The sequence below is a fragment of the Rhinopithecus roxellana genome, chromosome 11 (assembly GCF_007565055.1).
Source record: "Rhinopithecus roxellana isolate Shanxi Qingling chromosome 11, ASM756505v1, whole genome shotgun sequence".
Classification (NCBI taxonomy): domain Eukaryota; kingdom Metazoa; phylum Chordata; class Mammalia; order Primates; family Cercopithecidae; genus Rhinopithecus; species Rhinopithecus roxellana.
Window position 1 is genome coordinate 96548870 of NC_044559.1, and position 245369 is coordinate 96794238.

At 39.7% G+C, this 245369-nt stretch overlaps 2 protein-coding genes and 1 pseudogene across 8 annotated transcripts; 2 read left to right on the forward strand and 1 right to left on the reverse strand.

Moving 5' to 3' along the window:
- The first annotated feature begins 37361 nt into the window (after positions 1 to 37361).
- On the forward strand, positions 37362 to 37841 carry LOC115900317 (annotated as a pseudogene). Its single transcript, XR_004059963.1, has one exon. The product of XR_004059963.1 is annotated as a 60S ribosomal protein L21 pseudogene (transcript).
- A 10672-nt stretch (positions 37842 to 48513) lies between these two features.
- ARHGAP12 (Rho GTPase activating protein 12) lies at positions 48514 to 174928 on the reverse strand. 6 transcript variants are annotated; one of them, XM_030940732.1, is made up of 20 exons: positions 174723 to 174928; positions 150844 to 150881; positions 148531 to 149285; positions 105360 to 105623; positions 97393 to 97533; positions 95850 to 95930; positions 85834 to 85959; positions 82018 to 82092; positions 81688 to 81702; positions 74168 to 74229; positions 69080 to 69161; positions 63132 to 63233; positions 60562 to 60660; positions 57054 to 57159; positions 55507 to 55623; positions 53202 to 53300; positions 51455 to 51532; positions 51219 to 51353; positions 50879 to 50981; positions 48514 to 50053 (listed from the first exon to the last, which is right to left on the reverse strand). In XM_030940732.1, the coding sequence occupies exons 3-20, from the start codon at positions 149212 to 149214 to the stop codon at positions 49879 to 49881; spliced, it is 2544 nt and encodes an 847-aa protein (XP_030796592.1). In that variant the 5' UTR covers positions 149215 to 149285; positions 150844 to 150881; positions 174723 to 174928; the 3' UTR covers positions 48514 to 49878. The 6 variants fall into 6 exon arrangements, with proteins under 6 accessions (XP_030796592.1, XP_030796595.1, XP_030796593.1 ...); XM_030940735.1 differs by lacking the exon at positions 97393 to 97533; XM_030940733.1 differs by lacking the exon at positions 81688 to 81702.
- LOC115900318 (neural Wiskott-Aldrich syndrome protein-like) lies at positions 174123 to 192918 on the forward strand. Its single transcript, XM_030940166.1, has 4 exons — positions 174123 to 174201; positions 174515 to 174862; positions 192670 to 192750; positions 192883 to 192918. Coding segments are annotated over exons 1-4 (510 nt in total). The 3' UTR covers positions 192885 to 192918.
- The last annotated feature ends 52451 nt before the right edge of the window (positions 192919 to 245369 follow it).

The following is a 245369-nucleotide window of genomic DNA, read 5'->3' on the forward strand; positions in this document are numbered from 1 at the left end:
CTGACTTTAAGTGATCTGCCTGCCTTGGTCTCCCAAAGTGCTGGGATTATAGGCTTGAGCCGGCCCTGGTTCCTGCATTTAACAGAGCCCAGTAAAAAAATGATGTTTGCTCAGAGTCACGAATCACAGAATATTGAAGCCAGAAGGCACTTTAGGGGTCATGGAATGCAAGCGCCTCTGTTTACCTGTACAGACACCGCAGGGGTGAGACATGGGATAAACTTGCCCAGACCTTTAATCAGCCAGCGCTGGAGCCTGGGCCCAGGTTTCCAGATTTCCTATTTCATTCTTGCTTTCTCAAGAGCCCTATTAAACCCCATTCCTGTTCCCGAATGTGACCCTGACAGCAAAGAAAATAAGAGTGTATCAGGGCTGACTGTGCACCTGCATGCCAAGCCTCACTGTGCATTGCCTCACTGAATCCTCACAGTCACCTGGTCACATTTGACTGCATGTTTCACATTTTGTAGGAGAGAGACCTGCTCGAAATCACAGACAATAAAGGTGAAGTCTGGACTTCCCCCAGGTCTGTCTCACTCCAGGTCCCAGCAGCTCCTAATCTGGAAATGAGAAGCCTGGGCTTTTCAAACTGCTGTGGAGAGCTGGAAGAGCACCAGGGACTCTCCTGCTGGGCTGGCATCCCGGGAATTTGTGCCGTTTGCTTTGTGGCCTGGTCAGGAGTCCTTCCTTTTTTTTTTTTTTTTTTTTTTTGAGACAAAGTCTCGCTCTGTCGCCCAGGCTGGAGTGCAGTGGCCGGATCTCAGCTCACTGCAAGCTCCGCCTCCCGGGTTCACGCCATTCTCCTGCCTCAGACTCCTGAGTAGCTGGGACTACAGGCGCCCGCCACCGCGCCCGGCTAATTTTTTGTATTTTTAGTAGAGACGGGGTTTCACTGTGGTCTCGATCTGCTGACCTTGTGATCCGCCCACCTCGGCCTCCTGCCCCACCCCATGGCTTTCTGGCTTTGCTGTCTCTCTGAGCTGGGCCAGCAGGAGAGGGTCTGGCTCTGCCAATGGCCCCTTGGGTCTCTCCTGGCAGCTCTCAGATGACACTCCTACTGGGTGCCAGGGACTGGGGCAGACCTAGCAGAGGAGGGGACAGCTCCTGCCCTGGTGCTGTGGCTTTCTCTCAGCCTCTTGTTACTTAAGACTGGGCCATTTCATCCCAGCTGTCCGTTTTAAACACTGCCATCTCTGGCATCTCATTTTGTTCAAGGACCTACAGGAAGGCATTCTGTGAGCGTCCCCAACGTGTGACAGAGAAGTGAAGATGAGAGATGCGGGGGTTGGTCTCCCATACACACCAGCTTCCAGGACGTCCACTTTTAACTCCTGGGTCGCTGCCCTCATCACCATCACAGCCTCCTTAATCCCACCTTCCACAACCCTCCTGCTCCCCGCCTCCTGTCGTATCAGAAGATTCTAGCTCCTTGCTGTGACATGAACTAAATTGTGGGGCTTCCTGCATTCATTCATTTGTTCAACAAATATTTATTAAGTTCATGATGTGTCCCAGGCACTGTTCTAAGCACTGGGATGGAAGAAACCAACCAAACCACACAGACAAAAACCCCTGCCCTCATGGAGCTCGCATTCTAGCTGGGGAGATAGAAGGCGAATGAGATAAGTAATTAAGTGTAAGTTAGGGGCCACACCGGGGGGAAAGAAAACAGAAGGGAGCTAGGAGGTGTCAGGGGTGGTTGAAATTTTCAATAAAGAGGCCAGGAAATGCCTTACTGAAGTTATTTTTGTTTTTAAATTTTAAAGCCAGTCTCATTAGCAGTGGGGGAGTGTATACCAATTTTAGTGACAGTCATGTTAGTAAGTTCTGATAACCCACTGCCATGGGCCCAGCCTGTGCCTGAGTGAAGAAAAGAAGCGTTGCGGGCAGAAAGATCAGCAAGTGCAAGGGCCCTGGGGCAAGAGCAGAGGGAAGCAGAGTCAAGGAGTGAGGTCAGGTAGGTGTGGGAGGGAGCAGGAGGCAGTTCATGCAGTGGGGCGGGGTCCGGGTAGTGGGGGAATCCTGCAGGATTTGGCAGAGGAATGCAAAGGTCTGACAACCCAGAAGGAAGGAGGGCAAGGGTGGAAGTGGGCAGAGCTATCAGGAGACAGCCGTCACCTAAGGTAGGTTTGGTGGTCGCTGGCTACATCCATGAAGTTGATAAAAGGTGGCTGAAGACATATCTCGAGGGTAGTGTCAACATCAACTGTGGACTGACCGGAAGAATGGAACTTGTTTGTTCCATCGCCAGCCCACCCCGTCTCTCCCACTGACTCATAAGCGCACATCGGCCCCCAGCTGCCCACACTTCCTACCCTCCTGGCAGACCCTAATTATCCAAAATTTTTCAACTCCTTCTGAATTCCCAAACCTTCCCTGTCCTGTCCCAGGAAGTCAAATCCGACTCAGACACTTAATAGCAGATGACCTTGAGGGAATTATTTTACCCCTTCTGACCCTCTTGGGGGCTTGGGTTTCATCCTGCCTGCGTTCAGGCTTCTCTGGCCTCACAAGGGGTCATGCAAAGAACTGCTGGGTTGCAGCTTAGAATCACCTGGTTTGAATCCCATGCTACCACTCATGAGCCTTGGGAAAGTCACTTAACCTCTCTGAGCCTCCAGTTCATCTTCTGTGAACGGGAGTAATATTAATACCCACAGTGTGGAGCTGCTGTGAGATAAAAGAAAACTGCACATGCAATGCACTTAGCCTCTAGTCCACTCCCTGGTAATGCTCTGATGCTGAATTATCAAATGCTGCCTTAGCTTTAAAATAAACAGAATGCAGGTTAGCATGCCTTTCCACCCCTACTCTGTAAACAAAATTAGGATGAGAATGAAAAACACCCCATCCTCTTTTTTGGAGAAAAAAAAAAAATGCACGTTTGTGTCCTCTGACTTTGCTCAAGGTTCTCAGCCTTCTTGCTGAGAGCACTGACTTTGTATGTAATTAATCTGTTCTCATAAAAAGGGCGGTGTCCCAGGGACACCATTGTGTAATCCCCTACGATTTGGCTTAAGGATTTGCCTCTAGGGGTCTGCAACAAACTGTGTGAATGTATGTAGCCTCTGAGGGGAGCAGATCTTCCTCCTCCCTGCTAAGGAGCTCTAGGGGGCCTGGCTTTCCCTCCACCACAGGCAGCCTGCACCTTCCAGAAGCAGGTGAGGATGGGAACTGCTCCCTCTTGGCCTGCCTGGGTATTCACAAGTCTGTGAGCCAAGAGGCTGTCTCAGGGCTGTCTGGGCGGGTGCCAGGGGATGAGAGAGACAATAAAACACAAGTGCCAGGGCCATTTTCTTTTCTGAAAAGATCTTTATTTCCACGCTAATTGCAATTTCTGGTCGGCCTCAATTCAGACTCAGCCTTGCGCGCCTGGAAGTCATTCCTGGCAAGCTTCCTCCACCTTCTTTTTCTTGGCCAGACGTGGCCAGTCATAAACTGACAGGGAAAAACAGCTCTCCAAATGATATTGGTGTCTTGTCTAGGGTTATTATTGAGCTTGGGACAAATCCCAAACCAGCCTCTGCTGCTGCAGATGCCGACCTGAACTAGTTCCTCTTCACTTTACCTTCACCTTCATTCTGGTTTCCTGATTACAGATGAATTCATTTTTCCTTGGACCCTCCAGGCTGCCCCACAAACCAACACCTACACGAAGGCCAGAGATAGGCTGGGTTTGCTGGGCAGTCAGGCCCTGAACCGGAGGCCTCTCCTCCAGGACTGGACTCACCCTCACATCTGAAAGGCCCTTTATTCTAGGACTTAATGAGGCAAAAGCAGTTAAGGGCATGAGTATGGAACCCACCAGATGTGAATGGAGAATGGGGAATTTGCAGGGTGGAGAAGAGTTCAAGGGATGAAAGGAAGGAATTCCGGACAGGCTAAGCATGGATGTGGGAACAACACGCCACCTCACGTCTATAGACAGACGGGTTTCCCTCGCGCTGCGCTCCATGCTTCTGATGGCAGAGGCAGGGAGTTTGTGTTTGTAGGACGTTAGCGTGAAACCAAGAATCATCTTGTGCTTTGAGCATAGAGATAATGACGAAAGAACACAAAGAAATGATAAATGATTGAGGTGATGCATACCCCGTTTACCCTGATGTGATTATTACACATTGTGTGCCTGTATCAAAATATCTCATGTACCCCATAAATAGATACACCTACTACGGTCCCATAAAAATTAATATTTAAAAAGAAATACTGATGAAAGCCCAGATTTTTTCAAGGATGGGAATGGAAGGAGTTTCAGTGTATGTCAAGGCTCACAAACCTTATCTGAAAAAGACCACTGAGGCGTGTGTGTTCCTGTCCTTCCCTACCCCTTCCTATCCCTGAACCACACCTCTGGCCTTCCATGAAATTCAAGATTGCAAAATCATTGAATTCCAAATGGTCCATTTTCTGCTGGGTGCGATTGGTACTTGGTCTGTGTGATGACAGCTAAAGGAAAAAACACAATTATTTAAAATTATGAGGAAAGCCAGGCACTGTGACTCACGCCTGTAATCCCAACTACTCTGGAGGCTGAGGCAGGAGAATTGCTTGAGACCAGAAGTTCGAGACCAGCCTGGCCAACATAGGAGACCCTGTCTCTAAATAAAAATAAATTTAAAAATAAAAAATAAAATAATGAAGGAAAAAATGGTTTGAAAACAAAGGATGCAGACCAACTCAATTCATGCCATGTTCCTTCTTCAGGTGACAGGTCCTAAGTGAGAAGAATTTTATTCACATAAGACTGACCAGTACACTATAATAAAAGGGTTAATTTTTATGTTCAGTTTTTTGTTCTCTCAGTTGCCAGAGATGGGGGGAAATCACATTAAATGCTGGCAGCCAGGTTTTGTCACGAGAACAAGGCATCAAAGGGCGAAGTCCGTGAATGATCTTGGGAACTGTGCGTCACCCTGACCTTTAGAGGCGACTGCATCCTGATTGGCTGCCTATGCCGCCCTTTCCCCGGGAGTCGGGAGGGTTGTAAATACAGAAGAAATGGAAAGGCAGGTAATCAAACAAGGCCTCCGCAGTACGCGGCGCTGGGAAGCGGAAGGGGGGCGCTTTGGCCTTGAATCGGGTCCTCCGGGTGGGCTGGACGGTAATCCCCAGTGGAGTGCGCAGGCTTGCGGAAGCACGGGAGGGAGTGCAGAGAGCACAGGAGGGCCCACGTGTGTCCCGTGGGCGTCGCCCGAGCCTCCCCCCTCCCCACCGCAGGACAGGTAGGGGCGGGGATGGGTGTGCTGGGGGGTGTGGTGTGCGTGCTGGGGGGTGTGGTGTGCGTGCTGGGGGGAGATTGCGGGGGGGGGAAAGGGGTGTGCTTGGGGGGTGGGCATGCTAGGGGGTGGGTGTGCTGCCGGGGCTGAGTGTGCTGGGAGGGAGGGGGTAGGTGTGCCGGAGGGGTGGGCGTGCTAGGGGGCTGGGCATGCTGGGGGGAAAGGGGTCTGGGCATCCCGGGGGCGGGGGCTCTAGGCGAGGCCCCCAAGGAAGGAAGCCCCTCCCCCGCACCCCTGCTGAGTGCGCGTCCGGGTGAATTTGGGGAGCAGGTGGCGCGGGTGTCTCCGCCGCCGTCCAGGTGGGCGACGAAGAGTCCTCACCCAGGAAACGGCGTTTCTGCTCCACCGGGGACAAGCCCGAGCGCCGCCTTGGGTCCGGACAGGCCCCGCAGGGCTAGTCCCCCTAGGCCTCTGTAGTGTGACCAGGAGAGCGGCTTCTCCTCAGGCGATCTCCATCCAGGTCCTGGGGCCGGCAGCCGCGGCCAGGGCACCTTCTGCGCTCGGGAGGAAGCACAGGTTCCAGAAGAGCCGTAAAATGGCAAATCATGCCAAACTCTGGGGTGGAGCTGAAGGGGCCCTGTCTCCTCCTCGCAGCCCGGGCTTCGGGGTGGGGCGCCTAATTAGTGTTTGCCGATTGGCGACCGGCCGGCTCTGTAACCACGGCGACCGTGCGGCCCCGCCCAGCCCCGGCCCAGTATCCCCGCCCCCCACTCTCCCCATTGGCCGCCAGCGCTTCCCAGCCTACCAGTCACCGGCCGCGTCTCCTTACAAAGGGTGGAAAGACACCGCCTGGCAGAAGCCACGCCTCGCACCGGGAAGCCCGGCTGACGGCTTAATTGAGATTAACATAAACTCCAATCAGAGAAGAAAATGCGGACAGGATTACCTAATCCTATATGCTTAAAAGAGTACCACGAGAGCGCGAGCAGCCTCTAATAACAGGCCCTCGGCAGGTTCTTCCTCCTGGGTATCTAGACTCTAGTTCAGGCTCCATTATTACCTAATTCAATGCCACTTCCCTTCTAGGGGTATCAGTTTTCTCAATTTAAAGAGAAGGCTCGTCTGTCAGGACCCCACCAACTCCAGATTTCTATGAGCTACAGGGTCTGAGCGACGCCTGCAAACCAACACTGTTCATTCAGACCTGAACCGCTAAGCACTGAATCGGAGTTGATTTGACTTTGCTTTTTTCTTTGCCTCTGTCTGCAGAGGGAGAAATAGCTGCCTCATTCCCTCTTGCTGGAGGGAAAAAAAAAAGAAAAAAAAATCAATAGGTGTTTAATCTGCAAGGAAGATGAATTTCCCATCTAACCCAAGGAGATATGGGACAGCTCCGGGGTAAAGATTGACAGAACTGTCAGATGTCAGAGTAGGCACAGGCCATAAATAATCCAGTCCAACCCCCTGACTTTCCAGATGAATCAGGCCCAGAGACGCCAGGCGACTTGAGCAAGGCCACTCAGCTGTCAAGAGCCCGGATAGAAATCAGTGCCCTTTCTGCTACACCATTCTGAATGGCTCCGGCCACCTGCTTGCCTCAAGGATCCCAGTTTTCTCTGTCTTCCCTTTCTCTTCTTCCTCCTCCTCTTACAATGTTCAATAATAATTGGCAATGTGCAAATTAGACTCTCAGGACCTCAGAGGCAAGGACCAGGCTGAATTTTTCTGATCCTAGCAAAGGTGGATTCCTTGAAGAAAGCTGCCTTTCAGTCTAAAGTTATGAAGGATTCCAGTGATTTTGCAACCTGCAGACTTTGGTTCGGAAGGACTTACAATCGGTTTCACAAACTTTCAACGCCTTAAGGAGCAGTGATGAAGCATTGGTCAGCAGTTTCGGGACTGAGGCTACATTCTCTGATTTTCCAAATGACCTAACCCCACAGCACAGAATCTACTGGATTTGATATCTGCAAAGACTTACCAGCCAGGCACAGTGCCTCATTCCTATAATCCCAGCACTTTGGGAGGCCAAGGAGGGAGGATCTCTGGAGGCCAGGAGTTCAAATGCAGCCTGGGCAACATAGTGAGACCCTATCTCTACAAAAAAATTAATAATTATCCAAGTGTGGTATCCATGCCTGTAGCCCCAGCTACTTGAGAGGCTGAGGCAAGAAGATTACTTGAACCCAGGATTTTGAGGCTGCAGTGAGCTGTAATCACACCACTGCACTGCAGCCTGGGCCACAGAGTTGAGACCCTGTCTATCTTAAAAAAAAAAAAAAGGAAAAGAAAGAAAGAAAAAAAAGAAAGACTTGCTTCCATTCAAGGATAGATTTCCTCATTTTACCAAGCCCACCTCATTCCCTTTACCTCTTTCTTGGGCAACCACCTCTACCCTAGCATCAAGCATTTATCAGAGTCCTATAATTTCATCAAATGCAGGCACTTACCAGGTTTACAAAAAATAGTCTGTCTTGGAGAGCTTCCATTGTGATGTTGAGGCAGAGCAACTGCATTTAAGGGCAACTCAAGACTAGCCCACCTGAAAGGTTCCCACACCCAAACTAACTTGCAGGTACAAACGAAGTCACATCACTATGAATACCCAGGTTTTGATGACTCACAGCCCCCACCAACAAAACTTCAGGACCTTGGGTGCCTCCCACCCTGCAGTGGGCTCAGGGGCTCCCTCCCTTGTGCTAATAGAGTCTTTCTTACCTGTGGTCCAGGGCCTGAAGAGCCACTTAAAGTCATCACTTCCCCATTGCCTGTAATCCCAGCACTTTGAGAGGCCAAGGAAAGAGGATCCTGAGTAACTGGGGCAACAGGAATGCACTACCACACTTGGATAATTCTTAATGATTTTGTAAAGAGGTAGTCTCCCTATGTTGCCCAGCCTGTGAATGCTGTCCTATTGCTTCATCACGCTGCTACTTCAGGAAAGTTTGTGAAATCAGATGTAAGTCCTTCTGAGTCAAAGCCTGCAGGTTGCAAAGTCCCTGGAATCCTTCAGAACTTTAGATTGTGGCCACATGAAAGGAAGGTTTCTTCAAGGAGAGGTGGGGTAGAGGAGTAGTCACTTATGTCTTGGTCTGGCTTGGTGAATCTGCATTTTTACACAAACAATAGGGCAGAGGGAGCAATCAGATATGCATTTGTCTCAGATGAGCAGAGGGATGACTTTGAGTTCTGTCCTTTGTCCTGCGCCTGCGAAGATAAGCTATCAATTTACATTGCCAAGGTGAAATTCAACAGAACTGTTTTAGGGTAAAGATCTTGAGGCCCACAAGGAACTTCCTAGTGGGTAAATTGTGAGGGAGATATGAAGGTTTTTAAAAATCTTTGTAGCTGTCTTATTTAGGAATAGAATGAGAGGCAGGTGTGCCTGATGCAGTACCCAGCTTGATTTTTCTCTTTGGCTTAGTGATTTGGGGGTCCTGAGATTTATTTTCTTTTCACATTGGCATGAGGAGAAAAAATCCACTGAACTCTCTTGAGTAGGCATCCCTTTTCTGGACTTGTGCAGGAGGGGACACTGGTATTTGTTATCCCACCCAGCAGTGGCTCAGGCCTGTAATCCTAGCACTTTAGGATGCCGAGGTGGATGGATCATTTGAGGTCAGGAGTTTGAGACCAGCCTGGCCAACATGGCAAAACCCTGTCTCTACCGAAAAATATAAAAATTAGCCAGGCATCATGGCACACGCATGTAATCCCAGCTACTCAGAAGGCTGAGGCAGGAGAATTGCTTGAACCCGAGAGGTAGAGGCTACAGTGAGCCGAGATCACGCCACTGCACTCCAATCTGGGTGACAGAGCAAGACCTTGCCTCAAAAAGAAAAAACAAAAAACATCCCAGCACTTTGGGAGGCCGAGTTGGGCGGATCACGAGGTCAGGAGATCGAGACCATCCTGGCTAACACAGTGAAACCCCATCTCTACTAAAAATACAAAAAAATTAGCTGGGCGTAGCGGCGGGCGCCTGTAGTCCCAGCTACTGGGGAGGCTGAGGCAGGAGAATGGCGTGAACCCGGGAGGCGGAGCTTGCAGTGAGCTGAGATCGCGCCACTGCACTCCAGCCTGGGGGCAGAGCGAGACTCCGTCTCAAAAAAAAAAAAAGAAAAAACAAAAAACAAAACAAACAAACAAACAAACTGAATGAGTCCCCCAGAACATCTGGGCAGGTGAAAAAAAATAGTTTTTAGACCTACAAACTTATGAATCAGATTCTGACCAAATTCCTGCCTGTGAGGTCCTACAAGCAGTAGGTCAGAGTCTTCCCAAGCCCCTCTGAGCCACAGCCAGCCATTTGCAGCAAATAGTTTTCATGTTTGTTGAATGAACAAATGGATGACTGAATGAGCAAATGAAAAAACAGATGACTGGCTGGTTGGCTAGTTGGATAGATGAACAGATGGATGAAAAGAACCGTTTGATAAAATACTTGTCCCCTGAAAATCTCAAGCTGAAATGTGATCCCCAGTGTTGGTGATGGGGCCTGGTGGGAGCTGTTTGGGTCGTGGGGACAGACTCCTCATGAATGGATTGGTGCCCTCCCTGCGGTAATGAGTGAGTTCTTCCTCTATTTGTTCATGCAAGAGCTGGTTGCTTAAAAATGCCTGGCTGAACACTGCTGGTGGGAGTGTAAATTACTTCAACCATTGTGGAAGACAGTGTGGTGATTCCTCAAGGATCTAGAACTAGAAATACCATTTGATCCAGCAATCTAATTATTGGGTATATACCCAAAGGATTATAAATCATTCTGCTTTAAAGACACATGCACATATATGTTTATTGCAGCACTATTTACAATAGCAAAGACTTGGAACCAACCCAAATGCCCATCAGTAATAGACTGGATAAATTAAATGTAGCACATATACACCATGGAATACTATGCAGCCATAAAAAGGGTGAGTTCATGTCCTTTGTAAGGACATGGATGAAGCTGGAAGCCATCATTTTTAGCAAACTAACACAGGAACAGAAAACCAGACACCACATGTTCTCACTCATAAGTGGGAGTTGAACAATGAGAACACATGGACACAGGGAGGGGAACCTGTGCTCTGCCTCCCCTTGCCCCACACCGAGGCCTGTTGTGGGGTGTGGGGTGTGGGGCAAGGGGAGGGAGAGCATTAGCACAAATATCTAATGCATGCGGGGCTTAAAACCTAGATGATGGGTTGATAGGTGCAGCAAACCACCATGGCACATGTATACCTACATAACAAGCCTGCATGTTCTGTACATGTATCCCAGAACTTAAAGTAAAATTAAAAAAAAAAAAAATGCCTGGCCGTGTCTCTTGCTCCCTCTCACACCATGTGACACGCCTGCTCCCCTTCCCCTTCTGCCATGAGTAAAAGCTTCCTGAGGCCTCACTAGAGGCCAAGCAGATGCTGGAGCCATGCTTGTACAGTCGGCACAACTGTAAGCCAAATAAAACCTTCTTCGTTATGAATCACCCAGTCTCAGGTATTCCTTTATAGCAACACAAAAAGGACTGAAACAACATTATATATATTGAGAGAGAGAGAGGAGACAGATATCCCAGGGGAGAGGGAGAGGGAGAAGGTGGCTCAAGGGCACCAGTGAAGGAGTTGATCTTGCTTCCTGATCTCCCCCTATGTCTCCTGGGAGACTTTCTCCATCAGCTGTCCAGGCTCTTTCATTGCCCAAACACCTACGTAAATGGCCTGAGGCCGGGGGTCACTGTCTCCCCAAGTCCTTTGCTCCTGCAGGGCAGATCCAATCACGCTGTCTTCAGTCCCCATGGTCACATTCATCCCTCTCTGGGCCTGCAGGCTTTATACCAAGTTCTCCTCCAGCCTTGGGTAGGGTTAGGAGGACCCAGGCAGGAGGAAGCGGGGTATGCAGCTGCTGAGACTCCCAGTGAGGGTTTCCTATGGGGCCAGAGACAAAGGTGGAAATGAAACACTTGCTGCTTTCACCTCTGGCCCCGAGACCCCAACCTGCACAAAGGTGGGGCTGTCGGGTGCCAGGGTGTTGGGGCAGCAGCCCCAGAAGGCCCATGTGAGCAAGTCATTGTCCCCTCCCCATCTACTCCTAGAGAGAGAAATCCCAGGGCAACCTGTGAATGCCAGCTGTGAGGTTGGCACCGTCAACCACGAGCCCCTCTCAGTGTCTCCGCCTGAACTCCCGGGTCACATCAGCCGAGCACCTGGCAGGGCTCTGAGGGACCGGGCCTCCACACAGGAAAAAGGCCTGGGTAGGCAGCAACGTGCTGCTAAGAGGGACTCAGAAAATGAAAACAAAGGGCCACCATTTTGCTGCAAGTCCCCGCTGCTTGGAAACTTTGGCTTTTCTGCTGATTTTGGTGGGAAACCCCACTCTGCTATCTTAGCAAAAGGCCGGGAGAGCCAGAAACAGAGCTGGCCGCAGGGTCTGCAAGCATTCCACAAGGGCTGGCTTTCGTTCTCACGTAAGGTTTCCAACCGAAGACAAATGCTTTCCACATGGACTGAGAGAAGGAGACCTCCTTCCACTCGCTTTTGATCCTCAGACACTGCTGTGTGGCAACAGTCAGCATCCCACAGACAGCCTTCTCAAAACAGAGGACCCTCAGGGACCTGCCCACCCCACCTCCGAGCGGGATGACCACCTTTCCACACTGCGCTGTACCTGACCCCTCAACAATTCAGGGTCATGCCCTGAGACCCCAGGGAGCTCATCCTTACCACCAGGAAGGGTCTGATGTACAGCACCAACTGCCCTGATGCATAGACTGCTGTTGGTGGACATCCACAGTCTGTGGTCATCCCAGATCCCTGCCCAAAACTACCTTCCCCAGAGCCCTGGGGTCCCTCACTGCTCCCAGATAGACCAGAGTCCTCCCCCTGTAACTAGCAGCTGAAATTATGTGAAAACAAACCCAAAGGCTAGGGGAAAACATTGTCATCGCTGCTGGTGGCCATGTCCATTATTATAGTCTCTCTGTAGGAAATTTGTAAACTAACTAAACAAATAAAAATAAAATATTCCCTTACAATGAGTGTACTCTTGGATTAAGTATTCTCACTTCTAGGAAGTTATCCCCAGAAAATCAGCAGGAACGTAGCAAGTAACTTCTACATAAGATGCTCCCTACATCATTTGAAAAAGTTAAAAAATTGGAAACAACCTCAGTGCCTACTAATTGGGGATCAAGTGGTCTCTTGTATTTTGAGTCTATAGTCACATACCCCTATCAAAAGTAATGTTTGCATACACCCTAATAAGTAGTCATTTACTTTTAATAAATTATATATAGGTACTATCAAACTTAAAGTGTTACATGCATTACAAAACACGTGATATGGACATTTTAAGCAATATTTTAAATTTGCTCTATTTTATTCATTAATACTTCAGAAATATTTTGGCTTAAAAAGAGCCATGTGTTTTTGGATTAAATCAATCATTTCTTAAAGTCTTAGTTTAACACTATAATACAACTGAAAGTTCAATATATTTCCATTCTTGGTTATAATAGTTGTAATAATTCAAAACAATCTTTTATAAAGACACAGATACTAATAAAGGAAAAGCATAATTGGACACACTTAATAAATCAAGAAATTAATTTCTCATTCTCATACACTAAGTATACAGAAATTTTTATTGAAATTAAGCTAAGTAAATTTTCTACTTCTATGATGTCAACCAAGAGGTCTTATATTTTTTATATTTAATGCATACAAAATACTAAAATTTTCATTAGAAGATCTTTAAACTAGTCAGAAAATTCTGTTTCCACATTTTATTTTATTTTTTCCTTTTAAAACATTTAGCTTTTATTTTCAGTTCAGGGGTCCATGTACACATTTGTTACATAGGTAAACTTGTGTCATGAGGGTTTGTTATGTGGATTATTTCATTACCCAGGTATTAAGCCTAGTGTCCATTAGTTATTTTTACTGATCCTCTTCCTCTTCCCACCCTCCACCCTCCAATAGGCCTCAGTGTGTGCTGTTCCCCTCTGTGTGTGCACATGTTCTCATCATTTAGCTCCCACTTATAAGTGAGAACATGCAGTATTTGGTTTTCTGTTCCTGAGTTAATTTGCTAAAGATAATAGCCTCCAGCTCCATCCATATCCCTGCAAAGGACATAATCTTGTTTGTTTTGTTGGGGTTTTTGTTTTGTTTTGTTTTTGAGACGGAGTGTCACTCTGTCACCCAGGCTGGAGTGTGACGGCGTGATCTCGGCTCACTGCAACCTCTGCCTCCTGGGTTCAAGTGATTCTCCTGTCTCCCGAGTAACTGGGATTACAGGCATCTGCCACCATGCTCGGCTAATTTTTTGTATTTTTAGTAGAGAAGGAGTTTCACCATGTTGGCCAGGCTGATCTCGAACTCCTGACCTCAGGTGATCCACCCCCTTTGGTCTCCCAAAGTGTTGGGATTACAGGCATGAGCCATCGTGGCTGGCCTCATTTCATTTTTGAAACAGGGTTTCACTCTGTTGCCCAGGCTGGAATGCAGCGGTGCAGTTACAGGTCACTGCAGCCTTGGCTTCCCAGGCTCAAGGGATCCTCACACCTCAGCCTTCTGAGTAGCTGGGACCACAAGCATGCGCCCCCACACAAAGCTAATTTTTTATTTTTTGTAGAGACAATGTCATACTATGTTGCCCCGGCTGGTGTCAAGCTCCTGGGCTCAAGCGATCCTCCTGCCTCAGACTTCTAAAGTGCTGGGATTACAGGTATACTCCACTTTGCCTGGCCTTCAATAGTATTTTCCAATGAAAGACTATATTTAAATTCTTCCCCATATTTGTTTCATGTGTTATTTTGGCCAGTTTTACCATGTTATATGACCTTTAAGCTTCTAAATATTTATTATCGGTAGTTTTGTAAAAACGTTTAAGGACTGAAAGATTGCATGACTTTCAACATCAGTGAAAGGAAGTTGAGATTTGTCTTTGTATTTTCAATGTTAATTGTTTAACTGTCTTACCTATGGTGATACTCTCATGAGCTTATACCTCAAGGTACCATATGCACTTAGCGTAAGGCCATCATGAATGAAATGACTGTATACCTATGATTCACATAATCTTCTTAAGTGTTAATGTATTTCTGGCTGACTCTTTTCAGATCTGAATATGCTATTGTTTTCTCATCTAACAAGAATGATCATGAGTTCACAGTGGAATCTGAAAAAGAATCCACTCAGCCATTTTCTTGTTCTCTTTTTGTGCTCTGAGCTTTTTACTTTTATATATTTAGGCAATACAAGTGCAGATTTCTTTTTCTTTTTTTCAAGACGGAGTCTCACTCTGTCACCCAGGTTGGAGTGCGGTGGCACAATCTCAGCTCACTGAAACCTCTGCCTCCCTGGTTAAAGTGATTCTCCTGCCTCAGGCTCCTGAGTAGCTGGGATTACAGGTGTGTGCCACCACACCTGGCTGATTTTTGTATTTTTAGTGTAGACAGGGTTTCACTATGTTGACCAGGCTGTTCTGGAACTCCTGACCTCAAGTGATCCACCTGCCTCAGCCTCCCAAAATGAAAGTGTAGATTTCTTACATGCATATATTGCATAGTGGTGGAGTCTGGGCTTTTAGTGAACCCATCACCTGAATAGTGAACATCGTACCCAATAGGTAATTTTTCAAATCTCACCCCACTCCCAACATCTCACCTTTTGCAGCCTACAGTCTGGATTATCTTAGCTAGAAATTAAGCCACCTGTCTATTTTGTGAAGGTTATTAGTTAAACTAATCTGGATATCTCTTTAACCAAACACTTAGAAGCTGCAGTAAATTGCAATTTGCAGAAAGCAAACAAAAATGTGCAGGTGCCACTGTCAACCTTCTGCCCCCTGCCGGACCCCACTGGCACCACATGTGCAGGCCAACCAGGATGGGGGCCAGGTATTAGAAAGTAATAAAGCTTCATTTCTGTCTTGTTTTTAGATAAAAATAAAGGTGAAAGGAAGTTGTAATATTTTCTTCCCTCACCCAGTGGATGGTCACTTTGAGGATCACAAGGGAATACTTGAGAGTCATTTAAAATTGTGTTATGGAAGACTATAAGCACATGGGAAAACATTTACAATATATTAAATGGAAAAAGGTTCGAAACTAGGATATACAGGAAACACTATTTTATCTAAAAAGTGTAGGGCGCACACACATGCACACGCACGTGACATTTATTCATATAAATGACAGGAGGCAAATCAAAATGTTTGTCTAACAATACTTCATGCCTGTCATCACCGCTGCTAATTTAGCACCCCTTTGGGTTAAGTGGGTGTGTGTGGGGTTGCTAAGGTTGTAATGTTTGTCCCCTCCAAACCTCAGGTTGAAATGCAATCCCCAGTGTTGGAGGTGGGGACTGGTGGAAGGTGTTGGGGTCATGGGGTTGGATCCTCAAATAGACGAGTGCACTCCCTTGGGGGTGAGTGAGTTCTCACCCTAGTTCCCGGGGAGTGGATTGTTAGAAGAGCCTGGCTTCCTTGGTTTCTCCTGCTATGCAATCTCTGCATGCAACAGCTCCCCTTCACTTTCTGCCACGAGTGGAGCAGCCCGAGGCCCTCACCAGATGCCCAGTCTTGAACTTTTCCAGATATCTACACTGTGAGCCAAACATGCCTTTTTCCTTCATAACTTACCCAGTCTCAGGGATTCCTTTATAACAACATGAAATGGACTAAGTCAGGGTACACACATCATCCCGGAAGAGCAAGAGGACACATCTGGCCCTTGGCGTGAATGCGCCGGCAGAGATGACTGTGTCCAGATAGGGGAGCAATGGGCAAGAGGCTGAGTCAGGCCTCAGCTCCCTGAGAGCAGCCCAGGTGGGCTGTAGGCTGTCTGCAAACGGGCTGGGCACCAGCAGCCAGGGAAGGGAAAAGAAAGTCCAAGCCAGAAGGCACATTTCCCAGCCTCCAACTTTGTCCCAGAGCAGACTTTCTGACAGCCTGGGCGTAAGCAATGACCTCCAAGAGAACCTCACGAGACTTTGTGTCATGTCCTCCTCACATGTCAGAGGGTGGGGTTTGGGTTCTCACGTCAGGAGGGGAGTGTCACATGCTAAATAGAAATAGACTCATCTAGCATCTGGGCAATGTGAAGCCATTGACCGGAGGCCATTAGCCAGACATGATGGCAGGCACCTGTAGTCCCAGCTACTCGGGAGACTGAGGCAAGAGGATTGCTTGAGGCCAGGAGTTTGAGGCTGCAGTGAGCTAGGATTCCACCACTGCATTCCAGCCTGGGCAACAGAGCAAGACCCCAGACTTCGTGTTCTCTCTGGCGCTGCTCAGCCTGCAGGTCCTGAGCCCCTCCACTCCACTCCACACCTCCATTGAATGAAGAGCTTTCTTTGGTTTCTTGCCAATGCTGTTTAGTGCACGTGTCCTCTCTCTTGACTTCTATGTCAGCAAGTCTTATGAGGCCTGACAGGAGCCTAGGGTCTATCACTGAGGTGGCCAGGACTGACTGCCTGACCTTGACTATGGCCATTCAGAATCCCATGTTCCTCTCCTCCTCCTGCCTCCCTGATTGGGACACACCAGTGCCAAGGGAGAGCAGGAGGAGACCCTAGAAGACTTAGGGAACCAGCCAGGATCCCTGAGCTGTCCGTCATCTGCCACACCCTGGGGTTCCCTTCCCATTAAACACATATCTCATAGGTGAGGTGTTTTTTTGTTTTATTTTTTTGAGACGGAGTCTCGCTCTGTCGCCCAGGCTGGAGTGCAGTGGCCGGATCTCAGCTCACTGCAAGCTCCGCCTCCCGGGTTTTACACCATTCTCCTGCCTCAGCCTCCGGAGTAGCTGGGACTACAGGCGTCCGCCACCACGCCCGGCTAATTTTTTGTATTTTTTAGTAGAGACGGGGTTTCACCGGGTTAGCCAAGATGGTCTCGATCTCCTGACCTCGTGATCCGCCCGTCTCGGCCTCCCAAAGTGCTGGGATTACAGGTGTAAGCCACAACACCTGGCTAATTTTTGTATTTTTACTAGAGAGTGGTTTTGTCTTGTTGGCCAGGCTGGTCTCAAACTCCTGACCTCAGGTGATCCACTTGCCTCAGCCTCCCAAAGTACTGGGATTACAGGCGTGAGCCAATGCGCCTGGCCATGGGTTCTCTCAAGATACGTGGCCCCTGAGTGTCTTCTTTTTCTCAGATCAAAGTCTTGGGCCAGGCGAGGTGCAGTGGCCCCCACCTGTAATCCCAACACTTTGGGAAACAGGCAAGAGGATCACTTGAGGCCAGGAGTTCAAGACCAGTCTGGGCAACAGAGTTAGGCCTCAACACTACAAAAAGTAATTTTTTAAAAAACTAGCCAGACATGGTGGCACACGCCTATAGTCCCAGCTACTCAAAAGGCTGAGGTGGGAGGATCACTTGAGCCCAGGAGTTCAAGACCTCAGTGAGCTATAATTGCACCACTGCACTCCAGCCTGGTGACAGAGAGAGACATTTTCTCTAATTTTAAACAACCAAAAAAAAAAAAAAAATACGGAGCCAAGGAGATAAGAAAATTATAACATCCTTTATTTCAGCTGCCATGTCTTGATTCTCAAATAAGACAATTGCACACATTCTGTCTTTTAGTCCTATCAACAGCCTCTATGGGGTACATTCTTTCGTCTTCATTTTCATAGGTGAGGAAACTGAGGCTCAGTGAGGTTAAACAAGCAATTTGCTTGAGGTCTCATAGCCAGGAAGTGGAAAAGCAGAAGCCCAGTGAACGCGGGTGTGTCTAGCTGCCAATCCTGGGCACCTTCCCATAGACTGCACTGCTAAAGCTTTGGCCGGTCAGCAGGCCATTGCAGGGCCATGTTGTGGACTCTTGTCCCAAGGCCTACCCCTTGCCCCCACCAAGACAGGTCTGGCGGTCCTCAGCAGTTCGTGTTGACTTGGAGCTGGTGATAGCAGGGGCTCAGGGAAGCACCTGGGGGCCCCCACCCACCTACTTTTGGTATTTCATCCCACAGCCCAAGGAGGGCCTCAAACCCAAATGTCCCCAGACCAGGTCTGAGCAAATGAGATCCAATCTTCTCCAACATTTGGTAGCACATCAGGCCGATAGCATTGAGATTTGGAAGTAGAGGGAGAGCCATGATGGAGGGAAATGGGCAGTCAGGGGCCTGGGGAGAAACATTTCTGAATGCCCAGTTGTGCCCACTGCACCTGCTTCCTCAGTCCCCAGAGCTCAGCCCATGGTGGGCGTGGGGCCTCAGATGCCTGTGAGTATGCATGTTTGCGTGTGCACGTGTGAGAGTGTGTGTACTCCACATGAGTGCATATGTGAGTGTGTGAGTGTGCATGCATGTGTGAATGAGTGTGTGTGGAGGTGTGCACATGCATGTATGTTTTAAGGGAGCACAGATTCTCATCGGTCTGAGTTGGGGAACGAGCATTCGTTTGAGGCCACAAAGGCCAAACATGTGCTCTGTCCTCCTGCCAGCTCTGGGGCCTCAGGCTAAAGTAGCCTATTTTATGGATGAGAGGAAAAGCCCCAAGCACATTTAAGAGGCCACCTGGAGAGCTGATTATGATTTTTAAGAGCTAATGCCGCCACCCACGACTCACTGTTTATGAACAGCCTTCGGTCACCATCACTATCATAAACTGTGTGTGAGACCCTGTATATTCGTGGGCCACCCAAAGCACTTGGTGGGCAGGGGACAGTCAGCACTAATCAAGGTGCCGGGAGGAGAGAGGGCCCCTTGGCTGTGCTGGATAAGATGAGAACTGAGACCAAACAAAGGCTGCGAAGGCAGCTGCTCCCGCATGCAGCTGTGCAGCGGCCTATTGAAGGTGACAGATCCCGTTAAGTTATGCAGTCAGGCGCACAGAGGAGCCAGGCCCCTGTAAATCAACAACAGGCCCACATCTTTGGGAAGGCTTCTGCAAGCCTGAGGGCCTGAACAGGCCCACAGCCTGGGTATAAAGGAAGAAAAGGGAGGAAGAAAGGGGTGTGTGGTTATCCTGCAAGACAACACTGACAGCAAAGCTCGGAGCATCGGTGGTGGGGCAGGAATCTCAGGAACCCCTCATCTCTTCCTCCTGAGCCCCTGGAAAAATCCAGAAGCTCTGAACCCTTAGGGCTGCCTGAATTGAGCCCAGTGCTGCCCAGCCTGTAGCAGGCAGCCTCAGCCACAGAGTAGATCAGCCCCCACCGTCCCTGCAGCCTGGAGGGAGATGGGTGTGGTGGCTCCCTGGAGGGTGTTAGACTGGACTATAAAACAGGGGTGCAGGGCAAGCCCCCTCCAGTCCTTCCCGCTCTGATTCCACAACTGTTCAGTGTCAGGGTGAGATTCCTCCCTGAATCCCTCCCTGAATGATAGAAGGAAGACACCCCCCAGCCCCCACTCTGGAGCAAGGAGAGAGCTCTGCAGGCATTGAGTGAGACATTGCCAGTGAGGAGATCGAGTTTCAGAGAAGCCACTGATGTGTCATGCCTAATGACGAAGCTGAAATCAGAATCTAAGTCACTTGGTGGCCAGCCCAGCGCCCAGTGCCACAAGGTGACCAGGTCAGGTGTCTGCTTGGTGGCTGCCAAGTTTCTGAAATGTTGCTCTCTGAAATGATGACACAAAAATAGAACCTAACAGGTTCATAGCTGAAAACAGGGATTGGTGAAAAAAAAATCAAGCCTTCAGCTGCAGCTCTTAGTTTTTTCTTTGGCCTCCCTGCTGCCACCCCCATCACCTAGTGCAGACAAAAGCAGGAATTAGTCACTATTATTCACAGAGCTGCCTCAGTGAGGAGGTGAACAGCTTCCTGTAGCACTGACTTCCAACACTATGGAAACAAGGGGAGGAGAACAGGGGAGAGGAAGGAGCGCCTAACTCCACGGCGGGAGAAGGGTTCCGAATTTGTGGCTCACACCCTCTCTTCAACACACAGAGAGCGCCTTGCCCTGTTTATCTGCTGTATTTGTAACAGGTGAAAACTCACGAAACTCATCCAAGTGGGAGCAAGTCGGCTTCCTTTAGGTAAAAATCGTTTCGGTATTTAGAAAGGTAATTTCTCTTTTGGCCATAAAGACCTTCTCAAAACTCATGGAAAAGTTGCACAGCAATGTGAATGTACTAATGCCAGTGAACTGTACGCTTTAAAAATGGTCAATTTGAGATCATGTATATTTTACTATAATTTTATTTATTTTATTATTTATTAATTATTTTTGAGACAGTCTCACTCTGTTTCCCAGACTGGAGTGCAGTGGTGCAACCAGAGCTCACTGTAGCCTCAAACTCCTGGGCTAAAGCGGTATGCTCACCTCAACCTCCTGAGTAGCTGGAACTACAGGCATGTGCCACCACACCCAGATAATTTCTTTAATATTTTTTGTAGAGATGGTGTCTCACTATGTTACCCAGGCTGCTCTTAAACTCCTAGCCTCAGGTGATTCTCCCACCTCAGCCTCCCAAAATCCCGTGATTGCAGGCATGACATACCATGCCTGGTGATACGGTTTGGCTGTGTCCTCACCCAGATCTCATCTTGAATTCCCATATGTTGTGGGAGGGACCCAGTGGGAGATAACTGAGTCATGGAGGTGGGCCTTTCACGTGCTGTTCTCATGATAGTGAATAAGTCTCATGAGATTTGATGGCTTTATAAGGAGGAGTTTCCCTGCACAAGCTCTCTTTTTGCCTGCTGCCATCCATGTAAGATGTGACTTGCTTCCACCATGATTGTGAGGCTTCCCCAGCCACATAGAATTGTAAGTCCATTAAACCTCTTTCTTTTGTAAATAGCCCAGTCTTGGTTATGTCTTTATCAGCAGTGTAAAAAGGGACTAATACACCTGGCCACAATTTTTTTAAGTGAAAAAAAAAAAAAAAAAAAAACTAAAGGGAATAAAGAGGAAAGTATTCAGTTGTTTCCAAGGTTGCCTCTGGAAAGACTGCACAAACTTCTGAAGTCCACAGGAGTGTGGGAAAGCACTCAGCCCAGAGAGTCCAACCCTGCCAGTGAATAGAGCCTACCATGGGCTCACCTCGGTCCTGGTGTGCCATGCTCCATCCTCTGCCCTCACCCTTGGACCCCAGGGCAGCTCCTCAGCAGAGGCCTCCACAGGGCCAGAATCAGGACTTAGCCGAGCTCCAAGCATTCAGTCCACACCATTCAGTACCAAATCCATTGAAGGAGACACTGATTCTCAGAAGCCACCTTTCATGGCCACAACCTCCATAAGAGCAGAGTATAAAACAGCCATCAGGCTGGGCGCAGTGGCTCACGCCTGTGATCTCAACATTTTGGGAGGCTGAGGTGGGCGAATAGCCTGAGGTCAGGAGTTCAAGACCAGCCTAACCAACATGGTGAAACCCGACTCTACTTAAAAAAAAAATACAAAAATTAGCCAGGCATGGTGGCGGGCACCTGTAATCCCAGCTACTCGGGAGGCTGAGGCAGGAGAATCACTTGAACACAGGAGGCTCTCTTTGCTCACTGCAACCTCTGCCTCCCCGGTTCAAGCAATCCTCCCACCTCAGCCTCCCGAGTAGCTGGGACTACCGGTGTGCACCACCATGCCCAGATAATCTTGAATTTTTCGTGGAGAAGGAGTCTCATTATGTTGCCCAAGCTGGTCTTGAACTTCTGGACTCAAGTGATCTGCCCTCCTCGGCCTCCCAAAGTGCTGGGATTACAGGCATGAACCACCAGGCCTGGACTGGGCGGAGTTTCTGTTTAGGGTGATGGAAAAGGTTCTGTAGATGTTCTGATGGCTGCACAGCATTGCAAATGCACCTAATACCACTGTACACTTAACGTTCACTTAAAAATGGCTAAAATAGTAAATTCTATTTTATGTATATTTTAATCACAATAACACAATTCTTCAGTTACTTAACTCCTTGGGGGGAAGACACATATATGTCTATTTCCTCACTGCTACGTTAATAAGGATTCCACAGGCTCAGAGAAAAGCAAGCAATGCAGTCTGGTGGACTTCTGATTTCTTTTCTTTTCTTTTTTTTTGGGGGGGGGGTGACAGAGTCATTCTGTCTCACCAGGCTGAGTGCAGTGACACAATCTCGGCTCACTGCAACCTCCACCTCCCAGGTTCAAGCAATTCTCCTGCCTCAGCAAGGCATGGTGGTACACACCTGTAATTCCAACTGAGGCAGGAGTTACAGGAATTACAGGAGTTGCTGGAATTACAGGCGTGCACCACTGCACTCTGGTTTTTTTTTTTAATTTTTAGTAGAGACGGAGTTTTGCCATGTTGTTCAGGCTGGTCTTGAACTCTTGACCTCAGGTAATCCATCCATCTCGGCCTCCCAAAGTGCTGGGATTACAGGGGTGAGCCACCATGCCCAGCCTGGACTTCTGATTTCTGTGGTAGCATGACAGATTTCCAGACTGAGCTGCCCTCTGAAAAGAAATAATACATGGGATAAAATAGAAATAAACTCTTTAAAAGCTTCAATAAGCTGACTGGAAAGTAACTACTAGGCTAGAACCTAAGGGGACGTAGGAACCCAGAGAAGTAGTAGAACCTCAAAGCATCAGGGCTGCTTTTTCCCTGCACACTGTGGCCATGGTGGGCAAGCTTGGGCTTTAGGCTTTATCAGCCTCTTCAACAAGGGAACAGAGGCCAGAACTGGGGCCCAGCCAAGATACAGAGAACCGATCAAAAAACCTTCCCCACCGTGAGGCCTGCACTCTCAGGGTTAGGATGGCTCATAGTAAACCCACACTCCCCATGCATGCACTCACATCCAGGAGGCACAAGTCCTCTCCGCAATTAGAAAGGCAGGGAGAAAAGAAGAGGGAACACCTCATGCCTAGACCCTGGCCCTGGGTGAATTGGCAGCCTAGATTCACGGGAAACTCAAGCTAAGGATGTGGTATAGGGCGGCGCCAGATGGACCCAACCCATTTGACAGGAACAAGGCCAATAAATATTAGCAATCACCACCACCGTCAGTGTCATCACCTCCTCCACCATCACCCCCACCCCACCCTGCAGCCCTCTCTTCTCCCCTCCACCCTCCCCATTTCCTCCCAGTTCCTGCAGGCCACCAGGTGTCCTGCCCTGGGCCTTTCCATGGGCTCCACATTCTCTCTGTGTCGGCTAACTCCCCCTCACCCTCCTGACCTCAGCTCCAGGAGCATTTTCCCAGGGAAGCTTGCTCTGACTCAAGTCTAAACCAGGTCCTTTTGTCAACAGACCTTTATAAGCCTGTGTTCCTTGCTTTCAGAGTGCTTAAATCAGTTCTGAATTATACATTTGTAAGTAGGATTATTTGATTAACATCTCTGTTCCTCACTCAGGAGACCATAAATTCCCTAAAAGCAAGAAACGTACTTGGTAATATTCATCATAAATCTCAGTGCAGAATGCATAAAAAGTACTCAAAATCATTTTTGAATGGATGAATTGCAAAGGCTCAGGAGACATGGGGTTTCTTCTAACTTTGCCACTTACCTTGTGCCCCTTGCCAGGCACTGAGCTTTCTGCATTTTAGTTATCCCTCTTGTATAATGGAATAGTAAGACCTACCCCAAGTACCTAGCAGAGTTCTTATAAGAACCGACTGAAACCTGGCTGGGTGCAGTAGCTCGTGCCTGTAATCTCAGCACTTTGGGAGGCCGAGGCAGGCAGATCTCTTGAGGCCAGGAGTTTGAGACCAGCCTGGCCAATATAGCCAAACTCCCTTTATACTAAAAATGCAAAAATTAGCCAGGCATGGTGGTGCATGCCTGTAATCCCAGCTACTACTTGGGAGGCTGAGGCACAAGAATCCCTTGAATCTGGGAGGCAAAGGTTGTAGTGAGCTGAAATCATGCCCCTACACTCCAGCCTAGGTGACAGAGCAAGACTCTGTCTCAAAAAAAAAAAAAAAGAACCAAATGAAACCCAATATATTAAAAATGTAAGGAATTTTATGATAGGTTGGTAGCTGAATTGATGTCAAATTGTACCATATGGCAAACCCTTATTGAGTACTTACTATAAGCCAGGCACTTTGCAAAGTGCTTCAAATGCGTTCTCTCATTTAATCCTTATTTTAAAAACTAAGAAGATGTTTTTGTCTGCATTCTACACACGAAGAAACCGAAGCCATAAAAGCTCAGGAAACTTGCTTTGACTCCAATGAAGAAATCTGGGGCCAAGCATCATGGCTCTCACCTGGAATCCCAGCACTTTGGGAGACCGAGGCAGGAGGATCACTTGAAGCCAGGAGTTCAAGACCAGCCTGGGCAACATAGTGAGACCTCATCTCTACAAAAAAATTAAAAATTAGCTAGGCATGGGGGCATGCACCTGTAGTCCTAGCTACTCAGGAGACTAAGGTGGGAGGATTTCTTGGGCCCAGGAGGTCAAGGTTGCAATGAGCCATGATGGCACCACTGCATTCCAACCTGGGTGACAGAGAGAGACCTTATCTCAATAAAAAATAATAAATAAATAATGATCTTTTGGCCAGGCACAGGCACAGTGGCTTACGTCTGTGATCCCAGCACTTTGGGAGGTCAAGGCAGAAGGAGCACTTGACCCCAGGAGTTTGAGACAAGCCTGGGCAACATAGCAAGGCTCTGTCTTTATTTTTATAATAAAAGATAAATAAATAAATAACACTTTTTTAACTTTAAGGTTTAAAAATTTTGCCACTGCCTCCAGATCCAAATGTATTGTTTCCGAAGTTTTTAAATAGAGCTGCACTTTGACTGCACTTCTAGTTTGAATAGAACTATTTCAGTCTACTGTGGACTCAGTTTACAATTACCATTTTGCTCTTGGAAAGTCTTCATATGTTCAGTGCAAAGCAGTTTTCAATTTCAATCACCCACGGATCAGGAAAGCCCTCTGTGTTCAGTGCCTAGCCTAGTGATGTGTCGTGCAGGCGTGCCCTCAACATTCCTTTGGATGGTAGAGAAGTGTGACAATTACAAGGGTTTTCACTATGTTTCTGTAACCGTAAGATTCATCATCGTAAGCAAGAAAAATCAAAACAGAAAGAGCATGATGATTATTTTGTGAACATCTGACTAGGTTATGAGTGGGTAGCTATTTTATTTTGAATATGTACATGCTAAGTTTCCTTTCTGCCAAGAAGCATTTTTAACTCCTATGTGAAGTTCAAGGAAATCAAAATTCACACACACATAGACACACACACAACCATCTCAGCGTACTTTCGCCAAAGATAATGAACAGAGCAGACAAATCAATCTGACAGGTAATTTACCATTGTGGTTTGATTTCATCGGTCTAGCCACAATGCATTATGAACCAGGAAAACTAGACAAGTCAGGAGGATGATAGTATCAGTGTTTAATGTTTATTTTCCATTACCTGGCAGCACAATTATTCTCAGTAAAATATATCCATTCTCTCAGAGAAAAGCTTTAAGCAGTGGAGCTAATAAAAATTGTACTATTAAAGTTTAAAGCAGACTCAGCAACTTGGAGAAAGAGATAGTGTGTCTTTTATTGATGATTGGTGTGACAACTAGAACTCCCAGCAGATTTATCATGGCATTCAGGTGAATTGAAGGGAAACAGCACTCTCTGGACAAACAACCTCTATATTCACTCAATGAAAGATGTTTTTCTCCTTCCCTTGAGAATGTCATGCAAAATGTAGTCATTTTAAACTGAGTTGACAGTTCTGTGTTGGTGATTCCAACCCAAAACAATGTAGGACAAAGTCACTAAAAATCTCATGTCAATATGGGATGGGTCAATCAATGTTCCACATAAGCTGATGCCCAAAACCCAGGTATAAGTTCATCCAAAGGTGACTGGGACAGTGGAGTTTTTGAACATAGGCGAGTTGTTTGAGACAGGTCTCAAATACAAATATTTCTTTCATGTGGGGACAATTCCTTCCCAATGATCTGGAAGAATAGGGCAATACAACCTTGAAAAAAAATGTTAGATTTCTTATTCTTCAAATGTGATTTACGTGTTTCTACTTTTACCACTGTCTCCCCTGTAACCAGCTACCAAAGAAATCAGCTTCATGGTTTTGGGGGATGGGGAGTGAAGGTGTTTTAGTCTGTTTGCTTGTTTGTTTGTCTTATTTTTGAGACAGCGTTTTGCTCTGTCGCCCAGGCTGGAGTGTAGTGGCACAATCTCAGCTCACTGCAGCCTCAAACTCCTGGGCTCCCAAGTAGCTGGGACTCCAGGTGCATGACACCACGCCTAGCTGATTTTTTATTTTTATAGGGACAGGGTCATGCTGTGTCGCCCAGGATGGCCTTGAACTCCTGGGCTCAAGCAATTCTCACACATCTGCTTCCCAAGGTACTGGGATTATAGGTGTGAGCCACTGAGTCCAGTTGCTTCAGTTTTAAGATGGTGTTTCCTTAGAAGCAAAAAGATCAATGTCAGAAGTGACTAAAATGCAGTTTCTAAGGCCTTATAAGTTTAATCCTAACTCATTCCACCACAGAGAAAAATCAATAATAATAATAGAAGTATCAATAACAATAAAGCTGTAGTGAGGGATACAGTCTACAGAAAACAAAGCACTTGCTGAATTTTTCTATCTTTTCATTCTACACTATTGTCAATAACACTCACTAAACAACATTTCATTTCTCATCACACTCAGAGTCAGGGAAACAATTTAGCTGAACCTAACGCCTAACTATTCCAAATTCTCAAAAAGTATAACTATGCATTTATATATCATATTCATCCCTAGGGCATCTCAGAGACAAAGTATCTCTCAGATCCTAGAGCAGCTGTCTGATAGTCAGACCACTAGTCAAGTCAGAGAACATGGAACCATGTCAAGAAGTAGCTTCCCTGGAGACTAGAAGAGGAAGGCGGAAAGAAGGAGGAGGGAAAAGGTGGTAAAACTATCAGGTACCATGCTCACTACCTAGGTGATGGGATCATCCATACCCCAAACCTCAGCATTACACAATATATCCAGTTAACAAACCTGCATGTGTACACCCTGAATCTAAAATAAAAGTTGAAAATTGATAAGTAAATCCATTGCTGTGAATTCAGGCTTGTGGAATTTTTACGTTTAGTTGCATTGAGTTCAGATAATAATCAATGCTGTATTCCACTAATTTGACCCTCTGCTGCCTGAATATAAACAAATCAAACACAAGCAGAATGTTCACTATTCTGCTTCTTGTAGCACTTGGGCAGGAGCCAGCAGGGCATGTCCCCGTGTATGCCACAGCTTCCTGTAGCCCTGAGCATAAATAACAAGCCTTATTTATTGGTTGTATCACCAGCAACAAAGCCTGGGCTAAGGCACCAATGACCCTGGATGAGAACAAAACCTGTAGGAGAATCTGATCTGTAGGTGATCCAAAATTCACATGAAAAAATGAACAAATAAATCAAGAAAGTTATTAAAAGGATAAGTAGTGGGGGAGGGAGAAAGACAAGTTCTACAAGCCAGTAAAATATTCCATGAAGTCTCAATAAATGGTATAACATGAGCACACGGATTATAAACCAATGGTATAAACAGCAAGTTCAAAGATGAACCAACATATGGAAATCCAATATGTGATAAAGGTGTCATCACAAGCTAGTGGGGCAAAGATGACTTTTAAGTTGGGATAACTGGGTAGAATGGATATTTTATATATTTAGAAACATAGAAAGTGGAAAATCAAATCATAAGAAAAAAGAAAAAATTCCTTTTTATCCTTGGAGTGAGGGAAGATCTAACCACAAGTCAAGATCCAGGGACATTTTTTAAAGAAAAGAATAATATATTCAACTATATAAAAATAAAAAATGTTTGTATGACAAAAAGAAAAAATAGACAAATGACAAAGTGGAAAAAAAAAGTCAACAACTTACATCATGGACCAACAGTACTCAAACTTTTTGGTCTCAGGAACACTTTGCACTCTTAAAAATTATTGAGGGTTTCAAAAGTTGTGTTTATGCAGATTTTATCTATTGCTATTTACCATATTAGAAATTTAAAATGGAAAAACTTTAAAAATATGTATTAATTGAAAATAAACCTATTTCACATTAATATAAATATTTTATGAAAAATAGCTGTTTTTTAAAACAAAATGTAGCTATTATTTTATACACTTTGTAAATTTCTTTAATATCTGCATTAATAGAAGATAGCAAGATTCTCATAGCTGTTTCCACATTCAAGCTGTTGTTTTGATTAAAGAACACAGGGGAATATCCAGCTTCACACATATATGTAACTGGAAAAGGGAAGAGTATTTTAATCACCTTTTTAGATAATTATAGATATTTTTTCATAACAACACAATATGACAAGTGGAATCTGAAACCATATCAATGAACTTTTCATGCTTTATTAAATTATAACCCGCTATTCTATCTTGCAATTTGAATGGCTCTTTTATCCATCATGTTTTTATAATATCACGCACCCATTGCTCTGCTTTAATACAAATTGGTTCACTGCATTGTGTTGAGCTTCCAAAGGTTGACACATCTCATTATACAACATTTAAAAAATCAGATTTGTTAATATTTCCACTAATCTCATCCCAACCGGCCTTGAATACTGAGAAGCTGTTCAGCTCATGGTGGTGAATACAAGTTTTTAAAATTCTGGTTTTCTCTTGAAAGCCTGAATTTTGCCATCAACAACAAATACTCCTGGTCCTTTCCCTTAAGGTGAGAGGATCACTTCATTTGTTTTTGAGAAAGCATCTGCCAGATATCGGAATCTGAGTAACCAGAGATTGTCAGTAATTCTTTCAAATAAAAAATGATCCTCCATGAAAAAGTAGCTAGTTCAGTTTGTGACTCAAAAAGTGACTTCTGGCCGGGTCCAGTGGCTCATACCTGTAATCCCAGCACTTTGGGAGGCTGAGGTGGGAGGATGGCTTGAGCCCAGGAGTTCGACACCTGCCTGGGCAACATGGCCAACCCCCGACTCTATAAAAAATACAAATATTAACTGAGTATGGTGGCACATGCCTGTAGTCCCAGCTATTCAGGAGGCTGAGGCAGGAGGATCGTGTGAGCCGGGGAGACAGAGGCTGCAGTGAGCTGACATCACGCCACTGCATTCCAGTGAGGGTGACAGAGCAAGAATCCCTCTCAAAAAAAAAAAAAGTGACTTCCTCAAGATAACCATCATACTACGGTAAAAATGTTTTATGTGGCCAGGCATGGTGGCTCACACCTGTAATCCCAGCACTTTGGGAGGCTGAGGTGGGTGGATCACGAGGTCAGGAATTTGAGACCAGCCTGACCAATATCATGAGACCCCGTGTCTACTAAAAATACAAAAATTAGCCAGGCACAGTGGCACACGCCTGAAATCCCAGCTACTCGGGAGGCTGAGGCAGGAAAATCGCTTGAACCCGGGAGGTGAAAGTTGTGGTGAGCCAAGGTTGTGCCACTGCACTGCAGCCTGGGCGACAGAGCAAGACTCTGTCGAAAGAAAAAGAAAGAAAGAAAGAAAGAAAGAAAGAAAGAAAGAAAGAAAGAAAGAAAGAAAGAAAGAAAGAAAGAAAGAAAGAAAGAAAGAAAGAAAGAAAGAAAGAAAGAAAGAAAGAAAGAAAGAAAGAAAGAGAGAGAGAGAGAGAGAAAGAGAGAAGAGAGAGAGAGAAAGAGAGAGAGAGAGAGAGAGAAAGAGAGAGAGAGAGAAGAAAGAGAGAGAGAGAAAGAAAGAGAAAGAAAGAGAGAAAGAAAAGAGAGAGAGAGAAAGAGAGAGGGAGGGAGGGAGGGGAGGAAGGAAAGTTTTATGTGCACTTCATATTTCAACACACAAGAAAAATTGGAGAAAACTAAAAATGTATTGCTTCATTATTGACATTTTTAAATGAAATTGCCTTTTTTTTTCCTTCAAGTGTGTGAAGAATACAGTGGTATTAGTTTGATGCCATTTCCTTGATTCATGAGGTTAACATCACTAATAAGGAAAAATCTCACATCATATGCCTTCTGATGTGCTAGGCTGAGAAGATACAACCTGCATTTCACCTGAATCTTATCAGATAGGACTGACTTGGGTTGTGGGATATTCTGCAAAAGAAATGACCTGAACTCTTCATGAAAGTCAAGTCACGAAAGACCAAAAAGTGGGGAGAAAAAAGACTGAAGAAACTGCACATATTCAAAGAGACTGAAAAGACATGAAAATGCAATGCATGATCCTGAATTGGAGCCTTTAAAAAATTAAATTAGTAAAAGGGAAATTTTGGAAACATTTGGTTTGAATTAAGACTCTACATAGTAGTATTGTAGCATATCAAGTTAAGTTTTCTGATTTTTATCATTGTCTGCAGATATGCAACTAAGTATGTTTTTGAAAGAAATACATTCTGAAACGTGAAACATATAGCACATATAAGAGAAATGAAGGATGACAAAGTGGTCAGCTGGAACAGGGTGAAAGATATATGGGAGTTCTTTGCATTATTCTTGAAATTTTTCTATAAGTTTGAAATCATTTCAAAATAAAATTTTTTAAAGAAAAGAGAGAAAAAAATACCAATTTGCTTATATTTGTATAACTACTGAAGTGATGACAAGGATAGCATGGTGACCTGGAGTGGGACACCATGAGTGAATGAGGACAGGGTGGGAGTGAAATTTCTCATGTATTATATATCTTTTAATATCATTTTGACTTTTAAACTTAGTATAACTAATTCAAATGTCTTTTTTTTTTTTTTTTTTTTGAGACAGGGTCTCACTGTGTCGTCCAGGCTGGAGTGCAGTGGTGCAGCCACTGCAGCTGTGACTTCCTGGGCTCAAACCATCCTTCAACCTCAGCCTCAGCCTCTTGCGTAGCTGGGACCACAGGCACGGGCCACTGCGATAGGGGTCTTAATGTGTTGCCCAGGCTGGTCTTCAACTCCTGGTCTCAAGTGATTCTTCTGCCTTGGCCTCCCAAAGAGCTAGGAATACAGGCATGAGCCACCATGTCCAGTCTAAATTAAATCTTAAATCATAATCCCTATATTAGCCTGGCCTCCTATAGGTAATTGGATTCAATGCTTACTGCCATTTTTGATTGTTTGTTTTTCTCATTAATCTCCTGGTTATCTGAGTTTATCTTCTAGCAGTATTCAGAAGTAATCACTAGGCTAACTTTTGACACTGGTCTTGACTGCTGTTTATGAAATTTTGAAATGGAATGTATGACCTCTGTCTTGAGTCTTTCATTCAACATTGTTTGTGAGATTCATATAGGTAATACATGTCAGTAGTTAATTGACTTCCATTACTGAAAATCAGTAATATGTTTAGATAATTAGTAATATGTGTAGATGTTTTTCTAGTCTTTATTCTGTTCAATTGTTCTGTCTATATCTTTATATTAATATTAAATTACTGTAGCTTTAGAGCAGGGCGTCCAATCTTTTGGCTTCCCTGGGCTACATTGGAAGAACAATTGTCTTGGGCCACACACAAAATACACTAACACTAACAATAGCTGATGAGCTAATAATAATAATAATCACCAAAAAAAAACCCTTGTGATGTTTTAAGAAAGTTTACACATTTCTGTTGGGCTGCATTCAAAGCCGTCCTGGGCCGCATGGAGCCGGTGGACTGTGGATTGGACTAGCATCCTTTAGAGTAAGTTTTGATACCTGGTAATAGAAGTTTTCAAGCTTTGCTCTCCTTCAACATAGTTTTGACTATTTGAAGTTCTTTTGATGTCATATACATTTTAGGATCAGCCTTGACCATTTCCAGAAATGAATCTGCCAGGGTTTTAATTGGGATTGCATTGAATTTATAAATTAATGTTGTGGAGAACGGAGACTTCTAATATATAAGCAAGGTATACCTTTCCATTTCTTTAGGTTTTCTTTAACTTCTCCCTAGAATGTTTTGCAGTTTGCTGTGTAAGGCCTTGCACATCTTTGTTATATTCTACATATGTGATGTTTTTGATGCTATGGTAATAGATCACTTTTAAGTTTTATTTTTCTAACAGTTTATTGCTGACATTAAAAGTACAATTGATTTTTATATTGCTTTTGTACTCACTTGACCTTACTAAATTCATGAATTCTATTAGTTTATTATATGTTTGGTTTTGTAAAAAAAAAAAAAAAAATGAGTTTCATATCTTGGTTTTGGATCATTACACCTTTAATTTTATTCTTGCGTATTGCACTGTCTAGGACTTCCAGTAAAGTGTTGAGTTGTCATGGTGACTGATCCTTGTCTCATTCTCAATCTTAGGAACAGCTTTCAAAATTTAAACATTAAGTATGATGTTTGCTGCAAATTTTTAAAATATTCTATGTCAGATTAGGAAGTTCCATTCTGCTAGGCTGCTAAGAGTTTTTATTATGTATGTTGTTTAATTGTATTAACTGGGCCGGGCGCGGTGACTCAAGCCTGTAATCCCAGCACTTTGGGAGGCCGAGACGGGCTGATCACGAGGTCAGGAGATCGAGACCATCCTGGCTAACACGGTGAAACCCCGTCTCTACTAAAAAAAAAGTACAAAAAAATTAGCCGGGCGAGGTGGCGGTCGCCCGTAGTCCCAGCTACTCGGGAGGCTGAGGCAGGAGAATGGCGTGAACCCGGGAGGCGGAGCTTGCAGTGAGCTGAGATCCGGCCACAGCACTCCAGCCTGGGTAGCAGTGCGAGACTCCGTCTCAAAAAAAAAAAAAAAAAAAAAAAAAAAAAAAAAAAAAATTGTATTAACTGTTATTTTTGTATTTACTAAGATGATCTTATGATTTTTCCCTTTAGTTAGTTATGTTAATGTGTCAAGTTGTATTGATTGGTTTGGTTTTCAACTATTAAACCAAAACTTGTATTTCTGAAATAAATCTAGCTTGATCATGGTGCACTATGCTTCTTATAAATAATAAGATTTGATTTGCTAATGTTTTGTTTAGAATTGCACCAATATTTATGAGACAGATGAGTCTATAATTTTCCTTTCTTGTCATGTTCTTGTTAGGTATGAGGTTTTGCTGGCCTCAAAAAAATGAGCAAGAACTGTCCCCTCCTTTTTAATTCTCTGCAAATATGTGTATATAATTGTTATTTCTTCCCTAAATGTTTGGAAGAATTCACCAGTGAAGCCACCTGGGTCTGGACTTTTCTTTGCAGAAAGTTGTTTAATTATGAAGCTGATTTTTGTGATAAATATCATTCAGATTTTCTATTTCCTTTGTCAATCTTAGTATTTTTTTCTGTAATTTTTTCATTTTATTTAAATTTTCATATTTATTGGCATAACTATTTCCATAAAGTCCTCTTAGTACCTTTTAGATGTCTCTAGAGTTTGTAATGATGTTCACTCCTGTTTTTTTATTCTTAATATTTATTATTTGTTATCTCTGTCTCCATCTCTCTCTGGCCATAGATTTATCAATTTTATTATTTTTTTCAAAGAATTATCTTTTGTCTTTAGTAATCCGTTATGTTGTATATCTACTTTCTATTCAGTTGTTTTTCTTTCACCTACGGGTTATTTAAAAGTTATGTTGCCGAATTTCCAAGCCCATGTGATTTGTATAGTTATCGTTTTGATATCGATTTCTTGCTTAATTTCACCATAGACAACATACTTCATTCACGGAAATGTGTTGAAACTTCAATATCCAACATACAATCAGTTTGGGTAAATGTCTCATATGCACTTTAGGTGAAGGTGCATTCTAATACTGTTGCATTCAGTTTAATTTCATCTAATTTCATTTAAATTTCATGTATATATTTTTATGTTTGAACTTAGCATCTTACTATTTATTTTCCATTTTTCCCACCTATCCTACATTATTCTTTCTCTCCCCACTATTTATTTCGCCTTCTTTCAAACTAGAAGTGGCTTTTCAATGTTTCACTTTCCTTTACTATAGTTTCTTGGCTTTTATAATTACCCTAGAAATTACATGACTCTTGACTTATTAAATCTAATATAAACTAGTACTTTCCTTTTTTTCTTTTTTAAACCTTTAGGTTCAGGGGTACCTGTGCAGGTTTGTTACACATGTCAACTCCTATCATGGGGGTTTGTTGTACAGATTATTTCATTACCCAGGTACTAAGCCTACCCCAGTAGTTACTTATTTTTTCTGATCCTCTACCTCTTCCCACTCTCTACCCTCAGGCCCCAGTGTGTGTTGTTCCCCTCTTTCTGTCCATGAGCTCTCATCATTTGGCTCCCACTTGTAAGTGAGAATGTGTGGTATTTGGTTTTCTGTTCCTGTGTTAGTTTGCTAAGGATAATGGCCTCCAGCTCCATCCATGTTCCTGCAAAAGAAATGATCTTTCATTGGTATATATATACCACATTTTCTTTAGCCAATCTATCATTGATGGGCATTTAGGTTAATTCCATATAAACATGACTTCCTAAACAATGCCAATACCTCAGAACATTTTGACTCTCTTTACTTGTCTCTCATCACTTGTATTATTGTAATGTATGGTAGCCATGTGAGAATACACATGCACGCACACACACACACACATATGACCCACAATTCATCCTCATATATAGACCTTTTCATACTTTTCGTTTTTCCCCTTAATATCCATGCTTCCACCTGGGTTCATGTTTCTTTTGCCTAGGGAACTACATTTACTCTTTCATTTATCAAGAAATTTCTAACTGGCATTTAAATTGTATGCCAGGGAAAAAATTACTAGTGGCAAATTCTCTCCATTTTCATTCTTCTGAAAATTGTCTTTTTTTTTCTTCCTCTGTGAAGGATATTACTGTTGAGTATAGATTCTAGATTGGCAGTTTAATTTCAGCATTCTACAGTTTGTGTTTAAAAGTCAGCTGTCAATCTCATTGCTGCTCATTTAAAAGTAATATGTCCTTTTGTCTTTTGGCTATATTTTTGGGAAGTTTCCCTATGATGTGCCTAAGATGTGGTTTTGTCTTTATCTTGTTTTGGTTTGTAGAACTTCCTCAATCTATGCTTAATAATTTTTAAATCTATTTTGGAAAATTCTCAGCCATTATATTTTCAAATAGTGCTTTTGTCATATTCTCTCTCACCTTTCCTGGAACTACCACTGTATGTATGTTAATTTTTTTTTTTTTTTTTTTTTTTGCCATGTCACATATAATCCTTATGGTCATTTTTCTTTCTTTCTTTCCTTTTCTTTTTTTCTTTTCTCTTTTCTTTTCTTTCTTTCTTTCTTTTTCTTTCTTTCTTCCTTTCTTTCTTCTTTCTCTTTCTTTCTCTCCTTCCTTCCTTCCTTCTTTTCTTTCTTTCTTTCTTTTTTCTTAATCCTTTTTTCTCTTTGAGTTTCAGTGTGGCTATTTCTTTGACATATCTTCTGGTTTGCCTCTTTAGTTTTGTCTTATCTATCTATCTGCAAACTCATCTATTAAATTCTTATTTTCAGTTACTCTATTTTTCAGTCTCAGAATTTCCATTTAAATCTTACTGTAATTTCTAGTTTCCTGCTGAAATTCTCAATATTTTCATGTAATTTCTTGAACATATTAATCATAGCTTTGGATTAAGTCCAATATTTGGATCTCATGTGTAAACTGGGTTTCTATTGTCTGCTTTTCCTGTTGATTTTGGTCAATTATTGCTTTATTATATGCCTGCTCCTATTATTGAATGCCAAACACTGTATATGAAACATTGTCAGTTTAGGTGTTCTGGTTGATGTTACAGCCTTCCAGAGAAGGTAACTTTTAAAAATTTTCAATATATTTTCCCTTGTTTTAATTGTGGCCTAATTTTCATGCAGATAAACATGCAGATCTGAAGTGTATAATTTGATGAGCTTCAACAAATGCATATCCCATATCCCTATCAAAATATGACACATCTTACCATTCTTGTGCCTCATTCCCAGTAAGTTTTCTCCCCTGACAACATAAATACAAACAGATGAATGTATACATAAATTGTAGTGTAGGCACACAATGTAATGCTACTAGCAGTAAAAAGGAAAAGACTGTGATACACATACCTGGATGAATCACAAAATGTTATCCTGAGTCAAAGAAGCTGAACAGAAGCTGTGCAAGCTAGGCTGGGAGCGGTGACTCACGCCTGTAACCCCAACACTTTGGGAGGTGGATCACTTGAGGCAAGGAGTTCGAGACCAGCCTGGGCAACATGGGGAAAATCCATCTCTACTAAAAATACAAATATTAGCTGGGCGTGGTGGTGTGTGCCTGCAATCCCAGCTACTTGGGAGGTTGAGGCAGAAGAATCACTTGAACCCAGGAGGTAGAGGCTGCAGTGAGCAGAGATCGTGCCATTGCACTCCAGCCTGGGTGACAGAGTGAGACTCTGTCTCTAAATAAATAAATAAATTGTTATCAGTTTTTCTAGTTCTCACTCGGAGGATTCACCTGATATCAATCAGTTAATCTGCCACTGCAAGAGCATAAGTCTATTAATATAATTTTGCATATTGATTGTGAGCCATATTGCTTAATCCTCCCACTTCTGTCATCTGCAGATTTGTATGCTTTAAGTCATTAATAAAGTTTTAATACCATGGTATTAAGACAAAGTCTTGGACCACTCAATTATTCTTGTAGTATACCACCAAGCCACTTATCAACACTCTCAATAGTTATTTGACAGCTGTATATTTCTTTAAAAGTACCAGAAGCTGAAGTTTTTATCTCCTTATCCATAGGATATTATGAGCAATTCTGCCACAGGCTTTGCTGAATCTAAGATTGTATATGTAGCATACTTTCCATTGACCAAATCTTTTTCCTATACTGGAAAAAAAGTATTCACCTTGATGCTTCTGAATATTTCCTCTATTATTTACCAAACATCATTGACACATGCTCTGGGATTCCATCTGCAAGTTCTTCAAGAAGCAGAAACATACTGAAATGTAGTTGGCCTAGCCTTGGAGATAGATTCATTGAAAATTTTCATTTCTTTCTATAGCTGTTCTTAGCTTTTTAATGCCATCTTTACATTATTTATTTTATCCTTCCCTGTTTTAAGATAATTCTGGCTGGGGACAGTGGCTCGTGCCTGTAATCCCAATACTTTGGGAGGCCGAGGTGGGCAGATAATTTGAGGCCAGGAATTCGACACCAGACTGGGCAACATGGTGAAACCTCATCTCTATTAAAAATAGAAAAATTAGCTGGGTGTGATGACTGGCTCCTATAATCCCAGCTACCTGGGAGGCTGAGGCGGGGGAATCACTTGAACCCTGGAGGCAGAGGTTGCAGTGAGCAGATATCGTGCCACTGCACTCCAGCCTGGGCAAGAGAGTGAGACTGTCTTAAAAAAACAAAATCCTTTGGCCACGTATATGCGAATCTATAAGAAAGGTGATATTGTAGACATCAAGGGAATGGGTACTGTTCAAAAAGGAATGCCCCACAAGTGTTACCATGGCAAAACTGGGAGAGTCTACAACGTTACCCAGCATGCTGTTGGCATTGTTGTAAACAAACAAGTTAAGGGCAAGATTCTTGCCAAGAGAATTAATGTGCGTATTGAGCACATTAAGCACTCTAAGAGCCGAGATAGCTTCCTGAAACGCGTGAAGGAAAATGATCAGACAAAGAAAGAAGCCAAAGAGAAAGGTACCTGGGTTCAGCTGAAGCGCCAGCCTGCTCCACCCAGAGAAGCACACTTTGTGAGGACCAATGGGAAGGAGCCTGAGCTGCTGGAACCTATTCCCTATGAATTCATGGCATAATAGGTGTTAAAAAAAATAAATAAATAAAAGACCTCTGGGCTGAAAAAAAAATAAAAATAAAAAATAAAAAAATAAAATAAAATTCTGCTCATTGGAGATGCAGCATTTCTCGTACTTCTGGATCTGAATATCATTTAATGGCAGTCTTTGTTGACTAGCATTTTCTGAAAATTCACTAGGAATTTTAACCTTCCTACTATTTTTATAAATTTGTACTCTTTTATGATCAGTTTATGTGCTCCACACAGACAACTTTAGTTCATCCTTTGGAATCTGTGTTCACCAGAGGTCTTCCTATGCAAACATACCAGTTATTTTAGTTTCTGTCTCTTCCCACTTGGCCTTTCATTATTTGTATACAGCTGTCCCTCAATATTTGTTAGAGATTGGTTCCAGGACCCAATCTGCAGATGTCCAAGTCCCTTATATAAAATAATGTATCTGCATATAACCTAGTCACATCCTCTGTACATCTGTGTATGTTAAATCATCTCTAGATCACTTATAATACTTAATACAAGTAAATGTTATGTAAATAGTTGTTATAGCATATTCTTACTTGTGTCATTTTTATGGTTGTATGGTTATTTTTGTTATTTAAAAAATACTTTCCATCCTTGGTTGGTTGAAACTGCCAATGTGTAATCTAAGGAGGGTCGTCTGTACTTGAAATCTCACTTTTTCCAAAGAATTCATTTTAACCTCTTGAGCCATAAGAACTTTCACTGAGTTTACTGAAATCAGACTCCATGCATGGTTGACTAAATCCAGTATTTCATTTCCTTGCCATTATGAATTGCAAGATACGGGAATCACTGTCTCCCAGGCATCCTGTCATTCCCAGACCACCAACTAGTTCTTTATTTATTAACATAATGCACACAGTTTCTCCACCTCTGAAAACTTATTAAACAAGATGGGACTCAATTCCAGGACTCAACTTTTAGCAGATGTCAGGATGGTTGAAGGCCCTTAACCCTACAGGTCATTTCTGTGTATGTTATTGTTATAATCTGTACTAAGCAAATATCACCCAAATTTTTCCAAATAGGCGAGTTGTATCATATAATTATCCTGAAGTGTCACATATTTCCTTTTAGCAACACTTAAATGCTCATCATTCTCCCAATCCGTAGATTGATGTATTTCTTTATAGATGAATGTCTTATTTTGGTATCACACAACTTGTCTTTCCTATTCAATCTACTTCATTTGGACCTAATGGATAGATGGCCATTTTACGGTTATAAATTTTGCATGTTCATTTTGTAACCTCTGCTGTGTCTGTGGGATGTTTAGTTTCTGACAAGAAATGATGTTCATTCTATTTTTTCAATGCTCTGCCTTTCATAGATACCTGGAAGCAAAATATTGGGCCCAAACAGCCTTTATTGTAAAGATGACTTCTGTGTATTGTATAGTGCTTCTGTTACATAAGTTCTTTCAATTCAGTGATGGTCTTTCTTGGCATATATAATTTAACTCATCTTAAAATTTAAGTCATTTTGATCAGTTTACTTTCCTGCCAAACATTTGGTCTTTAGGAACATCATCCCTTCGCAGGGACCAGCATCGTATTATTGCCGTACTAATAATAAAAACAACTAACATTTATTACATACCATGTTTCCAGGGGTGAGCTGGTAAATGTTTAACAACTGGCACAAAATCCACACACAAATATAAGCATATAATAAATTTTACTAATATAAATAAAATAGATAATACTCCTTATTGCTAATTCCACATAACCAATTTATTCACAAATAATCTTTTTATTTTTACCAAACTCTTGTATCTCTAGCCATCCTGTGATTGCAATTGATTCACAAGTGTAATCTGGCATGAATGTTGGTTGATATTTTTATTTACATTAACAAATAAGATGAGAAAACAATCAACACATGTCAGAACTTCACTCATTTGTCCATGATATATCTGGCTTCTTTGCTGAATCAGATCATAGTTTTTGAACACTGGAAGAATATTTCCTCAATTTCTTGTGTTGTTCACCATGTAACAACTACAGACACATTTTAAATTTTAATCTGCATTAATATTTTCCCCATCACTTTTTTAAGTCTGGACAAATTGACCAAACAACAAATCATCCCTGATTTGGTCTAAATACTGCCATCATCAAACTGCCAATTTCAAACTACCTTGAAGTCACTAATGTAGAACTGGGAAAAGGTGTAAGGTACCCCATTGTATAGTATTTCCACCACACAGGTACCTTAATATCTGTGAAATAACCTTAAAAGCAGAGATAATAGTAAAATGTGATAAAATAATAAAGAATTCCTTTGACTATTTCATTTGTTTTCAACGATGCCCAAGTGTCAACTGAAATAAAATAATAGGCAAGTTTATGGAGCTCCTCTCCAGCCCTTTCTTTTTCTTACAGTGTTATTTGTTGAGAAAGTCAGACCCTTTGACAAGTTGTTTCTCAGTCTGAGTCTTCTTGATTTCACAGGTAGGGTGTAGCTCTCCATCCTTTATATTTTCTGGAAGCTAGATTCAAAGCCTGATTCAGATTTAAGGTTCAATTCTTTTGACAAGACCGTAAGAAGTCTTGTTTTCTTCCATCAGGAAGCATACAATATCTAGTTATTTCTCTTTTTATGATGCTAACAGCCACTGATGCTTAATACATAGATTTATTAAATCAATGGGGAGTATAAAGTGGATGATAATCATTTCAATCATTAGTGGGAAACTTTTATATAGAGGTACTTTCCCCCATCTGCCATCTGGATACTTAGTGGTCAACTGCATACAGGATAGGCCAAATAGATGTTTGATTATTTCTATCATCAGTTTTTAAGAAGGTATGAATTTATTCCCTCTCATCCTCCTAAAGTGATTCTCTTTTGGTATTATTAATTCATGGGTTTAAACATATCAGTGAGTTTCAATTCATTGCCAATTATTATTATTGAAGCTCCAACTATTCCATTTTTGGCCAGTGGGATCTTCAAGTTGCCTCCAGAATTCTTTTGACAAGATCCTGCTAACATTTGACCACTTCCTTGTTATGACAAGTTCTTTCAGGATCATCTTGCACATTTCCTGTTCCACACCTGGAATCAGCCGTATCTCCAAAATGCCTTGGTTTCTTTTAAAGAGAAATTCTATTTCAAGGTCAAAATCCAGGTAATAAGGATGCTCCCTCAATTGGTCATTCTTGTTACACTTTTCAGTGATCAGTTACATATACGAACACAAAGACACTTAAATATCTCATGACATCATATTGATACTCCCAATTCAAATTAAAGACTACAAAGTTTTTACTGTAACTTACCACAGCTGTAACTCCCTTGTTCCATTCTTAGAATCCTGATTGCCAAGGACTCAAGAGATGATAGAATTAAAATATCCCATATGTACTCATTTGGTATAATCATATGCTACATACACACCAGGCAGAATACCACCAATATGATTTCTGAAAACATTAATTTTTTGCCTATATTTTCCTCATCATTCCATTGTAAATGGCACTAAATCTTCATTTGTCAGGGTATATAGTCATTAAGGACTCTATTTTCTCCTTGCTGGCCCTCACTTCTTATTTCTGTAAGCAATTAAATATTTAATGTTAAACATCAAGACTCATTTGCTATCTCTAAGACATTTTGGTAGTCTGAAACTCATTCTGCAGTAGATTCTTAAAGAAGGGCTCTCTTCCCAATCTCTTAATTCAGTGGGAAGTATTTCAGTAGTACCCATTATTTAAAACAGCAATCTCACATAGTGTGATACTGGTTTCATGGAACTTAATGCCAACTGAATATGCTACAAGCATTGGCAAGAGTGATAAGACAGACTTATCAGGTCCAGTCACTGTTACTGGCAATGTTCAGGCAATCAATTTGGCTAATATTAACAGGTCAGGAGAAAAGGACATGACCAGAGAGAGCAGTCATTATATGTAGCTAGATGTCAGAAATGTCACATCAGAGCTGATTCCCTAACAAACAGGTTGAATTCAGGGTACCCCTGGAGTCAGAACTATGTCATCCAAGGATATTGGGGTTTCCCTTATGACAGAAAAGGTTGAGTTTCCTTCTCAATACAGTGGTGCTGTCTTCCCTAGAAACCTTTGATTCCTCTTTAAGTCCATCTTCTCCAAGGAAACTGAACACTCTGGACACAGGTGCCTCAGTAAGTCCTAGCACAGCTTCTGTGAGTAGCCACTCAACTGATTGTCTAACACACAGTTGCTGAGATGGTGGCTGAGAGAAAGGAAAGAAGAAGAAAGGATTCATAGAGAAGCATTTTCTGTTTCAACGTGCTTACTGAGAAGACAAGAGGAGCGTCTGGTGAGTCAGGTTTACTAGAGGGCAAAGCTTCTACACCCTACGATTTGCCTAAGTCTGAACTAAGTCATTCTGTCAATGGGTTGGATCAGTATGGGTAACTAACAACTTATTATACTCCCCACCTAGAAATTTTAAGGTGCTTATTAATAGAGGGCCTTTTATAACAGGATTGAAAACATATCAGTAGCAGCTTCAACTAGAGCATCGTATATGCCAACTACGCATGAGTACCTGCTCTGGAAGAATTTGGCCTGGGACCCTTGAAACAAATCTGATAGTTATTTAAATGAAAACAAAAAATGCTGATTATCATGTATTCTATGAGATCTACATATCAAGTCATCTTCCATACTTTAGAATGCATCTGGCGAAATCACGTGCATACCTACTGAGTCGCTTTGAGACTACCATCAATTTCCTTGTATCCATGGTTAGATATCAGCTCCCATTTAAAAAGTTGTGTTATGTATGTTTTTCAAGTTTTTCACAACTTCATACAGGGTATTTTTAAAATTCAGAAGTAAATATAATATGAAGTAGCTTGGATCCCAAGGGAAAGTCCAAATTAGAATCACTTCTTTCATTGTTAATTTCTAAAATAAAATTTTAGAAAATCTTTCCCACTAATGTAAAAATGTCTAAAATCTAAATATAAGACTATTGTGACACAAACTTCGGAAACATTAATTATCTCACAGTACAGCATTCCTAGATTTTCCAAAGAGAACAATGTCAACTGAGGCTTCTGTTAAGCCATGGTCTCAGACCACTTTTGCCCAAATTGCAAGCATTTTGATGGTGTTGTATTGGAAGTTAAATCACATTTACCTCCCTTCCAGCCCCAATATTAAAGCATATAATAGGACAGATATTCAAGTTTAGCACACCTATAATAAAAATGTATTTCTCTCGATTTTAAACTTTCCTAGTGTCATGCACTTAAGAGACAAGCATGAGGGAGATGTATATTACATGCTGTAGATCATGTATTTTTAAAGTAATTTTGCAGAATGTGCAGTTTGCAATTGCTTATTCCCCACATCCCAACCTTCTAGAATAGCACCATCCAGTAGAAATTTCTGTTGAGGATGAAATTGTTCTGTATTTGTACTGTTCAGGATGGTGCCCATTAACTCCAAGTCCCTACTGACCATTTGAAATGTAGTTATTGTGACAGAGTAACTAAATTTTAAAGTACTATATAATTGTAAGTAAATTCAAACTCTTTCAGATGTGTACCCAGAAATGGAATGGCTGCATCGTGTGGTAATTCTATTTTTAATTTTTTGAGGAATTGCCATACTGTTTTCCACAGTGGCGGTACCATTTTACATTCCCACCCATCAACAGTGGAAAAGGATTCCAATTTCTCAACATCCTTGCCAACACTTGTTTTCTGGTTTCTTAATAGCAGCCATCCTGCTGGGTGTAAGATGGTATCTCAGTTTTGATATGCATTTTCTCTAATAATTAGTGATGCTGGGCATCTTTTCATGTCCGTATTGGCCATTTATATATCTTCTTTGGAGAAATGTCTATTCAAGTCCTTTGCCCATTTTTGAATCAGGTTTCTCACTGTTGTTGAGTTTTAAGAGTTCTCTCTGTATCAAGGATACCAATCCTTTATCATATATACAATTCGCAAATATTTTCTCCTATTCTATTGGTTGCCCGTTTATTATCAAAAGGATGATGTTATCAATAGGATAATCTTTTAATGCACAAATTTTTAAAAATTTATTAAAGTCCAGTTTGTCTTTTTCTTCTGTTGCCTTTAGTGTCATATCCAAAAACTTACTGCCAAATCTGGTGAGTCTCTAGGATATCTATACATCCATGTTCATAGCAGAATTGTTCACAATATCTCAAACATGGAAGCAACACTGTCCATTGACAAATGAATGGATAAGCAAAATATGGTGTATACACACAGTGGAATATTACTAAGCCTTAAAAAGGAAACCCTGCAGTATGCTACTACATAAATGAACCTTGAGGACATTATGCTAAGCGCAATAAGACAGTCATTAAAAGGCAAATACTGCATGATTCCACTTATATGAGGTAGTTAAAATCACAGAGTAGAATGGTAGTTTTCTCAGGGGCTGGAGGAATGGGGACTGACTGTTTAGTGGATAGTTTCAGTTCTGCAAGGTGAAAAAAGTTCTAGAGATGGATGGTGATGATGGCTGCATAACAATATAAATGTACTTCATACAACTGAACTGTACACTTAAAATGATTTCTATGGTAAATTTTATGTTATGCATATTTTGCCACAATTTTTTAAAATGCCACATATGGCTGGTGGCTACAGTAATTGGATAGCACCATTCTAGAACATAAGTGAAAGCAGAAATCCGTATTAAAAAGAGATTAATATACACAATGGCCTATCCAGGAATGTCAGTGGGTAGAAATAGAATCGCTGAATTCTGATTATTTGCCAGGGGACAGAGAAGGATGCTAGTTTACTTCCCATGCAACCAGAACCAGAAGAGACCAGTAAAAGCAGTACCTACCCCCTGCTGCTTCTATATTCGTAACAGATGTGCATAATAGAAGGAAAATGTTTCAATATACCACATAAATAACAACTAGCTTAGTGTGAAACAGAAAGTAAGTTGTTTGTTCCTTAAATATTATTGAACGTGCCAGAATACGCTTTAAATTGATCCCAAACCTTAAATAGAAATAATGTAGCTAATCAAAACATTACTTCTCTTCAGCCTTAGGCTTATTCTGTCACTAAGCATATGACTTTACGCATTCACATCAATCTGGGCCTCAGTTATTTCATCTATAAAACAATAAACTGTGAAGGTGAGGGTCCCTACAGGTCCTTTCCTGCTTTATCAATCATTAAGAGTATTACTTTGCCATCTAAGATTCCCATTTTTCTTGCCTAAATACAGTCATGTACTGCATAATGATGTTCTAGTCAATGACAGACTGCATTATACAATGGTCATTCCATAAGATTACAGTACTGTATTTTTACTGTAACTTTTCTATTTAGATATGTTTAGATACACAAATACCACTGTGTTCCAATCGCCTACAGTATTCAGTAGTCACCTGCTGTACAGGTTTGCAGCCCAGGGGGAATAGTCTATACCACAGTCTAAGTGTAGTATCTGGTATACATCTAGGTTTGTGTAAGTATAATCTATGATGCTTGCATATACCAATACATTTCTCAGAACATATCCTCGTCATTAAGAGTCACATGACTGTATAAACAATTTCTCAAAATGCCAGGGAAAAGTGGCCTTGAAGTCTGTGCTGAATTTTCACTGGTTACTCTACCATGACTTGACAGTGGTTTTCATTTCTACCTCTGCACATGCTCTGTTTATAAAGACCTCTACAGCATCATTTGTCATTCTCATGTCACTATGGATTTTATCATTATAACATTTATGACAGCATTACAAGTTTCTAAGCTACTTGCAGTATGAGCCACAACTATCAGAACTACTTGAAAGATCTGACTACCAGCATTAATAATTAAAAATCATTACCAAAGACTGCTTTTCTGAAAACCTCGAAAGACATAAAATAAAGGGAGAAGAGGGTCGATGAGAAAAAACATGTATTCTAAATACGTATTGTAGTAATTTGTTAAACAGTTACCTTGTTCTACAAGTGCTCTGTTTATGAGAGCACTATAAAAGTGCTTTCTTTCTTTCATTTTCCCCCCCTCCCCCTGTGGGAGAAGGGAAGCAATGAAGGAAATGAAAGAGTTCATTTAAGTGCTATATTCACATAAGGCTAATTTGTAAAAGCTCAATCCAGCTGAATATACTTGCAGCCACCACTGGACCACAAAACTTCAGCTGAGCAGACTAATTGAGATTCTTCAGGAGAACTCCCTTGTCTTTGGTAGTTACAGATGTCTCATTAGGCATTCTGTATCTCCCGGTTCTCTAGAATACTAAGTCTGACTCTGTCCGGCCTGAGGACACAGCCTGTGAATTTCCAACAGATTCTAATACACCATCGCTGTGAGACAGTTCATTTTGTTTTGCACCCATTTGATTTTTGTTTTTGTTTGTTTCAAACTAAAGTTGCAATTAATAGTACTACGTTAGCTGCACTGGAATACTGTTTAAAAAAAATAAAAACTACGCTCCGCCTCCAAAACTGTAACATGCAGGCTAAAGGCCCTATTAAACACTTTCTGGAGTCTTACACCAGAGGAGTGCTTTCTATAAAAGAAGTTCATTAGAGCTGATGGCTGGAGTTCAGGGGGAATAAAATCTTATTTTCTATCCATTTTCAATTCTCTATAGAGATGCAATATTTGAACATTTGACTTTTCTTAGACGAGTGACAGTGTGGCGCCCAGTTGACTATTTTTATTTTCTTCTTTACTAAAAAGACGTGTTGTGGATTCCTCTGTGTATTTCTTTAAAAATGCCTAAAGATCTTTGAGGAATTTGAGTCATGGGAAACTACATGTTTTTTAATTAGAAGCCTCTCCCATGAGCTGGAAAAAATCTCTTGGCACAATTATGGAACAACTATTTTCCCTTCACTGCTATCTTTTTTTTTTTTTTTTTTTTGAGACGGAGTCTCACAGTTGCCCAGGCTGGAGTGCAGTGGTGCAATCTAGGCTCACTGCAACCTCTGCCTCCTGGATTCAAGTGATTCTCCTGCCTCAGTCTCCCAGTAGCTGGGATTACAGGCGCCTGCCACCATGCCCAGCTAATTTTTTTGAATTTTTAGTAGAGACGGGATTTCACCATGTTGACCAGGCTGGTCTCGAACCCCCGTCCTCAAATGATTCACCTGCCTCACCCTCCCAAAGTGCTGGGATTACAGGCCTGAGCCACTGTGCCCAGCCCACTGCTATCTTAATGTTCAATATTGTGGGCTTGCAAAGAGGCGTGGAATGAAACAAACAGCAAAAGCGTCTCCACGTATCTGCCACTATTGGTGACTATTCACTTGTATGTAAGCAATGGTGTGCACGCACACACACATAGCGCACACACATAGCGCACACACACAGCGCACACACAGCGCACACACACATAGCGCACACACACATAGCGCACACACACATAGGGCACACACACAGCGCACACACAGCGCACACACACATAGCGCACACACACATAGCGCACACACACATAGCGCACACACACAGCGCACACACAGCGCACACACACATAGCGCACACACAGCGCACACACACATAGCGCACACACACATAGCGCACACACACATAGCGCACACACACGTTTGTGTATGTGTTATAAACACACAAACAACTCATCTACCACTAAGTCCAAAGTTTCACCAAATTATTTCATTTGTGCCTTTCACATAAGGAAAAAACAATTTATAGATTTGTCTCTATCTAAAATACAAACATCATTTTTTGGAGATATTTAATAATTAACTTACTTTCTCCAGAGTAAAGGGTAAAATTTATTGTTTCTATACAATTTAAGTGTTTTTCTTCTAACTGGAATGTGACAGTGTATTTAAATATATTTTCTTTTCTAAATCTCCAACTACCTTTTTCAATGACATTCTAAAGGAAGACTTACAAATAAAATTGATAATTTATTTCAGCTTTTAATATATTTTCTACTATAAAACAAAGCTGTCAAGACAGGAAAATATTACTAGCTTTGTTATTACAAAAACAATTGAGAATTTTTAATTCACAAAGGATGAAAACACAAGACATTAATCTCACTGTACATACAATACTACAATAAACTGATTAGCTGTAGAATAAAACAATTAAGACTTCACACATACACGCACACACACACACATGCACACACATGTACCTTGAAACAAGAAACACAGGACAATTTTAATCTTTGATATATGTTCATGAACACCACGAGCAAGAACATCACTGATTTGAGTCTAATTGTTTTCCTGGTGTACAATCATTATATAAGCAAGATCTAAAGCATATTGTGTTATTAAGAACATCTTTAGGCAAATATAAACATCCTGATTTAGGGCTTTTCCTCCCCACCCAGAACAATCTGCTTTAGCTATCAAGTAGTTTGGTTTGTTATCAATTTAACACGCTCACAACAACAAATACAGAATTTCTACCACAAAATTCAGGTGAGAGGTTTTCAGACAGATCATACAAAAAAATACTTGTTCCCAAGGAAGGCAATCTGTAAATTATAAATGCAACCCTAAGGAAAAAAAAAAAAAAATCCTGGTCACAAATCACTCACTTTCAAATACTGATGGAGAAATAAAAAGTGTATGTTGGGGGTGGAGAAATGTTGGCATGGAAGAGAGGAGAAAAAGTATGAATGAGGAAAGTGTTATTTGCCATAGGAAATATTGGATTCAGTTGATTTTTTAAAATGAGGTATAAGAGTATGTCAGTAAATGCAAAAACAAAAAAATTAAAAAACAAAATGCACATTTCCAATGGAAAAATCTCTAAACCTCTTATAGTTTTATTAGACATTTCATGTACAGAAGTTAATCTAGAAAAATACATTTTAAAAATCTTCAACAGACCATGCTCCCTGTAACAAAACCTTCCAAACCCTGTGTTTTATTATACAAAGCAATCTACATTAGTAGGTAAAAAGAAATTCTCCAATTTAGCAATGTCATTTTCCATCCAACATCATCTAATTTACAGATGGGTTTCCACTATTCATACTGGAATTAGAATTCTGTAATAAATTTTTTCTAATGTTTTCTGTACATATTAAATAACCTAAAAGGTTCCTCTTGTAGTGCATGTGCCATTTAGCAAGTCTATTCAGTATTTTTCCAGTACCATTCTCATTACAGTGATTTGCCTGTAAATGTAATTAATATCTAAAAGTGCACACAGTTAACTTTCCCAAATAATGGCCTATTTCTGGAGGAAACCTAATATTCACAGAAAAGATTACCAATAACATGATTAGAAATGTAGGGTTAGAATGTACTCTGAGACTATACAACACAATTATATACACAAGCTAAAGGACATTAAGTCTTTAGCCTATATTTACATAAAATAACGTGTGTTTCCACAGGGTCATACCAAGAACTCAGTATGGTACTAGATATAATTAGGATTGTTAGCTACAATTCAGTATAGCAAGACAGCCCTAAAATGCCCTGAACTGACTTAAGCTAACTAAAACTCCAGTATATCACAGTGTTTTAAGTAATATTAGTGTGCTGCCCAAACAAGCAACTAAGATATCCAGTAAGGATGCTGTGTAACACAGTAAAAGACAGCAAGCCTTCATCAAGGGGTTATTTTGGGGTTATGATGAATTTTGGCACTTAAGACTGCCACTGCATGCAGAAACCCCGAAAAAGAAATACACAGGTTTCAAAATGGATATACTTCATTTTGTTTAAAATGCCCAAGAGCCTTTTCAACATAACTGATAGTAAGTATTTTGTTCTATCAAGTCATGAATCTTGAGAAGAAAGTCTACATTATCCAATTTCAGGGAAAAAATACAGTTTTCTTACCAAATTATCCAGTGTATATGACTGGTTAGAATTTTAAGTTTGATTTTTACTGAAATTCAGAGTATGAAACGCAAACATTCAGGATAAAATGAATTCATAATTACACGCAGTTATATCAACTTGCAACAAAGCAGCAAATATGAGGGCCTAACACACTCTCTCCTTCCCTTCTGATCCCTCAAAAAAAAAAGTGCAAAATTAGAGTCACTGCTTGGTCCAAAAAATAAAATACATTGTGCATAAACATTTGAAATCTGATGGAATCCAGCTTCTATTCCACAGGTTGTCTTCAGTAAGAATCAGCGTCCGAAGATGGAACTCAGTTCCAGAAGAATTAATTCTACAATCTGATTTTGGTACACAGTATGAACTGCTATATTACCAGTCTCTTTTTCTGGTTTTAATAGAGTGGGACCAAAAACAATTGCTATACTCTGATAGGTCATTCGATTTTTCTCTCCATTTTCTACAACTCTGAAGGGAAAAAAAGAAGTTGTTAAAAGAGAAAATAAAAGAGAGGGAAAAATCTTCAGATGGTATTATAAACCTAACAGTTTGCATTTTAAAAAGAGAAGTAATGCTCATTTTCCTAAGGTGACGCATAAACTATCTAACCAAGCAGAATTATGCCTAAATGCCATGTGAAGCTTTATTTTTTCATAAACACAGTTGAAAGGTACAATTAAGCATACTCTAACAAACTTTAAATGTGTGATATTTTAGCTTAGTTTTTAAAATAGAACATTTAAGTATGAGTTACAATTCAGGTAACAATGACTGATCCATTAAATTGATGGGGAAAAAATCTCATTAGGGTGTGGAGATTAAACTTTCTATTTTACTCATTTTATGTTATTTCTTTTAAAAAAAAAACCTCTCTAGCTGGGATTTTTTGTTTTAGTATTCTACTGTACTTTCTATCAGATGAAAGAACTCAGTTATTAAAGTAGTTATGTAGTAACTTAGAACCATGATGGCTTTATTATAGGGTAACTTAATACACCTCAATTAATATCCAATCTCATCTTCATATTAACTTTAGCAACAATTTCTGAACACCTATGTGCTAAGCATTACATAAATACTTTACATATAATATCTACTTTATTGTATTCTTCATAGCAAATCATTTACCCATGACAGACTGATACTACAAGGAGCTGAGTAACTTTTTCAAGTTACAAAGACAGCAAGTAGCATAGCTGGGATCCAAACCTGGGTCTGAATGACCCTGGCCCCACAGGTCTTCCTGCTTCCCCTTGTGCTATACCACATCCCATGACTGGGCAGTCCTCCTACCTTCTGAGATGTCGGAAAAGAATCTGCATTGTATCTTGGTTTGGCTTTGGCAACTGTCTGATTAGGTCCTTAACAGCAGCGACTCGCTGTCTTGGTTCTTGCTCTGAAAAAAGATAATAACCAGATATTTTACAGCAAATTCTTATGAAACTGAAAGCAATGTCACAGTTTGGAAGCTGATATTTGGTAATACACAGTGACACCTGGTGGTCACATTTAAAATGTTTGGAGTAAAACAATCGAAAATACTTGCTTAAAGTAAGATAAAAAAATAGGGCAGCTTAATCTGTGCAAAGAATTTTCAATATCTAGAAAAAACTGAGTAGAATTACATACTTACTAATTGCATTAACAAAATCATTAAAATGATTAAATGTAAAAAGAGGTTCTGGTAATTCTCGAAAAAACATTTTGAGTGCTCCAGTAATGACATGAATATCTTCCCATTTACTGTCGTTCAAGTCCAACTTCTCATCTGAAAAACAGCAGGAATTGGACATTTTAAAAAATTACTTTAAGCTAGTTCAAAAACTTGTAAGTGATGCATTTGAATAACAACAGGAAATATAATCTTACCGTGATTGACTGCAAACCTTAGTTTCTGGATCACTGCGAGGTTGCCACTTACTCTGTATATCCCATCAACATCCAAACCTAAGAGACAATAATAATTTGTGTGTGTTTAAAGTACGTGTTTGCCTCTTCTGAACATGTTTGCGTGTGTCAGAATTCTCACTCATTAGCATTAGCCTAAAATCAAATGCGCAAATATTCTTCTTCTCTAAATGGCTTCTGGTAGATGCTTGGCAGGGGAGAGAGATGGAGATTCGCTCTGAATTCTGTTTAATAAACAGGAGTAATTCTACTCTGCTCATCATATAGACTGTGAATCAGCTCAAGTGGTTTCATTAATCTTAAAACACTAACAATTTCAAATACATTTCTGAAAACATCTGGGGATAATTCAAAATTAAAGGAAGCCAGCAGGTAAAATCGGCCCATGCATATTTTGCACACCATTTTATAATGTAAACGCACATATTGTAAAAACTTTATTGAAAGCATCTGTCATATTGTGTTTGTAATAAGTAAACTTAATATAATCACTAAACTAATGGTTCTATAAAAACAATACAAAATTTGCTATAATTTATTATTTTCTTTTATATATGAAACAGAATCATCTGAAATGCATACAATTAAGCCCCGAAATTTCAGGTATTCATTAAATGATAATAATGTACAAATTCGAATGTACACTATTCATTTAGCTTCAAATTAAGACAATAGTGTGGCATCCCTATTGCCATGCTGACAAGAAGAGTCAATGGGACAAGAGACTGGCAGAAATTACAAATTGAATTACATATTTTAATTGTACAAAATTTTTTCATGATATAGAGATAAGTTAATGTGATTATAATCAATATACTACTAATTTATATAAAACTAGTATAAATATTATAGCTATGTTTAAATTAACCACAATAGAAATTAGTTTGTCATATTTTACAGAAAATGACATAAAAATTTTTATCTCATGAGACATTTGTGGTTGACCTAACAGTTTAAAATGTCATCTGATTTTTAGAACAGAAGAAACTTAATAAGTAAACATAATCTCCTCAGATCTTACACACTGTCAGATTATTTCTTAAAAATAAACTCAATTTCACAATCACTACCTTCTTCATTTTAAGCAAATGCTTAAATGAAATGGCTTCAAAGAAAAGCATATACTTAATTAACTGCGAGTACCAAGCATTCAATAGATGCCTGGAGAGGTACTAATTTGAAACAGGTGTAAACATGTAAGTGTTTTTGTAAACAAAATTATTTTCTTTTTTTTTTTTTTTTTTTTTTTTTTTTTTTTTTTTTTTTTTTTTTTTGAGGCGGAGTCTCGCTCTGTCGCCCGGACTGCAGTGCAGTGGCCAGATCTCAGCTCACTGCAAGCTCTGCCTCCCGGGTTTACGCCATTCTCCTGCCTCAGCCTCCTGAGTAGCTGGGACTACAGGCGCCCGCCACCTCGCCCGGCTAGTTTTTTTGTATTTTTAGTAGAGACGGGGTTTCACCGTGTTAGCCAGGATGGTCTCGATCTCCTGACCTCGTGATCCGCCCGTCTCGGCCTCCCAAAGTGCTGGGATTACAGGCTTGAGCCACCGCGCCCGGCCCAACAAAATTATTTTCTTAACCTCTTAGGACTATAGGGAATTTTTGGTTGCATCACTCAAAATCATAAAAATTCTGGGAATTTTGATGGCAAAACAAGAAGCTGGTTTGCTTAATGTAAAAAAAAAAAAAAAAATCAAAATCCTTCTCTTACCATGTTCTTCAACATGTTCAATACATAACTTCACAAACTTTGGTACTGTGCCATTCTCTCTTTGACACAGATTAGCAAGATTGGATCCAAATACCTGATCTGAAAAAGATTTATTTTTAAAAAGTCAATCACCTTGCTAAAATTCAGTTCATGAAATGGCTAACCATTCAGAGTGCAACAGAAACATCCAGTGTAACCAAATATTGTTTAACATGGCCCTATGCCTTATGCAATATGCATCTTGCCTACTTCTCCATTTTCACTTCAAACAATTCATTTCCAAACTCATAAACACCCTCACTCACTCTTGCCTGAGAACCTTTGTACTTTCTACTGCTTTTTCAGAAAGCAATTTTCCACCCAATTTGGCTCCTTCTTATCACTCCTGGTCTCAGCTAAAATGTCACCTACTTTTAATAACCCCTCTGACCATCCTTACCTAAGAGAACCCAATTCCAGACACATCCTATTTTATTACTGTGTTAGACTCATAGTATTTGCTACTATTTCACAGTATCTTGTCTACCTCCCACTTGCGTATTAGTTTCATGAGGGCAAGGACCAAGGACCATGTAGGTCCTGAACACCAACAGGTATTCATAGCACCTAGGCTTGTGCCTAGCACTTAGTAAATACTCGACTATTTTTAAAACTATTAAAACAAGCATATGCCCACCCATCACATATCATCAACATTTGATTTCACAAAATATATTTCAAAGACTCTTCTATTAATCTTTCAACCCAACAGTTTTGAAATTCCATATTAGTGGTAAACGTTCAGGAAAACAACCAGTGTGAAGTGATAAGGACATAAAGTGACAACAGTTTATATTTCTCAGGGAAAAGGCCTGGTGAACAAATTAGCAACAGTTTCTATTCATTTATTTGCCAGGCTTTTTTTTTTTTTAAGTTTTTTTGTTTGTTTGTTTGTTTGAGATGGAGTCTTGCTCTGTCGCCCGGGCTGGAGTGCAGTGGCCGGATCTCAGCTCACTGCAAGCTCCGCCTCCCGGGTTTTACGCCATTCTCCTGCCTCAGCCTTCGGAGTAGCTGGGACTACAGGCGCCCGCCACCTCGCCCGGCTAAGTTTTTTTTTTGTATTTTTAGTAGAGACGGGGTTTCACCGTGTTAGCCAGGATGGTCTCGATCTCCTGACCTCGTGATCCGCCCGTCTCGGCCTCCCAAAGTGCTGGGATTACTCATCATACAAATTTATATGCTTTATTGGAGAGTACCTGTTATCCATAACTCTTAAAGTTGCTAATTTTAATTACTTAATTAGCTAGTCTCTTCCTAGAAATCTTAAATACCTTTTTTTTTTTTTTTTTTAAAGACAGAGACTTTATCACCCAGGCTGCACTGCAGCCTCTAATTCCCGTGCTTAAGCGATCCTCCACTCAGCCTCCCAAGTAGCTAGGAATAAGGGTGTGTTGACACCATACCCAACTAATTTTTTGTAGAGAAAGGGCCTCTCTATGTTACTCAATCTGGTCTCAAGTTCCTGTACTCAAGCAGTCCTCCTGCCTCCCAAAATGGGGGTTTTATAGATGTGAGCCACTGCACCTGGCCTTAAATACCTTCTTAATAAAATTTGCTTGTGTGTTTTAATGCAGATGCTTCACAAATAGACAGCCTTTGTTAGAAGCTTCACAACCATCTGAGAAGATATATACATTATAGACTATATTATCTTTATTTTTATTTATGAATAAATGCCATTGTTTTAAGTCATGTATTAGAAAATTTCACCTTTGGAATGAAACATCCTTGTAAGAACTAAAAGCATACACAAGTAATGTGATTTTTAAAGAATATTTTCCTATAAAAAAAGATTTTATTTGTCCATTATAGTGCTTATAAATGAAATAACAAGTAAATAAGTTAGAAAAAAGCACCTTGTGCTAATTTTTCAATTACCTTAAATGACAGCCAAAGGTAAAAATTATTCGTTCATTTTTCTTTCTTTCTACTATTAGTGATATTCAAAATTTCTTATTTCTTGTGATCTTTGCATCTCAAAACTAAACTTCTCATTGTCACAATTTCTAAAAATCTGCCACCCATCACATCCAAGTAGTTCCTCTGAAACAGGCTTTCCTAAAAGTTTAGTTTGTTATTTGTCTGTCCACTGCTTTAGTTAAAATAAACTTTTTTAAAAATCTATTTTAATTACTTAATGTCTTTTAATCACTGTACTTAAATACTTGAATAAAGAATATTCTCACTGTTTGAAAATGTTTGTTAATTTGAAACATCTTATTTATGTAGGCCAACATTCATTATTATCAACAATACTTCTACCAACCTTTAATATAACCTTTTTCACGAACAGCTTGCAAAGTGGGGCGTCGTGTAAGAAACTTCTTTAAGTTTTTCTTGGTTTTTTTCTGTTCTGAAGAATCTATGCTAGATACTTTAAAGGCTTAAGACAAAAGGACAGGTAATAAGCATTTGTAAAAGTTTTTTTGATACAAGTTTTTCCAGCCAGCATGCAAAACATATTAACCTCATATGTCAAGATCATAGTACAATTCATTTATTTTAACTTTAATGTGGTTTAAGGACAAGATGTGAAGAATTACATTAACACAGAACCCATTTCAAAGTTATAAACCAAACCAAACATTTCACTTTTATCACTAAAAACAGATGACAACCGTACCTTCTGTGGTATATCTGCCAAGACATTCCTAATTTACTCTAACATATTCATTATTTCATAAATTATTAACTACTTATCTTTATTGATTGTCCATTAGTTTTAGAAGGTAAAATGACCACCAAAAAGTAAAAATACATAAAATACACAACAAACAAAAGAATCCCTATCTTCACTGAACAAGAAAACTGGAGATACAGATATATAGAGAGATATAAATATAGACATATAACCATCATAACTATTATACTTGTACTTTAAGCTAACTTTCATCATAATTATTTGTACTTTGAGCTACAAATGGGACTACACGAAAAATGTCCTCCATTGCCTTGAGTCTTGATTTCTTTTTCTGTTATAGTAACAAAAATTCAAAAGGTATATTTCTTGAAAATAATTCTATTTGGGGAAAGTTGAGGGCATGAAGAATCTATAATATAGAAAAAAAAATCACATTTTTATGTTAAATTGCTACCTGTTGACAATGTCAGTAATAGGCCTCAAGTTCATTAGAAATACAGAAAAGTAGAACTGATTTTCTAATCATTCAGTTAATACGAAGGCCAAAAAGTTCTCAGTTAAATGTGGATTTGTTAAAATGGACTGAACAAAGTACCAAGTCACACAGCTAATGGCCTATTTAAGCAATGTAATTCACAAGGGGCCAACATTAGAAAATGCTTTTCTTAAAGCTGCTGTCTTTCACTATGCACCTTTCTGTAGTAAGATCCGGAGATAGGAATGCAAGCATCTGTTTACATGCACAGACATACCCTAGTCCAGAGACGGATGCCTGGTGTCCAGTAGGAAATTATGGTACATATTCCATGACTTTTGACTTCTTAAAGTGTAAGATTCTATGTAGAATCTTAAACAGTAAGTATATATTTTTAAATCAATAAAGTTCAGCTTGCTAGAGGCCTCAACAGAAATGCACTATACTTCTTCTCTGAAAGCAGCACAACACCTTAAAATTAATGAGATGCCACAGGATGCATACTATGAGGCTGAAAAATGACAATAATGAGTTAAGAAGAAAGAGGGCTGATACAATGAGACTGCACTTGGGGTAACTGCATAACCTTTTTGTAACATTGGACATTCCATTCAGCTTTTATATATGTATTTAAAACCTTCAAAATGCTAAGAGAACAAGCTCCAATCCTTAGCAAAATAGGAAAAGGACAACTTACAACGAAGTTTTTTGGGATCCTTTTGTTCCTTTTCTTTATCATGCTTTTCTATTCCTGGTGAATCCGGGAGTATCTCCTCTTCAATTCCTTCATCAGTGTCTACTGCCTATTGGTTAGATATTTCCCAAACATATATTACACTTCTAGTATTACTATAATTGGAATGGCATAATTCTCACAACGACTATTATAAATGACTCTTCCAAACAATTTTAGGAAACCAATTAACATACAGTATGGATGACTTAGATATTTGATAAATACTTTTTCTCTCCCTACATGGTATCAATTTTAATTTTTTTAAAAAAGAAATTATTGCTGAAAATTCACAGGATAATGTTCGTTTACACTGATGATGACGCTACCTTGCCAAATTTTAATCAACTCCTTATTAGTGACACTAACAGTTAAAAGGTAAGGCTATAGTTTATGGTGAAAAACACAATGGAGCTACATTCTCTGACAACAGGACAAGACTTCTACACAAGGACCTGACAAGAGTATCACCCTGTAACAACAGGACAAGACTCATCCTCCAGATTGATGGTTGTCAACTGAAAGAAATCATAGAGCGGCCAGGCGCGGTGGCTCACACCTATAATCCCAGCACTTTGGGAGGCCGAGGCAGGCAAATCACCTGAGGTTAGGAGTTTGAGACCAGCCTGGCCAATATCATGAAACCCTGCCTCTACTAAAAATGCAAAAAGTAGCCAGGCGTGGTAGCACACACCTGGGATCCCAGCTACTCGGGAGGCTTAGGCAGGAGAATTGTGTGAATCTGGGAGGCGGAGATTGCAGTGAGCCAAGATTGCGCCATTGCAGTCTAGCCTGGACAAGAGAGTAAGACTCTGTCTCAAAAAAAAACAGAAAAAAAGAAATCCTAGAGCTCATCTGTAACTTAACTAAGGTCACTTGTACAGACTAAAGAATGACTGAGTTCTCAAAATGAAAAACCTTTGCTCTGCCGTCACATGGAGATCTTTACTCCACCAGGAATTTATTTTTGTGGATGGTGTAAGGAAGGGTTCCAGTTTTTTCTTGGATTCCCAGCTGCATCAGCACCATTTGCTTCCTCTACAGTGCTCTATCTGGCATAACGTGTCCACAGGTATGCGGGTCTGTTTCTAGGTTCTTTATTGTTTCAGAGGTACGTATGCCTATCCCTGCATGGATACCACACTTTATTAAGGAATATGGCTTTTCAAAGACAACATATGATAGTGCAAGTCCTTTTTCTTTCTTCTTCAATAGTATCTTAGGTATTCTTAGCTTTTTGCATTTCTATATAAATTTTAGAATAAGCTTTTCAAGTTCTACCAGAAAAACTGCCGGGATTTTAAATGAGATTCAAAAATCTCGAGTCTATAAATCATTTGGAAGAAAATTTTATCTTTATATTATTGAATCTTTAAATGCATGAACAGGATATACTTCTCATTTAATTAGGTTTTCTTCAGTGTCTCTCAATAAAGATTTGTACTTTTCCCTGCAAAGTTCTTACACCTCTTGCTACATTGAGTCCCTGGTATCTTCTGACACTTTGGAAACAGTATGTATTTTAAAATTTCTTAATCAAAAATACAGGCCAGGTGCAGTGGCTCCACGCCTGTAATCCCAGCACTTTGGGAGGCAAAGGCGGGCAGATCACTTGAGGTCAGGAATTCAAGAGCAGCCTGGACAACATGGTGAAACCTCATCTCTACTGAAAATACAAAAACTTAGGCAGGTGTGGTGGTGGGTGCCTGTTATCCCAGCTACTTGGGAGACTGAGACAGGAGAATCACTTGAACCCAGGAGACGGAGGGTTCTGTGAGCTGACATCATGCCTTTGCACTCCAGCCTGGGTGACAGAGCAAGACTCTGTCTCAAAACAAAAAAAATGGAAAGAAACGTGTGTGTGTGTGTGTGTGTGTGTGTGTGTGTGTGTGTGTGTGTGTAAAAATCATCTCTCTTCACTTGGCTTATTCCCTGAGCCTGTAGGTCTCAATTAAAAAACAAAACAAAACAAAAATCTACTTTCTCTGCAAGGCCTTCCCTAACTAATACACTAGGTTTGCCCCAATCGGTATTTTTACAGAATGCTGTACACCTCCTACCATCATAACACTCATCACATTTCATTTTATTAACTGTTATCTGTCTTGAATAATCATCTGTCTGTGGCTATAACCTCAGCCTAGGAAAGTGCAGTATCTGACTGTGTGCTGCTATGTCCCCAGTGCGGACGGCATTCACATATTTGTTAAATGAATGCACGCATACTTGCTTTCAAGAGACAGTGAACAGACTACTGTGACTAGAGCTGAAAGTCCATATTGGGTAAAATCGAAGGTACATTTTGAAAAGATAGATTGGGCCTACACTGCTGAATTTTAATGAATCACAGAAAGTTTCTGAGCATAGGGGATTAGAAAATTGACATTAGGAAGTTTCATATGGCAACGGCATTAAGGATGAATTAGTGACAGGTGAGATTAAATAGGGAAAAAAAACTGTTCAGGAGGTTACTCTTATTTTGGTATTAAGATATAAAGGCCTGCCCTCATGGTTTCAGGAATAAACAGAAAAGAAAGGACAAGATTCAGAAATATCAGGCAATATTATAAACTCCAAAGGAAGAATTTATATATAGCTTCATAACTAATTTGCTAGAAGAGGTAAAGTTCTCTTTTACTTCCCATAAGTAGTATCTTTCATTTCTCTGTCATTAATATAATATGATCCTCAAAGAAGAGTCATGTCCCCATATGGCAGAAGGCGAAAAGGAGAATATAGAGTATAAAAAAGTGCAAGCCAGGCATGGTGGCGCACCCTTATAGTCCCAGCTACTTGGGAGGCTGAATGGGAGGATGGCTGGAGCCAAGGAGTTCAAGGCTGCAGTGAGCTATGATTGAGCCACTGCTCCAGCCCGGGTGATGGCAAGACCCTGTTTCAAATAAAAAAAGTACAGCCCCCAGCTGCTTACTAATGTTCTTACTAATATACCTGCAGAATGTAAACCTGAGATTCTTTTTGGTTGTTGTATATAAAGAAGAAGAAATATACCAGGAACACAAGGGTACTGAACAGCTTGGAGGGGAGGGGCAGAAAAACTAGAGAACTGTCACTAGAAAAGAAAAAGTGCTAATGAAAAGGCTACAGCTTCTTTCATTTCACAAGCTCGCCTCAGACTTCTTCCACCAAATAGTATTATTTCCAACTCATTCAGTTATTGAATAAATACTACGTACTAAGCACTATTTACCCCTTCTTTTTCAACTATTTTTTTTCAGCCAATGCCTGATGGGAACATTATTTCAAATCCATTGGTAGCAAACATCACATAAGTGAGAATGTTAAATCATTCACCAGGCCTGGGGAGCTGCTAAATTGACCATTGTTTTTTCCGCCTCTGTCAAAACATATATAAAATGTCTTCTCACATATAGATTGCAATCCGGATATACAATAAGCAATTAAAAAAAAAAAAAGCTCTGAAGTAAAAATTTTACCTAAGTCAAAGACATACCTGATTATTGATTGTACTACTAAGAACTTTAAACCAATCATTAATAACAGTGTCATTGTCGGACTGAATTAGCAGTTCTGTCCCTTGTCGAGTTTTCAGCTTTAGAGAAAAGCAGGGAGAAAAAGAGTATGGTTGGTTTGTGCTTTCAGCAAAATACACGAATACCTTTAATTCAAAGTTAACAAAACCACCAAGAGTAGCTGCCATATAATATGTAACAATGATGTAAGGCTAAAGTACTACACAGCTATGGAATACCTTTTTGGTTTCAAATAATATCAGTTGAATAAAAAAACAAAGTTGTTTCTCACAATAAATTCTCATAAAAATCTAATAATTTAGGATCCCAAACACCATCACACAAATGCCATAAAACCTGCTGAAACTTGTAAGTTTATCACTTAAAAATCCGTTCAAGTATCAAAGTGGTGCATTCTAAATTAGAATAAAGAAATAAAATCTATGATATTTTTACACAACCTGAGAAATTTTTTTCTGTCTCTCTGGCTAAAAAATACAGAAGAAAGAATACATAAAGACTTTCAATATTTCCTACTTAGTAGGTAAATATAATGGCTTAGTACAAAGAGCAGGCATAAATGTCACACCCCTTTTGGGCGGAAGTATTACTAAATTAAGTGTCAGAGCATGAGCTGAAGACAGAATACTATGTATTATTCTATATGAAGGCAATAACTAATTTATGTACAATCTCTGTTTTGCAAGGTTTCTTACACTTAAGTGAGGAAGAATTTTGACACATTTGTGGAAAGCACTCGTCCCATTTTCTGATTAAAAACTGATTTTTTTTCCTAGAGGAAGATATGGCAATGTTTCCCAAACAACATTCTGAGAGACATATTCCTCAAACAGTTTCACAAATAACGTTTTTAAAAGGTGCCCTCAAAAAATAAATTTTTGAAAAAGTTATATAATATTAACTTGGAAAATACTGGATTGAAGAAAATCTAACTAGATTCTCTCCTTTAAGATGTCACAGGCTTTTGATGTTCTAGGGAATATAGGAATAAAATATACACTGCTTCCCAAATTTATTTGACCATGAAATCATTTTTATTCTTGATTACCTTTTGAAACTACAAGGCTAATTCAGGAAATAGTGACTTCTTTCACGCAATTTTCTAGAGTTAGTCAAGCCAGTTTACCAATATTGAATGTTTACTGCACATAAGATACTCTGCTCTGTTACAGGTTCTTATTTAAAGGAAAAACATAGTCTCTCTACTTCAGGGAAAAAGAAAAAAAATTGTAATTATCTAATGAGAGAAATAATTGACAAATGATAACCCAGGTACACTAAAATATTTATTGTTATAAATAAAGAAGTAGCCTCATTGTTATGGTGATGTTTGTCATGAGTCTTGGAAGAAAGGGAGCATTTGGCATGGCGAGATTGGCATGGGTTGGTGCTCGAGGCAGAACAATAAAGAGTAAAAATCAGACCGGAAAACCTGGACTCCACTTGGAAAATAGCAATTAAACCAATCTGTCTACACAACAAAACAGGAAAGGCCTGAGACATGAGACTACAAAGAGAGGCTGGGATCTCGAAGGCTGTCCACAAAATCAGTTGTTGTCTCTGGTTGGATCTCTGTAACCACACCCTTCTGGAATGGGACAGACATTGTTGCTCTTCTGTCAATAGGCTGCTTCTCTTCCCACAACTCTGAATACTTCGCTAGCCTCCTGAACAGTCTTAACCAATGAATACTCTGAAAGTAATGTGCGACTTCCAAATCTAGGTCTTGAGAAGCCTTGCAGGTTCCACCCTCACCCTCTTGGAATCCTGAAGTTGTCACTTGATGCAGCCTGGGGTAGCTCCCTTGAGAATGAGAGATCTTGTGGACAAGGAGGCCTAGCCAACAGCGGGCGCCAACACTAGCCATGAGGTCATCTTATACCATCCAGTTCTAATCAAGCCACTAGATGACTGAAGCCTCATGAATAGTCCTCAGTGAGATAAGAAGAAAAATCACCCAGCTCAGCCCAGGTCAGGCTGAGCAAACAAAATGTTCTTTTGTTAAACCACTAAGTTTTGAGGTGGTCTCTTATGCAGCAATAAGTAACTAATACAGATCATATACTGCTGGGGAGGGTTTGCAAGATAAAATGGAAAAGCTTAAAAAAAAAAAAACTTTATTTTTTAGATCAGTTTTTGGTTCTAGTAAAATTGAGAAGATATAGAGATATCCCATACACACCCTGCCCACTCCCACATACAGCCTCCCCCATTATCAACATTCCCCTTAATTTACTTTTTAATATTAGATTTGGTAAGTAAAGAGAACCACATCCTTTTTATTATTGCTGGGAAAAGACAGGATTTGTGACACAAAGGCTTGTAATATACAGTCTGAGTTCAAACAACTTATGCAAATAAAACCAGTTTTTACACCAGTTTTTTCTTAAATTACAATACCATCTAACTTAATCACCAACTTTGCCTTAACTAGTCACAATGAAAGACTATTTCTCAAAATAGCTCGAAAAAATAGAACATCCAATTACTACAGTTTAGAATGTGTCATACTTAGAAAAAAATGTATTACCTCAAATACATTCTTTTTGCTGGATTTATCCTTGGAAGCCATCTCAATTGTTGCCCCCTTCAGGTCCACTGTGAACTCTGGTTTGGACTGATTACTGCCGAACTTCATTTTTGAAAAAGAAAAAAACCTTCACATGATACTCACATATATGTGTATTCAAAAATAATTAAGAACAATTTTATATTTTTAACAATAAATCAAACAGATTTTCTCAAATTCTTCTTTTTCTGTTATAAAGTAACAATTTCTACTTTTGAAATTGAAAAATATCTAGAATATATGAATACACAATTCATAGAAAACAAAATAAAATGACTCAACTTCCATCATAATATAAAATAAATATATATATATATATGAAAAGCCAAACTGAAATTTTTTTTTACCCATCAGAATGGGAAAAAATTTTTTTTCAAAACTATGTTGGTGAGGCTATAGACTAAAAAGGCCTCATATGCAAGTGGGATATAAATTGGAATTACTCCTAGAAAAGAAAAATTGGTAATGCTATATTTGCAAATTTACAAATGCATGTATACTTTGGCTTGGCAGTTCTGCATCTTGGAATTCATCCTAGACTACACACGACTATGTAAAATGCTATGTACACAAAGGCAATACTCTTATATATGTAATAAACAGTATCAGGTAGATAACAAGTGCATTTTCCAACTAATAAACATTCTCTAAACCTGATTTTGTGCTTTCAGTATTTCCTTATTCAGTAGTTACGCTGTTAACAACAAGTTGTGGAAACAGAAAACACTAAGTCCCATATTCTTTTATCTTTGTCAGAAACTGTAATTAAAGACAGATGCTATAAAGCTTCAGCAATTTAATGAGGAACTACAAAAAGAACGGGAAGACAGTTGTTATGGGTGGGTTCAGAAGTACTTAGCTAGCTATTACATCTTATTAACTAGATAAGGAAAAGATTAGCAAAAGTAGTATAAAATTTATGTTAAATATACATTTACTCTGTACCTTGACATCTTTAAATTTCTGTTTAGTCTGTTAACTAAGAATAAAAAGTAACATTCCTATGGTATTGAAAAGTTTAAAGGCTTTAAAACCTCTAAAATCTACTGAATTGTAATCTAAAGATCATAAAAATCTGTTATAAATATTTCCTACAGAGAATTTCATTTGCTAAAATATTTCAAATCAAATTAACTTGTCATTAGAAATTATCTTACCCAACTTTGTGATAACTTATTCACTATTTGTAATCTCAGTAACTCTATTCAGGAGCTTCACATTTAAAATAGAGTTTGCCTCAACCTGCTCCCTTTTACATCTTTTTAGCTAGCAGTGTTAACTTAAACAAAATTTAGGATTACATAAAATTTATTAGTGGAGTCAATGAAAATTCTGAGATATTACATGGAATTTATTTGTGGAATCATAATAAAAATCACAATAGAAATTGTAACTGTATCCTACAAAGTCTTTGCCTGAAGTACCACTGTCAATCAAAAGACAAATTGAACATAAAGCTGTATGTTGGGCACAGATAACTTCCTGAACAGAAATGATGTATTGCAAAATGTTATCAAATTTGAACATATATTTAACAAAATGACAAAAATAAATTATTTAATTTGTTGTCATTATACACGCTGTAGATGGTTAGCGCTAAGCTAAGATACAAACAAGAAACCAAATAAGATACAGCAATTAAATATAAATACAATGACATGACATGGAATACTGAAAAAAAAATGCAATCAGTATAGCTGGCAACATTTTGTTAGTTATTATTTTCCAAAATCTAGTCCCACTTTTCTCTACTGTAATCAACCTCCCCACCAACGTATTCATGGCAAAGAAAACATAATTATTGTGGCAAAGGGCATGCAACAGGAACACATACGGTGACAGCTGAAACAGGATCAGACTTTACATATGCAACAGCAGGCCGACGACGGACAGAGTTTTTCCAAGAAGAAAGCAGCGAAAGCAAGAGCTCAGAGACTGAGCCTTGTTGGCAGAAGGACTTGATGGAAAAGGGAAGAAAATGATGATGTCATAACAATGCACAACAGCAAAACAACACACAAGAGAAAAGCATAATGGAACCAGACAAGACAAAGATACAATTCTATATGAAGACATACAACACAAGCAAAGCTCAACTTCCAAATATCTTTGCAAAGGTCCTAGAATTTATCCTGATGATTATTATATAAATTCATGTTTTATTTTTAAGATGAATGCTTTATAGAATTTATCTTAAACAGATTTGTGTTAGCCATTGACAGGAGTCATGTCAGGCCCTTCACGATCTTGATTAGACCCTGTCCAAAACCCCCTAGCTTCCTCCTCATGCCCTGTTGAGTAGTATCTTCTGGTGTCCCTTTCCAAGTCATCTCTTGGGAGTAGCCTTACCATCTCACCTGCCTTTCCCTTCGTCTAGGACACTGATACTTCCTCTAGGAGACAGGGAATTTTGTCCTCTGGAGGACATCTGGTAACGTTTGGAGCTATTTTTAGTTGTCACAACTACAGGCAGGGTGCTAGTCATCTACTAAACACCCTAGCATGCACAGGACAGCCCCCCCACAACAAATAATTATCCGGCCCAAAAGAGTGACTATTTTTAGAAATCTAAAAGCATGTACAAATGAATGTTTGAATAACTACCAATATCTATGGGTTGATTTTTTAAATGCTCAAGGAATATGATGAATGATAACTGAAAAGAAGCAGAACAAATGTCATGTTACACTGAACCTGTTCACTTGTCAGTCTTCCCCACTACTACATAAGCTTTGAAGACAGGGACCATGTTATTTCTTTCTAAACCCAAAGCTTAACAATGCCCAGAACACAGCAGGCTTTTAGGTCTGTTGAACAAACAAACACACACACATATATTTCTGAGGTGAAATGAGGTGAGAAAAAAGCAAATGTAAGTTTATGTTACTGATACAGCAATCCAGTAGATAACTCTTTTCCATTCCAGAAAACCACTGGAAGGTATATGTCCTAGAGGAGAAGAAAAGGCTCACTAGATTTTTCGATGAGGCAGCACCAATGTAAAATATTTCTTATAAAGTGAAATTGCATGCAGCCTCTGTGCATTTCATTTACTCAATTTTAACCATCCACTCTCTGCAAAAAAAAAAAAAAAAAAAAAAAAATCAATACAAACCATGAATAATTTTTAAAAAATAGGACTTTGAATAGCGTGGGTGTCTTTGCTCAGTGTTCCATCAATGAGTACATGCCCTCTAGTGAGTACAAGATTTGAACCTGCTGTTTCCTCAAGTGGATCTCAAGTTTTTGTACTAAGTGTGAATCTAATTTTTAAAGAACTATATAGATTTCTCCTATAATGTGGCCCCTTAACATAAGCCATTCAAACTCAACTGAAGGAAAAGTTATTCCTCCTAAAACCAAAGGAAATATGGGCTCTGCTAGAGATCAGTTTCTGTATAGCATCTTCCTAAGGTATATTCAAGAGCAGTTTTCACTTGAGGTGACTGTTGGTTTTTTGGCTTATATTTTAGCCTTAGAATCTTATCCTCGGGTAAGATGTGATTTTGCTGTATAAAGATAATACATTTTACCTATAACAGATCTAGTTGGTGACTGAGCAGATCAACAAGGCTAGAATTCTTTAACATTCCTTTCAATAATCCCAATTCCAGAGTTAAAGAGCATCTTGTTTCTCTAAATTTTGTTATTTATGAATATTGTGGGGTCCTAATACATTATACACACTTATATGATTTTTAAATAATCTTACTTCCTTTTACTTATTAGGCCATTCAAATTAGTTCTCGTTCCCTTAAATATGTAGTGATGGGTAAAATAAAACAGTCTGAGGTTTTAAAATTAGTCATAAAATACAAATTAAGAATTGACTGTACAACGAAGCATTTTACCACATTTTTAATCTTGTTTAGTCTTTACTGAGACTATAAAATGGTGTGGTTATGTTTTTTTAAATTATACCTATCTGAAATGATTATATTATTAATACTATATCAATAGTAATAAGATGTCATTTGAAAGGTAAAAATTAAAATAGTGACTCCCTATAATTAAAAATTCATTGAGAATTCTAAAATTTCAAAATTGGTTAGTTCAGGAAATTTTAAACTATGTTTTGGTTATTGCCACATGGTAACATAGTAATACAATCTTGGCTGATAAACACAAATACCTCACCTCCTTTGTCAGTACTAGTTTTAATCATGAGTTCTAAATCATGTAAGATCTTCTAGAGTGAAAACTTTAAATTAAAAAAAAAAAAAAGTTACCATCCTGTGCTAACGATTATGTACTAGAAGGTATTCATTTAACATCTTTAATTTTAAAGTTTTCATTTCATTTAAATCACGTACAAACCTGCCCACCTATAGGATGCTCTGTCTACTGGTTTCATCTGTACCTGCCACAACCTTCAGTCTTTAAGTATCAGTAATTATCAAATAAGTGACCACTATCCAGCTGTCTTCAGATACTTTTAAAAATGACTTATTAATCTATTATTGCTTCTCCATTCGTTTTCTTTCATCCGTTTTCTTCACTCAATTTCAAATAAAAGTTGAGCCATAAGTAGGAAGAAAGAAACAATTACACAGTGCTCTAGAAATGCATTAATGCGAAAGAGCCCCACATGTTTCACCTTGGGGAAAAGGAGAAAGACATAATTATCCATTTGCTTTAAGATATATCAAACCAAATTTCAACCCTTTCACGGGTCATTTCCACTGGAATGGCCGAAGAGGGAGCAAATTAAAGGATTAGTAAAGCAAAACAGAAGAAACTATCTAGAATGTTCACATTCATGCTCAATTCATGTGGATTTTTAGGTTTCCTCATCAGAGAAGCTGAGGACTAACATGTTCTGTGTCATTTGGGGTTCAGAACCACGTTGCATGGCTGCAAGATAAATGTGGACGGCTAAAATTTGCTTAAATTTTATAAATGGACTTTTCTTTCATCAAACATAAGATCCATAGGTTTTGTATTAATTTTAAAGAAACTCATTAATTGTAATAAAATATTGGTTACGATAGAATATGAGGTAGACAAAATACATTCAGAATAACTTTATTTTAAATTTTACTTGAGCATTAGCACTTCAAACTCAATTACCAAAAACTTTCAGAAATAGCCAGAACATGGATTCTAGAGCCAAAAAGCCAAAGTTCTAAACCCAGATCTGCCACTTGGTAGCTGTAAGACCTTGAGCAAATTATTATACTTAACTGTTTTATACCTCATTTTCTCATCTATGATAGGGGAAGGGCGAGATCAGAGCAATAGTTATCCCAGTGTTAAGGAGACAATATATACACAATCCTCTGCACCGAGAACATATGTGGGATACATAATGAGCATTCAAAAAATGTAGCTATTATATGTCACAAATTATAATTTTTAATGTTTGTATTGCAAATAACTGAAGAGCAGAGTAATGATAGTAAGCACTCAAATATGTAAAAAGCTTCAAAATCCCAAAAGTAATGGTGACATTTCTTTTTCTTTTGAAAGCTGGGTGACAATCCAGACACTGACACCTGAAACACTGATTCGTAACCAATGGTCAGATCACAATTCAAGATACAGCTTGCCACATTACTGTTTATTTTCTGACTAAATATCTGAAGGAGCAGAGTCACAACAGCAAAGCTTTAATATCCTGAAAATGAATCAAGAAATGTATTTGCTCTATAATGACCAAGTAATGAGCCCACTTTTCAGTTGAATGGATAAAACAGAATCTATTGATTTTAATAATAACACTAATTAGACTGTCCTACTCACTCTTTTTCTCTCATAAGTTAAAATGAATCTTTAAGAAAATTTTATTTATTTTTATTTGCACACTAGCTGTCACTAAAAGGACTCTGGAAATTACCTTTTGAAATTCAGGTACAATACTATTCACATAATTTAAATGTATAAAATCTCCAAAGAGAAGAAATACTTACCCAACTTGTGCTACTTCCTTGAGTTTTGGTAAAAAGTAAAGAAGAACCCTGCAACACCGCCCAAGAAGACAACCAGTTCTTTCTGTAATTGTAAGAATGACCGATTAAAGCTCCAATCTCGAGTTCTTTCTGCCAAATTCAAAAACTTAAGACCTACTTAGCTCTTGTCAATGTTATCTACGATTTACAGCCCTTGTTGACATTTTAGTTGTTTTTGTTGGGGATAGATACTAATGAAATTTACAGTCATTTTATGGTTCAAACCTGATAATGAAGGCCCCAAAACAAATGAAGTTAATCAGAGAAGTTATCACAAATAACTACGAATGAATGATGCATGTAATTATGTTCACGTGAAATTAATACAGCACTTTGTGATCAAAGACACTAATTTATTTTAAAGTCACACAAATGGAATATTGTATTTGTCAAGAATTCTTACTCAGAAGTGAAAATTAGACAAACACACTTCCCTCACTCACCTAATTCTTTACACAGACTGTTTTACATTTCTTGGTGATCTGCCTTCCCCTAATTGGGTTGGAGTACCCAGGTAGTAGGTACTAGGTACATTACAAGCATACTGATAATTGTACACTGATAGACCACATGACATTTAAAAAAAAAAGTTTCCTGTATTACAAAAGCAACACATACATGGTGCGCAAAATCTCTGAATACAAAATGCATAAAGGAAAGGGAATCCCATTTCTTCTCCCTCAATCCATACTTCAGAGATAACCAATGTTAAGACTTTGGTGTAATACGGGGCTTTTAAAGAAACTGTCCACCTACCTACTATCCTATCTCCAGATACAGGGGTACGCCTCACATAGCATATGTTATTATCAGTTGACCCATTTAGAACTTTAAAGCTTTTGAATACTATACCCGAGCCAGATTCCCCTCAACTTCTCCCTTATCATATTAGAGATCTTTATGTAAATGTTTCTGTCATAGGAATTGTAAATTATTTGAAAAAAGAAAACAGTTTTTATTTTTTTATCTACCTCAGGCCTAGCACGGTACTTTTCAAACAGAAGGTATGAATCAGTGTTTACAAGTAGGAAAATAAATTAAAATTACCCTATATGAGGACACAGTTGCTAGGAAGCTAAAATGAATGTCAAATCTGTCTACCGCATGGATTTATTAAAGCTTTCCTTATAGCCAAACATATGGCCAACTTTATAAAAACCTCTAAAGGAGGTTTATTTTCTGTTTTCAGAATGTAGAATTTAGTATCTATCAATAAGACCTATTTTTTAAAAAATTACTTTTTATGTCTACTTGAACTTTATGGATTAAGAGAAGTGAAATAAAGTTAATTACTATTAAGTTTCTATGTTTCCATTTATTTCCTGTGTTTTTTTGCTTATGTTTGTTAATGCTACTTTATTTGGTAAATGGTGATTCCTAATAATTACATCTTCACTGTGGACTTCTCCACATGCTTTACCATTTTAAATACCACCTTCGTAATGCTTTGTGCTCTCCCCCTGGGATGAACTTTGCTACTGAGATCCCTAGTCTTGCTTTACTTTCTATACCTTCAAAACACCTTATTGCTTTTTTTTTTTTTTTTTTTTCAATTTTTCTAATCATCTTTTGGTGTTTCTTTTACATATAAAATTTGGTTAAGTTTTGCTTTTTTATGCTTCAGTCTGAGCAACTTTTTCTTTCAATAGATGAGTATAGTCCATTTACATTTACTGATATTGGTATTATAGATGGTGCTTTTTCTGTCATCATTATTTCATTTTCTGGATCTCAAGATATTTTAGAAGTATTTTAATTTTTTGTAAATTCATTTTATACTCTCAGTCTTCTATTTCTTTAGATATCATCTACTGACTCCCTACTATGACAAATACTTAAATTAGCCTATTTCCACTTTAAGTAAGCTTTTTTAGTTCAATTTTCAAAATGAGAAAAACTGTAGAACTAGTAAATATATATCTGAGAACAACTATTGAATATTTAAATAGTGAAATAATGACTATTGTCTCAAGGACTAAGCACTTGTGTGACTTAGTTGCAAGGTGAATTAGTCACATTTTTTTTTTCCTGGAACCCAATTTTTTCTCCTGAAAAAACAACTCATGTACATACTACAGTTATTCAGACTTGGATATGTGGCAGGCAAACATTACCTTAAAAATAAATGAAGTTTTCAAAGAAAACAAATAATATTATTTATAGGCAATAAAAAATTAAAACTTTCAACATGAGGCTGGGCGTGGTAGCTCATACCTGTAATCCTAGCATTTTGGGAGGCTGAGACGTGTGGATCACCTGAAGTCAGGAGTTCAAGACCAGCCTGGTCAACATGGTGAAACCCCGTCTCAACTAAAAATACAAAAATTAGCCGGGCGTAGTGGCACACGCCTATAATCCCAGCTACTTGGGAGGCTGAGGCAGGAGAATTGCTTGAACCTGGGAGGCAGAGGTTGCAGTGAGCCAAGGTTGCACCACTGCACTCCAGCCTGGGCGACAGAGCAAGATTCCGTCTCAAAAACAACAACAACAACAAAGCTTTCAACATGAATGAACCTTAAGGACATTACGCCAAGCAAAATAAACTAGTCACAACAATCAAACATATACCATATCATTCCACTCATACAAAATACCTAAGGTAGTTAAAATCACAGAAACAGCAGAAAGGTTATCAAGGGCTGGGGGATGGAGGAAGAGGGAATTAGTGTTAGTAGGTATAGAGTTTCAGTATTACGAGATGAAAAAGTTGTAGAGATTTGTTACAATGTGAATATACTTAACACCACTGAGATGCACACTTAAAAATGGTTAAGACAGCAAACTTACATATTTTTTTACCACCATAAAAAAAAACTGAAGCTTTCAAACAGAAAGCAGAATTTTGGAATACCTGGCATCTGCTACAGTGGATTTGACAATTTCCCAATACTTTTCTGACAGTACTGACGTGTGATTCTTTGATATTATAAAATAAAATGTGTAAACATTTGAGAAACGAGCAAAGTTAGAGAACTAGTATTTTACAAATGACCTACAAGATATTATAAAATTAAGCATGGGCAAAGATTCACTCAGATGCAACAAAGACCAACAGTTTTTAAAGTAACTGAGTATGAACCGTTCACTGGCAGTTTTTCAGAGTCTTCGCTACAACCAACCCTCAACAAACTACCATTTTTAGAGTTTCGGAGCAGCAGGAAAATGCACAATTATCTGAACATATCTTAAAACATTCCTCCATTTTCCACCTTTAGCTGTGAAAGGGAGGATTTTTTTCACATACTTCAAACAAAATAGTATGTCACAACAGACTGACTGCAAGCAGAGATGAAAATTCAGCTGTTTTCCATTAAGCCAAATACTAAAGATTTACAAAAAATCTAAAACAATGCCTCTCTTCTCATGGAAATTTTTTGTCTTACAACACACAGTTTTTCTTCAAAAAATATTTGTGTCAATTTGTAATGGGTTATTTTTTAAAGAATTATCCTTAAAATTTGTTTTAATTTCTCACAGTATCTGTAGATATAACCTATAAGGTTATAGATATAGACCAAGGCTCTTTAGAATATTCAGTAATTTTTAAGCATTTAAAGGAAATTTCAGACCAAAAAGTTTAAGAACCACTAATACATAGCAAATTAAAGAAGATTTTGCTTAACTCTACGTAAATAAATTTGAAGATGATAGAACAGATGATTTCCTTAGGCAAATATTAAACTGAAAAAAATATTCCAAAAGAAGCGAAAGTCTAAATCATAGGAAACAACAAAAGCAAAGAAAGTAGTCCAAGAGCTATCTGCACTACATACTCCCAAAATGGAGAAAGAAAAATAAAGACTCAATTCACAACTGAATTCTACCAAAGAACAGTTTAAGGGATACATAATTGTAGTATTTATAAAGCTATTCCAGAGCACTTAAAAAAAAATCTAACTACCAAAGTCTGACAAAAGATAGTTCCACGAAAGCAAACCTAAAAAACTCAATTACATGTTAATTTAAAACTCTTTAAATGCAACTTACATTACATAGAGTTTATTTCCTTAAATCACTAGGATTTCCTTAAATGACATTAACCAAAAAATCCAACGATCCAATAGAAAAACAGACAAAGGGTATAAAGAGACAATTCAACAAAAAGGAAATACCAACAGTTTATGATACCGTAACCCACTAAAAAGGAATGCAAATAAAAACATCATTTTCCCTCTTCTCTCTCCTGGCAAAAATCAAAGAATTTAACAACATACTAAACTCGCGAAAGGTGTGCAGGAATGCACGGCTACTGGAGGCAGAAACAGATTCAGTATCTTACAGTGCAATTTGGAACACTGTCGAAATGACCTTGCAAGTGGCCCAGCAATTCCCCTTTCTATAAAATTTATTTTATGGGCAGATTTGCATACTTGCAAAATGAGTCATGCAAGATGCTAAATGTAATATTACATGTACTAGCAAAAATGATATACAACTGACATGTCTACCAACAGACAGGTGTAGTTAAAAATTTGCAAATAAATAATAGGTAAATACACTATATAGTACAGCCAAACAATATACAACTATGCAGCAATTTAAAAACAATGTGGCAGCTCGACAAGCAAGAAGTGAAACCACCTCCAAGATAAATTGTGAAAAGACTACGTTTAGAAAATTAATCTCTATACATACAAACATATACATATATATCCTATCTCTGCAGGAAAGCACTAGAATTCAGGAGACTTAACACTGGTTGCCTCTGGGGAGGGGAAGTAAAGATGGCTGGGGGACTGACTTTTCACTCAATACTTAGTCTACCTTTGTTTTTTACCGTATGCATTTACTGCTTACTGAAAAAAAAAATTAAAGCAAATGCATCCTCAGAACCCTCTGCCTCATTACCTCTTAATATTACTTAGGAAATATGTCAAGACAAAGGAAATTTTTCATAAATCTCATGACAATCTTACATATGTGATTACATAGAAAACAAATGGTGATTCTTCAGAACCTATTGTTTATATTAAAATAATTATATTGAGAATTTTTAATTTATTTCAATCAGATGAATCATGTAAGAACATTAATGATTTGTGTACTTACCGAACCTTTTTCCCATTTTCAGCAATTTTTGTTACATTTAATAATCCATATTTCTCTTGATCCTATGGAACAGAGTAATACTGTTTATACATCACTTACATAGACAATGAGGTCCAAGTTCTTACATATGACTGAACCAACATGGTCTCGTTCTCTAAAAATTAGCTTAAAAGAAAAGATTAGTCAATGTGTAACATGCATAGTTCTAGAATATATTAAGAATATAACTTCCCTAATACTTTTGTAGTTTTTTTCTTAATTTTATAATTAAACATTTCCTTTTCTCCTTAAGTCACAGCAGCTATTAGATACTTTGCTATCAAATTAGATTTCTATATGAACAAAGCAGCACTGAAAAATAATTTGTCTTTCTATTCAAAGAAAGTAATACAATGCTACAACGACAAATTCTACAAAAAAGGAATATTTACTTTGCTGCTATTTTATAACTACATAATCTGAAAATTATTCAATATACTAACTCACTTTGTCAAAATGTAAAAATAGGCAGACCAAATACAGTGTCTATATTTAATAAATTACTCAAAAGTTAACTGGTATCATGTACAGAACTTGCCTTAATGTAGCATAAAAATTCAGCATGTGCTTTATTAAGCATATTATCAGACTGTGAGTTCCGCTCTAGATAAACTAGATTTATTAGCCACCTGATGTCAAAAACAGTGACACAAGCTTTATCATCAAACCCTATGAAGGCAAAAGCCATTGTACTAAAGTTAATGTTAGCTTAAAATTCTTTCAGATGGAAATCAAGATGCACTTTCTCACTGCTTTAGTTTCCTAGAAGCAAATGAAATTAAAATGAGTTGAGTCCATGCTTTGTCTGTACATAAGAAAACAGTCAACTTTAATTCAACTAAAGCACTCATGCACACGCACTCTCTCTCACAAGGAAGAAATATTCCCAATTCTATTTAACTGATTACTCTGCTATATTTTCTCAATGTACTTTAATCAGAAAATACACATTTTTCTGCATGAGAGATAAACATAATATTATTTTTCTACCAATGTCTGAAAGTTTTGTCTGGTCTGATTAAAAACTGACATCTGTAGACAAAGCTGACAAACTGTTATGTCAATTTACATTTTTGGTATACTGGGGACTTGGGAAATGGCCCATATGAACTTTTATTGTAATTTTTTCATAAAACATAGCTTAAATCTCCTTAGATATGCAAGTCTGATATTCTTCATAAGAACTATGTTGCTCCTCAACAAAAACATTAATAACATAATTGTAAGTAGGTGTAGTTTTTTTTTTTCTTTTTCTCATAAACCCTCATGTTGAGAGCTGACTTTCAACAGCTCACAGCAAGGGAGCTACGTAAGATGTTAAATAAGAACATTTTTAATTTGCTGCCCGCACCCCTTAAAAGCAGGGAGAAAACAAATCTTCCAATCATATGGGAACTAAGTAACAACATTAATCTGAGTGGATGGGCACTGATTACTTGAGCTAGGGAACACAGGAATTGGAAAGGCAGAGAGGTGGGAATTAAGCCCATTTTTAAAATGCCACAGCTGAATTTGTGTTATTTAAAAAAAAAAAAAAAAAAAAAAAAAAAAGCAGAGGCAGGAAGGAAACACAGGCATCAAATCAGGAAGAAAAATGAATGGAATAGCAGTAGTGACAGACAGCCTAAGCCTAAGGATGAGAAGGAAGAGTCTAGATCAGGGATTCTCACCCAAATCAATGGATGGACCGAAACTGGCACAAAACCACGCACGCATATATGCATCACTCAAAGAAAAGGTCCAGAACTTTCACCAAATGGTCACAGGGATCAAGACCCAAGTACTAATGCTCTAAGTATTAATCACTAACTTGAATGTAAAGAACAAAATTTGCTACACCCAAAACGTACAAATACAAAGAACAATTTCCATACAATGTGAGACGTGCTATGAGAAAGTTATGTCTAACTCAATCTGGGAGAGAAAGAAATCAGACAGCCTCCTGGGGAGCTTGACACTTGAACTAAGGAACAGGAGTCCGCTAGACAGAAACAACAGGAGGTAAAAACAACCAACAGTGAAAGGCACAGGGGCTAAAGACAGCATTTCATATCTGAAGGGCTTTAAATTCCCTCAAAAGTATTGGGTGAAGTGGAGAAGTGGCAAGAAATGAGGTAGCAGAAAGAATGCACTAAGAAAGGGTACCATGACCAGGGACCAACTAGAAAACTATTTTAATCATTACTATAAGAGACGATAAAGACCTGAATGTGGTGGCAGTGAGAGAGAAGAGGGGCCCAATTTGACAGATTCAGGAGACAAAATTGACAGAGACTTTTGTGAGGGCGAGAGCATAGATCTTGGGGAAACTGCCAAGCTTAAGCAACTGGGTAGCTGGTGGTATCTCCACTTCAACGTTACTTTAGGGCTTTTCCTGACCACTTTTAAGTAAACTTCCCATTATTTACGACTGCCTGTTTGTTTGCCTCACTGTACTTACTACAGACTAAATGTTTGTGTCCCCCAAAATTTGTATATTGAAATCTAATTATCAAATGTAATGATACGTGGAGGTGGGGGCCTTTGGGAGATGATCAGGTCATGAAGGCGAAGCCCACATTAATGTAGTTAGTGCCCTTATAAAAGGGAACCCTTGTTATTTCTGCCATGTGTGGACACAGTAAAGAGGAATCATCTATGAACCAGGAAGGTGCCCTCACCAGACAGTGAATTTAACAGTGCCTTGATCTTGGACCACCCCTCAGACACCAGAACTGTGAGAAATAACTTTCTGTTGTTTATAAGCCACTCAGTTTATATTTTTGCTATAGCAGCTCCAATGGACTAAGACACACTTGATGCAAAGTATAATTATGTATTTTTTTTTACTTTTATTACTCATTATCCACTCCTTTAGGCCGTAAGTTGGAACCACATCTGTTATGTTCATCAATAACCACTGCCTAGTACCGTATCTAGTATGTAGTTGGTATTCAATACATATATGATAAAGTAATTTACCAACAAATTAACAGTACTATAACAATTAAGAAATATAAGAGGGTCAGTAACAGAGAAAGCTTTAACTTTTAAATAAGTTTTTGAATTTGACATAAAAATAAATAGGCAGATGAGTAATATAGGTTTGGATACATAGGTAAGAGTTAGGAAAAACATTTAAGGCAGGGCATGGTGGCTCATGCCTGTAATCTCAGCACTTTGGGAGGCCAATGCAGGCGGATCACGAGGTCAGGAGTTCAAGACCAGCCTAAGATGGTGAAACCCCATCTCTACTAAAAATACAAAAATTAGCTGGGCATGGTGGCAGGCGCCTGTAATCCCAGCTACTTGGGAGGCTGAGACACAGAATTGCTTTAACGTGGGAGGCAGAGGTTGCAGTCAGCCAAGATCGCACCACTGCACTCCAGCCTGGGTGACAGAGCAAGACTCCATCTCAAAAAAAAAAAAAAAAGAAAAAGAAAAAAAATTTAAACAGATTTTTATTTCATACTATTTAGTATACTTTCGCTACATAATATGTGTCGAAATCAACCAATGTTTTCGTGTTGCTTACCAAAGAAGCTTCATAAAAAGTATCTTAAGTCCCATAAAATATATACAAACTTATACATGAATATTTGTTGGTCTAAATATTTGATACTCTAAAAGAAACTTTATATTAAAAATAAGCAGGAATGCTTTAATAAGGACTAGCAAATTATGGTTAAATTGAGTAACAATATTATTCTATCCTAACAGGCAAGAACACAGTAAACTTCAAATTCTACTAGGTAATCTCAGAAAAATTATACAGGTTCATAATTACTTTGCAGGCTCCAGAATTTCTAATCGATGTTGTATTCTTTTAGTAAAGTAGGTAGTTCTCAATTTAGGCTAACAAGTGTGATATACCAAAATCAATATACCTGTTCAAAATCCTCATCTTTAGTTAATTGTGTAATAATGAGATTTTTAAAATATAGAATAAGTAAACTTGCACAATTATACCTAGAGCATTGAAAAAACACCAATGTAATGAAACATCCAGAATGGGTAAATCCATACATAGAAACAGAATGCAGGCTAGTGGTTATCAAGGACAGGGGCCTGGGGAGGGTGAAATGGGGAGTGACTTTTAATGGGTATGGGTTTTACTTTGGGGTGATGAAATGTCCTATAACTATCAGAGGTGATAGCTACACACATTGTAAGTATATTAAATGCCACTGAATTGTATCCTTTAAAATGGTTACTGGTTAGTTTTATGTTACATAAATTTTATCTCAATAAAAATAAATTTTTTAAAGAGCCAATGGTTATAAAAATAAACGTTCATGTTTTTTAAAAAGGCTTAGAATAGTAATATTCAATGAAAAAAATAAGCAAACTTGTCCATTAATACTTCAATAATCATTAAATTTTAAAATGTCTTTTTCTCTTAATTGATTAATGCATATTAATACCATAAGTGGAAATACAACATCAAAGCTCGTTTCCAAAATGCATATTCTAAAACTTTACTCAGTATTCAGTAATTGGGAAATTTAAAATGCATATTCCCATAGGTACATTGGGACAAATAAAGAATAGCTTCTTAGAGCAGCCCAAAAAACCTATTTAATCCATATTGTAGTCAAATTGTAGAAGAACATATTATTGGTTTTTAAAAAATGTATATTCTGCCTATTTCAAGTAGATTTAAAGGGACTACAAAAAGTAACAATAACCATTTAAAAATTAGAAAAAAAGAAAAAGTTAACATGTTTAAAATTTATGTTAAGGGATGAAATTTTAAATGTGGTTTGATTAAAAGAGATAGATGAGCAATTTGCAGGGATTTTTAAAGAGACATTAGGGAACTAAAAATGATGATGATATAATTTCCACTTCTAAATCTGTAGCTTCCTTCTTTCTTATCACTAAGCCTTTATACCAATCAGATTTTAACTTGCAAAGAAAGAGGGAAATATCTCCCTGTAGAAACTGGGTAAGAATGAGAAAGAGAGGCAAGACTGCTAGAAGCCATGCAAGTGCAGAGGAGGAACCAGAGGGCAGAGTGAGCGAAGAGACATCCCAGAGGGCAGAAGCCTCAACAGGATGGCACAACAGCATGGACAGAGCATTCAGGAAAAAAGGAATGCTGTCTGGTAATGGAAAAACAGAACCACCTCTGGTAGAATTAACACAGCAGTTTGTTTTTTTCACCTAAAGGTAAAAAAAAGATTGAAACAGAAGAAACATTGGTGAGGCAGTTCCCTGTGATGGCCATCAGAGGGTACTGTGAGTCCGGCATGGTCTAGCTGCTGTCAAACTTCAGAAAATGGATCAATGGGTGGTGAAATAATGTGCAAACAGTCCTTGTAACCGCATGTGGAACATTTAAAAAATTTTGTTTCTAGGATTACTTAGGAATTCTCATTTAACAAAATGAAAACAATACGTAAAAGATCTTTGTGGGAACTGTGTATTACCCACATTTAAAATAGTTTTAAAGGGTTTTCTACTTTTCTAGATGGACAGATTAGAGTACTGTAGTAACAGTGCCTTAGATTCATATGGCAATTCTTGCCAAAACCACCAAAATCATGTTCACTTTTATCGTTATGTAATGTTTATGTACCCAGTACTGTGCAAATAATGCAAAAGATAAGTATCTGTCCTCTATTTAAACTTAGGAGTTTAACACCTGGTAGGGAGACTAGAAGTACATACAATAACTTGCACTTATTAAATGCAATTAGTGACTTGAGAGTTCAGAGATAAGAGAGCATTAATGGTTAGTCTGACAAAGTCTTCTGGAAGGGTCCATCTTGATGGAGGTACAGGATTTAACTATGTATAGAAAAAGCAAGGCCCACTCTAGACAGGGGTACTGCCTAAGCCAACATCAGAAGGAAACGTGTACAACCCCTGATTAGCACCAAAAAGACCAGATTACACTAGGGAATGGAGAAAAAGTTAGAAAAATGAAACAGTGTCTGTGAAAATCTTTACCTCTAAGAAATCTGAAGTGTCCCAATCAATGACAGTGTGTCATAATTTCATAAACTAGAGAAGCCATAATAAAAGTTTGTCTTTTAAAAAAGCTTTAACATTTATTTATTCAACAAGTATTTACTGAGCAGCTATTATATGGCACTATGGGAGGTACTGGGCTAACTGTTTCTGCTCTAATGAAGCTTTACTCTGGTGGGGGAAGACAGACATTAATAGAGAATTGGAGGTTCCTATAAGAAATAAATAATGACAAGTTATTTTATGTAATCAAATAATATATAATCAAATACTATGAGGAGTATTATAGGAAAACTTTACCTAACCTAGAGAATTAGAATAAAATTCTCTGAGGAAGTAAAGTTCAAACTAAGCCCTGATGAATGAATAGAAGCTAACCAGGCAAAGATGTGAGGGAGAATGTTTCAGCATGCAGAGGAAATGACACACGCAAGGACCCTGAGCTGAAAGGCAGGCTCCTTTGAGGAACTGAGAGAAGGGCGGAGTGATAGGACAACAAGCAAGAAGGAAAAAGGAAATATGAGATGAGGTGGTGGAGGCACTCAGGAGCCAGAGCATGCACAGCCTTGTCATGCTCATTAAGAATTTTAGGGCTTCATTCTACAAGAAAACAGGCTGGGCGCGGTAGCTCACATGTGTAATCCCAGCACTTTGGGAGGCCAAGGCAGGCATATCACTTGAGGCCAGGAGTTCGAGACCAGCCTGGGCAACATAGCAAGACCTCTTATCTCCATAAAAATGTTTAAAAATTAGCCAAGAGGGCCAGGCACAGTGGTTCATGCCTATAATCCCAGCACTTTGGGAGGCTGAGGTGGGTGGATCACTTGAGGGCAGGAGTTCGAGACCAGCCTGATCAACATAGTGAAACTCTGTCTCTACTAAAACTACAAAAAATTAGCCAGATGTTGTGGTGCATGCCTGTAATGCCAGCTACTCGGCACGCTGACAGAAGAATCACTTGAACCCAGGAGGTGGAGGCTGCAGTGAGCTGAGATCGTGCCACTGCATTCCAGCCTGGGCAACAGAGCAAGGCTCCGTCTCAAAAAAAAAAAAAAAAAAAAAAAAAATTAGCAGAGTGTGCTGGTGCATGCCTGTGGTCCCGGCTACTAGGGAGGCTGAGATGGGAGAATCACCTGAGCCTGGTGGGGGAGGGGCAGGTGGTTGAGGCTGCAGTGAGCTATGATGGCTCTACTACACTCCAGCCTGGACAACAGAGTATGACCCTGTCTCTATTTAAAAAACAACGACAACAACAAAAAACCCAGAAGCCACTGAAGGGGAATAGCATGATCAGCAACAGATAGAAAAGACTGGGAGTGAATATAAATATAGAAATCAAGTAAAATTTCATCAGAGTTAAGACAGGTATCTTAAGAGAAGTCACACAGAGGTTTTCCAGTTTAGGAGAACTTACAGTTGAGCTATATTATTTCCAATATTCATCTGGCACAGACTTGGCAATATATTTTACAGCACAGAAAATGAAGGTGTCTATGCCCATTAAGAAGGAGAGGATAGGTTCTTACCTTTGGACTGCTGGCCTGAGGAAAAAAGAGTAAAGTATAATTTGATAGTATTGTCTGGGAATTTTTATATTTATTTTTAAAAATAAATATAAGTTCATCACTTAAAAATATGGTATATAATTTAATCGTGTAAGATACCATATTTTAAACAAAAGGGAGACTTTTAAATCAATAAAATCTGACTTAAACTTATTTTGATTGTGATTTTTTAGAAAAACCAATGACATTTAATAGAAGCCCATTTAAACATTACAGTAAGAGTAAATTAACTTGCTAAAATTGATTGAAATAACTGAACTACATTATAAGATATGCTTCTATCATACTAACTGTATCTTGGTGCTTTGGTGAGGAGGGAGAAGACTCATTTTCAGGAAAGCAGGGTTTTGAGGCAGTTGGAGATTCCTACAAGAAATAAGTAATGAAAAAAGTTACTCTATTTTATATAATTATCTTTCTGCCTCTACTCACAGCGGGAGAGCTTAGTAAGAGAGAATAACAAATTTTTTCCTCGTTATTTTTGTTCTATATTCAGCTCCAAGCTAATAAGGTAATGATTTTAAAACTACAAACGCTATTAAAAGTTTATAAAATATGGCGTTTTTTTATAGCAATTACAGTTTAATTTAAATAACGCATATGGAATTACTCAAATGATACGTGCTGCCTTAAAATCATGATGTTATATCAGTCTGAATCAACCATATTTAAAATAAGTAAAACCTAAACACTTCCAGATAAATACGTTATAATCATGATACTAACTGCTCTTGGTATGGTAAGTATAAATACCCAGGATTAGGCAAGGTCACAGAAATAACTTGGCAAATGCCAGAATGGGAATTTGTTTTTAGTCAAAAGCTATATAAGAAATTAAATTGCTATTAGTATTTAAGGTAATTTATAGAAAACTTTTAAAAAATTAGAAACAAGATATTTTAAATTCAAGAAAGAAGCCTAAGATTTAAATATTAATAACTCCCCAGAAAAAAAGAAGCTTTAATGTCTAAGCCTACAACAGTATCGTAAGAGCAAACCAATAACATGTTTTTTTTTAAGCAGTCTGCTTTGTCAATATTAAAATACAGAATATGATTTCTATTACAGATGTTGATAGGACTATTCATAGAGGGTAGGACTGAAAAACTTTTCTTGGTAGCAACAGCCCACCTCCACTTAAATTTTCTCCATTTCCTTAGATGTTTTGAATAATTTCAGAAAAAGAGAATGTTTTAAATTATACACCATTACCTATTATTAAATTTTTTCTACCAAACCAAAAAGTTCCTTTGAACATTCATCTCCACGTATGTAGCATTCTAGTTTTCTATGTTTATGAAGCTGGAGAAGGTGCTGTCAACGAACCTGGGAATTTGTTTTAAGTAACACTTGCAAAAGCCATTAACTCAACATTTATTCATTTGGAAAAATGTCTTCAGGTTTACATCCTACACAGTTTGTGAATATAGAAACTAATAGCAGGAAAAGTTTACATGGAAGCCCTTGAAGGGATAAGCTTATAAATCAAACAAACAAGGCACTATTAATGGAGAAAATATTAAAATCACATCAAATAAAAAACTTCAAAAAAATTTAACTTAAGGTCCAAATCTCAACTTATTTTTTTCTGACAACTTCTGATCAATTTTTGATTCTAAGACTGTCTGATAGTAAAACAGTATGAGAAAGAGGGAAGATCTGATGATCCATAAAGTAGAAAATAAGTAACTGAATAAAATGATAATTATATTTTTCATAGCACATTCAGTCCCACAGAAATAAAAACCACAAATACAGTAATAATGTATGTGCAACAATTATAACTATTATAAACAAGAAGTAATTTTACATGTATACATTTATCTATATTTAGATATATCCATATAAATATACATCATATACATCTATGAAGAGTTATAGTAAAAACAGAAAAAAAAGGCAGCAACAGATGCATTCACACATACACATACATACACCCACCCCTCCAGGGTTATCGGTAAACTGAATTAGGACGTCATCACAACAACATTTGCTATATAGTAATAGACGGTTCTTGACTTATGATTGTTCAACTTTAAGCTGATGGGAAAGTGATAGGCATTCACTAGAAAACATACTTGAAATTTTGATCTTTTCCTGGGCTAACAATATTCAATATGACACTCTCTCATGATGCTGCACAGAGGCATGTAGCCCCAGCTTCCAGTCAGCCACCTGATTACCAGGGTAAACAGATTACAAAGGTAAATAATTGATACTCTACAGTGTACCGTGTTACTGAATGATTTTGCCCAACTATAGGTTAATGTAAATGTTCAGAGCACATTTAAGGTAGGCTAGGCTAAGCCACAATGTACAGTGGGTTAGGTGTATTACACGCATTTTCACCTTGTGGTATTTTCAATTCATGGTATTTTCAACTTATGTGGGTTTACTGGGATATAACCTCATCCTAAGTTGCAGAGCATCTGTATTAGGTTGCTGTGATTACAATTCAGGTTATACACACTTCATCCCTTATCACATATTAGCTAGCTTGTTCTGGTAGTCAGTCCCTTTTTCAAAACCTCAAAAACTGCCCTATGTTAACAGACTTATGCATCTGTTTGCAAAGGGTAAGGTAGGGGGTAAAAAAGACAATTCTACCAAAAATAAGTAAATCTCTAATCGCAAAAAAATCATATTCTCGCAACTCTAGGACAAGGAGATGAAAGAGGAAATGTACTAAGAACTGCACGCAAGTTATTTAAAGCAACAGATTGAAAAATAATTTTAAAAAATGAATTGAGAGATTAAAAAGGAGTAAGATTGTTTGATATTTTATGATGTTGAAAACAAAAGAAAAAGGAGTAAGAAATTTTAAATAAATTATCAAAATAATCATCCTATTTGTTCCAGTATGAAGAGGCGGTAGAGTTGGTTCAACAATGATTTCCCTTAGAACAGTATATATGGTATTTGGGAGATTCCTATTTATCCTGAATAGTAATCTGGTTCTTGGTTGAGTGAATTTTTCCTATTAGAAATCCCTAGGTATTTTACTTACCTAGATTAATCTCAACACTAATATATTTTCAAGCATATCTTCAATAGCACAGACTCAGAATGTTATTCCTTTAATGTGGTCTCTACATTCGACACAAGATCCTTACAAAATAGAAGCTAGAAACAGGTGTGCCACTTTCACTGTTTTCTATTAGTCCATCTTACACACACGAAGAAAACTGTTTCTAACACTCCACCTTTAAATTCAACAAAGACCAATTTTATAGTAACTTGTAGTACCAAAATATTATACTTGTTTTGACTGATCAATTGAGATTATTGATAAAGGAATTTAGGACTTAAAGTATCCAAACATAATGAAATATGCTATAGGGATAGTTTATTCTGTTTTCACAAACACACCTAAAAATTACAGAAAAACTGTAAACCATGCTACAAGAAGCCTGATGATTTAAAAAATCTTTACATTTCAACATTAGTATGCCTAATATTCTGCAAATTCATACTAAGTTCCCAACTTATCCCCAAAATGAAGCCACACTGTAAATAAGTAACTTGTAAAGAAGTGTTTAAAACATCCATTCTAATGTTTGCATTAAAATTCACCCTTTTTTGAAACAGAGAACATTACTTCTCAGATTGATAAAAGATGTGCTTTCTACAGAGAGCATTTAGAGAAACAAAAGGAATATAATTCCAGTATTACCTGGGATGAGGAAAATTAATTAAATGTCTTCCCTATGAAACTTCCTAGAGACTGAAGATAAAGGATAACAGAAATGTGACTTTAAAATAAGCAAGAAAAATCTGTCACCTACTAGGATCAAATGTATCAAGGTACACAGATCAGTAAGCCACAGATAAGTCAGTCCATTGTGCAAAAACCAAAATCCTCAAAACCAAAACCTACTTCATGACAAACTGATGCTAAATACATAAAAATGTAGTCAATTTGATAAAAGAAAAAATAATGTAGTAACGTTTCAACATACATGCAGATCAAAAGCTTAAATTAGTTCAAAAGAAATCAAATGTTTTAGCAAAGAATATTTACTAAATACATGAAATATTAGTACAAACAGTTACAATTCACTATACAACACAATGCAAAGAACTTGCCAAAAATCTCAACAGTCCTACCTTGTCGTTAGTGTCCAATAAAATGGTGCTGTGTCTCCACTTTGTTAATACTATTGGTTCTTGCAGCCGCCTATCCAGGCTCCTACTTTTAATTATTTCTCTTTGCTGCTGGGATGAAGCATTATACTAAAACAAAACAAAGCAAAAAACACAAAAAACACTTCATTAACAATAGAAACGAAAGTGGAATCTAAACATCCTGGCTCCAAATGACAAAGACTGTTACGCAAAGTTCATCGTATGACATCTCCATACATTTTCTAGACTCAGTTTTCTCATCTTTAACCAGAACTGTGGCACAATTGAGAAGATCACAGACTCTGGTGTTACACAGACCAAGGTGTTATCTTTGGCAAAATATTTAATCTCTGTCAGTCTAAGTTTTGTCAACTGTGAAGTAGATAAAACAGAAATATCATCTCATTCACAGAGTTGCTCTAAGGATCAAAGTATTAAAGAATAACATATTAAAAGAGTAGTACATTATCAATAAATATTAACTATCATAATTTATAAAATAAAATCAGACAAATTAATTTTTCTACTTCTACTAAGCATTATTTTAAAAACCTAAACCAAAAATTAAATTCAAAATGAACTAGTAAGTTCTTTACATATTCTGGATTCTAAACCTTTCTAAGCTATGTGAGTTGAAGATATCTTTTCCTAGTCTGTAGCCCAGCTTCTCCCTTATGTTTATGACATCTTCTACATAGAGAAGGTGTTTTGTTTAATTTTAATGTAGTCACATCTGTCAATCTTTCCTTTTATAGTAGCCTTCTGAGTCTTGTTCAAGAAATCTTGCCTACTCTGTAGATAAAGATATTCTTTGATATATCCTTCCATAGTGTTTAAAGTTTTACTTGCTATATTTATATCTTTAATCTAACTGAAATTAATCATTTTGCATGAAGTGAGGTCAAGATCTACATTTATTTTCATTTTTATCATGTGAAAACCAATAATCTTAGTAACATTCTTACTTAGTCCATGCTTACCCCACTGATTTATTTTCTTTTTAGTTGTTGTTGCAGCATCTCAGATGACACAAACCAATGTTTGTCTGTTTGTTTGTTTGTTGAGAAAGGGTTCCTCTCTGTCACCCAGGCTGGAGTGCAGCGGCATGATCAGAGCTCACTGCAACCTTGAACTCCTGGGCTCAAGAGATGTTCCTGTCCCAGACATTTGAGTAGCTGGGACTACAAGCACATGCAGCACACTTGGCTTTTTTGTTGTTGTAGAGCCAAAGTCTCCCTAACCCCACTGATTCGTAATGCCACGTCTGAGCTTTATACATGTGCCCTTACTATCCCAACTTAATTACCATAGCAGGAACTCTCTCTCTCCTGTCCCCTAACCACCAACTACTCCATATTCAGGAATATGTTGACTCTTCACGGACATTTGTTTGCAAATACAAATCTTAGGTTCCATTCCCAAAAAAAGTGAGGGAAGGGATATTAAATGGAAACGCACTGGACTTGTAGATTAATTTGGACATTGTTATAAAACTCAGCCTCCCAATCCAAGATCATGATGGCATGCTACACCATTTATTTGGGTCTTCCTTTATTCTGCTCTGAAATTTTCTTTATTAAAATCTTACAGACCTTTAATAAACATGTTCTTAGTTACAACTCTTGTTGCTACTGCTGCTAATGTAAATAGTATCTTCATTGCTATCACATTTTCAAACTCACTTTTTACTAGACAAATGGGTAGTTTTCATGTTAATTTTATATCCAGCAACTTTGCTGAACTCTCATCAGTTTTAAGTTTGTAGGTTCTCTTGGGACTTTCTAATAATAATAATAATAATAATAACCTATTGCATCTCTTCCTTCTTAATTCCATTATTTCTTCCCATTTCTTAATTGTTGACTAGAAGCTGTGATAGAAATGTTCTAGTCTAGTCCCTAACTAATGGGAAAGCTTCTGTAATCTCGCCATGAAGTATGAGATTTACTGCAGATTATTTAATAGATAACCCTAAGCATAATGTATCATTATAAGAAAGTGATTTTCATCTGGGCTCAGTGGCTCACGCCTGTAATCCCAACACTTTGGGAGACTGAGATGGGTGGATCACCTGAGGTCAGGAATTTGAGATCAGCCTGGCCAATATGGTAAAAGCCTGTCTCTACTAAAAATACAAAAACTAGCCAGGTTTGGTGGCGCAAGCCTGTAGGCCTAGCTACTTAAGAGGCTGAGGCACAAGAATAGCTTGTACCTTGGAAGGCGGAAGCTGCCGCGAGCCGAGATTTTGCCACTGCACGCCAGCTTGGGCGACAGAGTGACAGTCTGTCTCAAAAAAATAAAGAACAGTGATTTCCTTACAGAAGCATATTCTTGGATCATAGTGGTTTTACATCCATTTTGCAAATCTTTTAACAGGTATGTTTAGAGCATTTACATTTAATGTGATTATTTATAATGTTAGGATGTAAGTCTGGCATTTTATCATTAATTTTCTGTCTGTTTCTCCTTTCCTACCTTCCTGTGGGCTACTTAAGGAATTTTTACTATTATATTTTAATATATCTACAGTTCCTTGAGCCTCTCGCTATACTTTTTTAGTGCTTGCTCTAGGGACTACAATATACTTAATTTATCAGTCTACTAGTGTCAACATTTTACTACTTCAAGTGGAATACAGAAACTCTACTAAAAATGACATCCCTTTACTCACTCTTTATGAAACAGTTGTCTCAAGTATCACTACTGCATATCAGGACTACTTCAGAAATGTTACAATTTTTGTTTCAAATGTCAAAGAAAATTTTAAACACCCAGGACAAAAGTCCCCTCAGATATTCACCCTTTCTGTTGTTCCTTATTCATTCCCAATATTGCGAGTCTTTTTTTTTTTTTTTTTTTTTTTGAGGCGGAGTCTTGCTCTGTCACCCAGGCTGCAGTGCAGTGGCCGGACCTCAGCTCACTGCAAGCTCCGCCTCCCGGGTTTACGCCATTCTTCTGCCTCAGCCTCCTGAGTGGCTGGGACTACAGGCGCCTGCCACCTCGCCCGGCTAGTTTTTTGTATTTTTTTAGTAGAGACGGGGTTTCACCGTGTTAGCCAGGATGGTCTCGATCTCCTGACCTCGTGACCCACCCGTCTCGGCCTCCCAAAGTGCTGGGATTATAGGCTTCAGCCACCGCGCCTGGCCAATCGATATTGCAAGTTTTCTAATCACTTCCCTTCTGTTTGAAAGACGTCCTACAGCAACTCTTTGAAAGCAAGACTGCTGGGGATAAATCTTAGTTTAGTTTCATTCTGAAAATGTCCTTATATTACTTTCATTCCTGAAGGATATATTTTTGCTGGGTGTAGAAGGGTTCACAGTTCTTTTCTTCTAGTATTTGAAAAATGTTATGCCACTTCTTTCTGGCTTCCATGGCTTCGGACAAGTCACTTCATTCAAATTATTATCCTAAAGGTAATGTGTTGTTTCACTGAAGGGCTTTCAAGACTTTGTGGGGCGAGGGTGAGGGTCTTTAGTTTTCAGAAATTTTGAATACAATGAGCCTGGATATGGATTTCTTTGGGGTTACATTATCTAGTGTTTATTCAGTTTCTTGAATCTGTTGGTTTGGGGGCATTTTCAAACACTACTTCTTCAAAGTATTTTTCTGCCTCACATTCTTTCCCTTCTCCTTCTGGAACTTCAATGAAAAGGAAGGGTATCTCTTTTGTATTTTCCTACAGGTCTCTGAGGCACTGTTCATTTTGTTTTAGAAATCTATTTGTCTCTCTGTTGTTCAGACTAAATAATTTTTTTTTTTTTTTTTTTTTTTTTGAGACGGAGTCTCGTTCTGTCACCCAGGCTGGAGTGCAGTAGCTGGATCTCAGCTCACTGTAAGCTCTGCCTCCCGGTTTCACGCCATTCTCCTGCCTCAGACGCCCGAGCAGCTGGGACTACAGGCGCCCGCCACCTCGCCCGGCTAGTTTTTTGTATTTTTTAGTAGAGACGGGGTTTCACCGGGTTAGCCAGGATGGTCTCGATCTCCTGACCTCGTGATCCGCCCGCCTCGGCCTCCCAAAGTGCTGGGATTACAGGCTTGAGCCACCACGCCTGGCCAAAATTCCTACTAACCTATCTTCAAGATCATGACCTCTTCTTTTACCTCCATTCCGTTATTGAGCCATCCAGTATTTGATTTTTGGCTCTAGGATTTACCTTTGTTGTTTCTGTATATCTTCCATTTCTTTGCTGAGACTTCCAACCTCTTCACTCATCTCAAGTGTGTTTGTAATTGCTTCCTGTAGCACTTTTATGACAGCTGACTTAAAATCCTATGGGATAATTCATTCCTGTCATCCTGGTGTGTCACCAACCTACTGTCTTTTCTCATTCAAGTTCAGATTTTCCTGGTTCTTGGTATGACAAGTAATTCTAGGTTATATTTGGATGTTTTGAGTACTATAAGACTTTGGCTTCCATTTAAACATATTTTAACAGGTGGTGAACCCCATTTACATCCAGAATGCACATCTCGGCCTGCTTTTATGGCCCATAGTTCAAACGTCAATTTCATTTTAAAAATCTTTTCATTGCTGTTCTGATCTGCCCTGTTTGTGCACTACCTAGAGGCCAGTCTGAAACCTGGGCAGTACTCCACACCACGTTTCAGTTCTCAAAGATTTTGCTATGCTAATTCTGGTTGCTTTCATGTGTAGGCCACTGGGAGTAGTGTCTAGGACCTTACACACAGTTTAGAAATCCCTTTCTCTGGCTCCTTCCTCTCCACAATCCTCTTCCCACACACTGCTTGGGATAGGACGGGGTTGTTGCCTTGTTGCTGTTGTTCATTTAGTGCATAGGGAGGATGAATCACAGGGTTCTTTGCATGCACTGTGGGTCTAGTCAACAGGGCTCCACCCCAGTCTCCACAGTACCCAGGCAGGGAGCGGCAGAGTGCTGTTTCAATAGTGCCGGTTAGGGATGACCAACTGGGCTTCATAACACGTTATGCACAGTACATCATGCAGAAGGATATGCTTTTGTGGTGTTCACCTGGAACACAGTATGGTATAATAAACAGAGACAGTGTGCTTTACTTGGCTTAAAATGTTGATCATGTATTACCACAGATTTTAGGGTTGGCTAAAAACTGTCTGATCTAGAGGGGCTCATCTGGACTAGTCTGTCCCTCATCCCCCTCCTGGAACTGGGAGGCTAGCCTGGGCACATTCTTCTTGTGGCAATGGCAGAGGTCCAAGAGCAAGCCCTGACTACAAGCCCATTTCGATACTCTCCTTGTGTCATATTTGTCACATCCCAGAACAGCTGAACTCAGTTAGTGACAGGACAATTTGGGAGGCCACCACAAAGAACTAATACTAGAGTCATAATGGATCCAACGATGCCATCTACTGCACTGTGATGGCTTTTAAGATTGTCTCCTTATTGTGAAGTTCTGCAGATCCAGCAAAATTTGTTGACATGTTGATTTATTTGTATTTATCCTTGACAGTATTCAAAGCATATTTTCTAGTTAAAGATTCGTGTCTTCTTTCAATTTTAGAAAATTCCTAGAAATTATATTTTCAAATATTGTTTCTACACCATTCTTCCATTCTCTTCTTTTGGAATTCCTAATATATGAATATAGAAAACTTTCAACTCATCCTCTGTTTTTCTTAACTATGCTTTCATATTTGTTAGATTTCTGTCCCTGTCTAAAGTTTATACTACTGACTGCATTTTTTATGTGAGTAACTATGTTTTTTTCATCTTGAAGATTTCTATTTTATTCTTTATCATATTTACCTATTCGTGTATGTTTTTATTTTTCCTAATTTCTTGTTCTTTTTAAATGAAAGCCTTCATTTAATTCTGATCATCCACAACATAATTTTAAGCCTTTATTAAATTATTCAGAACATACTTTCAGCTGGGCATGGTGGCTCACGCCTGTAATCCCAGCACTCTGGGAGGCCAAGGTGGGCGGATCACAAGGTCAGGAGTTCGAGACCAGCCTGACCAACATGGTGAAACTCCATCTCTACTAAAAATACAAAAATTAGCCAGGTGTAGTGGCGCATGCCTGCAATCCCAGCTATGCAGGAGAATCACTTGAACGGGGGAGGCGGTGATTGCAGTGAGCCAAGATCGCGTCACTGCACTCCAGCCTGGGCGACAGAGCGGGACTCCGTCTTAAAAAAAAAAAAAAAAAAAGAGCATTACTTTCATCTGGAGTGAGTATCATGTTCTGATTCTTGATTTTTCTTATGTCTATAATAATAGCATTGGATTTCTTCATGTATTTTATTTGAAATATTGAACAGCAGACTTCATTTTGAGTGGGGAATGTTTTGTTTTCTCTCTCTTCATTTACTCTCCTTTATTTCTTTCTCTCAATCCTCCTTCCTAATAGTTTTGTGGTTCCCTTCCCCTACACCTAACCCAGAGTGTGTGTGTGTGTGTGTGTGTGTGTGTGTGTATGTATATATATATATATATATTCTTTTTTACTCAGCTGTCATATGAACATGTTTCTTCTTTCCAAACTTACAACAAAAATTTTTAGGGTAAAGACCATATCCTATGTATCTGCATTCATCAAAACATATTACATAATACTGAACACCAAAGACGTGTTCAAAAAATAGTAAATTAAATTTTAGTATTTGCATGGTTACAAGCTTAACAGATTTATCTTAGACTTACTAGTAAGTGCTAAGTCACTTAGAATGCAGAATGTAACCTGGAGTTGTCTTTATCATGTAGTAACAATCTATGAAATAGTGACTCTACAACATTTTTCCTTATTTCCACTGTATTTAATTCAAACCTCTTCATATCCAATTTAATTGACAGTTAAAGAAACTGTGAAGACCTTCTGACACTTTATGCTAAGCAGCAAATGGCAGCAGAAAATGAAATAATATCACAAAACTGAAGATTCAACACTGGTCACAATCAGCACACATTTCCATTGCTGTAAAATACCCTTTGAGGTCTTGATATTATTCAGTCTCTTGCCTCTCTTCTTTTTTTCATTAAAGGCATCTCTGAAAGTAAACAGGTTTCCCAATACAGCCTATAGTTCTTCTGACCAAGGAAATTATGTAATTGAGTTATAAAGAAACCCAATAGAAATATTTAGCTACCAGTTAAGGCTCCAAATTGTTCCTGATATTAGGCTATCCTGGGAATCTCTCCCTTCAAAGGACCCTGACCTGGGACAAATCACTCAAAAGCAGCCTTGTGACTGATGTCATTACTCTAGGGAATCAGAAACCACTGTGAAGAAAGACACAGCAGACGAGTCCTCCAAGAACTCAACTGGTATTTGAGGTACTGGTAAGAGGTACAATTCAAATCTGTCAAGTAGAACAAAAAAATTAATCTGTTTATTTAATTATTATATTAATAAAAGATTGGTCTTCTATAACCTAAATCGTTTTCAGTGAACTAAACTTTGAGCAGATTTTTCTTCTGGTTCCTTCAAGTGGAAATCAGAGCTCGTATTTTATAAGCATAACACTTATTAGAACAGCCTAACAGAACCAATCCCTGTTATATACAGTTTTCAATACTGAATAAATTACATCCCTCAAAACAATATTTTTACCCCAACATATAAGTTATTACATATTTTGGCCATCATGATCCATAAAATTCTTCTTTCCAAATTAATCACTATATATGCTTTTTTATAAATGGTAACGATTTTGAAAAGTAGTATCTGAGGTATTCTACTACTTTTTCCCAGCACATTAATAAAATAAATTGTTTATCTTATTATGTTTATCTCCTTTCCCCTAAAAGTTCGTAACAGTCTTACTAAGCTTGAGGTATCATTTTCCCACTTAAAAGTTTTATTGGAAGACAATGAAATATTTGGAAAATAAAATGGTGGGTTATTTAACTTTTTATAAAATTTAACTTTAAAAAACTGTTGCTAGAGTATCACAACTGCTAAGCTACGGTTCTTAAAAATATTACAGAGTTCTGACTGCCTGGCACAACTTCAAAGTTTCAAGGGTAAATAAGGTTTTATCTTCAGAATCACATTCTAAAAATACAAATTAATAATAATGAAAATGAAAAAAATCCACAAATGTTTTATTGAATTACGTTTCATAATTTTAAAGAGTAATGAGATAAAACATTCAACCATGAAGTACACGATTTGTGGCACTTTTCCATAGACTTTTTATTTCGATCTTTTTCATTCATGGTATTTTATGATCGATGAAGTGAAACCACAATGTGGTAATATTAATATCTTCATAACTTTTTATACAGAAGCTCTAATAATTAAAATATAAAAATTATTTTCACTAATACTAATATGTTAAGCTGAAAATAGTATTTTTAAAAACAATCCTGTTGTACAAATGTAAATTTTAATATGACTCCTAATTTAGAAAGTATAATTAATTTAAACAATAAAGTCATTTAAAATATGGAATAGTTTTTCCTGCTGAGCTGAGCAAAGAGAAAGTAAGTACCTATGTAAAACATGTGATAAAGGATCAAAAAATGCTTATCTGAAGATGTGACAAGTTTTTTAAACTACAAGAAAATTCTGAGGCTATGCTTCATCAACAAATTAATCAAAGGCACCAGTATTTCCTTTATCTATCTCCCCATCCCCCACACCCATGAACTTTTCCATTATAGCCACCTACACATTGTTCCATGAGATTACAAAATTGTAAAAGCCGTCAATTACAACGGAGCTCTCTTCTGCTACTTGGTCAACTCAGACTCACAAAGGTATTCTTAAAAATCAATTACAGGATATGTATTTCATTTTCATCCTATCCATATCAAGTCTTAGAATTTCATAAAATAATTAAAGGCCAGGTAGCATTCACATATAGAAGAAAGCACTATTAACACTAGTTTACTAGATTAGTGTTTCCCAACTTGTCAATTTAGTAACATCTAGTGATTTTTTCTATATCCATGTTTCATTTATACTATTAATATTCTTCTTTAAATTGACTTAATTTGGGGAAAAGACAAATTTTAAAAACTAAAGTATATGTAACAATTGACACCACATATTTGTCTGCTAATTAACAGCTGTTTTCTAGAACATTAAAATAATGCACCAATTAAAATTCAAATGTTTGTTCATATATCACTTAAAATTATCTCAAGCACCAATAGTGATGTACATATGACCACTCTGAAACCTACCACCTTAGATAAACTCAGCCCTGGTACACTTGTCCAGAAATGAGATGTCCAGCTAAATCATAAGGACATCTTTTTTTTTTTTTTTTTTTTTTTTTTTTTTTGAGACGAAGTCTTGCTCTGTCACTCAGGCTGGAGTGCAGTGGCCAGATCTCAGCTCACTGCAAGCTCCGCCTCCTGGGTTCCCGCCGTTCTCCTGCCTCAGCCTCCCAAGTAACTGGGACTACAGGCGCCTGCCACCTCGCCCGGCTAGTTTTTTGTATTTTTTTTTTAGCAGAGACGGGATTTCACCGTGTTAGCCAGGATGGTCTCGATCTCCTGACCTTGTGATCCGCCCATCTCGGCCTCCCAAAGTGCTGGGATTACAGGCTTGAGCCACCGCGCCCGGCCCATAAAGACATCTTATCACATGTTGCCTATATCTCAGCCAATGAGTGGCTCAATCATACACACATTTACATAAGAGGATAAACTTGAATACTGAGTTACTTTTCTTTCTCTTAAAAAATGATTAAATATAAGAACAACTTTATGTAGAAAAATCAATATACTCAACACAACTAGATATAAGATGACATTATTGGTATTCAAGAGAATTCCTATTTCCAAGAATAAGGAAAGGCCAATTTCAAATTTACCTAAAAGATATTCTGAATAGGAATAATCAGTATCACACAGTGAAGATACCTGTACATCTCAGAAAACTTACACCACTCACAGTATTCCCAGTGAATTCTGAAAAAATTATTCTTCCTACTTTGTAAAAGTATAATAAAGACTTTACAATAAATCTGCTGAAACCATCTCCAGGTTATTACTTCATCTACTATTTTTAAATAGAAATTCGGTGTCAAGGTTTATTACCTTTGGCAATTCCCATTCCGACCGAGATCCGTCTGCACTATAGTAATATTGTCTACCTTGATCATCAATATGCTTGAGCCACTATAAAAACAGAACAGTGTTATTAAATTTAAATAAAAGTAAGTTAAAGCTACTACTATCAGAGATACTAGATTTAATTTTTATGAATTTTATTCTACTTGCTCAGTAACACTGCAACAAAAAATTCTTTTTTTTTTTTTGAGACAGAGCTTTGCTCTTGTTGCCCAGGCTGGAGTGCAATGGTGCAATTTTGGCTCACCACAACCTCCGCCTCCCGGGTTCAAGCAATTCTTCTGCATCAGCCTCCCGAGTAGCTGGGATTACAGGCATGTGCCACCACGCCTGGCTAGTTTTGCATTTTTAGTAGAGTCAGGGTTTCTCCATGTTGGTCAGGCTGGTCTCGAAATCCTGACCTCAGATGATCCACCTGCCTTGGTCTCCCAAAGTGCTGGGATTACAGGTGTGAGCCACCACGCCTGGCATGCGACAAAAATTTCTAACTAATTATACTAATAGACTTGCATTTTAAGTTTGGTAAGAATAAATATACTCATTATTAAACATGACTTTATTTGCCCTCTCTATCCTCCAATGTCTGGCTATAGTTGTTCAAGCACCACTTAACAACAAGCAACATACAACATAAAGATACACAGATGTACATATGCACTGGTACACAGGTACACTCCCATTCTGAAAACAGGTTTGAGAAACTGACAAAAGGGAAACGCTTTTTAATTAAATGTACAACTAAACCATTTAAAGCCTCATTTCATGCAAACCTTTAGGAATTACTTCCTATGGCCAAACAGTAAAATTTTAAATAACAGCAACAACAAAACATCATGCAATAAAACACAGGGAATACGAGGGAAAAAAAGTATTGCTAATACAAACATATGAACTTGAGTATGAAATAAATGAAAAAACTGCTTCCATATGTTCCAATGTCAAATAATTGAGGCAGGAAAGAGGGATAAAAGCCGAGCCCCATTTATTCCCAAGCATATCTTCTCTGAACATGTACTACCAACCAGGTGCTTCAAATGATACCAGATGCAATACACACAGAAAATGTCAACATTCATTTCCAAACTAATCATAAAATACTAGATTGATGGTTTTTTACGTAAATTTGATTGTAATAGGAAAAGGAGAATAGGCAGTAAGGCGATGTATGATAATGGCACAGAGAGAAAACCATTTCCAAAAAACTATTCCCCCAGAAAAATATAAAGAAATATGCCTATTGACGAAATCTAAACAAATGACATTCAACAGGTTTACTCTTAAAAGGTCTTCCATGGGTATCAAGAGCATAAAAATCACTATCATCCTAAGCAGTTTAAAACCATTAATCAGTAGTTAGACTGAGTTTTCATATTGTCAACTGGCATGATTATAAAGTTACAATGAGGACTATTTTCATGAGTTTTTTTAAATACTACTAAACCTTCAGTACACAACTATTTTATGAGAGAATTCTGCCAAAAAAACACTAGATGAGAAAAAAAGAATGTACCTTTTCATTAGTATAGTCACTGGTATATAAGGTATGCCCACGTTCATCCAATTCTTCTGACCAACCCCTTGGAGGAGAACCACACTGACTATCTGACTGGCTGTAAGAAGTGCTGTAGTAGTTTTCTTCGGATGAAAGAAGCTACAAATAGTCAGAAACATAAGGATTTTTCTTCTTTGAATATAAATATGAATCGGCTGAAAATCTAATAAATCAATTTTACTTGAGTATAAGTACTAAGATAATTTAAATATATTTGAATATTTGATTTTGAAAGTAAATTGATAAGTCTTCAAATAGTACATTGTAAGAGGTGAGGTAAAATTAACAGTGGTTATTTTATCACATTAGTGCAACCCTAGAAAAATTCATCACAATAAAACTAAAAACAGTATTTTCAGACTAAGGAGAGCTCGAATGTTATTTAATGTTGCTTTTGGCTGAAATCAAGTTTAAAAATGAAAGGAGTAGGCATATGTACACATATGTATGTGTAAACAAGGGAGGAGATGAGGGAACTACATTAGACTGAGCTCTCCCTCATGTACCACAAGCACATAGCCACATGCAAGGCAAACAACATTGCTAAATAAAGATATCTCGGACTATTTTTCTATAATTTGTGTTATAATTTAGTGGTAAATTTTCCTAACTCATTCAATCAAATGCTTATTAAAGACTACTGGAAACTAAATTTCAAAACAAGAAAAAATAACATTGAGCAAATTCAAACACAATACAGAGAGACAAATAAAAAATTCTGTATGAAAATAATATAGGGGCCAGGAGCGATAGTTCACGTCTGTAATCCTAGCACTATGGGAGGCCAAGGCCAGAGGATCATTTGAGTACAGGAGCTCAAAACCAGCCTGGGCAACATAGTGAGACCTCATTTCCATTTTTTATTCAAAAGAAGAAGGAGGAGGAGAAGGAGGAGGAAGAGGAGGATGGTGAGGGGGAGGGGAGGGGGAAAGGGATGGGAGGGGGAGGGGGAAGAGGGGAAGGGGAAGGGAAGGGAAGGGGGAGTAGGGGAATGGGGAGGAGGGGAGGGGGAGAAAAGGAGGGGAGGGGAGGAAAGGAGGGGAGGGGGAGGAAAGGTGGGGAGGGAAAAGGGGGAGGGGGGAAGAAAATAAAATAATATGGATATACATGATAAACTGCAGACACATGAGAGAAGCAAATTAGAAGACTGGGAAAATTTAGAAACTTTTGATGCCTACTGACAAGAGGGACCATAATATGACTAAATGGCAATTTGCTTTCTGCACTTAAAAGTCATTCATTTAAGAATCATTTATTAGGTTAGCACTCATGTGCAAATGACCCTTCCTATCACCTCTAGGTAAAATAGTTTCAGCAAGTAAAACTTACTCATTCATACTATATTTTCTATCATCATAATTTGGTCTGAAACACTAAGATGGGTAGATTCTCAACACTGCAGTTAAAGATATTAAGATTCTAATATTAATATGTTCACAAAAACATAGCTTTACAGAAGCACTGCATAAAGTGAATTATATATGTTTTACAACAGAAACATTTTTTAAACACTGAAAACCTAATTCAAAAATCAGGAGTTTATTTTTATTTAATTGAAGCAACTTAAAATGCAAGCTCACAGACAAGAAGAGTGCAGTAAAACTTTTAGAAACAAAAATGGCAATCAAGTTAGTAAAATTAATTTAAGAAACAAAATCACAGAATCAATTTTTCAAAGATACGACTTTCTAGCTAACAAAATTCTCATCATAATTTTCCAACTTTTGCACAGTAAATATGATGTTCTCTTCTACCATGAAAAGTAACCTCCAATATCTTTATATGCTTTATATTATACTACAGAACCAGGCTTTAAGATCTGGATATCCTCTACTGAAAAATAGTTGTTTAATGGCAGTTAAGTAAAAGTTAAGATAATTTTTGGCAAGTATTCTATAGATGTTAACTATTCTATACCTAATAACTTAATTCAAAGGTGTAACCGATTCAGTAACTTTGGGATATATTCTGCAACAAATGTATCCTAGTACAAATATGAGGGGGCTATGACAGATGTTCCATTTATAGAAGAATGGCAGGTAGGTATCCCAATTGATATCTGAACAGAAACAGTTAAAAATGTTACATAAAATGTTTTTTTAAATAATCTATGAACAAAAGGCTAATTAAGAAATACTCAGAGGTCAAAAGCTAAGTGGAAACAAGAATCAACAGAGTCAAGCAGAAGAAAAAAAGACCAGCTTTATTCTTGAAGGCATTTGACAGACCCCAAACTAAAATGTTACTTTTCAAGACCATGCAGGAGTGTTAGAGAACTGAACTCAGGATTACCAAAAGCAGGAAATCTAAAAGGCTGTCCCACAATACAGAGCTGGGAACGCCAAAGAATTATACTCACAAATTATGGGTGAACCATAAACAAATCTTGCCCCTTTATTTCACACTAGGAAAATCATAGAAATTTTCCCCAATAATTGGGGAAAATAAGGGGATTCTCTAGCCACAAAAGTCTTCATGAAATCCAAATTACTATTAATACTACCTGGGTGGCTTGTAAAAACTAAAGCTAAAGATGTACTTTTAAATACTCATAGTTTCCCTAGGCATCCATCAGAAGAGACTTACCTGTGAAGGAACCTACCTTCAACCCCAGCATTAAAGACTTCCTACTTACAAATTTCCAACTACTATAACCTCACATTAAAACAGATACACTCTCAAAACACCCTGAGTAAGAGTCAGCAGAAAAACAGTATAATCAGACTCTCTAAAACTTTATGTACAGAAATTAGCAAAAATAAAATAGAAAACAAGATTAGAGAGATACAACAAATAAATGCAACATACAATCTTCACTGGATCCTTCACAGCAGGGAAAAAAACTATAAAGAATATTACTTGACAACTGAGAAACAATGAATACTAATCATGTAGGAAATAACATACTAATATTATATGTCTTGGGTATGATAAATGATTTGTGGTTTTGCCAGAACATGTCCTTATACTTATGGAATAAAATATATTATCTGCTTCAAAACACTCATACACACACATGTGTATGTGTGTTTGGGCAGATGAAGGGAGAGAGAGAAATAAAACAAACGTGGCAAAATTTTAACCATTGGTAAATCCAGATGAATGGTACATGGCATATAATGTTCACTGCACTGTTCTTCTAAATTTTTGAAGATTTAAAACTTTTCAAAGCAGTGATATCGCGAAACTCCCCTAAACAAATACTTTTTAAAATTCAAGGATTGACTTAACATCAAATGAAGGTATAGACAAAGAGAAAAATACCAAGCAGAAGCTGGATCTTGAAATACTGAAAATAAACAGAGAGACACGGATGAACAGCGTGAGATTAAACATTCATTTAATCAAGGTTCCAGAGTAAGAAGAAAGAGAATATGGGGGCGAGCCTATATACAGTTATAGCTAGGAACTTTCCAGAATTGATCAAAGACAGGACTCCTCAAATTCAGAAATCCCAACAAAGCCCTCACAGAAAATAAAAATACCTTTACCCAGCTACATCACAGTAAAAATATAGACACATGATCTTTAAAGCTGCCAACAAAAAGAGACAAACTATGCTTAAAGAAAAGACAATCAGGCGGCCGGGCGTGGTGGCTCAAGCCTGTAATCCCAGCACTTTGGGAGGCTGAGACGGGCGGATCACGAGGTCAGGAGATCGAGACCATCCTGGCTAACACGGTGAAACCCCGTCTCTACTAAAAATACAAAAAACTAGCCGGGCGAGGTGGCGGGCGCCTGTAGTCCCAGCTACTCCGAAGGCTGAGGCAGGAGAATGGCGTAAACCTGGGAGGCGGAGCTTGCAGTGAGCTGAGATCCGGCCACTGCACTCCAGCCTGGGCGACAGAGTGAGACTCCGTCTCAAGAAAAAAAAAAAAAAAAAAAAAAAAAAAAAGAAAAGAAAAGAAAAGACAATCAGATTGACATCCGAATTTTCAGCATCAACAATGGAAGCCAGAGAATGTGAGAATAAAATCTTCAATGAACAAGGAAAAACAAACAAGTAAATAGTCAACGGAAAAACAAACAAGTAAATAGTCAACTTAGAACTATATATTCATGTTCTTCAAAAGTAAAAGTAAAATAAATTTTCAGACAAAAATTAAGATTCTATTACTAACAGACCCTCATGAAGGAATTTAAAAGCATGTAATTATGGCTGGGCACAGTGGCTCATGCCTGTAATCCCAGTACTTTGGGAAGTCAAGGTGCGAGGATCACTTGAGCCCAGGAGTTCAAGACCAGCCTGGTCAACACAGTGACATCCCATATCTACAAAAAATTTAAAAATTAGCCAGGCATGGTGGCTCATGCTTGTAGTCCCAGCTACCTGGGAGTCTGAGGCAGGAGGACGGCTGAGCGCAGGAGTTTGAGGCTGCAGTAAGCTATGACCACAGCACTGTACTCCAGCCTGGGCAAGAGAGCAAAACCCTGTCTCCTGCCAAAAGAGGTTCATATTTATGACAGAAGAAGAAAATGTGAGAAGACAAAGTGGTAAAAATTAGGATTAATTTTAAGAGTCATGTACAACAACAACAAGGGGGCTAAAAATAGAAATACAACATATGACAGCAACAGCACAACAGCACACATAGATCCTATATGACTTTAAGGAACAAGAATATAGTGATTAACTTCATGCATAGACTAACTACGCATGCTAAAGCTGGACATGGTGGCCCATACTTGTAGTCCCAGCTACTGGGGAAGCTGAGGTGAAAGGGCTGCTTGAGCCAGGAGTTTGAGCGTTGAATCTATCCTGGGCAACATTAACAAGATCCTGTCTCAGCAGCACCTCCAGCCTCTACCCACTAGATGTCAGTAGCACGTTCCCCATTGTGACCACCAAAAAAAAGTCTTTGGACTTTACCAAATGTCCCTGGAAGGCGAAATCAGCCCTATTATGAATGATTGTTCTAGGGTAACCACTAAAATAATAAGCTTCTGTGTTAAGACAGAAGAGCCAACAGGTGCTCCCTCCCAAACCCCACTAAAATCATAACAGCGAAATATGCTTAAAATGACATAAACCCACAACAACAGGGAGAACAGTGAAGCAGATGAACAAAAAAACTCAATTATCTACACAGAAGAAAGTAGAATCTAAACCAGTATGGTGCAGACAAAGGGCGGGGGGGGAGGGGGAAGAAACCCAACAAGCTTACAGAACAGAATCTGCAAATGGCTTGGCAACTGACGGTATGAGGTATCTCTGAAACTGGGGAGTGAAAGCAGTGGTACTAAAATAAGAATTAAAAATGCCAGAATCTCCTTCTACATACCTGGCTGCTAGGTGTGCAGCCCATCCCTACTCCAGCAGAAGTACAGAGAGTTATTCCCTCTGACAAGGGAAAAATACTAAGATTCTGAGCTGGGGGGACAATAGATACAATAGGGACGTGGGTACCAAGAGAAAGAAGGGAGACTGAGGGACCATGTGCAAAATGAATGCCAACACCAAGACACAGACAGCCCTTACCGTGTATAGGCAGGAGACCTAAAGATGTCTGTGGAGATTCTGATTAGTCCAAAAGGAAAGACCTAATGGTTCTAACACTGGAGACTCCCCAACAAGGGGCTGACCCAGATCCCCATTAAAGTTAAAAATGCCTCACAGTTGTGAGAGAAAATAATTTCCATCCTAAATTCTATACCCAGGAATACTATCTATTAAATATGAGAGCAGAAGACAGATATTTTCATACACACATAGTTTCCTTTTTTTTTCTGAGAAGGAGTCTCGCTCTGTCGCCCAGGCTGGAGTGCGCCGGACTGCAAGCTCCGCCTCCCGGGTTTACGCCATTCTCCTGCCTCAGCCTCCCGAGTTGGGACTACAGGCGCCCGCCACCTCGCCCGGCTAGTTTTTTGTATTTTTAGTAGAGACGGGGTTTCACTGGGTTAGCCAGGATGGTGTCGATATCCTGACGTCGTGATCCACCAGTCTCGGCCTCCCCAAGTGCTGGGATTACAGGCTTGAGCCACCGCGCCCGGCCCATAGTTTCCATTTTACCTCCCATACACAACCCTTCTCAAGAAGTCACTGGAAGATGTGCTCCAGTCACTTTGGAAATATTAATCTTCATATAATTTGTACAGAGACCAGTAATGTAAATTGAGAACCTGCATGGAAGTCACTCCCATCTATTCACTAAAATAGCTAAGAAATACGTTTAAAAGTTCCTATATATACTTTAAATTCTTTTAGTCTATAATTTAGTCTTTTCCCTAATTCTCCAAAATTGTAAAATTTTACTTTATTATTGATCCACTGGATACTTTATTTTCAAATCTTTCTAATGTACAATTCAAATAAAATTTTCCTTTTTTCTTTTTTTGAGACAGAGTCTCACTCTGTTGCCCCAACTGGAGTGCAGCGGCTCTATCTCGGCTCACTGCAGTCTCCGCCTCCCGAGTTCAAGCGATTCTCCTGCCTCAGCCTTCCTAGTAGCTGGGATTACAGGTGCCTGCCACCATGCCCAGCTAAATTTTTTTGTATTTTTAGTAGAGACAGGATTTCACCATGTTGTCCAGGCTGGTTTCAAACTCCTGACCTCAAGTGATCTGCCTCCCAAAGTGCTAGGATTACAGGCGTGAGCCACCGCGCCCAGCCAAATTTTCCTTTCTTATTATAGTTAAACATGAACAACTTATCTATTTTTGCTCTCACTTAAACACTAAAAACACAAGTTACTACCAAACTAAAGCTACAAATAAACCAACTGAAAAATGGGACAAGAAAGGAGTTATTAACTACAAAAAGCTTTTGGGGTCTCCTAAATACAAGATGTGTTCCCTGATTTTTCCAGCTCCTATCTACTTGAAGCTTGTTTTTATTTGTGTGAGCTAGCTGCTTTCTGTAGGAGCAGGATGTCCTACGCAGGTGGAGGGGCTCCAATCTACCAAATGGCAAGATTTCACTCTATTCTATCAATCCTACCAAGTTACTCCTGTACGTTTAAATAATCCCAAGGCCTCTTGCCAGACTACTGAGATAAGTGTTTCTAAAAATACAGCTGGCCAATTTACTGCACCATCCTGCAAGCGGTATGGAGGAAGGTGAAACCAGAAGGAGAAAAAGAGTACAGAGACTTGTTAGAGAAAATAATGATTTTAAAGTGAATTGTTAGACTTAACAGAATGATTCCACTGTAGCAAAGGAATTATAATTATTTCCTTCATATATAAGTAAAACAATGGTCTTGTATCACGGATTGACAAAGAGAAAAAATGGGAAGTAGTCTGGTAGCCATACTAAGCCAACAGAGAAAAATATCACTTCCATTTATTTTTCTGGGTCACATCACATATGTTCTATTTTTTTCTAAAAAAAGTCACTGGACAGCCAGGTGCAGTGGCTCACGCCTGTAATCCTAGCACTTTGGGAGGCTGAGACACAGGGACTGCTTGAAGTCAGGCGGCAACACCCCATTTCTACAAAAAAAGTTTAAAAAAATTAGCCAATGGCACGTGCTACTAGGGAGGCTGAGGTGGAGGATCGGTTAAGCCCAAGAGTTTGGGGCTACAGTGAGATACCATTGCACCACTGCTCTCCAGCCTGGGCAACACAGCAAGACTCTCTCTCTTAAAAAACTGAATTAAATTTAATTTAAAATATCATCAGCTTGTGCAGTAACAACTGAAATAGTATCTTCTAAGACATAAGGGAGTGCATTGGCACTAGACAACTTAAACCCAGGTCTGGAACTAGTACGCACAGTATCAGGTTAGCAGCTGTCTATTAGTCAGAGATTAGAAAGTAGCTAGCATTAATATTAGCAAAGCTTGGAAATAATTTTTAATGATCTTAGAGATTCAAGTGTTTTAACATGCTGACAGTAAGAAACAAAACTATTTACTTCTTTGGTTTCTGAAAAATGAAAAGAGAAAATCTGGTAACTTGCAGTTGATTCCTTAATTACTCATACCTCTTGATCCCCTGGACTTTGGAAATCTCCTTTGCTACTGCTTGCATCCCGAGTCCAACGAGGTGGTTTCCAAGTTCTTTCCTGTGTTCCTCTGTTATAGTAATAGCAACGCCCTGAGCTGTCTTTATGAGTTTCCCATTCTCCATTAATCTGAATTGCCGGGCTCCCAGGAAGTGGGGGAAGAGCAGACTGGGATATTTTCAGTTCTTGAAGATTAGCATAGACGGGAGAATCTGGCCTTCCTTGATTTGGAGGTGTGGTTGCCTGTAAAATAAACATTTTTAAATTTCATGTTTAAACTGGTATAACATTTAAGTCAAAATTAAATGAAACAGGAGATTTATAAACATTATACTAATTCATTTTAAAACATATATACAGGTGACTATATTCTAAGGAAATACTAATTTAAGTCTTAATATTCATAGTTTCCTTGAAAAATAAATAAAAGCTTCAAACCGAATCCAAAGTATGCATAATACTTTCCTTTACCTGAAACAAAGTGATGAAGAGCCAAGAGCTGTGGGTTCTAATTCAAGATCTGGCACTAATAAGTTGCATGATACTGGGTAAGATCACTTTACTTCTCTGAAACTGACAGTTTTTATCTCAAGAAATGAGGGAATTGGACTAAACCACCAAGGTCTTCTTTGGCTCTCAAATTCTATGATTGTAAGCAATATTTTAAATAAAAAGTTTTACATATGAGTAGCACAGCTTTTACTATGAAAATTATCAAAAGAAAGATTTCATATTCTAAGCTCTAACATTAAATCAGAAACATAAGTGAAACATAAAAGAGGAATAATACTTAAGCTAAGAATTTACTACATTCTATTCCTTCTCAGGTATAATTTCTCAGAGGCTATAAACAAATCATGTAAATCATTTAATCTCTTCCTAGCTTCCTTATTTGCGAATTTCCTAACAGTAGAAAACTAAGAATTCATAGTAACTCTGATTTTACATGTTTAATGTTAAGCTATAGCTTTATTTTTTATTTTTAAATATCTCACTAGATGTCAGTCAAGAGCAGGATACTTCATACCCTTTGTATAAAGACACTGTAAATTGTATTAGGTTACACAGAACTTCAGTTGCTGAAGAAAAAAAGCACATGTCTGAGAACACCTGCTTATATTACGTATTTCTATTTCAGTATATATTTTCCTTCTATAACAGAATTTCTTAACCCTAGTACCACTGACATTTTGAGACACAAAATTATTTGTTATGAGGGCTATCCTCTGCACCGTGGGATGTTTATCAGCTTCCCTAACCTCTACCCACAAGATGACAGTGGCCCATGCGCACACACCACACACACACACACATACGCCTCCGATGTGACAACTGAGAAGCCTCCAGACACTGATGAATGTCCCTTGGGGGCAACACTGGCTCTAGCTGAGGAACCAGTGCTTTTCCCTATAAATCCTAGAATTATATTCAGATGTTCAATTACTTCTGTAATGTAACTAGAGTTTCATGAATGCTTTAAAATACTGAATTTGAAAAGAATGTGAATGGAAACACTGAATCAGTTTTACTGAAATTAAAGTACTTTAACTTCTAAAATTATTTGTCTATAATGTTTGTGAGTTTAAATCACTGAATAAGCTGTAACTGTGAAAACAGTAGAAATAACCCAAACACAAATACATGTTTGTAAAATGGTCACTTTCGGTCTTACACATGGTAGTTATACATGTACTGTATTCAATGACGCAAATTCGACTATTTTCCTTAAAATGTTAGCTTCAAATTTATCACTAAACCACATCTGTGAAGAAAATCTATCCATGGAGACAGGTATCATTTCACCTTCAGATTAATTCCATATCCTAGTGAATGTGTTTTCTCTGACGAAAACAAATTATGTTAATATAAAAATTCTATATGGTAAATCATGTCTCAGAACCTAGAATATCTAGAGAATATTTATTCAACCAATATTAAAGAAGTTCTTACTTTGCTCCTGATACTTGACTAGAACTTGGGGAAATAAAGATGCCAAGAAACAGCAATTTTCTAAATGATGTTTCTGAACAAACTCCACTAAATCTTCAAGAAACAATTAATTCCTGTTGTTTAAACAGTTCAAATTTTTAAAGTTTTTCCAGCTAGAAAAAACTGAAATGGCCTTTGGCACAATCTATAATGCTGGTATAATTCTGAAACAAGAGCAGAGAAGAATTAAATAAAACTGTAACAAATCTCACTTATAAACATGGAAGAAAATATCCTAAATAAACCATTAGAAATCTAGCACTACATTAAATGAAACAAAGCACAGATGTTAAGAAAGTCTGTCTTTAGGAAATCTCATATTGTAATTCTTTAGATTCATAGATAAACACGATCATCTCTACAGACACCAAGAAAGCATTTGATAAAATTCAACACAGATTCAGGATATAACTCTTGGCAAGATAGGAACAGGTGACCCTTCCTTAATTTGACTTTTTAAAATTATTATTATTTAAAGTAAACATCACAATCAACAAGACAGGTAAGTTCTTTCATTAAAGTCAAGATTAAAATTGAAGTATATTATGGTCTATAAGGTTAACATAATTTTGAAACAAGAGCAGGGAAGAATAGAAGAACACTGTAAACATATCTCACTTATAACTAAGTGCCAAGTATAACTGCTCTATTCAACACTGTACTGGATTTGTACTAAGATACAAAAAATGAATTAAACTCATAAAATACACAGAAGAAAAAAGAAACTGTCATTTGTTGTTGAAATAACCAATAGTTAAAAACTAAAATTCACAAAAACTACTAAAAGAGTTTCACGAATTGGCCAGATTTTTGATCATCTAGTTAGTTTCCCATATATCAGCAATGACAAACAGAAAATACAACAGAAAAAAAATCTCTTTCATAATAGAAAAAAAACACTTATAAGTAAGCCTTAAAAGAAATGTACAAAATCAAGTAAGAATTGTTTGGATGAACGGAGGCAAGATGGCGCACTTCCGGGTTCTTCATCCCCCCCCCCAACTTTTCCCGCGCGCGCGAAAATCCAGCCGGCGACCCAGGAAGGTGCAGACCAACTAGGCATGCGCCAGGTGATGTCAATCTGAAGAGACCAAGATTTACCTGGTCGCACCTGCGGAACGCCCCCGGACATGCCCGTGCCCCGCCTATTGCCCTCCCACTCCTAGAAAAGCCGATCCGGAGGATCGCCACGCGCGGACTTCCCAGCTTCCCCACTGCGGTTGATTCCCCACTGCGGTCGGAACTGTTGGAACTCCGTCCGAGAGCTGTACGGGTGACTCTGGGGGCCCCTTTTGTCGGGGGGCCAACAGACCTCTCCCTACCCACCTTCTTCCCTTGAAGCTAGGTGACCAAAATAAACTTGCAGTTTTGCTCCTACCCTTGCCTAGTCGCTGGTTCTTTTGTACCCGCTCTGGTGGTCTTAGAAAAACAAAACAAGAATATTTGTAAAAATTTCCTCAGGTACCTAAAATTAAACTTCAATAGATAAACCCTTGTTCCTAAATGGAAAATAAAACTTCATAAACATGCTAATTGTTCAAAAATTAACCTACAGATTTCATAAATACAATGCAATATTTGGCATACAATATTCAGTACACTGCCCAGTACACAGGAGCACTTAATTTGCTGAATGAATGAACAAACTATTAACAAACATGAACAAAAGTATGCAAACACATATCTCCCCAAAAAAAGCAAAATTAAGGACTTGGAACCAGCTAGATGTGATAAAGAAAGGAAACTAAGAAAATATCCACGCTTCTAGTTTTGAAAAAATGATGGACAGCTGTGTCCTTTTTAAGCTAGAAACTACTGACAAATGAATTGAGCGTCATGTACTCAAGCTAGGTGAGTAGGCTACAAATTATGAATTTAAAATTTCCTTGCCTTCTAGAACCTCATAACATGGTAAAAGAAAGTAAAACATGATAATAATAGACACAATGCTAGAGCTACACATGGGACACTGTGGGAGCAAAAAGGAAGAGACCTGGAAACAAGTGACTATGCCTTAGAAATAAACAAACAGGAGTTGGCCAGGTAAAAGTTGGGGAAACAGCAGGGAGCAAGAACAAAAGCTAGGAAAAACAGCATGGTACTTTCAGGGAATGATGCTGACGTACAGAGTATGTAAAAGGAGCAGCAAGTGAAAGTCCTAAGGAAAAGCAAGTGACGGCACAGAGAGTTTGGAGGTCATGTTGCAAAGCAAACATCCAGAAGCATTTAGGGAACTACCGAAGATTAAGCCAGGAAGTGCATTCTGATTTAAATTTTAAAAATATTACAGATTTTAGAAGAACGCAACTAGGAGGTTGGTACAGTAGCACAGACAGAAGATGAAGAGAGCTGCAATAGGACAAGACAGTAGGAATGCAGAAGTAGGGACAGATTCAAGAAACAATCAGAAGGTTAAATTAACATACAGGTTGTATGTTTGCTTATGTGAAGTACAGTTTGTTTTATCATGTGTGTAGTTTTACAGATTAATGTCAAGTTGAAGAAAAGAATGGAAAGAGAAGGGCAAAGAGGAGTTACATTTAGATTGCATTAGGTTGGTAAGTCTTTTGAAAACCCAAGTGGAAATGCTAATAGAGTGTTGGTTATGTAAACTGGGAACTCAGTTCCCAATTTACAAAAATCAGGGCTAAAAATAGAAAAGTCATCAATATACAGGTGGGGTCAATAACACAGGAAAGCATACAGAGCAAGTGCAGGATGAAAAGAGAACCCTGGAAAATACTAAGCAGTTGCTTTATGAATTAAAATGAGAACATAAGTTTAAAGTCAGCACAGGATCTCACACAGTGATTTCTATTGTTATTACAATAATCATTATTGCAATTAACATAACTAAAGAACCAGACTAAGAAGACAGATAGGAAGTTAGAAGTAGAAGGTCTACCAGGGAAGAGTAGCATTGAAAGTCAAGAAGGAAAATTTCAAAAGAAGGGAAACTCGACATTATCAAATTCAAAGACTTAATACAGAGACTCTGAAACAATCACTCAATTCAGAAGTTTTTAAAGACTTCAGCTACCAGCCATTAGGATCTGAAACTATCTTCCTGCCATAAACTAGAAAAGCAAATAAAATTCAGAAAACAAGTATTGTGAGGCATTGTACAACAAGCAGCCAGACTGTAATCCTTGAGAGAAACAAACAAGGTGAATCCTACCATTCCCAGGCTTTGTGCCTGGAAGTGGTTTGCAGGAATCGGCCCAGCAAAGGGAAACCCAGAGTCTAGCAATCTTGGTGAGTGAACAGGACAAACACTGGGAATAATACAAGAAATGGAAATAATTATAAACATCATACATTGAGAAGAGAAAAAGTTGAAGGAAATGCTCCCTAATTTATTTTATTTTATTTTATTTTATTTTATTTTATTTTATTTTATTTTATTTTATTTTATTTTATTTTATTTTTTGAGACAGAGTTTTGCTCTTGTTGCCCAGGCTGGAGTGCAATGGCACGATCTCGGATCACCACAACCTCCGCCTCCCTGGTTCAAATGATTCTCCTGCCTCAGCCTCCTGAGTAGCTGAGATTACAGGCATAAGTCACCACACCTGGCTAATTTTATATTTTTTTGGTAGAGATGGGATTTCTCCATGTTGGTCAGGCTGGTCTCAAACTTTCGACCTCAGGTGATCCACCCGTCTCGGCCTCCCAAAGTGCTGGGATTATAGGCATGAGCCACCATGCCCAGCACCTAATTTTTAAAAATCAGGGAATCTAAAGTTGGATGGCATTCTTCAAAACTGACAAACCAAGAAACAGGTGGAATTTTGTTTGAAATCTAGTGACTTAACAGTAATTCTAAGTAGAAGCACAGATAGTTAGGTTATTGACAATGAAAGGTAAAATGTTAGTTTCTAGTAGAAATAGGAACCTTGTTTTCTTTTTCTTTTTTTTTTTCTTTTTGAGATGGAGTCTCGCCCTGTCACCCAGGTTGGAGTGCAATAGTGCGATCTCAGCTCACTGCAACCTCCACCTCCTGGAGAACCTTGTTTTCTTAATGAATTAGTTCCATACTTAAAATCAGCTTAAATCTTCAATTTTCAAAGTGTATGAAAAAAGAATAGACGAGGACTCCGTATTTGTGAAATACTCTGATCTCTGGCAAAAAGAAAGTGCACGTGTATTATTAACTGCCTAAACCATTGAAAAATTCAAGGGAATTAACACTGATTGATTATCAATTTTCCTCAAGCTTGAAAATATAGGTTCTGGTATAAAAAATACTTAGCGTAAAATACCAAACTAATTTTTACAGATGCACAATATATATATTTAACTACAATGAGGGATGGTTAAGTAATAATGCACTGTCTTTTCTAGTAAACCAAAAACATGTTTTTTAACAAATACACTCAATGCTGGTGAAGGTGGGATGTAACAACTCTAGTTTACTGTTGGCAACTTTAATCAGCAGAACCTTTTTGGAAATGTTTGGCAGTACGTTTCAAGGGCTTTTAAAAATATTTTTAGAACCTTGAGCAAAGGGATGAAAATTCCTAAAGACAGAAAAAAAATGCTTGCTTTCCTAAGAAAGATGTTCATTCCAGTGTTATTTATATGAAATAAATCAGAAACAACCTAAACATCTAACAACAGAAAAATGGTTAAGTAAATCATGACTCAACAGATGAGGCAATACTATACTAGCAGTGAAAATGCTATGAATGATTTCTGATTTAAAAAAAAAAATCTGGCAAGGCACAGTGGCTCACACGGTAATCCCAGCACTTTGGGAGGCCAAAGAGGGCAGATCATCTGAGGTCAGGAGTTCAAGACCAGCCTGGCCAACATGGCGAAACTCCATCTCTACTAAAAATACAAAAATTAGCTGGGCATGGTGGTGCGTAAGTAATCCCAGCTACTTGGGAGGCTGAGACAGGAGAATCGCTTGAACCCTGGAGGCAGAGGTTACAGTAAGCCAAGATGGCGCCACTGCACTTCAGCCTGGGTGACAGAGCAAGACTCCGTCTAAAAAAAAAAAAAAAAAAATCTGCATGATCTGCCATCAGCAGGTCCAGGGAAAAAAAAAGTATAAAGGCAACTAAGAAAAGCAGAAGATAAAATAATACAATGAAATTCCAATAAAATTTTAAAGCATAAAGAAAAACAAACTAAAACTATCAGTTTTCTCTGGATATTAGTATTATATATGTTTTTTTCTATATGCTTTATTTCCCGATTTTATTATAATGAGAATGATCACCTTTAGAGTTTGGGGACAATGATGTGGGGCAGGATAGGCACTTGCCTAGTCCACCAGACTTACAAAAGTGACAATAGTATTGACCCTATAGAAACTAGTGTTTCTTCACAGGTAGTCAATGGGTCATCAGAATCATCTGAGGCTGCTTATTAAAATTCCTGGGCCATATTCCACACTTACTGGGGGTGGAAAGTGGTGATAGTGGTCGGGGGTTAGTTAAGAATTTATATTTTGGGGCCAGGTGTGATGACTTACACCTCTAATTCCAGCACCTTGGGAGGCTGAGGCAGGAAGATCACTTGAGCCCAGTAGTTCAACACCAGCCTGGGAAATACAGAGACCCTGTCTCTATAATAAATAATAAATAATTAGCCAGGCAGGGTAGCACATGTCTGTGGTCCCTGCTACTTGGAAGGCTGAGGTGAGAGGATGGCTTGAGCCCAGGAGGTCAAGGCTGCAGTGAGCCATTCCACTCCAGCCTGGGTGACAGAGTAAGATCCTGTCTCAAAAAATACATATTTTTAAGTACTCTATGTGATATTTATGTACATTATTATTCAAAAGACAATAAAAAAACTCAATCTTCCTGAGGGGGCTTAGGGCAAACTAGCCTCTTCAGCCCAATATATTTGTATTATAAAAACATAAATACTTAAAGACAATTCTTAAGTCCATACCACCATTTGCTGTTAGCCTGCAGATAAAGAAAAGTTAAAACGAATAAGCAGTAAAAGTACTTCCAATATGTGAGTCAAATAAAAATTAGCTTTCTAACATTTATAAGAACCTTGTTCATGAACTGTCATCAACAAAAATAAATGGAATTTTCATACTTTAAAAAAAAAAAAAAAAAAAGACCAGGCGCTGTGGCTCATGCTTGTAATGCCAGCACTTCGGGAGGCCGAGGCAGGCGGATCACCTGAGGTCAGGAATTCAAGACCAGCCTGGCCAACATGGTGAAACCTTGTCTCTACTAAAAATACAAATATTAGCCAGGCGTGGTGGTGGGCGCCTGTAATACCAGTGACTTGGGAGGCTGAGGCCAGAGAATTGCATGAAGCTGGGAGGTGGAGGTTGCAGTGAGCCAAGACTACACTACTGCCCTCCAGCCTGGGTAACAGAGCGAGACTCCGTCTCAAAAAAAAAAAAAAAAAAAACCACCCCCTTCCCCCCCCAAAAAAACAAAGTTAATTTTATGGGTTATATCTGTCATTAATTAACAACTGAATTGGGATCAGTACCTCTGCACATGACCTAATTTCATATTTAAAAAAAGACTTGGCCTGTTCTACTTTATCTATAGACAGACTAAAATAATCCTCCCATTATCCACTGAAAAGAAAAATTAGGGAACTATATATACAAGAAGGTAACTTTAAACTTAGATTCTACTTGCATCATTACTTTTTCTAATACCAAAAAATACTGAGATTTGTCCTTTTTACTTCTGATATTAGTTCAGAATTGCTTCTATAATAAACTTCTGAGAATGGCAGAATTCATACTAAGGAGCTACACCTCTTGCTTCTTAATCAGCACATGCTACTCAGTATTAATACTTACGTATCTACCTTACTACAAGTACAGAATTATATTTATATTACTGAATATTATAATTCCCTATAGTCTATAATCATACCTTTGACTTAGACTTATGGAAAAAAACATTTACATAAATGTTTGGTACCCTGATCATATCAGGCTTTAAAGCGAAACTTATTTTTTAAATCTCATTTTAAATCATACAGAGAAAAAGATATTTATGTATTTTTGTACTTTAGCTGCTTAAACAAAGTCTCCTTTACCATAATTTCTTTTTTTTTTTTTTTTTTTTTTTTGCGATGGGGTCTCCCTCTCGTTGCCCAGGCTAGAGTGCAATGGTGCGATCTCAGCTCACTCCAACCTTCGCCTCCTGGGTTCAAGTGATTCTCCTGCCTCAGCCTCCTGAGTAGCTGGGACTACAGGCATGTGCCACCACACTCAGCTAATTTCGTATTTTTAGTAGAGACGGAGTTTCTCCATGTTGGCCAGGCTGGTCTCAAACTCCTGACCTCAGATGATCCACCCACCTCAGCCTCCCAAAGTGCTGGGATTACAGGCTGAGCCACTGCACATAGCCATAATTTGTATATAATAATAAATTATGTAGTTATATAAATTATAACATTGGGCCAGTTAACATAATAGAGTACAAAAAGTTAAAAATATGTCAATGGGACAATGCTCAGCTAAAACAGGATTAAAATTCGTTTTAGTTCACAAACAAATTTTGTTTAGTTTCACAACTAAAAATTACATGATGGTATTACCTGAAAAATATAACTTTCTAAAACAAAGTCTTTTAAAGCCAAATTTTAGGGGAAAAAACATATACCACCCTCTTTTTAATAATTTTGAAAATAAAAATTTACAAGTTCTAATGCTCCTGTCTAAAGTGTGACTGCATTGAGATTTCAAGCTCTATAGAGTACACTGATATTTTCATGGTTTACTTACTTAACATTTAAGTACTAATTATGAGCAGAGCAGTAGATGAAAATAGGACAGTCCCTGTCCTTGAGGAGCCAACAGCCTAGTAAAGAGGATGAAACTACTCCAATGGCACAACTAACTGCTGCAGAGAGGAGTGTACAGGATGCTCTAGAAGCACAGAAAAACCCAGCGCTAAACAGGGATAGGAGGTGAGACACAGCATGCAGAAAAAGGTTCACAACAGATGTTTAACATGATCTTTAAAGGAAAATAGGAGCAAGTCAAGAGAGTGGTGAAGGGTATTTCAAGCACAAGCAACACTTTATTGTTCCTCGGATATAACACACAGATATGGAAAACAGCCTTTGAATAAGGAAACACAACTGGTAACTAAGTGAATTCGGTATCATGTTATCTTTACTAGACATCAGTTTTCATGGTAAACACATGATTTTCCTTACTGATTTTTTTCAGGCGATTTTCTAGTTATTGCACCTCAAAAGTGCTCTATTACTACAGGGTTGGATACCTTACCTTGTATTCATACACCAAGACTTAGCTGTCACCTTACAGCTTGCTTCTGTCCTCCCCCTCTCCTTTTATCACCTTAGCCAACAGTCTGAACGTTTTCTTCACACTGTCACAGATCTGTCACCACTTCTCCCGCCTCCCCTGATGAAGACAATAATAAAGCAGGTACCAGGTAGAAAAGCTGTGTGTCTGACAAATGATTGTTTCTAAAAGCCATATACAAACATACTGATGAAGTCATCTCTCAGCTACCAACTCTCAGTAACAGCTGGAAGCAGTTTATTGCAGCAATCATGCCATGCTATAAACTACAACCACTGGTAAAGACTATCTATCTGTACCTAGAGGGTTGACAGAGAAGAGATGATAGACACCACGTGAAAAGGAATGAAGGAACTAATAGGAACCAGGACATAGAGAGTCATGGGAGTGCACAATTAGGAAGTTTATTACAGGCAAAAAGATTTGCCAAAAAGGGAACAAATGACCAATTTCCCCTTCAAGATCGAGCCCACATCTCTCCAGTCTCCTTTTCTCTCACACCCTCATGCTCATCCTTTCCTCAGCCTTTCTTCTCTACAGCTCATCAGTACTTACGACACCAAACTCTAATCCCAGATTTATTTGTCTTTCTTTCCTTCTAGAATTTTAGTCTCTTTAAGGCAGAAACATTTGTCTTGTTTGTCTCTTCATCTTCAAGGTCTAGCATAGCACTTGCACAAATTGGCACTCAATAAGTTCCTGAGTGAAAACTATTTTCATATAACTAAATAAGCTATCATGAAATCCACACACTAAAATTAACTCCCTACTTATGTTTTTATAGTCTCCTGGGAAATCTATTACCTAAATTCTATTGCTTCAATAAAACCAAAATCTCTCCCTCAAACATCCTCCTCTCCCTGAGCTACCAACACGTAATCTGAAAGACCTACCAGCATGGGTATTCCATGTACCTCAAACTCATTACATCCTCTGCCTCAACCTTCTTCCATAACATACTACCCTACAGGAGTCACTAATTCAAATAATACTATCATAAACTCCTCAAACAGCTGTCTCTCAAAGTCATCTGTATCTCCTCTCTTTACCCCAACAAAGTATTACTAATTCTCTATTCTAATATATCTTGAATTTCTTCCTCTCCTATCCCAAGATAAATTGCCTTAGTCCATCTTTCGCTGAACAACTAAAATCAACATAGGGTCTACTGCCCCCATTTCTTTGCCTCATCCAGTTGATCCTCCATGGTACCACTAGTTATTCTCTAAAAGCACATATCTGATATTGTTACTCATCTGCTTAAAAACTCAATGAAAATTGCATTAACTGTAAAATAAGTCCAAAGACCTTGAAAGAGAACTGTGGCTCTTAAGTACTCCAGTCCCAATCTTTTCTGCCTCATTTATCGCCATTCTCCCTATATTCTTTGTTCCAAAATTCCCATACTACTCATAATTCTATTATTAATGCATACCATTTTCCTCCCAGACCTTCAAATCTTTACTTTGTCCCTCTGAGATAACCCGTTCCCAATCACCAAACCACACTCAAAACCATAAAGAACTGACTCAAACTCTTTGAAATGTTCCCCTGTTTCCCAAAGGCAGAATTCACAGGCTTCCTGTGCCTCTAGAGCATCACTGTCTAATAGAAATATAACATGAGCCAGGTATGTGATTTTTTCTACTAGCTACATTAAAAGGGTTTAAAAAAATAGATAAAATGAATATTTAACACAATGTATCCAAAATATTATCATTTCACCATATAATCAGCACACAAATTACTGAGATATTTTATATTTTTGGACTGTTCAAAATCCAGTGTGTATTTTACAGTACATCTCAATTCAGGTCTAAATTTTTCATCAGAAACACTTTATCTATATTTCAATTTCTTAAAATGTACAGCTGAAAAGGTAGATTTATCTATCCAAATTATTCCAAACATTCTCCAAAGTTTCCCAATAAATGAATCCAGCATCAGTTTTCATATTTAACTTATAATAAATAATTAAAATTAAAACTTGAGTTATTCAGTCTCACTAGCCACATTCAAGTGCTCAATAACCACCCATGGCCAGTGGTTACTATCGGCCAGCACCAATCTGCAGCATTAATTTGTCATTTTTCTGTATCTCCCACTAAGCTGTAAGCCCCTTAGGAGTTAAGAACAAGATCATGTCTTATCATTACACATTCTCAAAATCTAGAAACAAATGAATAAACGAAAGACCCCTTTCTCAAGCCCTAACACAGACTCTGATGATTCTCCTGTTCTCAGTAACTGCTTTTCCAATCTAAAGAATATTTCAAGAAACAGAAAGGTAAATATGATAGCTGCTAGAAACTACTTATTGATGAAACCTCATTATTAATTTGTGTTAAAAGTATTCATCCAGATATGTTTGTCCTTGTTGGTCGGTAAAGCAAAGAAAATTCAACGGGACATTATGCTGAGATAGTAAGACTTAGTTACTATTTTATGCTGATGAGGTAACATGCAATGACCTGGTACACAGCTATTCATTATTGTAAATCTCCCTCCCTGGGGACCTGAATGGTAACTCTATCATCAGCATTCAGAGAATGACTAAAGAATACTCTGTCACTGAAATTTCCAGAGATTAAAAAGTTAATGGTACAAATGCAAATGAAAAAACTACATCTGTGATCACTTGTTGAAAGCATACACTATATGAATAAATCTAAACTTAGAAGGTGAGGCTTCTGGTGGCAGCAAAACAAATTATGAATTTCAAAAAGATAAAAAATTGATCCATAGTTTTAAGGTATACATTTAAATGGCCAACATACTATCTTTTCTGTCTCTCATCTTCTGATAACTGAATATTCTTTTTTTGTTTAATTTCAGAAGACAAAAAATTTTGAAAACCACTACCTAAGGAAAAGGTAGTGGAAAAGGTTGTGTCCACTTCAAATGAACACAACTACATAAATGGGTTTCTAACTTACTATCTGCACAAATTCATTAACAAGTATGCATGAGAAAGTCATAACACAGCTGCTTGGGTAATCTATTTTATTAAGTCCAAACTGAGTGTGTAATTACAAGTTTTAAAGCATTATTTCCTTAAAGCTGTCTTGAAAACTTTATCAGGAAGAAAATTAAAAGTAGATGCTTTTCCATCATTTTAATGGTCATTTTATACCAAGGCAAGAAATACCTAAGCCCTGAATTTGTTAAACAAGAGATATTTAAAATAGGTAGTTAGACATACATAGTGGACTCCATAAGTATAAAAAAATACATTCAGTCCAGGTGCGGTGGCTCACGCCTATAATCCCAGCACTTTGGGTGGCCAAGGCACACGGATCACCTGAGGTCGCAAGTTCGAGACCAGTATGGCCAACATGGTGAAACCTCATCTCTACTAAAAATACAGAAATTAGCCGGGCTTGGTAGTGGGCACCTGTAATCTCAGCTACTCGGGAGGCCGAGGCAAAAGAATCTCTGGAACCCAGGAGGCAGAGGTCACAGTGAGCCAAGATAGCACCACTGCACTCCAGACTGGGTGACAATGCAAGACTATCTCAAAAAAAAAAAAAAAAAAAATTCACACACATACTCATGTATCTGCCAGAAAAATCATAGAAGACCGACTATATGTAAGCTTCTGTCACTTATTTCTGAGTCACGGAATTACTGCTGGGTTTGTTTGCTTATCTGTACTTTCTAATTTATTCTAGAAGGAGTTCATCTATTTTGAAATGAGATTAAAAAGGAAAACAATGCTTATCGGAGGAAAAGGGCCATTAATTTTAAAGTCATGTAACAATTCTGGAATGATCTTTAAGAAATTCTCTAGCTAAGCTCTAAAAGCACAGAACACTTACGATACCCATGGAGGTCAATACTCAAAACTTAAAGTTTGCTCGGAAAACATAGAGTAGGTAAGGAGGAAGGGTTCATTCAAGGTCACAGATATTTTGGCTTCAGTCTCAGCAGAAATGCAGTCACTAAGTTTAGAATTATAATCTTCATAAAAAGTCACAACAAGAATACAGTTCCCATAAGCAAGTTCTCCAAATTGCTAATGAGTAAGACAAAGTAGGGTTGGGTAGGGTAGGGAAGGATGTATGGTAAAGTAGAATAGGATTGTTCTATAATGGCAGTGATCAAAAGTTCACCACCTCTTTAAAAGGGCAATTCATCCTAAAGTTCCACAAAACTGAGGCCTGTCTAGATACTGTTCATTCCCAGCACTTCTCTCTTTTCATTAAATAATTGTGATAAAATATACATAACATAAAAGGTACCATTTTAACCATTTTCACGTGTACAGGTCAGTCACTTTAAGTACTTTTGCACCATGGTGCAACCATCACCACCATCCATCTCCAGAACTTTTTTCATTTTGCAAAACTGAAACTCCATACCCACTAAACATTAATTCTCCATCCTCCCTCTCCCCAGTCCCTGGCAACCACCATTCTACTTTCTGTCTCTATGAATTTAAGCACTTCATATAAGTGGAATTACATAATATTTGCCCTTTTGTGACTTATTTCACTTAGCATGTGTCAGAATTTTCTTTCTTTTCAAGGCTGAATATTCCATTGTGTGTGTCTGTGTAATTATTATTGATGTATTCATCCATCAATAGACACAGCTGCTTCCACCTTTTGGCTATAGTGAATAATTCTGCTATGAACATAGTGTACAAACGCCTTTTTGAGTCCCTGGCTTACAGTTCTTTGGGGTAGGTACCCAGAGCCCTTCTCTTCTGAAACTCCTAAAATAAAACTTACGTATTGCTCTAAAGATCATCATTAAAAAAATAACACTAGGCCGGGCACGGTGGCTCACGCCTGTAATCCCAGCACTCTGCAAGGCCAAGGCAGGTGAATCGCCTGAGGTTAAGAGTTCGAGACCAGCCTGGCTAACATGGCAAACACCATCTCTACTAAAATATACAAAAATTAGCTGGGCGTGGTGGCGCACACCTGTAATCCCAACTACTCGGTGGGCTGAGGCTGGAGAATTTAACCCGGGAGGTGGAGGTTCCAGTGAGCCAAAATGGCGCCACAGAACTCCAGCCTGGCAACAGAGGGAGACTCCATCTCAAAACAACAACAAAAAACCACCACACACAAAAAAAAACACTAATATTTTACATGTTTTCTACTCCACAACATCTTATATATGCACTGAAGACCATTAATCCAAAAGTGGAGGAGAAAAATCAGTCAGCAGCTAAATTTAAAAGCAATTTAGTTGATCTTCCTTCATTCATATATCCCCATCCCCAGAGAGAGAAATATAAAACATTCTCCTCATATTTCAAAGTGCAGGAAACAAAAATTCACCTAGTAGGTATATTCCAGTGCTACAAAGAGTTAGTGCTAGTTAAAACTGCAGTTTGTTTTCCAAGGTCTTGAGTATCCTTTAAAGACAGTTACAAACCCTACTCCCAAACTAGCTCTCAGTTCAGAATTTTCAGAAAAGGTTCTAAAATACAAAAGACATGTTTCTCCAGTTTCTCCAAAAGTCAAATTAACTCCTGATCCTCATCTAAAGACTCACTATCCTGTTCCAAGATCACTTGAGATATCTGTCAGCTCCTTTTGGTCCCAAATGCTTGTTCTTTTTCATCAGGCATCTCAACATCCCAAGGAGAAATCAAACAGGCAAATGAGAAAAATCTGTGGCAGATCTAAAGTCAGTTAAGATTTACTAACTTCTTGCCCAGCATTTCCTTTCAGGACACTGTTGCGCGTTAGAATGAGATATATTGAAAGTAGCATAAAGACGCCTGGTTCCTTTTTAATAGAACAAAGTGCTATCAGAGGAAGAAACAAGTCTGGTTATCCCAGCTTTCAGTCTTCATATTCCGTTTTAGCAAATACACTAACATAAAAACTACCTATGTATCAATAAAAATATATCAGAATAACTATACTATTATAAAGTATCCATACCATTTTTCTAATTACCTATAGTTAATAGAGGAAGACTGACATTTATTAATTCCCATTTTAAGTCATTAAATCTGAAGCTGGAAAGTCAAAAAGATCACACACCTTTTCACTTGATTGTGTCTAAAGAACAGCTGGCTAGTAAGTTATTGTACCTGATAAACAGATTATTTTTCTCCACAAAACACATTTAAATTACATTAACAAAGCTGCCACTGAAGAAAAAATTACTTTAAAAAGTGAAATCGTTTTCTACAAAACAAGTTTTGATCCCAATGTGTGAGTTACAATTACTAGAGTGTTTTAGCAATACCATCCACATGACATGGGTGCTTAAAGAGGCTTTTCAAAATAAGCATAAAATAATGAAAGAAAATCTGACACACTTAAGATATTTAGCAGATAATGAAATTTTAAAACCTGTTGGGTGAGATGGCACATGGCTATAATCCCAGTACTTCAGGAAGTCAAGGTGGGCACATCGCTCGAGCCCAGCAGTTTGAGACCAGCCTGGGCAACATGGAGAAACGTTGTCTCTACAAAAAATTAACTAGGTGTGCTGTCTCTTCAAAAAATTAACTCAGTGTGGTGACATGCGCCTGTATTCCCAACTACTCGGGAGGCTGAGGTGGGTGGATCACCTGAGCCCGGGAAGTGGAGGCTGCAGTAAGCTCCAGGCTGGGTGACAGAGGAGACCCTGTCTCACAAAAATAAAAAATAAAACATTTTCCTGACTAGAAAAGTGATGATTAAGCTGCACAAAATGTTATACATAATCTTCTTTAAATTATGAAACACAGATACAAAAGGCAAAAGTATCCTTCTTTTAAAAATAAATTAGAAAACAGAGAATAAGTTGAAAAAGAAAGCAGATATCCACCACCTGATTTTAACTTTCATTGATATTGTGAATGAGGTTGTAATCAAAATACAATCATAATAGGTACAGACCGTGACCCTTTACACAGATTTTCAACTTTCAAACATCTTGGACTTCCATAATTTCATACTAAAACTCCTAAACCTACTTCAGTAAATAAAATCAGAACTTCCTTACACTAACTGATCAGCTTTTTGAGCAATCACATAATAGACACTTCCGATTCAGAAGCCTCAGGTATTATCTGTACAGCAGTCCTTGTGCAATTCTGTATTTGAATGTCTTATTGTATTTTACATTTATTAAAATGAGGCCAAAAGCATAAAAATTTTAAAAAGTGCAGCAGTTCCCTATATTCCTTTATAGTATAGGGATAAGCAAACTATGGTCCGAATCCAGCCTGCTGCCTTCTTTTGTAAATAAAGTTTTGTTGAAACAAAGGCATGCTCCTTTGTTTCCATAGTGGCTATACACTTATGGTCTCATACTACAACGGCAGAGTTGAACACTTGCAACAGAGACCACATGGCTCACAAAACCTAAAATGTTTGTTACTTGGCTCTTTACAGAAAATGTTTGCCAAGCCCTGTGAAAATACCCTCCCAATTTTTAAGCTAGATTTTGTTAAAACCATGTACACAAAAATTAGATGAATATGTATTGTTCTTCATTCTTCCAAAGTAATACCTTCAAATCATTACAAATTTTCATCCTTTTAACATTAAGAGTCCCCTTCTATAACATCAGAAAGAAAGAACAGAAAATGAAATCTTCAACTATTTCAGCTATGCAAAAATAGAACAAAGGTCTAAGTGTCACTTTACCATTAACAGTGTATTTCAACAGTGTTAATTTACATGTAAGTTTTAATATCTATTTAAAAAGACAAGAATAAGGCCAAGTGCAGTGGCTCATACCTGTAATCCCAGCAGTTTGCGAGGCCTAGTTGGGCAGATTGCTTGAGCTCAGGAGTTCAAGACCAGCCTGGGCAACATGATGAAATCCCATCTTAACAAAAAAATACAAAAATTAGCCAGGCGTGGTGGCACACACCTGTGTTCCCAGCTACTTGGGAAGCTGAGGTTGGAGGATCGCTTGTGCCTGGAAGGCAGAGGCCTCCAGCCTGGGCAACAGGGTGAGATCCTCTCTCAAAACAATAACAACGATAACAAAAAGCTAAGAATATTTCTCTTGTTTAACTATGGATACAATTATCACAAAGAACTTGAATGGTCTTCTTTAAAAATGAAAAATTTTATTTTGAAAACATAATTTTATTAGTAGTCGGCTCAAGTCAAATAGACAAAATTAAATACAGAATTTCTACCTTTCAAAATTGTTTAACTTATTTAACTTAGTCTTCCCCACATATTTCTCCTCTGACCTCAAATCTTATCCTATTCATTGCCTCATCCTACTAATTACCTGCATTCCGACAAATCACCTAATATGGCTCACACTTGGCTCTAGCATTTTTAAAAAAGACAATACTACATAGACTATCAGGCTGACACTAAGCTGGCAATTTTTAAATCAGATAAATCCCATAACTAATACCATCAGTGCTACACTTCTAGAATCCCATTGGGATATCCTATGTATTCCAAGTTCTTAATGGTTATAGTGATGGTGCATACATGCTTCTACAAGGTTTCTGGCCATTCTCTGCAGGTACCTTTAACAATGCCCAGAGGTCAGGGAACATCCAGTTAAATTAACTTTTTTCCTTATGGGAAATAATAGGGAAGCAACAGAAATAACATACTACTCTACCTAGGTATCAGGTATTTATTCATAGACATGGTTCTGTTAAAAGATACGCTCTTTGCTCATCATTATATTCCTCGAACCATGCGTGCACACAATACAAGGTACAGAGCTGGTGCTCAAAAAATATTAAATGAGTATATGAATAATTCATTATTCAGGTAAATTATATGTCATGGTTTTTGCTTTCGTTATTTTGTTCTTTTCCATCAGTGGTTTCTCTGCCTTTGCAAATAAAAAAATGATTAAAATGTTTAACAAAATATGAATAAAAAATGTAATGGTTCTCTTAAAGTCCCTAGTTCAAGTTGGGTATTCAAAAATCTTTTGTTTTGCCCGGGTGCAATGGCTCATGCCTGTAATTCCAACACTTTCGGAGGCCAGGGCAGGAGGACTGCTTGAGCCCAGGAGTTTGAGACCAGGCTAGGCAACACAGTGAAACCCCATCTCTACAGAAAAACAACCAACCAACCAACCAACCAACCAACCACAACAACAACAAAAAACCCACTTTTGTTTAATTTAATGGGTTCAAACATTTCTGAAACAAAAAGAACACACTACAGATTCTACTTTTGAATACCCTGTCTTGTTATGGTCTCAGAAAAATGTTTACCTAGAAAACAGAGCCTAATAATATTGCTTTACGTAATATAACTAAATGTACATAAGTTACCTGTATCAAACGATCCCCAGAAATTGTTAATAAGTTCCACCTTTAATACTTCAATCAGGTCGACAATTGTATTTCTATAAAATTTATATTCATATATTCACTTGTTAAGTAAATTATACTTCTTAAATATTAAAACAAGTTTTGGCCGGGAATAGTGGCTCATGCCTGTAGTCCCAGCACTTTGGGAGGCTGAGACAGGCCAATCACTTGAGCTCTGGGAGTTCAAGGCCAGCCCGGGCAACGTGGCAAAGCTTTGACTCTCCAAAAAAAAAAAAAAAAAAAAAAAAAAAAAAAAAAAATTAGCCAGGTGTGGTGGCACACACCTGTGGTCCCAGCTACTCAGGAGGTTGAGGTGGAAGGATTACTTGAGCTCAAGAGGTCAAGGCTGCAGTGAACCAAGTTGCAGTGACCTCAATTCCCCCCTTTTCCCCTCCTCCATCTCTATCAGGCTCAGGTGATTCTCTTACCTCAGCCTCCTGAGTGTCTGAGACCATAAGGATGTGCCCATGCTGTATGAGTTCCTTTAAAAAAAAAAACAAAAACAAGCAAAAAAAAACCCGCTGTACCACATCAGTTTTCCATCAGAATATTAAAATTGACAAAGGACTAACCATCAAATATAATATGCATGTAATGGGCAGTATCATGTTAAAAAAAAAATTAAAACTTTCCTAAAGCAGTAACATTATACCCATAGACTGAAAAACAGGAATAAATGTCCGGGCCCACAGACACACAAGAGGCCAACACAGAACACACACAAAAAAAAACATAAAATATCAATTCTAAAGCAATATGCAAAGTATACATTTATTTTAAGACTTTTTGCTTGCTGCCTTAAAAGTCTGAAAATCTCTTTTGAGGGGTCTCAAATAGAAGTCCACAAAGTTTTGAACATTTTATTGCAATGAAATTTCCTTTAGCAACAAAAGAAACAATAAACACTTGATTAATTCAGCATTTACTCTGAGCACTTGACTGACTTATCTTGCCAATCATCTCAATACCCTAGAGTTTATTCCTCTTCATGAGGAAGTTGTTAACTAAGATTCAAAACCAGAAAGGTCTATTTGATTCCAAAGTCCTGGTTATTACTCACTATCCATATTATCCCTCCTAAGTACTAAAAGTATTAGTAATCGTCTCTTAGAGCTGTGTTTTAAAAATGCCTTTGTTACCACAGTGTAAAGTATTTTTGTAACTGGCATAGTAAGAATACTATAAGTGTTCACAGAATAGGAGAAACAAGTGCTTCAAATTTAAAAAAACACGGAAAACAAAAAGTTTAGATGTTTTTAAATCAGATGAAAATAAACTAAGAATAAACATCTATGTTTAAAATACTTTAGTAGCCAGAGCATACCTAACCAAATTGCTACCTAGGATTTTCCAATACTTCCATTTTAGGGGAGTTTGGCAACTGATGATATCTGATGGTGCAATTACTTTTCCAAAAGTAATGTGTATGACCTGGAGATATTCCACACTAACAAATATAATACTATAAAGAGAACTAAAAGACTGAAAAAGTCAAATTTTTCAAAGAAAGAGCCAAAAAACTTCTATGTTTCTTTGCTAATGCTGGAGAGTGGAACGAAATGCACAAAACTACGAGCTCTTTAGGCATAGAAACTAGGCTGGGTGTGGTGACTCACACCTGTAATCCCAGCACTTTGGGAGGCTGAGGCAGGCAAATCACGAGGTCAGGAGTTTGAGACCAGCCTAGCCAACATGGTGAAACCCTGTCCCTACTAAAAATACAAAAATTATCTGGGCGTGGTGGCACATGCCTGTAATCCCAGCTACTTGGGAGGCTGAGGCAGGAGAACTGTGTGAACGTGGGAGGTGGAAGCTGCAGTGAGCTGAGATCGCACTGCTGCACTCCAGCCTGGGCAAGAGAGCGAGACTGTCTCTTAAAAAGAAAGAAAAGCAGAAACTAGGCAAGACTTTGCATTTTATCTAGCACAGTGAAAGCTTCTAGTAAGTGGCAAACGAAAAACAGATACTGGATAACCCCGTCTTACTAAGGAAAACTCAATGGGGCAAAAAATTCTGTCCCCCAAGAAAACTGATTAAGGTTTCTCCGCATTAAGAAATATCTACTCTTGGGCCGGGCACAGTGGCTCACGCCTGTAATCCCAGCACTTTGGGAGGCCGAAGCCAGCAGATCATCTGAAGTCAGGAGTTTGAGACCAGCCTGATCAACATGGAGAAACCCTGTCTCTACTAAAAATACAAAATTAGCCAGGCATGGTGGCACATGCCTGTAATCCCAGCTACTCGGGAGGCTGAGGCAGGAGAATCACTTGAACCTAGGACGCAGAGGTTGCGGTGAGTTGAGATCGCGCCATTGCACTCCAGCCCGGGCAACAAGAGTGAAACTCCATCTAAAAAGAAAAAAGAACTACTCTTTTAAGACTTACATTAATTATCCCCTTGCCTAAATTTGCTTCAAATTTTAGTTCAACTAGCTAAATAGATAAAAGGTGAGAAATGGTGTCCATTCATCTTAAAGTATTGAAAACAGTTCTCACTAGGGTATCTCTTACACTGCATAATATGCTTGAAGAAGAACCAACACAGTAGAGATATTTTTAAGCTTTCCATTTTCCAACTTCAGCACAAAAATATTTAAAACAGTCTGACCAGAAACTACACAAAATCTTTCCTTCCTCTTTCCATTCTTACTGGAGACATAAGTCTCACTTCTTGTCATTCCCATTTTTGCACATTCAAGGTTTTCACATCTTGAAAGTGAGTATTTTCATACTGTGCTTTCCTTTCAGGAATGTGACCTTATGTAATATATATATATATATATATATATATATACACACATATATATGTATTTTTTTTTGAGACAACGTATTGCTCTGTCACCCAGGCGCGATCTCAGCTCACTGCAACCTCTGCCTCCTGGGCTCAAGTGATCCTCCCAGCTCAGCCTCCCAGAGATTTGGAACTACAGGCACACACCTCAATGCCCAGTTAATTTTTTTTGTATTTTTTGTACAGACAGGGTTTTGCCATGTTGCCCAGGCTGGTGTTGAACTCCTGAGCTCAAGTGATCCACCTATGTCAGCTTCCCAAAGTGCTGGTGCTACAGACATGAGCCACTATGCCTGGCCTAAACTTTTTCTAAGCCAAAAAAAGTTCCAATACGTGAATATTAGTATAGTTTATAACATGGTATAAATGTTTACACCTAAAAAAAACAAAAATAATGTAATTCTATGTATGGTTAAAAGACCACGTCTTTCCAAATTAAAACTGACACAAATTGTCACAAAGAACTCATCTATGTGAGTTCATATCTATTGATATTTAGTAATAGAAATCAAAACTAAAAATGTTTTAAATTATTTATTAGTTCATTTAAAAATAAACCTGTTACATATTAACATGTTTTTATGAAAAAGTGATTAATCCCCCCTTCAAAAAAAAAAAAACAGTAAAAAAAAAAGGCGCTGTTTTACATTTTTACAAATCTCTTTATTGCCTGGATTATCACATCTGTTTCTACATTCAATATTTTGCAATATGCTTTTGTGGTTGAGGTATATAACAATGGCCTTATAGATATGTCAGACAAGGAAGAAATACTACTTTAACAGCCTTTTCATACAATTGTGAGCATTCTTCTCAGACACTCCACCAAAACTTGACAAGTGGTAGTTTCTTAAAGATAAATTGCAATGTGGAATCTAAAAATCATTAACAATTAACTCTTTGTACTTTCTCACATTATAACCCACTTGTCTATCTTACACTGTGAATGGCTCTCTCACCCATCGTACGCTGGTTACTTGAGGAACATTCATTCACTGAGTTACGCTTATCTTCCAAATGTTGAAACATTTCATTACACAACATTAAAAACAACAAAACAAAAACTTTAATATCACCACTGCATTCATCAGGAATCTTGAGATTGAGAAGCTGTAAGCTCATGACAGCAAATCTAAGTTTTCAAAATTCTAATCTTCGGCTGAGCTCAAGCAATCCACCACATCATTTCTTGGTAAGTTTTTTAAAAGCTTGAATTTTATCATATGCAATAAAAATCAATTATTTTCTTTTTTAATTTTTTTGAATTTTAGGGGGTACATAGTAGGTTTGTATATTTATTGAGTACATGAGATGTTCTGATACAGGCATGCAATGTAAAATAAGCACATCATGGAGAAAAGAGGGTCCATTCCCTCAAGCAAAAATCGATTAATTTTCTTTAAAGTGATAGGCTTACTTTGTTCATTTTTGAGAAAATGTCTAATATCCTAATATGAATAATCAGTTTGTCAGTCATTCTTTCAAGTAAAATTTATCAATCAAACAAGAGCAACAAAATTTTAATGTAATCCTTTTTAGTAGTTTTTAAAAGGTATAACTACTTCCTTGACTTCTTAACCTGGTAATAGGAAACTATTTCTTCAATGTAAAAATAAAGTATCTCTTTACCTTAGAAAGCAGCTATGAAGCAATCACACATGTTAAGTTATCTATCCAGAGCTTGACACACTGAAGATACCCTCCTTCCTCCCTCTATCAGTCAGAATAGCCTCTGGCTTTTTATTTTTCTATCATCTCATTAAAAACCAAGAGTTCCTTCCTGCTTTGCCTACTTTCCAACAACTTTTAAGTTACTGAATTCCAGTCTGTTATGCCATATAAAAACAGACAAATGGCCAGGTGTGGTGGCTCACACCTGTAATCCCAGCACTTTGGGAGGTGGGTGGATCACTTGAGGCCAGGAGTTCAAGACCAGCCTGGTCAACATGGTAAAACCCCGTCTCTACTAAAAATACAAAAATCAGCTGGGCATGGTAGTGCACACCTATAAGCCCAGCTACTCAGGAGGCTGAGGCATGAGAATCGCTTGAACCTAGGAGTCAAGAGGTTGCAGTGAGCCAAGAGCCTGCTACTGCACTCCAACCTGGGTAACAGAGCAAGACACCAACTAAAAAAAAACAGAAAAAAAAAATTTAATTAAAAAAAAAAAACAGACAAATAAGCAGTTATTCAACCATAGCTTACAAAAAGAGGGCCTCAAAAGTCAATCTTTCACAGATTGTGTGACACCAATTTTTCTGATTTAGAAGCCTATTCCTATACCTCTTTAATGTACACCAACCTACATTCATGGTTTTCTAAAATTCTGATCTTGACTGTTTTAACAGACTTCAAAGTAATTGTTGTGATAAAATCATTTGAGTAGTCATTCTGAGTTTAAACCATCTGCTTGGCATTTACTGAAGCAACTGCTCAAGATATTCTGTGCATGGAGATGAGATTCTTCTCAACAAAAATGCAAAAATTTTTCCACATCTGTTGTTTTTGTTGATATGTCACCTAGATTAGCAAATTCTTCTCTAGAAAGAAAACAGGGTGAAAACACAGAACATTTTTAATGTACACATTTTTTAAATGACTCTATCAGGATTATGACAGTTTCTCAACCATATTTTCCACTGCTACTCTGCTACAATTATACTACAATTATCTATGTGTTTGTGTGTATATATACATATGTACACAGAGAAAGAGAAATTTCTGATACTCCAAGCCAAATGACACTGTGATTTTGGCCTTTAAACATAACATCTAAGATTTTTTTTTTAATCATAGATTTAAGCACATGAATATTCCAGTATCAGAATCCATGTACAGATGTGATGGAAATTTATATGCAACTGACTTTATACAGTAGACAAGAATTCTGAAATATAAAAAGTATACTGATATCACATTCTAAAAGAGAAGATATATTCCAATGTACAGTAAATAACTGTGCTATATGAACATTTATTGGTTTTGACTGCCCTTTTTTGGGGTACTAGCACCACCACCATTACCTTCTTTGGTTATCTGCTCTCCCCCTCAAATGATGTGATTCTGATGAAATTGTCAATCATACTACCCTGCACATCTCACAAAAGGACTGACACAAAATGCAGTTCTGATAAATCAGAGTGCTTAACCTAGCTACCAGAATAACTGGCCCAGACACGAGCACAAGAATTAAGCTAGGCTGAGAAGTTTTTGCAAAGAATTTTACATATGATCTTCAAGCCTTTCTCTTGGAGTATCTAATTGTGATAATAAAAATGTAGAGCAGTCAGTAGCTATACCCTGTGTATTAATCAAGAGTTCTCCAGTGAAACAGATCCAGCAGGATCCACAGGATGTGTGTGTATACATACAGGGAGACAGAGGCAGAAAGAGATGTATTTTAAGATGTATTTATTTTAAGGAATTACCTCATGTACTTGTGGAGGCTTGGCAAATCTAAATTCTGTAGGGTACAGGGGCAGGATGAAGATCCAGGGAAGAGTTGCAGTTTGAGTCCAAAGGAGGTCTGCTGGCTGAATTTCTTCTTGCTCAGGGAAGGTCTTTGTTCTACCAAGGTATTCACCAAATTGGATGAGGCCCACCCACATTACAGAGGGTAATTAGTTTTACTCAAAGTCCACTAAATCACAAGTTAATCTCATACAAAAAGCACCTTCACAAAAACATCCACAATAATGTTTGACCAAATATCTGGGCATTGTGGCTCAACCAAGTTGACACATAAAAAGAACCATCATGAGTTCACCCTTTCCCAAACTGTGGACATATCAACATCGGTATTCCCTTCACTACACAACAGTTATTTACTACATTATCTGTTGTCAAAGGGTTGTTTGGCAAAGATCAATAGGACACAATCTCTGGCATTAAGGACTTTACAATCTGGAGCGAGAAAGACATGCACAAACTCTCATTCAAAGGGAATATCATTTTGCCCTTTCTATTTTATACTACATAGAATTCCTCTCTACTCAAAGTCTGGATCTTCAAAACTTCCAACGGCGAACTATAATAAGTTTGGGTGCTCTATTCCTTGCCAGCTCCGTCCCTGGTCTTCACAGCAGCTGGTGTCAATGACTGGCCTGGTACAGAATACATATAACGTGGGAAGACCTAGAGACCCACTATCAGAAAAAGAGGATATGACAGACAACTGCTATTTTGTCTGCCTGACACCTCTCCTTTACTCTGGGAACAACATGTCTCCCTTATTTGGGGACAAACAGCTACTTCTCTGGCGGAACTGTTGCTCCTCAAATTCCACCTAGGCAGTTTGGGTGGAGTCCAATCATGCTCCTGACCATAAGTCTAAACATGTCCCAAGGCAAGCCAAGCCAGACTCTTTCTCCGAGATTTTCTCAATTAGAACTAAAGAAAGAAAAAATAGATACTCCAATTTTAAAAACTAAGAATGTGATCCTGGCAGGTGCCAGAACTTGTCTACAGCCATGTGGAAAAATCTCTTTGGAAGGATAAAAGAATCATGGAGAGAAAATCAGAGATGAGAGATCGAAGAGGTAAAAAGAATCCTGACAGTGAACAAGACCCTACTTCCAATCATTCCTAATGCCCAAATGAATAATCCCCTCCTGGACTTTGGTCTCATGGGCCTGAACATTCCCCTTTGTCTAAGCTAGTCACAGGTGGGTTTCCAGCACTTACAATTAAGAGTCCTAAAACACAAGGATGAAAGCAGGAAAAAAAAAAAAGGTAAATAAATATAAAATATAAGAAAAACTTGCATCTAGGAATCATGAGGTAGAATCACAGAGTTTAGGGAAAAAAGGTTAAGAAAAAGAGAGAGATTAATGTCTTTTAGAAAAGAAAAGGGTCAAAAGAGAAATTCTGCAGCTGATTTGTAGAAAAGATGGATGGGAGGTGAACGTAAAAGGACTTTTTTTTTTTTTTTGAGACAGAGTCTTGCTCTGTTGCCCAGGCTGGAGTGCAATGGTGCAATCTTGGCTCACTGCAACCTCTGCCTCCCGGGTTCAAATGATTCTCCTGCCTTAGCCTTCCTAGTAGCTGGGATTACAGATGTCCACCACCATGCCTGGCTAATTTTTTTGTACTTCAGTAGAGACGGGGTTTTGCCATTTTGGTCAGGCTGGTCTCGAACTCCTGATCTTGAGTGATCTGCCCACCTTGGCCTCCCAAAGTGCAGGGATTACAGACGTGAGCCACCACACCCGGCCTAAGAATCAAGTACTATTAATACTAGGTTATACATTCTAGGCAAAGGGATTTAGAAAACCCAGAACCTGGAAGTATTAGCTAGCTAGCCTTCTAAGGCAAAGCCACTGAATATCATCTGTCAACTGTTTCAAGTAATGCTCTGCCAGTCACATAATCATCTAAGTGACCTTACCTCAGTTTCTGTGCAAAAAGGTACAACACAAAACAAATTTTACAGCCGGGCGCGTTGGCTCATGCCTGTAATCCCAGCACTTTGGGAGGTCGAGGCAGGTGGATCACTAGGTCAGGAGATCAAGACCATCCTGGCTAACACAGTGCAACTCTGTCTCTACTAAAAATACGAAAAATTAGCCGAGTGTGGTGGCAGGCGCCTGTAGTCCCAGCTACTCGGGAGGCTGAGGCAGGAAATGGCATGAACCCGGGAGGCGGAGCTTGCACTGAGCCGAGATCGCACCACTGCACTCCAGCCTGGGCAACAGAGCGAGACTCCATCTCAAAAAAAAAAAACAAATTTTACCAATAATTGCAACAAATAATAATACAAAGCTCACCTTTGCACTCAAATAAATGATGATCCTACTTTCTACTTTCTAAAAATGATTTTACTAACTTTGAAAGTGTAAAAATCCAGTAACCACTTAAAAATTTTATCTTCTGTGATTAACGAATCTAAGAAGGATTTTGATTTATTTTCTTAATCTTTTTTTTTTTTTTTTTGGAGACAGGATCTCGCTCTATTGCCTAGGCGGGAGTGCAGTGGCACGATCTCAACTCACTACAACCTCTGCCTCCTGGGTTTAAGTGATTCTCCCACTTCAGCCTCACAAGTAGCTGGGACTACAGGCATGCCCTTCGCCACACTGACCAGGCTGATCTTGAACTCCTGGTCTCAAGTGATCCGCCCACCTCAGCCTCCCAAAGTGGTGGGACTACAGGTATAAACCACCATGCCTGGCCAGATTTTTGTATATTTTAATATATATAAACTAAAACAAACAGAAAAAAAACATGGGATCTTAAAGAGCCATGAAATTCTCATACATACTTGTGCTTAGTCATTCTATTCTCCAACACTGCCTGTATCCACATTACTGTGCAGTGAATAGAACTAATATTGTACCAAGTACCTCTTTTTGTGTCTGGGTACATAAGTCATTTCACAACAGAATTTCATTTAAACCTAATGACAATTGTGAGTTCCATTTCTAGAGGGAAGAAAACTGAGGCTCAGAGAATTAAGTGGCTCACCCAAGGATCAGCAAAGCGGAGGCAGATCCAAAATCTGAAAAGTTAAATCAGTTTCAACCCAAGTTCAGTCCCCACATCGTCCTAAATTTAAAAAAAGTAAAATAAGCAACAATTATAGTAGTGCTCAAAGAGACAAATAATTCCAGCCTACAAATAGGCTGCTTTCTAAGGCGACTGGAACTTCAAGCATATTTTACCAAAAAATATTATGTTATAAATACTGAGGATTAGGTTTTCTAATTCACCAAAACTTATTTAAGCCATTATATAGCAGAAATCATAGGTACTAAAAGAAGACTGAGGCCCTACATCACCTAAGATTCCTAATTTTAGACATGCTCTAAGCAATAATTTAGTAGGAAGTCTATGGTAAGACTGGACTGGTGACAAAGCAGCATTTCAGAAAATTTTAAGAAAGCTAAATAATGACTCCATGGTTCCAGGCGTGTGGCAAGAGAGGACTTATCAAAAAGATTTATCAGCAGCGAGCTAGGATTTGGATGAAAGGGGACACTATTAACTGGCTATTCAAAGCCAGTTTACACTTGTTTTTAGATTCAGTACCATCTATGTAGAAATAGATTTAGGAAAATCTCTAACCAACATTAAAACAAAAAGGACTTTATACCTAATCCTGAATTAACCAGAAAATCCAATTAACCTAAAAAAAATCCCATTCCTCAAGCATTCTTCTTAACTGAAATTCCATTTGTATAATACTTTTTAACATATTCCCTACAGTGAAACTGCACATAATGATTCCTACTTTGTAAATATATGTATATATATTTAACATTTGTATTTCTTAAATACAATAAACACCTCTATTAGCAGCCCACACAATTTAGAAAAAAAGACTAAAAGGAAATATTTAAATGGTTTTCAATTAGAACTAAAGCTGAAATCTGCAACAAATTTGGGAACTGGTTTTGTGAACCCATTATACTATGATAACAGCACCTTGAAATGTTGGTTGATGAGTTGTTCCATATATAAAATTTTCCAAATTAATATAAGATTAGGCTTCAAATGCCAGAAATATATTTATCATCGCAAAGAATAAACTCTCTACGAATGTATACGCCAACATAAAAAGCTAATATATAACAAATGTAAACATTTCTAGATTTATGGTCATCATGATAAAAACTCATTATTGCATTTCTAAAATAATATGATTCTAAGATTTATGGATTTCTGGCCTTCTTCCTAAATATCAGGTTGTCAGTTATCACTTTTCCTTCTGGCATCATGTCAGCCTCATAGAGAAAAGTCTTATCATTTCTACTCCCCAGTTTCAGATCATACTTTCTAATGCTAGGGACCTGGGAAACTTGATACTCAAGATTGGTAAGACACACATATTAAAGGAAAATCAATGCGATTATGAGGGGAAAAAAGACTTCAGCAAAGTGTATGGTTCTTAATAAACCATATAAAAACATCTCATAAAATCAGTGAGTTAGGCAAGATGGCAAGATACAAGATGAACATGAAAATCAACTGTAGAACTTCCTATTTTAGCTCAGACATGTAACAAGCTTGGAAGTCATCACTCTCATTCTAAGATCAGACAAAAGCTGAACAAACTGAAAATAATTATTTCTTGGACTTATTACAGAACCAAAGTCACGTGGCAAACCACTACCCCAAAATTTGGAGAGCAAGGCAAATTCAGAGTGATACAGATCTATTTCCCTGGAACAGAAACCCTGGAACTATAAACTGGAAGGAACATTTAAACGGTCATTTCAATGAATTGCTGGAGGCTAAGTGTGGACTACGATTGAGAATGACTAACTTCTAGGAGTGGCAGTCTTGAAAGAAAGACCTTATACTCTTGTGGGGTTTACTTCCAAAAACAATACCAGCTTCCTATAGTAAAGAGCCAAGATACTCCCATAGCTCTGACAAGGGGAGGGAAAAAATAACTAGTATGAAATAAGCCCCAGTCATTCATCATAACAAAGACTTACTTCCCAGACTAACAAAAACTTAAAAGGGTTTACCAGAGCCTTATCTGACCTGAGGAAAGGGCACTTCCCAGACTCCACATCCCTGGTCTTGCCTAAGGGAAAGGGTAAACTAACAGACACTTGTTAAGTTCTCAGCTCAGTGACACATAAACACTAAAAGGCTGAGATTTAATCCTAACAGAACACTATCCTCTTCCCCACACTTTACCACCACTCCAACAGGCCTACATAGTACATTAACAGTGAACTGAGGGGCACGGGGTGGGAGTTGGGGGGGTGCCTACATGAAGTAGATACTAAGGAAAATCTCTTAGAGACTAAAACACTGATGTCTGATGAATTTAAAGCCTCTGGTACCTACAACTACAGCGAACATTAAAGGCAATCCAGTTTCTACCCAGATTAACCCAAAACACCACTTCAGTTCCTATCACCTGATATATGATGTCTGGCTTTCAACCAAAAATTGCAAGGCATGCCGAAAGGCAAGAAAAAAACAGTATGAAGAAACAAAGCAAGCATCAGAATCAAACTCAGTTGTGGCACAGATGGAATTATTAGACTAGAAACTGAAAATATCTACTAATAGGCTGGGTGTAGTGGCTCACACCTGTAATCCCAGCACTTTGGGAGGCCAAGGCGGGCAGATCGCTTGCACCCAGGAGCTTGAGACCAGCCTGGGCAACAAGGTGAAATCCCATCTCTACAGAAAAATACAAAAACTAGTCAAGCTTGAGGGCATGAGCCTGCTGTCCCAGCTACCTGGGAGGCTGAGGTGGGAAAATCACTTGAACCCAGGAGGTCAAGGCTGCAGTGGGCTATAAAGAAAAAATTTAACAACATATAAGAACAAATGAATAATGTAAGCAGAGTTGTCAAATCTAAGAATAAAAAAAAAAAAAGCCAGAAATTAAAACACTGTAACAGAAAAGAAAATGCCTTTGATGGTATGATTAGTAGACTGGACATGGCTGGGGAAGGAATCCGTGAGCTTGCAGAGATGCCAAGAGAAACTTCCCCAACTGAAAGCAGGATAAATACTAAAAACCCTACACAAAGGCATATCATACTTGAACTGCAGAAAACCAAAGATGAAGAGAAAACCTTGAAAGAAGCCAGAAGGGAAAAAAACCTTAACTACGGAGGAACAAAGATGTAAGAATTACAGCAAACTTCTCGTCAGAAACCACACATGAGAGTGGGGTGAAATATTTAAAGTGTAGAAAGAAAATAATCATGACTAGCATTCCACATCCAAAAAAATGTGCATCAAAATTAAGTAAAATAAACATCTTCTTCAACAAATAAAAATGAGGGGTCAGGCCAGGCGAGGTGGCTCACGCATAATCCAGCACTTTGGGAGGCTGAGGTGGGTGGATCACTCGAGGTCAGGAGTTCTAGATCAGCCTGGCCAACACTGTGAAACCCTGTCTCTACCAAAAATACAAAAAATTAGCCAAGCCAGGTGGGTGGCACGTGCCAATAATACCAGCTACTCAGGAGGCTGAGGCAGGAGAATCGCTTGAACCCAGGAGGCAGAGGTTGTAGTTAGCTGAGATCGTGCCACTGCATTCCAAACTAGGTGACAGAGCAAGACTGTCTCAAAAAAAAAAAAAAAAAATGAGGGGCCGGGCATGGTGGCTCACACCTATAATCCCAGCACTTTGGGAGGTGGCGGTAGGAGGATTACTTCAGCCAGCAGTTCAAGACCAATCGGGGCCACAAAGTGAGAGCCTGCCTCTACCAAAAAAATTAAATAAGAAAAACAAATAGCCAGGTGCGGTGGCATACACCTGTAGTACCAGTTACTTGGGGGGCTGTGGTAGGAGGATTGTTTGAGCCCTCAACCAGGTGGTTGAGGCTCCAGTGATCTATGATCATGACGCTGCACTTCATCTTGGGTAACAGAACGAGATCCTGTCTCAAAAAATTTAAAAATGAGGGAAATCAGTACGACTAGATCTGCCCTGCAAGAAATGTTAATATTGTTAAAACGGCATTACTCCCCAAATGATTTATAGACTTAAGGCAATCTCTATCAGGATCTCAGCTGGTTTCTTTACAGAAACTGACCAATTGATTCCACAATTCATGTGGAATTGCAAAGGACACAGAAGAGACACAACACTCTTGAAAAAGAACAATAAAGTAGGAGGACTAACACTTTCTAATTTTAAAACTTACTACATAGCAAGAGTAATCAAGACAATCTTGTACATGCATAAGGATAAACAGATCAGTGGAACAGAACTGAGAGTACAGAAATAAACCAGGTGTTTTTGGTCAAATGATTTTCAACAAGGGTGCCAAACCATTCAGTGAGGTAGAGTCTTTTCCACAAAATGCGCTGGGACAACTAGATAGCCACACAGAAAAAAATGAAGTTGGACCCCTGACATCATATATGAAAAGTAACTCAAAATGAATCAGAAACTTAAATGTATGAGCTAAAACTACAAAACACGAGAAAACATAAGAGTAAATATTTCTAAGGCCTCAGATGTGGCAATAGATTCTTAGACATGACACCAAAAGCACGAGCAACAACAACAAAAGTTGGAGTTCATCAAAAGTGAAATCTTTTGTGATTAAAAATACATTATCAAGCCCAGTGCAGTGGTGCATGCCCTGTAGTCCTAGCTACTAAGGAGGCTGAGGTAACAGGATCACTTGAGCCCAGGAGTCTGAGGCAGCAATGAGCTATGACTGTACCTGTGAGTAGCCACCGCACTCCAGCCTGGGCAATCCAATGAGAACTTGCCTCTTGAAAAAATGGCTATTATCAAGAAAATGAAAAAACAACTACAGAATGGGAGATGTGAGAAAATGTTTGCAAATCACACATCTAGTAAGTGACCACCACCTAAATTATATAAATAATTCTTACAACTCAGCAATAAGGCAAAACAACTTAAAAATGTGCCAAGAATTTGAATAAACATGTCTCCAAGGAAAATATATAAATAGCAAATGAACATATGAAAAGATGCTCAACATTATTAATCATGAGGAAATGCAAATTAAAACCACAATCAGACACTTCCTACTCACTAGCATAACCATAAGCAAAAAGCCAGATAACAAAAAGTATTGACAAGGATGTGGAAAAATTGGAACTCTAATGCATTGCTGGTGGGAGTGTAAAATGGTACAGCTACCTTGGAAAACACTCAGGCAGTTCCTCAAACAGTTAGACATACATTTACCCCATGACCCAGCAATTCCACTCCTAGGTATCTACTCTATGGAAATAAAAACATGTCCACAGACATCGCCAGGATGGTCTTGATCTCTTGACCTCGCGATCTACCCACCTCGGCCTCCCAAAGTGCTGGGATTACAGGCGTGAGCCACCGAGCCTGGACCAGTTGCATTTTTATATGCAGTCATATGCTGAATAACATTTTAGTCAATGGTGGACCACATACACAAATGTGGTCCCGTAAGATTATAATACTGTATTTTTGCTGTACCTTTTCTATGTTTAGATACACAAATACTTAGCACTGTGTTATAATTGCCTACAGTATTCAGGACAGTCACATGCTGTACAGGTCTGTTAGCCTAGGAGCAATGGGCTACACCATCTACCCTGGGTGTGTAGGAGGACAGACCATCTAGGTTTGTGTAAGTACACTCTATGATCTTCCCACAACAATAAAATTGTGTAACAACAAACAAACAAACAAAAACGCATCCACAGACGTTTATAGCAGAAATATTCATACTAGCCAAAAAAGGTGGCAACAATCAAAACACTCCAAAAGTGGCATATGGATAAACAATACAATATTATTCCACCACAAAAAGGAATGTAGTACTGATACATGCTACAACATGGCTGAACACTGAAAACATTTCGTTAAGTGCAAGAAAGCAGTCACAAAAGATCACATAAATACGATTCCACTAAAATAAAAGGTCCAGAATCGGAAAATCTATAGAGATGGAGAGTAGATTAATGGTTGCTTGGTGCCGGGGACCACAGACAACAGTGGTGTGACAGCTAAAGGGTACAGAAAACTACAAAACTCTAAAGAACGTTATCAAAAACAGTCCAAATAAATGAAGACACAGTCCTTGTCCATGAATTATAAGACTATAGTGTTAAGATGTCAATTGTTTCCAATTTGATCTGTAGATTCAACCCAATTCCAATCAAAATCCCAACAAACTATTTTGTAGATATGGACAAAGTGAAATTTAAACCTTACATGGAAAAGTAAAAGAATAGCCAACACGATACTGAAGTACAACCAAGTATGAAGACACACATTAGTTACTTTCAACACTTACTATAAAGCTACATTAATCCACACAGCATGGTATTAACAAAAGAATGACAAAGAGATCAATGGAACAGAATAGAAAGTTCAGAGACATACCCACAAAAATACAGTCACTTGATCTTTGACAAAGGAATGAAGTCAATTCCATGGAGAAAGAAACATCTTTTTCAACAAACGGTGGTGAAACAATTAGATGGACATATGCGAAGAAAATGAACCTAAAGACCTTACACCTTTCACAAAAAATTAACTAAAAACGGATCACAGGCCTATACTTAAGGTGAAAAACTATAAAAATTCTAGAAGTGGCCAGGCACGGTGGCTCAAGCCTGTAATCCCAGCATTCTGGGAGGCCGAGACGGGCGGATCACGAGGTCAGGAGATCGAGACCATCCTGGCTAACACGGTGAAACCCCGTCTCTACTAAAAAAATACAAAAAACTAGCCGGGCGTGGTGGTGGGCGCCTGTAGTCCCAGCTACTCGGGAGGCTGAGGCAGGAGAATGGCGTAAACCCAGGAGGCAGAGCTCGCAGTGAGCTGAAATCCCGCCACTGCACTCCAGCCTGGGCGGCAGAGCGAGACTCCATCTAAAAAAAAAAAAAAAAAAAAAAAAAAATTCTAGAAGTGAAACAGAAAATCTTAGGTGACTTTTGGTTTGGCAATGAGTTTTTACATACAACAGTAAAAACATGATCCATGAGAGAAATAATTGTTTAGTTTTGTACTTTATTAAAATTGAAAACTTTCGCTCTATAAAATCCTGTATGGCGCTGTAATTGTGGATACCCAATTTTGTGCATTTGTCAAAACCCATTTAAGTTACCACACAAAGAATGAGCCTCAACGTATGCAAATTTTGTGTTTAATGTAGGCATTTGAGGTGGGTCGGGAATTCCAGGACAGAATGTAGACTATGACAAAACAACCTAACTTTATTAAAAATGTATGAAACTGGGTCAGGCTCAGCAGCTCAAGCCTGTAATCCCAGCACTTTGAGGCTGAGGCGGGCTGATCACTTGAGGTCAGGAGTTCGACACCAGCCTGGCCAACATGGCAAAACTCCATCTCTATTAAAAATACAAAAAATTAGCTGGGTATGGTGGTGTGCGCCTGTAATCCCAGCTACTAGGGAAGCTAAGGCAGGAGAATCGCTTGAACCTGGGAGGCAGAGACCACAGTGAGTCAAGATTGCACCACTGCACTCGAGCCTGGGTGACAGCAAGAATCAGTCTCAAAAAAAAAAAAAAGAAACTAGTTGGACTCAGTGGTTCATGCCTGTAATCCCAGCCCTTTGGGAGACAGAGGTGGGCGGATCACTTGAGGTCAGGAATTTGAGATCCGCCTGGCCAACATGGTGAAACCCCATCGCTACTAAAAATACAAAATTTAGCTGGGAATGGTGGTGGGTGCCTGGTCCCAGCTACTCAGGAGGCTGAGGCAGAAGGATCACCTGAGCCTGGGAGGTGGAAGGTTGCAGTGAGGCGAGATCACATCACTGTACTTGGGTGACAAAGCAAAACCTGGTCTCAAAAAAAAAGAAAAAAACAAACGTTTGAAACTACCTCCATAAACCAGGAAGAGGGAAAAGGTGCTAATCTCAAAAGCTTTGAAAGTGTGTAGAATCTGTAAAACTAAAGTTACTATATTCTAGTACTATAAACACTTTATTCTAGTTGATAAAGTCATATTCCACAGAAGTACAAGTTAACAATTCTGATGCTCCTGTATGTGTATACCAGAGGCTCTAGAGAAGAATTCCTTCTTTGCTTCTTCCAGCTTCTGGTGGCTGCTGGCATTCCTTGGCTCGCAGCCACATCGTTCCTATCTTGAAGGCCAGCATCTTCAAATCTCTGTTTCTTCTTCACATAGCCTTCTCTGTGTGCAGTGCCCTCTACCTCTCTCTTATAAAGACATTTGTGATTACATGGAGGGTTTAGGATAATCTCGTCAAGATCCTTAACTTAATCACAACTGCAAAAACCCCTTTCCCAAATAAGGTAACATCACAGGTTCCAGGGATTAAGACCTATTATCTTTGGTAAGTATTATTCAGCCTATCACAATAGCTAAAACAATTTTGAAAAAGAAGAATAAGTGAGAGGAATCAGTTTATCTGATTTTGTGACTTATTATATAACTATGGTAAATAAAACTGCATGGTATTAAAGAGACATATATGAATGAAACAGAATAGAAGACCCAGAAACAGACCCACACAAAGGAGCCCAAATTATTTTTAACCAAGGTAGAAGACAATTTATTGGAGGAAAGGCAGCCTTTTCAACAAGTGGTACTATAATAATTAGAAATCCATAGGCAAAAAAAAAAAAAAAAACTTACGGCTCACACCTTATATAAAAATTAAACTTATGGCCAGGCACAGGCACAGTGACTCAAGCCTATAATCCCAACACATTGGGAGGCTGAGGCAAGAGTATCACTTGAGGCCAGGGGTTCAAGACTAGCCTGGACAACACAGTGAAACTCTATCTCTACAAAAAAATTATAAACTAGCTGGGCATGGTGGCACATGCCTGTAGTCCCAACTACTCATGAGGCTGAGAAGATCACTTGAGCTCGGGGTTCAAGGTTATAATGAGCTACGATTGTGCCACTGCACTCCAGCCTAGGTGACAGAGTAAGACCCCATCTCAAAAAAAAAAAAAAAAAAAATTAAACTCAAAATGGATCACAAATTCAAACATAAAATGCGAAACTATAAACTTTAAAACAAAAATAAGAAAGCATTCAGGATCTAAGGCTTCTGTGATGGTTAACTGTATGTGTCAAATGGGCTGGGCCACAGTACCCAGATATTTCCATTATTCTGAAAGTTTCTGTGACGGTGTTTTTTTTGAATGAAATTAACACTTTTAAATGTGGACTGAGAGTAAAGCAGATTGCTTCCCAGAATGTGGGTGGGTCTCATCCAATCAAATGAAGGCCTGAATAGAACAACAGATGGACCTACCTCAAGCAAGAAGAAATTCTGCCACCAGACAGCCTATCGATTTGAAGTGCAACATCAGCTCTTCCCTGAGTCTCTAACCTGCCCGTCCACCCTGCAAATTCTGGACTTCATGCATCACTTAACGATGGGGATATTTTCTGAGAAATATAACAGTCAATTTCATCTTTGGGCAAACATCACAGAGTGTTCTTACACAAAATGAGATGGTATAGCTTACTATTCACCTAAGTTAGATGGTACAGCCTATTGCTCCTAGGCTACAAACTTGTACAACATATTATTGTACTGAATAATGTAGGCAACTGGAACAAAATGGTATTTGTGTATCTAAACATAGAAATGAACAGTAAGAATACAGTATTATTACCTTCTGGTACTGTCATCACAGATGCAGTCCATCATTGACTGAAATGTCATTATGTGGTACATGACTGTATACACACACACATATACCCTTATCAGTTCTATTTCTCTGGAGAAGCCTAATATAGCTAGAGTTCTTATACTTGATATAAAAGCATGATCTATAAAAGGGAAAACTGATGAACTGGACTTCAACAAAGTTAAAACTAGTTCTTAGACTTAACACAAAACCATGATTCCACACAAGGAAAAACCAATAAACAAGGCTTCATCAAAGTTAAAAACTTGTGCTCTGCAAAGACACTGTTAAAAGGATGAAAAGGCAAGCTACATGCTGGGAGAAAATATCTGCAAACCATATATTTGGCAAACGGCCAGTATCTAAACTATATACAAAAAAAAAAGCTATCAAAATTCAACAGTAAAAAAAAATCCAATTAGAAAATGGGCAAAAGACATGCAGAAACATTTCAATGAAGAGGATACACCAATGGCAAATAAACACATGAGAACATATTCAACGTCAGTAGCCATTAGAGAAACGTACATCGAAATCAAAATGAGACATCATTACCCACCTATCAGAATGGCTAAATAAAAAAATAGTGACACCACCAAATGCTGGTGAGCACACAGAGGAACCGGATACTCATACATCGCTGGTGGGAATTTAAAATGATACAGTCACTCTGCAAAAACACTTGGATTATTTCCTAAAAAACCATGCAACTACTTTATGAACAGCAATTATACTTGTGGGCATTTACCCCAAAGAAAAGAAAAGTTATATACACATAAAAACCTGTACAGAAATGTTTATAGCAGTTTTGTTTGCAACAGCCAAAAACTGGAAACAACCTAGACATTCTTTTATAGATAAATGGTTAAATAAACTATGCTACATCCATACCATAGAATACCACCCAGCAACAAAAAGAACAAACTATTGATAACACACAGCAGCCTGGACCAATCTACAGAGTTATGCTGAATGAAAGGCCAATCCCCAAAGGTATGGATTCCATTTATATAAAATTCTTCAAATGACAAAATTATAGCAATGGAAAACAGATGAGTGGTGACCAGGGTTAAGGAGAGTTAAGGTGGGAGGGAATTGGTTATGGCTATAAAAGGGCAACATATGGGATTCCTGTGGTGATGGAAATGCTCAGCATATTAACTGTACCAATATTAAACCCCTGATCGTGATATTACAGTATAGTTTTGCAAGATGTTACCACTAAAGGTAACCAGATAGAGGGTACAAGAGACCTGTCCAAATTATTATTATTATTGAGACAGGGTCTCACTCTGTTGCCCAAGCTGGAGTGCAACGGTGCAATCTCAGGTCACTGCAACCTCTGCCTCCTGGGCTCAAATGATCCTCCCACCTAAGCCTCCCAAGTAGCCGGGACTACAGGCACATGCCACCACACCCAATTAATTTTTGTATTTTTTGTGGAGACAGTTTTGTCATGTTTCCCAATTTAGTCTCAAACTCCTGGGCCCAGGTGATCCTCCCACCTCGGCCTCTCAAAAGTGCTGGGATTACAAGCATGTGCCACCATGACCGGCCTCCAAATTATTTCTTACAACTGCTTATGAATCTACAATTATCTCAAAATGAAAAGTTTAATTAAAGAAGACTGATCAGTAGTGATATAAGTCAGAAAAACGAAAACCTAAGAAGGACATAGGAGCTGAGGGTGTGGATACTGACAGGGAAGGGGCTCGAGACTAGTTACAGAGTGTATACATAAGTAAAAATTCATCAAGTCATACACTGAAAATTAGTAATATTTACACCCTTGCTGTACCTGAATAAAAAATTATTTAAATTTGGCATCTGATTATTAATTTTGTTGGCTGTGATAATTGTATTAATTATGTATAAAATTTTGTGGGGTTTTTTGGTTTTTGTTTTTTAGAGACGAGGTCTCACTATATCACTCAGGCTGGTCCCAAACTCCTGGCCTCAAGTGAACCTCCCACCTCAGCCTCCTGCATAGCTGGGACTACAGGGGCACACTAAAATTCTTTTAACCACCTTGTAAATGTATCAACAATGAAACCATGAGTATCTTTAGTAGAAACAGTTTGGGTGGTGTGGTAGAGCCAGAAACCACCCTGGAGAGGTTGCAAAGTAAGTGGGAAATGAGGAAGTGCAGAAAAGCAAATACATATCAGTCTTTCCAGGGGTTGCCAATAAAGGTAAAGGAAGATAAAAGATGCTCTGAGGGGAAGGTGGAGTTGAAGAAGAGCTTTACTAAAATGAGGAAAACATGAGCAAATGTAAATGCTGAAAACAGTTGACAAACAACAAGTCTAATGAGCATAATACTATAATCTTTGGCATAAGGTGTGTGAAATGTGGGAAGAGTGAAAACGAAGAGAATGCTCTTTGCACAGGAAACACTTGCATTGTACTGGGGGAAAAGAGGACTACTGATACAAGTGTATTTATAGATCTGATGGTGGAAAGAATAACAGAAGCAACAACAATAATAATGGCAGCTATATTTTATGGCATACTTATAGTCAGTCTCCAAGGAGGTTCCTCAATGATCCTCAAATCCTGATATGCACACCCCCGTACAGTCTCCTCCCACACAGAACAGGGCTGAACTGCACAATCAATAGGATATGACAGTGAGCAATTTCAAAGATGAGGACTAAAAGACAGTGCAATGTCTACCACGTTCTCTCTGCTCCATCTGAAGAAAACTAGAAACACACAAGCAGCCATGAAGAAGCCCAACCAGTCCCACATGAGTGAGCCATCTTCAGAAGCAGTCCCTCCAGCCCCAAACTCAGGAGACACCCCTCGCCTTCAGAATCACCCAATTAAGCTGCTTCTGATTTAGTGACTCACAGGAACCAAGAGGTAATGTTTACTATTTTAGGCCACTTGAATTGGGGGTAGTTTATTAAACATCAATAGATACATAATGCATTTATTATGTGCCTCAAGAACACTGTGACTCCCATTTTTAAATGAAGAAACTAAAACACACAGAGGTTCAGTAATTTTCCCCAATTATCACACAGCTGACAAGTGATATAGAACCAGATTCCAATCTAAAGCCAGTAGTACGAACCACGTGCTCCCCAAAGCTGAAGTAGTTTCCATCCCATGGCTTTCTTATTTGCTGTAAAGTGCAAGGCAAGGTTATCTTCTCATGAAAGCAGGGGAAAGTAAGTGAATCAGAGAACTAAGGAAAATGGAGAAGGTCTGAAACAGCTGCCATGGAGAGTTAGGAAGAGGGCTGACTGGAGAAATCTAATAGGATTTCCAAACAGTGTTATGGCTCCGAGAGGTTAGGAGCCATGGAACTCCAGGGCAGTGAACTTAAGATGACTGTAATGAAAAAAACATAGGATTGCATGTGTACATAAATATAAAATGTAATTTGAAGTGTGAAATTGTGGTGATGGCTGGATGAAATCCTGTGTCTTTCCTGAGGCCCATTAGTTCCCTGAGGAGCTACATATAGAAAAATTCCAGGAAAGACTATGTATTCTATGTCAGAGTATCACATAAAGACTGAACAAAAACTCACTAAGACACACGATGATAAACTGACAGAGCTACTTCACGTAGCTTCCTTGATCTCCAACACCAGAAGTTTTTCTAGAGTCTTCCCTTTTTCCTATTTCCATTCCAAAATGTCACAAGAAAATTACAACCTACAGAAAGAATATACTTCCATAACAATCAGACCACACCTAAGGGCACACTTCACAATTATTCACAGACTTGATGAATAATCTTACAACAGAGCTTCAGGCCAAAAACTCATTAATTTGTACATTCACTTAAAGTTACACTTTCCAAAATATATTCAAGTTTCAATTTCACGTAAGTACTTTTAAAATGTCTTCACTCGAGAAATAAAATGGCATAGATCTAATCTCAAAAGAAAGGTTTAAAAAGAAAAAAAAAAGCCAGGTACAGTGGCACACACCTGTAATCCCAGCTCTCTGGGAGTCCAAGGCAGAAGGATCACTTGAGCCAGGAAGTGACCAGGTTGGGCAACATAGTGTGACCCTGTCTCTAAAAAAAAATTTTTTTTTTTGATTAGCTGGGTGTGGCAGCATGCACCTGTAGTACCAGCTACTGGGGAAGCTGAGGTGAGAAGATCGCTTGAGCCCAGGAGGTCGAGGCTGCAGTGACCCATGACTGTTCCACTGCATTACAGACTGGGAGACAGAGCAAGACCTTGTCTTTAAAAAAAAAAAAAAAAAAAAAAAGAACCAGGAACACAAAAATTTTTCCAGGCTAATATTCAGTGAAATCAGCTGTGGATACTTAGACACTCAAGACGAAAGTTAGCAGTTAATATTCCAATGACATCTTTCCTCAAATAACCAGTTATTACCTGAAGACTTCTTGGAAACAAGTCAAAATGGGTACAGGTAGAAAAGAGTAAAAATTTTTTCTATTAGAAGAAATATCATCACTGAGTAAATTAAGTAAATCCCCTCTGCCTTATACATAATCAATAGAGAAAAGGGAAAAAGAAGTTTCCACACTTAAAGTAGATCTAGTCCTGTCATGGTATAAGAATAATTACGAAAACCAAAAAGTGATCCTTTATGAACTCCACAAGTTATTTTACATATTTTCTAGATCTTTAAATCAGGATAGAACCCATGTACTCTGAAAATACAAAGCAAAACAAGTCTTAACTCTTATAAATATTTCAATTAAAAGAAAAACTGTAATATTTTCACTAGGGTGGTACAAGTGTTTCCTCATTCTATTTTTAATCTTACCCGTATCTGTTCAGTGGAGCTGCTGCTAAGTTCATCACCAGATTCAGAATCTTGATGTATTCTTTCAGAGCCTTCTCCTGCGGAATCACAAGACTGTTCCTGGGAGAAGCTAGTTTTCTCTACATCCAAGAACTCTGGACCGGGAAAATGACCAAATAAGCGTGTCCTATTCTGGCTGGAAACTTTAGGAGAATGTGAGTCATTGTTAAACTTTCCATTATTATGGGTCAGGTCCAGGCTCAGGTTGACAGTATGACCTGGATTATAACTGGGTCCAAAATTCTGATTGGCATCACGAATAAGACCTGTTCCTTGAACAGACGACGACGGCTTTCCGAAACTTGAAAGCTCAGGCAATTTGTTCACATTTTCTGTTGATCTCTGAAGATGCAAACTCTGCATTATTTTCATGGAGTTATTTGGTAGACCAGCTACCTGCTTAACAGGTGGCATTAGAGCTTTGCGCGTGACCTCCTTCACATACTGGGCTGGCACATAAAACGCTTTGGAGTTTTCATCTGGCTTGACTTGCCACCAGTCATCATTGGTCTTTTTCACCAAGATGTACCGCTCCCCTTGTTTTATCACAATCTTTCTATCCTTTGCTTCATATTCATAATCATATTCCACCTCAATATACACTTGTCCTGGAATAATCTTCCCACTTCTGTCAGCCATTTTCATTCAATAATATTCACCTCTCAAAAAGGATGTTATACCACATTATGGCTTTATGGTTTGTTGGATGAATATAGCTGTTTTATTTAAATGGAGGAAGAGAATGAAGAAAAAAGTTAATGCAATCTGGATTTGGTATTTACTCACAAGCATCATACAGTATAGGCCATTTAAAGAACATTACTTCAAATCTCAAACCCCAAAAAGCAAACATGTGAATATTATATGCACTGCCACATTAAAAACACTTTCATTCTAACTGTAATCTACATTTTTCAGTCACTTATGACCAAAACAAAAGCCAGTAACTGGAACAGTAAATATACACTAACTAGGTAGACACAAGAGTTGAGAAAAACTTTCCTTCCTTTCATGACTCCCTCAAACCTCCTTCACCTTCTTAGAAAGGTTCACTAATAACAACTAATATGCATTTACTTTCATTTCTATACCAATTCCAAAATATTTTAGTACCTCCTAGAACACAGCATTATAGGTTTAAATGATCACTGCACCCTCATATCACTACAGCATGAGCCAGTTCCCACCTGTTTGGGGATGAATTGTGTTCCCCCAAAAGATAGTTCAAGTCCTAACCCCAGGATCTGTGAATGTGACTTTATTTGTAAAGAGGGTCTTTGCAGATGTAACCAAGTTAAGACAAGGTCATACTTGATTAGGGTGGGCCCCAAAATCCAATGACTGGTGCCTTTATAAAGAGAGGGAGATTAAGGGCACAGTGGCTTTCACCTGTAATCCCAACACTTTGGGAGGCTGAGGCAGGTGGACGGCTTGAGCCCAGGAGTTTGAGACCAGCCTGGCCAACATGGCGAAACCCTGCCTCTACATGAATTACAAAAATTAGCTGGGTGTGATGTCATGCACCTGTAGTCCCAGCTACTTGGGAAGCCGAGGTGGAAGGATCTCCTGGGCCCAGGAGTTTGAGGCTGTGGTGGGCCAAGACCCTGCCACTGTACTCCAACCTGGGTGACAGAGTGAGACTGTCTCAAAATAAATAAGAAAAAAAGGAGAAGGAGATTTACAGAGAGGAAAGCTACAGAGGGAGAAGACCATCTGAAGAGAGAGGCAGAAACTGGAGTGGAGTGAAGCAGCTAAAAGCCAAGGAACATCAAGGACTGCTGGCAACCAGCAGCAGCCAGGCAGGGGTGAGGAAAGCAGGATTCTCCCCCGAGCCTTCCAAGGGAGCATGGCCCTGCCAAAACTGATTTTGGACTTCCAGCCTCCAGACCAGTGAGAGAATAAAAATACATGTCTGCTGTTTAAGCACCCCAGTTTGTAGTATTTGTTACAGCAGCCCTAGGAAACTAATACATTCAACACAATGCTCAAGGATCCTAAGGCAAACTGAGATTTACCAAAAATGTGTAAACCCAAGGTTCCATAACAATCTACTAATTTTCTATAGCAAACAAGTACTGAGCATATTATTGTACACTACAGGTGTAGTAACCATCATTCTCCTGAGGATAACAATCTTCTCTATGACGAAAAGCCTGTAAGGCCAGGTGGTAAAGTCAGTCACTGATACAACTGTAGTAACTGAAATTTACTTTCCAGACAAACTACTTGACTAATAAATTTAATACAATACAGTTTCAAAAAATAAAAAATTACCTTAGAACAAGGAGATGTACACCAGTATCAATTTAAATCTGTAAAAAAAAAAAAAGTTCATTAACTCAAACCAAGATCGCTGAAGTAAGACTAAGAATATAATGCTGCTTACATTTTTAAAAGCAAAACTTTTTTTTATAACAGCTATAAGGAACCAGGAAAGTTTTATACATCAAGATTGTGGTCAGCACCACCCTCCAAACACATGCAAACACAACCACCAACAGCCACTGAGGTTGGCTTTACCACTGCCCTCTCCCACTGTACTTCCATACTGTCTCAACTTCATTTTGTCCCTTATTTTTCATTCTGACAAGCATCTTTCTAAACTTCTGATTATATAAGAAACAACTCTTCTACTATAAAACTGTTAAGATGAAAGAACTGTTTTTCAAGTGTATGTATTGAATGGGTAAAGAGAATAAAAACATATGTTAAAAGTTATTAGGTGTCCTAATACATTTGTCCCCCGATTACTTTCTAATTATTTTATTTTTTATCTTAATTAATTTATTTTTTGAGACAAGAGTCTCTGTTACACAGGCTAGAGTGCAGTGGCATGATCTTGGCTCACTGCAGGCTCCGCCTCCCGGGTTCAAGCAATTCTTCTGCCTCAACCTCCCAAGTAGCTGGGATTACAGGTATGAGCCACCATGCCCAGCTAATTTTTGCACTTTTATGAGAGATGGGGTTTCACCATGTTGGCCAGGCTGGTCTCAAACTCCTGACCTCAGGTGATCGGCCTGCCTCAGCCTCCCAAAGTGCTGGGATTACAGGCATGAGCCACCACACCCGGCTATTTATTTTTGAGACACAGTCTCACTCTGTCACAGAGGCTGGAGTGCACCCATACAATCTTGGGTCACTGCAACCTCCACCTCCTGGGCTCAAGTAATTTTCCCACCTCAGCCTCCTGAGTAGTGGAACTGCAGTTGCACACCACCACACCCTACTAATTTTTGTATTTTTTTTAAAATGAGGTTCCACCATGTTGCCCAGGTAGGTCTTAAACTCCTGGGCTCATGTGATCCACCCACCTCTGCCTCTCAAAGTACTGGGATTACAGGCGCAACCACACCCAGCCTACTTACTAATATTAAATAGGTTAAAATATCTTAACAATGGAGAGATGTGGTGGCATAAGCTTAACCAAATGATCAAACAGCACTAATGCGAGCTGACAAGATATGCCTCCTATGTGATGCAATAAAACATATACAATGCCACCTATGTTACATTCTTGTCAAAAGCATGTTTCACCTTAAGCAATTACTAGAAAACAATCAAACAAATCCAGAATGTCAGACATTCTATTAGACAACAGATCTGAACTCTTCAAAAAAGTACTGTCAACGGAGGGAATGTATTCTTCCAGATTAAAAGACTATTGATACATAATAACCAAATCTACTTGGTGGTCCAATAAATACCTCAAACTTATCACATCCAAAATGAATTCCCATCTCTACCCTACCCGAGCTCTGCCAAATATGCTCACCCCATGGTATCTCCCATCACAGTAAACAGGAATTCTGACCTTTCAGATGCTCAGTTGTTACTGTCATGCATTACCAGAACACTAGTCACTATGTGCTTTGATCCTTTACCTACACAAATTTTTCACAACTTTTCAAAATTTTACACTGAAATGCTTATCCTTAGGTGATTTTTTTCCAGGAAAGTAATAAAATAACTTAAGAAATATCTTTGAAGATACAGAGACGAGCGAGGGAATAGGCAGCTACTTTTGAAAAGGTTACAGTAGCTCATACATACTATAGTTAGTTAGACATTTATCCGCAAGAGTGGAGAAAAGAAGGATGAAGAATAACAAGTGAGCTGTATGGTTTCACACTAGTGGGAGAGGAACCGTGGGGCTGGGGAACAATGGGTTAAAGGTCAGTCCACATTCAATCTCTTTCACTGCCACGCTTTATGACTATCCCTTCCCCAGTGACTACAAAGGTAAGTATGAAGGAGGAGTTAGGGAGAAAGATAAGGAAGTCAGTTTCACTGTGTTCAACATGAGACATCCAATCTAGAGTTTTAGTTAAAGGCAATGAGAAGCAGGGGGGCAAAAGAAATGGAGAAGTGGTCAAAAGGTATCTCTACAGAAAAGGTGGTTAGATACCAAGGCAGGTAAAACGAGCAAGAGTGGACACAATGGGATAAAGAGTAAGAGCTGAGATAGATTTCTAGTCAATACCGGGGTGAAGGGTGGGGAAACAGGTTGGGAAGCTCCAAGAGAAACTATTAAAATTATAAACGTGCAGAAAGCTACATAGCAGGAACTACATGTTACAATCCAAGGTCTAGGAAAAGCCACATAAAAATGAAAGAAAAAAACTTATTATAAATTATTGATTCAGAAAGAATGAAAATATTAACCCCTTGTTAGACGTATAGTTTACAAATATTTTCTCCCATTATATAGGTCGTCTCTTCATTCTGTTGACTGTTTCCCTTGCCACACAGAAGCTTCTCCGTTTGATGTAATCCCATGTGTCAGCATACACTGAGCTCCACGGAAACAACCCCAGGGCAAGTGTAAACCAGACAGGCACTGAGCAGCTCTATGCCTTGCTGAGGAAAAATAACTGAACATGGGCAAAAATCCAAAGAAGTCAAGAGACAAAATGTCATCATACACATTCTTTGTGCAAACCTGCCAGGAGGAGCACAAGCAGCAGCACCCAGATGCTTCAGTTAGTTTCTAAGGGTCTTCTAAGAAGTGCTCAAAGACATGGAAAACCATGTTTGCTCAAGAGAAGGGAAAATGTGAAGACAGGGAAAGACAAACCTGGCCCATTATGAAAGAGAAATGAAAACCTACATCCCTCCTAAACGGAAAACAAAAGAGAAGTTCAAGGATCCCAACACACCCAAGGGGCCTCCTTTATTTGGACTTTTTCTTGTTCCTTTCTGAGTATGGGCCAAAAATCAAAGGTAAACATCCTGGCCTATCCACTGGATATATTGCAAAGAAACTGGGAGAGATGCAGATGACATTGCTGCAGATGACAAGCAACCTTACGGAAAGATGGCTCTGAAGCTGAAGGAAAAATACAAGAAGGATATTACTGCATACCAAGCTAAAGGAAAGCCTGATGCGAAAACAAACAGGAGTCATCAAAGCTGGGAAAAAAAAGCAAGAAAAAGAACGAAGATGAGGAAAATGAAGAGAATGAGGAAGAGGAGGAAAATAAAGATAAACATGATGATGACAAATCAGTTGGTTCTAGCAGGATTTTTTTTTTTTTTTTTGAAGAAAAAATCGAAATGTAAGGCTGTATATTTTTGTTTTCGAAGTGTACAGTGTCTTTTTTTGTACAGTTAATACACTACCAAACATGTCTTTAGATAGTCCTATCCTGGCGGTATTTTCAATAGCCACTAACCTTCTTGGTATAGTATGGGGGTTATAAAATGGCATGGAAATTTAAAGGTACTTGGTGCACAGCACAAATCAGTTACATATGAAGATGGTAGTTTCATCTTCAGTTGTTGTCTCTATGCAATTTATATGAAATAATTGTTCTGTTAACTAAATACCACTCTGTAACTGCAAAAACAAAAAGCTCCAGCTGTTTTGTTAAAATTCTGAATGCTTCTAATACAATTTTTTATTAAGAAAGTAACAATAATGCCATTTGCTATTTTTGCTTTCGTTGCCTGTGCTTTAGAGGTCATACTCAAAAGTCCTTGCCCAGACTGATGTCATGAAGCATTTCCCCTATGTTTTCTTTCTATAGTAGGTTCACAGTTTTAGGTTTTATATTTAATTCTCTAATCCCACTTTGAGATGATTGTTCTATATGGTGAGAGACAAGGTTCTAGCTTCATTCCTCTGCATGTAGCTATATATCTGACAAGGGACTAACATTCAAAAAGGATAAGGAATCAAATAACTCAATAGCACAAAAATAGTAATAATAATCCAATTAAACAACGGGCAAAAGCCCTGAATAGATGTTCTTCAAAAGAAGACACACAGTCAATAAGTGTAAGAAAAAAATGCTCAACATCACTAATCAGGAAAATGCAAATCAAAACCACAATGAGAAAGCACTTCACCCCAGTCAGAACGGCTATTATCAAAAAAGGCAAAAGATAAGCTGGTGAGAATGTAGAGAAAAGGGAACCTTTACATACTGTTGGTGTTAATGAAAATTAGTACAGCCAAAAAGGAAAACAATATGGAGGCTCCTCAAAACATTAAAAACAGAACTACTATATGATCCACCAATTCCACTACTGGGCATATATCCTAATGAAATGAAATCAGTATGTGAAGAGATATCTGCACTCCCAGGTTTACTACAGCAGTACTTGAAATAGGCAAGATATAGAATTAATCTAACTGTCCATCAAAGGATAAATGTGTATATACATACACACATACACACAATGGGATACTACTCAGCCATAAAAAAGAAGAGAATCCTGCCATTTGCAACAACAGGAGTGAACCCAGTGGACATTATGTTAAATGAAATAAGCTAGGCACAGAAAGACAAACACGACATGGTCTCACTCATATGTGGAATCTGAAAAAATTGATCTCATAGAAGCTGAGGCTGGGCGCAGTGGCTCACGCCTGTAATCCCAGCACTTTGGGAAACGGGGGTGGGTGGATCACCTAAGGTCGAGAGTTCAAGACCAGCCTGACCAATATGGAGAAACTCCGTCCCTACTAAAAATACAAAATTAGCTGGGCGTGGTGGTGCATGCCTGTAATCTCAGCTACTTGGGAGGCTGAGGCAGGAGAACTGCTTGAATCCAGGAGGCAGAGGTTGTGGTGAGTCAAGATCACGCCATTGCACTCTAGCCTGGGCAACAGCAGCAAAACTCCATCTCAAAAAAAAAAAAAAAAAAAAGAAGAAGAAGACATTGAGAATAAAATGGTGGTAACCAGAGGCTAAGGGCCTAGGGCAGAAATGCTGAGATGTTAGTCAAAGGACACATAATTATAGTCAAATAGAAGGAATAAATTTCAAGAAAGCTATTGTACAGCAAGGTGACTACAGTAAATGACAATATACTGTATTCTTGAAAACTGTAAAGAGAGTAGATATGTGCTCTCACCACAAAAATAACTATGTGAGGTAATGCATTTGTTAATTAGCTAAATTTAGCCATTCCACTATGTATATATACTTCAAAACATTATATTGTACACAATAAAATACATAGTGTTATCAATTTTTTTAAAATGTGCTGAGAATGTGGAAATGGAATCATGAAATAATTTACTAGCTTATTTTAAGTTTAAGATGAAACTTAAATTTCACGGAAAGGACAAAAATCAGGTAAATTCTCTGAAAAAAATAATTAAAATGATTATGGGATAACACTAAAAATTTAGATATAGGTAAAAGTACCTGCAAATGTGTGAATAATTTATGCTGTTTTTACTTAAAAACATAAGCTGTATTAAAAAAAGATTTACAGTTTTAATTTGGGGTTGTTTCTTCTTCTGTTCCCCAGACCTGTAGATTCTGTTCTTTAGAGAAAGTTGAACGCTTTTATCCTGTTACTATAAAGTATTTTGGCTAAAAGTTTGCTCAATCAAATACAACGCTGTCCAAGGACAACACTCCTAGAACTGAAATGTATTCTATACTATACTCGTCACCACACACCTCCAACCATATTCATCCCACACACTTACAACTACTAAGTACCCAACTCCCAATATATACAAGGTCTGCATATCTGCTGCCTGCTACACCCTGATGCTGTTGTTGGTAGTCTCAAAAACGCCCATACAAGCTTTTCACGCCTCTTACCAGTCTTCCTCCTCCCTTTCCAGCCACTTTTTCCTCATGTTTCAACAACCACCCCACGCGCACACACACACACGCCTGCTTATATATTTTACTTCTCTGCCCCCAAGTCAGTTTCAAATTTCTTATCATGCTATTTTATAATCTAAAAGCCTTCTCCTTTCTATCTGCCAATTTTTTAAATTTTCTTCCCATTTAAACTACCAAGAAGCCTATCAAAAACCATACAGTTCAGCAAATGTTGTCTTCCTCCCCCAGGACATCTGTTTTAACTAACCAATCTGTTTAAGAGGTATATCAAAAAAAGTAAACAGATAAACAAAACGTTAAAGAAACATAATGTATCTTTTTTTTTTTTTTTTTAGAGATAGAGTCTCGCTCTGTCACTCAGGCTGGAGTGCAGTGGCGCCATCTCAGCTTACTGCAATCTCCGCCTCCCAGGTTCAAGTGATTCTCCTGCCTCAGCCTCTCGAGCAGCTGGGACTACAGGCACCCACCACCACGCCTGGCTAACTTCTGTAGTTTTAGTACAGACAGGGTTTCACCATGTTGGTCAGACTGGTCTGGAACTCCTGACCTTGTTATCCGCCCACTTCGGCCTCTCAAAGGGCAGGGATTACAGATGTGAGCCACCACGCCCAGCTGAAACATAATGTATCTTAATTAATGAGCTTACAATTTAAGTTCAGTTCAGATATGTATAACCTATTTAGCAATGCTAATATTGTGAACTATAAAATGTTAATATAGCTTCAAACACATAAAATATTAAGACACTTTACCAGTTTAAACACTGAACTTGGCATCAAATCCTCTGAGTAATTTTTAAAGCACTTGTTTAAAATTAATAATCCCTAACCAGGCCCCTACTACAGAAATCAATTAATCTTGAGCACAACAAAAAAGTAAAGAACAATTCCAATATTAAGTTCCAGCAGAAGAAATCATTCCATCAAATACTTCTGTTAGCTGTACACTTAACAAAAATCACAGGCCATTATTAGGCACTTCAGGTTTTTTTCTTAACGAATGATCCCTGCTTTCTTTAAAAAAAAAAAAAAAAAAAAAAAAAAAACGAACTGGGCACACAGGCTCACACCTTTGGGAGGCTAATGTGGGAGGATCCTTTGAGGCCAGGAGTTTGAAACCAGCCTGGGCAACACAGTGAGACCATGTCCTACAAAAAATGTTTAAAATAAGAAAAAACAGATGCAGAATATAAGACATTTCTCATCTGAATTTAGGTAGGCTATCAAAGAAGACAAGGAAAGTATAATGATTTACATTATAAACCATTCTGGCCATAAATAAATAGCAAAAACAGAAACAGCAAAAAGCATAGAGGAAATAATCAGGCTGGGTGTGGTGGCTCACACCTGTAATCCCAACACTTTGGGAGGTCGAGGCCGGTGGATCACTTGAGGCCAGGAGTCCAAGACCAGCCTGGCCAACATAGTGAAACCCTGTCTCTACTAAAAGTACAAAAAAAAAAAAAAAAATAGCTGGGCTTGGTGGCACACACTGTAATCCCAGCTACTGGGGAGGATAAGGCATGAGAATCCCTTGAACCTGGGAGGCGGAGGTTACAATGAGCCCACATCAAGCCACTGCACTCCAGCCTGGGCAACAGAGCGATAGAACAAGACTGTTTCAAAAAAAAAAAAAAAGGAAATAATTGGGTAACTGGAAAGCAGGCAGAAATACAATCAAGTGTAAACTGGTAAGCAAATTCAAAACCAAAATTTAAATCTGAAACAAAAATTAGGAAACAACAGCAGAGGCATCTAAGGAAGCAAGCAAGTTTTAACTAAAATGACATTTGCAATGGGTATGTTTAAAAGATGTGTGCCATGAAGTCTTAGAAATAGGGTGGACTTAATGACTTTTTCTTGATTGTTATAAAAATGTAGAGAATGTTATTAGAATTATAAAATGATTGTTATAAGAGTGTAGAAAATATTCCATTTCAGGCCAGGCATGGTGACTCACACCTATAATCCCAGCACTTTGGGAGGCCAAAGTAAGAGGACTGCTTGAGGACAGGAGTTTAAGCCCAGCCTGGGAAACATAGGAAGACACTTCCTCCACTTAAAATTTTAAAAAAAGAAAAAAACTCCACTATCATTACCCAATATCTACTCAATATTAAAAAATAATTTTAATACAAAAAGAGAAAGAAAATATTCCAATTCAAAAAGGAAGAAATACGACCTTTAGTTTGGCAATCAGTTTTTCCATACTCCAAATTTATGATCCTTCAAAGAAAAAATTAAGCTAGTATTCTATTAACAATTTGTCCACTGTGAAAGACACTGTTAAAAGAACAAAAACACTAAGAGAAAATATTTGCAAAATACAAGTCTGATTACAGACTTGTATGCAAAATACACAAATAATTCTAAAAACTCAGTAAGACCAACTACGCTTTTAAAATGAGCTAAAGATCTGAACAGATACCTCACCAAAAAAAAAAAATTATATATACACACACACACATACACCCACATACGCATGCACAGATGGCAAACAAGCACTTAAAAAACTGCTCAACATCATATCATTATGGAACTGCAAATTAAAACTACAATGAGATACCACCACACACCTATTAGAATGGCTAACATCCAAAAACTAACAATACCAAATACTGGCGAGGATGTAAAACAGGAATTCTCATTCTTTGCTGGTGGTAATGCAAAATGATACAGCCATTTTGGAAGACAGTTTAGCAGTTTCTTACAAAGTTAAACATGCCCTTACCATAGGATCTAGCTATCACATTCCTAGGTATTTACCCAAATGAGTAGAAATCTTATGTCCACAAAAAGTTCCGCATGTAAATGTGTATAGTAGCTTTATTCATAATTGCTCCAAACAGGAAACAACCAAGATGTCCTTCAACAGGAGAAAGGATAAATGAGCCGTGAGACATCCATGTAATGGACTATTATACAGTGATAAAAGGAAATGAGGGCTGGGTGCAGTGGCTTATGCCTGTAATTCCAGCACTTGGGGTCCTAAGGCAGGCAGCTCACTTGAGTCCAGGAGTTCAAGACCTGCTTGGACAAGAAAGAAAGACCCCATCTCCACAAAAAAAGTAGAAAAAATATTGGCCAGGTACAATGGCACACACCTATAGTCCCAGCTACTTGGGAGGCTGAGGTGGGAGAATCAATTGATCCCCGGAGGTTGAGGCTGCAGTGAGTCATAATCATATCACCACACTCTAGCCTGGACAACAGAGCAAGACCCTGTATTAAAAAAAAAAAAGAAGAAAAAGAAAAGAAAAGAAAACAAAAAAGAAATGAGTCATCAAACCATGAAAATATGTATCTTAAACATATGTTGCTAATGAAAGAAAGCCAGTATGAAAAAGTCACAGAATGATTTCAATTTATGGCATTCTGGAAGTCAAAACCATAGACAGTGAGTGCCTGGAGTAGAAGGGGACACAGAATTCCATAGGTGAAGCACAGACGATGCTTTTAAGTCAAACCTATTTTGTATACGGTAATACAATAATGGTGGATATATGACATTATGCGTTTGTCAAAACCCATTGGTCTTTGCAATGAAAAGTGTGAACTTCAAAGTATGCAAATTTAAAAATATCATTGGGCAGGGGCAAGATTCCAGGATGGAAAGCAGATGTGACAAGAATCTAACAGTATTACAAACACATGAAACAACCTCACTGAACAGAGTGGGGGGAAAATGCTGACATAAGCTACTTTGGAAATCAGTGGAGTCTCTAAGAATATGGGCAGAAGGGGCTGGGGTGGTTACACCCATAATCGCAGGACTTCGGGAGGCCAAGGCAGGAGGATCACTTAAGACCGGGAGTTTGACACCAGCCTGGGCAACACAGTAAGGTGTGTCTCTATCAAAAATTTAAAGATAAATAATTTTTTTTTATTTGCAAAAGGAAAAATACGCAAAAGGAACTGCACAAAAGTTGATAAAGTTCTTTCCCCAGGAATGCAAGTTAAATATCTTGATACTGCTATATATGTATACTGGAATAAAACAAGTAACTCAATGGTGGATAGCAGGTATCAGGTTTCTCAATGTTGGAGTGAAAATTCACAGATAAGCAAGAGAAGGAGGCTAGAATGATCCAACAGATTAGACTTGGAGACATCAGTAGGAACTCATTTTTAGTTTACCACAGATATGTAAGTGATCATATATAGAAATATTACAGAAATATTACAGATGTGTATATACACTGCTTGATATTATACACACATATTTCCTGGCTGTCAATAAAAATGACAAGCTAGCAGTAACAAACACACCTAGCACTCAGCTGTGGCTTCTTGCATCATTCTCGCAATAAAAGGACCAGAGGTCTTCGGAGAAATGGCGGATTCTAGGAAAGGGGCAAGAACTATGCAAGATGGGCAGGTACAAGGCATCATGTAGTGCCATAATGACTTTCCCACAAACTAGATTTTAAGTACTTGATTTAAATGCTTATTACCAGGCAATTGTGTTCTGAACCTAAAACTCAATTTAAAATTAATGCCATGCATATCTAGCTCATATTCATAACAACATCTTACATTATGCTGCCCCATGTTTAAGTAATTTAAACAACTTACAAATGTATTTCTTTTGTTCTTTACCTTTAAACAGTGTTTACAGCAAATCACAATGCCTGTTTTTCTCATCAAAACACAAATTACAATAATTCAAGAAGTACTAGGGTTCTCCATTATTGAATGGTTATTATATCTTCAAATATTCCAGCTTTTTTTTTTTTGGAGAGGCAGGATCCTGCTCTGTCAACAAGGTCAAAGTGCAGTGGTGCCATCATAACTCACCATAGCCTCGACCTCTGTGCCTCAGGCAATCCTCCAGCTCAGCCTCCAGAGTAGCTAGGACCACAGGCGCATGCCACCATGCCCAGCTAAATTTCTAATTTTTCTGGAGAGACAGGATGTCAGTATTTTGCCCAGGCTGCTCTGGCACTCCTGGCCTCAACTAATGCTCCCACCTCAGTTTCTCAAAGTGCTGGAATTACAGGCATGAGCCACTGCGCCCAGCCTCAAACTTATTTTCAAATGATCTCCTATACATGGAGATGTAAATGCTGACTCAGATATACAGCAAAGCAGAAAGTGAGGACCCGTTGTATTTTTTTTTTTTTAATTCACCAGCATGGGCAAACCAGTGAGACCCCATCTTTACAAAAAAATTTAATAAAAAATTAGCTGGGCATGGTGGTGCAGGCTTGTAGTCCCAACTACTCAGGAGACTGAAGTGGGAGGATCACTCAAGCCCAGGAGTTCGATAGATGCAGAAGTGAGCTGTTCGTGCACTCCAGCCCGGATGACATAACAAGACCCTGTCTCAAAAAAAATTCACAAACTCAACCCTTTATATTAAACAGCCCCGACCAAGCCCTTTCTGATCAAAAGACACCAAAGATTAAGCTGTGTTTTCATCCCTTCACATCTACTTGCACACACTAAGAGAGTGTTAACGTAACAATGAAAGGTACCAAGAAGACAGCCTATACAATAAAAAACCCATAATGAGTTAAAAAAAACTCTAAGGAACAAAAAAAATTTTTCTTGAGCCAACAGGTTAACAGTCTTTCCCCTTCAGATTCCATTATTCCATCAAAAGCTCCCCATGTCCAAAATAGTTCCACATTATAAGCCTTTAAAACTATCCTTCTAGCTGGGCATGGTGGCTCACGCCTGTAATCACAGCACTTTGGGAGGGTGAGGCGGGTGGATTACCTGAGGTCAGGAGTTCGAGATCAGCCTGGACAACATGGTAAAACCCCGTCTCAACTAAAAATACAAATATTAGCCGGGTGTGGTGGTACATGCCTGTAATCCTAGCTACTTGGGAGGCTGAGGCTGCAGGATCACTTGAACCTGGAAGACGGAGGTTGCAGCAAGCCAAGATCGTGCCACTGCACTCCAGCCTGGGCAACAAGAATGAAACTCCATCTCAAAAAAAAAACCAAGAAACTTTTCTTCTATGACAATCATTCTGTGTCTACATTTTTAGGTTTTCTCTTCACTCCCTTCTAACTGCACTCCAATCAATGGCTTCTTCCTTCTGTACCCCTCAACACCACAAAGTCCTATATTTTAATTTCTTAATAAGAATTTTCTATAATAATCTGTTTTTTAAAAGAAGAAGAAATAAATTAACCTTTTTTTTTTTCTTTTGAGATGGAGTCTTTGCTCTGTTACCATGTGCAAAGATTGCTTTGCACAATCTCAGCTCACTGCAACCTCTGCCTCCTGGGTTCAAGCGATTCTCCTGCCTCAGCCTCCTGAGTACCTGAGATTACAGGTGCCCGCCACGGTGCCAGGCTATTCTTTGTATTTTTAGTAGAGACAGGGTTTCACCATGTTGGCCAGGCTGGTCTCGAACTCCTGACCTTGTGATCCACCCACCTTGGTCTCCCAAAGTGCTGGGATCACAGGCGTAAGCCACTGCTCCCAGCCAAAAATTAATGTTTTTATAGTTCACATAATTTTTATCTTGCCTCTGGGACATCTCATCTACCTGATCGTGTAGTAACACCATCTCAGTTTTTCTTGGGGAAGGCACATACACCCATAGTCTTAGCCCATGTAGTTACATAAGTTAATAATAAGAAATCAGGCAGGGTGCGGTGGCTCACCCCTATAATCCCAGCACTCTGGGAGGCTAAGGCTGGTGGATCACCTGAGGTCAGGAGTTCGAGATCAGCCTGGACGACACAGTGAAACCTCGTCTCTATTAAAAATATAAAAATTAGCCAGGCATGGTAGCATGTGCCCACTACTTGGGAGAATGAGGCAGGAGAATAGCTTGAACAGGAGGCAGAGGTTGCAGTGAGGCGAGATCGCACCACTGCACTCCAGCACTCCAGTCTGGTCAACAGGGCAAGACTCAGTCTCAAAAAAATAAAAAAGAAAAGAAATCATTATCCTAGTCTTTATAAAAGTTCGATGGAACTTTCGATTTCCTAACAACTTATTCTAGAAGAAAAACATTCACTCCACAACACTACTGGCTACTCAGGTATCTTCTCCTCCCCAATCCATTCGAGTACTCTGAAACTACACACATTACTCTCTTGATCTTCTGAATATCACTTACATTCAATCACTTTCATGTGTTTACCAATCCCCCATGTTTTAAACAGATATAATCCACAAAACAAAGGCAAAAACATCTGTAAGTGCAGCAATTATTTAAGTCTGGCCACTGCAAAGCTCTAGTGTCAGACAATAGTAACTCACCCAAAAAAGGAGAAAACACTCTATAATGTTTAAATTATGCCAGTTTACTTCAAATAAACATTGGGATATCAAGAGTCATGATGGGCAAAGAACCTGAATAGACATTTTTCAAAAGAAAATACAGATGGTCCCCAACTAACAATGGTTCCAGTTACAATTTCTTGACTTTATGGTGGGTTTATTGGAATATCAAATACCTTTGTTTTCTTTTGAGAGATGGAGGTCTCACTCTGTCACTTAGGTTGGAGTGCAGTGGTCCATCACAGCTCACTGCAGCCTCGAACTCCTGGGTTCAAGAAATCTTCCTGTCTCAGCCTCCTCAGTAGCTAGGACTACAGGTACGTACCATCACGCCTAGCTAATTTTTAATCTTTTTAGAGATGAGGGTCTTGCTATGTTGCTCAGGCTAATTTAAATGCATTTTTGACTCACAACATTTCTGACTTATGATCAGTTTATTAGAACATAATACCATCATAAGTTAAGGAGTATCTGTATATAAGTGGCAAGAACCTGCAAAGATGCTGAATATTACTAATCATTAAGGAAATACACACACACACACACACACACACACACACATACACACACACAAAATGAGATACCACTTCGCACCCAATAGGATGGCTATCATTTTTTTTAAATTAAAAAATAGACCATAGACCAGGTACAGTGGCTCATACCTGTAATCCCAGTACTTTCGGAGGCTGAGGCAGGAGGATCACTTGAGCCCTGGAGTTCAAGCCAGCCTGAGTAACACAGCGAGGCCCTGTCTCTACGAAAAAATTTTAAAAATACCCAGGGATGGTGGCACACGCCTGTAGTCCCAGCTACGCAGTAGGCTGAAGTGAAAGAATCGCTCAAGCCTAGAAGTTGAGGCTGCAGTGGGCTGTGACTGTGCCACTGCACTCCAACCTGAGCAACAGAGCAAGACCTTGTCTCCAATAAATACATAAATATAACTAAATAAATAACGAATGTTTGTGAGGATGTGGAGAAACTAAAACTCTTGTGCTTTGCTGGTGGAAATGTAAAGTAGTACAGCCACTGGGGAAAATGGTATGGTAGTTCCTCAAGAAAACTGAAAATGTGGATGAACTCTGAAGACTATTTATGCTTAGGGAAATCGCCAGTCACACAAGGGCAAATTACATAATTTCATGTATATGAGGTACCTAGAGTAGTCAAATTCATAAAGACAGAAAGCAGAATGGTTACCAAGGGATGCAGAAAGACAGCAACAGGAAGTTACTGTTTAACGGGTATGGAATTTCAGTTTAGAAAGATGAAAAAGTTCTGGAGATGAAGGGTGGTGATGGCTAGACAACAAAGTTAACTTATTTGACGCCACACAACTGTACACTCAAAAAAGGTTCAAACAGTAAATTTCACGTTATATATATTTCACTAAAGACATTGTAGTATACAATTTAAATCACCTTATACCCATCTACTCAAAAGCCACAAGTAACTAAAATCCTCATGAAGCTCTTACAAATCCTCTTTAAAAGTAAATATAGGGCCGGGCACGGTGGCTCACGCCTGTAATCCCAGCACTTGGGGAGGTTGAGGCGGGCGGATCACGAGGTCAGGAGATGGAGACCATCCGGGCTCACATGGTGAAACTGTCTCTATTAAAAATACAAAAAAATTAGCTGGGCATGGTGGTGGGCGCCTGTAGTCCCAGCTACTCAGGAGTCTGAGGCAGGAGAATGGTGTGAACCTGGGAAGCGGAGCTTGCAGTGAGCTGAGATCACACTACTGCACCTCCAGCCTGGGCAACACAGTGAGATGCCATCTTGGGGGAAAAAAAAAGGTAAATATTGGCCAGGTGCGGTGGCTCAAGCCAATCATCCCAGCACTTTGGGAGGCCAAGGTGGGCGGATTACGAGGTCAGGAGCTCAAGATCAGCCTGATCAACATGGTGAAACCCCATCTCTACTAAAAATACAAAAATTAGCTGGCTGTGGTAGCATGCGCCTGTAATCCCAGCTACTCAAGGCAGGAGAATCTCCTGAACCTGGGAGGCGGAGGTTGCCGTGAGCCCAGATCACGCAACTGCACTCCAGCCTGGGTGACAGAGCGAGACTCCGTCTCCAAAAAAAAAAAAAAAAAAGTAAATATTAAAAAGCAAGTAACATTCAAACTCTTAGAAAGCTGAAAAGTAGCTGGGCGCAGTGGCTCACGCCTGTAATCCCAGCACTTTGGGAGGCCGAGGCAGGCGGATCACAAGGTCAGCAATTCCAGACCAGCCTGACTAACATGGTGAAACCTCATCTCTACTAAAAATACAAAAATTAGCCAGGCATGGTGGTAAATGCCTGTAATCCCAGCTACTCGGGAGGCTGAGGCAGGAGAATCGCTTGAACCCAGGAGGCAGAGGTTGCAGTGAGCCGAGACTGCACCATTGCACTTCAGCCTGGGCGACATAGCGAGACTGCGTCTCAAAAAAAAAAAAAAGAAAACTGAAAAGTTGCACTTACGCAGCATACAAGTGATAAACTATTACCAATCCCTCAGTACATTTTGTCATCTACTAGAAAAAAAAAACACTCCATGATTTGTAAGTTTTATTCAAATTAATTTTAACAAGAATAAAAACCAATAATGTAAACTAAAGCCAAAATTAGGTATCACTACACATCAACTACAATAAGGTTGTTTTTTTGTTTTTTTTTTTAAAAAGACAATACACAGTGCTAGCAAGGATTCCAGAAACTAGAGCATTTATATAGTGTTAGTGAGAGTGCCAAATAGCACAGCCAGTTTAGTAGTTTCTTACAAACCTAAGTTCCTGTATACCACATCCTCGGCCATGGAACATGCCTTAATAAACTGAAAAGAACTGAAATCATGTAAAGTATGGTCTCTAATCACAATAAAATTAAATTAGAAACTCTTAAAGAAGTATCTTAAAAACCCCAAAATTGTTTTTGGAATCTAAGCAACACACTTCTAAATGAGTCAGTAGTCAAAGATGACATCAGGCTAAACAAGGTGGCTAACGCATGTAATACCAGCTCTTTGGGAGTCGGAGGTGGGAGGATCACCTGAGGCCAGGAGTTCAAGACCAGTCTGGCGAGTTTTGAACTCCTGGTGAGACCCCATCTCTACAAAAACTAAAACAAACAAACAAAAAAACTAGCAAGGCATGGTGATATCACCTGTAGTCCCAGCTACTAAGGGAGGCTGAGGTAAGAGGATTATAGGAGCCCAGGAAGTCGAGGCTACAGTTTGTGCTGCTGCACTCCAGCTTTGGTGAGAGTGAAACAATGTCTCAAAAAAGAAAAAAGAAACCAAACGGGAAATGTGTACCAAACGAAAATGAAAACATGTAATTTCAAAATTTGTGGGATACAGCTAAAGCAGTGCTCAGAGAAAATTTATAGCACTAAATGCCAGAAAAAAAGTCTCACATCAATGACATAAGCTTCCACTCTAAGAAGGTAAAGAAGAGCAAATTAAATCCAAAGTTTGTACAGGTCGGGCACGGTAGATCACACCTGTAATCCCAGCACTTTGGAAGGCAGAGTTGGGCGGATCATGAGGTCAGGAGTTCAAGACCAGCCTAACCAACATGGTGAAACCCCTTCTCTACTAAAAATACAAAAATTAGCTGAGCATAGTGGTGCACACCTGTAATCCCAGCTACTGGGGAAGCTGAGGCAGGAGAATGACTTGAACCCAGGGGGCAGAGGTTGTAGTGGGCCGAGATTGTGCCACTGCATTCCAGCCTGGGTGACAGAGCAAGGCTCTATCTCAAAAAAAAAAAAAGAAAGAAAAAAGAAAAAAAAAGTTTGCAGAAGAAAAGATATGAAAAAGATTAGAGTAGAAAGCAATTAAAAGGAAACAGAAAAATGTAGAGAGAAAAATCAATGAAACCAGAGGCTGGTTCTTAAAGAGCAGTAAAACTGCCCAGGCGCAATGGCTCACACCTATAATCCCAGCACTAAGGAAGGCCAAGACAGGTGGATCACCTGAGCTTAGAAGTTTAAGGCCACCCCGGGCAACGTGGTGAAACCCCGTATCTACCAAAAATACAAAAAATTAGCCAGGTGTGGTTGGCATGTGCCTGTAGTCCCAGCTACTCAGGAGGCTGAGGTGGGAGGATCACTTGTGTCCAGGAGGCAAAGGCTGCAGTGAGCTGAGATCATGCCACTGCACTCCAGCCTGGGAAACAGAGCGAGACTCTGTCTCAAACAAACAAACAAACAAACAAACAAACAAAAAATACACAGGTCAGTAAAACTGACAATCCTCTAGCCAAACTAATGGGAACAAAAGAGAAAAGAAACAAATTATCAAAAAGGTAACCAGAGACATAACTACAGATCCTGAAGACATCAAAAGGAAAATAGAAAATACTATGAACAACTTTATGCCAACAAATTCAACAATCCAGATGAAGTAGACAAATGTCTTTTTTTTTTTTTTTTTTTTTTTTTAAAAAAGACAGAGTCTTGCTCTGTTGCCCAAGCTGGAGTGCAGCAGCATAATCATAGCTCAATGCAGCCTCTAATTCCTAGGCTCAAGCAATCCTTCTAGACTCAGCCTCCTGAATAGCTGGGACTACAGGTACATGCTATCCTTCTAACAAATTTCTTGAAAGATACAAATAACCAAAGCTTGCTAAAGAATGAACAGATAACCTGAATACTCCCTGTATCTATTAAATAAACAGAATTTGTCTTTAAAAGCTTTCCACAAAGAAAACTGGCCCAGGCAGCTTCGCTGGTGAATTTTACCAAAAATGTAAAGAAGTTACTACCAATTCTACATAAATCTCTCAAAAAAAAAAAAAAAAAAAAAAAACTAAAGCAGAGAGAAAACATCCCAACTCCATTCAACCAAAACCAAAGACATTATAAAAAAGAAAAAAAACATAGGTTAGGTAAGGTAGCTCACACCTGTAATTCCAGTGTTTTTAGGAGGTCGAGACAAGAGGATCACTTGAGGTCAGAAGTTCAAAACCAACCTGGACAACACAGCATGAAACCATCTCCACAAAAAAAGTTTACAACATTAGTTGGGCATGGTGCTGCATACCTGTAGTCACAGCTACTTGGGAGGCTAAAGTGGAAAGCCTGTTTGACCCTGGGAGTTCGAGACTGCAGTGAACTGTGAACATGCCACTGTACTCCAGCCTGGGGGAGTGACAGAGCAAGACCCTGTCTAACAGGGAAAAAAAAAAAAAAAAAAAACAGGCAAAAGATTCCAACAAACTTATTCAAAGAGCTACAGATGGTAAACAGGCTCACGAAAATAGGCCCAACATCTTTAGTCATCAGGAAAATGCAAATTAAAACCAAAAAGAAAGAAATGTCACTACACATCTCATAGAACAGCTAAGTCGGTCATACCAGTGTTTTTGAGAATGCAGAGCCACTGGAACTCACACACAAAGCTGGTGAGGATGTAAAACCGAACCAGCACTTGAAATAAGTTTGGCAGATGCTTAAAATGTTAAATATGCATCTACCACATGATTCAGGGATTTTACTCTTAGGTATTTACCAACAAAAATTAAAGCATATGTGCACACAAAGACAGGAGCTTCATTTGTAACAAAGAGAAACTCGCATGTCAATCAACAATTGAATAAACTAATTGTGGTATATCCACACAATGGAATATCACTCAGCAATAAAAAGGAATGAACTACTGATACACACAGCAAACTGGATGAATCTCAAAATAATTTTATTGAGTGAAAAAAAAATCCAGACCAGAATCCATACTACATGAGTCTATCTGCATAAAGTTCTAGAAAATTGATTTCCTAGAATCAAACTAATTGATAGTGATGGAAGGCAGAGCAATAGTTGCCAAGGGACATGGGGAACGAATTCTATAGGAGCTCAAGGAAATTTCTGATGAGTGAAAGACATGTTCATTATCTTGAAAATGGTAGTGGTTTCACAGGTACATACATACATCACAACTCTTCAAATTGTACACTTAAAATATGTATGTGCAGCTTGTTATACAGCAATTATACCTCAAAACTATATTTAAAAAAAAACTGTTAAAACCCTAATGATGTAAATTAAAACAACCAGATATCATTACCCACCTACCAGACGGCTTTCAAAAACACAGAATGTATTGTATGGTAAAGACAGCAGCAACTGGAATTCTCTTCACTGCTGGTGGAAATGCAAAATGCTACAACCACTTTGGAAAATAATTTGGTAATTTCTAATAAAGTTAAATATACGCTTACCATATGATCCAGCAATCCCTCTTCTAGGTATTTACCCAAGAGAAATGAAAACACAACTCTACACAAAGGCCTCACATGAACATTCATAATGACCAGAAATTGAAAACTCAAAGGCCTAAGAACTTGTGAATACAAATTGTGGTACAATCCATCTCTAAAATAGGAAACAGTACAAACCTCAAAAAAACCTTGTAAGAACAGAAAGAGAAAACGTGAATAAAAACCACTTAGGTATAAAGAATGATAGATGGTATCACATTAATCACTGCTTACTCAAGGAAGCAAAAGCTGTGATAATAGAAAAATACAAATCATATCGTATGTAGCCTTCTGTGTCTGACATGTTTCACTTAGATTAATGCTTTTGAGATTCACTCATGTTGTCACCACAGTTTATCCTTTTTTATTGTTGAATGTTATTGTATTTTATGCATGCATATTATACCTTTAAAAAACTGAAATTAAAAAATATATATTATGTAGCAAAATATAGGAAATTTTCAGCTAACTTTAAAAGATGTCACACTAACCTCATATTATGAATTCTGCTGTGGTGCACGAAAAGAGCACAGAACTTGGAGTCAGAGGTCTAAATTTTAAATCTAGGTTTTGCCATTTATCAGCTCTCAGGACCGTAGGCACCTTAACTTATCTGTAAAACAAAGCAAACAATACAAACCTCAAAAGATCTTTGTGAGAAGAAAAAGAACTTTGTAACTTTCAGATGTCACAGAGTGTCTGTATTAATCAGTGCTTACTCAAGGAAGTAAAAGTTGTGAGAGTAGAAAAATAGTCACAAATGCACTGATAATTTATAAAACATCCTGTCTCTGGCTCTTGCTGTGTGACTCCGGACAAGTCATTTAACCTCTCTGGGCTTCAGTTTTTTCCATCTGCAAAGTGCAGCTTATTAATAGTACATACTGCATATTGGGAGAATTAAGTAAATGTGTGTAAAGCACTTGATACAGTGCATGGCGCATGGCAAGTGCTTTAGAAGTTTTAGGTCTTATCACAAAAAAACTAGTATTATTTTCCTACCAGACCCAATACTGGCCACCATCCTGCCCAACCAAGCTGCAGCAGTGTAAGTGATTAATGATCTAGATCACTGGATTCTCCCAGCTACTCGGAAGGCTGAGGCAGGAGAATGGTGTAAACCCGGGAGGCGGAGCTTGCCGTGAGCTGAGATCCGGCCACTGCACTCCAGCTTGGGCGACAGAGCGAGACTCCATCTCAAAAAAAAAAAAATAAAATAAAAATAGATCACTGGATTCTCAAATTTTTAGTGAGCAACGGAATAATCTGAAGAACTTCTTTTTTAAAAAATAAACTTATTTTAAAAGAGTTTTAGATTTACATAATTACTGCAAAGATAGTCCAAAGAGTTCCCACGTACTCTGGACCCAGTTACCCCTATTAACAACTTGTTAGTACTGGTACATCTGTCATATTCAATGAACCAGCACTGACACATAACCATTTCCACACTCTATTCAGATTTCCTTAGTATTCTCCTAACGTTCTTTTTCTGTTCCAGGGTCCCATCCAGAATGCCACATATACATTTTGTGGCCATATCCGAGAGAGTTTTCAAACCACAGATTACAGGCCCTAGCCCTAGATATTCTAACGACAACTGGAATGAGGTGGGGCCCTAAAATTTACATTCCCAAGGATTGCTGATGGGGCCAATCTGAAAATACACTAAGAATAACACTGGTCTACACTTTAGACTCCAAAACTGTTGTTCAATACAGTAGCCACTAGTCAAATGTATCTAATGCAAATTGAGAAATGCTCTAAGTGTAAATAAAACACACCTGATATTTCAAAACACCTGGTCCAATGTAAAGAACATAAAACATCTCATTAATAATTTTCATATTGATTACATGTTAAAATGACATCATGAATAAACTGAGTAAAATATATTCATTTATTTCACTTTTTTTCCACGTGCTTACTTTTTATAATGTGAATACTAGAAACTTGAAGCGCAAGTAATTTATAGAGACATTACATTCCTATTGGACAGCAGTGGTCTGTGGTCTGGTAGAACAGCATCCACATGACCACGTGGGTATTACAAGTGCGGGTGATTCCTACGCACATTAGAGTTGGAGAAGCTCTAGATTATCAACACGGGAAAGAGGCTTAGAGACTACACCATGTGGCAGTTCAGTTCAAATAAAAAGCTCATCAATTGCAAAACGAAACTGCAGAATATTCATTAAGTCCATGAAGTCAGTGAAAGTAATAGGGAAATGGCTGAATTACAGCAAAGCCATATACCAATGAGCCGGGGCCAGTTAACTGAACAACAACAACAACAACAACAACAAAACCACAAGGACAGTGGCCCAATAGGTTCCTCAAAAGAGATATCTGAAAAGCCCGATTTGAAGCACAGGGATGCTATGTCGTACTATGACACCTTTCACATCTGATTCATACTACAAAAGTGCATATTTGCAATTCTAGCCAAAATTGTTAAATACAGGACAAAAGTTTAATTTCACTTTTCTCTCCCATGATTTATTATAAAACTGTAATGCCCATTTTCTCGGGTAAGTAAAATATTAGTACTACTGTTTAATGGTTTTACAGATCACTATTTAGTTTTCACTCCATTTAAAAATTTTAATTACCCTTATTATTTTCAGTAACGTCACTTACATAGAGTACTTAAAAATTTGTAAAGTTTACTTTCTATCAGCCTACTCAACAACCACTAAGCAGATACTTTCTAATTAAAGAAAAGCCAAATGATTAACTACAAGTAACATACTGTTTTTCTACAGCACTTATCTACTTTCACTTGCACCTCGAAACAACTGGTATTAAATACAAAACCAAAAGAGATGTAATGTATTGATAATTCTATATGAACAACTAATCTAGACAGACGGCATTATCTTAAGAATCAACGAGTCATCAATCTCCAGTTTGATGAAGTACGGACAGAAATCTATCAACAAATACTGGGGCATAAATATACATACACACACATAATTTGTTATACTACACTTTTGGGGGTTCTTTTTCCCCAACAGAGAAACTTCTTTAGAACAGAGGAGCCACACGCAACCAGGGGTCGCACATATATGCCCAGACGGTCTGGCTCCTCAGGTGGCATGGGTCGGGGTCACGCTTTCACTGCCTGCTTTGGGCTCTCAAAACCCAGCTCTGAAACGTTTCCAAAGCAATCTTAAAACAAAGAAAAAAAAAAAAATACTGCGCCAGGAGCCAGACTGCCTATTCAGACCAGAGGTGGTGGAAGAAGATAACCCATTCTGTAAAATACCCTCCTATAGATCAGGTAAAGAAAAAGCGATATAGACAAATAAATACACATCTAGGCCATCGTTCCCGACTTTTAAGTACGAAAGAGGAGTGGCTAGGGGCTAGTCACTTTTTAACACTTCCATTGAAACACATGGCGTCTCCCAAGGTCTAACCTCTAGTAGTCGGGTGGCAGAACCTGAACCAGAACCCGAGTGAGCCTTCCTTCCTCCACGACCTCCCTTTAGGAACGCATGCCTAAACAGTCGATAAAATCTACTTCTCTATGTCATGATTAACCCAAAAGTCAGCCACAACCAATCGTGTTATTAGAGCGCTAAAAGCCTCTACCCACAACAAACACTCCACATGGGATGACATTAGAACTTTCGACAAAGGTGTACTTTCAACGTCGTGCTTTAGCCTTTGAAAATACATTGACAAAACTGCAGCTGCAGTCAAAAGGAAAACATCACACGCCTCCAAAGCTGAAGGGCGTGCCTTTTTCTCTAACGAGGACCTTGTGGCCATTTCTTCTCAAAGGGTCTGCAGTCACTTAAGGTAGCAACGCGTAAAGGACAGCCGTTCTGAGAAGACAACCAGCTCCCCTGAGATGGGAGGCGGGCTGCACGCTGGCAAAGAGGATTTTTCAATTCAAGGACTTTGAGGAGATTCCGCCCAGAGAAGCTGGAGGAGAGCGAATGCACGTCCATCCAGCAGGGGCAGGGCATGAGGAAAAACCGCAAAGAAGAAAGTGGCCGGTTTAAGGTCAACAGTCCTGGAGGGAAGCCCCAGGTGGGCCCCCCGGGTGGGTGGAGGCCTGCGAGCCCCACTGCGGTTAGGGAGTGGGCCCATGGCGAGGGAGGGGCCGGCCCGGCCTTTTGCACACACACGCACGCACACACACACACCCGCCTTTTGCAGACACACGCGAACGCACACACCCGCCTTTTGCACATAGACACGCACACACCCGCCTTGTGCACACACGCGCGCGCACCCTCACACTCTCCTCCCTGGGGGCGGGGCCGGCGGGCGCTGCCCTCACACAGGAAGTCAGGAAACCCAGGGGGCAGAGGAGCCACAACTTCGGGCCATTTAAACCCTCTTGCCCACGTCAGCCAATAGGCTGCGCCGGCCCCCTCCCCCCCCCCGGCGCCCACCCCCGCGTCCAGAGCCCCTCGCGCGCACCTCGAGGGCGGCGCCTCCCGCACACGCCTCCCCCCGACTACACCGCCCTTGGTGGGCACAGCCCGACCCCGGCGCGCCTTTGTGCAGCGCCTCGCCAACCTGCCCCCCGTCCGCCAAGACCCACGCCCTGCACCTCACCCGGAGCCCGGCGGCCTCGCGGCGGGCGGCTCCCTCCTTAGTCCGTCACGCGGCTGCGGGTCGGCGACGCGAGCCGGGAGAGCGCTTGCACGGCGACGGCCGCTGCCGACCAGTCCCCGCAGGCTGGCCTCTGAGGGAGGGTAAGTTCCAGGGCACGTCGGAGCGCGCCGGCGCGGGGGCGGGGCGCAGGGCGGGGCTCACGTGACGTGCGGGGGCGGGGCGGGAGGCTCACGTGACGGCGCGGGAGCGCCGGGCGGGCGCGGGTGTCCGGGATTGTCGGGAGTGGCGCGGGGTGTGGCGGCTGGGGGGGATCAGGACGGGGGCGCAGCCAGGTTACGGTGTGGGGACTCGGGCCGGCGCGGGAGTCGGCGGCCAAGGAGGCTCGCACTTTGTAAACAAAGAGTGGGAAGCGTTAAGAAAACGCTCGTAGGGAAAACCAGAGAAGGGCGGACAGAGCGCCAGGGTGGCAGGAATGGAGCCCGGGCAAAGACAGCCCTGGCGTGTGCCCTACCGCTCCCTTCCTCGGCCCCTGGAGCTGCGGCCGGGCGTGGGTGGGTCAGTCGTTCACGGGCCCGGAAATTCCACTGGGACACCCGAAAAAGTGCCGCTTGCCGCCTCAGGCGGACGGAAAGGGACTCGGGGCACTGAGTCCATTGCCGGGGTCGCCAGGGCACAGGTGCACACTCTGGACTGAGGAGACCCCTGGGACGCGGAGGGCTGCTCCAGGGCAGAACCAGTCGGTCAGCATTCAGCCTTCCACGGCCCTGAGGGTGCGAGCCCTGCGGGGGCCACAGGGTCATTGTCCAAAGTCATCCGCGTTTGCACTGTGGCAGCACGGAACCCGGAAGTCACAGCTTTGGAAGGTCTTTGATGGTGATCCAGTGGCAGGAGGAGCTCAGCTGGAATGGGAATCAGGAAAGAGACCTGGCTTCTGCCATTTATTGGATTTCACCCTTCTGAACCTCTCAAATGAGAGCTGGCTTCTAGCTCTAGACTTCAATGAGTATGAGAAAAATAACTGAGAGGCGTTGGAACTTTAGTAACTACTCATTCCTTAACCAGTTGTTGATTGTGCCTGTTGTGGTGCCAGGATGAAATATTTAATAATAGAGACCAGAAAGGGGAGGGGGGAAAAAGCCAAGCATATATATATGATTCAAGCGCTCAAGAGCTACTCTCCGGAGTTGGCTTTTCTGTGCTTCCCTCTGTACTTGAAGATGCCACAATGCCTGGCTTCCTTATCAACCAGCTGAACTCCGAATTGTTCCTTACAGGATGCGAAGAATCCAGTAGGGCAGTGGCAAGACTTGTGGTTTACAACCTTCCTGTTAAATTAAGTCTAATGCGAGCTAAAGTGTTAAGATATTTTCCATTTAGAAAGGAAAGAGGCTTACAATGAGAATTTTTGAAAAATAAGCCTGAGGCTGTGCTGTCTCCATCATTGCATTTGCTTTTCACAGCCCTTGGCACCCACTGCCTTTTTTGTCTCCCTCAGTTTCTAACCCGTTCTGTTTTCATGCATTTGTTCAGTATAAAGAGTATTTCCTGTGTGCTTCTGAAACTACTTTCCATAGACTCTGCTTGTGTTCTCCTTATAAAACCAAAACAAGAGCAGTGCAAAAAGGAAACGACCCTGATAGGAATGTGCTGATAACCTTACCTTCCCTACTCTCCAAACCTGAATTGGGCACCCTTGGTTTTAGCAAGAGATAGAACTCAACAGTTTGCATGCACTTGCGGATCTGCCTGTAACTCCACTTCCTATTTCACAAACTAATCTTGGATGATACCACAATGCCCACAGTATGCTGATCACCACCAACAGCAGATGGACTCGGATAAAAAGAGCTTTCTCGCTAGTGTGTTGTTTTAAAAGAACCTGATGGAGAGCTATGATCATATGCAACATTGCCTCTAGTTAGTTTTTAAATAACACTTGTAGCATATGTCTGGCGCCTGTGCTCAGGATTTCAACAGATCATTTTCAGGATTTTGACATTTAACTGGCTTCTTATGAAGTAGCAGAGAGTTCCAAAATGTAGAATGGAAATATAAGCTCCACACACAGGCAGAGATTTGAGTCTGATTTGTTTGTGTGTATATCCCAAGTGCCTAAAAGCACTTGGCATACAGTAGATGCAGAATAGATTCCTGTTGAATGTGTTTTTGAGCGAAAATGTAGTCTGTACTTTGCATAAACTTGTCCTACTTTCTTCCTAATTCTTTAATAAGTAACCTACTTTTCACTGTGTATTTTTAAATGAAAAAGCATAACATTATATCTGGCATTACCACTTTGGCTGGGCTATAAAGAAACAGGAACTTGGCAGTATCTATTAAAATTACAAATGCATATATACTCGGAGCCTTGAATTTCATTTCTAGGGATTTATGCCACAGATGTTTCCACACATAAGAAATAACAAGGTGTTTCTTATTATTGAGAATAGCAAAAGATTGGGAACAAGCTAAGTATCCATCAACAGGATACTAGTTAAATTATGATAGAACCATATGTTTGAACATTGTGCAGCTGTTAATCAAAAAAAAAATCAGAAAGCTCTTTGTTTTAACATTAAGCTCTCCAAGATTTTTTTGTTAAGTGGAAAACACAGAAATATGGCACAGAATATTGTATCAAATTGTATATGCATTAAACAGGACAAAGTAACTGTTGAGGTATGAGAACACAGTAGATGGAAAGCATAAGAAATAGACTTCACTGTATTCATATTTAAACTTTTTGATATTCAAAATTTCAGAATGTTTTATCTATTCAAATAGTGAAAATGTTTAAAATTTTTCTGGCATTTTTTGGTTGCTGCTGCTGTTATCAAAACATTCAGGCTTCATCTGTTCTATAAAAGTTTACCTGATTAAAATAAACATATCAAGGAGGCTGGGTGCAGTGGCTCATGCCTGTAATCCCAACACTTTGGGAGACTGAGGCAGGCAGATTGTTTGAGCTCAAGAATTCAAAACCAACCTGGGCAACATGGCAAGACCCCGTTTATTCTGAAAATACAAAAAAAAAATAGCTGACTGTGGTGGTGTGCGCCTGTGGTCTCAGCTACACCAGAGGCTGAAGTGGGAGGATCACTTGAACCCAGGAGGTGGAGGTTGCAGTTAGCCAAGATCGTGACACTATACTCCAGCCTGAGTAACAGAGTGAGACCCTGTCTCAAAAAAATAAATAAATAAATAAAATCAAGTAAACCAGTACTCAGAGGCAAACTTTTGAAAAACTCAAGAGTTTTTGTTCAGATTGAATAATGTCTGTTTCTTAGCATAATGATTTGAAATCCAGGTACTACGTTTATTTTGAGGCTTAGTACGTTTTATCAAATGTATATAAATTTTTGGAAGTACTCTATTTTTCTTCAAGTTTAGTAAAGCCTTCCTTGAACAAGTTTTAACAAATTGGATCCTACATTTTAAACAATAAAATTAGAATTTCATGGATCATTTGTCTGCTAATTAAGGTCAACAAAATATATTTTGGGAAAAACACTAAAGGCATATGTTTCTCTGTGTATCTGTTCGCTCACCCACTTTGTAATATCAACTGCTTCTTGTTTCCATGGGTTACACAGATGGCCTGTAAATGATTTTGTCTAATAATGTTTCAGTATTTGATTATATTTATTTGTGGGCTTAAGAGAATTATCATGAGTACAGTAGCAGTCAGACTTGCATAACACATCTTTAGGGGTTTTAGGAGATTTATTAATATTTTCTTGTGAAATCTCATTGCTTTCGCTATATAAATTCATATGATCAGTTTTAACTATTATTAAAGACAAATACAGGCTTAAAGAATTAGTACTTGTGGTCTGACACGGTGACTCACACCTGTAATCCCAGCACTTTGAGAGGCTTAGGCAGGTGGGTCACCTGAGGTCAGGAGTTCAAGACCAGCCTGGCCAACATGGTGAAACCCCGTCTCTACTAAAAATACAAAAAATTAGCTGGACATAGTGGTGCATGCCTATAGTCCCAGCTACTGGGGAGGCTGAGGCAAGAGAATTGCTTGAACTTGAGAGGCGGAGGTTGCAGTGAGCCAAGATGGCGCCATTGCACTCCAGCTTGGGTGATAGAGACCCTGTTTCAAAAAAAAAAAAAAGAATTAGTACTTGTAATAGTTGATTATACAAATTAGGACATTCTTGTTATACCCAACTAACTCTGAGTCCAGGAGTGGGGGAAAAAACCACTCAGGGCACATAGGATCAGCTCCAAAAATTAAATTTTCTGCAAGCCCTGCTGCTAAAACAGCCTGCTGTAACCATAAGATTAGTTTTACCTAGTAGCTGCTGAAATGACCTACTGTGATTCATAGACTAGTTTTACCTACTGCTGTCTTCAGCAATCAGAGTTTGTCAGCTCCCCAAAGCTTCTCCAGTGGCAGTAAACTTTCTTTTAAAACAATACATAACATTTCTCCTTCCGATAAACTACCAACCTTCTTTTTGTTCTTTGAACATACCAAAGACCACCCATATGTACATATATTTATATATATACCCCAAATTCCAATTCTGTGATTCCCAAATGTTTAATTTAGAGATTCATCTCTATATTTTATTTTGACTTCTACATAATTGCTGTCAGAAGTGGAATCCAAAGCAGACTCATCTTAGAGAATTAGCCCCTGGAATGTGGTGTGAAGTACCCACATTCAGGCCTCTTGAGCCCCCAAACTTCTACGGGCCACCTCTTTTCCCCATGGTGAGTCTCTGTTGGCTTGAACTCATATTTTTTCTTCTGGTTTAGTTCAGTTTTATTTGGGAATTGGTTGGGAAGCATCCTTTCCCACTACCGGTTATGAAATTTTCTGTTTAGGGAAACTTTCTGCCTCCTTGCTATAGACTTGGTTAAGATGAATATGTTTTTCTTCCTGGTTATGAGGACTCCTGTTTAAAAGGGATTTTTTTTCTCTCTTTTGTTAAAGAAGGCTTATTAACCCTCTTGGGGAGTACATACTTTATTTTCTGATTCATTTGCACACTTAGATTTTAAATTGGTTTTTGTGGCCAGGTGCCATGGCTCATGCCTGTAATCCCAGCACTTTAGGAGGCTGAGCCAGGCAGATCATTTGAGCCTAGGAGTTCAAGACCAGCCTGGGCAGCATAGTGAGACCCATCTCTAATACATTTATATATATAAGTATTTTGTGTATTTGGCATTAAACCAAGTCAGCTAAATTTATTTACAAATGGGCTCTCAAAGTTCAAAGGCATGCCAAAATAGTTCCCCCTTCTGAGACTCCAGCTGACATGTTCAGACATTATGGGGATCATTAAAACAGTCCATTTTTCTTAAAACTAAAGTACAGGGCCACATCTATGAAATCATACAGTCCAAATAGGACAGATATCTCAATTGGTATCTTGAGGCTCAAAGACTCACTTTCAAGACTCAAAGGTTGCCTCACTGCAAAGTACTGTCACAAAGCTACCTGGGACTCATTCTTCCCCAAAACCTTTCCATCCCCTTCCTACACCTCCTCCCCTTTATCCTTCTCTGTGCTAAACTCTCTTTTTCCAAAACCCCTCAACTATTCTGGCATACTGATTAATAAGAATCTATTCTTGGCTGGGCGCGGTGGCTGACGCCTGTAATCCCAGCACTTTCGGAGGCTGAGGCTAGCAGATCACGAGGTCAGGAGTTTGAGAACAGCCTAGCCAACATAGTGAAACCCCGTCTCTACCAAAAATACAAAAAATTAGCCCGGCGTAGTGGTGGGCGCCCGTAATCCTAGCTACTCAGGAGGCTAAGGCAGGAGAATTGCTTGAACCCCGGAGGCAGAGGTTGCAGCAAGCCAAGATCATGCCACTGCACACCAGCAGAGGCACCAGTGTGGGACTTGTCTCAAAAAAAAAAAAAATTCTTAATAGTTACTATTAAAACTGTAGGGTTTTTTTTGAGATGGAGTCTTTCTCCATCGTGTACGCTGAAATGCAGTGGTGCAATCTCGGCTCACTGCAACCTCCACCTCCCAGATTCAAGCAATTGTCGGATCTCAGCCTCCTAAGTAGTTGGGATTACAGGAATGCACCACCACACCTGGCTAATTTTTGTATTATTAGTAGACACAGGGTTTCTCTGTGTTGGCCAGGCTGGCCTTGAACTTCTGGCCTCAGGTAATCCACTTGCCTCAACCTCAAAGTGCTGGGATTACAGGCATGAACCACCACACCCAGCCAAAACTTTAGTTTTAGTAGTATTTCTATAGTTATTCTGGCCTTAATGCTGTTTCTTGAAGGCAAAAGATAAAATTTCTATGTAAAAGACACCTTCCCTATACCAGAAGGAAAGACAGCACTCTTAGTCTCAAGCATGAGTAACAGAAACCAAGAAAATACTGTATAAACCTTGTTAGAATAGCTTTTGCAGGGTGTAGTGACTCACACCTGTAATCCCAGCACTTTGGGAGTCTGAGGCGGGAGGATCACTGGAGCTCAGAAGTTTGAAACCAGCCTGGGCAACTTAGTGAGACTTTATCTCTACTACTTAAAAAAACAAAACAAAACAAAATCCCAACTACTTGGGAGGCTGAGGCAGGAGAATCGCTTGAACCCGGGAGACGGAGGTTGCAGTGAGCTGAGATCACGCCAGTGCACTCCAGCCTGGGCAACAGAGCTAGACTCTATCTCAAAAAAAAAAACAAAAAGCGAAAAACAAAAAAATAGCTGGGCATGGTAGCACAGGCCTATAGTCCTGGCTACTTGGGAGGGTGAGTTGCTGAGGTAGGAGGATCACTTGAGCCCAGAAGGTTGAGGCTGCTGTGAGTAGTGATCACACTGTTGCTCTCCAGCCCTGGCAACAGATTTTTTTCTGTTGCAAGACTGTGTCTCAAAAATAAATAATTGTAACAATAATAACTCTTATCTTTTGGGGCTCCTCACGTAATTGTCACATTTTTCACAGTTAGCCATTTTTTGTCCAATCCAGTATATTGGTAATGACTCAAACTACTTTACCCAAAATTTGTTTCCCAGCCTTTTTAAGATTACTTATTAAAGAAACAAAGGCCAGGCACAGTGGCTCATGCCTATAATCCTAGCGCTTTTGGAAGCCGAGGCAGGTGGATCATTTGAGGTCAGAAGTTCAAGAGCAGCCTGGGGCAACATGGCCCTGTCTCTACAAAAAAAAAAAAAAAACAACAACAACAACAAAATTAGCCAAGTTTGGTGGCACTTACCTGTAGTCCCAGCTACCTAGGGGCCTGAGGCGGGAGGATAGCTTGAGCCCAGGAGGCAGAGGTTGCAGTGAACTGAGATTGTGCTGCTGCACTCCAACCTGGGCAACAGAGTGAGATTCTGTCTCAAAAAAAAAAAAAAACCCTTAAAGTTTAGCTTATCTTGTCAGAAATACGGTTTGAATCTAATTGTCTTCTTATAAACCAGTAAGTTTATGTTACTGTGCTTTACTCAAGAATAAACTTTTAATAAAAACTATATGCCAGCCTAGGCAACACAGTGAGACCTCGTCTCTCCAAAAAAAAAAAAAGCTGGGTATGGTGCACGCCTGTGGTCCCAGCTACATGGGAGAGTAAGGCAAGAGGATCATTTGAGCCCAGAATGTTAAGGCTAGAGTGAGCTATGTTTGTACCACTGTATTGCTGCCTGGGCAACAGAGCAAGACCCAGTCTCAAAAACAAAACAAACCCAAACAAAAAATTATATGGTCTTTGTTTTTGTTTGTATGTTTTTATGGGTTTTTTATTTCTATATGCATATGATCATTTTCTACCAAAATATATAAAAGAGCTCTAATTTTTTTTTTTTTTTTTTTTTTTTTTTTTTTTTTTTGAGACGGAGTCTCGCTCTGTCACCCAGACTGGAGTGCAGTGGCCAGATCTCAGCTCACTGCAAGCTCCGCCTCCCGGGTTCACGCCATTCTCCTGCCTCAGCCTCCCGAGTAGCTGGGACTACAGGCGCCGCCACCTCGCCCGGCTAGTTTTTTGTATTTTTAGTAGAGACGGGGTTTCACCGTGTTAGCCAGGATGGTCTCGATCTCCTGACCTCGTGATCCGCCCGTCTCGGCCTCCCAAAGTGCTGGGATTACAGGCTTGAGCCACCGCGCCCGGCCTAAAAGAGCTCTAATTACTTGACTTAAGATTCTTTTTTTCCAAAATATATAAAAGAACCCTAATTATTTGACTTAAAAGGAAAAATTAAGTGCTCAAATCTAATATTTTATCAAGTATTTTATCAAAAATATAGTAACTAAAAAATTTTTTTTAGTTCACAGGACTTAAGTAAATCTTGGATAATAAGCTAATTTTAAGTTTGTTGATAAAATAAAAATGTCTTCAAAATTGTTAGCACACATTTGAGGGTATGGAGTGGCTTGATTTGCTGGCCAGACAAGATTATATTTGTCCTTGCTAGCTGCTTTAAGATCATAAAAGTATGAGTTACACCCAAAAATAAATGTACAGATGAGAGTGCAATGCAGTGTCCATTGTTTCCTGTATACCAAGCACAACAATTTAACTTTTAAAGGTTTTTCTTTAATAGAAAAATAAGATAATGACTAGCTCTGTGTAATATCTCAGTGGCTTTCTTTCTCGACCTTTTTGCCAATTTCTGTAGCTTTTTTTTTTTTTTTCTCAATTCTGACTGTGCTGTTGTGTCCTGATACATGTTTGTCTTCAAGGCCCGAGAGAACAATGCTTCCTCTGGTATAACTTGATTCTGTACTCTTGGCTTTTCTTGGTGCATCAAAGTTGTTTTGTGTAACTAGGCAAATTTACAAGCTGTACATCCTCCTGTTCAAGGTACAGGTTTCTTGTTTACATTACTCTTCTATAATGTGATGTATATTCATAACCTTAGTCACATACTCTTCCAGTGTTTAGCCAAATGCTAGTACCTTTTCATGAAGTTTGACTTCCAGGTAATTCAAACAGGCATCCTATAAAGAGAAACAGTCATACTACAAGAGGTTTTTCTTTTCTTTTTTTTTTTTTTTTTTTGAGACAGTGTTTTGTTTTGTTTTGTTTTGTTTTGTTTTGTTTTGTTTTGTTTTGTTTCGGAGACAGTGTTGCATTCTGTTGCCCAGGCTGAAGTGCACTGGTGCGTTTTCGGCTGGCTACAACCTCCACCTCCTGGGTTCAAGCAATTCTTGTGCTTCAGGCTCCCAAGTAGCTGGGATTACAGGCACGAGCCACCACACCCAGCTAGTAGAGATGGAGGTTTCACTATGCTGACCAGGCTGGTCTCCAACTCCTTAACTCAAGTGACCTGCCTGCCTTGGCCTCTCAAAGTGCTAGGATTTCAGGCCTGAGCCACCACACCCAGCCACAAGAGGTTTCTCTTTACCTTTTAAATAATCAGCCTAAAAAAACAGATAAGTTATATTTTGAGGTAGTTTCTTGTGCTTTTCCTGTTTTTATTAGGTTTTTGACTACTTGGAAAAAGTTATCTCAATACAGAGCCAAGTTTTTTTTTTTTTTCTCTCTCTGTCTCAACGGAGTTTTGATTTTGGATTTGTTTGGTTGGTTGGTTGGTTTTATTTTTTATTTTTTTATTTTTTGGAGACAGAGTCTTGCTTTGTCACCCAGGCTGGAGTGCAGTGGCATGATCTTGGCTCACTGCAGCCTCTGCTTCCCCAAGCAATTCTCCTACCTCAGCCTCCCAAGTAGCCAAGATCACAGGCACGCGCCACCATGCCCAGCTAATTTTTGTATTTTTAGTAGAGACAGGGTTTCACCATGTTGGCCAGGCTGGTCTCAAACTCCTGACCTCAGTGATTCACCCACCTCAGCCTCCCAAAGTGCTGGGATTCCAGGTGTGAGCCACCACACCTGGCCAGTTTTATTTATTTTTGAGGCAGGATCTTGTTCTGTTGCCCAGGCTAAAGTGCAGTAGCATGATCTTGGTTCACAGCAGCCTTGACTTCCCAGGCTCAAGCAATCCTCCACCTCAGCCTCCCAAGTATCTGGGAACTATAGGAACATGCTACCACACTCAGCTGAGTTTTGTATTTTTTGTAGAGATGAGGTTTTGCCATGTTGCAAAGGCTGGTCTCAAATTCCTGAGCTCAAGCCATCTGCCTTCCTCAGCCTCCCGAAGTGCAGGATTACAGGCATGACCCACCATGCCTGGCCTATGTTACTTCTTATATTTGCTTTTGAAGTCTTTCATTTATCACTCTGAATAAATAAATGGCTATTATTTCTCAATGGCATGTAATTCTTCTTTGATTAAATATTTTAAGCCTTTTAACATCTTTGCCACTTTCCCGAAACCAAATTCTAATTTAAAAGTTTTTTTAACCAGGGCCGGGCGCGGTGGCTCAAGCCTGTAATCCTAGCACTTTGGGAGGCCGAGACGGGTGGATCACGAGGTCAGGAGATCGAGACCATCCTGGCTAACACGGTGAAACCCCGTCTCTACTAAAAAAAATACAAAAAACTAGCGGGGCGAGGTGGCAGGAGCCTGTAGTCCCAGCTACTTGGGAGGCTGAGGCAGAAGAATGGCATAAACCTGGGAGGCGGAGCTTGCAGTGAGCTGAGATCCGGCCACTGCACTCCAGCCCAAGCAACAGAGCAAGACTCCGCCTCAAAAAAAAAAAAAAAAAAAAAAGTTTTTTTAACCTAAACTTGACTTTGGGATTGTCCATTGGTCCTCTGGAAAACCTCTGCGATCTGTGTGTATACTCTGAATTGCAATTCTGTGATTCCCAAATAAAATGCTTAGAGATTCATCTCTATATTTTCTTTTGACTTCAGCATAGTAAAGGGCTAATAGACAGATTGCCACCTAGAGATTTTTTGCAAAATTATGTAGCCCTGGCTGCATAATAGAAGAAAATGTAGTAATTGGTCTTCAAATTTAAAATGTGTAATCAGCCAATCAATAATTTAGATATATTTTAATTGATAATTTGTTCTGCTGTTATCCTGTAAATTAAATATCCACTCATTTTAGTTTCACTCAGATATAGGCACTAAGGAAATGACCCTAAAAGCAATAAAAATCAGCAATAAATAATTTATTATTTGAGATGCATGAAAAACATTTACTATTTGTCACATTCGGACATACTGTGTTCCTATATGAAACACAGCTAAGATATAAATAATATTTCTTGATTCAAAAATAAAAGTGCTTCCCTAATATTGGGAACAAGGGAAAAATTCCTGCTTTTGCCACTTCTAGTCAGTTGCACTGGAGGTTCTAGCAAGTATCGAACAGCAAGTACATTGGTGGAGAAAACTTGATGTAAATTTATATAATCTGGTACAGTAGATAAAAACATCCAAACAAGTTATAGCATTAAAATCCATAGGCTTGGTATATTGAGGTGGGTGGGAGGATAAAAGGAGATAATATATATCAGCACATTCCTATCAAGGCACACCTTCCCTTTTGCAATAGGCCCTTGTTCTCGTTTTAGAAAGAGATCACAAGGGGATTTCATGGAAAATAGTTTCAGGAGCAAAACTTGGCATATGGCATATCATATCAATAAATGATAAAGATGGTTCCTGCTCCCTCCAGGCTCTATAATGCTCCCCAACTCACCTTCTCTTACAGGTTCCTTTAACCTACATTCACCTTTGTGAATAGCCTATCTTTAAGTCTGTTTCCATTAAATTCATTTGAGTGGGCTTCTCTCTGACAAGACCCTGACTAATACACTTGATTAACTGCTTTCCTAACCGGGAACAGTTTGGGAACATAACAGGTCTTTGATGTTTGTGCAACTAAAATTAGAAGGATTCCAGGAACATCTCAGTAAAAAAAGTAATAGCCAACATCCTAAGAGACAGTGAAATGAAAAGAGGAGAACACTGTATCAGAAAGCAGCAAGGAAGGCTCAAGAGTTGCACAGTTTCAAAACATTCAGTGAAGATTCAATAAGCATCAAGGTAATTGAACGTTTTGTGATGTTCGTTATGACGTCTCTAAGTGACCTTCAGTACTGGACATTTTAAGGTAATGCTCCTAAAAGGTATTGCAACCTCCCAACAGTGAGATTTTTAAAAATAAAAATACAGGTTTGCGAGGAACTTCTTCCCTTGCCTCTACTCACTGATGTCTCAAATCATTGGAATGGAAGAGAGAGAGGGACAGAACATCCTCTTACCTAGGCAGGTTCTCACATATGGTAATTTGCATAATCACTGGCACACATAAAACCAGCCCCCTCTATCACAGGATGCCAGCTAATGCTTAAAAAATTCAGATTTTTGTCCTCAAATACAAGCTTCCTAACTATAAAAAATTGTGAGAACTTTCCATGTTTATTCCAACTTTGATATTATTCATTCTACCTTCTAAAAATACAGTAAACAACATCATATATCAATTACCATTCGCTCAAAAGAATATATCTTATGGAAAGAGATGAGTTGTATCTTAATATGGCAACCTATCTAATTAAGAAAAAAAAGGATTTTTCCTGATTCCTTAGATTAGCATAGTTATTGAAGAACTTTGATTATGAAAATTATTGAGGTTTTGGAAGGGAAAATAAGTCAACGTTCAGGGAACACTCATACTCTAGCTGTTGATATTATCATGACAGCATTTAGGGAGCTGTCATGGCAACCATAATTTAATCTCCATGAGTGTCTTGGAACACCCAGGCACCCCCGGAAATGAGGAGGGTGATTCAGTGGGCGGCACACTCCTGTCCTTATGAGTCAGGAAAATACCACTGCTCTCACTCACATTGCTGGAGGCACCATTCTGTGAGATATAAAATGCAGCCACTGTGTGATCTGTGACACTTTCACAAGAGCAAAATGTTGGCTTCATTCAATATTCCTGCCAAGTCTATTCTGATTGATTTTGAGACAAATTTTCACTTCGTGACTAATGCAGAGCCTTGATCTCTCATCTTTTTGTCTGTTAAGCAAATCACAGCATAGTCTTCACTTTGATCTTTGGGGTGTAAGGTCAGTGGGAAGATTTAAAGCTTTGAACAGTTTTTTTCACCACCTTACTGGTTTTGTTTGAAGGTTAGTGAGAGAAAAGATTAAAATTAATGGCTAAAATGAGATAGTTTTAGCTTTCATTTCCTGGTATAACATCACAGATTCTAGAATTGTCAGGACTACCAAGTTTAAATCTATAGGTATGGTAAAGCCTCTGTGCTTTGCATATTCTATAAAATCTATGAAATCAAAGTGAACTGTCCTCTGACTCTGAAACATCTATTGACTATCCACAGTGTGCTAAGTCCAAAAGATTTATTTTAACAAAAGAAAGAGAAACAGGCAAATAACATGGCTACTTAGAAAAAGCACTAGAGCCGGGCTCACACCTGTAATCCCTATACTTTGGGAGGCCGAGGTGGGCAGATCACCTGAGGTTGGGAGACCAGCCTGACCAATACGGAAAAACCCCACCTCTACTAAAAATACAGAATTAGTCTGGCGTGGTATCACGTACCTGTAATCCCAGCTACTCGAGAGGCTGAGGCAGGAGAATCACTTGAACCTGGGAGGCAAATGTTGAGGTGAACTGAGATCGTGGCATTGCACTCCAGTCTGGGCAAAAAGAGCGAAACTCTGTCTCAAAAAAAAAAAAAAAAAAAGGAAGAAGAGAAAAAGCACTAGAATAGCTGGGCACAGTGGCTAATGCTTGTAATCCCAGCACTTTGGGAGGCCAAGGCAGGTGGATCATTTGAGGGCAGGAGTTCGAGACCAGCCTAGCCAACATGGTGAAACCCCATCTCAACTAAAAAAAAAAAAATTGCCAGGTGTGTTGGCACCTGCCTGTAATCCCAGCTACTGGGGAGACTGAGGGACAAGAATTGCTTGAACCCAGGAGACAGAGGTTGCAGTGAGCCAATGTTGTGCCACTGCACTCCGGCCTAGGCTAAAGAGCAAGATCCTGTCTCAAAAAAAAAAAAAAAAAAAAAAGCACCAGAAAAGTCCTTGCCATGTAGAACTTTCTGACCATTTTTTTCTGTTTGATTAACTTTCTATTTTACGTGCGTTTGTGTGTGTGTGTGTGTGTGTCTGTGTGTGTGTAGAATAAGAGAGAATTTAAATATATGTGAAATCCTATTTCATATGGGGGCAAATATATGAAGGACAGCAAAAGTTGTGTAATAGTTAAAGAAATTGGGGGAAAGGGAAAATCAAAAACTGTCTCCCTTGAGTTTGACAGACAAATTGTGTTGGCGCTCCATCCGAGCATGTGGCTTCTCTAGCACTACTTTTAATTATGTCTTTCAGCTCTTAACCAGTTGAAAGTGTCTACTAATACAGTTTCCAGCCAGGCGCAATAGCTCACACCTGTAATCCCAGCATTTTGGGAAGCCAAGGCAGTGAGGGTTCTCTTGAGGCCAGGAGTTCAAGATAAGCCTGGGCAACATAGTGAGACCCCTCTCTACAGAAATAAAAATAAAAAATAGTTTCCCATAGCTTCACACAAATAAAGCAAGTTGCTGCCTGCTTTCCCAGTCTTTTATGAATAAAATTCTTCAAAGTGTTGATATTGAATTTCCTTGTTGCAAATCCATATTATCTCTATAGAGTTTCCCATGCCTTCACTTCAATGGTTAACTGAAAAGAGGGGTAGATTCCCCTTTGTGATATGCTTCTCTTAAATCACAAAGCTTCTGGAGCCCTCCTTCTTAGTGGCTAACAAATTTATTTATTCTCATATTAATCCGTCTGTTGAAACAAGATTGCATATTCTCGGTCAAACTGGTTCCACTTCATCTCGCTGACCTTCGTTCTCCTCTATGTTTGCAGTACCCCACTGGCTGATACAGAATGAGACTGCATTGTTAGTATGACTCAAAAGAGGTTTCAGTTTGATTAAAATCTGCTCTTTGATATTTGTTTTTTAAGCTTTTAGACATATGATGTTTTTAGTTTACACAAATTCACATTCTGTTGTCAGAAAACTTTATTTTTAAATAAAATAGTAGTTATTTTCACTATAGGTATAAAATAAAAAAGGAGTTCTGAAAACAGTTTTTTTGTTGTTGTTTTGTTTTTTTTGAGATGGAGTTTGGCTCTTGTTGCCCAGACTGGAGTGTAGCGGCATGATCTCAGCTCACTGCAACCTCTGCCTCCCAGGTTCAAGTGATTCTTCTGCCTCAGCCTCCCAAGTAGCTGGGATTACAGGCATCTGCCACCATGCCTGGCTAATTTTTTGTATTTTTTTGGTAGAGACAAAGGTTTCACCATGTTGGCCAGGCTGGTCTCAAACTCCTGACCTTAAGTGATCCACCCGCCTCAGCCTCCCAAAGTGCTGGGATTACAGGCATTAGCCAAAAACAGTTTCTATTAAAGATGATAAGGAAATAATATGGACTTCCTTACTTGATTGTGCTTAGTAATAACATTCTACCCACTGGATGGGGAAAGTAGCAGTAGAAAGATTTATTGAGGGGATTTCTTAATGGAACTCCCCAGTTAGCATCGTAGCTCTGTCATTAGCAGCGCCATCTTGGACAAGTCTTATCTTGGATATTACCTTGTATGACCTCAGTTTGTCCTCTGTCAAATGAGAGGATTGGCTTGGCCAATTCTCAGATCCTATTCAGTCGTAATAGGCCTTGATTCTCTTTATTACCTTAAGATATTTGATGAAGTCATTTTTGGTTCTTATGTTTTAAAATAACATTCATTTTAATATAGTAATACTTAACACTCGTGTTTTCATCCTCAAAATATTTTTCTCTTATAATGTTTAAAATGTATCTTGGATAGCAAGAAGAACTGTTACTATCCCCACTTTTCAGATAAGGAAGTTTAGGAAGGTTCCATAATTGACCAAGTGGAACAAAGGCAGTCTTAGACTAATTTAAAGGTCTTTTTTTTTTTTTTTTTTTTTTTTTTTTTTTTTTTTTTTTTTTTTACTGTCACTGCATTGGCCAGGCTGGTCTCACACTCTTAGTCTTAAGTGTCCTCTCACCTCAGGCTCCCCAAGTGCTGGGATTACAGGCATGAGCCACCGCTCCTGGCCTTATTTACTGGCTTGAAGCCCTGCCATTGCCAATGGCAGGCATGTCATGAAGCCTGGGACAGGACATTGCAGTACAGAGTGTGAGAACAAGTCAGCTGAACTACCTTCACTTCAAAGCCAGGAGCCTGTATTTATTTATTTGTTACTTTTTTCAGTAGATACAGGGTCTCACTATGTTACCCAGGCTGACCTCGAACTCCTGACCTCAAGGGATCCTCCCACCTCAGCCTCCCAAAGTGCTGGGATTACAGGTATGAGCCACTGCACCCAGCCAAGAGTCTGTATTTATATCCCCTCCTTGTACTTGCTCTAATTGTATTCAGAAGAAAAACTATACATGGAAGTGCCAACCTTTCAGGAAGTGGCAACAGAATAAAGTATGACACTCCATCAAATTAAATTAAATTAAAATCACATCTGATTAAATCATTTTAAAAGATGAACCTGGCATGGCAACACTTTGTGTAACCATCATAGCTTTGCGGTGAGTCATGGTGAGATGTACTCCCGGTGTTATATAATATATAATGAATTCTTTGAAAAGTGATCAAAACTTCCAATACACAGTATTAAAATGAGTACTGGGTTAGGTAAAGGAACAGAGCCATTTTACTACGGTAAGATGAACCTTTTTTCATTTGGATAGCACAGAAAAATATATCGCTGATCTTTTTGCTCTTTCTGGCTTTCCCTTCACATTGCTGTTTGAGTGCTTAGTCTGGAATAACTTAAAAGAGGATGAATTCCATGGTGTCGCATACAGAAGGCCTTTCTCTGGGCAGTGCTTGTCAGTTCTCTATGTAAATAGGGATAACAAAGACCCCAAGAGATGAACAGACAAAGGACATAGTAGACAATTCACAAAAGAGGAAATTCAGTTGTTTAACAAAAAGTGGGGAAAGGTTCCATCTCGCTAGTAATCAAAGATATGCAAATTAAAACACTAATGAGAGACCCAAAGTGTTTGGTTGGTTGTTTTTTATGACAATACAGTAATGGCATCAGTGTGAAAGCTGCTTTCTTGCACATTGCTAGGAGCAGGGTAAATGGACTCAGCTCTGTTAAAAAAAAAAAAAAAATTGGCAATGATACAAATAAAAAGTGTTAAAAATGTTTGTGCTTTTTGAACTAGTAATTTCACTCTTAGGGATCCATCCTATACAAGCCTAAATATGGAAAATATTTTGTATACACTAAAGCATACATCACAGTGCTACTATTTGTAATAGCAAAAAGAAAAACTAAATAAGTGTGTGATATGTTAAAGTATGGCTCACTATACTGAAACGTGAAGCAATTAAAATTGTTTTATGAAGTGTTTCTAATCCCCTAGGAAAAAACTTATGTTATCATGTAATATGAGAAATGAAGTCATGAACACTATGAAACACCTGTGAAAATAAACAGATTTTTTTTTTAAAGATGAAGAAAATTATTTTTAGAAAAAGTAACTATGAAAGAAAATACACTAAAAATGTTAATTTTTTTTTTTTTAAGACAGAGTTTCGCTCTTGTTGCCGAGACTGGAGTGCAATGGTGCAATCTCAGCTCACTGCAACCTTCACCTCCTGAGTTCACGTTATTCTCCTGCCTGAGCCTCCCTAGTAGCTGGGATTACAGGCATGTGCCACCATGGCCCGCTACTTTTTTTGTATTTTTAGTAGAAACGGGGTTTCTCCACATTGGTCAGGCTGGTCTCGAACTCCTGACCTCAAGTGACCCACCCACCTCGACCTCCCAAAGTGCTGGGATTACAGGCATGAGCCACTGCACCCAGCCAAAAATGTTAATATTAGTTCTCTTTAGACTGATGTCTTCTTTTTACTTTTCCATATTTTCCGGAGTTTTATATTGATTCCTTAGGACATTTACAGTGAACATAAAAATGTTAGAAAGAGAGAAGAGCTCAACATTTTTCATTAGAGCACCCTTAAAAAATACATTTTCTAAGGAAACCTGAATTGCCTAGATCTCATCTCTTTTCTGTTTGTTTGTTTTAGGTACATCTTCGCCTATACTAGATAGATCATTGATATACTTACCAAAACAAAAGGAAATGGTCCTGTTTCCTGTGAAATTGTGTAAGCATGTGCCCTAAAAACCACCTTTGTTTTAGATTCTTTCCAGTCTATTTAAAATTCTGGTCTTTATCTGACAAGCTGGAACTTTTCTTTTCTTTTTTTTTTTTTTTTTTTTTTTTTTTTTTGAGACAGAGTTTCGCGCTTGTTGTCCAGGCTGGAGTGCAGTGGCGCAATCTCAGCTCACCGCAACCTCTACCTTCCAGGTTTAAGCGATTCTCCTGCCTCAGCCTCCTGAGTAGCTGGAATTACAGGTATGTACCACCACGCCCAGCTAATTATGTATTTTTAGTAGAGACGAGATTTCTCCATGTTATTTTTATTTTTTCCTTTCCTTTTTTTTTTTGACACAAGATCCAGGGTCTTGCCCTGTTGCTCAGTCTGGTGTGAAATGGCAAGATCTTGGCTCACTGCAAACCCTGCCCCCTGGGCTCAAGCAATCCTCTTGCCTTGGCCTCCAAGTGGCTGGGACTACAGGCATATGCCACCATGCCTGGATAATTTTGTAATTTTTGTAGAGCCGGGGTTTCACCATGTTGCCCAGGCTGGTCTCGAACTTCAGAGCTCAGGTATCCATCCACTTCAGCCTCCCAAAGTGCTGGGACTGTAGGCATGAGCCACGCCCATGTTGTTATTTTTCAAAAAGAAAGAAAGGAAAATGGTAAAAATAATGATAAATACTGGTATTATTTAGTCTCCAAAAGGAACAGCATGGCCTTTATCAGAGGTATGTCTAGTTCTCAGAAAAAGAACTCAGAGCAAGAGAAAATGATAGATATTTAATAGCAGGCAAAAGTCTTTTTACATAAAACCTGTCAAAAAAGAAAATCATATGGTAATTTGGGACTGTAACCCACTGTCAGTTATTTACATGAGTTTGAATAGCATTGGGTTGGGTTGTGTTATGCCACCTAAAATCCAAACCAAATAGGTATACCCAGTTAAACAGACTTGGGAAGAGAAGTGTGAAGTGTCAGCAGGATTCTTGAAGTCATGGTGGAGGGGAAGAGAAGTGGCCTGCAGATTTCATCAGCAGTTCTTCCGGTTCCCTCCTTTTTCCTAAAATAATCTCTCTGACTTTATCACTGCTGTTAGGAACATACAATATGTTTTTAGTACAGATTCTACTTAAATATCAACAATTTTTCCACTCTATCAGCTGTTCTGTAATATGTGATTCTGAAAACAAACCAGAAAAAAAAAAAAAATACTGTAACACTTTTTGCTTTTAAACTTTGCTCTTAAATGATGTGACCCCTTTTGTGATGGATGTTGTTAGCTCCAAGGGTGCCAGATTTAGCAATCCATTGTTTATCCTCTTCTCCTGGGACTCATCATTTTTCCTAAATTACCACATTTCACATTCACAGCCCTTTTAATGCTCACACCCTGCACTGTTTTGTGTACATTCCATTCATCCTGCTCACCCATTATGGGTTATTGCCATCTGGTGGAAAAACAGGGTTGACTACCAGATGGTAGTTTTGAAATTCCGGAAGTGAAATGAAGTTGTTTTCATCAGGGAAAAATGCATTTATGTCTCTCATGCATATTCTGGTGTTCTAAAACAACAAGTGTTTTTCTGTTCCGTTTCACATGGGGAAGCATACAACCATTTCAGCTGCTGAACACATTAAAAAATTGACTTTCTATATACACCACACAAAAATCGTGCTGTGAAAAATTTAGGCCCCCTTTTTATTTCTTTTTTCTTTTCACTCTGTCACCCAGGCTGGAGTGCGGTGGCAAGATCACAGCTCACTGCAGCTTCAACCTTCCAGGCTTGAGTGATCATCCCACCTCAGCCTCCTAAGTAGCTGAGAGTACAGGCTCATGCCACCACAACTGGCTAATTTTTTAAAAATGTTTGTAGAGGTCGGGCGCGGTGGCTCACGCCTACAATCCCTGAACTTTGGGAGGCCGAGGCGGGCGGATCACGAGGTCAGGAGATAGAGACCATCCTGGCTAACGGTGAAACCCCGTCTCTACTAAAAATACAAAAAATTAGCCGGGTGCGGTGACGGGTGCCTGTAGTCCCAGCTACTCGGGAGGCTGAGGCAGGAGAATGGTGTGAACCCAGGAGGCGGAGCTTGCAGTGAGCCGAGATTGCACCACTGCACTCCAGCCTGGGCGACAGAGTGAGACTCTGTCTCAAAAAAAAAAAATGTTTGTAGAGACGGGGTCTCACTACCTTGCACAGGCTGGTCTCAAACTCCTGGGTTCAAGTGATCCTCCCTCCTTGTCCTCCCAAAATGCTGGGATTATAGCGTGAGCCACCATGCCCAGCTATCCACCTTTTTAAATAATCCTGCGATCATAAAACAAAAATGACAAAACAAAATAGAGTTAAATGTCTCAACTGTTTCTCCCTTCACTAGGAAAAAAATGCAGTATTAGATGTTTTCTACTTTTAAGTTCTATTATATGATAGCACACTTGAGTCATTAAGCAATTTTAGGGTATTAGTTCTTAAAATGAGACTTATTCATATTCAAAATTTAGCATAGTCTTCAAAGTGACAGGATGAATAATAGTCCAAAATGATTTAGGAGTTTCTCTTTGTCAAATTGTCATAAAATTTACTAACACTGTCACAATCCTTTAACATCTAAATTAGGCCAGGTACAATGGCTCATGCCTGTAATGCCAACACTTTTAGAGGCCAATGCAAGGAGATTGTTTGAGCCCAGGAGTTCAAGACCAATCTAAGCAACATAGCAAGATCCTGTCTCTACAAAACAAAATTTTGTTTAATTTTTAAAGAAAAATAAAAATCTAAATAAAATGAGATAGTAGGCCTGAGATCCTCAAAACTATCAATATTATAAAAGACAAAAAAAGCAGGGGGAGGGTGGTCAGGCACAGTGGCTGATGCCTGTAATCCCAGCCGAGGGGGCAGATCACTTAAGGTCAGGAGTTCAAGACCAGCCTGGCCAACATGGTGAAACCCTGTCTCTACTGAAAATACAAAAATTAGCTGTGTGTGGTGGCACATGCTTGTAATCCCAGCTCCTTGGGAGGCTAAGGCAGGAGAATGGCTTGAACCCAGGAGGCAGAGGTTGCAGTGAGCTAAGATCGCGCCACTGCACTCCAGCATGGGTGACAGAGTAAGACTCTGTCTCAAAAAAGAAAAAAAAAAAGGTCAGGGGGATTTTCATAGTCTGTTCAGGCTTTTATAACAAAATACCATAAACTAGGTGGCTTACCAACAAAAGAAATTTATTTATCACAGTTCTGGAGTCTGAGAAGTCCAAGATCAAGTTCCCAGCAGATAGCAGGGAATGGTGGCCCATGCTTGTAGTCCCAGCTACTCAGAAGGCTGAGGCGGAAAGATTGCTTAAGCCCAGGAGTTTGAGGCTGCAATGACCTATGAGCATGTTACTTCAGTCCAGCCTGGGTGACAAAGCAAGACAAAGCAATACCCCATCTCTAAAAATGAAAATGAAATTACCAATGTTTTAAAGAAGATGCCAGCAGATTCAGTGTATGTTAAGAACCCACTTTCTGATTCATGGATGGCGCCTTCACTTGTGTTCTCGTATGGTGGAAAGGGCCAACCAGCTCCCGTGGGCACATATTACAAGGTCTCTAATTTGATATATGAGGGTTCACCTTGGGGTTTAGGATTTCTGCTTATGAATTTTGAGGGATGATAAACATTTAAACCATCGCAGAGATTGTTGTGGTTAAAAAGAGATTAATGAGACATAATTACCAATCATATTCTTGATTGGATTGTGAATCTAGAAAAAGAAAAGCTTTAAGGATAATTGGAGAAATCTGAATATGGGCTATATATTACTATTATTATGTCAATTACATTTGTTAGGTAGAACAATGCTGTTGTGGTTATATAAGAGGATTCCCTCTTCTTGGGAGATGCAGGATGAATATTTAGGTGTGGAACTTACTTTTTTTTTTCTTTTTTTGAGACAGAGTTTTGCTCTTGTTGCCCAGGCTGGAGTGCAATGGCACGATCTCGGCTCACCGCAACCTCTGCCTCCTGAGTTCAAGTGAGTCTCCTGCCTCAGCCTCCCGAGTAGCTGGGATTACAGGCATGTGCCACCATGCCCAGCTATTTTTTTGTATTGTTACTAGAGACGAGGTTTCGCCATGTTGGTTCAGGCTGGTCTCCAACTCCCGACCTCAGGTGATCTGCCCACCTTGGCCTCCCAAAGTGCTGGGATTATAAGTGTGAGCCACTGTACCCGGCCAGAACTTACTTTTAATTGGTTGAAAAATATAGAAAGAGAAATAAACCATCCGTGGCAAAATATTAACAATTGATTAATCTAAGTGAAAGGCTTATATATGTTCATTGTTCAGTTTTCTCAAATTTTAGATAAGCTTCATAATTTTTAAAATAAAAACTTGGCAGAAAAACACAATTGAAGAGAATGGTCCTTTAAAAACCTTCAAGAGAGAAGAAATCCTTTTTCACCACATAAAACAAGATGCCACTGACACACAATGGCTAATCCACTGAGTGCATTACTTTAATTATAGGCCAGTTTACCTTATTACTAGACGTCAGACTATACGGAAGCTCATTCAGTAGGATCAAAAAACTTAAGTAGTTTCTACTTCTGGCCACGATGGAACAACAAGAATTGGAAATACCTTCCTACCTTAACCAGGAAACTGGATAAAAATACATGAAACACTGGTTTCCAGACATTGGACAACAGGAAGCTCAGGACAGTATTTCCTAGGAGAAGGAAAACAAATGAGGTGAGCCCTATCTTTGTCCCAGCTTACTGTCTAGAGAGTGTCTAGGCTGTAGCTCATGGAGGGGAAAATGCAAACAGTAAAATACATAGAAGAAAAGTCTGTCAATAGAAATAAACCTTGAAATGATGCGTATGATAAAGTTAATAAACAAAGACATTAAAACAGTTAAAGAACCATGACAAAGAGATACACAGAAGATAACAACCTGTGTTGAACTTCTAAATATGACAAACACAAAAATATACAGTGGATAATATTAACAGAAAACTAGAAACCACAGGAAAAAAAAATTAGTGAATTTGAACACACAGCAATAAAAACAATCCAAAATGAAACACAGAAGAAAGATTGGAAATTAAAATGAACAGAGTTTAATGGCTATATGGAAACATAAAGTGGTATAATATACTTGTAAATAGAGTCCCAGAAGGAGAGAAATATGAGGTGGGAGGTAGAAGCAGAAGGACTATTTAAAGATAATGACCAGGCTGGGCACAGTGGCTCACGCCTGTAATCCCTGCACTTTGGGAGGCCAAGACGGGCAGATCATGAGGTCAGGAGATTGAGACCATCCTGGCTAACACAGTGAAACCCCGTCTCTACTAAAAAAAAATACAGAAATTAGCCGGGCGCGGTGACAGGCGCCTGAAGTCCCATCTACTGGGGAGGCTAAGGCAGGAGAATGGCATGAACCCGGGAGGTGGAGCTTGCAGTGAGTGGAGATCACGCCACTGCACTCCAGCCTGGGTGACAGAGCGAGACTCCATCTCAAAATAAATAAATAAATAAATAATGACCAAAAATTTTTATATTTGATGAAAATTATATACCCGCAAGAGCCAAATACTTAAGTGAGCTGGAAGAACATAAAACATGATTAAATTTACCAAGACATTAACCAAATTGCTTAAAACTAGTGGTAAAAAGAAAAATCTTAAAAGCAGGCAGAAAAAAATATACATTAAGTATATAGACATTTTATTGCAAATAATGCAAATCAGAAAAGAGTAAATCAATATCTTTAAAGCAATGAAAGTAACATACAGCCAACCTAGAAATCTGTCTCTAGTGAGAATGTCTTTCATAAAGGAAGGTGAAATAAAAACCTTTTGAGACATATAAAAGTAGAAAGAATAAACAGCAATGATACCCAGGTAGTATTGTTACCAGTGGCGAATCCATATGGGTCTGCAGCAACCTCAGTTCTCCTCAGAAGAAATAATTCAGCTGAGGTGCTGAAGGCAGGAGACACTGAGGCAAGTTTTAGAGCAGGAGTGAAAGTTTATTAAGAAGCTTTAGAGCAGGAACAAAAGGAAGGAAAGTATACTTGGAAGAGAGCCAAGCCGACGACTTGAAAGGTAAATGTGCAGTTTGACCTTTTGACTTGGGGTTTTATATGTTGGCAGACTTCTGGGATCTTGCGTTCCTCCTCCCCTGAGCCTTCCCTTAGGGTGGGCTGTTCACATGTGCAGCGTGTTTATTGGAGTTGCACACATGCTCACTTGAGGCATTCTTCCCTTGCCAGTGGGATGTCCCTGGAAGTTTGTGTACCAGTTAAACTCCGCCATTTTGCCTCTTAATGTGCATGTTTGAGCCCACTCACCCAACTCCTGAGACTTATAGGGAAGCTGCTGATCACCAGTTTCCGGTGTTTCTGTCTATTTGGAGACTGCCTTTTTCTGGCACCAGCTGCAACCAATTATTAATTAGAGAGACAGTATGACAACTGCCTGACCACCTGAAATTCCTGTTGTTGGGGGAGCCCTTTCCTGCTCTGCTCATGCCTGACTAGCTACCTGCTGTAATATGTCCCCCCTCAAGAGTCCAAGACCCCAATTCTTTGGGGGAAATGGATGAAGGGCAGTCTTCTGTAACTACTTCCTGCTGACAGGGGGTGGTGGTGGTTGTTCTGTGGGTCTTAGCCTCTTGCTGGTTGTCATGGCAGGGTGGCTCTGTGAGTTGGTAAAAGTGGTATCCTGCCAGTTCCCAAGGGAGACAAAGGCAGAATTTCACCTCTGTCGTGTCTCACCGATGGGCAGTCTAGGGGTCCCCTGTAGAAGGGTGACTCTTGAATATTGAGAGGAGGGTATCCCTCACTGAAGATCATCTGTAGCTTGATGGCCTGAAGGCAAGGAGACAAATCAAGTTGTTAGATTTAAAAGAATGTTAACATGAAATAAAGGAGTGAGGACAGGTCCAAAAATTTTCGAAGCTGTCGAAATGCTCAAGTAGCTGGTGTAGCCATGCCTACTCTAAGACTTGGATGCATGTGGTTTCCACCCAATTCTAACATGTACCCAAAATTAGAATATTGATCCAGATTTTTGTATTACTCATTCTCCTTGCTAATTCTGAGCTGCAGCCAGATGACTGCTTGGTTCACAGGAATAAGCAGGGTTAGTCTAAATTGCAGGCAAAAATATAAAAACAACTGATGAAACTAGGATCTAATAATAGCTATACCATAGTTCTCAAAACAATTTTTCTCTCTCTAGTCCTCAATTTTATTAAAAACAAATCATGATAGGACTGACTTGCTTGCAAAATATGCTTTAGTCTTATTATACTTAACCTGAGTATTTGTATAAGGTACAGCAAGAGTAATTATTTGCCATATAGGCTCCTTTTAAAATTAGCTTTGATGGAACTTTATTCCATAAGGATCTCAGATAACACTCTTTTTAAAGCCTTAAGCCAAGCCATTCGTTGGTGCCATCAAATACCTGTATGAGCTGGGTATATTTTTGTTCTCTTGAGGTCCCAAGATAAATTGGTTTCCTGGAGCTGTTAGAAAATGACATTCTTTACTTACGACAGGTCAGGAACCTTGAACAGGGACTGTGTAGACAAGGTATGAGGACCGTTTTCCCAAGGGGCTTTTATGGGCTCTATAAATCAAGTTTGATTTCTTAAAGGAAAGCATGCCTTTCCAGTCCAAAGCCTTGGTAAAATAACCAGTTTCTCCAATTGTGTGCTGTTGCAAAAGAAAACAGATTCTTATTCCACTTATGCAAATGACTATATTCCCATAAGTTAAGAATACTCACAAATAGTTTCCAAATTCTGAAGAAATCAGATGCAGAGAAACAACTATGTTCCAAATATTGTTTATAGGTTGATATGGTTTGGCTCTGTGTTCCCACCCAAATCTCGTCTTGAATTGTAATCTCTGTGTGTTGGGGGAGGAGCCTGGTAGGAGGTAATTGAATCATGGAGGTGGACTTCCTCTTGTTTTTCTTGTGATAGTGAGTTCTCATGAGATCTGGTTGTTTATAAGTGTGTGGCACTTCTCCCTTCATGCTCTCTCTCTCCTGCCACCGTGTGAAGAAGGTCCTTCCTTCTCCTTTGCCTGCTGCCATAGTTTCCCGAGGCTCCCAGTCTTGCTTCCTGTTAAGCTTGTGGAACTGTGAGTCAATTAAACCTCCTTTTTGCATAAATTACCCAGTCTCAGGTAGTTTTTTATAGCAGTGTAAAAACGGATACAGAAAATTGGTAACAGGAGTGCTGTATGACTATAAAGATACCTGAAAATGTGGAATTCACCTTGGAACTAGGTAACGGGCAGAAGTTGGAGGGGTTCAGAGGGCTCAGAAGAAGATAGGAAGATGAGGGAAAGTTTGGAACTCCCTAGAGACTTGTTGAATGGTTGTGATCAAAATGCTGATGGTGATGTGGACAGTGAAGTCTAGGTTGAGGCGGTCTCAGATGGCGATGAGGAACTTATTGGGAACTGGAGCAAAAGTCACTGTTGTTCTGCTTTAGCAAAGAGACTGGTGGGATTGTGATCCTGCACTAGGAATCTGTGGAACTTTGAACTTGAGAGAGATGATTTAGGGTATCTGGTGGAAGAAATTTCTAAACAGTCAAGGATTCAAGATTAGCCTGGCTGCTCCTAACAGCATAGAGTCATATGCATTCACAAAGAGATGGTTTGAAATTTGAACTTATGTTTAAAAGGGAAGCAGAGGATAAAAGTTTGGAAAATTTGCAGCCTGACCATGTGGTAGAAAAGAAAAAAAACAACAACAACATTTTCTGGGGAGAAATTCAAGCTGGCTGCAAAAATCTGCATAAGTAAAGAGGAGCCAAATATTAAGAGCCAAGACAATGGGGAAAAAATCTCAAGTGCATGTCAGAGACCTTTGCGGTAGCCCCTCCCATTACAGGTCTGGAGGCCTAGGAGGGGAAAATGGTTTTGTTGGCCAGACCCAGGGCCCTACTTCTCTGTGCAGTCTCAGGACATGGCACCCTGCATCCCAGCTGCTCCAGCTCCAGCCGTGGCTAAAAGGGGCTGAGGTACAGCTCAGGCCATTGCTTCAGAGAGTGCAGGCCCCAAGACTGGGCGGCTTTTATGTGGTGTTGGACCTGCAGGTGCACAGAAGGCAAGAGTTGAGATTTGGGAACATCCACCTAGATTTCAGAGGATATGTGGAAATGCCTGGATGTGCACACAGAACTCTACTGCAGGAGCAGAGCCCTCATGCAGAACCTCTGCTAGGGTAGTTGGAGAAGAAATGGGTTGGAGCCCCCACACAGAGTCCCCACTGGGCCACTGCCTTGTGGAGCTGTGAGAAGAGGGCCACCCTCCCCCAGACCCCAGAATGGTAGATACACTGTCAGTTTGCATCATGTACCTGGAAAAGCTGCAGGCACTCAATGCCAACCTTTGAAAGCAGCTACTGGGACTGTACCCTGCAGAGCCTCGGGGTGGAGCTGCCCAAGACCTTGGGAGCCTACCCCTTCCATCAGCATGCCCTGGATGTGAGACATGGAGTCAAAGGAGATTATATTGGAGCTTTAAGATTTAATGACTGTCCTGCTGGATTTTGTACTTGCAAAGGGCCCGTAGCCCTTTTATTTTGGCCAATTTCTCCCTTTTGGAAGGGAGGCATTTACCCAATGACTGTACCTCCTTTGTATCTTGAAAGTAACTAACTTGTTTTTTATTTTTTATTTTACAGGCTCATAGGTGGAAGAGACTTGCCTTGTCTCAGATGATACTTTGGACTTGGACTTTTGAGTTCATGCTGGAATGAGTTAAGATTTTGGGGGACTATTGGGAAGGCATGATTGCTTTTTTGTTTTGTTTTGTTTAGACAGAGTCACGGTCTGTCACCCAGCTGGAGTGCAGTGGTGCAATCTTGGCTCACTGCAACCCCTGCCTCCTAGGTTCAAGCAATTCTCCTGTCTCATCCTCCCAAGTAGCTAGGATTACAGGTACCCACCACCATGCCCAGCTAATTTTTGTATTTTTAATAGAGACAGGGTTTCACCATGTTGGCCACATGATTGGTTTTGAAATGTGAGAAGGACATGTGATTTAAGAGGGGCCAGGGGTAAAATGATATGGTATGGTTCTGTGTCCCCACTCAAATCTCTCATCTGGAATTGTAATTGCCAGTGTTGAGGGAAGAGTCTGGTAGGAAGTGACTGAATCATGAGGGTGGACTTCACGTTGCTCTTTTCATGTTAGTGAGTTCTCATGAGATCTGGTTGTTCGAAAGTATGTGGCATTTCCCTCTTCACTTACTGTCTCTCCTGCCACCACGTGAAGGAGGTCTTTGCTTCCCCTTCACCTTCCACCATGATTTTAAGTTTCCTGAGGCCTCCCAGTCATGCTTCCTGTTGAGCCTGTGAAACTATGAGTCAATTAAATTTCTTTTTTTTCATAAATTACCCAGTCTCAGGTAGTTCTTTATAACAAAATGAAAGCAAGCTGATACACAGGTATATACTTTACTCGGTTGTTAAAAACTGTACATAGCTCAAAGAAAAGTTTTCTTGACTTTGACAAAGGATTAGCAATGTGTTAAGCAAAAAGTCATGAGGATTATTTCACTCTTCTATTAGTTTAGTCCATGCATATTTAGTAACTCATTATGCTTGATATTAATGAACATGTTAGCTCTCCAGGAGAGTCCTGAAAGTTTTTTCCTTTATTCTAATGTCACAATCTCCAAACTTTTCAGAAACCTGCATTTAAGAGCACCTGTTAGAGTCCTAGATCTGTTTATAAAATCACCTTTTAAAGAGGTTTAAAACGAGACAACAATTGTCTGTGCATGACAAAAAGTTTTAGGGTAGCCATAAAGACAAAATTGACAAGGAAATTTATTGCCTCTGTGGCACAAAATAATTTAACATAACAATTATAGAGTTATTATGGATAATGTATACTAAGTAATTTTATTTTTATTTATTTTTTTTGAGACAGAGTTTTGCCCTTGTTGCCTAGGCTGGAGTGCAATGGTGCAATCTCAGCTCACTGCAACCTTTGCCTCCCGGGTTAAAGTGATTCTCCTGTCTCAGCCTCCCAAGTAGCTGGGATTACAGGCACATGCCACCATGCCCGGCTGATTTTTATATTTTTAGTAGAGATGGAGTTTCATCATATTGGTCAGGCTGGTCTCAAGCTCCTGACCTCAGGTGATCCACCTGCCTCGGCCTCCCGGAGTGCTGGGACTACAGGCGTGAGCCACCACACCCAGTCTAATGTATAATATGTTATATTAGAATTATAGGAGTTTTGCATAATTTTGAAACACATACCGATAACACATTTACATAAATACAGTCCAAAGAAAGCCAGATGTTACCTTAGCATTAGTGCACTATTCATGGCAAACCCAACTCTTAACTAAACCTTATAAACAAATCTATTCAATTTATTTTTTCTTTTTGAGATGGAGTGTTGCTCTGTCACCCAGGCTAGAGTGCAGTAGGGCTATCTTGACTTACTGCAATTTCTGCCTCCCGGGTTCAAGTGATTCTTCTGCCTCATCTTCCCAAGTAGCTTGGACTACAGGCACATGCCACCATGCTGGCTAATTTTTGTATTTTTAGTAGAGACGGGGTGTCACCATATTGGTCAGGCTGGTCTCGAACTCCTGACCTCATGATCCGCTGGCCTCGGCCTCCCAAAGTGCTGGGATTACAGGTGTGAGCCACTGTGCCGGGCCTTTTTTTTCTGTTTTTGATTTTTTTTGAGACTGAGTCTCGCTCTGTCACCCAGGTTGGCATGATCTCAGCTCACTGCAACCTCCGCCTCCTGGGTTCAAGTAGGAATAGATAGGATAAAGCTGAAAGTACGAGCAAGTTGTGCTCAACCTCCACCTCCTGGGTTCCAGTGATTCTCCTGCGTCAGCCTCCTGAGTAGCTGGGATTACAGCTGGGATTACAGTGCCACCATGCCCAACTAATTTTTTGTATTTTTAGTAGAGATGGGATTCCACTATGTTGGCCAGGCTGGTCTCGATCTCTTGATCTTGTGATCCACCCACCTCAGCCTCCCAGTCTGTTCAACCTTAATCAGTTTAACCATAAGGTAAAATTTTTGTTGTTGTTGTTTGTTTGTTTTGTTTTTGTTTTTGTTTTTTTTTTTTTTTTTTTTTTTGAGACGGAGTCTCGCTCTGTCGCCCAAGCTGGAGTGCAGTGGCCAGATCTCAGCTCACTGCAAGCTCCGCCTCCTGGGTTTATGCCATTCTCCTGACTCAGCCTCCCGAGTAGCTGGGACTACAGGCGCCGCCACCTCGCCCGGCTAGTTTTTTGTACTTTTTAGTAGAGACGGGGTTTCACCGTGTTAGCCAGGATGGTCTCGATCTCCTGACCTTGTGATCCGCCCGTCTCGGCCTCCCAAAGTGCTGGGATTACAGGCTTGAGCCACCGCGCCCGGCCTGTTTTTGAGACAGAGTCTCACTCTGTGACCCAGGCTGCAGTGCAGTGGTGTGATCTTGGCTTACTGCAACTTCTGCCTCCCGGGTTCAAGCAATTCTCCCGCCTCAGCCTCCTGAGTAGTTGGGATTACAGGCACGTGCCACCACACCCAGCTAATTTTTGGATTTTGGGTAGAGATGGTATTTTGCCATGTTGGACAGGCTGGTCTCAAACTCCCAACCTCAGGTGATCCACCTGCTTTGGCCTCCCAAAGTGCTGGGATTACAAGCATGAGCTACTGTGCCAAACTAAGGTAAAAATTTTTATAAACTTTTTATAACCCTTTAGAATGTTCTGTTAAAGAGCAGAATTATACTCTAAGAAAACTGTGTTGTGTCTTTATTCCAGTGTTCAATTTAGGAATAAATTGAATAATGCCCCTTTAATTTTAGCTAATGTATTCACACACAGAACTTCTTTTACAAGATTAATCTTTCACAAACCTTCCACAACTTGCTCAAACCACTAGCTTTATCCTATCTAACTTAAAACAATTTTTTGTATTTTTAGTAGAGACAGGGTTTCACCATGTTGGCCAGGCTGGTCTCGAACTCCTGGCCTCAGGTAATCCATCAGCCTCAGCGTCTCAAAGTGCTGAGATTACAGGTGTGAGCCACCATACCTGGCCAACATTAAACAACCAGTTATTTTTATTTTATTTATTTATTTATTTATTTATTTTTTTATTTTATATTTTTTTTGAGACGGAGTCTCGCTCTGTCACCCAGGCTGGAGTGCAGTGGCTGGATCTCAGCTCACTGCAAGCTCCGCCTCCCGGGTTTACGCCTTTCTCCTGCCTCAGCCTCCCGAGTAGCTGGGACTATAGGTGCCTGCCACCACGCCTGGCTAGTTTTTTGTATTTTTTAGTAGAGACAGGGTTTCACCGTGTTAGGCAGGATGGTCTCAATCTCCTGACCTCGTGATCCGCCCATCTCGGCCTCAGAAAGTGCTGGGATTACAGGCTTGAGCCACTGCACCCGGCAAACAACCAGTTATTTTACTTTAGGACAAGAATTTACCACATGAGATCCTTTCTCAGACAAAATCTCTTTTCTTTTTAACATTCCTTACCATAATAACTTATAACTTACCTTTACAACTTTTGTATTAGACAAGTAATTTTCCATCTTTTAGGAAATTATTATTTGTACTGCATGTTGCTATGAGTCCTGTGAAGCGGGAGCAAATAAAGATATTATCTACATACTGTAGAACTTACTCTTTCTCAAGAGATTGCTCAGTTAGATTTCTTCCTAGGGTGTGTCCAAAGAAGTGTGGGCTGTTTCTAAACCCCTGAGGTAGGACTGTCCAGGTAGAAGTTATTGGTTAAAGCTTCAGTTAGCTTTACCAGAAGAAATAGAGCTATTAGAAAGAAAGATGAATTCAGAGATCAGGTAAATATTAAGCAAGCACCATCTTGGAAAGTATATTTTTGCCCCAGTGAGGTGTGGGGTAGGAAACATTAGACATTACCAGGGATTGGTGGGAAAATGGTAATGGGTTCTTTTTTTTTTTTTTTTTTTGACACGGAGTCTCGCTCTGTCGCCCAGGCTGGAGTGCAGTGGCCGGATCTCAGCTCACTGCAAGCTCTGCCTCCTAGGTTTACACCATTCTCCTGCCTCAGCCTCCCGAGTAGCTGGGACTACAGGCACCCGCCACCTCGCCCGGCTAGTTTTTTGTATTTTTTAGTAGAGATGGGGTTTCACCGTCTTAGCCAGGATGGTCTCGATCTCCTGACCTCGTGATCCACCTGCCTTGGCCTCCCAAAGTGCTGGGATTACAGGCTTGAGCCACCACGCCCAGCCGGTAATTGGTTCTTTAAGTAATATGAAGGGTGTGAATCTTTTCTTTTGGAGGGAGGAGGTATCATTTGTCCCTGTTACCCAACAGGATTTGGAGGAGAGTTGCTCAGAGAAGGAGATTAGCACAGAGTAGGCAGCTCTTGAACCCAAAAGGGAAATTTTTAATTTTACTTGCCATCTCCAGAGTTGCCCTTGGCTTTGTTCTGTTGATGACTATGTCTGATTTGGAAGCCAACTAGAGGAAACAGTCCATTTAGCTCAAGGCCATCAAGGTTTGGGATCCTGTCCCAAGGCCCTTTGGCTCTCAGGGCCGTCCCATTACACTGGCTGAGCATGTGGCAGAGGGGGCATGCCATGCGCAGCTTTTTCCCATTTGTCCCATTGAGCAGTTTGCCTTCCAGTGGCCTGGCTTCCCACCATGATGGTAGCAACCTGGAGGGAGCTGGAAGAGCTTATAAAGCAACCAGTCGTTGAGCCTGCCTCTGATCCCTGCATTTCTCCTTTGCCTTAGCCCTCTTTTCCTTGTTCTATTCTCAGTTATAAAAGACTGAGAAGGCTAATCTGAGGCCTTTCTGCACAAGGTCACTAGTTCCAAGGCTAACATTTGTAATTTCCTCCCAGTTCAATTTTAGACCCTCATGCACAGGGTCACTGGTTCCAAGGCTGGCTTTTGTAATTTCCTCCCAGTTCCTTTTTAGGCCAAACAGTATTGCAAAGGAAAACTATCTTTTTGTGTCAAGGTTGGTGGGAATCAAACTTTTCCCAGTTTGGGGGATGCATCTAAGGGGTGTATCTTGCAGTATGGAGACGCAATTACCCATTTGTGAAGAGAGAACACAAGAGAAAAAAAGGGAAAAAGGAAAAAGAAGGCTTTTCCTCTACTTTCCTATTGTCCTGAATGAGGCATCCCCCATGGTCCTTAGGGTTCCAGAATGAACCGGTCCTACCAAGTAGCCTTGGTTCCATCTTGTCACAGTTACCTACTTGAGAAGACAGGAGATACTAGAGTGAACCGTAGGCCCCCTGTTCATCCTTGGGGTTCTGGAATAACCGATCTTGCCATGTAACCCTAACCTTGCTTTAATCTCTATTCTAATAGTAATCTGTTAGCCTGGGACCAATCTTCATCTCTGCCCTACGGGGCTCTTGCCCCTGCAGCCTTTGGCTGGCCTATGTCCTTGTCTCCATGACCTTATAGTGACTCGCATTTGGAGCATTCTAGCAAAAAACAGTGATTATCTCTTTTCTCAGATTCCCATTTCCCATGTTCTTCCCTCCTGACTCCTTTTTAAATATGACCTTGAAGCATGTTGAGAAGGGTATAGAAGTAATTAGAGAAATGGAAGTTACAGGAGGAAGTGGGAGGAAGTGAGAGGAATACTCATGGAAAGCCTTCATATGCTTGCAAAAATAGCAGACCTAATATTTATTTGCCCTCTTGTTTTGTTGTTTTGTTTTGAGACAGAGTCTTGCTCTGTCGCCCAGACTAGAGTACAGTGGTGTGATCTTGGCTCACTGCAACCTCCGCCTCCGGGGTTCAAGCAATTCTTCTGCCTCAGCCTCCCAAGTAGCTGGAATTACAGGTGTGCACCACTACACATGGCTAATTTTTGTATTTTTAGTAGAGATAGGGTTTCACCATGTTGGCCAGGCTGGTCTCGAACTCCTGACCTCGTGATCCGCCTGCCTCAGCCTCCCAAAGTGCTGGGATTACAGGTGTGAGCCGGTGTGCCTGGCCCCCTTTATTTGCCCTCTTGATGTAAAGTAGTAACCTCCGGAGGACTTGGGGCTTAGGGTAAGAACTTGCAAATGGCAAAAGAAGAATATCCACTCCTCCCAAAAGAGTGCTAACTCAAAAAAGCCAGTAGGTGGGATCCTTCAAGCGTCAGAGTGAGGCCCTATGCAGGTGGACAAACTACGTCAAAACCCACTGGAAAACTTGGCCCTGGGGCATAACAGGAACGAAAAGCATGTGGTAAGTCAAGGAGCTGGCGGAGCTGGAGTTCCAGTTAGTGTCTGTCCTGACCATGTGCCAGCAGACAGGGGCAGGGTTAGAGTCATGGAAGCTGGTAGGATTTAAACAAGTATAAATCTCAGGGGATATCTGCAGGGGAGCTCGTGTCTTTGCTGCCATGCAAACACAGTAAAAGCCACGGACACACAAATAGTAAGGAATGTGTGTTTAAGAAGTCATGTGGCATGTGAAGTGAAAGCAAAGAGGCAGACTTGCCCCCAAGGCAGATGGTCCAGCAGGTGCACAAGGCCATTTCAAAACACACACACAGAAAAAAAAAAAAACAGAAGAACAGGCAGTGTGGGTTCTTGGTCAATTTTAGCTGAAAAAGAAGAGGAAACCTGACATTGCACAGTTTTAGGCTTTAGCCCTACCACTCTTGTGAGCCCCCGTCTAGGAAAGCCATTAGTGCCTCAGCGTGAACCTCAAGGTCCTTCCCACCCCTGCGAGCCACAATCAGGGTGAGCTGAGTGATCAACCCCGGGGGAACAGAGTCACATATGGCCGAGAGGAATTATTCTGGGGTTTGGTTAGTAAGCAGGAGAGAGAAAGGAAGAAGAAAATTATGTACAGGGGTTGAATGCCTCCCGGCAGAGAAGGTAGGGCATAGAGATGTCTTACCACAAGGGAAAGTATCTGAATCATGCAGCACCAAAGTATGTGAGCAGTGGAAGTTACCAGAATCAATTGGCACCAAAATATGTTAGTAGCAGAACGTATCCCAGTCGTGGCACCAAAGTATGTTACTGGGGGCAAATTCTTATGGGTCTGCAGCAGCCTCAGTTCTTGCCTCCTCAGAAGAAAGAATTAGAATTCTTTTTTTTTTTTTTTGAGATAGAGTTTTACTCTGTCACCAGGCTGTAGTGCAGTGGCACAATCTTGGCTCCCTGCAACCTCTGCCTCCCGGGTTCAAGCAATTCTCCTGCCTCAGCCTCCCAAGTAGCTGGGAGGCACCCATCACCATGCCTGGCTAATTTTTGTATTTTTAATAGAAACGGGGTTTCACCATGTTGGCCAGGCTGGTCTCGAACTCCTGACCTCAAGTGATCCACCTGCCTTGGCCTCCCAAAGTGCTGGGATTACAGGTGTGAGCCACCACACCCGGCCAAAAGAAAGAATTTGACTGAGGGGCAGAAGGCAGAAGGAGACACTGGGGCAAGTTTTAGAGCAGGAGTGAAAGTTTATGAAAAAGCTTTAGAGCAGGAACAAAAGGAAGGAAATACACTTGAAAGAGGGCCAGGCAGGCAACTTGAAAGACAAGTGCACAGTTTGATCTTTTGACTTGGGGTTTTATACACTGGTGTACTTCTGGGGTCTTACATCCCTTCTCCCCTTATTCTTCCTTTTGTGCAGTGGCCTGCAAGCACTTGGGAAGTAAGCATGTGCAGTGTGTAGTGGAGTTGTACACATGCTCACTTGAGACATTCTTCCCTTACTAGTGGAATGTCCCTGGAAAGTCATATACCAGTTCATCTCTGATATTTTGCATCTTAATGTGCATGCTTGAGCACACTCACTGAACTCCTGAGATCTTATTGGGAAGCTGCTGATCACCAGTTTCAAGTGTTTCTATCTATTGGGAGACTGCCTCTCCCTGGTGCTGGCTGTGACCGATTACTGTTTTAGAGAGACAATGTGACAACTGCCTCCCAACACCTGATAGTCATCTGACATTCCTATCAGGGGAGTGCCCTCTCCTGCTCTGCTCATGCCTCAATAGCTATGTACTGTAACAGTATGTCAGGGGCCTTTGGTGGGACTCTGAGACTTGCTGGCTTCAGGTGAAGCTCAGCACATTCCTAGCTGTGATGGCTATGAGGTGAGACTCCTTCTGCTTTAGAGAAGCAGAGGGGAAAGTAAAGAGGACTTTGTCTTGCACCTTAGGTACCAGGTTGGCTGCAGGGGGATAGAGCAACAAGCAGTCTCTTGGAGTCCCTGATTCCAGAACTTGCCTCTTGGACAGCATTTCCGGACCTGCCTGGGGCCAGACAGGAGCTCACTGGTCTGAAGGTTGAGTCCCAGGCCAGGCAGCATTCACCATGCGCTGATTGAAGAGCCGTTGGACCATAAAGGAACATCAGCAGTAGTCTGGCAGTCCTCCTTGTGGGCCTGTGGTGGCACTGGCCATGGGGTGAGGCTCCTCCCATTGCAAAGGGGAGGGAGGAGTGGGAAGGACAGCATCTTGTGGATTGAGTGTCAGTTCAGTTGTAATACAATAGAACACCAGGTAGACTTCTGAGGTTTTTGACTGTAGTCCTTAGCTCCTGGATGGCATCTGGACCTGCCTGGGGACTGGGGGAACTCGCCACTCTGAAGGGAAGGACACAGGCCTGGTTGGCTTTCCCCGCATGCTGATTGTAGAGCCCCAGGCTGTGAGTGAACATAGGCCGTAGCCAGGGAGTGGTTACAGCAGGCCTTAGGAAAGACTCAGTGCCCTGCTGTCTTCAGCTCTGACCCAGCACAGTCATACCAGATGGCCACAGAGGTGCTTATATTACTCCACCCCAAGCTTCAGATGGCTCAGAATAGAAAGACACTCTACTTGTTTGGGAGAAAGTAAAGGGAGAGAACAAGAGTCTCTGCCTGTTAATCCAGAGAAATCTCCCCAGTCTTATCCAAGAGCATCAGGTAGTAACTCTACCAGTCTGCAAGAATCATAGTGTTGCTGAACTTAGATTGTCCCTAAAGCAGATATGGCTTAGATCGCAGCACCCAAGTTCTTTCAGTTATCTGGAAAGCCTTCCCAAGAAGCACGGGTACAAGCAAGCTCAGACAGTGAAGACCGCAATAAATACCTAATTCTGCAATGCCCAGACACAAACAAACATCTAAAAGTGTTAAGACAATCCAGGAAAATAGGACCTCACCAAGTGAATGAAATAAGACACCAGGGGCCAATCCTGGAGAAACAGATATATGACCTTCTAGACAAAGAATTCAAAATAGCTGTTTTGAGGAAACTCAAAGAAATTCAATATAACCCAGAGAAGGGATTCAGAATTCTATCAGATTAATTTAACAAAGAGATTGAGATAATTTAAAAGAAGCAAGCAGAAATTCTGGAGCTGGGCCACATGTGGTGGCTCACGTCTGTAATCCCAACACTCTGGGAGGCCAAGGCGAGCAGATCGCTTCAGCTCAGGAGTTTGAGACCAGTCTGGGCAGCAGGGTAAAACCCTGTCTCTACTAAAAATACAAAAATTAGCCAGGTGTGGTGACGGGTGCCTATAATCCTGGATACTCAAGAGACTGAAGAGGGAAATTGCTTGAACCTGGTAGGCAGAGTTGCAGTGAGCCAAGATTGTGCCACTGCACCCCAGCCTGGGCAACAGAGTGAGACTCCATCTCAAAAAAAAGAAAAAAAAAAAAAACTCCAGGATTTACTCTCCAAGCAGAGAGTAAATGGCATCTGTGTAAGTACTCGTTATTCGGTTGTTGACTTGATTTACATAGAAAAAAAAAGTACCTGAAAAATAAATTTAAAATGGATTTTTAACTTGAGGAATAATATTGAGAATTTATTAAAGGTTTTAGCCCAATGTCTGTGTTTTTGATCTAGCTATTGTTTCACAATCATATAATCTTATGCACACAGACTCTGGAGCCAGACTATAGCTCTTATCTAAATATTACCACTTACTAGCTGAATGTCCTTAAGCAAGTTATGCAATCTCTCTGGCCACAGCTCCTCATCTTTAAAACAGAAATAATAAAATTACCTGTCTTACCGGGTTATTTGAAGATTAAATAATTTGCTTTGAGCAGTGCCTGGCAAAGAGTAAATGCTGTCTATGTAAGTACTCATCATTCCTGTTGATTTACATAGAAAAAAAATTGTACCTGAAAAATGAATTTAAAATCGACTTTTAACTTGAGGAAAAATATTCAGAATTTATTAAAGTCACTGTTGTTCTTTTCTCAAGAATTCTTGGACTGGGCATGATGGTACACACCTATAATCCCAACACTTTGGGAGGCCAAGACAGGAGGATCCCTTGAGACTAGGAGTTCAAGATCCCCCTGGGCAACATAGTGAGACCCCATCTCTAAAAAAAAAAATTTTTTTAAATTAGTGTGCATGACGGCATGTGCTTGCAGTCCTAGCTACGCAGGAGGCTGAGGTAGGAGGGTCACTTGGGCCCAGGAGTTTGAGGCTACAGTGAGCTAGAATTGCACCAATGTTCTCCAGCCTGAGTGACAGAGTGAGACCTTGTCTCTAAAAATTAAAATTAAAAATTAAAACCATTTTTAAAAGAATTCTTTATTTTTCTATTCATAGTTATAGAGAAGAATATTAGCATTAATAAAATAGTGAGACAGCTGTGTCTCCTCAATTATATTTTATATAAGCTCATCTTGAAATGTGCTTACTTTGGCCGGGCACGGTGGCTCAAGCCTGTAATCCCAGCACTTTGGGAGGCCGAGGCGGGCGGATCACGAGGTCAGGAGATTGAGACCATCCTGGCTAACATGGTGAAACCTCGTCTCTACTAAAAAATACAAAAAACTAGCCGGGCGCGTTGGCGGGCGCCTGTAGTCCCAGCTACTTGGGAGGCTGAGGCAGGAGAATGGCGTGAACCCAGGAGGCGGAGCTTGCAGTGAGCTGAGATCCAGCCACTGCACTCCAGCCTGGGTGACAGAGCGAGACTCCGTCTCAAAAAAAAAAAAAAAAAAAAAAAAAAGAAATTTGCTTACTTTCCTTAGTATAATTCAGTGGAATTAATTAGCCAAAAATGATGTATGGCAAGGAAGAAGAAGAATGGATTATCTGATGTGAAAAACTGGTTGCAAATTGGCAAATGTGAATAACAACCGTCAGCCAGGCGTGGTGGTGCAGCCCTGTAGTCCTACCACTCAGGAGGCTGAGGATCACTTGAGCCCAGGGGTTCAAGTCCAGCCTGAGCAACACAGTGAGACCCCTGTCTCTAAATAAATAAATAACCAGCGTTAGCATTCATTGGGTGTTTTCTGAGTGTCAGTTGCTGTTCTAAGCACTTTACTTGTGGTAATTCTTTCTAATCTGACAGCACATCTGGGAGTAGATATTCACATTATCTCCATTTTGCAGATGAAGAAATGGAGGCCCTAAGTGGATAAACCACTTGCCCAAGATCATAAAACTTGTCATCAGGAGAGCCAAAATAGTCCCTATGCTGGTTATTGAGAATTAATGCTGCATAGTTAAGAAAATAAGAATGCCACTAATTTTTAAGGAATCTTAATTTGAAGGAATTTAAATGTAATCTATTTTAATCACTAGGATATTGGTGCCAATTTGATTTCAGATGGTGTTTTTCTTAAAATTGAAGTAGATAAATAACAGGCTGAATAAAATGAATAGAAGACCATTTCAAAGGGGGTGTTTTTTACATGGTATTAGTGGTTCTTTTTTTCCAGAACTCAGTTAATATCAAGATAACCAACCATTTTTCTGCAAATTGCATTTTCTGCACATTCCTACCTTTTTTTTTTTTTTTTTTTTTTTTTTGACAGTCTTGCTTTGTCACCCAGGCTAGAGTGCAGTGGTCCAATCATAGCTCATTGCAGCCTCATGTTCATGGGCTCAAGCAATCCTCTTGCCTCAGCCTCCCAAGGAGCTGAGACTACCAGCATGCACCGCCACACTTGGATAATTTTTGTATTTTTTGTAGAGACCATGTTGCCCAGACTGGTCTCAAACTCCTGTGCTCAAGTGATCCGCCCATCTCAGCCTCTCAAAGTGCTAGGATTAGAGGCGTGAGCCGCCACATCCAGCCAGTATTCCTTTTTCTTAAACCAATCTCTCCTTTGAATTGATTTGAATAACATGTCTTTTTAAAGAATTCTTATAATTGTTTCTTAAGAGTTTTGACATCGTGTGTGTGTGTGTGTGTGTGTGTGTATGTGTGTGTATGTGTGTGTATTTCTCAACTAGGAGCAATCCTCTTTCCCCTACTCCCACCCAGGGGATATTTGGCAATGTCTGCAAACTTTTATTTTGAGACAGGGTCTGACTCTATCACCCAGGCTAGAGTGTAGTGACACAGTCATGGCTTACTGTAGCCTCAATCTCCTGGGCTCAAGTGATTCCCCCCCACCTCAGCCTCCCGAGTAGCTGGGATTACAGGTGCACACAATCATACCCAGCTAATTTTTGTATTTTTTGGTAGAGACAGGGTTTCACCATGTCACCCAGGATGATCTCGAACTCCTGGGCTCCAGTGATCCTCCTGCCTTGGCCTCCCAAAATGCTGGGATTACCCACGTGAGCCACTGTACCTGGCCTGGAAATGTTTTTCATCGTCACAATTTGGAGAAGAGAGGTGCTATTGGAATTGTCCCACACAACAGAGAATGTTACTAGTGGTGAGGCTGAGAAACCCTGGTGTGTGTGTTGGGGGTGGTGCATGTGCATGTTTGTATAGCAATGTCATTTCTAAAACATAAAGGTAAAAATGAAATTAATGTTTAGATGATACTTTGTTTTTGAATACAAATATTGATTCTTTATTCAATTATAGTTATTAATTGCTTCCAAACATATTGTCACTTGGTAAAGGTCTATAAATATGTATTGTACACCTATTCTTTTTGCAAGGTACTGTGCTAGACGCTAGAGGTAGACATCATTCCTGCCACCATGGAACTTACTATATCGTTCTGAAGAGATCTGAACATTAATATTTTGCCAGCCTCAGCCGGGCATGGTGTCTCATGCCTGTAATCCCAGCCAAGGCGGGTGGATCACTAGAGGTCAGGAGTTTGAGACCAGCCTGATCAGCATGGTGAAACCCCATCTACCAAAAAATACAAAAATTAGCCAGACATGGTGGCGTGCACCTGTAGTCCCAGCTACTCAGGAGGCTGAGATGGGAGGATCGTTTGAACCCAGGAGGCGGAGGTTGCAGTGAGCCGAGATTGTGCCACTGTACTCCAGCCTAGGCAACAGAGTGAGACACTGTCTCAAATGTATTTAGATAGATAGATAGATAATATGTTTTATTCATATATATATGTTTTTGCCAGCCTAGATTGGACTATTTCAAAGTATGATATTTTCAGTTAAAAAGGGGAAAGAAATTGGTTGTCAACTGTCTTAACACAAGATCAAAATATAAAATGAAATTAGATGAAATTGATCTTCAGTAGGTTGTTGGAATATGTTCAAGGTATTAAATCATGAATTTTTTCTCATTTTGGGAGTAAAGCTTCCCAGGTCTCATTTCTGTAGCTAAAAACAGCTGTCTTTTAGGATATATTGAAACATTACATTTGGAATTTTTAAATGGTCTCTTCTAGTCCTACTTTTCCTATTTAGTGATATTGTCATTGCTATTCACAATATGGCAGAGCTAAACTTATGCTTGAATGATATGAATATAGCACTTAGAAGCACTCAAAATACGCATCTCACTATGCCTCAAATTCCAGCACTTGACAGGAATTCATTTTTCTTAGGCATTATGTCTTCAATAGTTCTCTATAAAAAGCTGATACTCTAGAATGAAAGAGAGGGAATGTAATAAAAAGTAATGTTTGTGAAAGATTTCATTTTACATGTTACTGCTTTGGGAAATTAGGAAAGATATTAGTTGACTCAGAAAGATATGAGGAGGGAAAAGCAGATTACAAAAAGTAGCAGGTACAATATGGTATAGAATATGAATTCATGAATCATATTATATTCATGAATCAATTCATGAATTCATATTCTATCCCATTTTGTACCTGCTACCTAGGGGTGTGTGTGTGTATGTGTGTGTGTGTAGCAGGAAAGATACACACTGAAAGGCTATAATGACACTCTGAGTGGTTTAATTGGAAGTGATATTCATTTACTCATGCGTGCACACACACACACGCACAGTGTTTTTTCTACAATTAACATGCCCTATTTACCTATTTATGTCAGTTTTTTATACAGGTTAAAACAAAGAAAGCATTGAGGCCTCAAGTAGGTTTAAGTACAAAAAAAAAAAAAAAAAACCATGAAGTCACACTGAAATCTGTAGCACCACGTCATATCACACGTAGGTTTAATAACCTGCTCTGGGAAAACAGATGTCAAACTTTTAGGCTGGGTGTGGTGGCTCACACCTGTAATCCCAGCACTTTGGGAGGCTGAGGTGGGACATAAAGTGTGCCAGTGATGTGGTGAGAGGGGAGACATTTTAGCATAAGAGAGCATGTATAGTCCACAAAGGACCCATGACGGAATCTCACAGGTCTCCTAGCGCATTTAATGTAGAAGTTGATTTTATTTTATTTTTTGAAGCGGGGTTGTCACCAGTGAGTAGCAACTATTGAGCTGGTGGTTTGGGTGTTAAGAAGAATTTATTTACCAAGACAGTTGTAGGTAAAGAAAGGCAAATTTATTAGAGAAAGTATGAAAATACACAGCAAGAAAGCAACAGGCAGGCCAGCACAAAGGAGTCAATGACTTCCAAGAGACAAAGGCTTGCTGGGGATTGTGTAGAATAGTGTGTATGCTGTATGCCGAGGAAGGCTTTGTGCAGTAGTGATAACACCAAGGTTGCGGTGAGCTAACTTGCAGGTGTCTGATAGTTGGGTGCAGGGAGATTGTGAGTTATTTGCACAGGAGGGCTACGTGTCCTGGACCATGAAGAAAGGCAGACTGATAGCTTATCTGCTTCTTCTTTTTGCTTTCCCCTGGTCCTGCCAGCTTGATTCCTTTTCCCTAATTAGGACTCCACAGAGGTCTTGCTTTGTCACCCAGGCTAGAGTTCAGTGGTGTGATCATGGCCCACTGCAGCCTCAAACTACTGGGCTTAAGCAATTCCTCCCGCCTTAAGACTCCTGAGTCATGGACTACAGGCATGTGCTCCATGCCTGGCTGATTTTTGTATTTTGTTTTAGAGACGGGATCTCACTGTGTTGCCCAGGCTGGTCTGGAACTCCTGGCTTCAAGAAATCCTCCTGCCTTGGCCTCCCAAATTGCTGGGATTACAGGTGTGAGCCACCGTGCTCAACCTCAAAGTTTGATATCTGTTTCCCCTGAACAGGTTATGAAACCTACATGTGGTATAATGCCGTGCTAGAGATTACAGTGTGACTTTGTATTTTTTTATTTTTGGGGATTTCTTGTTTGTTCGTTTGTTTTTTGTGACAGAGTCTCACTCTGTCACCCAGGCTGGAGTGCAGTGGCGCAATCTCAAATCACTGCAACCTCCACCTCCCGGGTTCAAGCAATTCTTGTGCCTCGGCCCCGTGAGTAGCTGGGATTACAGACGTGTGCCACCATGGCTGGCTATTGAGTCAAGGAAGGGTTTCACTACATGAGGTCATTTGCTCGGCACTTCACAGTTGCATTCTGCACAACATGAGCTTTAATATTTGAAAAGATTTCATGCTTCTCATAAGTAACCAAATCAAAGTACATAGAAATACACCCCAACAATCCAGAACCCTTCTAAAGGGAAGGCTACAAACATACATACTACTAACACAACCACTTTGTTGAGAATCGCCTCGGAAAATTTTGCTAAATGACATATTTGATTCAAAGAAATGCAATATCAGAACTTGAGAATATAGAAGTGTTTAAGTTTCAGCCCATTTTTGCAGGTAACGGTTTATAAAATACTCTGAAATAAACAGTGAAGATTATTCTCTGTCTCAGGATAATTATATACAGTGTTTCACTTGATTTTGTTTTGTTTATTTGAGACTGGGTCTCACCCTGTTGCCCAGGCTGGAGTGCAGTGGCACAATCATAGCTCGCTGCAGCCTCAAACTCCTGGGCTCAAGTGATCCTCCTGACTTGGTCTCCCAAAGCATTGGGATTGCAGGTGTAAGCTGCAGTGCCCAACCCAATGTTTCACTTTAAGTAGTCCACTGAAATATAAGAAACAATTCATTTCAACAAGGATATGATGGGTAGCTACTGTTTCAGTTGCTGTGCTAGGTTCAGAAATCAAAGATGAATAAACTTCAAAAGCTAAAAGGAGGATATCGAATGTTCCCAGTATAAAAAAATGATAAGGACCAGGCACGATGGCTCACACCTGTAATCCCAGCACTTTGGGAGGCCGAGGCAGGTGCATCACCTGAGGTCAGGAGTTCGAGACCAGCATGGCCAACATGGTGAAACCCCATCTCTAACCCGTCTCTACTCAAAATACAAAAAATTAGCTGGGCGTAGTGGCAGGCACCTGTAATCCCAGCTACTCAGGAGGCTGAGGCAGGAGAATCACTTGAACCTGGGAGGCGGAGGTTGCAGTGAGCCGAGATCATGCCGCTGCACTGAAGCCTGGGCAACAAAGGCAAAACTCTGTCTAAAAAAAAGATAGGCTAGGCACGGTGGCTCATACCTGTAATCCCACTTTGGGAGGCCAACGAGAGAGGATGGCTTGAGCCTAGGAGTTTGAGACCAGCCTAGGCAATAGAGGGAGACCCTGTCTCTACACACATACACACACACACACACACACACACACACACACACACACACACACATATTAGCCAGTATGGTGGCACATGCCAGTAGTCCCAGCTACTCTGGGGGCTAAGGTGGGAGGATTGCTTGAGCCCAGGAGACTGAGGCTGCAGTGAGTCATGATCACATCACTGTAGTCCAGCCTGGGTAACAGAGCAAGACTGTCTGAAAAAAACAAACAAAACAAAAACCACCAAAGAAATGCTAAATGTTTGAGATGATGGATATGCTAATTACCCTTATCTGGTTGCCACACATTATATGTATGAAACATCACTATGCATCCCATAAAAATATATATCATTTTTCAATTTTAAAAATGATAAGTAAGCTATGATCTTTGCACACAGGCCTTAGAGTTCAGTGAGGGGAACCAAGCTCCACACCGTGGGTATAATGCCAGGGAACATGGAGGGGGGATGCTGACATGGGATGGGTACTGGGCAGGTTTGGGAGGAGATAATGCTTGAACTCAGTCTTGCCAGGCAGACAGGGTGAAAGGGAAAAACATGTCAAACTGACATAAAAGTGCAGAGACATGCAAGAGCCCAGAGTTTAAATAACTGCAAATAGTTCCTAAAGACAATTGGACTTCCACTTCTGGCCAAGGTGGAGTGACAGGGACTGGATTCAGCCTCCCATCTGAAAGAACAGAAAAAACAGACAAAATACATAAAACAACAGATTTCAGACACTGCACACCAGGCAGCAGAGAACAATGACTCTTGAGAGAGGGAAAACAAATGAGGTGAGGCCTGTGATTACCCAAGCTCATGGCATGGAGAGAGCTTCCAGAGAGCAACTTAGAGAGGGGAAACCTGGGCAGACCCTGGGGGCCCAGGCAGGCCATGGCATCTTGAGTTCACAGGGCAGAGTTCCAGAGGGGAGATTGCAGCACAGAGAGAGAGCTTCAGAGATAGGGGCCCTCCACTTTTCAGCTGAGTACTAATCCAAGCATGAGTGTGTAGAAACTACTCAAGACTCAAGAAAGAACCATGAGATCAGAGCAGAGAGAATAATCCTTGAATGAAAAACCTTGTAATTCACAGAGCATCAGGTAGAGTACTCTAAAGAGCATTTCCTCTGTAGTCTAGAATAAAGGCTGCTTTCATCTTGCCTAGCAAAGCTTAGGAGAAGCTTCAAAAAGATTAAACTGTTTCCAAACAATTTAACTGCTTCCCAGAATAAAGCTGAAGAAAATGTTTATAGGAATAGAAGACTAACACTTAAGGATGTGAAATTCACAATGTGTAGCAGCCAATAAAAACTTTCTAGGCATGCAAACAAAGAGAAAATACAGTCAATAATGAGAAAAATCAATGTATAGGAACAACCCAGAAATGACACGCATGTTAAATTAGTCAAAGAATTAATAGGCAAAGTCATTAAAAACAGTTATGATAACTGTATTCCATATGTTTAAAGTCTATAGAAAAGATTGAGCAAATGGAACATCTAGATATGAAAAATGCAATATCTACAGAGAAAAATATACTGGGACCAGGTATCACAACTGTAATCCCAGCAAATTGGGAGGCCAAGGCTGGAGAATTGCTTGAGGCCAGGAGTTCAAGGCCAACCCGGGCAACATAGCGAGATGCTGTTTTCACAAAAAATACAAGAAATTAGCCAGGTGTGGTGTCACCCACCTGTAGTCCCAGCTACTCAGAAGGCTGAAGCAGGAGGATTGCTGGAGCTCAAAAGTTTGAGGCTGCAGTAAGGTATGAAAGTACCACTGCACTCTAGCCTGGGCCACAGAGTGAGACCTTGTCTCTAAAAAAAGAAAAACAAAAGAGAAAAATACACTGGATGGGATTGGGATTGCCAAGAGTTTAGACAATGCAGAAGAAATGAGTAGTATAGTTGAATATGTAGCAATAAAAACTATCTAAAATGAAACAGTGAAAAAAGGTTGAAAGCAAAATGAACATTGCATCAGTGAGCTATGAAGCAACTTCAAGTTGCATATACTGTATCTGAGGCCAAAGTTGATTGATCCGTGGGTGGGCACCTTGTCCATGGCTGGACACCTTGAACGTGGCTGGGCCAGTGAGTTTTAGGACCCGGAGAGAATCACACTAGTCTTGCTCTGGGTGACTAAAGCAGAAACATGGAGATCTTTGTGTTTGCCACCATATAGGCCGAGAAGCAGAAAGTATCAATTGCAACAAGGGGAGAAAGAAACAGACATACAGAAGAAAGTTGATGTATAATTTGGAGAAATGGGCCAGGCATGGTGCTGCACACTGGTAATCCCAGCACCTTGGGAGTTCGAGGTGGGTGGGTCACTTGAGGTCAGGAGTTTGAGACCAGCCTGGCCAACGTGGCAAAACCCCTTCTCTACTAAAAATACAAAAATTAGCTACATGTGGGGGCACCCTCTTGTAGTCCCAGCTACTCAGGAGGCTAAGGCATGGGAATCCCTTGAACCCAGGAGGTGGAGGTTGCAGTGAGCCAAGATCGTGCCACTGTACTCCAGTCCGGATGACAGAGCGACTCTGTCTCAAAAAAAAAATAAGAAGAAGAAATAAATCATTGCAATTTCCAGGTCTTGGTTCCAGTTGTTTCTGAGCCTAGCTGTATCCCTGTACTATTTGGCTTCTCCTTAGAGCCCATGAAATAGGGTTTTTTTTGTCACATAAAATGAAAAAGTCCTTAGCTTATATAAAGATGATGCCTTTGATTTTTGGACATGTTAAGATTGGAGTGTCTGGGATATCGGTGTGGAAATCTACACTAGGCAGATGAATGAATTTATCTAAAGCTCAAATTCCCATTTTTATTCTGTTAATCTATATTTACCTAAATCCATAGGAATGTATGAAATTGACAATGGAGAACCTATAGAGGGAGACAAGATAAAGCCAAGGATGGAACCTGGAAAAAAAACACATTAAAGAGATAGGGACCGGGCGCGGTGGCTCAAGCCTGTAATCCCAGCACTTTGGGAGGCCGAGACGGGCGGATCACGAGGTCAGGAGATCGAGACCATCCTGGCTAACACGGTGAAACCCCGTCTCTACTAAAAACTACAAAAAACTAGCCGGGCGACGTGGCGGCGCCTGTAGTCCCAGCTACCCGGGAGGCTGAGACAGGAGAATGGCGTGAACCCGGGAGGCGGAGCTTGCAGTGAGCTGAGATCCGGCCACAGCACTCCAGCCCGGGTGACAGAGCGAGACTCCGTCTCAAAAAAAAAAAAAAAAAAAAAAAAAGAGATAGGAAGAAGAGCTTCCAGGGAAGGAGTCTGAACAGGAACGTCTACCAAGCTAGGGTGAGAGCATAGCGTTGAGGGCATCGAAGGAGGAGAGAATTTAAAGAAAAGGGAAATGTAGAACAGTATCAGATACTTAAAGGACATGACCCTAAAATGTTCCTGACCCTTGACTGACAACCACCAACTTCCTGTATTTCTAACCTTACTTCCTTTTCTCTGCCCATATTTACCACACATCCGTCCATATTTCCCTGTCTCTGACCTCAGCATGCTAACTTAACCATGGTGATTAGTCTCTTTTAGGATAGTTAGATTTTGGCAATCTTTACCCTGCATTCTTCTACAATATCTGACCCAATTTAGACCCAATTAAAGACCCAATCAAAGGAGATCAACAGGGAAGGGCTGTGAGCACTACTCCCCCAAAAGATAATTGCATGCCAGTATGACTGCAAGAGTCAAGAAAGGAGCTGGAGGAGAACGTATGGTTTCAATGAGAGGAAATTGGCCTCATCCATCTATTAAAGCTCTTCTAGGAGGCACATATGCGTAGGGACAAAAGCTCATGAATGGCATCTATTTAGATTTGCAAAAAGCCTTTCACAAAGCTCCACACAAAAGACTGTTTTAAAAATTGAGTCATCATGGTACGATGGAGACTGGTGCAATGCACGAGGAAGTTGCTTAGAGACAAGAAACAATGGTTTAGGAAAAAAGGGCACTTCTTGGAGGAAGGAGTGTAAACATTGGCATTCCCCTATGAATATCCTTGTTTACTATTTTTATGAATTGTTGAAGGTGGGTAGGTACAGTGACATTAAGTTCTTCTGATTATGAAAATCCCCACTATATGAGAGTAACCTGAAGTTAGTGTGAGGCTATGTCAATAGGCAGAAAATATTGCAAACATCGGCAAAAAGAAGATACTGAATTTAGGGAAAAATCATCTAAATTATACTTAGAAGATCCATAGGCCAGGCGGGGTGGCTTTCACCAGTAGTCCCAGCACTTTGGGAGGCTGAGGGGAGAGGATCGTTTAAGCCTAGAAGTTCAAGACCAGCCTGGATAACATGGCAAATCTCCATCTCAGCAAAAAACACAAAAATTAGCTGGCACGGTAGAATGTGCCTGTTGTCTTAGCTACTTGGGAGGCTAAAGTGGGAAGATTGCCTGAGCCCTGGAAGGTCAAGGCTGCAGTGAACCAAAATTGCACCACTGCGCTTCAGCCTGGGCTACAGAGTGAGACCCTATCTACAAAAAAAGAAAAAAAATTCCTTTGTTGAGAATCTACTATGTGACTACATACTGTGTGACATGTTGTGAAGCATTATAATACTTAAGGCTTTCTCTTTGCTCTTGGGGAACTTAAATGGAACAAGAAAGTATTTTCTGTAGTAGTTCACACAATAGAGTGTAAGTTTTCTAAGTGTTAAACTAATAAGGCTGAAAAATATGAATATACTCAACATATTTAGATATTTTTATAAAAGGCATTGTTATGATGGCTTTATTAAGGGAAGCTAGAATATTTGTGGCTAGATTCATGACATCTGGATATATTAGTCAGGACCGCTTTTGTTCCAAATGACAAAAATTAAAACTAACTTAAAAGGTTGGGTGTAGTAGCTCACACCTGTAATCGCAGCACTTTGGGAAGCAGAGGCAAGAGTCTCACTTGAGACCAGGAGGTTGAGGCCATCATAGGCAACACAGTGAGTAGAGACAGGGTCTCTACAAACCAAACAAAACAACAACAACAACAACAAAACCCAGCCAGGTACAGTAATACAGACCTGTAGTCCCAGCTACTTTGGTGGGAGGCTGAAGTGGGAGGATCACTTGAGCCTGGAAGGTGGAGGCTGCAGTGAGTTGTGACCACACCACTGCACTCTAGAGCCTAGGCAACAGAGCAAGACCCTGTAATTAATAGATAGATAGATAGATAGATAGATAGATAGATAGATAGATAGACAGACTAGATAGACAATAGACAGATGATAGATAGGTAGATAGATTGATAAATCAGGAGATAAAATTTTAAAAATAAAATCACACACCAATTACCAGTTGTGGTAGGCAGCCTCTAAGATGACCCCTTAGGATCCCTGGCTCCTTATATTAACACCTTTGTATAATCCCTTCCTTATTTTAACTTTTGTTTTAGGTTTGGGGGTAGACACACAGGTTTGTTACATAGGTAAAAACATGTCACAGGGGTTTGTTGTATATACTATTTCATCACCAGGTATTAAGCCCAGTACCCAATAGTTATCTTTCCTGCTCCTTTCCCGCCTCCCACCCTCCCCCTTCAAGTAGACCCCAGTGTCTGTTGTTTCCTTCTTTGTCTTCATAACTCTTACCATTTAGCTCCCACGTATAAGTGAGAACATGCAGTATTTGATTTTCTGTCCCTGAGTTAGTTTACTAAGGATAATAGTCTCCAGTTCCATCCATGTTCCTGAAAATGACATGATCTCCTTTTTTATGGCTGCATAGTATTCCATGTTATATATGTAGCACATTTTCTTTATCCAATCTGTCATTGTTGGGCCTTTAGGTTGATTCTATGTCTTTGCTGTTGTGAATAGTGCTGCAGTGAACATTCACAATCACAAGCATGTGTCTTTATGGTAGAATGATTTCTATTTCTCTGGGTATACAACCAGTAATGGGATTGCTGTGCAATCCCCTTTTTCTATGTGGGTTGACTTGACTGACTTCTAAAGACAAGACTATGGCAGAAGTGATGGTTTGTCACTTTTGAGATGAGGTTACAAAATACTGCAGGTTCTGTTTTAGAGGCAGTGACTCTTTCTGGCCTTCTCTATAATCATTCACTCCAGGGAGAGCCAGCCACCATGTGAGTCAGTCCTGTAGAGAGGCCCACGTAAGTGAGCTTGGAAGTATATTTGCTGACACTGAAAATAACCAGGTATGTGAGCTTGGGAGTGGACCCTTCCCCAGTGTAGTTTTCAGATGAGACCGCAGACCTGGCTGACAGCTTCACTGCAGACTCATGAGAGACTTAAGAGCCTGAGACACCTGGGAAAGCTGTTCCCAGAGTCCTGACCCAAAAACTAAGAGATCACATACATTTTTTAAAATAAGAGATAGGATCTTGCTCTGTCACCCAGGCTGAAGGACAGTAGCCCAATCATAGCTCACTGCAGGCTTGAGCTCCTGGGCTTGAGCAATCCTCCTGCCTCAGCCTCTTAAGTAGCTGGGACTATAGGTGCCTGCTGCCACACTGAGCTAATTTTAAAATTTTTTGTAGAGACAGGGTCTCACCACTTTTTGCCCAGGCTGGTCTCAAACTCCTGGCCTCAAGCCATCATCCTGCCTCAGCCTTCCAAAGTGCTGGGATTACAGGTGTAAGCCACCACGCCTGGCCTCTAATTGTTTAAAGATCTGAAATGTATCACCGTGAAGTAAAGGGTCATATAAGGACCACGTGACTTGTCTCTGAGCTCTGTTTGTGCCTTTATGTATGTGGGTTACCTAAGTACCTTTCTTGATGGAAAGGAAAATATCTCCAAGGGAAAAACAAAGTGGACTACATCCAATATGAAAAAAAAAAAAAAAAAAAAAGTCACCAGGTGCGGTGGCTCACGCCTGTAATCCCAGCACTTTGGGAGGCTGAGGCAGGCAGATCACGAAGTCAGGAGATCGAGAATATCCTGGCTAACATGGTGAAACCCCATCTCTACTAAATGTACAAAAAATTAGCCGGGCTTGGTGGCGGGTGCCTGTGGTCCCAGCTACTCGGGAGGCTGAAGCAGGAGAATGGCGTGAACCCGGGAGGCGGAGCTTGCAGTGAGCCAAGATCGCGCCACTGCACTCCAGCCTGGGCGACAGAGTGAGACTCCATCTCAAAAAAAAAATTGTTTACTAAAGCAAATTTTATTTAAAACCTGTTTTCTCCTTGACAGCAGCTTTACAATAAAATGAGATGTTTTAAAATTTATTAATCACATAATCTGGGTATAAATACCAGACTGATGTTGCACTATTAAAAATATAAAATTGTGGCCGGGCGCGGTGGCTCAAGCCTGTCATCCCAGCACTTTGGGAGGCCGAGACGGGCGGATCACGAGGTCAGGAGATCGAAACCATCCTGGCTAATATGGTGAAACCCCGTCTCTACTAAAGAATACAAAAAACTAGCCGGGCGACGAGGCGGGCGCCTGTAGTCCCAGCTACTTGGGAGGCGGAGGCAGGAGAATGGCGTGAACCTGGGAGGCGGAGCTTGCAGTGAGCTGAGATCCGGCCACTGCACTCCAGCCTGGGCGACAGAGCCAGACGCCGTCTCAAAAAAAAAAAAAAAAATTGTAACCTCTAGAAACCGAATAGGTAATAGAAATGTTGATTAACTTCAGCTGAAGTGCTCATACCTGCTGCTATTTTCAGAAATTAATAGCTACCCTGGGGCATTTTTAACTTACATACAACATTGAGTGGGATTTTCCTATGATGATTACCCTAATGTTTCAGAAAGTTCTAATTAGCAACTAATTACCATTCCACCTTGTCATCACACGCCCTCAAGCTGCCGTTGTAACTTTATGTCTTCTTCTAATATGACAGAGCGAGGCGGCAATAAGTTCTGAAGGTGCTTTCAATAACTATGTAGCACAGGGAACAATATTCCATTCACTGTTACTTCTGTAAGATATAACTGTATCTAGACCATTCCTGAGCTCAATGTAGAACCAAAATAAAGGCCTTTAAAATGCCATCCTCCCTCTTGTAGGCTCCATGTTTTCTCACAAGGGACTGAAAGCAGGGCCCTTTACTTGGAATTCATTGGAATTCAATAAATACTTAGAATTCATTACTGCTCATTACTGGTTAAGTCATTTGCATGTAGTAGATTCCTTCATCTTCACTAATTCTCATTCATATACATAGAAAATTCTGGGTTTTGACCTATAATGGCATTTGGTTTAGTTTAATGTTTGTTTCCATCCTTAGTTAATTTTCTACTACTGTAGGAGACCGTTTGGAAGCTGTTTGGTTTTTGTTATTGTCCAGTCCTTTGAAGTCTTACGAGGAAAATTGTATGAATGAATATACACATGTTAATACAGCACAAACACACATCCTTATTACCTATAGGATTAGGTAAAACCCAACATTTTAACCCCAAGGTCTGCCACAGTATTTGTGGTGGATGCTTTGCAGAGAGTATAGCACCAGCCTGTAGGACCTGGAGAAGAAATGGAACTGATACTCCCATATCCTCACCCAGAGTCCAGCACCTTGGCACCCCAGGCCTGGGCGGTTGAGATCGCCTTGGAGCAGTGCCAAAGCTCATTTGGTGCTCTTACGTGAAAAGGGAGTCCTTCTGTGCACCGCCTCCTTGATTTTACATTGGAAAGCCACGGTTTGTATTCCAACTCTAGGGAATTCCACAGAGAAATGGTTACTATGTGTGGTTTAAGGTAGAAAAGTCAATTTAAGGTAGAAAAGTCTTCTATGTACAACAGCAAAGAAGCCATAAAGGAGCAACTGATAGATTTTACTACCAGAAAAGGTAAAACATCTGCAAGTTAAAACAAAACACCATAAATAGAATTAAAAAGCAAATGAAAATAATGGAAGACATTTGCCAAATACATAAAAAAGGATTATGGCTAATATTTTTAATACATAGAGCTCTTTCCAATCTCTGTTCATATAATTAATTTTCTGATTCCTTTTCCTTTTCTAGAAGCATTCAGAATGGTCCAGCATTTGACATGTAGGCTATTCTATAATAAAGCTGTAGGCTATCCTATGTAGGCTATCCTATGATATAGCTGCCAGTAAGACTAGAGTAGGCCATGTGAGGTGACTCACACCTGTAATCCCAGTACTCTGGGAGGCCAAGGCGGGAAGGTCACTTGAGCCCAAGAATTCAAGACCAGGCTGAGCAGCATAGTGAGACCTCGTCTCTACAAAAAATCAAAAAACTAGCCGGATGTGGTGGCATCACTTGAAGTCTCATCTACTCGAGAGGTGGAGGTGAGAGGATCACAGTGAGCCTGGAAGGTAGATGTAGTAAGCCGAGATTGTGCCGATTGTGCCACTGCACTCCAGCCTGGGCCACAGAGCAAGAACCTGTCTCAAACAAAACAAAACAAAAACAAAAACAAAAAAGACCAGGCTGGCCTGAGCCTCTGGTAATGGAATTGTTTAGCTTTATACCAAGAGGAGTGAGACAGCACCAAAATCTGGGTGTGGGATGTGCTCAGGCCGACCAGGAGAGGTTTATGCCGACCAGGAGAGGTTCGTGCCATGAGACCTAAAATTCTTAGCATGTTGTCTAAAACAAAGAAAAGCATGTTAGCAGGGCCCGTGGTGCTTCCATGGGCACTAAATGTATCTGTGACAAGATCAGTATGCTTTTCTTAGTGAGGAGCAGAAAATCACTGTGAAAGCATTGAAGGCTTGAGCACAGAGGCACAAAGCTAAATTTTTTTTTTTTTTTGAGATGGAGTCTCGCTCTGTTGCCCAGGCTGGAGTGCAGTGGCATGATCTTGGCTCACTGTAACCTCTGCCTCCCAGATTCAAGCGATTCTCCTGTCTCGGCCTCCCCAGTAGCTGGGCTTACAGGCGTGTGCCACCACGCCCGGCTAATTTTTTGTATTTTTAGTAGAGACGAGTTTCACCGTGTTAGCCAGGAGGGTCTCAATCTCTGGACCTCGTGATCCACCCATCTCTGCCTCCCAAAGTGCTGAGATTACAGTCGTGAGCCACTGCGCCCGGCCCACAAAGCTAAATTTTAAATTAAAGTTTTTTTTGAATAATTAAAAGGTTTATAAAACAATTGTTTCTGTCATTACATCATGGGGAAATGGATGGGCATATTTTCACCAAATGTAGATACATATTGGGGTGATCTGACTTGAAATATAGATTATATGTTGTACAAAGAGTACATTTTGGCCAGGTGCCGCGGCTCGTCACTGTAATCTCAGCACTTTGGGAGGCCGAGAGGAAAGGATCACTTGAGCCCAGCAATTTGAGACCAGCCTGGGCAACACAGTGAGACTCCATCTCTACAAAAATTTTAAAAATTAAAAATTGAAAATGAATTCATTTTGGGGGATTATAGGGAAATAAAGGGAGACAGGCAATCCTCCTTTGGAGCAGCTGAACCTGAGGGTCAAGGTGAGGCCTTTAGGGTGCCCATTGGGTCAGAAGGGACTGCGCACATGATATGAATACTAGCTAAGGCCTCGGAGTGCTGTGGACACTAATGACATTATCTGTGTAAAGTGCTGACCTCAGTGACCAGCACATTCACTTATTCAATTATTTATCAAATTTTATTGAGTAGCTACTGTGTACCAGATATTCTGCCAGGTGCCGGGGATACTGCAGTGAGCAAAACAGCAATCTCAAACCTCTCAGGGTTTACATTCTCCTAACACACAGTAAACCATCATAAAAGATAGCCAGTATTATACTCTAATACAAAATATGCGAAAACTAAAAGCCATGATAGCTTTTTTCACCAGGTAGATTGGCAAAGGTTCTCTGATGAAGATAATCACTAGCAGGTATGGGCCAAGAGTATAGGCACTTTGTGGTTTTTTTTTTTTTTTTTTGAATTTTTGTTTGAGACTGGGTCTTGCTTTGTCATCCAGGCCGAGTTCAGTGGCGTGATCACGGCTCACTGTAGACTTGACCTCCCAGGCTCAAGCAATCTCCCCACCCGCTCCTTCCAAGTAGCTGGGACTACAGGTGCATACCACCATGCCCGGCTAATTTTTTAGTTTTTGTAGAAACAGGTTTTTGCCATATTGCCCAGGCTAATCTCAAACTTCCTGGGCTCAAGCGATCCTCCAGCTTCACCCTCCCAAAGTGCTGGGATTATAGACATGAGCCACCATGCCCAGGAAAAAATAGGCACTTTATTTCTGGGGGCAGTGTAAATTGGTGCAAACTTTCCGGAGGGCAGGTTGACAGCATGTATTAGATGCTTTTACTCCCTCAATTCCACTTCTGACTTACTGTAAGGAAATACTCATGGATGACTCAATAGCACCTACTTGGGAAGGAAGTGAAGATGCCCAGAGCCTGAGCTCCCCAGTCAGACAGGTCTGAGTTCACACTAAAGCTGGTTCTGCCGTCTGCTTGCAGCGTGACCCTCAGATGAATTAGGGCATCAGTGCTGTGTGATCTTAGGCAAATTACTCCCAGCCTCCATGCAGCACGCTCTTCATCCTTAACACGGACATGGTAATAGCGTTTACCTTACAGGGCGGCGAATTACTCCCAGCCTCCATGCAGCACGCTCCTCATCCATAACACGGACATGATAATAGCATTTACCTTACAGGGCTACTGTGAGAAGTAAATGAGATAATGCAGAAAACACTTTAGCACAGTGCCTGATGCATAGTAAGACTTCAATATACTTAAGCAAAAGAAAAAAAAGTATATGTTCATCCCAGCAGTATTTACAGTGATAAAAAGTAAAACAGAGGCCGGGCACGGTGGCTCACACCTGTAATCCCAGCACTTTGGGAGGCCAAGACGGGTGGATCAGGAGGTCAGGCGATCAAGACCATCTTAACTAATATGGTGAATCCCCGTCTCTACTAAAAATACAAAAAAAATTAGCTGGGCATGGTGTCAGGCACCTGCAGTCCCAGCTACTTGGGAGGCTGAGGCAGGAGAATGGCGTGAACCCGAGAGGCAGAGCTTGCAGTGAGCCAAGATCGTGCCACTGCACTCCAGCCTGGGCGACAGAGCGAGACTCCATCTCAAAAAAAAAAAAAAGTAAAATAGAAAGTACCTGAGTGATTTAAAATGAATACAGAGAAAAAGTTCCATACCACCACTAAAAATCATGTTGCAGTCCATACCACCACTAAGAATCATGTTGCAGATGAATAGTTAATGATATGGAAAATGATCACAATATATTGTTAGGTGAAAAAAAAATTGGTTATAGCCTGGGCACAGTGGCTCATGCCTGTATTCCCAGCACTTTGGGAGGCCAAAGTGGGAGAATTGCTTGAATCCATGAGTTTAAGACCAGCCTGGGCAACATAGGCAGACCCCCCATCTCTACAAAAAAAAGTTTTTTTTAATTAGCCAGGCATGGTGGCACATGCCTGTAGTTCCAGCTACTTTGACACAGGAGGATTGCTTGAGCTGGGGAGGTAGAGGGTGAAGTGAGCCATGATCACACCACTACACTCCAGCCTGGGCAATAGAGCAAGACTCCATCTCAAAACAAAATAACATTTTAAAAGGTGGTTATAAAAAATATGTATAAAACAAGGAAAGTGAAGGACCTCTTCCAGTAGAACTACAAACCACTGCTCAAGGAAACAAACAAATGGAAAAACATTCCATGCTCATGGATAGGAAGAATCAATATGGTGAAAAAAGCCATACTGCCCAAAGTAATCCATAGATTCAATGCTATTCCCATCAAACTACCATTAATATTCTTCACAGAATTAGGAAAAAAAAAACTTTGAATTTCATATGAAACCAAAAAAGGGCCTGTATAGCCAAGACAATCCTAAGCAAAGAGAACAAAGATGGAGGCATCATGCTACCTGACTTCAAACTATACTACAAGGCTACAGTAACCAAAACAGCATGGTACTGGTACAAAAACAGACACATAGGCCAATGGAACAGAATCTACAACCACCTGATCTTCAACAAACCTGACAAAAACAAGCAGTGAGGAAAGGATTCCCTGTTTAATAAATGGTGCTGGGAAAACTGGCTAGCCATATGCAGAAAATTGACACTGGACCCCTTTCCTACACCTTATACACAAATAAACTCAAGATGGATCAAAGACTTAAATATAAAACCCAAAACTATAAAACCCTAAAAGAAAATCTAGGCAATACCATTCAGGACATAGGCACAGGCAAAGATTTCATGACAAAAACATCAAAAGCAATTGAAATAAAAGCAAAAATTGACAAATGGGATCTAATTAAACTAAAGGGCTTCTACACAGCAAAAGAAAGTACCATCCGAGGGAACAAACATCGTAAAGAATGGGAGAAAAATTTTGCAATCTGTCCAACTGACAAAAGTCTAATACCCAGAATCTATAAGGAACTTAAATAAATGTACAAGTAAAAACCAAACCAAACGACCCCATTAATAAGTGGTCAAAGGACATAAACAGACACTTCTCAAAAGAAGACATTTATGTGGCCAACAAACATTAAAAAAAAGCTCAATATCACTGATCATTAGAGAAATGCAAATCAAAACCACAATAAGATAGCATCTCACATCAGTCAGAATGGTGATTATTAAAAAGTCAAGAAACAACAGATGCTGGTGAAGCTGTGGAGAAATAGGAATGCTTTTACATTGTTGGTGGGAATGTAAATTCCCATTTTGGAAATTCAGTGTGGCATTTTGGAAGAGAGTGTGGCAATTCCTCAAAGACCTAGAACCAGAAATACTATTTGACCTGACAATCCCATTACTGGGTATATACCTAAAGGAATATAAATCATTCTATTATAAAGATACATGTTCACATATGTTCATTGCAGTACTATTCACAATAGCAAAGACCCAAATACCCATCAGTGACAGACTGGATAAAGAAAATGTGGTACATATACACCATGGAATACTATACAGCCATAAAAAGAGATTATGTCCTTTGCAGGGACATGGATGAAGCCGGAAGCCATTATCCTTAGCAAACTAACACAGCAACAGAAAACCAAACACCTGCATGTTCTCACTTATAAGTAGGAGCTGAACAATGAGAACACATGGGCACAGGGGGAACAACAGACACTGGGTCCTGTTGGCGGAGTGAGAAGGGAGAGCATCAGGATAAATAGCTAATGATGCATGTGGGGCTTAATATCTAGGTGATGGGTGCAGCAAACCACCATGGCACACATTTAACCTATGTAACAAACCTGCATGTCCTGCACATGTATACCAGAACTTTAAATTAAATTTTAAAAAAGAATATGGCCAGGCACAGTGGCTCACGCCGGTAATCCCAACACTTTGGGAGGCCAAGGTGGGTGAATCACCTGAGGTCAGGAGATCGAGACCAGCCTGGCCAACATGGTGAAACCCCATCTCTACTAGAAATACAAAAATTAGCTGGTTGTGGTGGCAGGTGCCTATAATCCCAGCTACTCAGGAGGCTGAGGTAGGAGAATCACTTGACCCTGGGAGGCAGAGGTTTCAATGAGCCGAGATAGCACCACTGCACTTCAACCTAGGCAACAGAATGAGACCCTGTCTCAAAAAAAAAAAAAAAAAGAATGTGTACAATATCCCAATTTTAGAAAAAAATATAGGAAGGCTATACTACATATTTTCCACAATAAGCATGCATTATTTTGTGCTTTATACAAAGCCTACATATTATTTATAGCAGACATACATTGGGTTTTGCACATCTGGCATTAGCCCACTTCCTTCTAACATCCTGGTTTTCTTATGTAGAATAATCCCTTCCCCTCTGCCAGAAAGGCGATTTTTGGCTCCCACATCTCATATCCACCTCTCACTTACGGAAGCCACAAGGCTTTGATCCCAGAGGCAGTGCTACAAGAATGGTGGATATTTTGGAGGGCATTGTTAGTGTCCTGGCAGCACTGTGGGTGGGGAGTGGGTGGGGTTGGTAATGTGACTCTGCTGACAGTGTCTCATCCTCTGGGACTTCCTTGGTCCTTGCCCTTTCCCAAGCCTGGTCATTCTCCTCCCACTGTTTTCATGAGCCCCTCTTAGCCTGTCAATAAATCCTTTTCTGCTTAAGTTACCCAGAATCTCTTTCTGTTGCTCACAACCAAAAATGTTTACTAACAAGCTACTTTTAAAAACTGGAAAATTGGCCGGGCGCGGTGGCTCAAGCCTGTAATCCCAGCACTTTGGGAGGCCGAGACGGGCGGATCACGAGGTTAGGAGATCGAGACCATCCTGGCTAACACGGTGAAACCCCGTCTCTACTAAAAAATACAAAAAATTAGCTGGGCGAGGTGGCGGTCGCCTGTAGTCCCAGCTACTCGGGAGGCTGAGGCAGGAGAATGGCGTGAACCTGGGAGGCGGAGCTTGCAGTGAGCTGAGATCCGGCCACAGCACTCCAGCCTGGGCAGCAGAGCGAGACTCTGTCTCAAAAAAAAAAAAATAATAATAATAATAATAATAATAAAAACTGGAAAATTAATAAAGCAAGCTGTAGCAGCTATGGAGCCGTTCTTTGCAGGAACAGTCTAAACCCAGATGACCTGAGACGGCTCAGAGGAAATGCTAAATGACTGGGCTGCAAAACATCTGGTGGGAAACTAGAAAAACGCATTACATAACTTAAAAACTAATTGATGAAATTAATTCACTTATTTTTTTGACCATTTTAGAGGTTCCTAGATATCCAGTTGTTCAACATGATGTGACAGCTGATGATTGGTTTTTTTTGTTGCTTTTTGGAGACAGAGTCTCACTGAGTTGTCCAGGCTGGAGTGCAGTGGCGTGATCTCAGCTCACTGCAACCTCCACCTCTCTGGTTCAAATGATTCTCCTGCCTCCGATGCCCGAGTAGCTGGGATTACCGGCATGCACCACCAAGCTCGACTAATTTTTTTGTATTTTTAGTGGAGATGGGGTTTGACTATGTCAGCCGGGCTAGTCTCAAACTCCTGACCTCAAGTGATCCACCCACCTCAGCCTCCCAAAGTGCTGGTATTACAGGCATGAGCCACCTCACCCAGCCATGATGATTGTTATTCTTTGATCTTTGTGATTTGAACTTATTTAGAATTTAGAATACAATGAGGGAAATGCTAAACTGAAATGGACAAAGACCTTCAGTATAGGCTAATGAACCACACACATACTAACTAGTGGGTACCAAAGCTACCCAATGTATTGCAATATGAGACAGTGGACTTTTAGCTATTTACTGTTAAAGCATGACCCCAGGAGAGCAATATGAAGTGTAGCTTTGTTGTTATGCCTTAACAATAGCAGACACCTGCACATATTCATCTGCCCTTAACTTGGGTAGCATGACATCATTTGTTTTCAAAAGCTTTTTTTGTGCCATCTGTTATTAAAATGATGACTGCTTTTGATACAAGGTTTGCAAGATGTCAGTCACCCATCCTCAGTCCTCATCTTTATATTCAGGAGCGTCAGCTTCAGAAATCTTGTAGTTTACCTTCTCAATTACTTTGCACATTTTCTTCTGACTCTCGTGGAGATGATACTCTCCAAATGTGAGTCTGCCCCAAGACTTGGCCCAGTCTTGACACCTGGAGAACACCGCGCATTTAACAGGCGGTTATAATGCAGCTTTCTGGAAACAATGACCTTAAATATGATTTTCACTCATTATGCAGCCTTTCATAATTTGCCATCAATGTTGTTAAGAGCTATATGAAAATGAAATGTTACACAATTTTACTTTATATCAGTGCTGGCCAGGGGCAAGTGGCTCATATCTGTAATCTCAGTACTTTCAGAGGCCAAGGCAAGAGGATCATTTGAGACCAGGAGTTGCTCATCCTGGGCAACATAGTGAGACCCCATCTCTACAAAAAAGTACAGAAAAAAAAATTAGCCAGCCATGGTGGCACAGGCCTGTAGTCCCAGCTACTTGGGAGGGTGAGGCGGGAGGATCCTTTGAGCCCAGGAGTTCAAGGTTATAGTGAGTTCAAGGTTACAGTGATTTCACTGCACTCCAGCCTGGGCAACAGAGCGAGACCCTCTCTCTAAAAAATAAATGAATAAAATCAACACTTCTCACATTTTTATGTGCATGTGAGTCACTGAGGATCTTGATGAAATGCAAATCATAACTGAGTAGGTGTTCTGCATGTCTGTTGCTATATAGCGGATATACCCAAACAAGTGCCTTAAAACAGCCATTCAATGATTAATCATTTATTTTGCTCACAAATCTGGAATTTGGGCAGGGCTTGGTGGGGTTATCTTGTCCTCACATATGGTTAAACAGGAAAGTTTGATTCGGAGGGTGACTTGATGGCTGGGAACTGAAATCACCTGGAGGCTTGTGAACTCTCACTGTGGTTGATGCTGGTTGTTGACTGAGACCCAGGTGTGGCTCTTGACCACAAAACCCACAGGTATCCTCCCCATGGGGATGCTCTGCTTCTTTACAGCATGGTGCCAGGTTCTACCAAGTATCCCAACAGAGCAAGGTGGCAGCTGCATGGCATTTTTATGACCTCGCCTCAGAAGTCACATAACATCATTTCTGCCATACCCTATTGGGCAAGGCAGTCATAAAGGTCTGCCTTCCTAGGTTTAAGGGGAAGGGGTGTCGACCTCATCATTTAACAGGGGAGTGTCGACTTCACAGTGAAAGAAGAGCATGTGGGGAGGAACATATTGTGGCTATTTGGAAAGTATCGTCTGCCACCGTAGGTCTGGTGGAGCCTGAGACGTCTGAGGCTCTTCATTCACTTCTAACTTCCAGGTGACACCAGTGCTGCTCAGAGCCCTTTGAGCAGCAAAGGTCTAGATCACATAATGAAGTCAAATCTTATTACAAAGATTATTTTGGATTGTTTTGGAAGTGGTTAGAATACACATGCATGCATACATGAATATTATGCATCTTCCTGAAAGATGCCATGTAAATTTTTCTCATTTTTTGTTTTCATCTTTTTAAAAATCACAACATTCCTTTAGTCTAATCTCATTTACTCTTCTTTCTCCATAATACGGTAGCCACTTTTTTTTTTTCTTGCTATGTTGTCCAAGCTGGAGTATAGTGGCTATTCACAGGCACAATCCCACTACTGATTAGCACAAGGGTTTTGATCTGCTTCATTATAGACCTGAGCCAATTCACCCCTCCTGTGGCAACCTGGTGGTCCCCTACTGCCAGGAGGTCACTATATTGATACTGAACTTAGTGCAGATACCTGATTGGCACAGCTCTCTACAGTCCGTAACTCCTGGGCTCAAGTGATCCTCTGGCCTCAGCCTCCCAGGTAGCTGGGACTATAGCCATGTCATTGCACCCAGCAATACTGTACCCTTAAAGAAAGAGAACTACTTCATGTATCTTTGGTTAGATAAACTTGTTTCCAACATATAGCATTTTATACTGCGGATTTCATAAAATGTATTGACATTGGATTGTAATATTGTATTGAATGATTATTGAAATAAATATTGGTAATTGAAAATCACAATCTGTTTCTGAAGGGCAAAATTTGATGATTTTGTAGCCAGTTAGTGTTAAGTGAATTTATCTATATGACATTGATTTTTAAAACCTGGGGAAATTGGTTGATGTAGTAACAACATCATATAGAACCATTAACCACCTCCATGAAATAACAGGATGACTTCACAGGACACCCCTTGGAGAATCACAGAGGTTCATTCATTGAACTCATGATTATTGCATACCCTCAATGAGCTATATCTTGTGGTAAGTACAGGGGTTACCAAATAAACAAGATTCCTGCTCCTTCTAAAAGCTTACTTCTAGAGGGTAGAGTTGGAAGAAGCCAACTATGAACAAGTAAACCAATTGATCATCATTTGTCAAAGTATGGTCCATGGAACTTTGGAGGTTCTAAGACCCTTTCAGGGGGATCTGCAAGATCAGTATTATTCATGGGCAAAAGATTCAGCAAGAGTACAAATGAACAATGGAATTTAAGGGAATACATAGAGTTCATTGATTTGGTCTCAGATTCTACATTGCAACTAGCCTTTCAGAAAGTACTACTGTCAAGTTTTGGTGTAATATCAAAGAAGAATATCCAGTTGTTTGAAAAAGCCATGTCTCTCATTTCCAACCACACGTTGGTATAAGGCTAAATTATTCGGATATGTAAACCAAAACAAGATATTGCAACAGACAATACCAAAGCAGATGAGAATTGAGATCTCTGTTAAACCAGATATTAAAGAGATTTGCCAAAGGATAAAACAATACTATTCTTTTTGCTTAATTTTGTTTTGGAAAATTTATTTTATATAAAATATGTCACTTGTGTTAGCAAATAATGACTTTTTATTATTTAAAAATCAATTAATACTTTTAAATTTTTTCAACTTTAATTCTGAATATGATAAACATGGAGAGATATAAACCACATCAAGAAAAGCTTTTTAAAGCTGGGCCTAGTAGCATGCACCTAGTTACTCAGGAGGCCAAGGTGGAAGTGACACAGGAATTAAGAAGAAATCACTTAGGCAGATAGTAAGGGTATGGGAGACCTCAGTAAGGCTTTCTTTTTAATGAAAGGCAGCCCCGAATCATTTTGTAACAAAGAGCAGCCTGTAAAGTTGAGCTGCAGACAGAGACAAGCAAGCTGGGAGCTTGCACAGGTGAATGCCAGCAGGAACTAGGGGACCAGACAAGTTCAAGATGGCGGCTCCATCTTCCCTTCTCTGCCCGTGAGTTCTAGTCCAGCCTGGGCAACATAGTGAGACCCCCATCTCTTAAAAAGAAAAGAAAAGGAATCTTTTTTAAGATCTCAATAATTTTGAAAAGCAAAAATTTCCCATGGAGTGTTAACCATTCAAGCTCCTAAGTTGCATTACCCATACTCTTGGGTAGATGTTTAGGATGTCAGATCCCATGTCCAGATGTGTGGTTTTATCCAAGTCCAGAAGTAGGAGGAGTAGGTAGAAACTCTGGGTATCTGGTTGGCCTGGCTTTGTAGTGGTAGCAAGAGGTGACGGTCTTTCTCTCCCAGAGCAACTGGGCTCAAATGGTAGAACTATACAGTTAAGCAGGAACAAGAGGCTGAGGGTCTAGGAGGTGGTGGTGCTAAGCGGACCGAGAAGGAATATATCCTTATGTCCGATACAAGTATATCTTGGTTTCCTAATATGGCTTTACATTATAAGGCTTTATATTATTACTCTGGCGTTTTATTAAGGATGAGCTATATTTTTATATTTCATTTTGTGTTATTACTATGGCTTTGTATAAGGATGAACTATAAATTTTAAAAACTAACCTCTAATATTCTGCCTTTGGGCTATTTCCAACTCTTTTGCTTTATAAACTGCTGAAATGACCAGCCAGTGCAACAAATATTAGGAAAATGAACAAGATAATTGCAGTCATGATTATGCGCTGAAGACCATCATTAGAATGTAAGCTGCATCGAAGTATGGATTTTAGCCTGTTTTGTTCACTGCTGTATCCCCAGCACCTAGCATAGGGCCTGTCATAGAATGTATGCTCAAAAAATATTTGTCAAACGTTGAAAGCAAGGTGATGTGATAGTGATTGTTGGGGGAGTGTTCGGGAAGTCCCTGCATTGAAGCTGAGAATTGAGTAAGGAAAAGTGGGAAGCTGTAGATGGAGGTTTCCAGGCAGAGGGAAGAGGATGTGCAAAGGCTGTGAGATGGAAGCCCATTGGCATGTTCGAAAAACAGAAAGGTTTCTGTGCTGGAGGACAGTGAGCAAAGGAGAGAATAAGGGATGAGGGTGGAGGGGAGGGCAGAGTCAGAACAATAGGGCCTTGCCAGTCCTAATTATCATGAACTTCAAGTTTACAAGGCAGCTAAAAGCCGTGGTAGAATTTTACCAGGAAAATGCCATTATCAATTTACGCTTACTCTGACCACCTCACACCTATTAGGATGGCTGCTATCAAAAAAACAAACAAACAAAAAAATAAGTGTTAGCAAGGATGCGGAGAAATTGGAACCCTTATCCCCCCCCAGCGGGAATGTGAAATGATGCAGTCTCTGTGGAAAACAGTATGGCAGTTGCTCAAAAAAGCAAAAAGAGAACCACCATATGATCCTGCAATTCCACATCTGTGTGTATCCCCAAAAGAATAGAAAGCAAGGACTCAAATAGCTATTTGCACTCATAGCAGCATTATTCACAATAGCCAGAAGGTGTAAACAACCCAATGTCCATTGACAGATGAATACATAAACAAAATGTGGTCTCTCCACACAATGGAACATTACTGAGCCTTAAGAAGAAGAGAATAATTCTGATGTGTGCTACGACATATATGAAATTGGAGGACACTGTGCAAAGCGAAATAAGGCAGTCACAAAAAGACAAATACTGTATGATTCCACTTACATGAGGTACTTGGAATAGTCAGACTCACAGAGACAGACAGTAGAACTCTGTGCCAAACTCATAGAGACCAGGGCTGGAAGAGGCTGTGGAGTTATTGTTTAGTGGGTATAGAGTTTCAGTTTTGCAAAATGGAAATGTTCTTGGATGGACGGTGGTGATGGTAGCACAACAATGAAACGCACTTAATGCCACTGAACTGTGCATTAAAAATGGCTAGGAAGGCTTGGCACAGTGGCTTACACCTGTAATCCCAGCACTTTGGGAGGCCAAGGTGGGCGGATCACCTGAGGTCAGGAGTTTGAGACCAGCCTGGCCAACATGGCGAAATCCTGTCTGTATTAAAAATAAAAAAATTAGCTGGGCGTGGTGGCAGGGGCCTGTAGTTCCAGCTACTTGGAAGGCTGAGGTAAGAGAATCACTTGAACCCTTGAGGCAGAGGTTGCAATGAGCCGAGATTGCACCACTGCACTCCAGCCTAGGTGACAAAACAAGACTCTGTCTCAAAACAAAAACAAAAACAAACAAACAAAAAAAGGGTTAGGAAGGTAAATTGTATGTTAGGTGTATTTTGTCACAGTGAAAATTTAAAAACAAAAAAGCTTACTCTGAGAATGTTCGAGAGAAAAGTTTGGAAAGGGGCATAGCTGCTTATCAGTCATTATCTTCCCTTCTTCCTAACAGTATCCATTTACTCCTCTTTCCTAGCAGAGTGGGAAGTTCAAGCATCCAACCATTCCCCAAATGGCCTTGTGGCCTTTGTGCTCCAGGAAAGGATGATTCCAACCTCTTCAAGGGAGGTCTCACTGGCCTAGAGCAATGGTTCTTAAAATGTGGCTGAGGGCCAAGCACAGTGGCTCACGCCTATAATCCCAACACTTGGAAAGGCTGAGAGGGGAGGATCTGTTGAGCCCAGGATCTTGAGACCAGCTTGGGCAACATAGTGAGACCCTCTCTCTACAAAATATACAAAAATTAGCTGGGCATGGTGGCACATGGCTGTAGTCCCAGCTACTTGGGAGGCTGAGGCGGGAGGACTGCTTGAGCCCAGGAGGTCAAGGCTGCAGTGAGCCGTGATTGTGCCACTGCACTCCAGCCTAAATGACACAGTGAGACTCTGTCTCAAGGGGGAAAAAAAAAAAAACCTTGGCTGAACATTCCTGGGGTCTCTGAGATTCATTTTAGGGGTCTGTGAGTTTCTGTTTTCCAACTACATATCCTAATGAGGCTGGGTTTTTAAAATGTGTATCTACTTCCACTGACAGATTGGAGCAGATTAAATGCCAAAGCAGATATGAGAATCCAGGTGTCTTACATTAAGCCCAATATTAAAGTGATCTGTAAAAGGTAAAGCAAGGCTACTCTTCTTAAATGTTTTAATTTTGGAGTATATTACTATTTTTCATGAAAATGTTACTTATGTGAATATGTAACAGATTTCTTTCTTTCTTTTCTTTCTTTTTTTTTTTTTTTGAGATGGAGTCTCACACTGTCACCTGGGCTTAAGTGCAGTGGCACAATCTCACTGCAACCTCTACCTCCCGGGTTCAAGCAATTCTCCTGCCTCGACCTCCCAAGTAGCTGGGATTACAGGTGCCTACCATCACGCCCAGCTAATTTTTTGTATTTTTAGTAGAGACGGGGTTTCACCATGTTGGCCAGGCTTGTCTGAAACTCCTGACCTCATGATTTGCCCGTGTTGGCCTCCCAAAGTGCTAGAATTACAGGTGTGAGCGACCGCACCTGGCCTAGATTTCTTATTTTTAAATTAATAAATATTTCAAAAATTTAGTGATAGATATAACTCAGAAAAGCAAAGATTTTGGGGAATCCTCAATAATTTTTTTTTTAGGGTCTTGCTGTCACCCAGGCTGGAGCGTAGTAGGTAATCATAGCTTACTACAGCCCAGCCTTGACCTCCTGGCATCAAGCAATCCTCCTGTCTTGGCCTCCCAAAGTTTTGGAATTACAGGCATGAGCCACCACACCTGGCCCTAATTTTTGAGTCCAAATGGGTCCTGAGATAAAAATGTTTGAGGACCACTAGCCTAGAATAATCCTATCCCCTTGTCGGGTATTGGTCTGGGAACTTTCTTGTGGTCCAGTTCTGTCTACTGAGACAGGAGAGGGAATCTGATGGGAAGCTTCTGGAAAAAGTTTTTCCACTCCTAAGACAGAGCCACAAAAAGAGAGACACTCTCTCTCCATCCTCTGGTTACCAATGCATCTGAATGTGATGAGGCCATCTTTCCACTGGCCTGAGAAAAAACACAGCACAAGCGCTGGCAGTGCTGTTTTCAGATTTCATTATCAAAGTGATTCAGTGAACATCTTTCCACGCAATTGAGCTCTGCACATCTGTGTAGTTTTGGTAGAATAAATTCTTGGAATTGGAAGTGTTGGATGATGGGATATACACATTAAAAATTTTAATAAATATTGGCCAGGCGCGGTGGCTCACGCCTGTAATCCCAGCATTTTGGGAGGCCGAGGTGGGCAGGTCACCTGAGCCTGGGCACAGAGGCAACCTTCAAACATGGAGAAAGCCCGTCTCTACTAAAAATACAAAAATCAGCCAGTCATGGTGGTGCATGCCTGTAATCCCAGCTATTTAGGAGGCCAAGGCAGGAGAATCACTTGAACCCGGGAGGTGGAGGTTGCAGTGAGCCAAGATCGCGCCATTGCACTCCAGCCTGGGCAACAAGAGCAAAACTCTGTCTCAAAAAAAAAAATGTAATAGATATTGATACTGATAAGTTGTCCTCCCAAAAGTTCGTACCACTATAAACTTCCACCAAGTTACTTAACAAGCACTTATATAAAGCTTACTATGTGCTTACTAGACAACTGTTTTAAGCTTTTTACAAACATTTACTAATAGTGTGAGTGCCTATTTCCCTATACTTTAGCCAACTTAGTTTTTATCCCTGCTCATCTGATAAACAGAAAATACCTTACTATTTTGAGGTGCTTTTTTTTTTTTTTTACAATAAGATTGAACATTTAAAACATATTTTCTTTAAATTGTCTATTCATGTCCTTGATCCATTTTCCTGTGGAGTTTTCATCTTTTTATTTTTTATTTCTAAGAGCCCTGTGTGTATTAAGGATACTAGCCCTTTAATGTCGTACGTGTGGCAAGTAAAGTTTAATAGTCACTTTTTCACAATTCCAGTATCTAAAAAGTTCTGAAAAGTTTTTTTTTTTTGTAAATTTGGTACAAACTCACTTGATAGCGTGACCTCAATTGACATTAGGCCGTTTGTATTCTTTGTATATTTCACTTCATATAAAGAGCTGGAAGAAAAAACTTTCGCTGAAGAAAAACTTGTGTTTGATATACATAAATCACTGGTGGTGTTATATACTGTGTACTACCTTTTCTAAATTCCTGAAAATTTACAATTTCATAAAACATTTGTCCCAAGGTTTTAGGTAAGAGATTGTGGATTTTAGTTACCCACACATGTGTCTTTGTTGGTTCACTTTTGGATATGCTGAGTTGTAGATGCCTGTGGAGGCTCCACCTGGATATGGCCTGCATGCAGTTGGATATATGAGTTAGAAATTTAAGGGGGAAATTGGGGTTGGAGAAGCAGATTTTAGATTTATATTTATCAGCATATAGATGAGAGTTAAAATCACATGGGTGTATGTCAGAAAGCACGTGTTGCCAAAAGAACGGTGAGAACATCAGCGTTTAAGGGGTGAATGAGAGTCTATGATGAAGTAGGAAGCGAGGAAGGCTAATTGTGGAGCAGAAAAGTTGAATCAGACAGAGCAGAGGGGTGATCGATCATTCTGGACTGTGAACAATGACTACAGCTGAAGACAACACAGTAGAGGTTTGCTGGCTGTGAATTCTCCATGGAGCTATTGTCAGGTATTAGAGTGAACTTAGCATTGTGGGGTGTTGGGAAGGAGTCAGGGAAGGGAGATGGAAGGGGATTTGAAGGTTGCCTCTGTGCCCAGGCTCAGGGATCTGGACCTCAACATTCCTTAATAATTAGGCACCAGCCCTCTTAAGACCTTTCAACAAAAAGGTCTTAAGACAACAAAAGAGAATCCTTTTACAGGATTCTCTCCTGTAAAAGTTCTGTTGAAGGGTCTTGGGCAGTTTCCCAGCCCCATAGATAGATCTCTGTAGGTCCAACTCTCTAGCAAGTGGTCCAGACCTTGAAATGAACCAGATACTATAATGAGTATGAGAAGCAGTTGGTCCTTTGTGCAGATACTGGGCCAGAGGAGACAGGAAAGTGGTTTTGACTTCTTCCTGTTTATCCCTCCTGATGGGCCATGTGAGGACCCTTGATGGGAGCATTCAGGAAGTGTTAGTACTTGCCAATAGCCAGCCACTTTCAAAGGAGACAACTCTGGGACCTCAGGTCTGCCTTAGCCTGCTGGCTGCAAAACATTTACATTTGCTCTTCTGTCTAATAGAAGAAAAATCCATTTTTCATTTTCAGCTGAATGTTCTCAGCCTCAAAATGTGGGCCTTTGTTCATTCTAATTCGCCTACATCTGCATAAAACAGAAGTTCATTTTCAGAGCAATGTGGAGGGGGACCATGCACAATTCCGGTTATTGTATAGCAAAGCTATGCGCCTAACTTTTTATTCAGAGAGCAAATAATATATCCAAGATGTTATTGTGGGTGTTCTTCTGTC

Excerpts from the sequence above, each read along its gene's own strand:
- ARHGAP12 (XM_030940732.1), bottom strand. The coding sequence starts at position 149,214 with ATGAAAATGGCTGACAGAAGTGGGAAGATTATTCCAGGACAAGTGTAT. Across the intron at positions 57,160-60,561 it reads GTAGTACAATCAATAATCAG|GCAGTAGACACTGATGAAGG; the intron begins GTATGTCTTTGA and ends TCTAACCAATAG. Across the intron at positions 55,624-57,053 it reads GGATCCCAAAAAACTTCGTT|CCTTTAAAGTATCTAGCATA; the intron begins GTAAGTTGTCCT and ends TTTTGTCTTAAG.
- LOC115900318 (XM_030940166.1), top strand. The coding sequence starts at position 174,123 with ATGAGGAAAAACCGCAAAGAAGAAAGTGGCCGGTTTAAGGTCAACAGT. Across the intron at positions 174,202-174,514 it reads GCCCCAGGTGGGCCCCCCGG|CCAATAGGCTGCGCCGGCCC; the intron begins GTGGGTGGAGGC and ends TGCCCACGTCAG. Across the intron at positions 174,863-192,669 it reads AGGCTGGCCTCTGAGGGAGG|GTACATCTTCGCCTATACTA; the intron begins GTAAGTTCCAGG and ends TGTTTGTTTTAG.